Here is a 270348-nt window from a genome sequence, read left to right as displayed (position 1 = left end):
CTTGGTGGTTTTCTTTCTTGAACTTCATGTGGTTCCTGTCAGCCCATTTCTCAGGCTTGTCTAATTCCCCCTGAATGGCAGCCCGCCGATACATGTTATCAGCCACTTCTCCCCACTTTGTATCATTTGCAAACTTGCCGAGAGCGCACCCTTTCGTTAATGGAGATGTCAAACAGCGCTGGTCCCACTATTGACCCCTTGATGCACTGAATGGTGACTGGACTCCAGCTGGACTTCTTGCTGCTGATCACAAGGCTTGGAGCCAACTGTTCAGCCAACTTTCTATCTACCTCACCATACCTTTATCTAGTTCATTTCTTGTCAGTTTGTCTATGAGGACATTATGAGAGACAGGGTTGAAAGCCTTGGTAAAGTTCAGATTCACAACATTCGGGTATCATCAAACCAGTCACCTGGTCATAGAAGGCTATCAGGTAGGTTAAGTGTGATTTCCCCTGCACAAATCCATGCTGACTACTCCCAATCACCTCTTTGCTCTTCATATATTTAGAAATTGTTTCAGGATTAGTTGATCCATCACCTTCCCAGTGGTTGAGCTGAGGCTAATGAGCCTACAGTTTCCTGGCTCTGACTTCTTGCTCTTCTGGAAAACAGGAGGGACGTTTTCTTTCTCCTGGTCCTCAGGAACCTCCCCTGTTCTGCCTGATCTTTCAAAGACAAAAGCAGCCTCATGATGATGTTGGCCAGCTCCCTCAGCACTTACGTGCATCCTATCAGATCCAGTGGTCTCATGTGTATCCAGTTCAGTTCAATGTTCGCTAACCTGATCTTCCTCCACTGAAGGTAGGCACTGAGTACCTCAGTATTCTGCATCTCCTTTGCCAGCAGGTACCCTCCCCCACTTCAGCAGTGGCTCCACATTTTATATCTTCCTTTTGTTACAATTTTCATTATATTTTGAATATTCTATTTTTATTGTGAGATTTCCAGGACAAGGATAATTGCTCTAAAGTGCAAAGACATTATTTGCTGAAATAAAAAATGACACAACATTATTGTATCTGCACATCAGTGTTTTCTTTTGCTTTAAAAAAAGATGTAATGTCTTATAAGCAAATTGCAAGCTTCTTCTGAGGAATGTCATGCTATCCTCACCTTCTGGAAAACAAAACCATCTGGCCATAGTATTTCAGTTATTGCTAAGCCACAGGCTAAGGAGGATGTCCAGGACCCTTCTTGTGCAGTGATCAGAGAAAAAGGGATGGTGATAGTGGGTGAGAGCATCTGGTTGAAACAGCTGAATATATGTGATATTTTTCAGATCTGAAGTTTTTTGCATGGAATTTATGTGAATCCTTCGTGGGTAATATTTGAGAGACAAAATAATATACATATATATTTGTAGGCTTGAGGGAGGGGGGATTAAAGCTCTAAACCCTCTCAGAGGAACCTGTTGGGCTAGAGGACCAAAAAAAATGAATGCTTTTTTAAAATGAGAGCAAGAGCCAGATATTAGGAAGAAATTCTTTACTATAAGGTTGTACAGAGAAGTACAGGTTGCCCAGAGAAGTTGTGAATACCCCATCCCTGGTAGTGTTCAAGGCCAGGCTGGATGAGGCTTTGAGCAACCTGATCTGGTCCCTGCTCATGGCACAGGGGGGTTGGAACCAGGTGACTTTTAAGGTCCCTTCCAACCCAAACCATTCTGTGATTCTATGATAGGGGGAACACAGTATGTCCACGCAAGTGAGGTAAGTAGCAATGTTTCAGGACTGAATATTACGCTAGATTTAAAACTAATATTTGGTGCTTCCATCCACAAATATTTGATGCTTCAAGAATACAGATAACTATAAATATTGCTAGGTGTATCTATAGATACTGACACAGAAATTAGTCTTTAAGAAAACAACTGGGCACTCCTGGGCACAAAAATGGTGGCTAGGGTGGGAGGTGGTGCCTGAGTTCAGTGGCAGCAGATCCAGGAGCAGTTGGAAAGCACCCAGTCCTTTCTCACTACTACAGCCATGAGAGCCTGGAAGCAAAACTGCCTTGGCCAGGTAGGTGAGCAAAACCATAAAGATGTTTTGGTCCTTACTTATCAAAATGCCCCAGTATCTGGGGAGTGGAGGAAATACGTGCATTAGAAAGATATCTGGCCTAGAAATCAGGTTCAGCCGCGCCTTGAAGCAGAGTGGCAATTTCTGAAGTCCACAGTTAACACATTGATTACAAGATATCTCTTGTGATTGAATATAATCATTAAGACATCTCACAGGGTTTCCTACTCATTTCTCAGGGGCTAGAATTACAGCATACTCCACTAGCTTCGTCAGGGGCATCCCTAAGGAATGTATCTTTCCCAGGCACTTGCAAAGGTACAAGCTGTATTTGTGTCTTTCCCAATGGCTGCACAGTTGCCAAGCATTCAGGAATCAATCTGCACCCTCCTTCCTGATGTCTGTGAGTATTTGCATGCAATCTCCCAGAGTCTGTAGAGGTGCAGACTGAAGATGGAAAGAAAGGTTACATATGAGTAGCCAGAACTCTCTGAGACATCCGTTTTACCTGTATGCTTGATTCTTGTCACAGATTCATAGCAGTGATTGAAAGGGACAGCTTGACCTGTCCAGTCTCTTCCTGACTGCTGCTGAAAGAAGCTGAGAACAGTGTAACACGAGGATAAAAATACACTGCTAAAATTGTTAGAGGAAAACTCATCTGGCTTTTTCAGACTGATTTAAAAAAAAAAACAGTGGCTATTACTTAAGCATTTTAGAAACAGTTGTTTCTAAATAGTCATTAACACAATATTTCAATAAGTCAAATATGAATCATTCTAGAGTGGCTCACTTAGCTTTTATTGCTACTTCTCCATCTTACCACTTTGCTTTCTGACATCCCAGTTTCCTCATTTTGTGAAACTAAGCTGAAAAACAGAGCTCTGCTCACAGGAACGTGATAAAGAGTGCTGTGCAAATAATATTTCACCACCACCTTGAGCAAGTTTTACCTGCTCTTTCGCGGGAGCACCTCTTATCAACCATGTCAAATACAGGTACACATCCTGCAAAAGCAGTACCTGCATTTCTGTTCCTGCTGTTAAAGGACTTGCAAGTAACAGACCCATGTACCTAGGAAGCTCTGCTGTCCCCAAATGTGCTTACAGTGTAGTCCAGACCTGCTATTTCAAAAAGAAATGTTTTTTTTTCCAGGAGGATACAGCCTCTTTCATTATGGGCTTGAAGTTGCACAGCTGTTTTCACAATTACATGCTGAACTGGGCAACGATAATAGCTTGCGTCCTTGGTAGGCAGTCCTGCAGAGCTGCGAGGTGCGCAGTGTGGTGAACCAGGACTGGCTGAAACAGTGGGGAGACCTTCACACAGAGAGTCTCAGATCAGTGGTTCACATGTTCTCACCATGCTCACCTACATCACAGGGATTATCTGTTCTGAGCTATGCCCATTTTCCACAGTAGTTACAGGCTCTGGCTTTGCACAGGGACAAGCATCCAGTTAGGTGCAGTAACAACAGGTGACTAACATGGCGATCTGACATGTCTGAGCAGCCAAGTTTCCTGTGATGTCTTTGTGGTTCTTTCTATTTCTGCTGTGGTTATTTAATTGCCATTCTCACAGTGAAGCATCTGTTAAGTGGCTCAGAAGATTAATATACCTTGAGTCTAGACAAGCACAGTTTGAAACCAGAGTTTTCAGTTTCTCTCTAGATAACCGATGCTATCTGAGTTTCTGTTTCTAAAAATGCTCAACATTTCCATAGCATTTTGAGGTTCTTAAATGAAAGATCACCCTTAGTTGTGTTGTTATATCTTGCTTGACATGAGTTACTCCTTAAGAATGTGGGGACAGATGATGGGGAAATTAATAAGTTTCAGTTACCGTTTAAACCCATTAAAAAAGCCCCACAGTTTAATGCTCTTCTGAATTTCTTTGCAATGGAATATTCTTATAATTAAGCACACAGCAGGTGGGAGAGGAGGCTGAGCTCTGATGCGTTACAAAAGCAGAAGCAGCCCTGAGAAAAGACTGGAAACTTCTGCTTTTTAAATAGTGATTTTTATATCACTATTTATACATAGAATTTATAAAATTCTATGTACATTTTCCTTTCCTAAGCAGAACAAGTTTTTGTTTCTTTATCGTAAATATTAGGTTCTAAGGTGTGGTTTGAATTGGGTGCATACTGGGGACTACTAGCTAGAAAAGATGTGAAATTACTAGAGCTGTTAGCACGATGGTCTTTTCATGTAGTGACTTCAGGTTTTACTCAGGAGGTTTTTTCCCAGTTTGGTTCTTGACATTGACCAAGAGAGTGACTGTTACATAAAGATGTACAGACAGGAATGAATGTTATTTGGTATAGAAGAATGGTGTCCAAATTTATGCCCCTGAAATGGAATATATACTTGCCTGCTTCTGGAATCAACTGCCTTAGCAACCATCAGTGTCTGTCATCAAGCATGCTTACATTTGTAAGAGCAGAGTCTTGACAGGAGCAGAAGTAGAAGCAGCTGTTTGCTGTTGTGTCAATGTTTGTGATAGTTAACCTGGACATCAAGGAAGAAACAGTGGGAACAGTTTCAGGATCCACCAAGATCTTGCCATGACCAGGAGCATGGTCTGTTTTATTTACTGAAAAAAGTGAACAGTAGACTGAGCAATTTCCCCTACTTTCTTTTTTTTAAAGTTTGAGACCTCAGCAAAGAGTGTGGAAGTGAAAACCACAGCATTAGCACCTGATTTTATCCTTCTGCCTGTCTGTCTGTGCCAAAAAGCCTTGTGATAGACAAAACTGCTCTTGAATGTGCCTTCCCTTGAGTGAGCTTGGAGATGCTGTGGAAGCATTGGCACTGAGTCTTGGAGGCACAGTTGCCGTGCCCTTTGCCTAAGGACAAGAAGTTCAGTCCTTCACTAATAAATCATAACTGGGTGCATTACCTGAAATACAGGGGACAGGTTCATTCCACATATTCGTTCGTCATCATGAGTCATCATTGCATTGCATCATGTATTCCAACCCTGTGGTGTCAGTGTAAGGTGTGACAGTTAATTTTGATAAGTAGGAATAGAGTGTCTACAAATTACTGCATCCTCTGAAAGGGGCTATTACAAGATTGTATCTTCTCATCCATTTCTTAGTGACTTCCTCTGGTTTTTATTACAGTCAGGGGTTCTTTTCAGACATGTGATTGTCTAAGTTTGGATATGGAAATACTATATTCTGTTTCTGTGTATCACACCCTTAAGGACCTGGGCATCTGTAGAAACCAGTAGCCATTTTGTCTTCAGCTGACTCCATCACCGTTGAATCAAAAGCATTTTATTTACGCTCTCCTGGAAACCTTGCCTTTGCCCTTTCTTTTTCCCTCTTAAGCAAAAGGAAATATTACTCAGGCAACAAGTATTTCGGGTGTGTGTGAGTGCAAACATTAGATATGGCTACATGGACAATGTTGCTTGGCAGTCTAAAGACATTAGTTCTCTTGCATGTGTGTTTGTGTGCTTAATACAGCCTTACCTTGCTTTTCATTGGGGTGTGACATACTCTCTTTCTCAATGCCATGAAAGAGCAGGAGGCTCACCTAAGAGGCTTATATCATATGAACAGGTGTGGCTTCAAAAGAAACTCGAGATTATTTCCAACAGGAAGTTATTCATCACTGAGTCTTTTCACAGTTACCTACTCGTGAGAATGGAACTGGTAAACAAACTCTCATTGGGCAATAAAGCTGTGCATGGCATGAAGTAATCAGTTTTCCCAAAAGGCAGAAAGAAAAACTGAGGCTTTTCTAGCTGGTTTAGATATTCACGTGGCAACTTACTCTTTGGCAACTTACACTATGTGGCCAAAGAAGGTGGAATGAATTGACTGATGCGTATCTCTCCATCTCCAGGGAACAGGGAGCAGGACCACCCCACAGGATCTGAATGCAACCTCCTTGGGTATCTTTAGGGGAATCTATTAGTAAGGGGTAAGAGGACAGGCTGCTGGTGTCCTACAGGCAGGCTTTGGCACAGTGGTATGAAACTACCCTCTAAGACCCTGGCAGGTTGTAGCTGGGTTGGCATCAAGGCTCCAGCATAACAGCTCCTAACTATTCTTCTGGATCTGTTGCCTATAGGTATTCTATCTTGTATGGAAACAAAATATCAAGGCAGTGTGAAAAAATGTGTGATGATCAAAGTCATTTGGTTAAGAAATTTTAAATTACTATGTGAATGTTTTTGCAGCATTTATCTAATTCTGGGAAAAGCAAAATAAATGACTCTGCTATGCTTTACCATACCTGTTATTGTCATCTGATTTAAAGGACAGATGCCAGCACAGTTAACTACGTCCTGAGTTCATGGATGCTATTATATGTTCATACATCCTACTATGCACTGAATGTAGAGTAGTCCATGATCAAGTATCGCAAAAGCAAAAGAGTAAGCAACACTCAGCAACTGTTGTAATTAGTGTCCTGAAAGGTGATTCTAAACTGAAGCAGTGCACCGTTGACTGCATAACTCCATTGCAGCCAGGGGTCAGCTCTACCAGTCTAAAGCCTGGCTCAATATTCAAGCAAAAAAAACCCACCCAATACTAAAATAATGCATGTCCAAGGTGTTACTGACATTTTCATTTTTATCCTAGAATTTTGGGGAAGTTTTAAAGAAACCTCAGTATACTTTCTTGTGCAAAGACTGAAACAGAAAAAACCATCTTTTTCTTTCACAAGCCTCAGTGTGGTATCTGAAACATAAGAAGTTTCACATCTGATCATGCTGAACTAAATTATGTTTTTAATCTTTTCCCACTTTACCTATACTTAAGGAATTGAATCTTTGCTCAACAGATTGTTATTTTCTGAAACACAATGAACACCAACAGCCTTTCTTATATATACTGTTCCTAGTTTTTATGCATGTTTCTGAGGGCTAGGAAAATCATTCCCGAGGCTACCATTTCCAATTAACACAATTTACAAATGTGCAATGTAAACCATGTTATAATTCACATAGCTACTTACATGCAAAATCTTCTAGATTCTTTATTATAATTTCGTTTAACTTCTACTCTTACATATGTTGCATACTCTGTGGTACTACAAAGAGACCAGACTGTTCCTCGAGGAGCTTCTGGTCAGATTTTAGCCATGATACTACAAAGACAATAAACAAAGAGGGGGAGATAAATAAGGGAAATTAAGGTTACAACTAACATATAATTAGTTTTAGACAGTGGTGTATAGAGGCGCCATCAAAAATCCATTTCATAGTCTCTCTACAGCAGTGTAACAGGTAGACAGTACAAGAGCATATCTTAAAACACATATTTAAGCACAATAACTGAATCAGTTCTGTTATGATAGTTCTGGAGTAAGCCAAGTAAGAATGCAAGTAATAGCAGTGTATTCAAAAATACAAACCATACACAATTATAGAACTGGTTTTGTATTAGAGGTACAAAATCACTTTCGAACACACCATTAAATTAGGGCTTAATTGTAAATCATGCCCTTCTTAAGAAAGCAACCTGTGTGTCCATTCGCACTGGGCACACTATTGCTGCACTTTCCTTGCCTTTCTAATTCACACATTTTAACGGAATTGGAATCTGTCCAACAGCCAGCTTTCCCATCCTGCAAAGCACCAGATCTGTCTAATGTACAGAGATTCGGAGGCACTGTGTATCCTTTTGGAGCCGTAAAGGAAACAATGTTTAAAAAAATCCCTTCCACCCAAGAACTGTGCTGGTATTCCTGGTGCCAAAGGGACATCAGGAGAACATCCCCAAAGCAGTGATGTAATATGAGATACTATATAGTATAGTAGTATATCAGTATAATAAGAGATACTGATAGAGTGAGTGCCACATATCTTTTCTGTGCCATACATAGATTACTGTCTATGGATTCAACTTTTAGCTTCCCTATACTTAACATCTGGGATGTGCCTGAGCAAAGTATGTGCTCCTCAAATACTCTGCTTTTTTTCTGTGCTGTACTAGCTATGCACTCTTCCTAATTCTCTTTCTCACTAACCTCAATCCTTTCACATGTGGACATAAGAGGAAAAGCCCATCTGACCTGGAAGGGCCTTCCTACCCCTTGACCCGTGGTTGTACTGTCCCATATATGCCCTATAGCAGACACTGTCCTCTGAATCTGCTTCTCTGTCTCTCCTTTCAGAAGATTACTCCCATCTCACAGCTGAAGGAGATCTATTCTTGGGCAGAAGTGAGCTTGAAATAAGAGGGAAGGAGATGCCTGCTTTAACACGTGAGACTGAATACTCCAAAAGTCAGCAAGAAAGACTTGACATAGGTTGTTAGAAGTGTTTGATGTAGATGCCTCAAGCAGTGAGATCAGAACAAGTTTTCAAAGAGCTAACTTGACCTTCAGAGCCTGGAGGACCTCAAGATCTACCTCTCCTCAGTGACCCTGCTATCTAAGCACCTCTCTTCTTGCCAGCACTCGCTTTTAGAACTTTGCATGCGTGTTTACTGGCATGGCTGACATAGACTCTTGTGCTCTCACTGCTCACTGAAGTTTGATGCTGAAATTTACAGGAATCCAGTTTGATGGTCAAGAGCACACACTGGCTAAACATTGTTATATGACCCAGTAATTTTTCCATTTCAGTCCAACTTAATCTCTCTTACTTCCCATTTGAGATCCTTTTGCAGCCCCTTGACTTTTAAAAAGAGCTAGCCAAGGCACTCCAGCCTTAGTGATACAATTTACAGCAAAATGAAGTACATCCTAAATTATACTTCAAATACAGGGTTTAAGATTGTCTGCCGCAGGTGTGGTCCAGGCAAAAAGAAGGTCATGTTAGCTGTAAACTCTCCAAGTACTTAGCCCCAGAGAAGCTGAAGTCCAAAAAGCCTCCTGGCATGTTTCTACAGGAGGGCCTCACCACGGCCTTAGACCCTCCCCAGCATATGCAGCTTGTCTCAGCTTCCTCACCATCCCCAGCCTTGGCTGCTGCAGGGCACAGTTTCTGAGGAGGACTATGGCTCAGAGATCTGTCTTTGAAGTGCCTGCATGGAAGAAATCCTCTATTGGCTAGGAGAGGTGTTTTTCAAGCCCTTCTTTATCACTCGTGACTTAGATCTGCTGTAAAGCAGTGAAGATCTCACTCCACATAGCTGAGAACAGAAGAGGGATCCTGTACCAAAAGAAGAGGATGAAATGAAAGGGTGGTAAAGCACAAAAACAGAAAGCAGAGATTGTGATTTATATTAAAAAAAAAAAAAAAAAAAAAAAATTCCACAAAACCTACCAGACCAAAATCACAAAACAAACTAAAAAAACCCCACAGAAACAAACCCAAAAATGTTTGTTGCTACAGAACCAGCTTGGGTAGGCAACAGGAAAAGTGGATCAAGTTAGGGAGGTGCAGGCCTTCATAAACCTTGACAGTCACTAGAACATGTTGTAAGAATGTCATTCAGGAAAGTATGTGGCAAGATTGTTTGGAAATACAGCCACGTGCTGTTCGGGTTTGGAGCACGTTGTCGTTTTTACAAAGTCCATGTGTGTGTCTGGATTGCAGTAAGCACTGTGTGTGCAGCTTACCAAATAGAGAAATCCTGGCCACTGTTCTGCAAGCTGGATTTCTCACCTAAATGAATGAGTGGCCTGCTGGCACAGCGATGTGCAGGAATGTTTGGCCCACAGAATTACATATTTCTGCTGATATGTAATGAAGGGCAGCACTAGGAGTCATTACTGCCTAAGAACTTTACTGAGAATATCTGCCGCATGCACTCGTGTATCTCTAATGGCTGTGATTATGATGTATGCAGTGCCAACCATGTCATCAGCAATGTACAGAGCAGAAAACAAACCTCTTTCTCTTTCCCCAAGGTTCTACATGTTTTTCCTACTTTTTCTTCCAACTTATGTCCATTTATGTTTTTTTGTTTGGGGTTTTGTTTGTTTTGTTGGGGTTTTTTTCCCCATTCTATTTTTTTAAAGTGTACCAGATCTAGAAAAAACTCATTTTTGCACAATGGACAGGACTGAAATACTGTACTGATTTGCAGCCAGTGCAGAATGGAGTTGGGTTTTGTTTCCAATCCTCCTGTCCAGGCAGAGCTTTGGTTTTCTGCCACAAAGACCATAGTCGCTATCATCCCACAGAAGCTTTTCCCCATTACAAACATTAACCTGAGTCATAGAATTAGGTGGTTTGATTGTCTTTAAAGTCATGCATTTAAACATCTTTAAGAAAGTTTTCCAAGTTTATGCCCAGACCTTGCTTTTCCACTGCGTGCTAAGCCCCACCCCAGATGGTAGGTGGTATTTTAATGCTGACATACCATTGCCTTTCTCTTCCACATGCATAGTCGCTTTCTGAAAAACCTTCTTAAAAATAAGATGATCATATTTATGCAACATATTTTGCAATCTGAGCTCTTATAAAAAGCTAATTTGCATCACTGTCAGAGAACATGAATTCAAATAGTGTGAAATTTGGTAGTGCTTAAGCAAAACCTCACCGCATCAGTCTGAAGTTTGTGGCCAGTGAGACCATGAATTCTGATACCAAGCAGATTAAATTCCTTGGCTCTAGTAGAGGGGAGAAGGAGTAGGAGAAATGCTATTCACAAACAGTTTAACTAAGAGCTTGGGAAAAATGAAATGACAAGTGTTTGGCTGATTGTCATGAGCAAACCATTGACACGAGATGACTTGACCAAGACATTTACTTCTCTCTACTACTTAACATTTATCTGGCATTATTGGATTTTGATTGTAGGAAGAGGCCCAGCATGCCCAGAGCTCTCAGCTTGAGGAATTGACATACATTTTATAAAGAGAAAACCTTTCTGTATGGATGCAAAAAGCAATCTCAACTTGACAATAATATACATTCCTATACAGATAGAAATACCCTAAACTGATACCATCCATACCAGTAGCCAAGCATTGTTAGTGCTGTAATTATTTATATGGCAGTATGGGTATTAGAGAATTTGACTCTAAGAAAGTAGTGCATTTTATGCTCTTTTATCTTGCCCAGTGCCTTGTGATGCTTTACTGTCTCTATGGCATGCCCAGGGAACAACAGGATATTTCTATCCATTTCTTGCTTGTATCAGGATGTATGAACATGCAGAAACTTGTTTCGCTAATTGCACAGGTGAAGCAACCATGTCCCATTTCCTGTTACCAAGCGTATTACCATCTATAGAGCCCTGCAGTTTATAAATGCTCCTACAGCTTGCTAGTAGAACTACATCGACCACAGTATCTCATAGCTGCTCCATATGAAAGCGTTCCCAGGTACCAGGGGGTGTTCAAGAAGACCTGGGAAGAACAATGCCCAAACCTATATTAAGCAGCAGTAAACAGATAAGTTGCCTTCCCTTCCTTTGCTTGTATAACAACCCATGCTCTTATGTGCATTTCCTGTAATGACCCTGACAAGCCATGAGCAGACATTGCTGCAATGCTGGCCTGCATTGGAAGTTCTGCCAGGAGTGTCTTAGCATTGTTTTCATGTGCCTGGCTTATTTTGTCCTCAAGTGATTATTGTACTGGGTGAGGAAACAGCAGAAAGCACACTTGGGGAAGCAAGTTTTAACTGTGATTTTTCCTCCCTCTGCTCCTTTTTTCTGTGAATGTTAACATTAACTGTTCTCTTCTTGAATGTTTAAAGGGCATCCTTTTTCAGAAGGCAAGCTGATTATGAACAATAATTTATTCTGACAATCCCTCAGTGAGGCAAGTAGGTACAATTACCACCATTTCACCGAAAGGATAATTGAGATACAAAGTTCAATGGGCCGACTTAAGCCATGTGACAATTAGAATCTTATTTTTATTTACAGTTTTTTGAACAATTTGGAAAGTTGCATTCAGAGAAAGGAATCTCAAAAGCATTAATCTGCTTTTTAAAGCTGTAAATGAGATCACTGACCCCAGTCTAAATTACTTTTTTCCTGGTAGCCAATGAGATCAGGACTTCATTAAATTTCACTTAAAATTATGTCTGTTTCCCTCCAGACCCAAAACTGTCATCCTTCTCTGTGAGTGGGGCACTTAACAGCAATATTCAGCAGAAGCTTTAAGCTAGCTTGAAAGCAGGTTCATGGTATCAGTGCTAAGTCTTCTGTCAATAATCTTCACTCACTGTAACTCTGTTTTCTATCATTCAGTTTAGCCTGGTGATGGACTTCTTAAGCCACCTGACACTTACTGAACAGCAGGAGCACAAGTTAACTGGCTTGGAGTAATGATAGTAACTTCACCCTTCCCACAGATGTCTTATTCCCCTGTATCAACATGACCCAACCATCTGATGTAGGAAGAAATTCTAGAAGCTGTGAACCTCTGCACTCCTATTTTCATATTTGCATCTTATCAGCAATAGAGAACATAGAATTGTAATGTCATGTCTTATAGTCTGTTTTGTGGCAAAACAAAGCTAACATGCCAAGCTATGACTAAAGAACACCAGCATGCCATGGTCACTCCATGTGTTAGCAAAAGTATCAAACTACAAATACATACATATTAATTTTTGAAGTTCTTTGAGGTGCAGCTATGTAAGAGACAGTAGATGGAATATTTTTTAGGTGTGCCAACGTTGAGACCTGGGAAGGCAGAAATAAATCATTCCCCAAAACTTAGAACTGGTTTCTGCTATGAAACTAGTACGTTAGATACCCAATTAGCATTATTTCCTTTAATCCTGGTCGGATTTATCCAGGAACATTACAAGAACACTCACCAGTAAGAACATTGGTTTCTGATTTTCATATTATAATTAATGCTTCACAAAATTCCAGGGTACAACTGTGTGGTCTTAATAAATATGTTGTACAAAACTAGCAAGTTATCTTTGAGAACAAATATTTTCCCTTTTCTTATTTTAATAGAAGGATTCAATCCACAGAGCTGTTTGTTCATTTATATGTGCATTTTTATTAATGGAATACATTTCAAGTCACATTTGTCCTTGTCTATTGTCAAGTCATGATATATTGTTTTCTGTACTTCAGAGGCAACATTCCCTTATTGGGTAACAATTTTAGTAGGACCAAAAACTCTGCAAGCAAACAGAGCCTCAGGAAGCCTAGCCCCAGCCTCTGTTTCTTTTGGGCGAAAATGTGCTACTAGTGTGGAAGCCCAGCATAAGCGCTGGTGAAAAAGGAGCAGTGGGCCGTGTAATATACATGGGTGTCATCCCTGGCACTCAAAAGTCCAAGAAATATTGCAAGAGTATATTGCAAAGGAGAAACCAGGCAGTTTCTCCATGCTCTGTCCAAGCTAAGGGATGTATTGCTGCTTCTTAGTTTCACATGCAGTGTCTGTATTGCTTCCACTTTACCCAGTAAAGTAAATTTTGATGGCAGTTTTAGTAATGCATGGAGCCGTAAGTGTGCTATATACTTTCAACCGACTTTTGCCTTATGTGGACTGGTGGGACCAATATCCTAAAACATATATAACTTATTTCTGGTGGTATACAGATTTCATTTTAAAAGCCTACAGTTTCTTCCATCCTGTCTCCTACCAAAGTTTCCTTTGTTCTTTCCCCTCCAGGCTATATGAGCAGCTTGCAGGAGCTCTTTTAAACTGGCTTAGCTGGACTTCCCAAATCTTTCCTGTCTCAGTTACCCACAGCAGAGTAAGAAGTTCCTATAGAAACACTGTCGAAAACAATGCAAAGCTTATAGCAGAGCTGCCCAAGCCCCAGCCTTAAGTGGAGCTTCACGGTCATATCAAGATGGTGCAAAAGTTGATGCTTGAGGTGCCTGTGCTAAACTATTAGAGAAAAAGCAAATGAGAGCAGCCTGACTTTTGGGCTAAAAATTGTACAAAACCACTTAAGGAAAGGTGTTATAATGTATTTTTTTTTTTTTTGCCATTATACTTTTTGTTCTTGTAATTCTAAGAAAAAGCATATTTTCCTCATTTCCATAGTAACACCCAGTAGTGAGACGGAGCTGTTCGGCTCATTCTTTGTTGCTGCTGATTTTACCCCAAAAGCTGCTTTGCAACTAACAGCTATAAACTGTCTGTACTCCCTATTTCTCTGCTCCTCATGTGGTAAGTACTATGGCGACCGGGCAATATGACCTTTTCCTTCCAGCCATTACATTACTGTGTCAGAACATTCAAAAAAAGGAGAAATTTATGCTATTATGGTTTTCAATATGAATACTCTTAGCAACAGTAACTTCACTTTTTGCTCTTATAAGGACTTGGGCAGGACCTATATCAGCTCCAAGTCTTTGCTCGCAGACATGTCTACGTCCTATGAGTAAATTTAAGCTTAGGACTCTGCAGTTCTGTCTCCTTCCCTGAGTAACAGTTTACCTGTCTTCCTGTTCTGCAGCAGAGCTGGCTCGTAGACAGATGGGAGCTGGCTCAATGCCTGTCTTGTCAATGTGACTTCATGGATGCTGGGTTTCCAATTCATATGACATACAAGTAAACTTGGGGCATAACATCTCAGACAGGGAAGTACTTGGGGACTGTGGCCACAGGATTGGTGGTATCTTGGTCATGCATGGCTTATATCAGGCTTATGTCATGGACTGCTTCAGGGTTAGAGTGTCACCACTGTCACAGTGGCATTAGCTGACCATGCAGTGCACCGTGTCCTTAATCTTCACCCCCTTGAGTAAGCTCTGTAGTATTCAGAGTTATCTACAGATTAATCCAGGACAAGAATGGTTGCTATTGACTGTAACTAAAACTATGGAATGTTAAAAGGGGTAAAATTCTGGAAAGTATATGACTTGAGATTTATAGAGTGATATTTAAGAAGGGATGATTCCACAGTTCTTTTTGAACTACAGACATAAACGCTTCAAAAAATTCAGCTGCTGGCAGACAGGAAGAAAGCAGACAGACATAGAGCACTTACTGTTGTTCTTAGTTACTATTTACATTGTGGGTAATGCATAGAAACTCCAGGCATGCATAGAGATGCCACAATGATTGATGTTGCACTGACAAAGGGTGGAAAGACAGCCCTTGCTCTAAAGGACTTAATGTTTATAGTGCTGTGCTCCACACAGCAAGAAGTGACAAAGAACAATAAATGAAACTTGGGATGCAGCTCCTTGCCGTCTGGGCTGCTGGGCACTGTCAGAGGCATGTATCTGCTGCTGATGTTCATAGAAGAATTGTGCTTAGGTCACACTTTTCTATGTGTGGGCCCTGCTGCAAAAGCAGGTGTAAACATCTGTGCACGTGTTCTTCAGACAATAAACTGGGTAGGTAAGTGTTAAAGGAAGCAGACTTGGGATAAAAATATTTAATTTTCATGGAGTTTTTCTTTTCCCTGAGGGAGCTCCGTCAGTGCAGTTGGCTGGAAAGAATGTACTGCATTTGTGTGTCCTGCCACAGTGCCTACAACAGGGCTCCACTAGCTGCAGACTAGAGATGAGGTGGCTAGACAGTGGGATTCCTATAGCTGTTCTGCAGGCAAATGTGTTCCTACAACATGACCTGTGTTTATGTCAGAGCACATGCCATATATGTCATTTATATGGACAGCTTATTGCAATGACATGGTCTTTCCCCACAGCAATTGGTGGCACTAAGGCCCTGCTGATCTGAGCGTTGATAGCAGGCAGGGCAGGAGGATATTCTTCTTTCCTGTGACCTTTAAAACAGTAAGTACTTCAAGAAGAAATCCACCAACAGAAATTTGTTCCAAACACACCTCCTTAAAACCCTGGCTCTTAACAGGTGTCAGAGAGAGTGTTGCCAATATTGTTTATTTGACAGTAGTCCTTTAACCCCCTAGGAGTTCTGTTTTGCGAGTTACTGTATGCACCTTTTCAAGGGAGAGTCCTGTCTCTGGAGAGCTAAACATTTAGCTGTAGAAGACAAGCTGAAAAGAGCAATAACTGTAGTTTAACCACACATTTTTATAGTTAATAAACTTTGTTTAAACTAAAATGTAAAGAGAATACATTTAATTAAGAACTAGATTTATATTACCTGCATCTGATCACATACAAGCTAAATATCTATTCTAAGAGAGCCAGTGGATTTCTTCTATGGAGAGTGAGAGGGACGGGTCTGCAGGAGCTCATGCAACCCAATTGAAATACATGTGACTAATCCTTCTCTTTAGGAGTAATTTACACAAGTAGCTTAAATTAGACATTACTTCAGCGATAGGTGGCTGGGATGAATCACTGTGTGACTTGCCCGAGGTCACACAGGAAGTTAATGTTGGAGTATGATCCAGAGTCCCCAGCCCAATGCCTCACCCTAAAGCATCCGTCTTCTTTCATGTCCTGGTTGTAAATTAATGTGCTGTGTTTTACCTCCCTTCTGATCCAGCAGAAAGTTCAAGAAGTTGATGTGGCCTAAGAAGTAAAGGGGAATTAATACAAAATGTTGGTAATCTTGGGTGATTTCTGTCTCTTTCTACTGTAGTACAAGGTCATTCTTTTCGCAATAATTTAGTCTGGTAAAATTCTATGGGTTTTCCTTTTCATCTAAAATACAGTAGGTTTCACTAAAGCTTTATGTGCTGTGAGATACAGTTCAAAAAATATTGGTATTCAAGCACGAGATCAAAGCTGCAATTAGAAGCAGAGAACAGCTCTTTTAATTTAGAGGTCAAGAGAAATTGTCTTTCCTCTGTACTGCTTTCATCATTATGTGCTTACAAAAATGCTCTGTCTAATATTTCTGGGGTGATTGCTCTGCGTCCTCTGACAGTAAGAGATCATCCATGGTTGTTGAGACTGGGTCAATGTCAGGCTGGCATTTGATTTAGCAGATAGCCAGCATTGTATCATTCCCTTCCTATTATGAGGAATGCAGCTGTGATGGGCATCAGGGTCTCCGGGGAATGACACTCTGGCCACCCATGTTAACCTCTGTTAAACTCTGAAAGTCCAAACAGAAAAGATAAGGGCTTGTTGTTCACTGACTGAGGTCCTCTGACTCTGCATTACACAGAAATTGCTAATGAGGTGGCCGTAATGTCCTTGCTGGCCTTCAAAACTTTCAGCTGGTGGTCATCAGCAGTCTGTCAAAACACTTGTGTTTCTTGAGGCTGTAAGCAGAGCACAGAGAGCCTCTCATGTCCCTCTTACATGGGACAAACTGGTGGATTCTGATCCACATTGAGGTTTTCTACATTAGAGACTCCAAAAGCTGTTGGTCACAAATGCGCAAATAGCATAGCCAAATTCATATCATCAGCTTTCTGAGATGAGAGGTGATAATTAAAACTACCTTATACCGGTGTCTGCAACAAGCACAACCAATCATTTCCTAATACTGGGCATGCAGAGGTACTGGACAGAGGCCTGTGGTTCTGCAGACACAGCTGCATGAAATATCTGCAATTCTGACAACAGATTGTCCAGCTTGCCTAAGTTCCAGAGGTCGTCACAGAGTTTCCCATGATGTTTCCCATGTCAAGGCATGTTGCTATATATGCTTCATGTAGAGAAACTGTAGACATTGCATGGGCAGTGATAATGTTTCAAACTATTTTGTCATACAACCACCCCACCACAGCATGGGAAAGAATATGAGAGTGATGGTGGAGAGATGCCAAGAGGAAGAATGCCAAACGAAAAAGAAGGCAAACATTCCTGGCTGTTTTTTGGCCAAGAATAAGGCCATTTTTTGGCCCCCCAAAAGCTTTTTGCTTTACTGGAGCAACTTTCTGCCCAGTGCAAAATCAGGAAAGGATACTCTCACTGGAAGGAAATGTCAATTTTTATCAGTATGCCTCAGCAGGAGCCATTCACTGTGCTGTTCTGTGGTGCTTTCAGTAAATCTTAGGTGGATGCTCTAAGAATAGTTGTGGGCGTGATCAGCTTTTTCATATCTGTGGAAAACTGCACACTGTGATGAATCTTGCAGTGTTATTCTGCAGGTAATACAGAGCAGCTATGATCTTAGGCTGGGGATCAGTGACAGGATGCCTTGAATTTTTCGTTGTTCACAAATTCCCACCCTGGTGTCTGGGCTGAAAGACTGTATGTTTGTAAATACCCTCATTGCTTTGTTTTTAGTAAATACTCTTGTTACAGCAAGTATTTACACTTACATATATACTGGTCCCTTGGAGAGTTTCTATCTCATAAAAGGCCTAAGAAAACCTGAAACTTTCTGCAGAGTTTGCTGGGATGTCCAAATCACAGGCACCACACTTGTGCAGGACCTGTCATCTCTTTGCACCTCACTTCCTGCAGTTATAGTACTCCCATAATTATGGCTTAAAGAGAGAATATATCCAAGTTGTTAAAATGTTGGCTTTCTTTTTCCTTTGTGTGTTGCTAATTCCTGGCCAACCTCTCCTGCTCAGATTCTCAGCTGTTTCCAAAAGGAGCTTTTCTGCAGATACGCACATCTATGCTGGTAAGCTGGCCAGATGTACAACCATCTGCAGAAGTCACATAGCATAATCCAGGTAAACAATTAGTACAAAGGCTCAGTTATATGAAGAGTATCCTTGAATGTTGTTTGCTTTTTTCATAGCAACAGTTCAATACCATGCAGCTCTTTGTGCTGCCTGGTCACCTTTGTATTGGAAATCAGAGAAGACCACGCAAACGTAACTTCAGTGCAGGATCATGCCAAGAAGAAAAATTTCTTGGTTCAACTCCATGGACAAATATGACTCAATGCCTCTCTGATCCTGATTACATCAGAATTTATATTTATGACAAATAACTCTCCAGATCACTTTCCTGACAGTACAAGCTTTCCACATTCTCATGGCATACAAAGGTTCAGTATCTCATTAGTGAGGTTCTTTGTCACAAGGCATTAGCTATATTTATAAGAGAAAAAAAGAGCCCATGTCTCCCACCTGTGCTCCTGTATTAATTCTGTTCATATGAAGCCCACAATTTTTAAACTCATGTGAAAGCTGTTAGACATTCATATGTATGTCTGTATGAATTCGGATAGACCACGACATGAAAACTCAGAGAATTTCTCAGCTGTCCTGCAGTGCTCTCTCCAGTGAAATCTCTATATTTAAAGATTGCCAGATTATCTTATTTTGCAGTAGTTTTCTTGCATCTTTTTACCCACTTTGGCAATATAAAGGGAGTAAATAAGAGCCCTTTGAGCAGGGAACACATCAGCCAGGGAATAGTTAACTGCAAGGGGCATTCTTATACTTAATTGTAAGCAGCACTGCAAATAGATTTCTGTGCAATTGTAGCCTGGTGGGTCACAAACACATACAAGATTTTGATCAGCAATTTGCTAGTTCTGGGGAAAAAAACCAAAACAAAACCACCAAGACCAGAAGAAAACAGTGGAAAATAAGAGAAATTTGGATCCTGTATACTTATTCAGGGCTCAAGGAATGTGGTGAAACTCATTCCTTCTCTGCTTAGAAATCGGAGCTGCATCTCTGTGACAGGACTGTGAACTTACTGTGCTTGCCTGTATAATACTGGCTTCACCTATGATATTATATAAACAACAATAAATGCCATATCAATAGATAGCGTATTTCATGTTTCTCACCTCTCTTCTTTGGAAATCATGTTGAAGGAGACTTATCAGTTTGGCAGCCTTGGCTGTAGTGGTCACGAGATGGTTGAGTTTGAGATCCTCAGGACAGTGAGAAGAGCATGCAGCAAGCTCACTGCCCTGGACTTCAAGAAAGCAGGCTTTGGCCTCTTCAGGAACCTGCTTAGTAAGGTTCCATGGGATATAGTCCTAGAGGGCAGGGGGGCCCAAGACCGCTGGTTGGTATTCAAGTATCACCTGCTACATGCTCAGGAGTGTTGCATCCCGACTAGAAGGAAGTGCAGCAGGAGGGCCAGGAGACCTCCATGGATGGACAAAGAGCTGCTAAGGAAACTTAGAGGGAAAAAAGAAGCTTATAGAAGGTGGAAGCGAGGACAGGCGGCCTCGGAAGAATATAGGAGCATTGCCCGGGAAGCTAGGGACCAGGTTAGGAAAGCTAAGGCCCAGCTAGAATTAAGTTTGGCAAGGGATGTAAAAGATAACAGGAAAGGATTCTATAGGTACGTAGCAAATAAAAGACAGACTAGGGACAATGTGGGCCCTCTCCAGAAGCTATCGAGAGAACTGGCTACCATGGATTTGGAGAAGGCTGAGGTTCTTAATGACTTCTTTGCCTCAGTCTTCACCAGCAAATGCTCTGATCACACCACGAAAGTCTTGGAAAGCAAATGCAGGGACTGTGAAAATGAAGACCTTAGGCCCACTCTAGGAGAGAATCAGGTTCGAGACCATCTTAAGAACCTAAACGTGCACAAGTCCATGGGACCTGATGAAACCCATCCACGGGTCCTCATGAAATCCATCCACGGGTCCTGAAGGAGCTGGCGAATGAAGTTGCTAAACCACTGTCCATCATATCTGAAAAATCATGGCAGTCAGGTGAAGTTCCCGATGACTGGAAGAAGGGTAATATAACCCCCATTTTCAAGAAGGGGAAGGTGGAAGACCCGGGGAGCTACAGACCAGTCAGCCTCACCTCTGTGCCTGGCAAAATCTTGGAACAGTTTCTCCTGGAAAACATGCTAAGGCACATGAAAAACAATGAGGTGGTTGGTGACAGCCAACATGGCTTCACTAAGGGGAAATCCTGCCTGACCAATTTGGTGGCCTTCTATGATGGAGCCACGGAACTGATGGACAGGGGCAGAGCTGTTGACGTCATCTACCTGGACTTGTGCAAAGCGTTCGACGCTGTCCCGCACGACATCCTTGTCTCTAAATTGGAGAGACATCAATTTGATAGATGGACCACTCGGTGGATAAAGAACTGGCTCGATGGCCGCACGCAAAGAGTTGTGGTAAATGGCTCGATGTCCAGTTGGAAACCTGTAATGAGTGGTGTCCCTCAGGGATCGGTGTTGGGACTTGTCTTGTTCAACATCTTTGTCGGCGACATGGACAGTGGGATTGAGTGCGCCCTCAGCAAGTTTGCTGACGACACCAAGCTGTGTGGTTCGGTTGATACGCTGGAGGGAAGGGATGCCATCCAGAGGGACCTTGACACGCTTGTGAGGTGGGTCAATGCCAACCTTATGAAGTTTAACCAAGCCAAGTGTAAGGTCCTACACCTGGGTCGGGGCAATCCCAGGCACTGCTACAGGTTGGGCGGAGAAGAGATTCAGAGCAGCCCTGCAGAGAAGGACTTGGGGGTGTTGGTTGACGAGAAGCTTAACATGAGCCGGCTTCAGTGTGCGCTTGCAGCCCAGAAAGCCAACTGTATCCTGGGCTGCATCAAAAGAAGCGTGACCAGCAGGTCGAAGGAGGTGATCCTGCCCCTCTACTCTGCTCTTGTGAGACCTCACTTGGAGTACTGCGTACAGTTCTGGTGCCCTCAACATAAAAAGGACATGGAGCTGTTGGAGCGAGTCCAGAGGAGGGCCACGAGGATGATAAGGGGGCTGAAGCACCTCCCGTATGAAGACAGGCTGAGAGAGTTGGGGCTGTTCAGCCTGAAGAAGAGAAGGCTGCGTGGAGACCTCATAGCAGCCTTCCAGTATCTGAAGGGGTCCTATAAGGATGCTGGGGAGGGACTCTTCCTTAGGGACTGTAGTGGTAGGACAAGGGATAATGGCTTCAAACTTCAACAGGGGAAGTTTAGATTAGATATAAGGAAGAAGTTCTTTACAGTGAGGGTGGTGAAGCACTGGAATGGGTTGCCCAGGGAGGTTGTGGATGCTCCATCCCTGGCGGTGTTCAAGGCCAGGTTGGACAGAGCCTTGGACCACGTGGTTTAGTGCGAGGTGTCCCTGCCCATGGCAGGGGGGTTGGAACTAGATGATCTTAAGGTCCTTTCCAACCCTTACTATTCTATGATTCTATGATTCTATGATTCTTTCCTTTCAGATCCCAGTCTACATTTATGACTATGTGAGCTGAACTGCTATTAAAATCACTGATGTGGGATATAGGAGACAGCAGAAAACTCACAATGCAGAAAGCCCATATTTCAGACAGTTTCCAAGCTGGAATTTTCCCAAGTGCACTATGCTGCAGATTATCTGTATTTTGTTTTTAAAAGATGAAGATATGCAGTTAAATGCATCTGTATGTACATTGCTCCATCTTTCCAATAAAGTCATGAGTCAGGACACCAAAATGATGCTCTGTCTAAAAATTATGAAGTTTGCTTTTTTCTTAGAAATATAAATGGGTATCTAGTTGCCTTCAGAGCTTTTAATGTCCTGTAAGAGGAAGAATGTTGCATAGACATGCAAAACATGAGAAGAAATCACAGTTCACTGCTATCATTGTGCTTTGCAATGTGTTTGCTGCACAAAATCAGCTTGGTGATCTTAAAGTTAGGATCCAGCTTTAGCCTTGTGTGTCATTTTCATGATAATGCTGCAAGCCAGTTGCACCAGAATGTACTTTTGCTGGTGAAATCTAATTATACAGGCTTGAGTTCAAAGAAGCCTTTTAGTGTAAAGCCAGTTCTGTGGACAACAGTGAAACTGCCTTTATGCTTAGAGCTATCTATACATCTAAATTAAGTCAGTGCCTTTCCTATTCTTGCCTTTTCCACAAGAAAATAGTTAATTCAGGTAAAAGAGAAGTGCACAAAACCTCCTTATTCCCATTTTTCTAGAGACAATACTTATTTATGGCACATCTTCTCAATCACTATGTGCAAAGTAAAAGACCAAAAACATTTCAGGTAATACATAAATCAGGCAGAACTTGGTAGCCTTAGAAGGGCATTTGCTAAAATTTCTCACTAGACCAAATAACTATCTTATATGAAACCAAGGTAGGTTTGACAATTGTGCATGTGAGTATCTTTACACCTTATGATAATCCAATTACTTTTAGAAATCCACTCTGTACATAAGCTTAGCTGTTACTTGGTTTTGTACAGGATATTGTATGAAGAAGTAGTTGGTACAACGTTAATTTAAAATTAACAGGAAGGAATGAAATTACATTGAGATATAAAGTAACAGAAAACCACTCTGAGTTATTACAGCTAATCCAAAGCTGGAAGGAGCAGAAAACTTTCTTCACAAAGGTGTGTTTATACACATCACTTGTGGGAAACAGGATAAGCAGTACAGGCTGAGTAGAAGGAACTGTGCCTTCTGTTTCTCACATGGGATGGAAGGAAAGAGCATCAACAGAAAAAGCAGTGGCAGCAGGGTATTTGAGATTAACTATTTGTTAACAACAATAAAACCCAGGCCGTTTTATTCTATGCATCTTTCAAGTGTTGGTGCTGTGTGATACTAGCTGGGAATTCCTTTCAGTGGGCTGTTTTAAGTAGAGTGAGGTAGTTCATTGACTTAGCCCTTAATTGGAGCAATTACAGCTTTTAATCCTGAGTATTATTTTGTATTAGTCTATGAAGAGTGGCCTCCCACTCAATGCAAATTTACCATTCTAAAGGGGGGAGGAAAAGCTGGTACACAAAATCGTGCAAAAAGTCAATTTGCAGCAACTTTCACTCAACTCAAACCATTCTATGCTTCTATGATTCTATGAAGACAGTGATCAAGATAGGCTTTCACATTTAATGTGTTCCAGCATCCCATTGCACTAGGTCCTAAAGCAAAACAGATTTTTCAGCATTTGTAGGGAAAATGAACCTGTATCCAAGTTGCTGAAAGCTATTAATAGAGACTCCCAAGTAAACTGCTTGTTTTTCCTCATGATATCAGTGCAAATTCAATTATTTAGGTGCACATTAATTAACCTGGAATTAGATATTAAGGAAGAAGCTGAGCGAAAAGCTTATGTGTTCCTTTTCTAAACAATCTACCAAAATATCAGTTTGGACTTCTCTCATAAACTTTGGCCATACTCACTGTCAGAAGTGATGCAGCTTTGCAGACTAGCTACAGACTAACTCATATGACAAAAACTTTTGTAATTGATCTAGTCCTAGACTGATCTAGGATCCAAATCTAACCTGCTTTTTTACACACAAAAATGGATTGAGTAAATTTCCAGCTTGTGGGAAATACTGAGCTAAAAGTGAAAATCACTGACTTACTATCTTTTTTCTCTATATATACATAGTAAAGCAACTCAGGTCTGAATGCACCTTAGCCAAGACAGCATGGACCACAGAAGAAAACAGTATGCACTTACAGAAATGCAGAGGAAGGAGGCCAGAGGAAAAATGATAGCTGAGACACAGTAAAAATATAGATAATTTCTCAGAGCTTACAGTTTTCCTGGAGAACATTGAGGAAAAGACACTTTTGTGTTTCAGATCCAAAATCACAGACACATATGAATATTTTTTTCTTGATTTCCCAAATTACATTTCCTATGAAGCTTTGAGTAAAGCTCTTACAATAGTGTCTCTGTAGGGATTCTTTTCTGTTTCTCTAATACAGAAACAATGACAACTTCCTTTCCTCACAAGGTTACTTCAAGGTTAAATTAATTACTTTTTCAAAAGTCAGTTGAGAGTAGTTGCTTAACTTGTCATTTAAAATTAATTAAGAGAAGCTATTTTTCAAAGATAAGCTTGACCTCTAATGATACCTCTGTATCATGAGCTTTGCTATTGCTGGTTTGGGCTGGGGTAGAGTTAATTTTCTCCATAATAGCTAGTATGGGGCTATGATTTGGATTTGTGCTGGAAACTGCTGATAACACAGGGATGTTTTAGTTGCTGCTGAGCAGTGCTTACACAGAGCCAAGGCCTTTTCTGCTCCTCAATCACCCCACCAGTGAGCAGGCTGGGGGTGCATAAGGAGTTGGGAGGGGACACAGCCAGGACAGCTGACCCCAGCTGACCCAAGGGATGCCCCACGCCATATGGTGTCATGCTCAGCACATAGAGCTGGGGGAACAGGAAGGAAAGGGGGATGGTCAGAATGACAGCATTCTTTTGTCTTCCCAAGTCACTGTTGCTCGTGATGGAGCCTTGCTTTCCAGGAGATGGCTGAACACCTGCCTGACCATGGGCCGTGGTGAATGAATTCCTTGTTCTGCTTGCTGGTGTGTGTGGCTGTTGCTTTATCTGTTAAACTGTCTGCATCTCAACCCACAAGTTTTCTCACCTTTACTCTTCCAATTCTCTCCCTCATCCCACAGTGAGCGAGCAGCCTTGTGGTGCTTATTTGCCAGCTGGGGTTAAATCTCAACAATCCCAAAGGGGTGAAAGAGTCATAGAACCATAGAATGGTTTAGGTTAGAAGGGCCCTTAAAGATCATCTAGTTTCAACCCCCCTGCCATGGGCAGGGACACCTCCCACTAGACCAGGTTGCTCAAAGCCCTGTCCAACCTGGCCTTGAACACTGCCAGGGATGGGGCAGCCACAGCTTCTCTGGGCAACCTGTACCAGTGTCTCACCACACTCACAGAAAAGAATTCTTCCTGATATCTAATATAAAACTGCCCTCTTTCAGTTTAAAACCATTATGCCTTGTCCTATCACTACACTCCCTGATCAAGAGTCCTTTCCCATCTTTCCTGTAGGCCCTCTTTAGATACTGGAAGCTGCTCTAAAGTCTCCCCAGAGCCTTCTCTTCTCCAGGCTGAACAAGCCCAACTCTCTCAGACTGTCTTCACAGCAGAGGTGCTACCTCCCTCTCATCATTTCTGTGGCCTTCTCTGGACTTGCTTCAACAGGTCCATGTCTTTCCTAGGCTGAGGACTGCAGAGCTGAATGCAGAACTCAAGGTGGAGTCCCACGAGAGCAGAGCAGAGGGGCAGAATCACCTCTCTCGACCTGCTGGTCACAGTCCTTCGGATGAGCCCAGGGTACAGTTGACTTAATGGGGTGCGCGTGCACACTGTGAGGCCATGCTCAGTTTTTAATCGACCAACAACCTCAAGTCCTTCTCCATGGGGCTGCTCTCAATCCACTCATTGCCCAGCCTGTGTCCATGTTTGAGACTGCCTAGGCCTTACACTGGCCTTGTTGAACTTCATGGACCCACTTCTCTAGCCTGTTGTCTTCCCTCTGGATGGCATCCCTTCCTGCTGAATACTCCTGCTGGACCATCAACAAAGAAATACTGCTCTGTAAAAGACTCTGCTCAGTATTAATCAGGACTGTTGCAAATTGATTACATTTTCCATAGATCAGATATGTAACATTCAGCAGATGTCAAATGTGGTTTTACTGTCAGTTGCTTCACCTGAGAAAATACTTACATATTCTGAACTGTGAGGGGTGTTACCTGATACAGGTGTTCTATCACCTGCAGCAAATTTTCCTTTCACTCAGACATAAACTAAACTAGCAAAGTGAGAACGTGCTGGCTATCAGTTGTCTGCACTGAGCCCTTTTACTTTCATAGTTGCGCAGTTTGTAACCAGTCTCCTGTACATCTGTTTAACCACACAATCTCTTGGAGGCATTTGTGGGGAAGGAGTAAAGGAAGGACGTTTCCTGCTTTTTTCTAACGAAATTCTCTGTTTCCAGGAAAGCTGCCTCACATTAGTGCAGACCTATCTTCTGCCTTTGAAAGGCAGTTTTCTACATAAAATATTCCCGAAAGTTTTTTACAACCGTTCCTGAAATAAAAGATTTCCAACTCTTCCTCTCTGTGATCACCCCCAAGTCTGAAAGACGTCATTATGAAGAAATGGGTTTCCTGACAATCCACCTACACATTCTTTAAATCAGTTTATCTCACAGCTCTAGGCAAAAGGCCTGATAAGGCCTGCTAATATCTATGAGTATTATTATAGCTACAAGACTGGACTTGGATGGAGATATTCCAACAACGCTGTTAAAAATTAAATTTTCATAGCGTTCCACATTCTAGCAAGTCAGACTTTATATTTAGTAGCAAAACAAACTTCATATGTAGCACCTAATTAAGGAACCAGGAATCTTTTTTTCTTTACTTCTTGTGTTTATATTATTTTAGTTGATTAAGAAGTCCTAGTCTTTGAATCTCATTACTTGTTTACTTGGATCTCATTTCTTCTCTGAACTGGAGGGTTTTTTTTGTTTTGGGGTTTTGTTTCGGGTTTTTTGTTTGTTTTATTGGAGTTTTTTATTATTATTTGGGGTAAAGGGAAGACAATGAGCTGTAAATATTGGCTTATAGAAAAATTTACCCGAAAAATCACTTTTTTGAGGGGAAAAAAAAAAAGAAAAATACCTTTTTAGTCCCATGTCCTTTAGCTTCCAATATTTCGGGTGGGTTTTTTTGTGTGATTCGTTATCATACAATTAAAAATGGGTCTCTAGTGGGAAGTAGTGTCAGCTCCTACTTAGATTGAGAACAGTGGAGCTCACCTGAATGTGTCTCCACAATATTTTTCAGCTAACTAATTTACCTTTTGCAAACATGCTCTTCTTTAGGTAAGACATTAATTTTTATCAGGAACTACTGCACTCCATTGAAAACTCTAAAGATGACTGAAGGACATACGGTCAGGTAAAAAAAAAACCAATTTCAAGCTAGTTTAAACAATATGACAATATCTTTTGTTACGTTCTTTTACTGAGGATCTAATCTTCACCATTGCCTTTCAGCTGCTCTTTAACATGAAGAACAGAAATAAAATGATAGACCTACAATTGATTTAGGCTAAGAAAGTAGCTTTCATGCAGACTGAAATTATTTTACATGCTCATAGGCAGTCTATACCTGCTGTGATATAGAACGATGACAGACTACCTAAAAAACATTAGAATACGAATGAAAATATCAAATAGGGAAATCAAGGATGGACATTAAACATTACTTATCTTTATTTCTGCCTTTATCCTTGGTGAAACGTGCTTATGGATATATTACTGCCCCGCTAACTTACATGGGTGGTCATTTCACCAATATAGCCAAGCTTCAGACTCTCATGATTTGAGCCTAATTATAGAAAACATTGTTTGTCCATTAGAGATCAATCACAACCTATGGATAGTATAGGTGTCCAGGCCCTTTTTATATGTAATTGTAAACTCACTCTTTCTCCAGACCACCTAACCACTCTGCATAGTGCTCAGACTGGGTGCTTTAAAATCAGGTCATAGAATAATTTAGGTGGGAAAACACTCATAAAGATCTCTGGTCCAACTCCTCTCAAAGCAGAAGCAATGGGATCAAGTTCTTTGGAATCTTGCTGAGTCCTGAGCATCTCCAAGAATGGAGAACCCACAGCCACTCTTGGCACCTTGGCCAGTGTTGGACCACACTCATAGTGAAAAATCTTTCTTCTATTCAAGTGAAATTTCCCTTGCTGTAACTAGTGAATAGTGCCTCTCTCTTGTCTTTTCACTGTACACCTCTGGCTTTGTCTTCTCTGTGGCTCATCTTTAGGTATCTGAATTCAATTAGATCCCTGCTTAGCTTCCTACTCTGCAGGATAAACAAACCTGCCTTCATTAGCCTTTCCATGCATATATCATGTGCTCCAGCCCCTTCCACCATTGCAGTGGCTGTCCTCTGGACTCATTCCAGTCTGTTGGTATCTCTGTTGTTCTGCCCAAAACTGGACACCTGTATTCCAGCTACAGATTCATGAGTATGGTTTCAAGTGATTAAAGGGAAGTAATCACATCTCTAAACCTGGGACCACACTCTAATCAGTGTTTTCTGAATGGCAAAGATGAGCACAGCCTGAATTTACCAGTCCCCACTGGCATACTGATTGAAGTCCTGCAAGAAGTTTCTACCAAAGGGCTGGCTGGATTGTTCCTGGAGAAGCTGATGTTGGCAAAACTGTGTTAACAGAGATGCGAGAGTGATGTGTTTTTACAGTCCAGGAAACAGGCCAGATGGGCCACCATGGCTATAGAAGACGCAAGCATCCACTGAGGACTGGCAGTGCAGAGGATTGCTCCTTAGCAGGAACAGCCTTATACAAATAGCTCTGAAGCTCAGCTTCCACCCACTACCCTGAAAAACTGCTGTGTGTATATTATATCTTCATTGCAGTAAGACCAGAATTTAGCAGGATGTGAGAGCTTCCTTTGGCTTTTGTTAGTGAACAAAAAAGTGTTTTCTTGCTCTTTGGTCGAAGACACTAGTTTTCCAAAGTGCATCCTAATTCAGTCTGTCACTGGTTTTAGATAAAAAACCAAGTACCAAAAATGCAGCATAAGATGGGGAACCTTATAATATTATTAGAAGACTGGAACTGTATCTGACACATCTCATCTAGCCACCCTGGAAAGTAAAGACCTCTGCCAACCAAGTGGGGGCTTCATGAGAAGGCCCAAAGCAGGCTTTCTCAGGCAAATCTGTCATCTTACTTCACCAGCCTAAAGGCTGTTTTCCCCCAGGGGAGGAAAGGGCTTGGACTTTCTAACACTGTCAGTGTATTTGCAAAGAACAAGCAGAGCCTTCCTCTTCTACCACTGGTGTGCTGCACTGCTCCTCAGGCCCCAAGATACTTCACATAAGAGAAGCAGTCATCAAAGACCAAAGAAAGACCAGTAGAGAAGGGACCTTCTCCTCCACACACAAGCCAAAACAAGGAGGAGCAGGTTGTGGTGAGCTACTTCTTTGACATCATGGCATGGAGAGCAGCCAATGAACATCTGTGTAGAAACTGCCAAGCTACTGAGCAAAGCATTGTCTGGGATCTAATTTTAAAACTAGCCATAATAAAAAAATCCTGTCAAAAGATAAACAAATTCAAAAGACTGCACAGAATTTAAAACACCAATGTCTCCTTTGTCCTTCCTCATGGGGTTGTTTTCATCATACACATGTCACCATCTTTCTGACAGCACCCCACCTCGGTGGCTCCCCACTGAATACATGTTAATTCTATGTTTCCCCCAGGATGTCTATGAAAGCCTTCATTTGTTAAACTATTTTCAGGAACACTAAGTGCACTTACATTATTTATAGCATAGCTGAAGCTGTTTCCCAAATTGTAGCTGTTCTGTAATAATTTTCCTTCTCCTTTTGTTCAAGATGCATGGCAATTACTGTAGCATTGCTCTTGGAAAATTTGTCAGAGTCTCTCATCTAAGTTCAGGATTTATTTATTATTTTTAGGTTTTCCTTATTGAAAAAATTCAAGTGTAGTATAGAAATATTTTAAGCATATGCCACTATATTACATGGAAACAACTCACAGATATCCTTTCAGAATATTAATTTCTCCATTCTTTTAAGCATGCAAATGTTCATAAAACCTTGCTGAACCAATGTTCCTTTTACCAAAATAGACATATAACCACTTCCCTCCCTGATAAAAGTTGTTAATACTGTCCTATAATATAACTCAGTCTATTCTGATAACCAAAAATAAGAGGCCTTGCATAACTGGGCACAGACATCATCAAACAGGGAAAAACCCCACAAGCAGAGATTCTTTGCGTCTTTGCAAATTCTTCATATAGACAGGAGCGCTCTCCTGCAAAGCAGAAGGAAGACTCTTTGGTAGTGGATCTGAAAAATAGCACTGGAGTGCAGATGCACACTTAGTCCACTTAAGAGCTGTGGATGAAGTGGCTTAAACTGTCTTCAAGAAAGCAGGCACACACACACAAACATTCACATTCCTCTCCCTCTTTGCATTGGCAGTGCTTTGTTAACCTTCACTGACAAGACAGAAAACCAATCTTGGGTTTGTTTATGCGAGTCTATACCTGATGCTAGTCCAACTAGTGCAAGGAACTCAGATTAAGAGGAACAAGGAGAGAAAGACTTCCCTTTTTGGTGGCAGCTTCAGCCAAAACGAGAAACTGCATCAGTAAATTACAGTGCTGTGGCAGTGTAAGGAGAGCCAGCTGCTGGCTGCCGTTTGTGGGGCTGCAAGTTTCCTCCCTCAGTAAAGGGTCCAACAGATGCTAGAGCTGGCACAAAGGAAGGGCTGGGATATACTCTTAGGGTGGGGGTCCAAGCAGGACTGTGGCAACTGTGCATGTACTGGTCTGGGGGCTTTGATACACACTGTCTGAAGTACTGAACCACATATAACTTAAAAAAACCATAAAATCAAAGCTACTCTCTTAGGATGATGCTGTGCCACAGTGATCACTAGGATTAATACCTCACAGACTAATCCTATAGCTTCACAGGGAAGAATCTTGGAGCTGAGGTCTGCATTGACTGATAGTGTTACCAAAGTCAGTGTCTTCTAAAGCCACCTCTCAATTCCCTTTCTGACCAGAAAAGAAATCAGCCTCTATATGTGAAATAAGCCTACAAACCACTGCAACACTGATGTATAGCCCTATATGGTCATCGAAAATGTCCTGACTTGAAGATTCAATTTGTTAGTAGGTATGAAGAAAATGTATGTAACATGTTTAGCAGTTTACACCACAGACTTTCACATTTGCAGACATGTCTAAGAACAGACATTTCATTCAAACAGAGAAGTGGTTCCAACAGAAAATGATCAGAGCTGAAACATACTGAAAGCAGAAAGAGCTATGGGAAATAGACCAAAACTGAGAGATACCAAAAGGGAAGAGGCAGTCCCTTACTCTGAACCAAGAAATAACATAGCTGGGATACACACTTTCCTAAATACATAGGGGACTATATTTTTGTGTAGGAAAACAAGACAATAGAGCTGGTAGGATAACAGAAAGTTAGGAAGAATAGATGACATACCAATTGACAGTACTGCACACTGGGAAAGCACATTGCATCAAGCCTATCTTTCTATAGCTGCAGCATTTGAAGCATAGTATTCAGTTGTGATGCATTATTATAATCATAGTATTTTAAGAGGTGGTAATACTTGGATAGTATGTTCTACAATTAAGTATCTTCTGGCATTTCTCATCACAGAAAAAGGGGCATGTCTCAGTGACACATTTACTCCAGGATGAAGCTTGCCTGAGAAGCTCCTGCATCCTCGTTCCTCGTGTCCTGCTGCTCATCACTCATGTTGTCCCACACTCCCAGGCTCTGCTGTGCAGCTCTCTGGGGGTTAAGAAATTATCTGGGTTAGGGATCAACCATTTTTTCCTATCTGGGAGAGCTTATTTGAGACCCAGATAACTTCAGAAGCATATACGATCTCTGTAGCTGTTCTTGTGTTTACGCCTTGCACTGTCATTGTAGCGTCTGAATGCCATGTCATTTGACAAGCCTTAAACTATGTTCCACCTAGCCAGAATTAAAGGGTGGGATTTACCAGCATTGTATCTATCATAAGCACAACTCCAATAATATGTGTGGGGTAATCCCCAGGCGGGGCATGGGCACCCACACAGGATGGCCCGTGAGGCACCTACACAATACAAACAATAGATACTAAAAAAATGTCAGCTCTTACTCATCTCTACTGCAAGGGAAGAGGAAGCGCATTCAAGCGGCCACCTTGTCAGCTTAAAGAAAAACAGCTGCCAGTGTTAGCGTAAGGTACAGGTGAACTACTCTAAGTTTGGGCTGCTGCTGAAGACAGCAGCTAAATTATCCAGCTGCCCTGCTTCTCTTGCTGCTCTTCTGTGCTTCTGCTCCTCTTTCACGACTGTCAGTGTTTGTTTGACCAGCCTGATCACAGAGCTAAACTGACATAAAACCAGCCCTACCAAATGAATAAGGGTATAGTTTTATCCTTGTTTCCCTTTCTAAACTGACTCACCTCACCCACTTGACTCCTGCAGTAGGTCCCAATTGTGCAGTGTTTATTCCCCACAATCATCATAGGAGTGCCCTACCTCAGATACCAGAAAGTATCACCATTAGACTAGATGTGCATAAACCAGCAAGTATTGGTTTAATTTGTATAGGTTTGCTAGCATTTGATCCGAGGGTAATGTCTTTAAAAGCAGCTATGTGCTACTGAGGAAGTGTTTTACTGAATGACTTGGCACAGAGCTTCTGAGGACAGACAGGACAGAAACTGAATTCCTGTCAGTTTAGAGAAACTTACTCAGCAATTTCTGCATCAAGCCTCTAACTTCTGCTTGAAGCATTTCTGCATTTCTTTTCAGCAGATCTCCAGCCCTGGAGGAGATGAAGTACGTCTGGGTAAGTGCAATTTCCGGTGATTAATTTGCTTTATTGTTTAAAATTCATGTCTTACTTCCAGCCTGAATTTGATTAGTTTTGACTTTCAGCAAGTGGATCTTCTGGTACTGTTGGTCCCTTGACACTGGTGTCTGTTCTATGTAACTATGGAAACAGCACTTTTATAAAAAAGCAGTTTTATAAAACTGTTATTTCACTATCAGTCTCAAATATACCTGATAAGATGTACATCCCTGTGAGTCTTCATATTGCCTCCTTCACCTCTTCCCTAAGGCCTCTAGGGAGAGCGGTCAGGGAAGACATGTTAGTGTACCCACAGATTTGTTGCTCTGCAAAGTTCATGCAGTCTCACTGCCAAAAACATGGAACGAGTTTGTTTTTCTGAGAACAGCATACTCAGCTGCATGTATTATGGATTTTTCTGTTTAGCCACTATAATTTTAGCCATTATTAGCCATATTGATGTGCTAGACAATGGCCATAGCTGGAGAAGAGACATCAGATGATTGAGACCACTGGACAGGAGTGGTGCCAAAATGTCTATTCTTGGATGTTCAGATGATCTGCCAACCTCACCAGCAGACTTACTTACAATCTGGGATGATTTTTCCAAAGTTTGGCCGGAAGAACCAGCTGGTTTTATACTTCTTTTGCCTCTGGAAGGTAATCTGTTGGATTATCTGGCATGTGTTGTCTAAGCAATTCTGTTAGAAAATCAGTTTGGCTTCATTGCATGGTGAAAACAGAGGAAGAAAGAGTCTAGGTTTGGCATTCGTGCAAGCCATCCTGCTTGGTGGTAATCGCTTCTCCATTAGAATCTCATCTATTGGGAGGGCAAAAGGGATTACCTAGGGTGGCCTCCAAGCCTGTGAGAGGAGCTTTTTTCTCATGGGATTACACTTACATGCACAAAGCTCACCTTCTCAGCCTTGCAGCTGCAAAAGGCATTCACAACATTCAGTGAGAGAACTCCATAGGAAAAACAGAAAAAAATCCCGTAGAGTGCATAATTTTTTAGTTTACATATCCATGAGACTTACAAATAATTTTGCCTTTAATGTAATGCATATAAAACAGAGATCCGTATGTAGACATATGATATCTAATAATATAGCTAATAAAATTATATAACATATAATAACAACTAATACCGTGTGTTTAAAATTTCCTAGGAAGAAAAATCCTGGAATACCTAACAAGCTTTGATGTTATTTATGAATTAGTTCCAAAATAATCTTCACCATGTTAAATAAAGTGCTACAAGGCATAGTAAGGGTTGCCACAGTTTCTAAGATATTCCCAGGATTCAGTAACACGTAGAAAGCAGCTGCCCATGCAGCTGGATGCACGTGTGTTCTCACAGCCAGCCATGCTGAGCCTCCTTTTGTGTGCTGCTCACTAGCAGCAGCAGCTGGGATGCTATCCTTGCAGGTGCTAAGACAGTGAGCCAGCTTCACGCTCCGAATTTTCCAGGACATTAACCTCCAGCAGTCTTCGCTCAGTGGGACCATCCTACCACCTTAGACCCTCACCACACTAACCCACAGGACAAGCCCTACTGATGACTGACCAGCAACGTCGTCCCTAAAGAGGTCTGAGGCTGCACAGTGCATGTACTGCAACAGCAAGACAAATGCCCTTTGCAGCCCAGTATCAGCAGGGTAGTTGAGTCCTGCTGTCTTCCCTTCCAGCTTTGCTCTCCTACAGCAGTGGAGGAAATGATTCAGTGAAGAAAGGGCTAAGCCCAAATCCAGTCATCTGTGTTTCATGGTAACTTCTATAGTTCTTCCTCTCATAAGCACTGTTTATATCCTTTTAGAGCAGGGACCTGGGGAAGTACTCTGTACAGCCACAGTCACGGTACATATCTACAGTCTGTGACAGAACCTGACTACTTCAGGCATGCTGATAATACACATACCCCATACCGCTGACTTCCTCTCAAAGGTGAAACAGAGTTTGCCCACATGCTCTGTAAACTGCTCTTTGCAATTCTCTTCTTACACACTGTTCTGAAAAGCTGTGCTGTCAACATGCAGTGGACCATTTGTGAGTGGGTGTCAAATAATGTCTATACTTATGTATGAAAAAGACCTGGCACAAATTAAGATCTATCATATTGCTACATTGATCACCTGAGGAGATAATGCCACCTTAGAAACAGAACTATTCGCTTTATCTTCAAGAAAGATTAAAAGGACACTGGGGAATCACAGAGCAGTCAGCCTCACCAAGGCTGGGGAAAGTCCTCTTGAAAGCGCTCTTCTGAGCACATGAAGGAGAAGAAGGAATGACTGTGGACAGTCAGCATGGACTGCCTAGGGGTAAATCATGTGTGACCTGCTGGGTTTCTTGTGTAATAGAATGACTGGAACTGTGGATGAGGGAAGAGTAGAGGATGTAATTTGTCTTGACTTTAGCAATGCTTACAACTCTATTTCCACAATATTCTTGTATCCAAGCTGAGATATTACAGCCTGGGTGGGTAGACAACCACATGGGTGAATACCTGGTTGCATGACAGGCCTCAGAGGCTGGTGGATAATGAGTCATATGCTGCCTTGAGGCTGGTAACAAGGAGGGTCCCCAGGGGTCATTACTGGGACCTGTCCTGTTTAAGATCCGTACCACTGACAAGGTGGACAAGGTGGCAGGGTGCAGTTTCATCAAGTTAGCAGTTAACACCATGTTGCAAGGATCAGTTGGTAATGCATGAGGGCAGGACTGCCATCAAGAGGGATTTGGAGAGGCAGGAGAAAGGAGTTGATAGGGCACCCATACACATGGGGCAGGAGCAATGGTCAGCCCTGCCCTGGGCAGGTAGAGACCTGGCAGCACTGCCGACGGGGCTGAGGTCAGTGCTGGGGAGAAGGTCCTGGGCCCTGGTAGGAAGCCAGCTGCGCAAGGACCAGCCATGCATCTGATCAGCAACAGGGGCCAGCAGCACCTGCAGCAGTGTGAACAGTGCTCATCTTTGCAACAGAGATGGCTTTGAGGCACCTAACGACACCCCAGTACCTATGGGGAGACAATGGAGAGGGCAGAGACAGACTCCTCACAGTGGTGCCTGGCATGATGGTGAGAACTAACAGGCACAAGCTGAAATTAAATAGGTTCAGGCTAGAGATAAGGAACAACTTTTCCCCCACAGGGACAGCCAGGCAGTGCAACAGGTTTCCCAGAGAGAATGTGCCATTTCTGTTACTGGATGTTCTTGAACCCCAACTGGACAAAATCCTGAGCATCCTGGTCTGATCTTGGAGATGATCCTGCTTTGGGCAGGAGGTCGGGCTAGTGTCCTCCCACGGTTACTTTCAGCCTGAATGACTCTGTGAATGCTTTTATGTTGAACAGTGTGAGACCTTTGCGTGAAAAAAAAATAAAATCCTTGAGCCCAGAAATTCCCCTAAGACTTGTCATCCTCTGCGGTTGTCTCTCAGTCCAATGTACTGAGAGTGGATTCACAACCGGAATTATTCCTATGGATTTATTGTGATAGAAGTGTCTTTGGGAGGCTTTTGGCTGTATTTCCTCCTGACTATCAGTTTGATTATTTAACTCTTTTCTGAGGGTCAGAAAAGACCCTCAGCCTTAGAGGCCTTGATACTGATTCCTGTGGTATTCCATGTAGCATTGACTTGCTGGTCATTTCTTGTGGCGAATGTTCTTTCAAAGATTTATCACGCATGCTTTAATACCATAGGTCAGGATTTCAGAGATGGTGATTTCAAATTCACTGATTATTTTAGTTTCTCTGTTTTGACCATCACATCATTTAAAACCCTCTTCTTTTCCTGATTGCGATGATGCCTCCTGAAAATCAAAACAGGCCCCTGCTGGGCACATTCCCAGGACTAGCCAGAGTTCTGCTAACTCCTGATCAGTTTTAAGTGGGTCTGCACATGGGTTGCAGTGCCATTCTGCACGAATTAGAGAGACACAATCTGCTTCCACACCAACAGTATTCTATTAAAAATACTAATAGGTTGAATATATGCATATTTGTAAGCAAGATTCCTATTACCTTTCACTAGTAATCCCTTCTCCTATGTCCTTTTCATTGTATAGTGCGTCCTTTTTAGATCACACATGACCTAAACTGCAGGCTCTTCAGGATGGGTTCTTTCCTTTATCTGTTAATTTAAGTGACAATAATAAAATAATGCAGAACTAGTCACAAAATCAGAGGTGGAGCTTCTTGTCACCAAGTTTTACATAGCTAAACACTGAGTGGGAGTAGATTTTGGCAGGCCGAGGCAAAAACCAAGTTGGCTTGTCTTCGTCCTGCATTGTGATCAATCTCCCAGCCATGTAAAAGTGCCATCTCAAAACACAAGATCTCAAAACTGTTCTGCAGATGTGAAAATGAGGTGAAGGGTGAGGGTACAGCATAAATCACTGGGAGCTGAATCAGCAACACGAAGAGTTGTGCAATATTAAAAATGTTTCTCTCTTTTAAGTAGATCCTACTGTATAAATACTTCAGTATGTAATACTGAGCCTGACTGAGAAAAACCTGATTTGCTTATAAGCACACTTAAAGAGTCAAGGCTCACCCTCGTACTAAGTGTATACGCCCAGTGCAACACAATGGTGTCCTGGTTTGCACTGGCATCTCCTAACCACCATAACAAGTATCAGTCACAGTGAGGATGTCCATCTTAGGAAAAAAAGACAAATTCCTTGATTAACACAGGACTGGACAAAACACAATGAAATATCACATGAAGATGAGGAACTGGAGTAGCTGACTTATTTTTAAGGGTGATTTTTATCTTTGCCTTCTATGATTTTAGTGTCTCTAATATCAGCTGCACTCACGGACCTAACTACCCACAGAAAACAACTGTCATACCAAAGAAAGTCTGGTGGTTTGATTTTTACCCAACAAAAACAAAGACTCTGTGTTCCCCGGCCAAAACTCTTTTTTTTTTTTTTTTTAAATATATTTTTTCTCATAAATAGATTTTAGTTAAGAATAAATAATCAGAAAAAAAAAAAAACCAAAACAAAAAAACCTCCAAAATGAAAACACCAGAAATGCAGGTAAAAAATATATAGTAAGTTAATATATAAAGCATAGTTATATTAGTGAACATACGCGAATTAATATAAAAAGGAGAGTGTAATTGTGTCAGAAGGTATCTAAATCAATCTTGGGCACAACATAGCTGCCACAGATTTCAAGCAACCTCAGAGCTGTGAGCTGCTCCTTGCCTTCTGGCTGCTTGACAAAAGAATTTCCAGAGGGAATTACTTTGTTGCCTTAACCTTGCCCTTGTAGCTTTTAGGAAAGTGTTAAACATCCCCAAAGATATTTTGGATGATATATATTTCAAGGGTGTATCAATCTAGCCAACAGGACAGATAGAGCTTGTTGGCTCACTTTAATACCTGCCTTTTACAGGATAAGCTTTAAGAAAAGAAAAATATTATCATAGAATCATGGAATTGTCAGGGTTGGAAAGGACCTTAAGATCTTCTAGTTCCAACCCCCCTGCCATGGGCAGGGACACCTTGCACTAAACCACGTGGTCCAAGGCTCTGTCCAACCTGGCCTTGAACACCGCCAGGGATGGAGCATCCACAACCTCCCTGGGCAACCCATTCCAGTGCTTCACCACCCTCACTGTAAAGAACTTCTTCCTTATATCTAATCTAAACTTCCCCTGTTGAAGTTTGAAGCCATTACCTCTTGTCCTACCACTACAGTCCCTAAGGAAGAGTCCCTCCCCAGCATCCTTATAGGACCCCTTCAGATACTGGAAGGCTGCTATGAGGTCTCCACGCAGCCTTCTCTTCTTCAGGCTGAACAGCCCCAACTCTCTCAGCCTGTCTTCATACGGGAGGTGCTTCAGCCCCCTTATCATCCTCGTGGCCCTCCTCTGGACTTGCTCCAACAGCTCCATGTCCTTTTTATGTTGAGGACACCAGAACTGTACGCAATACTCCAAGTGAGGTCTCACGAGAGCAGAGTAGAGGGGCAGGATCACCTCCTTCGACCTGCTGGTCACGCTTCTTTTGATGCAGGCCAGGATACGGTTGGCTTTCTGGGCTGCAAGCGCACACTGAAGCCGGCTCATGTTAAGCTTCTCGTCAACCAACACCCCCAAGTCCTTCTCTGCAGGGCTGCTCTGAATCTCTTCTCCGCCCAACCTGTAGCAGTGCCTGGGATTACCCCGACCCAGGTGTAGGACCTTACACTTGGCTTGGTTGAACTTCATGAGGTTGGCATTGGCCCACCTCACAAGCGTGTCAAGGTCCCTCTGGATGGCATCCCTTCCCTCCAGCGTATCAACCGAACCACACAGCTTGGTGTCGTCAGCAAACTTGCTGAGGGCGCACTCAATCCCACTGTCCATGTCGCCGACAAAGATGTTGAACAGGACCGGTCCCAACACCGATCCCTGAAGGACACCACTCGTTACAGGTTTCCAACTGGACATCGAGCCATTTACCACAACTCTTTGCGTGTGGCCATCGAGCCAGTTTTTGATCCACTGAGTGGTCCATCTATCAAATTGATGTCTCTCCAATTTAGAGACAAGGATGTCGTGCGGGACAGCGTCGAACGCTTTGCACAAGTCCAGGTAGATGACGTCAACAGCTCTGCCCCTGTCCATCAGTTCCGTGGCTCCATCATAGAAGGCCACCAAATTGGTCAGGCAGGATTTCCCCTTAGTGAAGCCATGTTGGCTGTCACCAACCACCTCATTGTTTTTCATGTGCCTTAGCATGTTTTCCAGGAGAAACTGTTCCAAGATTTTGCCAGGCACAGAGGTGAGGCTGCCTGGTCTGTAGTTCCCCAGGTCTTCCACCTTCCCCTTCTTGAAAATGGGGGTTATATTACCCTTCTTCCAGTCATCGGCAACTTCACCTGACTGCCACAATTTTTCAGATATGATGGACAGTGGTTTAGCAACTTCATTCGCCAGCTCCTTCAGGACCCGTGGATGGATTTCATCAGGTCCCATGGACTTGTGCACGTTTAGGTTCTTAAGATGGTCTCGAACCTGATTCTCTCCTAGAGTGGGCCTAAGGTCTTCATTCTCACAGTCCCTGCATCTGCTTTCCAAGACTTTTGTGGTGTGATCAGAGCATTTGCTGGTGAAGACTGAGGCAAAGAAGTCATTAAGAACCTCAGCCTTCTCCAAATCCATGGTAGCCAGTTCTCTCGATAGCTTCCGGAGAGGGCCCACGTTGTCCCTAGTCTATCTTTTATTTGCTACGTATCTATAGAATCCTTTCCTGTTATCTTTTACATCCCTTGCCAAACTTAATTCTAGCTGGGCCTTAGCTTTCCTAACCTGGTCCCTAGCTTCCCGGGCAATGCTCCTATATTCTTCCGAGGCCGCCTGTCCTCGCTTCCACCTTCTATAAGTTTCTTTTTTCCCTCTAAGTTTCCTCAGCAGCTCTTTGTCCATCCATGGAGGTCTCCTGGCCCTCCTGCTGCACTTCCGTCTAGCCGGGATGCAACACTCTTGAGCACTCTTGATCAAGACTTTTTGCTCCAAGTGAAAGTTGTTTATTATTGTAGTGCAGATAAGCTAAACCAAAAGAAAAATAAACAAAATGCTCTCTTAAACTCTGTTTGAAACACTGGCGTTGCCCATTAAGTTTAGTTCATGGCAGATACTAATAAGTAAATTTCCTTGGCTGAGTCTGGTGTTAACGAATAACCAAGGGATGCTCCTCAGCTTTCACAGCTGAAGGTCTCATTCCTAAAAAGATCACCGCAGCCTTTAAATGCTGCATTACAAAACAGGACACAGCCATGGGATGCAGCTTACTGAACGTATCCTGAAGTTGTTTCATTTTCCTTTCAATCAAAGTACCAAAGACCTTTCTCTAATTTACATTAGAGTGTGAATATATCAGAAACATTTCTGCAAGGTGTTTCAACTTATTTATCTCTGTCTAATTTATGAAAATAAAAATTAAGCATTGTTAGGTCTCTGTCTCTGTATAGAAATTTTATTTCTATGCTTTTGCTATTCAAGAGTTCTCTCCAGTAGTAATTCTCTGCTCTTGTCACCCTGCTGAGCAGTGATAGGGAGAACTGACTGGACTGAAACTTCAGCTGGACTTCTGAACACAACACACATCGTGAAAACTTCCCCTTAATTTTCCAAAGTCATGCAAAAGCTATAACCAATGTCATATTGGTGTCACGGGAATTCTGACAGTCAAAACTTCCAACAGATCCTGTGAGTGAGACACCAAGAGCATGACATGACATACCAACATTGCAGAAGACAAACGTGGCAAAAAGAGTCTCGTAAGTATGCACCTGCCATCCCTGCAGTACTGATGGAACACCCAACATGTTCTGGAGGTGTAACGTAACCTGTGTTACGCAAAGCTCTGCTTGCATGACTGTCTCATTCTTACGCCAGTGCATTATAAATCATGCACTGTAAGAAGTTTTCTCATTCAAATAACTTACTAATTTTATAATTTACCATTGCTGTGTGGCATTGCAGGAAGACTAAACATGACACGTGAAAATGGATGGATGCCAGGAGATGGATGTGAGAATGGGATTACTTGGCACGCTGTAAGATTCCAGCCTTGGTAGCTTCCCAATCTTGAGGTTAGGGAAAGGGTGTTCAATTGTTAAACTTACTGCTTTATGATCTTGGCTTTTTAGGCCTTCTTGATGAAAAAAGTGTGGTGATACCAGTCATTGTGGCTAAGGAGGCCCAGGACAAGTGTTAGGAGTATTAGCAGGAGCTACAGATGGAGCGTGCTAACTGAAGCTGTTTTCTCCTGCTGACCTTCTGTCAACTGAAAAATGATCCCACTGCTCAACTGACCGCACAGGGGTCTCCAAGTGTGTACAGAAAATGGGCTTAGACAGTGCTACTCATGCAGACTCAAATGAGGGTAAACAAGAGGAAAGCATGAAGGCACTTGAAACACAACTGTGTAGAAATTAATCTCAGACTGATGGCACTCCCAGCACCAAAGTAAGCTTGGGTGACACACATAGCAGGGACTGAACCATGTTGCCAGAACGTTCCTGTAAAGCAAAGCAAATGCTGCTTGTCACTGCAACCACAATCAGTGGAACTGGGCACTTGACGGGCTACACAACCTTTTTCTGTCTGCGGATAGTGGTATACCAAGAATATTGTGATTTCACTGCAGAATTAGTCCTGGTGATCCTCAAACTCGTTCACCTCAGGATTCACACTCTCTCTTTAGTAATCTTCACAGAACTGTTGCCCCATGTGAACTTTTTGCTATTGCTACAGCCTTCAAAACTGTGTTTCTTCCACCTTTTCCATGAGTCACATGGAGCACAGGATGATTACGGGCTACTGGGACAGTCTGTGTATAAGCTGTTCCAGCTACATTGATGACCCTATGAATTTGCATCAGCTATCTTTTTCCTCTTTTCCATGCCTCCAGTAGTTAACATTACGTGTAATCTTTCAGTAGGAAGCCAGGGAACATCACTTTCATTAATTTCTACAGTATAAAAAATCTGCCCCTTTGCAGTGCAGCCAGGATAAGAAGGGAGAATTCCAGCGCAGAACAGTACATATCCTTGGAAGGTCTCAGTATACCAAATCATTGGTCAAATAGAGTCATAAGCAGAAACCAGACTTAATAACATTTTGCAACAATTATGACACTTTTGATCCTTGATCCTGAAAGTACTCAGTGACGAAATAGGTTACTCAAGGTCAGGCTTGGAGGCAGTGATAAGAATTGGCATCAGAAGTGAGAAGACAGCACTTAGCAGATAAAAAAAAGCATACTATGTTTTTAGTTTTATCTCTGGCTCTTGAGAAAATAACATCCTCAAAATTGCCTGTCCCCAGAGTACATTAGACACTGTGTGTAAATAAAAGCTTGTGGTTACCGACAGTAACACACATGTCAAAAGAACTGCACCTTTTCCTGAAGTCAGTCTACCCTTGCTATGAAGTACCTACAGAATCTGTTTTCTGTCTGTTAGTTTTGGGTTTTTCCCTTAAAAAAAATTAAACCCTTGTCATTACATTTTACAGCCCAACATAAAGAGAAGTTACTGGTGTTTACACAGATTTGCTGAAGATCAAAATTTGGAAAATATTTTACTTACCAACATTACAGTTTCAGTGATACTACAGTTCATTAAACAATGGAGGGTGGCTCTTCTGTAGTTAATCTTTAATTGCATTTTAATGTCTATCCTAAACAAAGTGTCCCTCTATGCTCCATCAGGTAAGTCATTCCTAACCAGAACAGAAACTTCTGAGATGATATCTGAACTACAGTCTTGTTGCAAAGCTGGCAATTATCTGGCTTCTATGTCTGCAGGGCTGCATGATGCTACTACCTGTCAAACCCAGCACCCTGCAGAATGTCAACCACTTGGCTTCATTTCAGCTCAGGCCAGAAGATGTTGAGTCTGACTGTGATAAGGAAGCATCCAGAGGAACTGTCAAAAGACTCTGACAACCTCATCTATCAAGGGAAACTGTTCAACCATAATTACGAAAGCTCATTAAGTCCAGACACTGTCTAAATACACCTGTGTTTCTTTTCATCCTAATACCAGAAATATCTTTTCTTCATGAAAAAATACTCTCTCTCTTCCATAATTTAGTATGCATCTCTGTCATTCAAGCCACTTAGAGCAGGCAATAACAATGTACCTCTGCGGAGAGGGTCATAGGGAGAGAACAAGTTGTTCATGAGCCAGCAGCAATGTGTTTTTGTGGCCAACAACGTCAATGGTATCCTGGGCTGCATTAGGAATAGCACTGCCAGCAGGCCGGGGAGGTAATCCTACCTCTCTTCTCAGCCTTGGTGAAGCCTCACCTGGAGTACCGTGTCCAGTTCTGAAATCCCCAGTACATGAGAGACATAGAGCTACTGGAACAAGTCCAGAGACGGACTACTAGAGTGATTAAGGCTCTGGAGCATCTCTCCTACAAGGAAAAGCTGAGGGAGCTGGGCCTATTCAGCCTGGAGAAGAGAAGGCTCAGGGGGGATCTGATCAATGTGTATAAGTATCTGAAGGAAGGGTCTCAAGAGGATGGAGTCAGACTCTTCCTGGTAGTGCCATAACAATGCAAAAATCTTTAGTGTTACATATAAACAACCACATACGTACAAACATGGTTTTTCAAGGAGGATGACATAGTAATTTGCAGTATTCAGGAACAACAACATGTAAGATCACAAAATGTCTGTGGTAGCATAATAATTTACTTGTCACTAACTTCCATTCCTTTTTCCTTTGGAAGCAAGTAAACCATACAGCAAAGAAAATACATCAAAATTCCATTAAAGCAATGCATTTTTATTTCAGGGCTATCACTAAACCCAATTCCCTTTTCGAGCTTCCTCTGCTCCGACAGAGGAGCTGTTTCTTTCAGCCTGTAGGAAGATCCCTTGCTTAGAGATACCCGGAGAGCTGAAGCCCTTCTCCTTCAGTCCCTGAGGAATGTTTCTGTCCAGGCTTTGCTCTTGCAAGTGGAAGCTGTTTACCTAGATGTGTGACAATGACAGCCCCTAGTGGAGCCCAATTACATCAGACTTTCACAAAGCCTCTTCCACAAGCACTGCAGAATTTGCTTTACTTGGATTCGCATTTTTCCACAAACGTTGGTTATGAATGAATATGAATACAAGTATCTTCATTTTTCATGCCCTCTAACTAGGTATTAGCTATGTACCCTGTCTCATCAAGTTGTTTTATTTTCCTTCATTTATCATTTCTAGATTTACCAATTATTTTTTCCAGTTACTTTTTTCAGAAATGAAAGAAAGTATACATTTTTATTGCTTTGTAAGTAAAAAAAAGTTTAAAAAATTATTTGGCATTTGTTCTCACTCAAGATGGGATAGCATTACTTATCACCAGATACATTTAATATCTTTGCTTTTCTCTTCAGTCTTCAGCTGTCTGGTTTAAAAGCAGAATTTTCATCTTTCTCTTCTTCATGAAGTTGTTTGCCAGCGTCATGTGACTTCCTACCAATAAGCAGGAATTTTACCTTGATTAAAAGTTATTATGATCACGTATATGATGATATTTAGCAATTCTGGTTGAGATGTTCTCACAAAAGGCAGTCTTTTAGTGACTAACATAATCTAACAAATTATAAGATCACCCCTGATACTACCTGGTGCAAAGTACCTATTAAAAAGTAGACACTGAAATATTACTGTGGGTGTGAGCAGTGTTGCAAAACAAAGGCCAATGTAACAAGCCATAACAAAAGATAAAATAGACAATACAATAAATTGTGGGATAAACAATCTCACCAACCCGTATTTCTTCATACTGAGGCATCAGTTTTAGAGGTACATTATATAGCTGGTGTAACTAGAACAACTGAGACTGTAAAAACCCAAACGCTCCACAGTACTTGTTTACAAGTTAAACTCTTCCATTTTCCTCAGTGATGCATAAATTTATAATAATGTCTCTCTAGGAATAAGGTAATTTGATTGTACACATCACTGTTCTTTTTGTTTGGACAGTAAGTTCCAAGATTGGTTTTCTGGAGCCAAACACTTCTCCCTTTGCCTCATACAAACCAGACCACCAACTTCAATGGGTTCTCCAGTCACGATGGATCATTCTTTAAGCCAAATGTGATGAGCCTCACTAACTCTTAACACACAAACGATCCACTACTTTCTTAGTAAGATCAACCCTCTTCATGCTTCTCTTCTCTATTCTTGAAAGGAGAATACCGTAAACATGTAAGCTAATATACAGACATATAACAGTACCTCTTAAGAATAAGAGAGGACAGCCTGGTTCACTTGGATTGCACAGTGTGCATTCTGTGAAGAAGGACAGATCATTACTTGATTTATATTCTTCTTTTAACTTAATTGCAAATAAACCTCGAGTAAAAAACAGCAAAGCATCTATTTGAAAACACAGCTACCATGCTATGTTGTGTTCTTTACCATTATTAAGTGTCTGTACTTTTGTAAATCAGAAAGTAAGTTACGGAACTGAACTAAGTATGATCAGGAGGAAAGAAGGAGAAAAGGAAATAAAAAGAGAGAGGAATAAAACCCAAGAAAGACAATGATGCACAATACAATTCCTCACCACCCACTGAGTGATGTCCAGCCTGTCCCTGAGCAGTGATTAGCCCCTCCTGGCCAACTCCCTCCAGTTTATATACTGGGCATGACATGCTGTGGTATGGAATACCCCTTTGGCCAGTTTGGGTCAGGTGTCCTGGCTCTGGTTCCTCCCAGCTTCTTCTGCCCCTCCTCACTGGCAGAGCATGAGACTGAAAAGTCCTTGATCTGGGTAGATCAAAATGAAGAATCCAAGCAAGACCATTTGAAGTTATTTATTAGTAAATATCCCTATAAATGTTTCTCACTGGGGAAAAAAAAAAAAAAAAAGAAATCAATCATCACGTACAGACATCATTTAGTTGAAAATAAACTGGTGAAAAAAAATACAGAGTAATGAAACCCAACTTTTCTTTACAAAAAACTTCAGTAAAATTTGAAAAAAAAATCGGAATACTTGTTAGGAGAGGAAGAGATGAAGGGACAGTACTTTTGTCCAGCCTTACCAATGTTTGGAAGAGAGCTCCAAATATTCCCTCACTCAATGCTTTGCCTTTACTACCCTTCCCTGTTAGTTTTGCCCCACTAGACTCCATTTTTTTTTCTCTTGGGTATTTTTAAGTACAGTGATTCTCATTTCTGACATTTTTTGTGTTGACATCTTGTTGCTGTGTCCACTGGTGAAGGCTGGCCAGCAACATGTATCGTATTCGCCTCTTCCTATCTGTAAGGATCTGTAATTTCTCATGTTCTCAGCTTGTTTATGTACCACAGGTCAGGGCTGGCCACTTGCATAACTCAACATGATTTATTTAAAACATGTTTACATACTAGCTGATTGAATTTACGATCAAAACAAATTAGATCAATCACTTCAATGCTTCACCCTGCATGTTTACTTTACAATCAGTAACTTCTACTGTTTTATTCCATTTTTCATAGAATCAACCCAAAAGATCTATAAATATCTTGTTTTCAGGTGCAGATTCATTACAGTATTTGAAAAAAAAGACAGTTTCACAGGTTGCCATTAACATACATGCTCCAAGTTGTTTCTGTTAATTCTGTGAAATTATGAACCATTAAAAGGCTTTGCACCCCTCTGCGTTTAAAATCCAGTAGAAACGTTGATTTCACTGGACTCACTGAAAGCAGAGCTGCAAAAGCAAACTTAATGCCACATCCATATACTAAAGCCGGAATGATTTTGCGTTAAGACACTCACCTGTGATGAACTCATGTTTCTTTAACTGGAACTGAATATACACTAGCAGAGCTTCTCTTTTAATAGTCCAGCAATGGAATTGCACCCAGATTAAGATTTATCACAGAAAGAAAGCCTCACTCACATAAAATTTTGTACAGTCAGCAGGTAGTGAGACTATACACAAGGTCTGCTCACACCATCAGAAGTCAGATGGTACAACCTTCTTATTCACCCTACTGCTAAGAAAGAAATCTTTCCACTTAATTCAGTGGGGTTTGAAACATGAGTGAGAGACAACCAGCAGGATGTACAGGATTAGCCTCTAAAAGTCACTTTCATTCTGAAACGCATGCTTCCCTGTGATTCTCACCACTACCAAGACACTGTGACACAGACCACTTGGTAATTACTGTAAGATGGATTCTCCCTGCTGTCCTTTCCTTCTTTATTCTTCCTCCTGAACAGAATAGTATTTTACTGTGCAATTAATTTAATTACTTAATTCACAAGGAAACAGACAGCTTATTAAAGACTGTGTACTTCACAGAGCCAGTCCTAAGCAGGATACAGCAGGCAATTAGACCTCCACATAGATATTTTAAGAAGCCGTATGTGTTCCTTCATACTAGTGATTTTTCTGCATTTTTTTTTCTTCTGCTAGATGACCACGTATATATAAGCAAGATTTTTCTCAGCTGCAGTTCAATCTTTAAACCTTGCACAACTGATTGTATTTATACAACGGTATTTACAAAAGATACAATGGATCTACCAACAAGACCCATGCCACTCAATTCATGGAGAATGAAGTACTGCCCACCATAGGCGAAGAGCAGTTCAAGACCATCTAGAACATGAAAATGCACAAGCCCATGGGATTTGATGAGATTCATCCAAGTGTTCTGAGGGAACTGGTAGATGAAGTTGCCAAGCCACTATCCATCATACTTTAAAAGTTGTGGCAGACTGGTGAGGTTCCCACTGACTGGACAATGGGAAATATAATCCTCTTTTTTATAAAGGGAAAAAAGAGCATCAGTTGCTCTTCCCTGGTGTAACCCTCTCATGGAAGGCCACCAAATTTTTCAGGCATGATTTGTCCTTAGTGAAGCCATGTTGGTTGTCACCAATCACCTTCTTCTCTCCCATGTGCTTTAGCATAGTTTCCAGGAGGATCTGCTCCATGATCTGGCCAGGTGCAGGAGTGAGACTGACCAACATGGGACACAAAGCGGTTATGCCACCTCTACCTTGGAAATTTCCAAAACTTAACTGGACAAAGCCCTGAAGAATCTCATCTGATCTGATGTCTGACCCTGTTTTGAGCAGGAGGTTGGTCTAGAAACCTCCTGAGGTCCCTTCCAACGCAAATTATCTTATGACCCTGTATCGCTTCCCTCAACATTAACAAACTCTGTATTAAATAAATATACATATATATAAATCAAAGCTGCCATTTCCACCTAACAGAGCTGAAGCACCTTATTCTAGCCTCCAAGCAACTACCTGGAAGGCTAAGAAGGCCACTTTATTGACAGCCTCTACAGCCAACCAAATGTATATAAAACACAAAGCAAATAAAAGCGCAATCTATTGCATTCAGGTTCTTACAACTCTTCTCGTTTCAGTAGCTGAGCATGTATTTTGAGAATATATTGGAGGATTGAGCACACGACTACTACGAATTCAGTTGTAATCTTGACTATAACTGATTGTTCTTTAGAAAATAGTCTGTTGTGAACACAAACACATGATCCAAGGACACACTTTGTAGGTGTGTTCCAATTGCCCCTACTTTTCTCTCAGTAACTACTGCACCTTTCACAGAATTTGCCAGCCTTCTACCAACACCTGAGACAGAAAAGTATGTCTCTTTCGTCATTCCTTTCCTACATAAAAATAGTTGTATGTTACAATGCAGGACTGAAACAAAGAAGCAACTTGCTTAAAAGACATCACAGAAAAGTATAATTTCAGATGAATGACTGTGGTACATTTAGGTATTTATACTGCATAGCTAAGCTTTTTCTCTGTGTCTGAATGCCTTAGTTCATTGTGCTGTCTTCAAATTCTACTGTTGTAGGATGAACACTTGTTTTGTTCATTTAAGCTGCCTTATGAAATTTCTTGACACATAACACAGAAAATATTTATACCAATTATGTTCCTGTGGAGGTTTTGAATAACTTGCACTTGAAGAATACACATACTGAGAGAATAAATCAGGCATAACTCCATTATGTGTTGCCTGAGGAGATAAATACTGTGAAACAAAATGAACTGATTCCTCTAGAAAATAAACAAAGAAAGAAAGAAAGAAACACCACAACTTCCCACACTCGCAATCTCTTCTCATTTCAAAGCAGTATGAAGCAAAATACTTCTTTTCTCCAAATAACAAATATTTCTTTATACTTTTATTGCTTTCTTGCCTTAGTGGTGTTTTATATTCAGTTCTGATTTCTATGACTAACACAAAATTAAATGAGGGAAAAAAATGAGAGGCATAAAAAGACACAGGACCAAATTCTCAGCTAATATGAGTTGGTGCCACTTACACACAGCTAAGCTGAATTGGACCAACTGTGATGCAGCTCACAATAGACTATTTTCTAGAGAACAATGAGATACAGTCCAGATTACAACTGCATTCGTAGTAATCTTGTGCAAAATCCTCCAATATATTCTCAAAAAAGTCTTTCTAGAGCAGTGATAAATTTTACAGAAGTTAAGGAAAGAGCACAGCAGCAAATTCCATGGTACTAGTCATGGCTATAACCAAGTATTTCATCATCATTTCTGGCAATTCTAAAGAGCAGCCCAACTGTAAAAGATGAGGATGAGAAACACATGCAGCTGCCAAATTTCATCTCATCATTCCCTACATTCCTTACCCCGAGAGCAGTGCTAAATGGCATTCATGCTATTCTCATCCATAACATTTTCAGCTTCACTGACAAGAAATCCAACTAAGATGCACCATATAGTCTTATGAGGAAAGCATGTGCTTGCCCTGTAAGTACCAAAGCTACCACTTCAATTTCACATAGTCTCTGCTGGCATCTTGCATGGAGGATGGCTTTGCCTAGGTTCAGGTAGTGAGCTGAAAAGGCTTCTTCCATTCATGACCTTAATCGTAACAGCAGTAACATACAACTCACTGCTCTTTATCAGCCATACAATTCCCATGCACCTGTTTAAAAGGTGCATGTACAGACATCCAGATCTACAGGTATATCTGAGGAAGAGTCATGGAGGTAACTATGAATTGCTGCCAGTTTTCTTCTGCAGGATGTGCACTCCATTAACTCTTCAATCTGATGAAGAAAAACTGGAGATAACACAATCTTCATTGGATGTTTCTCTCCCCTTTATCACATATGTGTTGCTACATTGTTCTTGGAGTAGCTGTGTAAGGTACTTTATCTGCTCTAGTGGCTTCATTACTTTTACCTCTTCCAGGTACTTCAAAGGCTTTGCTATTGGGGCACATTTCTCTGCTGTAACATCCTGCCCAATTACCCATAATACACTGTTATTTTGTTTCCTCATTTGAGGTAAAAACATGCATTTCTCTATATTCCAACTGGGAGAGGTGTGCTTCTGAAATACTTTAATTGAAAGTTCCTGTGTTTTGTGTATTATGCCTGCTTGGCCCAAAGTTTGTCTTGTACTTCTTAGAGAGCAGAATAGAAATACATTTTTAAAATATAAATACTGAGATAACAATAAAGTATTGGCATTTGCAATTTTCACAGTGGTCTGGAAAACATTTGCAATATGCCTGTGCTTGGAAAAACTCTATGCTAATGCTAGGCTAAATCTATCGTCTCACTTTAAAAAATAATAAAACAAAATAAAATAAAATTAAAATAAAATAAAGCAGTATTTTGTAGCAGTAAAGACAACATCTGTCCATGTCTATATGCTTTTTCTTAGCATTTTCACCCACTGGATGTACAAAAGCTAGTGGAGCTTTTAAACCCAGAGTGAAAAGGGTAACTTTTGTTTTCCCCACAGAAATCTATCATCATCTGGGACTCAACCTGCAAGAAGTTCTTGGAGAAGCCACATTTTTCAGACTCCCAAGACTACTGTAGCAACAGGCTGGACTCACCTCCTGCAGCATTACCAAAGGTTCCTGCACTGGGGGTGCCAGCCTTTGTAAAAACGCACTATTCCAGCAAGCAAAACTGCATCTGGACCCTAGTTGTCGCTGTGATGCATGTGAAATCTGGAGGGGAAGAGGGAGCATTCTCACAACTAGTCCTGGAATTCCTGCCAGGCAGGGATTAGTCAAGCCTGGACGGCAGCAGGAATGTGATGCTAAACTGCCTGCTGAGAAACACAAGTACTTGTTTCACAGACAGCAGCCCTTGGGCTGCAAGAGTAAGTCAAGCAGCCAATTAAAACGTAAAAACCAAAAACCCAACCAACCAAAAACCAACAACCCGAAAAACCCCCCTTTCCCAAAGTTGACAGCTATTTGTAGAGACTGACATTCCAGGTGTTTGCTGGAACTCCATTTCAGCTCCCAAGGTAACAGACAGCAGGTCAGCAGTGGTTTTAAATACAATCACTTTAAAATCTAACTTCATCTTTTTTTCATTAGCTTCTTCTCCCATACAAGCTGCTACCGGTGGCAGAAGATGAAATTTAGTTAACTGGATTTACTGCTTTATAAGTCTTTGCAGCTGTGCTTTGAAGATATTTCTCTTTTATATAGAGATAAGGAGCTGTCTGCTTCTGAGCCCTTTGGTAGTGCTCCTGGTAAAGCAGAGGCTGCAGCATTCCAACGCCGCCGGTCAGCCCCAAGAGACGCCTCCCGGTGACCCCTCACGTTCCCTGAGGTAACATGGCCGCCCGCGCCGCTCGAGCTCGGGGACGGGGCGAGGCCGTGGCGGCCTGAAAGGGCGCTAAGAGGCAGCAGCCAATCAGAGGCCCGAATTCCGCTCCCCGCGCAGGCGGAGGGCGGAGCCGGGCGGGTTGCGGCGGAGGTACGGTGCCCTGAGGTAGGGGCGGCGCTGACGGGGGCTGCGCCGTGGTGCGGAGCTCCAGGTGGGTTTATGTCTTTTCTGTTTTCCGTTTCCATCATACGCCGCCCTTAGTCACTGCCGGCTTTTCACCGGCGGTGAAAACTGCTGATCTATAGCATCCGATGCTGGCAGAAGTACCTTATACTGCACATTTCACTTACTTATAGTGGTTCTTGGAGTACTTAGAGAGTTCTTGGAAAATGCAGCTGCATCATGTTCTTCTGCAGTTTTATTGTTTCTCCATAAAAAATCTTAAGAGATTTTAAGTATGCTTGGATTGCCTTGTGTCCTTATGTACTGTATATCTTAATCCCACTCTTCCTATTTTAAATTGCTAACTTGAAACTTAACTGATTGAGATGGTTTTGATGTTTACAGATTAAGTGACATACAGTACCTTAAATGGCTACTAAGGAGTTCACTACTATTAGCTGTATTCACAATTATACCACAGTGAGTAACAGTTGCAGCTCTATTGCTTAGTATTTATATGAATGCATGATTATATTGTTATCAGGAAGTATTAATAAGTGATACACATCAATACTATTAAGTTGCAGTTATATTCCCTGTCCTCCTGCCTGTAGTATTAAGGTACAAATCTAGCCCTCCTTGAAAACGCACCCCTTTCTGCTTCACTCTCCCACACCAAGTCTGTTGAATGCAGACCTGACAGAGAGTCCTGCAGGTTGTCCAAAGGGCTTTCCATAGGTCCATTGGTTGGGTTCACCACTGTTTCAAACCATCCACACTCCTTCCATCAGAACATTCCCCTCTACTTCATTCTTCATCTGATTTCATATCTTATTCCCTGATGCTTTTCTTTTCCCCAACCTACCTTTTCACCTCAGCACTTCCTTTTCTCTGCCCAGGCTTCTCTCAAGTGAGCAACCAGCCCCTAATTACATTTTCCTCACTGGTCCCAATTCTGTTTACATCCATACCCAAATTTGGTATTTCCAACAGTGTTACATAGGCAATTTTATCCTAATATCATGTTACCGATAGCTACTGGTATGCACATGGAGACTGCCTTCTGTCACAAGTTCACATTGGTTACGTTCCAATTACATAGTACACCTTTTGGACAGAATTATCTTACTTTACCCTTGACTCTCTTACCTAATTTTAATTAAGAACAAGTATTCTCCTACCTCATGCATACATGCACAACAGTATGCACTCACACCATATCTGTCCTTTTATAGTTTTCATCTCACTTCTGGTTCCCATCAGAGGTATTGACTAATTTAGAGACCTGGTGTTCCAGCAGGACCTCTAGCTCACAATTAGCCTATGAAATCACCTTTCCACTTGTAAAACTGAAGGAGAGAAAAAAGTCCCCTCATAAATACATGAGGCAGTGAAAAATTAATAGTTTAGATAGTTGAACTAATATATTTAAAAGCTAATTTAGAATCCATAAAAAATAATTTACTCAGTTAATTTCTCAAAATTATTGCTTAGGGATGCAATTTGTGTTGCTTACATTCACTTAACAGTTTAGAAGGTTTTCTGTGAAACAAACAGCAAAAGGCATAGCTAAAAAAAAAACCCAAAGCCCAATTCCTTTGGATAAAAATCAAGTGACTTTGGACGTAGTTAGTCTGTTACATACTTGCAAAGGGATAATACTGGATGTTTTGGGTAGTCTTCTGTAGGAAATTCAGTCCAAGGTGCATGTTCTATCAGAAATTAGGAAGTTATTCTTGATGAACCTTAATTTCAACCTTCTTTTTCAACATTATAGGATGATAGCGAAAATTTTTAACTAATCCATATTTTGTATGTCTTCTTGGCAAGGTCAGAGTTGAAAACATCACAAACCAAGATGTTTGCAGCTTTAAAGTATCACTCAACAGACTATTTATATGAGGTATAGTTTTATTATTTCTCTTAATATTTTGAAAGAAATATGGCAGTAACTGAAGAAAAGATTAAGTGCACATTAAAAAATATAGAGATAACTGTTTTTCTTAGGAATTATGTTTTGGTGAGGTTGTTGTACTGCACTTGCTGAGGTAACATAGTGAAGTAATTAAGGTTTTTTTTAACAAAAAAATGAAGTACAATTTTGCCAAAACTGAAGAGCATCATAGTTTTAGTGTCTGATGCACATATTATTGTACTTTATAGCCAGTTTCCTGTTTAGACCTTTCTTTGGAGAGTGCACTGTGCCTTCTAATGCATAAAATTTAATTAATTACCTTTTTGGAGAACAAATCAAATTTTCCGACTACTTCAATATATATTAAGATAGTGATACACAACACTCTATTCCCTACTGATTGTAGGGAAGAGGTTTTATGAAATTTTAGATTAAACTAATGGAGAGCAGATGGTTATTATTTTGGTTTAATAGGTGTTGATGAGTTAAGATAGAGAAACCTTATGAAGTCTTGTTTTTCTTCCTGTTTACATCTGTGTGATGTTACCAACTGCTTATCACTGAAGCACAGTGTTACTTAATTGAGGTTTTACTTATTTACATTTTCAAATAAAAGGTATGGGACAAATAAAACACTTCTCTGGCAGAGTGGTGCTTTGCCAATAGGGGACATTTCTAGTCTGTGAGCAGAATGAGTAGCGAGACATGATGCCCTCAAGAGTTCAGGGAGCGTGCATATACGTACACAAGTGCTCCTGGCACACAGCTGAAGAAATGCAGCCTGGGAAGCAGTCCAGAAATGGTACTTGCGGGTAAAATGAGATCCACATTGTGAAAACCCTGCCCACATCTCTTTCCTCAGAGTACGGGAATTGTTCTATATTGTACCTGTGGTGTGCCTAGTGTTTTCTTAGATTGTAGCAACAGGAGCTTCTTTTTCTATTGTAACTCCAACAGTAGGCAATCTGTCATTCAATATTTGGGTGAAAACCTTACAGTAGTCACATCAGTTTGGTCTTCAGATGTTTCTGTGTTATCTGAGAATGAAAAGTAGGTGTGTCAGCAGAACACATTGTGGGCTATTGTGCAGAAGAGACGAATTAAGTTCATGGCTTTGCTTGCCTAAATTTTGAGGAGTAGGGTGGTGTTGATAGCAGGACAAATGAAAAGTGGTAGAAGAGAGATGTTTGGTGACCTGCTGGATGGCTGCTCTAGAACAGTGTGAATGTTGTTGTGTAATACTGACAGAAGAGGTTAATGGATGTGATCACACATTTAAAGGTATTACAGAACTGACTGTGCAAGTGATACGCTGTGCTAAAAGTACAGCTTCTTGTTCCACAGTTGTGCCTAACTTCTACCCTCCTGCTGGAAATCAGTGATGGTTAATTTGAGTTTTCAGGCATCTGATATATTAAGTGGACTTGCCTAATGCTTCCACTTCTTAGGAAATGCTGGGATTCAATGAGCATATTAGACTGATTCTTACACATATAAGGCTCAACTGGATGTGGAATCCTGCTCTTCATGTACTTGTTATGCACTTCTGTCAAGCCTAGTTACAATTTTTCCTGCTGCCCAGTATAAAAGTATCTTTGAAGAAAGGAGCCTTTGCAGTCGTTAGAGACGCAAGAGTTAGATTCCTCATGCTACTGAGCATTGCAGGTGTCGTTACAAAGTCATCTTAGAACTTCAACATTCTCACATTAGAAACTGACAGCGTATGCAAGCTGTATGGAACTGTAAAAAAGCATATTATATCTTTCAGTTAGAAGAGAAATTTGTAGAGACCTTTGCATTTCCTTGAGAAATAGGGGTAAATATGCATTGACCAAATGCCATAGTCATTAATAATGGCCTTGAAAAACACTTTTATGTATTTGAGAAAGGCTGTGTAGACTAACTAGGCTAGGCTGTAGAAAAGCTAGCAGACTAGCTGTACTTCGTTTTATGATAAATGCAGGGTTTTAGCAGTAATTTCAATACAGGTTATTTAAACTGATGTGTGGCCAGTAACATGTAGAAGACCTTGGTCCAGTTTCCTGGAGTTGTCTGTTTCTGCCTTCTTTGTTCAGAATTTGTAAAGCAGAAGATCACTAGGGAAATGTCATGCTTCCTTCGGGAAGAAGGAATGCAGTATGATATTTTTAAATTTTTTACAAGAGCCCTCTAAAGAAAAGCTACTATGATGGCAATGGTTTTGGCCTTTTCTGTAAAAATTAACTGGCATTTACAGAATTTTAAGTATCGCACACAGGATTAAACTGAAATGGAAAAACAATCCGTGATGGTGACCTTTCACAGAAGTGACAGTGTTCACGTTGCTTTCCATGTCTTTTTTTTCTTTTTTTTCCTTCCCCACCCCCTTCCCCATTTTCTCTCTGCTTATACTGGAAGGTATGAAAAGTGCGCCAACAGCATGGTTGCTCTGGTGGCAGTCCAAGTTGGTGGACTGTTTCTAGTTTGTCACCTGAGGTGTCTAACAGTACAAGCTGTAGTTGGCTAGACGGCATGAAGTGGGTGCACTTTCTAGGACATGAAGCAACAGAACTGAATTCAGGTGATGGATTTAGAACTAGAGAGAAGTTTTTAGTCTCATTCATGATGTTCTCCCACATTTCTATAGCTAATTGGCTTTTCCAAGACACCTTTTATACCCCAGAATTCTTGAGGAAAACTTCTTTTTAAGCTATGAGCTTGTTAATCCAAGCCCCTTTGTAGGAATGATTTTTCTCTGCTTCCTAAACTAACTTTATTCTGTCGTTTTGTGCTGTTCATGCAGTACTGCACATGGGCTTTTGTGGCAAAAGAACAGTTACATAGGTTATTGAAGGTGGTTTTCAGTAGAGCTTCAGTAGAGCTACTGAAGTTGCCAAGTTGACTATATAATTCTAGAACTCAGTTGATTACTACCATGCTCCCCTATTGCTTTTATTGAAGGTAAAAGCATTTAGAAAGGGCTTTTGTTAGCTTTTAATGGCACATGGAAACTGAGAGGCTTTAGAATATTATGAGCAATTAAAACAGCAATAGTAGGAATGATTTAAAATTGTTTCTGGTCAGCTTATACATGTATTAGTTCAGGAGACCAATGAAAGTGTTAAGATAAGGACTTGTAATTGCACATGCAAAGTTTAGGTAAGTGTAGCTAAGCATAAGTGGAGTTTTGCATATGCAGAACTGTAGATTAAAAGTTAAATATCAAGTCAGGTAACTTAATATCTTCTCTTGGTTTGGACTATGTCAGGTTTACAAAAAAATAAAGTCTAAATATAAAATGTGTTTCAGTAGAAAACACTTGAAAACAGTGTGACTGAGGTAGTGCACAAAAAGAAAAAGAATGGAACTGTTTAAATTTTATCACATGCCTTTTTTTGTGCAGAACATGGCAAGGCAGAAGTTGTCCATCTGGAGATTATCACTTTGCTTTCCTCCCTGTTTACAACAAGATGAAAAGTATCATCTCACTGGGCTCTTTGCTGATGATAAGTATAGGAAGCCATGGACTAGAAGTAGGTTATACAGTCCTTAAGTCTTAATTTAGATTTACCGTGGATTGAAGGAAAAGCTTGTGTTTGTGCATAATAGGTCTCCAAAACAAAACAAAAAAACCCACCGAAAAGCAAACCCTGTTATTTCTGGAAGTAGCAGTGTGTCAGTTTATACAGCTCTTGCAGGTAGAACGTGGTCATTACCTGAGTAGAAGCAAATGGGTAATGGATCTTTGCTTGTGTATGGTATCATAAATGAGGTGATATTTAATTAGTTTGTAGAGATCTCTGGAAAACTTCCTGTCTGGATAGAAAAGCAGTAAACAGAGATAAGTAAAATACTAAATCTGATTAGCTAAGAGAGGTTTGAAAGATGATGCTGAGGTTTTGAGCTGTGGGAAAAACTGGGGGCTTCCAAGCTTAGAGGTAAATGTATTTGCATTTTTCCAGTGTGTTTGCATTTACTTTTGCTAGAGGAAACTAAAAGCACAGTTTCTTCTATACATCCCATGGAAAGTTTGGTCAACCTCTGCAATGGTTTGATCAATAAATATTTATAAAAATAAATACTTTATGTGTGATTCTTTTTCTCTCTTTTTGTCTCAGTTACTTCAACACAGAACATGATTGCTATTTTGGTACTGGATCAATGGAAGCAAAGTTTACCTGTGGAGGATTTCCTGGAAAAGTCAGTGACCTTAAGTTAAAAACATACATGATTCCTTTATGATATCATTCCATATATGATATCATTCAGTTACTTTGTGAATCATAACCTAATGATGATAACAGAACATGGAAATGTTTTTTGACAGTAGCAAGCGTCCAGTGTGCTGGAGCTGTACGCTGTAGCGAACAGCTTAAAGATGGCTTTTTCACTTAAAGTAGTATCATGTTTTCAGTGAGTTTTCTGCTTCTTTATCTCATTTTTGTGATGGTTGTGTAATCTATTTATGACATTGCAGAAAGTCTCTGAAATCTTTGTATGAATAGTGAGGCTATTTTCCCCTCTCCCTCTCTCAGACAGTTATCTCTCCTAACTGTAGATGAAGCTATTTGAAGAAAAGTATTTATAAACCTTAACCTAAACCTATTGTTCAAGCTTGCTATAAGGCAGAATAATTTCAGATACAATTCATTTTGAAATTACCTTTGTGTCATAAAATCTCAAATTCTGTATAGTTTCCTTTAAAAATGCAGTGATGTACTGGTTACCTTGATAGGTGTTATATCCAAAAGTCCAAACCTGAGAATATTTTCCAGTTATCTGTGCTTTTCTTTTGCACAAAAGAGGAAGTGGTACTAAAAGTAACTTATCAACATAATGTTGAAAGTTACAAAGGAAGTCACTGAAATATTAAAAAACTTTTAACTGGACTTTGACCCTGTTTAAAAACTGACAGTATGCTATGCCCTACCGAGTGCTGTGTTTGATAAAGTTGTGATCATAAACAATTTTTTTTTTCCCTCCCAAATCTTATGTTTGACTGAGTAATGAAAATTGTTCAATGCTATTACCTTCACTATGGAGCATATGGCTGTAGGCCATTTAACAAAACCCAAGTTGAATACAAATACACTATCTTGGCTACTTCTAACAGCATGTATGAATCTTGTGAATATTCTAGACTTACAGTTTGGCGTAATAACTACTAAAGTATTTCCCAGATGTGCTGATATGTAATATGGCTGTAATTGAATTCAGCATCTTTGTATTGCTTATCACAAGATTCAATACATGCTATTCTAAGACTCTGCTCAGATGACTTTATTGTGTTCTAACAGTAGGTACTAGTTTATACTACTAAACAAGGGCTTTGTGTGGCCTTTTTGTGCTTGTCTGTGTGATTAAAAATTTAGGTAACTAGATAAGGAGAGGTGATATTTTTATGTAAGCTTGTCAACTTTGCCTTTTGGGTTTGGGATTTTTTATTTTTTTTTTTTTAAAGTTCTTTGGGTGAGCTGGTGAGGAATGTAAGTATGAATGACTGATCAAATAAGTCAGTGAAGTGGACTGTTACATTAGGGAAGACTGGTTCAAAGTGCCAAGGAGCCTAATATGTCCTTGGAGAGGCTGAGAAATAAAAAGAGAACAATAAACAAGTAGGAGAAAAATACCAAAGGCGAAAAACACTGAAGAGACACAGACTGCCTAGGCAGAGGTGAGAGGATGCCTGGCAGGAAATGTGATAAGGAAGTGAATCTGTAATTCCTAAGAACTGCCAAACTACCTTACTAGCTTTAGTACATGCACTTCGTTGCCATGCTTATTTTGATGATAGGACTCAATAGTCCATATTTCAAAGAGACTGCTGAAAGTTTTACTTCATATTGTAAAGATCTAATAGAAGCTAAATACATTAAATCTAATGTAGTGCCTTCTGTGTTCAAAACACTGTACAAGCATAGCTGTAGGACTAGCCTGCATTTAAAATATTTACCTTTTCCCAGAACAAAGGGTTGACTCTAGAAAAGGCTGTCTCATGTAGTCTCATGTTTGTTTTTCATTCATTGTGTTTTTTTCCTATTGCAGTTACTAGCAATTTCTGCACAATTATTGAAACATGACTATATGTTTAACCCAGCAGCAAATTTTTGTCATGAGTATTATGACATCAGTAGGTTTGATGCTTTTTTTCAGCCATTATCCTTTTGTTCGGTTTAGTGCTGGGTGTAAACTTAGAGTGCTTTTTCTTGGGGAAGAATTAAATGTGTCATTTAACCATGTACCTAGTGAATAGTGATAACAACTCAGTAATTTCCCATCTTCTTCAGTGAACACAGTGATTATCAAAGTTCTTGGATTATCTTTTTGAGTGCTGTTGATTCACTGGGGAGTCAGGGAAGTTATGACAGTGCTTTTATAACAACTTAGGTATATTTTTCTGCTTTTCAGGAAACCTATCTGCTCTGTAGAGTTCAATACTAATAACGAGTTAATAGAATTTATTCCAAGTTCAAATCCCTCCTCTCAGACTGACACAGAAGAACTTTTTTTACTTACGAAAGATGCTTCTAAGGAAGAATCAACCCAAGAGAAATGTTTGAAGACTGACTATGACACTGAATATAAAGAACAATGGCAAGGTAAAGTTTTTAATCCAGTGTTTTCTAACATTTAGTGGAGTCAGCTTGTTAACTTCCATAATTTTTTGTGCATGATCATTTGGATGATCACAGCCTTTGCAATTGCAGAAGTTATACCATTTAATAGCGATTTACTCCCTGTAGAAGCAGGGCCTGTTTTAACAGTTCAAAATAGTGCAAGCCAAAAGAAGTTTCAGACTTATCAAATATATGGCAGAAGGTGGCAGGAAGTATCACAATAAGTAGATCTTATTGGGCAGTGATCAAAATTCAATGATCTTTTGTACCTCAATAAAATTAGATCCTTATGGCATGTTCTTTTACCATGTCAAGGGCGGAAAGAAGTAAGCAGTTTCTGCTTTATTGCTGGGATGAAGATACTTCAAATTGAGTAGCATTCCTATGTGTTTTCAGAGATTTTATGGTTAATACCTCCGTAATAGAAGTAATGAATTACGATCACAGAAAGCAAAATGTTGAGGAAGTGTTTGATTCAACTGTATTATGATTTATTATTCCGAACTATCAGGTTTATTTTTTTAATACGTTTGGGGGAGTGGTTTGTTGTTTTGGTTTTGTTGGGGGTTTTTTTGTTTGATTGTTGGTTGACTGGTTTGGGGTTTTTAATATCTGATAATTACATTATTTTAGAAAAGAAAAGTAAAGTAATCATTTACTGAGACCTTTTTTCCACGGTCACACAGAGGAGGCAGGTGGTTCTTGATACAATATTGTACAAGATAACATTTACTAGGAACATGCTATCAACAACACAAGTATATTACAGTTAATAATTGAAAGACAGTAATCTTGATTCATCTGATTAAGTAATTACCAGATTTTTTTTCAGAGTTAGGTGGCATGTGGCAGAAGGCTTCAATAATTAATAAAGCTCTTTCTCTAGTGTGCTTACAAAAAAAATAAAAATAATTCAGATGCTTTCCTCATGTCTTAGCTGTTACTTACTTGGGAACAATCAAGAGAGCTAAATGTTTATGGATAGGAGTCTGAAAAGAAAAAGAAAAGTGTAATAAATTTCATAAAATATTATATATTTTTTAAAGTTACAGATTTTTATTGTACAGAAACATAAAGAGGCATGCTAAATTGTCTGGTTTGGGTTGTTTTCTTTTTATGGGAGAATATGAAATTATTCACTGTTCTGGTGACTGGTTTATTGAATTAGCAGAATTAGCAGATCAATAATTACTTGTTAGTGTAACCAATGTATTACTGCCAACCCTTTTTCTAACTTTCTTTAATTTAAGAAGGAAATTATAGCAAAAGTCTGTTGACTTTTGAGGGAAGTATTAACTCTAACAAAGCTGCCATTCAAAAAGATTTGCAAACTACTTTGTGTCATTGAGAACCTGATAATTAATGCCAGCTAGTCTGCTAACAGTACTAACTAGGTTTCACTATAGGCATGAAGATACATATGGAGAGTGTGAAAGCATGAAATTTACTGATAGATACAATGATTAGAAGTGGAATATTATGGGTGATAGGACATAATTACCTAACCTGTATTTTTTAAAAAATAAGAAAGAACATGATACAAGATTTGAAATTATAATTTAAAATCTGTTTTTCTGGTGGAGGAGGGTTATATTCAAATTCTAAATAGCTGATTTTATTACTGCAGGAGATTTTTTTCTACGAGCTTGTGCATATTAAAATGTTTCCTGGTTATTTCTGTTAATATCACCCTGTTATTCCTTTCAGAGAATAAAATCAATTTCTTCAGACATTTCACTTTTTGAGGTGTAATGTAAGAAATAATGCATATAATGCTTACTAAGAGTTGTATTATTTAAAGTTTTTTGTTTAAAGCAAAAGAAAGTTTCCATTTGGGTTGTGAAGTTTAGTGTAATAGGTTATGCACACATTTAAAACTTATCTAATAAAGTGTTACTGGACTATAGCAGTGGAAAACACTAAGAAAATGAAGAGCCGTGAAATGTGAATGGAATATTGAATGGAACAGTTAAAAACTTAATTTGGTTCAGTTTGCAAAAACTGTTTTACATAGTTTATTATGAGAGAGAGGTGACAGCAGAATGACACCATCTTTATAGCATTGAGCTGAAAAGTGCTATCTTTACAATAGCACATGATAGCAGTGGCAGTGAAACCCTCATTCAAACATAAACTGCATATTTGCTCCCTGATTGATAAAGCAATTGAGCATGTGCTTAAGCCTATCAAGGGTCTTTTCTTCAGTGCTCTGCCAATCAGAAATTACTGAATCAAAGAAAGTGGTGACACTGCATTCAAGTTACAAGTCTGAAAAATAAACTTATTACAACATGTGGAACTGCACTTCCTAAAGTCACAAAGTGGCAACTCAGTTCAGTTTGCTATGGATTTCAAACACTGGCATTTGTGAATTTCAGACTCTGTGACTTGCACCAGTTGTAAAATTCTGTATTAGGAAAGCAGTTTGGTACGTGATTGCATCTGTTCCGTTTCAGGAGGGCACTTCAGTATGTGTAAGTGCATTCTTGCATAGGCATGCTTTCCTGGGGAGTAACAGGTTAAAATGTGTTAAAAGTAACAAAGAAATGCACTTATTTAAATGTTTGAGTCACATTAGAGTGAGATTAATTGAAAAAAAAGCCTCATTTTTTTTTTACACACTTTCAGTACTAGAGCCACTTATAATAAAAAGATACAATATGAATGGATATTTTAAAAATCAACAATATAGCTAAATTAGAATACTAACTGCAAATCAAGGGGAAAGTTGTGCGTTATTTGACCTTCATTAGTGTTAGGATATTAGGAGTTATGATGCTGTATTAACAAAAATTAAATGAGATATTATTTGAGGGTAGCATGATGGAGTTTATGTCATGAAGCAATCTTTATTTTCTGGTTGATTTTAGCGCCTAATTTTCCAAGCACTATTTGCCTGAATGTTGAGGTGCTTCCTACTTTGCTTTCATGGTTGCGTGAAGAAAAGGAAGAACAATAGATGAGGGACTTTGTAAATTGTGTCATAAAATATGTCAGTTTTTTCATTGGAGGTACTTTAAGCTTTATAGAGTATTAGAAGCTTTAGTGGCCTCTCCTGAATCTCATTAAACAGAGGCATTTTATAATGAGGCATTTATTTTTTAATTGATAGATTCTTTATAGGGATCTGTTTGTGTCAGCAGCATAAAACAGTTCAGGGTAATTATAATTGGTATTTATCAGTTCCACCCACTAGGAAGGAAAGGAGGGTTATTACAGATAGGGAGTCATCCAGGGGGTGAAAGGGGGATGTGGGAATCACGAGGCTTCCATGTGAGTAAAAAATAAGTAAGAAGAATAAAAAACTCTCTTTTCCCTTCTATATGTAATAGATATTTGTAATATGTGTGTGTATATATAGTGTGTGTGTATTGTCAATATAAAGGATTACAACAGTTATGATTAATGCATCAGTTCTGTCTCATGGAGAGTAGTCATGTAAACTCAAAAGAAATTAAGGTCCATAATGTCATCTTTTTTGAAATCATAGTAATTTATAACCTACATTTATTGTCTGCTCATTCTGTAAATATTTTTTTGTTGCTTCAGAATTAGAAAGTCTGTGTTTAGTCTTAGATTTAGTTTAGTTTTAGTGTGTGGAGAGACTGCCTCATTTCTACTTCAAAAATTGCACTGAATTAAGTTTCTCAGCCAAAACCTGCCTCAGAAGTTCCTTTAATGTACTTTACAATACAAGCAAGGGAGCGAAAAGTACCTCTTCTTTTTAATAGGTGCTATGGAAGACAAAAGGAAAAGAAAACCAAAGCTTGTCGTGTGAATCACTGGAAGGCTAGACTTCATTGCATTTAAAGTTTAAAAATCAAAAAATATTTAAAGTGAAAAGTAGTTATTGTTTTGCTGACATTTATAGTGTCCCAACAGTTGCCTCTCTTTATTCTGAGAATTCTTATTATGTTGATTGTTAATGTATTTTTTCTTATTTTCCTTCAGATTTATATATGGAAGAGGAACTTTTTTTTATTGATAACCTTGAAAATTATCGTAAAAAACTGCCTTCTTCATCTGTACTTCTGAGCAGACTACATTTTTTTTTAGTGAAAGATCCCCTTTTAGATTCTGAAGGACAGAGTTTAACAGAAGAGAATGTTTTCAGGTATCTACAAATTGTTGTATAACATTGAACATAAATAATAGTCTGTGTGTAATGCCATTAACATTTTAACATCTTCTGTGCATGTTAACTTTTTAACTAGTTTATATTTGCAATGGATAATGACTTCAGTTTTTCTTCTTTCGAAAAATGAGGAGGATGAATTTTATATGCATTATTTAAGAAAACAATATTTTTCTTTAATGAAATTATGTCATTTTTACATTCTGCAAGTGTGAAATGTGCTCAGGATCTTTGTTTTGGACACTGAAAAAATCTGCAGAAAAATAGTAGTGTCAGGGACTGATGAGGAAGTTATCCCCCTAAAAAGTCAGTATAGATTTAGTGACTGTAATGGTCACGAGGGGCAAGCCTAATTAAATGTTTTCATTCTGCTTGAAAAATCCTTATCTCTGTTCTGCTTTCATCCGTGCTTTACAAGGCAAGTAGTAGCCTCACTCGTGAGTTTTCCTTCTTGGCCTTTTAAAAGTTTGTCAAACCAGAGTACATACTTCTGGTTTTCTTTTTAATCAATAGTGAGCACCTTCTGCCTTCTTTGGTGCTGAAGCATTCCACAGGAATTAAAGGTGACAAAAAGAATTAAAGGTGACATAGGAAAAAAGTGACATAGGAATTAAAGGTGACAAAACCCCTGACATAGTCAGGGCTTTGGCTATCATAGTCAGGGGTTTGGCTATCATAGTCAGGGGTTTGGCTATTATAGTCAGGGGTTTGGCTATTTAGAGCATGGAGCTTCATTTGGGAGGCCAGGTCTACTGGAGGCTGGTGGAGCTGGTCTGACAAAGAAGGGGAAGAGCTGTTTTGGTAGGAGGCTTGCCAGGCTGGTCAAGAAAGCTTTCAACTAGATGTGTTGGGGAAGGGGAGCATTGATCCATCCCAACACTCCCGGTCAGTTGCCAGCACCTGTAATAAGTGCTTGGAGTGATGTAGAGATGTTTCAGCTGCTCCAGCCATTGAGTCGGCTTCATTTGGAGCTCGGCTAAGGTCCCTCTATACAAACGCCCGTAGTATGGGGAACAAGCAAGAGGAATTAGAGATGTGTGCAAGGCTACAGGGATATGATGTCATTGGTATCACAGAAACATGGTGGAATGGCTCCTGTGACTGGAGTGTTGGAAGGGAAGGTTACAGGCTGTTTAGAAAAGACAGGCCAGGCAGACGGGGAGGGGGCATTGCTATCTATGTCAGTGATAGGCTAGAGAGTATGGAACTCTGTCTGGGGATGGCTGATGAGGTAACAGAGTGTTTGTGGGTCAGGACCAAAGGGAGAACAGCAATGGGGGACATTACGGTGGGGATCTGTTACAGGCCGCCTGATCAAGAGGACTCTGTGGATGAAGCGCTCTACAGACAGATAGGAGCAGCCTCACACTCGCAGGCAGTTGTCCTCATGGGGGACTTCAACCATCCTGACATCTGTTGGAGGGATGGTACGTCCTGGCAGAAGCAATCCAGGAGGTTCCTCGATTGTGTGGAAGACAACTTCCTCTTTCAAGCAATAGAGGAGCTGACAAGGAGAGGTGCCATGCTGGACCTCCTGCTCACCAACAGGGAGGGACTGGTTGGAAATGTGACGCTCCAGGGCAGCCTTGGCTGTAGTGATCACGAGATGGTTGAGTTTGAGATCCTCAGGACAGTGAGAAGAGCATGCAGCAAGCTCACTGCCCTGGACTTCAAGAAAGCAGACTTTGGCCTCTTCAGGAACCTGCTTAGTAAGGTTCCATGGGATATAGTACTAGAGGGCAAGGTGGCCCAAGACTGCTGGTTGGTATTCAAGGATCACCTGCTACGTGCTCAAGAGTATTGCATCCCGACTAGAAGGAAGTGCAGCAGGAGGGCCAGGAGACCTCCATGGATGGACAAGGAGCTGCTGAGGAAACTTAGAGGGAAAAAAGAAGCTTATAGAAGGTGGAAGTGAGGACAGGCGGCCTCGGAAGAATATAGGAGCATTGCCCAGGAAGCTAGGGACCAGGTTAGGAAAGCTAAGGCCCAGCTAGAATTAAGTTTGGCAAGGGATGTGAAAGAACAGGAAAGGATTCTATAGATACGTAGCAAATAAAAGACAGACTAGGGACAACGTGGGCCCTCTCCGGAAGCTATCGAGAGAACTGGCTACCATGGATTTGGAGAAGGCTGAGGTTCTTAATGACTTCTTTGCCTCAGTCTTCACTAGCAAATGCTCTGACTACACCATGAAAGTCTTGGAAAGCAAATGCAGGGACTGTGAGAATGAAGACCTTAGGCCACTGTAGGAGAGGATCAGGTTCGAGACCATCTTAAGAACCTAAACGTGCAGAAGTCCATGGGACCTGATGAAATCCATCCACGGGTCCTGAAGGAGCTGGCGAATGAAGTTGCTAAACCACTGTCCATCATATCTGAAAAATTGTGGCAGTCAGGTGAAGTTGCCGATGACTGGAAGAAGGGTAATATAACCCCCATTTTCAAGAAGGGGAAGGTGGAAGACCCGGGGAACTACAGACCAGTCAGCCTCACCTCTGTGCCTGGCAAAATCTTGGAACAGTTTCTCCTGGAAAACATGCTAAGGCACATGAAAAACAATGAGGTGGTTGGTGACAGCCAACATGGCTTCACTAAGGGGAAATCCCGCCTGACCAATTTGGTGGCTTTCTATGATGGAGCCACGGGACTGATGGACAGCGGCAGAGCTGTTGACGTCATCTACCTGGACTTGTGCAAAGCGTTCGACGCTGTCCCGCACGACATCCTTGTCTCTAAATTGGAGAGACATCAATTTGATAGATGGACCACTCAGTGGATAAAGAACTGGCTCGATGGCCGCACGCAAAGAGTTGTGGTAAATGGCTCGATGTCCAGTTGGAAACCTGTAACGAGTGGTGTCCTCCAGGGATCGGTGTTGGGACCGGTCCTGTTCAACATCTTTGTCGGCGACATGGACAGTGGGATTGAGTGCGCCCTCAGCAAGTTTGCCGACGACACCAAGCTGTGTGGTTCGGTTGATACGCTGGAGGGAAGGGATGCCATCCAGAGGGACCTTGACATGCTTGTGAGGTGGGCCAATGCCAACCTCATGAAGTTCAACCAAGCCAAGTGCAAGGTCCTACACCTGGGTCAGGGCAATCCCAGGCACTGCTACAGGTTGGGCGGAGAAGAGATTCAGAGCAGCCCTGCAGAGAAGGACTTGGGGGTGTTGGTTGACGAGAAGCTTAACATGAGCCGGCTTCAGTGTGCGCTTGCAGCCCAGAAAGCCAACCGTATCCTGGCCTGCATCAAAAGAAGCGTGACCAGCAGGTCAAAGGAGGTGATCCTGCCCCTCTACTCTGCTCTTGTGAGACCTCACTTGGAGTACTGCGTACAGTTCTGGTGTCCTCAACGTAAAAAGGACATGGAGCTGTTGGAGCGAGTCCAGAGGAGGGCCACGAGGATGATAAGGGGGCTGAAGCACCTCCCGTATGAAGACAGGCTGAGAGAGTTGGGGCTGTTCAGCCTGAAGAAGAGAAGCTGCGTGGAGACCTCATAGCAGCCTTCCAGTATCTGAAGGGGTCCTACAAGGATGCTGGGGAGGGACTCTTCCTTAGGGACTGTAGTGGTAGGACAAGGGATAATGGCTTCAAACTTCAACAGGGGAAGTTTAGATTAGATATAAGGAAGAAGTTCTTTACAGTGAGGGTGGTGAGGCACTGGAATGGGTTGCCCAAGGAAGCTGTGAATGGTCCATTCCCTGGCAGTGTTCAAGGCCAGGTTGGACAGAGCCTTGGGCGACATGGTTTAGTGTGAGGTGTCCCTGCCCATGGCAGGGGGGTTGGAACTAGATGATCTTAAGGTCCTTTCCAATCCTAACTATTCTATGATTCTATGATTCTAAGACAAATAATATCAATGTTATCACAGATATTTTGTATATAGCAGAAAAACCTGACATTAGAAGAAAATTCAGAAAGTGTTTTTAAATGACGAGACTTACGTCTTGAGATGATGAACAGTTTTAACTTCCTTTTTTTTTTTAATATGATGTTTTAAGGCAGGTCCCAATATTAAGTGATTCTACTCTGCATGTAATGTACTATTTCTTGGAAAGTAATTTCAGTTAATTACACAGATTGGTACAGCATTCCTTGGAATTGCTTTCTTAGAAAAGGACGGATGTAGAGAAAAATAACCCTTACCACAAATACACTTATCAAAGCTACTAAGGCTTTTAGTCTAGATATGAAGTGATACAAAGAAATCACTTGCTTTATTTTATGATCTTTTAAAGGGAATGTTTGACTTTCCAAAATGAAACGGAGATGGAAGAGAGTAAAAAAGAATTGCAGGGGATTAAAGAGAATTTCTGTACCGTATCTGTAAAAGATGAAGAGGTATCATCATGTTGTTTCTTACAATTGTGTTCTTGATTACTTTATGTTAAGCATAAGTGTTCGTTCATCTGCAGGTCATTTTTCTGAATTATTTTTTTACTTGCCAAATATTTTTAGCCTTCATATTTCCAAGATTAGAAAACACTGGTGGTGTTTGTTGGATTTTTTAATTCTTGGATGCTATTGTCAGGAATCTCCACTCTGATCAGCTGTTTCTCCTGGGACCTGATGTGTTAGCAGGTTTACTTGTTACACTAAGAATAAAAATGAACCAGAGCAGGAAGCCGTGATACATCCGTGGGAAAGGGAGAGTTCCAAGACAGGTTCTGGTATTTGGAGGGCCAGCTTGGGTTCTTTTAAAAACAGAAGTCAAATCTATTTTTTGCTTCATTTCTCAAAATTCTAAAAAAACAAACCTTCAATTAAATAAATGAGGATTTTAATTGATTGGGAGCTTTAAGTTTATATCCAGTCTTTACACTCCACTGACTCAATCTGAAATACTGTAACACTATTTTTTTTCCTCTGTATTGTGTATGCTCTGTAAATGTCATATGACTTCTTTCTTAAAAGCTCTTAGATTGGTTTAGAATTAAGCTGTTTCAGAATTTTAAAAAAGCTTTGACGTATAATAACATCAAAGAAAATTTACTTACCATTCTGTTGTGATTAATATTTTTCAGTATTTCATGTTGCCTATTGAGTTAGAATTCTGCACACCCAGCAATGGCAGATCAGATTCTGTTAATATTCCATCATACTTTGAACTGAAAGAGTTGTTAAATTTAGCTCCAGAAACTATGGCTGATGAAGACATGTGCAAAGAGGTGATCAAAGAAGGTGATGCTTGACCTAATTTTCGTTTCATTTGCACACATTTAATACAATCTAGCTCTTTTATATTCAGTTCACTTATGAATTACATTGCAGACCATGAAATGAGAATTTCTCTGTATGAGACTATGAATTGTGCTATACCCAAATTTATGAATATTAGAAATGTCTCCTCAAGTAGCCAAGGGGAAGTAAACTGTTTGCCATTTTATTCAATCCATGGTTGTGTTGTAATCTCAGAAACAAATGTAACACTAGCCATGATTCATGATATCCAGTCTACCATGAATATAATTAGTGTTATGTTTTCTTATCTGTAATTAAATTTACTCTCAGAAACATCCTTAAAAGGATTATATGCAGTATAGTCATACCATAAAAGTTGCCTGTAGTACATTGTAATTGCAAACACAAAAGAAGATTTCTGGAAGAAAAGGGTTAAATATTTCCATGGATAACAGGAATATTCTAAATGATAGTAGCAATTTCTTTAAAGGAATTTAAGAAGTGTTACTAAATGCTTGTATACTACTGATAACTACAACTTTAATGACAGTTACTGGCTATTGGATTGACATCTATGACAGTATTTTGTGTAGTTAAAAAAAAAAAAGGCCTGAGATTTTTTAATTTTGATTAAAACAAGCCGGTTTGCATTGGTTTTGGCAAACAAGTGAGGAAAACCGCTTGTTTGGTGGGCCTGAAGCAGATCAGAGAAGCACGATTTATGCTTATGAGTGTGGAGAGTGTGTGCTGAATTCTGTTTCTGATAGGGCAGCAGTTTGAAGTAATCCAGTCTCTTGCTAAAGACAGGAACAAAACTTTTAAAAGTGTATTATTTGACCACAGCAATTCCATGTGTATTCCTCTGATATGTTTAGTACATACATGCCATGTTCCAAGTTGAATGACCCAGCCACCACTGCAGAGGTTTGAGGATTTTGTACACAGACATCGAACTATTATTCTTTTCTATTCCATTTTAGTCCTTTTTAGTAGCAAGAGAATCTACATACACAGACTCCTGGTAAACTACATTTATGCTACCTGCTTGTTCCAGAAATCACATTACTATAGTCGTAGAACTTTTAATACTTCAAATAGTGACTGTACTATATCGTGGGGTCTTTTTCTGCACCTTTAAGAGACAAGACTGACCGCTGCTCTGATCAGCTGTGGTATTTAGGGTTACTAAGCATAACTGTAATTTTTCATAATAATATATTATGGAGACTCGGTTAAAAGATTGAAAGGAAAAAATTGCTTTGACAGGAAAAAGCAATAAATGGTTCATTTATGGCACCTTTTAATACCTGTTTTCAGATCTCAAAGCAGAAATTACATACAAAATAGAAATTTCTGAGTACTGTCCCATGCCGCAGGAGGTTTGCTCCAGTAATAGGAGAAGTATGTTGGAATTCTGTGAGTCAGGTAGGAAGACTTACTTAAATCAAGGAGTGATATTTAAAATAAATTTTCCAAGTGGTTGTCCCCATAGTCTGTTCTTGGAAGTACATGCAGCATATAAATGTGAGATAAGAATGTTTACATTGTATAATCCACTATTTTGTAACTGTACTATAAGCAGGTAGAAGTGCCATACTCCTTTCAAGAGCTTTAAAAGCTGAACACAACCAGACCAGCTCTACAGTTCCTTCATGTTGCGTTTGGCTGCAGTTGGTGTATATATCTTCTGCGCTTGATTAGCTTTTTAGATTATTTTATCTAAGAATTTATCTACCCAGAGGGTGCAGAGACAAGTTAAAGTGGATTGATTAAAATTGTGGAGTTGAAGAGCGCAGTTTAAAGTTCATTAAAGCCTTACGTAAATGCTTCAAAAGAGGGTGATGGAGGACAATCTAAGGAAAAGTACTGAGTTTGTAATTTCTAGAGGTTCAAAACTCCTGTGCACTCATTTTGCAAATGAGTAATGAGTAAATTCGGTAATGCTGTGGGGTCAAGAAATTCAGTCACATAGTCACAAGAGCTGTTTTCCGCAGAAATAACCTGGAAGTGTGGAATGTTTGCTAATGTGTGCATTGAATCCTGGCTTGTCCTACACTGACATTAGGAAATCCTTTATACGGACCCCCCTTTAAAAGCTTGAAAACTCAGGCAGGGATGCTGGTTACAGTGCATACCAATGCCAAACAGGTCTGGTATCTCAGCCTCAGTTAAAATTTCTTCAGGTTCCAGGAGTAACCTCTCAAAATAATTAATACTCTTGCCAGCCCTACTGTTTTCATAGTGTAATATTGGCTGGCTAAGAGAGGCAAAAAAATGGCTGTGCTGGTGGTATATTTCACCGCTGATTTCTGGCAGAAAAGCCTGTGCAAAGTGTGACATTTACAAATGGATGTGATCTGGATAGAGTGGCAATACTTGAATAAACATGTACCTCTCATCCTGATGTATGTCCTATCTTGGAAAAAGTCTATCCATAATTGCACTGGACAGTAGCAGTATTATTCTCCAGTGTATATTTGCTTGATAGTTTTCCATTCAGCAGTTACTAAAATCCTTGAGGAATTTTGAGTTTTCTCCAGACCAACATCCCTTTTCTTGTCTTAGTTTCAATATGATTTGAACTGAACTGATGGTTGCCCTCTTCAGGCTAATAGTATCACGCTCCTGATAAAGTATTGTAGTGGGCGTTTGGTAGAAGTAATCATAGCAGCTCAAAGGGTCTGGTATAAAAGCTGAAGGCAAACCCAGCATATGTTGTCCCACCAAGACAAAGTTAAGTTTAGTTTACATCTGGAAATTATTACCTAGCAGGATTTACTGTAATCTGAATCTAGTGAGCTGTCTGACAGCTCTTTAGTTCTAAGGTTTATGGTAAGCCGGAGGAGGTTAAGTAGATCTGAGCAGTTTGGTAAACTCCTCCTGTATACCCTAATAACAAACTGACTATGGTCTTAGCTAGGGTATTGTCCAGATGGTCTTCTGGATTAGATGAGTGGTCAAACCATCTTGAATTGTTTTTAATAGAAAGTGAGGGCATTAATCTTTATTGTCAGTTTGCTGACTTAGCCCTGCCTTTGGATCAGTCACCGTTTGCTAATCAACAATTGTAATTTGTAATTGGGTGTAAAATTTCAGCAGACATACCCTACAGTCTCCTCCTTCTAATTAATTTTGCTGTTTATAAGTTACCAGAAGTGAAATATATTTGCTTGCAATCAGAGAAGAAACAGGGATAAAATAATTGCATTTTCTGTAAATATTTCATTGTTTGCCTTCCTCTCCTGCTACCTATGGCATTATTGATAAAGAGCTTGAGGAACAAGAGAATTCATTCAGTCATTAATGCCCTGAGAAGGGGAATGGCACCCTCATTATAGGCACAGTTTAACTGATGTGGCTGGTCAGAATGTTCCAACCTCAAAGGCAAAAATAACCAGACAAGAACAAATATGAACAGTTTTGCACAAAGAGAAATAATTGTTCTTTTTAGAAATGTCAGGAATTTTTGCTGTCATGAGATCAGCTTCTGTCCTATTCAAAGCGCTAAATTTGTTTTTCACCACAAAAAAAAAAAAAAAAGGGCAGTTTGTGAGCTGAAGTTCACAGCAGAAATCTTTTTGTTCTGAGTAAATGGGAAAGAAATCATACTGATTGGAAGTCTGTTTATTTCTTTTGTAAACACTTTTATTTCTTATCACGCCTTTTTTTTTTTTTTTTTCCCCAGTGTTTACTGTATATTCTCTGGCTTTCTAACAGAGTCTTTTATCCTTCCTGCCCTTCCTTCTGTATAATCTGCTTGTTAGGTTGGACAAGGAGCAGCTGTAAGCAGCTGGGCAGGTGGCTGATTCATAGCCCACTGCATGCCAGTTGGCCAGACAATGTGTGTGTGATGATTGCAGCTGCTTACTGCCTGTTGTAATGAATAGGGAATTTATTACAAGTGTTTTTCCTTATGAAGGCACTTATTTACTTACAATTCTTCTGGCTGTTAATTTTCACAGAACATGGGGGAACTGTATTTTTTATTACCTCTATTTTCTGGTCAAGCTGAATAAGAAATATTATTAGAAGAATGACAGAGATATGAATGCCAGGGTAATTGTGTAAACCACCAATTTTTATGTAATGACACCAAAGTCAATGAAGTTGCAAATTCCTTGTTAGATTTAAATAAAAAGCAATAATCCATTACAATGTCTGCATTTAATATGATTGGCTAATAAAAGGGATGTGAAAAGTGACTTGCAGGGGACTTTTTAGCATGCCAGGTTTGTTTATATACTGCTTTAAAAAAACTGGTGGTGTAATTCATTTCAGTGGTCACCCTTGGAATTACAATGAGTACTAATTCTGATTGAAAGAATAATTTTGTCTTTAAAATCCTGACTCTATGTTTCTGAAGTCCCCAAGTCCATTCCTCTGAATGTTACAGCTACCATAACATTGTCTGAAGTCCCTCTCCCATCTAATTATCTTAATTTATGTGGGAACTATCTAAGAAGGCCAACAGGGATGGACACTTGATATCAAAACCTCAGCCATAGTACCTGATGATTTAATAATAAGAATTATTGTGTATGGGAAGAGTTTGTATCCAGAAATACATTGCAGAGTGAGTAAAGGAATATGATCTACACATTATTATTCCCAAACTGTCTGGAAATTAAATGTGAAGTATTTGGGGTTTATAGCTTAAATAGTGAATTGTCCCATGAAAATATTTTGTATTTTAATCCAAAACTTCACTAATGTAAAATTCCTATGTGTTTCATTCACAGGTAGCTTTGTGATTTTGATTTCCTTTTTTTTTTTTTTTTTGTGTGGTGCTTTATGCAATTTCTAGCTAAATACATTCCATATCTGAAAGATGAAATGGAAGTACCTTTAAGCCCTCCATGCAGGCAACAAAGATCATGGGTTAATTTTCTGGCCACAGGACTTCAAGAAGAACCTATTCCTCTTTCTGGTAACAGGTAATGAAAACTTCATAGTAATAAATCCTGTCATAAATCCTCTAAATAATAAACCCTCAAAATTAGTGCAAAAATAAATGTAGTCTATTTGTAAATTAATAGTTATGTTCTTTGAAACAGCTGCATGTATTTTGTGTTTTGCATGAAAGAGTGAGCAGAGTGTATGATCCATATCTGTGGCTTTTTAGGGGAGCTTGAAAAGGGAAATGGCAGTCACTACTGTAGACCTCTTTCTTGTGGGAGACTTGTGGGAGACAACCTGAAAATCCAATCTCTTTTTTTGGAGCAGGCAACAGTAGACACTTAGGTATATAGAAAGTATGTATGTATGTTTGTATGCATGTATGTATGTTTGTATGTATGTATATGCATATATTTATACATATGGTAAACACGTCTGTTGAGCATGTATCACCTACAAAATCTCCAGAAGACATACAGGAAGAAAGTATTGTCTGTAGTTTGAATATCTCCCAACAATGGAATTGAAGCTTTTTCATGCTGACATAGGATCAGGATTGCTTCATCTTTTCCTTTTCATCTTGTTTTCAAGACTAGCATTTTTTGCCTTGCTGTCTTCCTCACACATGCACAAAGAATTTGAATATCCTTTTGGGGTGGGAACCACAGTCTACACAGAGTTCTCATTCAGTGCTGCTTTACTTCATGAACCAGCCTTGATGGCTTCTCTCCTTCCTGTTCACTGTGGTGTTGCATGAAGTAAAATTTGAATGAATGAATGAATGAATGAATGAATGAATGAATGAATGAATGAATGAATGAACAAACTGAAAATTTTGAGAGAAAGTAGATCTTTAAAAGGTAGTTTTATATAAATCAAAGTTCAACAGATAATACTGTTAATCTTCATACCTCCAAGTCTTCTTTTATGTTCTTCATAGTATTTTGATTACAGAACCTTCTAGGGAATACCTACAATCTTTGGTGTGGCAGTCAGAGAAGTACAGGGATAATATGAACTCTCTTTTGCTTGTCGGTAAGGATTTCTAATTGATGATCAATTTCTAATAGATATTGAAGAGTTCCATGTACATAGAGAAAATATAACAAAAAAGATAATGTGTTACAGAGCACATCTTTTGAGCCATTGAAGTTTATCCAATTAATGTAACCCTCTGACATTTATTATATGATTCTTTTACTACGTATAAAAAATTAACAGTATGGCAACATAGAAGTTGGTATGTCATGTTTCCTTCTATGGAGGTAATCTGAATGAAGTGAGAGTTTTATTCATTATCAAAATGTTCAGCTTAGTACTAGTAATTATATTCAATAACTGTGGTAACTGAAATTTAGTAATCTGTTGAACTCCTTTCTTCTATTTTTCCTTAAAGAATGTTTCAAAATATATATCAATAGAAAAGTGCTATTAGTGAAAATAATGTTATAACCTGACAAGAGCAGAGTTCATGTTTGGAAGCAAAATATACAACACCAAAATAAGCTGCAGGTTATTTCTGACAGCACCAGAATATGCATTATCACTGTTTTTTCACTTCATTTTATTTGCCTTCATTTTACAAGTCTCAGGATTAAGTTATATATATTGAATTATTACATTGTCCAATTCGTTTGTACATTCATTTATAATTGAAAACATTGTATGGTAGGCTTATTACTGTTTAAGTTAATGTTTTGGGGGGTAAGAATTATGTTAAGTCTTTGTAAGCATGACAAGTAAACCCACAGATTAATCAAATTGTACCTTTAGTAATACAGCTACCAATTATTAGATCTGAAAAAAAAATAACCCCCCATTACTCGTAGACTCAGTAAGTAAAAAGCACACTTGCTCTGATAACACTAGCTGCTTTGCTCTCAAGTCTGTTAATGGACATTCAGTTACAAACGGAATATAAACAGTAGTAGGTCACCAGTACTTGGGAACTTTCATTTCCAAAATACCATTCTGTTTTCATGTTTCTATTAATATCATATTATTAATATCATTATTAATGTCATATGCCAATTTCTGGGTTTTTTTGTAGAGCATCGGGCTGATAAACTGGTGTATCAGCATTATTCGCTTATAGAACTGAAGGAAATGCTGCCAGTTGAGGTAGAAGGGCCAGTGCTTAGCTCACTGGAGGAGGGCTGGTGGCTTCATCTGGGTTTAAATCCAGTCTCTGCAGAAACTTTGGAACAATTAACTGTGGATGCCAGTAATGCAAATAGTTTGTTTCCTACAAAAGTAGAAACATTCACACAATTTACGTCATATCAGTTAGAAAGTAAGTACCTAATTTTAAAAAAAGTGTTAAAAAGGCAAAGATCAGTACTTTAACAGAATCACAGTGACTGTTACATACCTCCAAGAAGGAAGGAAATAGAAGATTGCTTATTCTCAAGAACAGAACTTGTTATAGCAATATTAAGTAGCAACAGTACTGCAGTTTCACAAATGTAGAACAAATTGTAGGAACAACAGGGTTTAACTACATAAAGTTATCTTTTTTGTTTGCATGGAGGTGAAAAGTAGCCTCCACCAGCCATGCTATCTTTTAATAAAATAGTTTCATACAGGAGAATGTCTTAACAAATAGTAATTTTGCATTGGAATATTTTAATAAAGCAGATGTTCATATAATCCTATCTGCAGAAGGTCAGTAGGGTGTCCATGTTACACTGAATATTATTTTGTGATGCTATTCAGAGTGGGGTTTTATGCTGGCTGTGGTTTCAAATGTGAACCACTCATAAACTTAAGTTCTCATGGACCATTATGCATACGTGTAATCAAACTTCAACTGAAAATGCAAAAAGCTATTTAGATTTTATTATATAACTATGGCCTTACTGCAAGGCACTGATTGTACTTGTAGAACTCCAAGGCTTGACAGTAGCATGATATATTTGAAACAAATAGGCGGCACTCATGAAGAACGTTTCCACTTGGCTGCTTTTGACATACTGGCAAGTGTTAAGCTACTGTGTTGCTATGAACATCCATGAAGCCAAGTGCTTAAATACATGGGCATGCAGCAGCAATGCAAACAAAACTGCAGTTCTAGTGAAGCACTCCTTTAGAAGGAACTAACTGCATTCCTTCTTGTTTTTCCTCTTACTAAAAAAAGAAAGGGGGGAAAAGAAAAAAATCCCCTAACAAAAACCAAAACCAAAACACAAAAAAAAAAAAAACCAACCCTGTGAAGTTTTCTTCCTAATGAAATGTATTCCATCCCAATTCCTAGGAAACTAACATTGGTAAGCACCATGCAGGTGGTGAAAACTTCTCCAAACAGTAGCATGGCCTTCTGTTTTTCAGCACTGTACATTTTTACTTTGGACTAATCAGTAAAAATTTTCTAAAAGTAGATTCTAATGATCTGGGGAGGCAGAAAGAATACATTTTAAAATGCTTTCTCTGTAATTATCCAAAGTATTTAAATTCAACCAGGAGAAAGAAAAGGGGGGGAGGGAATCTATGCTACATCAAAGAAATTTAATTATTTTATTTTCTTTTTAGGATGGCTTGAAGAGATAAATTCCATGACAAATCAGGAGCTCCTTTCTGCTGAAAAACATCAGTCAGATAAAGTAATTAATCTTTGCATGTCGCTGCAGACTCAAAGGCAGCACTTTGCCATGCATATGGGTGCAGCATCACCTACCAAAATTCCCATTACAAATACATCTGTGGAAGAGCTTACTGGAGGAAGCATAAAAAAGAATAAGGTAGAAGAGGAAATCTATTTCTTAAACCAAGAAAAGAAAACCCCCAAATTATCTGAGTCTGTCACCAGTAAAGATATGTCTTCTGAAGAAGACAACTTACCCAGTAGTGAAAAGCCTGCATCATTTGCACTTGTTACAAAATGGGACAATGATTCTGATCTGAGCAACTTTATCATGCTGAGATCTAAATGTGCACTCACCCAAAGAGAGGAAAAAAATTATGTAAATAGTCCTGAAAAAGGTATGTGAACCAGTTTATTCTGCCATTTTCCACATTTGATTACGCTGTGTTATACCAGTTACAATAGATGCTAATTTACGCTAGGAGATTTATGGAGGGGAAAAAGCCTTTGAAGTTAATGGTAACATTTTGATGATCTTTAATGTATCTGAATTTTCAGCTAAGGATCTTGCCTTTTGGTTTTTTCTTCAGGTAACTTAGGGGATTTTGTTTGTTTATTTTGGTTGAGGGCGGTGCTTTATTTTGAGGTTTGGGGTCTTTTTTGGTGGTGGAAGTGGTTTTTAATAAAATAGACATATGAGTTTATTCCTATTTTGACAAAGTGACTGAATGATACTTACTCCAGAAGATCTCTTCTGTCCCTGTATTTTGAACCAGATCTCCTGGGCTCTTTGGAGAACTACTACTTTATCAATTGTAGTTATCAAATAGTAATCATCAATACCTTTACTTCTGTGGAACAAACATAGCCTAGACAATGAAAAAGAGTTAAAGTTCTCTTCTGGTAGGAACCATTTGAGCCAGTTACCTTGGTGCAGAAACCGCTTGAAACAATGAGGCAGAACAGGTCTTAGGGAAAGCAAAAAATTGTTGGTAGCCCTGATCTTGTTGATGGCACTGCTCATGAAAGAATCTCAGGCTATGCATTGAGCACTGCAGAAATGCAGAAGAGCAGGGAAGGAAAAAAAGTAGAAGAAATCCCTTATTTGTTTTAAAAAATATTTGTGACACAAAATATCAGGAGACGGTGGCATATTTCCAAATTCACTTTTCAGTATAAAGTTGTATTAAAAAAAATACATATTTTTCAATTTTTGGACTTGCATGGCAGTATTTTGGCAATAAATTTTGTCTGTGTTTCAGCTACATGTCCCAGCATCAAAAAAAAAAACCCCAAAAAACCAAAAAACACCCCAAAAAACAATCCCCCCAAAAGATTACAATTGTTACATAAAAGCCTTGTATCATAGGATTGGGGTAATTTATTTATTTATGTAACCTTGTGGAGGAAATTATTTCTTGGTAAAAGTCATCTGTTACTGACACTTGTAGACAGACACGCATAAAACTGTTCCATGGCCCTTGAAAGCAGCAATCACGATTTTAAATGTAGGACTGCAAGGTATTTGAACTGATGTTTTATGCTGCCATCTAGTGAGCACATACTGGAACTACATCTCCTAGCAAGGTGTATTTTCTAGCAAGAAATCCAGGCGCATTGAAAAACAAGCCATGTTACATTTGCGGATAGGCTTGTGGAGATTTAAGTAGGTTAAATGCAGTTTAGAATATGTTTACACGTAGAACCTAGTGTTGCAGATGAGTTATGTCTGGTATATAGAGAACCTGTTAAAATGTATCGTTCTTACCACATTGATGTAGAAATTATGAAAATTATTGTATACTTTTGTAACAACTGAATTTTTTATTAAGGGTCATTCTGAGTTTAACTGAAAACAAGAAATGCCAGCACTGCTTTTAGGGCTCTTTTTTATTGTCTTTGTTGTTTGTCTCATTTTTTAAAGATGTCATTGTGTGTAGTATTTAGCTCAAAAAATACACTAGAAGGAAGTAGAAGTAACAGTTCATTGGTCCAATTTTGAACCCTGTATAGCTTTTCAAAATCAGGAAGGTTTTTTTAACAACTAGGAAAAAAATTGGGTTTTCTTTTTTTCCTTCTCTGTATGATCAGTTTGGGTCTTGCTGAAACTGACATTCTTAACTAGAAAAAATCATCAATATTTAGGAGACACCTATTTAGCCAGAACCCCTCTCAAATATAAAGAGCTAGAGCCGCCAAAGGAAGCTATGTGGTCATACATCACTATTTTTAAGGCAGAAGGGAAGGAAATACAAGTTGTGAAGGATAGCATCTTTCCTCTCATCTATGTTTTTTCTGTGTATAAGGGCAGATAAGCTTTCCTGTGGACCTATATTATAGAGCTACAGTACCAGCTCCTTATTTTTCCCAGCCCTTTATTCCTGCCCTAAGGAAGAAGAACCTAATAATGACTGACTTTTGGGGCTATACAGGCCTCATCTCTCTCTCTGTGTCTCAATGGTTTTTACATATTATATGAGCCCATGAACACAGTAAAGAAGTTTATTAAAAGAAAATGTATGTGTCACAGAAACTTACTTAACTTGAAAATATTTTTGCATGTAGAGTCATTTATAGAACAGTTTTCTTATTGAGCTGGTTTTGTGATATTTGTATCTAAATGTTCACTTGTGGTTTAACTATTTAGTGTCACAACCTGAAGAACAGCATAGACATGTTCATGAAGAGGACAGTTCTGTTTGTGAGACTGTAAGAATAGAGGAGAAACAACAAGAGAATGAGGACAATATCACAGTCAATATTCAAGCATCAGGTATGCTATTTTTGGATATGCTTTATTTTATACAGCTTTGCAATAGAATTTTGTATTAAATAGTACTGCTCAGACAAATATGGAAATTATTTGGCTTAGTCTCTGCTCCTTGTGACTGTAAACATTCCAAATAGACAAATAGATATTTGTTTTGACACAAGTGTGAGAACAGGCTATGGACTTCTGTCTTAAGACTAAAGCAAATTGCATGCTAACTAAATAGTACAGAGTTATATCTGATCTAAATCAGCAGACATGAAATCTCTTTGTGCCAATCAATAGCCTCAATTTACTATTCTGCATTTTTTTTTCCTGACAGAGTGAATGAGAGAATTGGAGACAGAAGGGGTTGGTGGTCATTTTGGTAGGAAATGTTTGTAACACAGTAGTGATCCACTATGGATTTATCTCATACACTACTGAACCTTACCCTATGAACTCTTGCTGTTGTACTTTTCAAGGCATTATATCAAAGAACATGCATAGACAACAATTTTGTCATGCAGTAGAAATGATGGAGAAGAGCTGGGAAGATATCTACCCAAGAGATTTTACAGCCCCAGTTGTAAGAACGCCCAGTGCTAGAAAGGCCTAGCACAGATTAGATTGCTTTTCTATGGAAATGCATTCACTCTAACTGTGATCTTAATGAGGGTCTCTTTCACAGGAACAGTGTAAGAGTAGAGCAGTGTTTTCATCTATTCTCATCTGAGATGTGTATCACATAACAGCTATTTTTTTTTTATTAGATTCTGAAGCAAGACTCCTCTAATGTGACTGGGGAAAAAATAAAATCTTTTCCGCAATCAAAACAAAATTAGCATTTTGCAAAAGTAATATTTATTGGGACTGAATGCCCTATTACAGTACTTGAGATAGTGTTTTTCCCCATGGTGGACTTCCACATGAAGGAAAGGAATCTTTATCAAAAAGCTATAGCCAAAACAGAGTTTAGAAAGATTCAGAAAAGCATTTTACTTAACAGCGGAGCATTGAAAATGCATGATTAGAAATACACTTCAAAAACAGAACGATACATTTATACAGGAATGCCCAAATGATACTGTACAATGGGCATCCAAAATACTATAGCATCTGACCTATTTCCATAAAGACTGAAAAACTGGACATAACAATATACTTTTTATTAAAAAATGCTTAAAAATATGAAGTTATCAATTGCTCTTATGAAATAGTGCATTGACCAAGTGAAGTTAACTCAGCTGCTAGTCAAATAAAATAATTTGTATAGATCAGTTGAAAATATTTTTGAAAAATGATAGTAAATTTTTTAAAATGAAGAGTCACAGAGTTCTGATCTTGTTGATGTGATCAACTCAACTATGATTTTAAAAAACAGGTATGGAAGAATTTCACCTTCCTAACTGAGGAAAAGGACATCCCTTTCAGCCCATTCAGCAGTTGACAGCTCTGTCATGGATGTCAATAGCAAGAAACTCAGTTTTTAAAAAGCCACCCAGAAGCTATTAAGGACTGTTAATGTGAAAGTAAAAAGAGACTTAACAGGTTGGCTTGTTTGGCCTTTCTAGGCAAAGACATTAGAATTTAAATGCCAGGGAAGGGGAAGGGCTGTTTAAGTTGAATTTATAGTAACGTGGATATAATGGGACTAAGTCTAAGTTTAGCCTACAAAGTAGATGAAGGCTGCAGAACAGTGGAATAATAGTACAATCTTAGTGGGAGTCACAGGAATAGAAAATCCTAACTTTTCATCATGAAGTTTGATCACTTTATGAAATGTATGGAATAACATGGCTGCCTGCTGTGATGATCAGCATAACTCCACCACCCAGGAGGCTCCCTGGCGAGCAACTGTTTTTCTATTAATGTTACAGCTTTCATGAAGAAGTCAGTGTTGTTTGTGTTTTGCTAGGTCTTTTAACCGTTCCTGTCTAGTAGTAGTATATTAAACCAAACTTTATTATTCTGTTCTGTTTATTGTGCTATACAGAAAGCCAATGCCAGGCATACTGCCTCTTGGAAGAAGCAGCCACTCCCGTTCTAGAAGATTTGACACATCTGAGTGTGCTTGCTTCTGTAAATTGGAGGTTTGACAGCATTAAATTTGATCATACAAGGTTTTTCTTAAAACAGCAAGAGAAAGTAATATGTGATCGTTTCAAAGAAGGTATGTCTTTATAGAAAGAATAATTGTTTTTTTCTTCTTTAATACTAATACAGGTTTAATTGGTGACACAAGGTTCAATGTGTTTGATAATGATAAAACTTTCAGCAGGTTATCCTGTAGAGTTACAGTAATTTATTTTGTGGTTTATGTCCTAGTTCTTCAGCATTACAGTGACTAACCTCAAAATTGTAACACAAAAAGTATTCTAAATGAATTTCATTTTTAAATATTTTAGATATGCATCAGAAATATTTCTTCTATATTAAACAATGTTTAAATATTTTTTTGTGCTAGATTTTAAAAGTAAACCTATGTGGTTTGTTGTTTCATTGCTTTTAGTAGCTGTTGTTTGTCACACCTGTGTGATGCAGAATGGTAAGACTACTTTAGAAATTAGGAGAAAAAAAATCCATATGAATTTGGTTTATTTCTGACTTTATTTTTCTTCTACATAGCATATGAAAACCCCTATAAAACCAGAAAAATGAAAACAAAAGCCAGCAAAATCAGTGACCCCTTAGGAAGACTTTTGGCTACATATAAAGAGAGGGTTAGAAAAATCTCACAGCAAAATACAGGTTGTGTTTAAGGAAGATTTAGAAAGCTGTTGGGTACTTTGGGTTATTTTTTAAGTTGTACTGCTCATAGTTGAGAACTTAGTTGTAAGGATAACATAGAAGTCTGTCTCTACCTGACAAGCTCTACATTATATCACAAGTTATGTGATTAAACATTAGCAATCTCAACTTTATAGCTTTCTGTTGAAATACGGCTGAATGTATTCTTCTCAAAATGAAACTAATGAAATTGAAATTACAAATGAGAGAGAAAGCAAACAGCGCCACAGAATGACAGCCTGTGGTTTATAGAATTGCCATATTAAAATTGTGAGCATCAGGGTTCTCTTAATTTGAGGGAGCTTACAAAAATAGCAAACACCATCTTCACAAACATGAGGGAGAAACTCAGTATCTCTGTCTGTGTCAGTGAATCACAGAAAGGAAAACGTTACTGAGAAAATTATACAGAGAACTACTACTGCTTCTCAGAATCAAGGAAAAAGTATCTAAGAGTCTGCATTTTTATTCAACATTAATTTAAGAAAACTTATATCCTTTCAAATGCAGTTTACATGCTGTAAATGTAGCCTAAAGTAGGAGCTGGGCTGAGTGCCATGCTTATTAAAACTTCAGGGCCTTCTTTGCTTGTAGATTAGCTGTGCTAAAATTAGGTTGCTAAAATTACAGCAATGAATCATAGAATCATAGAATCATAGAATAGTTGGGGTAGGAAAGGACCTTAAGGTCATCTAGTTCCAACCCCCCCTGCCATGGGCAGGGACACCTTGCCCTAAACCATGTGGCCCAAGGCTCTGTCCAGCCTGGCCTTGAACACTGCCAGGGATGGAGCATCCACAACCTCCCTGGGCAACCCATTCCAGTGCTTCACCACCCTCACTGTAAAGAACTTCTTCCTTATATCTAATCTAAACTTCCCCTGTTTAAGTTTGAAGCCATTACCCCTTGTCCTACCACTACAGTCCCTAAGGAAGAGTCCCTCCCCAGCATCCTTGTAGGACCCCTTCAGATACTGGAAGGCTGCTATGAGGTCTCCACGCAGCCTTCTCTTCTCCAGGCTGAACAGCCCCAACTCTCTCAGCCTGTCTTCGTAAGTGTGAAGTCAATGAAAATGTTTAGCAGCTGAAATATTGATGAGACAAATAGTTATTTATTGGACCTTCCTTTTAAGGGTGTTTTCTCAGGAACGGATAAAATCTACACATCCCTTCCTGTACAAAAATAACTATCGCTGAACACAAAATTGACCAATGAAATATGTGGGTCTTTGAACTACAGCTCAAGAAAGGCAGTAAGAAATCTTTGTTGTTGGTTTAGCTACTGTAGTCTTCTGAAGAGACAGAAAGGTACAAGGCAGGTCTTGCATTTTTTTTTTGCAACTAAAGCAGAAGGAGATAAGAATTTTCTTACTGGAAGGTCCATGGAAACATGGAAACATGGAAGACTCTAAAAGATCCAATCCATTCCTAATTAGTATTTCTCTAACTGTATAGGAGATTCCAAAACCTCCCTGGGAACTTGCTTCACTCTTCTATTGCCTTCCTGGTTTTAAATTATTTCACAATATCCAATCTCATTCCACTTGACTCCAGAGTATACTGATGCATTTTCTTATTAATCTCCCAGTGCACATACAAAACAATCACTTACTATTATGATATTGATCTGTTAGAAGATTATTATTATTCCCCTGCTGGTCTTTCTGCACCAAATATCACCAAATGCTCCAATATTTCATCATAAAATGCAATTTTCTACTCTCTTGCTTTGTTTCTAAATGACATGTATTCCTCACTGAGTTTTTATGGTGAGTGGTGTCAAGAACTGGACATAGTCCTTCAGTTTCAGCACCTTCACTGAACAGAGATGACCAGTCACTTTCTGCCTTGTGGTACAGAATAATGGCAGGATCTTTGTCGTACGTGCTGTTTTCAACTAATTCTTCTGTATGCTGTGTTCATAGTTTGATTTCTTTCCTTCCCAAGTGCTTCACTTGTCTTTCTGAATTAAAAGCTATGTTGATCCCGGTAATCAGAAGTAGCTAATAGTTTTCTTCTTTAATGCATCTTGTTCAGTAATTCCTTGATCAGATCCACCAGATCCAAACATTCAAAATTATGTCTATTTAAGTGTGTTAAATGAAAATTGTGAGATACCAGGATCTTTTAAATTTGTTACATATGTGCAGTGTGATTTCTGAAATTTTATACAGACCATGCCTGTGTCTTCTATTTGTAAAGGTGAAATAGATGAGAAGGAGATCATGCTGTTCAGACATGCTGCTCTGGTGCACCTGCTGGTGGCAGGTCGAGATCTTCTATTAACATGTGGCTTGGACACAGCACTAGGTTTGTTCTTAGGAATGAATAACAACACCCAGAAAGCTTTGTGTGTATTCTGCAGTCCATTGTTCATGTTTGTAGGCTGTGGTTCTCTGCCTACATAGCTCCCATGTGGATAGCTCCCATGTGGATTCAATATAATATTCAACTGCCTTTGCTTCATTATTTCTCTTCCATCACTAGAAATGAATTCACTGAAGATTGCACTTTGGTAGTGTATATACTCAGTTCATGACTAATATACCAGTCTTTATGTTATTACATGGGTTTGCCTAAGAAACATTCATGTGAACTTCCACATACAGAATGGTTTGTCGTGTATCTCAGAATGACAGATTTTCATTGAAATCTCTGTGGAAACTGAGAAAAATGCAAGAATGTCAGGTCCTTTGTTGTTTACAAACAAAAACTGCTGGTATCTGCAGCTATAGAATGCAGTGTCTATAATTCTGGCTAAGGTCATACAGCATATATTACAGAAGGAATAGTAGAGCAGTTTTATACTGGCCACTTATGTGCCTGATTAGTGGTACTAGTATCCTTCCATTAAGTTTGGGGGTTTTGTTTGGGTTTTTTTTTCTTTTTGGCAAGATACCTTCACAAAAATTTTAAATTTATGTGTGGATTAAACACAAACCTTGGCAATTATCTTTTGTCACTGCAATTACTTAATTTATTGCTTTATTAACAGGTTATTTGTCCAAGGCAAAGGATATCTATAAAAACATCTTAGAATCCTGTTTGAATAACATCTGGAGGCAGTTGAAGACTGTACAGTACAGCAGCCAGAAAAAGCATGAAACAAATCCCAAAATAACAGAGCTTCAGTGTCAAATGTTAAACTGGATGCAAAGTTGTGGAGAAAAACACAGTGTTAAGGTTAACAAACCTTGCTTTTTCTCTAAGCAAACAAAACTGCTCCAAAGTATGTGAATAACATGAAACTGTCCTTCCACAAGAACTGGTTTATGGAAGAAAGTCTTATAACTAGCTTTCCAACTCACAATACTTGTTAAATAAGGGTAACATGAACACCTCTAGGAGGAGCAGGGCAGGTCTCTCTTTGCCCTTGTTGCATGCCTGACGTAACATGCACGAGTTTTAACATTGTCAGGGCTTTCGTCTTGTTGCACATGGTTTTGTTTCCATGGTAATTATATTGTGTCACATTCTTTACTGAAAATTATATTATAACCTTTTATTTGAAGACCTTAGTCTTTTGATGCAAAGTCAGGATTGTACGTGTGTGGCTCAAGAGAACACACCATGGAGTATATGGTATTGTTATGCATAAACAACCTCTACTTAGCCCATATATCAGGCCAATCTCCTGTCATTATAATTATATAATAAGCAGATATCCATAAGTGATAGTTTATTATGGCATGGAGGATAGAGTTGTAGAGGAGTTTCAAGTTATCCAAAGATTTTTTTTCATGATATGTGAGTATTTTGGGTGATACCATGCAGTGCAAAACACCATTTTCACTTGCAGAATATTTATTTACAGAATACTTATCACATAATGAAACAGAGGGGATAAAATGTATAATTTAAGTTCCCTGACTGTTTGGAATAGAATTTCTGCTGCTGAACACACAGCCAAAACAGGCAAATCTTCAAGCTTACCTTCATTTATTTGAATTCTTTCTGTACTTCACTCCCTAGACCTTTCTTTTATTTCTGTTGAGAGTTGCACTAAGAGCTCTGAATGTCTTTTGATTAAATTTCCCTGAGAAGAAAAATATAATAGCTTATGGTACACCCTTTAGAATTTAAAATGAAAATGAAGCAACCAAAATGAAATGGTGGTGTTTGTCTTGGCGTCTGTCCTTTAGTAGACCCTCTAAGCTGATTTCAGCATAACACATTTTGCTTTGTGATGCTAGGATTATGCTATACTAAAAGACATATGATGTGTCATCTTAATGTCAACCCAGCAACAATTCTGTTCATCTTGGAGAAGAGAGGGCTGAGGGGTGACCCCATCACAGTCTATAACTTCCTCGTAGGGAGCTGCATCAGAGGAAGTTCAGATAGGACATTAGGAAAAGGGATCTTCACTGCGAGGGTGGTCAGTCACTGGAACAGGCTTCCCAGAGAAGTGGTCATGGTACAAAGCTTGTCAGAGTTTGAGGAGTGTCTGGACAACGCTTTTAGTCCAATGGTTTAGTTTTAGGTATGAGGAGCAGGGACTTGGACTCTAGGATCCTTATAGGTCCATTCCAACTTGAGCGATTCTATCTACTATGATTATGATTCTGGAAAATCATTCCATTTTTGCCACCTGCTTAGTCAACCTGGTGTTTTCTGTGCAAAGGAGAAAGAAAGATGTATAGAGGCTGAAAGAACAACTTTTTTACAGTACTAGAGTTTCTTTTACTTGTCTTCTTCCAGATACTTACCATAACAAGGATGGACTCTGAGAGAGGAAAAGATGCCCTCATTCATGCTTTATCTAAAATAGAAGGTAAATAATTCTTTTTATGTGTATTTTTGAAAGAAAAAGTAGCTGTTATTCTCTGCTTTGCAGCATTCCTGTTTGTATGCTTTTTGCAGGTGTTTCTCCCTTTGCCTCTCATCAGGAACGTTTCTATACACTTTGCTTACTGTTTTCTAATTCTTCCATCAGCCTTTTTTCTATCTCATAATTTTATTTTCCCCTGATTAAGTGTTCTGGTATTCCCCTGATTAAGTGATCTTTTCTGTTGCAAGAGAGTGATAGTTTCTCTCTCAAGTCAAAGATTTATTTAACAGAACACAAAGGAGATGTGGGTAGCCCATTGCCTAATTATAATTGCATCTGATGTCTTGGTCAGATTGTCTCACTGTTTTTAGCTAATTGGTGGTCACAACTTTCCTTCCTTGCAATCTTGTTAAGAGCTATTAGAATTTAGAAGTCTTAACTAAGCTCCCTAGCATAAAACCATAAATGAGTAGTTCGGTACGGATCATGATTTCCCTTAGCCTCTGTTGCTGACCTTGTTGGCTAATTTGCTAAATACATAAGCATAGCTGTAGCAATCTATTAAACTCAAGGGGAAAAAAATACTGTTTCCAGTATCCCTCAGTGAGGGATTATCACAGTCTCTCACTGATACAAGCAACCCTTTCATCAATTCATCATTTTACTCGTGATTAACATTTTACAAGCTTGTTCAATGTCACAGATTCAGCTGGTGAAACAAACGTGTTTTAGGCAGATTGTTATTTGAGTCTCTACTTATGTTTAGAGCAAGCTGCTGATTCCTTTCATATTGCTGTTTTAAATCCATTTTTGTAACTCCTTCTTACTTGAATCTTAGCAGCAGTGTCATTATTATATTGTTCTTTTGCCTTTAAAAATAAATTTCCTGTGCTTTTAAAAGAAGAAAGCCTCTCGTCGAGAATGTTTTGAAAGGGAGGAGGTATGTTCACAATGCTTTTATTAATAATATTTAGTGAAAAGTGTTTTATTTGCTTTATGATCTTAAGCCTTGGTTGCAAACACAGGTTAATCCAACTAACTAAACTTCTGAAGAGATGCATTTGTGTTATACAGATATCCCTTTTTGGCTACATCTTCCAAACTTAAAGTGTACATAAAGTGCAAAGAAATTTAAATTATAAAGAGGCAAAAATGCTTCCTTTTGCACTAGCATTTAATTTTTCATTTTAAGGTAATGAGGTAATTGGTTGTGAGTTTGTGAGAAATGAAACTTATTTATATTACTTCTTCCTTGGGTTCAGAAATGGAAGTTTCTGTATCATTATACCCACCAGTGCAATACAAACTGAAATTGTGTAGGACTTCATCAAGACAGAAAATGTACTACATAGAATTTTAGTATCCTGTGTTGTCCCACATTTGCTGCTAACTGCAGTGCATTGATTCATACCTGCAGAGGCTCATTTGTTTGATTAAGGCTTTAGTTCTTTTTATGCAGGTTTAAAAGCTATAGATTTGAATTCTGAGAAAAAAGGAACCTTTTTAAGTTGCAAAGATATCATAAGCAAGTAAGTTAAATTCTTGATTTTGGGGAACAAAGTCTTTAGTCAGGATTAACATCACTGAAATTTTTGTTACTTTTGTTCATTTCCATGGGACTTTCCAGTCTGGAGTAACAATTTCAGAATATGGATCTACAGCTTTATTCTGGGAGGAGCGAACTTAGTCGACACTCTAGTAAAATGCTTAGTTGTGAGGCTCAGAGGAACTTCAATAAAACATGCAATTGCATGGTTTAAACATTTTACTTTGTTTTTTATGTTTCAGAAAAACTTGTGTAAGAAAATGTGTAGAAAAGGTGGGGGAGGGCATTAGAGAAATAATGACAGATTATGACACTGCAAGAAAATATGAATACCTCAAGTAGATAATTGGAGGGAGGGGAAGTACAGCTTTTAATTTTAAAACTAATTTTTAAAGAAATGACAGGTTTTAGTTCAGGAAGGGTAAATTCTTTTTGTAAATATTCTTTCATCAGTGATACTTCTTAAAAGTAAAAGTGTCTTTATTTTGTTCTGAGGGTAATTCTACTTGAACTTAATTTTATTAATATTTTGATGGGGTTTTTAAGGCTTTGTAGATATTCCTGTGTTATCATACATAATCAGCAAATTGGAGCTGACTTTCCTTGGACACACTTCTCATTAGTAGTGGAATATGATTATTCTGAAAACTCTTGCTGGAAAAATCTGTGCAAAAGTCTGAATGTTACTTACATGACTTTTAAAACCACCCTTCCTGAAACAATACGGATGGGTAAGTGCTTTGCAGAATTGTAATAAAACAACTGGGCTGGCATATGAAAGGAAAGCATTTTCTGTTCCCTAAAATGCTATAACCATGTGCCTGTGGAATAGAATGAGTAATAAATTATGAAGGCTAAAGCTAAGCAAACAGAGCTGTTCTATCTATAAACCAGCAAGATAAGAAGGTGTTTTTCTTAGGGTGTGAGCTTTGACCAGGATGTAGTAGTAAATGTTGGTTGATAGAAGACTTGTGCCAAATTCACAGGTTGTTTACAGTTACTACAAACTGTATCCACCCTTCCTCATCCTAAGGGAATGTTGCTGTTGATCTAAAGGAATATAAATTGAAGCTTAATTTCAAAGCAATTCAGAAGTTTCATTTGAGGGCGGGGGGTACATATAAAGGAAACATTTTTATAGATATGAATAAAAGCTGCATTTTTAAAAGATGTGTCTACTGAAATACCTAAATGTATTTTTATTTTTTTGCTTACTAAACTATTATCTTATATACAGAAAATGTTTCACGGAATCACTGTAATTCCTTTCTTCTGGAGGTACAGATTCCATATGTATTTCTGACAACTGAAGGTCTTCTTAATATGCCAGATATTCTTCAGCTTTTGGAATCCAAGTGAGTAAAAATAACCTATTTAATCATACTGACTATATGTTTTCAGTTTTCCAGGACGTGTATCTTGTCCTATTCTGTTATGTAGTAGCCAGCTACGTGGCTATCAAGTACATTACTGCAATTACACTATTAGCATTTTAAGAGACAAGAATGTATTTTTTCTGCTGCAGCATCTCTTAAACATAGTGTCAGAGATACAGATGGTAGATTTCTCCCTGCTGCTGAAGAGACATGCCAGTTTTTGATCCTTGCTGTATCCTTGAGTCAGCTGTGAAGCCATTTTTGAGCTGTATCTAATTACAGCTCAGTAGGGGGAAGAAAAAATACGTTTGACATTTAAAATTTGAATATTTAATTTGACTCTGGCCTGTTCAAATTCTCTGTTCAGCCTAGCCGTGAGCTAAATAGTAAGGCGTGCTTTTTGCTACTTTCTCATTAGCTCCTTTTAGCACTGATGAAGAAATCAAACAGGTCAGCAAAGAACTATATGGTTTCAGAAAAGCTTATAGTTCAATTTTTTTGCTAATGTTGAGTGCACTGCCTTTACAAATTTCTAGAGGACTTAATGCTGGCAGATTCAGGTTTAGGTCTCTTGTGCTTCCTAGGGATGAGGCCAATTAGTGCGACCATTGTCTCTTGTCAACTTGGCCCCTTGGTCAACAAAGACTCCCTGAAGGCCCTAAGCATGTGATACTCATTCAGTGAGTCTTTGCTAACACAGCTGGTAACAGGAGGCGGTGTTGCTGGCAGTTCTCATTCACTCAGAAAAATTTAGGACCATATCAATGGCAGTCAGGGAGTTTTCACACTGTTTGCTTTCACTGTGCTGTACAACCATGAAAGGAGGAAAAGAAATGCAATATACATTTAATTACTCAAAAGAGTATCAAAGTGTATTTTCTTCATTTATCTAATTTAGTTTCTGTCTTACATCTGTTTTTTTGTAAACTTAAAGGCTGTATATCATGGTCATATCCTGTGTCGTTAGCAACATAATTGAATTAATCCAGTAATATTTCATTATGTCACTGCTACACTGATGTGTATCCTTCAGATGTGTCTTGAAGTGAGCTTGAGCATTTGAACAAGATCATGGTATGAAAGGACTGTGTAACTTTAAAAATTGTATTGAGGTGTATATTACTCATTTCCTTAAGAAAATCTTATTATTTTACTTAGCTGAGATTTAATAAAATAATTTAACTTCTTTAGGTACAGCATTACCTTTGTTGAAAGAAGCACTAGTTACTCCTTAAGGCTCTGTGGAAGTACAGATCAATATGTTGTGTTGACAATAGATGAATGTACTGCTATCTATTTGCAGGTAAAAAATTAAACTAATATGTCCAATTTCTGTTATGCGTTGGGTCACTTCTGCAACCTTCTAACATATCTTTTCTTCCTCATAATTGTATTGAATTCATGCATTGTTTCACATCACAATTTATTTCAAAATTCATTAACTCCAAAACTCTGCCTGTGCCAGTTTGATAAATTTAAAATGTTCTCATATCTGTAACCATATTTCTTCACAGGTGTGTAACATTTGACCTGAGATTGGATTGTGTTAAATATAGTTAAAGGATGTATATTTGAAAATAGGGTTATATAAAGGAATGTTGTAATAACATATTAAATGTATCTGTGACTGCATTTTCTTACCAGTATGAATGTTAATTCCTCCCATTTCAGATAGTTGTCTGAATTATTCTAGATAATAGTTTGTTCTACTTCTAATAAAAGGTAACAGTTTAGACAGTAGGATAATACTTAAATTCTGGTATGCAGCAAGACAGATGACTTTACAATTAGGAGAACTGCTACTGAAAGATAGATACAGAGTAAAATAATCAATTAATATTCCTACATTGTACTGCAAATGCTACTGCATTAGTGATGTTGTACTTTATATATTCCGTGTAAGTATAATATGATTTGTATGGGTTAAGTAAACATTTCAGAGATTTATAACAGTATTTTGCATTATTAAGTTCTCAAAAATCTTAAGAACATCCTAAAAAGTTAGTGTTTCCTAATTACAGGAGGGAACAAGAGGCATGAAGTAGTAAATGAGCTTTCTAAAGGTGAAGCAGAATAAAAGCTGGGAATACAACCTAGCTTTCCTGACTCCCAGATGTGTCTTTAATACCTATATTATCTAGCTATATCTATGTTTGATCTAACTTCTGCAAAATACAGAGGTGCACATTAAAATCTTGTGACAGCCATGGTAATGTATTTATTTAGTTTTTACTTTTTATATTAACTTTATGGTAGAGTATGGAAGAACTAAATTATGAGAAATCCTGTGAAAATGTAATATTGAAGCTCATGGTACTATCGCTCCAATATACGTGCTGTTGGATTGTTTTCTATTCCAGAGAAACACTGAGTTTACAGTAAGTTATTAAATTTTTTTGTTGTCTTGGTATTTTTAAAACAAACTTATCACTAAAGGAAGCTGCTTATTAGAACAAGCTAACAGTCTTTGTTCTTTGAATTTCTCTGTAGGAGCACATTTCTCTTAGAACAACAGGAATATTGTAAACTCATATTTCTAGTGTGCTTTGGACTTTTTATTTAGTTACCGTGTTCTCATGTTCCTACTGAAAAACTCAGTGGAATGGTAGAAGTAACAGTGATCACTGGAGACACACAAAAGAGTTAGCAAAGATGGTTTTATGTGTTAGGATCGTTTTAGCCTTACACAAGAGATAGATAAAGAAATGGTTGTTATAACAGGATTTGAGGTAGGCAGTGCTAATGTGAGGTGTATTTCAAATCAACATGTCCAGAAATTTCACAAGGTTAAGAATATTAACCACTGGAATTATTCTTTATAACTGTTTGAAATAAATTAACCTCTACAAATAAATGGTTATGAATTACTGTGTTAGCATCTCTGTATACCATTGTCAACACGGAGACATTCTTTGAGTGTTCTGCCATCAGTAACTCTGCGTTTGCTGTGGCAGCACAGCTTTTTTTATATAGAGTTCATAAGCTAAGTTCCTTTGCTACCTATTTTGAGATTTTTTTTTCTGTGAGCAAGTGGTAAATTTTCCATGTATCACCTTTCCTCTCTGTGTGATTTTTCTCCAGTGACCAACCCTGATCCCATCCTTTTGCTCCAAGCCAGGCTTGCTTTGCTGCAGGCTGACCCCATTTTGTTCCTCGCAATGCATCTTTCAGCACTCAGTCACTCAATGTGCCCTAGTTCTCCTTTCACAGATACTAATGCTCAGACTGTACTAGTATTCTGAATTCCAGAAACGAAACAGACATTTATTAACACATAGAACAAACATTTTTGTATTATTACATATGCCTATTGAATATTAACAATCCAATTAAACTGTTTTACAGGTACAGTCTCAGGGGAGATACTCTGCTTAACCTTGTCTTAATTTATGCTGCTCTAATTGAACTTACACAAAAGTCAGAAGACTTCGAAGTGAAGGTAATTTTGGTAACAACCTTTCTGTTTTAATCTTCACTGTCTGATATTGCTAAAGTGCTTAATCGAGTATAAATTCTACATCAAAAACGTAAAATAACTCAAAATTACTAAAATAATTCAGTGCTGATGAAGTCAGTGAAAAGACTGTGTTAACTCCAGTACAAGTTGAATCAGATTCAAATAGCAGCTGAAGTGGTTTTATGACTAAGAGCCAACAAATGAGATTGTACCTTTAGTTTTCTAAATTATTAAAACATTTATTAATCTTACTTATGTCTTAATTTGAAGTTTCAGATTAATATTCTGTTACCAATGTAGTAGAAGAAAATAAAGTGTAATTTTATCTACTGTCAGCTAGTTTGCTATTTTTCAATGTGGCAAAATAAATTAACTTTTTTCATTATAAATAAGAAAACGTAGTATCTAGAATAATGAAGATAAAAAAATGGGGCAAAAGTTTCATTTGGCTTACCAAGTTGATGACTGTAATTTATTTCTTTTGCGTGAAGTAAACATATTTTTAGGCATGTTTTTACTTATTTGCAAATTAAAAATTGTTTCAAATTTGTCTGGTTAAATGAAGGTTAAAGAGAGGACAAAGCTTTTTTCCTGCTATGTACTCAGCAGTGTAGTTCATCTGGGTATTACTTACACCTTCAAGTGTCACATGTCTTCTTAAACTATATTAGGCATCTCAGAATTACTGCTTCTATTAGGAACTCATATTACACTCATAAACTTGATCACATATAAAAGACCTATAGGGTAAACTAATTTCACCTACAGAGGATTTGTGTAAATAAGGAGTGTAATTTGCAGCCAGGCTAGTAGTCAGAGGTTGGAGTTCCTCTGTATGATAAGCAGGGATCAGGTTTAATTACTCCACATTACCAGCTATTGTGTTTAGGGTCACCTTTAAGGTTTCCCATTTAACTTAGCAAATTAAGACATTCGTTAGTATAAGTTTTGACCAAAAATATTATGTATCACTTTTAGGTAGTTCTTATGCCAGGGATTGAAGAGACAGCACTGTTAATTCGTCAGATTGCTGACAACATTTTGATAGCATCTAATATAAGTCCTCATGAGTGGTTGGACAAATCCTGGCTTTCTGTCTTGCCATCTGAGGTTTGCCTATCTTTCCATTAAATCGCACTGTTTTCTTCCTGTTCCTCAGACTTATAAATTTCTAGGCTTCTTTTGTTGTTCTCTTAAAATATATTTTTGAAATAAGCATTATTATTATTATCATTATCATTATTATAATATATAGAAACAAATATTTTATATGTATCTTTATACATACATAAGTAGGGCTGGAGCACCTCTCTATGAAGGCAGGCGTAGAGAGTTGGACTTGTTAAGCCTGGAAAACAGAAGGCTCCAGGGAGACCTTAGAGAAGCTTCCAGGACCTTAAGGGGGCCTACAGGAACTATAGAGAGGGACTTCTTACAAGGGCCTGCAGAGATGGGACAAGGACGTTAAACTGAAAGACGGTAGATTTACATTAGGAAGAAATTCTTCACTATGAGGGTGGTGAGGCACTGGCACAGGTTGCCCAGAGGAGCTGTGGCTGCTCTATCCCTGGCAGTGTCAAGGCCAGGTTGGATGGGGCTTTGAGCAACCTGGTCTAGTGGAAGGTGTCCCTGCCTTCCATTAGAATAGTGAATATGCTAACAGACTTGCTTTAATACAAGATAGCAGAAATTTCTTTAATTTCTCATGCAGTAGTTGATATTTTATCTTTACAGTAAATTCTGGAACAGGTCCATCAGTCACAGTCAAATATATTATGTTCTTTAACTTTTATATTAAAGTTTTCAAGTTAAACATACGGATTCGTTCATTTTATGTGGAAGCTTTGAACTCATGTAAAGCGAGATCTTTTTTGGCATTTGCACAATTCAGAAGCATTTTAAAGCAGATATTGACATGGCCTTTAAAGCATGGGATATTGGATTATAGGTGCTCCAATTTAGAGGTGAAGGTTACTGGTAAAAATCTGAGAGGAGTCACTGATTGTATTTTGTCTCTGTTAAAGTTATTAGATCCTGGCATCTGTTGAGTTCAGAGCTTTATGAAAGTCAGGAACCAGAAGCTGTGATTCCTAAAATGCTACAGCTCTGAACTTTCTGCCCTCTGTGTGGCATTCAACCTTCCCCTAGCAACTCCTGCTTTAGGCACATGTCTCATTGCTGTTTACAAATATTGTGTAAATGAAAATTAGCATTGTCAGTTTATTTTGACTTAGGTAATTCTCTTCAAAATGGAGAATAAACAGTGTTTACTCCATTGTGACAGTGATACTGTGTTTTCAAATCAAGTTTACATGATTCACTAGTTTCACCCTTTAGGATAGAAACAAACATATTTAGACTGTACTTGCTTTTTACCAAACTGTTATGCAGAACTTACTCTTGCAAAAAATAATACAGTTACATCTGTAGCAAAAAAAAGTTTTCATCATTCTATAGAAGTACACTATTTGAAAGCTCTATTTGTATGATTTACTGTATTATCTATTCATAGGAATGCTATTCTGCAGAAAAAGAAAAAAGGGAAAAAAAAAGTTTGTCAGATACCAATCTAACTAGGTAATTTCCATTTCCAGACAGAGAAATGCCTGCTTACTTTTCCATGTGTCAACCCTCTGGTTGCTCAGCTTATGTTAAAGAAGGGATCTTCACTGAATAAATTGTTTCTTGCAAGCTTTGATCAACTTCAGGAACTTCTGCCAGAGGTTCCAAAAAAGGTTTTAAAGGTTGGCCAAAATTAATTTATGTATTAGATCAATCTTTCTGCACTGACGTAATACTGAGTTGGGTTTTTTTATTCTGATGCTACATGCACATTTGCTGGTATCCCTTAAAAATATCTGAAGTGTTGAGCCTGCTAATTCTCAGCAGATTTTGTGAAGTCAGTTCTGGACTAATGAAAGAGAATGAAGTATATTAAGGTATTGATTTTCCTATGTTTCAAGAGACGGGCTATTACTTACTCTCATTATAAATTTAAGAAAGGTGGAACATTGTCTACTGTACATGCCTCTCCTTCTATATTGATCTTTTCTTCTTCTTTCCAGTAAACAAAATATTACACATCTTAAAATCCTAACAGTGGTTTAACTTTTCATATTTGTTAGTGTAGACACGTACTACAAGCACTCCTCAAGAATCTTTTTTTCTGTTTCAGCATTTTAGTGACATAAGGTATTCGTACAGCCGAAATGCTGCTGCTCCACTAGAAACAGCAGTGAAAGGTGCACTACCCCCAGAAAAGCAGAATAACTTCAACACATTCTATCCAGATTACAAACAAAACCATCAATCTTTAGAACTGCTTGGTAAGGCACAAAACACCGCAGGTAATATCTTTGATTACTGGGAAAATGTAACTAAGTGAAAATCTGAGTGTATTAGAATCTTTATCTTCTAATAATGGAAAGGTCTGAAGAGACAGACTGCAATCAAAATGCTCAATGGCATCTTGGTTTTCTGTAAATTGTAGAGAAATAAGCTATCTTTTCATTCTCCAAACAGAGTGATTCAAATTTTTCTCTACCAGGAACATCTCATGTGAGTTCTGAAGCCTTAATTCCTCCACTGAATCCTCATCAGGTTTTTTTTGACTGTGATGCTCCAAGCTATTTGCAAAAGAAATCGTGTTCTTCAGAAGTAGTTACAGGAAGGAAGCAGAATTTCTTTGCTGTGCCAAAGGACTGTGAAGATTTTGCTCATCTAGATGTTATGAATTCTCTTCATGTTCAAAGACAGCCTGTGAGGATGCGCTATAGCTCTGGTCATTCTTCCAAAAACTCTGAAAAAGAGAATTTCTTTGCAACTTTCAGTGACTGTGAACCTCAGGAGAACTCGCAATGTTTTCTAGAAGAATTCAGAGACACGACATTTAAGAGCCCAGAAATTCCAACTGACCAGACCCCATGGAATGACTCTTCACCCACAGGTCCATGTGATTCATTTGCACCTGATGGGTTCCTCTCTGATTTCTTTGTTGACCCAAAAGAGCTTCAAAGTCTGAGTTTTCTCCCCCAGATCGGTAGAGAACCTAAAGAAAAGAGAAAACAATGTCCACCATTCTTATGGACAAAAGAAAAAAATAGAACAGGTATGTCCAAAGCATATATTTGCTGAAATTCTGTTTGTAACTCAACTGAAACAGAAGTATCTGTAAGACTAGATTTTGTATGTTCTTCAAATAGTTGTTAAAACAAATGCAACCCAACTGTTGCATGTTTCCTTTACTAAAAAACTTACTTGCATACATTTTTCTTCTGTGTTAAAAGATTCCTAAACATTTGTTTTCTGGTTTGAGCATAAAGAATATTACAAACAAACAAACACACACACAAAACCAAACCAACCAAACTAACAAACTAAAACCAGAATTGTGTTACTGCCATTATTTTTCCATGGTAAAATATTGGAAAATGTAGTTTTCCAATATTGTAAGCTTCATCCTCCTCTGTCTTTGACAGTGCCTGAAATGTGTGTAATAAACATGCCAGAATTATTTTAAAAGTTATGAGAAAGATAATTTGTAAACATAGGTTTGGACAAAAGGGTTTTTTTCCCTAAAGGACAAAAAATAGATTCAGCAGATTCTGAGAGTGAAATATAGATACTTCTAGTGGCTGTGTTTTGGTGGTGGTGTTCATGGACTAAGAATTTCACCCTGGCAAGTTTAAAGTTTTAGTCATACAGTTCCCTTATTCTTGTGGGTTTTTTAGCTAATGTCTCCAGGGCTAAACTCTCTACTTGAAATAATTCCAAAGCATATTTATTCAAATAGATGGTATAGTGTGCACTTCAAAACTTTGTTTACCCTGAAGGTGTATACAGACCTTATATAAAATCTTCTGGATTCTCTCTTTTTCTTTTTTTTTTTTTTTTTTTTTGGTAGTTTTTTATCTCTGGTTTTCATTCTCAAATATAGTTAGCTTGAGGCCCTTTTTGATAAGCCATACTATGTATCCATGGAGTCCTAAAAGCAAGAAAGCATCAGTAGTCCCTGTTAGACAATGTATTACTGTATCATATATTGTAGGGGTTTTTTTTGTAATTGTGCTGCTTCTGTATAGGTGAAGTGCCACATTCTTTAAAGATCCAAGCGTCTTAAATAAAGTGCCTAACTCCTAGTACAGATGATTTAATTTATGTTTTCTTGTTGCTACCTGTTGTTAAACCTGTTGCTGGTACAGGAAGGTCAGCACAGCATTAAAATGCTTTTACTAAATAGGTCAGGCTCATTCCCGGAAACACAAGTAGCTAATTGATATCATTGTTTCCTGGGCTGCTTAAGGCAATTATGGAAGTAAAGAGAGGAAAATTTAATTGGATATGGTGAACTGCTTTTGATTTTCAGCCTCTGTAAATTAAAATGTTTGTACAGAAACTCTGAACAGACCTGTTGCTTCTCCATTGTGATTAAATTTGAGACCTGGGGTATTCCTGCGTAGTTAACAGTATTTCAGTAACCTAAAACTGGCACTGATAGTATGAAATTCTAAATACTGTAGTTTCAGTAGAGATCAGGGCAGATTCTTCTAGAACCACATTCGACACTATTCTGTAAACACTGTGATCATAGAATCATAGAATGATAGGATGGTTTGGGTTGGAAGGGACCTGAAAGATCATCCAGTTCCAACCCCCCTGCCATGGACAGGGACATCTTCCACTAGACCAGGTTGCTCAAAGCCCCATCCAACCTGGTCTTGAGCACTGCTAGGGATGAGGCAGCCACAGCTTCTCTGGGCAACCTGTGCCAGTGTCTCACCACCCTCACAGGGAAGAATTTCTTCTTAATGTCTAATATAAATCTGTCCTCTTTCAATTTAGACCCATTGCCCCTTGTCCTGTCCCTACAGGCCCTTGTAAAAAGTCCCTTTCCAGCTTTCCTGTAGGCCCCCTTTAGGTCCTGGAAGGTGTCCCTGGCGCCTTCTCTTCTCCAGGCTGAACAAGCCCAACTCTCTCAGCCTGTCTTCTTAGGAGAGGCACTCCAGCCCTCTGATCATCTTTGTGGCCTCCTCTGGTCTTGCTCCAACAGGTCCATGTACTTCTTCTGTTGGGGGCCCCAGAGCTGAACGCGGTGATCTCCGACTGATAACTTTCTGTAATACTCTTCCCAGTAGGGCAAAATTATACTTAAATCTGAATCAAATCAAAAAAGGAGAAGTGATTTTGGCTTTAGATTTGTGAAGAATAGGGTCATTTTACTTTATTATTCAATAGCCAGGGGAAAAGTAAGTATGCTAAATAGTTGTGCATGCTAATGCAAAACAAACAAACCAACCAACCCCCACAAAACATACAACCAAAACCAAAACCCACCTTAATACAGTGAAAGCCTTCTGAAGTCTCAGATTTAAGAAATGTGAAACCCCAAGTTTAAGAAATTTGTACAGAGTCAAGTTAAAAAGACGCACTAGGATCCCCCAGGGATTTCTTCAGATCAAGCTTTTATTAAACCACAAACAATTAATTCCAGTATTTCCACTGGAACAGATGAAAGCCTTAGGTCAATGTTAAAGATTTCTGACAATACTTTTTGTAAAGACTAAACAGGGTTTTCTTACAGTGACTTATTCTGAATAAGCAACTACTCAAATATTTTACTGTAAAAATAATCTTAAGAACGTAAGTAGCTTTTTTAAACAACTCAGAAACATGAACATGTCTCTGGTTAAAAAGAAACAACTTTCACAATTATTAAATAGTACTGAGTGTGATATTAATGAAATAGAAATAAGCATTAAATTTTTTACTGAAATACTGAAATATTGTGGGTAAGCATAACATAGGTTGATGTATTTATATTGCATAAGGTCCTGTATTATTACTACAGGATGATATGCATGAAAATGATCAGCAGTAAGTGGTAGTTAATCTGTACACATTTGAACTTATGGCAGTTGATACTTTTCACACAGCATACTGGTTAGAGCTAAAATCTGTTACTGCTTCTGAGAAACACATAGTTAATCTGCATACATGTTGTATTTGTAGTTTATCATATACGAAATTTCTTTGCACTTCTTTCCAGATTCAGGATTTGCAGAAGTACCAGAGTTCAAAAAACGAAGACTGACATATGAAAGAGTCCCTGGAAGAAGTGATGGACAAACACGTCTCAAATTCTTTTGAATGGAATGGAATGGGGATTTGAATACTACACACACTTTTTTAGATTCTTAAAGTCTTTCAAGGGAAATATAGATTAAATTAAAAATTTTATTCATTTTTAGAGAGAAATTAGGGTTTGGCAATCCTTACTAATTCAGAATTCTTTTGTATGTTTTAAAAATTTTACTAAACAAACTAGTTCCTTGAACTTGGAGAATTAACTGCTTCTCTGTTTGTTCTCATGGGTGATATAAAGTTACTTTATCACTCTTTATGCAACAAATAAAATATGGATGAAAAAAACCCAGACACTGAAGCTCATAGAATTTTCAAGGCACCTATGTTTGTTCCCTGAGCATGCAGCTTTACAGGCTTAAAGACAGACTAGATATGCTGGACTCTCAAAGCTGCTCATAAAAGTTTTAGAGCTTTCTTGCACTCACTGTGACTCTTTGTATTTTTCCCTTGGGCTCAATTCTACTTCTTCACCTCTGACAGCTCCTTTAAAAACTCGTGTGATAAGTTCCTGAACTGCCTTTTATCGTAATTAAGCTACAGAAACAACTTATTTGTTTTATGGACAGTTTTATTTGTTTTATGTAAGAGATACGTTGAAATTTATGACTCTAACAGATTTGATTTAGAGAGCTTGGCTGTGACCCCAGCTCTTTCATAATCTGGTGGAGGCCATTTGTTAGCATCCACTTTTTTCAGCCTGCTACTGTGCGTCAGCTAGTAGGGAGATGAGAGTCGTGTGGGAGGCAGTGACAGATAATGTAGGCTACAGCTGGAAGAGGTGAGACGTGAGATAGGGGGGTAAAAAAAGGCATCTCAATTGCAAGCTACAAAAGAGAGAGGGTAGAATAGTACCCCAACCCTCACTTCCCATCAGAAGATTTGGCAACGAAACAGGAAATACGTGTGGGAGCAATGGTAGACAGTAACTCCATTCTGCTGCAGGAATGCATGCACGGTTTGCACAGGCATGCCTGCCAGCTCCAGTGCCTGCTCAGCGGCCTTCAGCTGAGATGATTCAGTTTTAAAACTCACAAATCTTTCTGAGTTTGATGCAATAACAGAAAGAAAAACAACAAGTTTATGGTTTATGCTTTCACTAAAATACTTTCTTGCCTTTTTGAGTCTCAAAAGTTTAAGTGCATGTTCACTTCTTGGATAAATAAAACCAGCACTTACGGGAGAAAGCTCTGGTCTCTCAGAGCAAATGGAGTGCTGATGTTTAGCTGAGAATTCCTGAAAGCTATGATGACAGCACTAATAGCAGTTTTAGTTCACACCAAATATCCCCAAACTATTTGTGCCCAAATTGTTTGCAACACTTTAGAAAACACCTTTCAAGTGTAAACTTAAGAAGCCATTTAGCAGAATTGCGAACAAGGTTTCTGTACTTTACTCAGAATAAGAGAAAAAGTGAAATGGAAATTGCAGTTTGCTTACTATTTGTGGCCCATTTTTGTGGAACTTGACCTAACCCTTTTCCTTCTCTTTGATTTGTGGGTTTGGCTCTATTTTTCAGAACTGCCTCCCAAATTGCCAGGCTCAGGAATCTGTTCTTTCAAGAATGCAGCTCAACAAAGTCTCAGTCAGAGACAATCACAGTGCAGAAAATGATAGCTGCCCCTGCCAAACTATGTATTTATGTCCTCCTTTCATGCAAGCAAAGGCTGACGCCAGAACTTTTACATGAACAGTCGTGGAAGACTGGCTCAGATAATCTCTAGATCACTTCAAAAATAAATGCATGTTGGCCATGTTGAATAAGGAGAGAAAATTCAAGTGCTGTCTGCGTTGTTTCCATTAGGTAGAAAAGATGTCAGTGTACAGTTAGTTACTGGGAACGCAGTGGAAAATAAGAGAAAGGGCTTGCAATGACCAGTCGTTTTTACTTTGTTTATGACTCTTGATCTCTCACAGGTATGTACACACTGGCAAATTTATCACAGGTGACATTCTCCCCCTGCCTCGTATCTGTTTAATGTGGAGGATTTATTGCACAATAAAGATGCATTTCCCTTCCTCCTAGGTCATCTATAACTAAAAATAATTAGGAAGCAACTAATTCTGAACCACCAGTCCTCCATCAGTGGGGAAGGACACTCAGTTCTTGGATCAAGTTTGTGAACTGCTCAGTGGGAAGGCAGGTGGCAGCTGTACGTGGGGAAGAGCTGTGCTGCGGCGCTGTGGGAGGTGGCAGTGGCAAAGGGGGCCTTGTGTATCATGTGAGGCACTTGGTGCATGGTGTGTACTCACTTGATGGGCTTTATTGTGGGCATCCTGTGGGACCTGCTGCCATGAACCTGGCATGAAGGCCTCTGTGTGCTCTGTGGCGTGTTAAGACCTCAGCAGACAGCCCACTTGGATGGTCTTTGGAAAAGCAAGCTAAGACCTTGTTGTACATCCAGAGTTGTCCATCCCACTGCAGATGGCATGTGTTAGAGCAGGGGCAGCAAAAGGTGATGCTTGTCCCTCTCCAAACCACCCCACTGTTCAGTTTTGCAAAGAAGAGTGCAAAGGTGGGTACACCTGCAGCTGGAGATGAGACATTGTCCTGTTGACTGGGCAGGTAAGAGAGACCCTATTCTGCCTGCAGCAGCTGCCCAGGCTTGTTTGTCAGGTTCCTGCAGGGGAAAAAGGGACCTGCAAAAGCTGAACTGCTGAGATGCAAGCTGCTTCATTCAGCCAACACAAAATAACCAGCAATGGCATGCTTCATAAAACCGACTCCCAATAGGAACCCAAGAACCTCAACACCAACCTACCCTGCTCTGGAGCTTGTTCTGACACCTGACTTTTGTCATAGACCATGCCCTGCAAGGGCAGAGGTGGCATTGCTGTCATCCCTCTCCCTGCTTGTAACCCACAACTCAGCTGCATGCTGCCCTGAGAGCAAAGGAGCACACTCCTCTGAAAAGACAGGAATCTCTGTCTTCCTCCTGTGAGACTGCAGAATAACCACCTGCTTGCTGGTACACCAAGGTGGAGTGCTCCCAGTCCATCTCACAGCTGCTGCACAGTGTTTCTACCCATTGCTGGTGCAGGGTGTGGATGCAGTCAAGACCTCCAGAATGCTGACAGTGCTGCTCCTCCAACGCCTGTGGACCATGGTGCTCCAACTGGAAGATACCACACAGGGGTGGGCAGGGCAACCAAGAGACAACAGCAGTTGCGTGGCTGGGTGGCAGTGGCTGCTTTCTTCTGCACACTGCAATTTGGCAGCTTCTTATGCCAGCTCAGCAGCCGCTCCAGAACCCAAGCTCCAAGTGAGGACGCTAAGCAGGGAAGCGTACGCTGCAGGGGAGCCTGGGCAGAGAAACAGATGTGAGGACAGGGAGAAGGTTTCACTGTGGGAGGTGAAAGAGATACAAAGGGCTTGCCTGGGAGGGAGTGGGCAGGAGCCAGCTGATGGCTGTTTGAAGGCATTTAATGCATGATCTCATTCCTCTACCCCCTCCCCGACTTGGAACATTTTGACCTCAATCTGAGTGTCTGACCACCTCTGTGCAGGTAAGAATAACCAGGCTTCCTCCAGGCTTCTGCAGCGTATGCATCTGTCAAGTACTAAAAGAAAACCTGCTATATTCAAAGAGCCTACAATGAAAGGAAGCCAGAGTGAAGAAAAGCCCTTAAGGAAGGATGTTCTCCCTGTGTTTATTAGCAAAATACACACTGGCAGTATTACAGGACGCATTTCAGTGTCTTCCTGCAGGACAGCAAGCATGAAAACCTTTTGCCAAAGACTGAACTGGCCGGAGGACACTCATTGCCCCACTTTAGGTAATACTAATGAAAAATAAATTCTTAGATTGCAAAGTTCATCCTTACAGTTTTAAAATGCATAACGTTGATAACGTTGTTACCACCTACCACAGAAATGGTAAATAGCTATAAATAGGATTTTTCTATTAATAAGACAGCAACCTACTCTTCCCAAAAAGCCAAACAGCTTGAGGCCTCCCCTCCCACTGCAGAATCAAAGTATCCTCTTCCTTACAATATTTGCTCTTTGTTACAATTAAACAATGAGTTCAAAGCCAGTAGGGAAAGGAATTTTATTTCCAAACTTTGAAAAGAGTACTACAAACAATAGAAAGTAGACAACATTACAAACCTATTAAAAAAAGTTAGTTGTCCTTGTAAAAGTGCTCTATAAAAAACTGAAGGCAAATGACCAAGCACATTTTAGTATTTTTGTGTGTTGTAAACCTTGACAATTACACATGCAACTATCTTCGGGTGTTCACAGATTTTTAGTGTCTGTTTGGTCACAATTTATACATGTCAAGGAAATTCCACCACAACAGTAGCTTTACTAATACAAATTAGGAGAAGTATTACAGATTAGAGGTCTTGTCAGAAAGCCTTAGGAATCAAGCCTGTGCTACACACTGTGTCCAGCAGTTTCTAATATGTGTCATTTATGGACTTAGGTGCACATGAAAAAGAACTGTAGTTGGTTCCAGTTTACTAATGGAAGCAAAATTCTCCTGAGAACATTACTTCAGTACTAACAGCATTTAGTTTTATATTGTAACAATTCACTTTTTAAATGTTTTATTTTGGAAAAAAATCCCAACCAAATACTTTCTATTCTCATTCCAGTGTAACAGTTTACCAAGATAGGAATGAGTAATTTAGTAAAAATCCAGGTCTTTTTCTTTTCTAAAATGTAAACTTCTCAAGTAGTATTTGTACAGTTAGCACAGTGTAGTAACAATGGTGCCAATTCTGAAAAGAGTAACAGTTGCATTAGAAAACTTTTTGAACATTAGCAAAAGACAGTGAAGTTCGGATACACAAAAGAACAAACATAAATATTTAGGACATTGGTTTAGCCACACAAGTTAGGACACAGAGAGACTTTTCTTGTGAAGGAAAGGCAGTTGTTAGTCATGTCATGCTTGAAGGCAACTCTCTGACGACCTTCCCTGTAAGAGGAAAAATAACTCCATTAAAAATGCCGTCTTCCAAGCTGACACATTTCTCTCACAAATCATGGCACAAAAGCTCCTTTGCACTGAGAAAAACTGAATAAGCCCTTTCCTTTGTTGGGTATCGGCATCCTGAATACATCTAAATATTTTTAATTGGCTTTTTGACTTTGCTTTCATTTTTTTTGATCCTAAGATAACTAAATAAAAAACTAGATAACTCATCTATCAGCAAAAGACTACTAAACAACATCCTGGCCTGAGCTGTGCATTTCTAGAAGTATCATAAATTTACCATCTGACTTGTTTGAGAACGTATTTTGTATCCTGTTTAGATGAAGCAATCAAACTTGAATCCTAGAAATACATATATACATACAGATACACACACAAAATAAGCAGCAGAAAGGCTGCTCTGATAGCACAATAACACACGCAACAGTCACTACCAATTTTATCTTATTTGCAGGAAGAATTAAGAGTAGCACCTAACTTAAGAAAATCTTCTGCTGGTGCTTCACCCCCACCTCCCTCCTCCTGAGTTCTTCCAGAAGAGCATCTCATGCTCAGTTTTATTTCTCTTCAGGTTCAGTCCTGTGTTGTCAAACCTACGTAGCAACAATCAAAGCACACTATTGATGAGGCACAAGCACAGCTGCAATCTCAGGAACCCTGGCTGCAGGAAGGGGAAGATTCTGTAAGTACTTCACATTCCAGTTTAAATTCTGCCCTTAAAAAACCCCCATTCATTTTCACTTTGATAGCTCTCTCAAAGAAAGAACAGAATTCAGTGGTTCTTCCGCTCTCTGTAGTTTTTTCAGCTATTAGGAACTATTTTTATTTTTTCTTTTGAAAAAGAGTAACTCCCTTTGACCATCCTACTTCCACCTTTGTTTGTCATGCAAAAGCAATAACATTTTCCAGTAAAAGTTTGGTGTCATCCTGCCTACGACTACAAGCACACATGGCCTCTATTCCTCCTGCTGCAATCACTGATACACATGGGAGATGCAACAGTGGGAATCACAGAACTGGATCCCAAAGATTTGCAAACACTGGACAGTCACCCAGCCTGCCAGTGTTCCACAGGTACAAGCAATGCAGAGTGCTAAGGCAGGCAAAGTTTAGGGAGTATCTCATCTTTTAGACCCGTGCTGAAAAAGGTTATGTAGGGTGTGATTATAGATTGCTTCAGCTCCTCTCAGCTTCCATGGCTTTTGGTGCTGTACCAATGTACAGTTGTTCAGTAACAACAGAAAAAGCCCAAGGACACACACAGCCAAATGAACTGCTGTATGACATTGAAGACAACATGTATTTTAACAAGGTTCTTGCTTAAGCTGTGAGCTAGTCATCAGAACACATGCAACTGCTGCGGCTTTGTCTTACTTCTTCAAGCTGAGTATGTGACTGGTTTGTACATCTGGCTGTGTCAGTGTGTCAGGGGCAGTTCTATTATTCTGGTTGCTGCTAATGACCCTAGAGCTGCTGGAACACAGAAACCGACCAAACAAACAGAAAGAAAACCAACCCCCAACCTATAAACAGAACACCTCTAGAAAGAGCTGTAGGAAAGAGACATGCTTCCATTGTCACACCTCATAGAAACAGAAAACAATTTGTAGAGTAGCAGGGAAGTGATGAGCACTTTGCTACCAAGAACTTTACATTCAAACAACTAGCGCCACATGCCCTTGTCCCTCTGAGGGCTTGGGTTTCAAATCCGACTTCTTGTTGTGGTATCTGTGACTTTATTACCTGATTTTAGAGTAGAGTGCAGGATCGGGGTTCTCGAAAGGGATTGCTCCCCGCAGGAACCCCAACAAGCAAGGCATCTTTGCAGGCATTTTGCATACAGTACTGCTGGAGTTCTGCAGCTGCCTGAGAGACCTGTGTAAAGGAAAAAGAGAAACAAGTCCAGAGAGGAAACTAATTCATTCACAAGCATCTATTAGGCATTTCCTCTTGAACAGCCATTATCAAACAGAGCTGGAGAGCAGCCAAGTCAGCTCTTGGATTCTAAACCAGCAAATACATCAGCACAGACACACACTTACAAAGCTCCAATGAAACACACATGAAATACTATGCCATGTGATGAACCAGAGCAGTGTAGAGCACAGAGGTGCAAGTGCAATGGAATTTGTCCTCATTAAAATGCACAGGCCTGTGACCACATTTTCCAATCTACTGTACTGTTTACAGGTTTGTATTTGAACTCGTATATACTGAGATAATTTATTAAAAGGGTTTTCATTCCCAAACTGTTAACAACACAGAGCATAACCAGGAATGAAAGCGCAAAGATTAAGGATGAAAAGCTTTTAAAATCCAAATTGCCACCTTCTCCTGGCAGTGAAGTGAGAGCTTCAAGTCCACACTCTGGCCCCAGAGAGCACAGTCCAGAGCTGTGGAACAAGCCCAGCAACCCAGATGGGATTTTGGTTCTTACAATGTCTGAAACACATGAGAAATCTGCCCTAGCACATGCTTTCATTTGCTATTGCGCTGCTTTCCTGTTCACTGCCTCCCAAGTCTCCTCCAGGACACTCATCCTGGTAACTGCCTGTCAGCATTCCAGGGAGTTGTTAAGAGAAGCATTTTCCCACAGCCTCCCAGGTTCTTTTGTACTCCTTGTACTCTTGGAGCACAGGGAGAAGCACTCACAGCAAGGATCCCTGCTAGTCCGTGGGCTTTGTCCCTCCTCTATTCCTTGAGGAGAACCACTTTCTGGAGGATGCGAAGGTCTTCGCTCTGCCCAGCCCCCTGGACCCCCTGCAGCACTAGCACCCTTCCCTCAACCACAGCACTGACCCCTTGCTGGTACCCGCCTATGGACCACATGGCTATCAGGCAGAGATGCCGCTCGCCTTATCAGGCCAAGGCTGCATGGGGCTTTTTCCTCACTGTGTCGCCTTGCACTTTGCTGCCCAACTCTGCAGCACACACTGAGCTATGTATATCCCAGCACTCCTGCAAAGACACAAACCTGAGGTTTGGCATCTGTGTGAAGATTATCCATACAGCAGCAGACTGTTGTTCCAGGACAGATCTGCCTACTCTTAGTCCTACCTACGCCCCTATAGCATTCTTCATTCCCCCTGTTCACACAGAAAGTGTGAGGGTTTCTGATGTATTTCATCACAGGGTAAACATGCTCACTGCGGCAGCCTCCAAGATGTGTGTGGGTACTTCTTTCCCACTTGGTTTCCTCTTTCTGAAAACGCTGTTCCTGTCTGCTCTCTTAGCTGGCAGCATAAACAAAATCACCACTGCGACTCTGTGCTATGGGATGTATTTTTAAAAACCCTTTCATACCCAGCTTCTGTCTGAAAACACACTGTCTGTTCACAGGAGCCAAACAACATTTTCTTCTATCCCAACGTCTGCTAAACCTGATCCAAGTGGCTCTTCACCAGCTGAATATACCCCTCGCTGGTTCTACACGGTATGTCAAGAAATCACGATGACACTTTGTATAAGACATGGTTTTAATCGTGCATCATTTCACTTGTGAAAAAGACATGGACAGGATCCTGGAGCAGCAGACCTGGAAGGTGGCTGCTGTGCACATGGCTGCATGGTCTCATCAAGGCCAAGCCTCCCTGGAGTACAAGCAAAGCCACAGCAAGTATGAGATTCATATCTGAGAAGTCCAGCTCCAGAATATGTTACTGCCACAAAGTAATGCCCAATAAACTACACACTATATTTATTATACACCCTCCCTGTCCCCAGAGAAAGTGGGGAGGGGGTATGTGCCTCAAAATGAGCAGGAACGGAGATCCAGGCTACTGCCGTCAGTGTAAAGCTACAGAAATGTTTGGTCAATCACTCCTATGTTAGACAATATCCCTCTTGCCACAGAGCCTACATGTCTGCTCTGCATTGTGCTGTTCTCACAGATTCCCACAGATCACTGCAGTGGTGAACTACGGTCACTTTTAGCCAATCAAACATCTAACAACTCAGTAGCTGCTCACAGAATTTAGCAAAAATACTGAATTGATTGGGATGATGTCCAAAAGCCACAGTGGCTTCACCTTGCAATGGGGCACTTCAAGTTTTCAACAGCCCAGGACAGGAACAGTGGGAAAAGGTGTTCTAAGTTATTTTCTAAATCAATTAGCTAAGTTCCCGCAGGCCAAGAGACTGCCACTGCCGTCAGACTGAGGAAGCTGGTGTTTGTGACCGGCCAGAGGAAAATGGCAAGCGCATGGAGGTGATGACAGAAGAGGAAAGTGCAGGATACAAATTAATTTGAGCTTCATCCCTTCACAGCCTGTGCTGGATGTTGTGCCCGGCTGGAAAGAATCGGTTTTGCAAAGCGGTTGTGGACACCCCTCTCTCCCCGAACCTGCTGGGAGCCCCGAACCTGCTGGGAGCCCAGAGCTGCCTTGGATGGGTCTGCATGGGTGAATCTGGGCTGACGGGAAAAAACAAAAACAAACGAACAAAATAACCCCCAACGAAGTAACCAAACAAACAAAAAAACCCACAAGCAAACTAAACAACAAAAAACCCCAAACCAATCCCACGAAGCCAAGCCTCAGGAGCTGGCAGATGACAGGACCGCCCCGCTTTGTCTGGAAATCCTTAGGCAGAAGAAGGTCCATGCGTGCGGACGAACCCGCGTGCGCTCCCCGGTGTGCCGGGGGCACAAACCACGCCGCCTCCCCCCGCAAGCCCCTTAGGTGTGAGGAGCTGCTCCCGAAACCAGCTTCTCGTGCGGAATTAACGCGGTGCTGCCGCGTCCCTCCCCGCAGCTCCTTCCACCCGGACACACGCACGCCTCGGCCTCGACTCGCCCGCAGGGCGGCGGCGCGGGCAGTTAGCGGCAGGAGCGGCCGGTCCCCGGGCGAGGCGCCCCCCGCCTCACCTTGATCCTCTCCACGGCCGCCTCCAGCTTCAGCTGCTCCACCAGCCGCTGCATGGTGCTCAGGCTGCCGCCCGACGACATGGCCGGACCGCGGGCCACGCACGGACAGAAGCAGGCGGCGCCGCGCGGCTCAGCACAGCTCGGCGGGGCTCAGCGCGGCTCCCCGCGCCGCCCCCCGCGCCGCCCCGGAGCCGCCCCGGGGAGGGGAGGGGCGGGGCCGGGCCGAGCCGAGCTGGGCCCGGCCCGCTCCGCCCTCAGCCCGCCCCGCTCGGCCCCGGCGGGCGATCCCAGCCCGACCGCCTGCGGCGTCTGGCGGCGGCCCCGGCTGCGGGAGCGCGGTGCCGCGGCGGTAGGAAAGCGTGTTGGTTAAACAGGAGAGGATGGAGAAAATAAACAAACGAGGGGACGAAAACAGGGAGAAGAAAAAAGTGGGGAAAAGAGGGGGAAAAGGGGAAGCGGGGAGGAGAAAGTGGGGGGAAGAAAAGGGGGCAAAGAGGAAAAAAAGGGGAAAGGGGGTGAAGGGGAAAAAGGGAAAGAGGGGGGAGGGCAGAAAAAAAAGCAAAAAAGGGGGAAAAGGGGCAAAAAAGCGGGGGAAAGTGAAGAAAAAAACAAAAGGGGAAAAGGGAGAAAAAAGCAAAAGGGGAAGGGCAAAAAAGAGAAAAAGTGGGGAAAGAGGAAGGGGGGAAGAAGAAAAAGGGGGAAAGGGGGAAGAAAAAAAGGGAGAGAAAGAGGAGAAGGGGGAAAAAAAGCAAAAAAGGAGGAAAAGGGGCAAAAAAGCAGGGAAAAGGGAGAAAAAAGCAAAAAGGGAAGAAGGGGGGAAAAGGAGAAAAAAGCAAAAAAGGGGGGGAAGGGGCAAAAATAGAGGAGGGGGAGAAAAAGGGAGGGGAGGAAAGACAGGAAAGGGAGTTCTAAATATTCTGCAAAGATTTAACCCTGCAAAGAGAAGCCCACTCTGCACACAGGTAGCTGCTAGGCTCAAACTGCTGCCAGTGTTGCTGCATCTCCCACCTGCACTGTTCATCACCATTTCATTAGTGACCATCATTGATTCCCTTCACTTTTTGGAAGGGGTTTGCCAGCTGTCAGAACTTGCAGGCCTGTTGAAAAGTTGGTGGGATGAAGCTCATAGCCTCAAGTGATTGCTCTGAACATAGGGATGACCAGCCGTGGACACGCTTGAGCCTCATGCAAAGCCTCAGCGTGAAAGGCCTTGGCTCTGAATACCTTTGCATACTGAGTGATGTGTACGTTTCACCTTACATACAGTATGTATTTGGAAGTACATACATGGTGCACAACAGACACAGCTCCTTGAAAACAGTAGATAGGAGGTAAGGTGGTTCTTCTCCAAGATCCTATGACCTCGCCACTCTTTTCCATGCAAAGATGTCATGGCTACCCAGTACCAGCAATACTTGGCTCATGCAAAGACTTCTCTCTGAAGTCATCTCAATCTACACTGGCTCCACTAGGTATGGTACTCCTCAGCAGTCTCATTCCTGCTTTATTTGGGTTTTTTTTCCATGTGCACGTAATTGCTTTGTCAACTTTATCCCAGGATAGAATAGGGCCCGAAAACCTAGGCCCAGAAGACAGGCATCATTTCGAACTACAGTGATGTGTTCGGCTAGAAATGCTCAGTGGCCTCAGCTAATGAGTGTCACTCAATGCTGACAGCTTTGTAAAGATATGAGTTTTTCTCTATCATTCATCATGGAGATGTGATTGCAGTGTCACTGCCCAGCAAGTTTTTGCTGCAACCCATGAATTTATGCCTACATCTGGTTATTTTCAACAGGCTATACATCAAGAAAAGAGGGAACTCCATGTTGAGCCTGCAGAATGGCTCATTTCCAGCAGGTTGTTCAGCCCCTCCAATACACCCGTTTCCCGCTGTGGTGTCAAGTCAGGAAAATTGATTACAATGTCAGCAGGAAGGGAAAACAGATCTCTGCTTTAACCGCTTATCTGTATAACCCAAACGCTGGGCTTAGAAGGGAAGGGATGGCGCAAAATGAGGCAAAAAGGCAAAAGCAGCACAGCCTGTGAAACTGTGGTCACAGGTTTAGATCCTCCTGCATGACTTGCCTGTTTTTTTTCCAGATATAACTGTCTTACCTAATAATCAACACAATTTTACTTGTGCTTACCTTTATTCCCTTTGTTTCTATCACAGCAACTTAATCTTCCCCCTTCCACTCTTGCAGCAGGCTGACTCTGGTTTGGGGAATGAGGCTGTGAAGGTCTCTTACTCCACGAACATCTTTGCAGTGTCCCTATGGTTACTTCATGAAAGCAAGCACAGCTTATTCTAGATACCTTCTTTAACATAATTTGGATTTAAATTGACAATTAAATACAAAGCGAGTAACGTTTATAGCTACACTATTTGCAGCAAAGCTGAAGGACAAATTTATCAGTTCCTCTTCAATTTTACTAATGCACACACAAGCTAGCCATTTAGCATAATACTTCCAACCTGCTTTTGAATATTTTAAACAGAAAACTGAGATGACATTCCAAGAACTAATGAAAGCTCAACTAGCAAAAGAGGCACGGAAGACAGAAACTCTTCCTCAAAGAATGAGAAAAAGTCACCTTTGCAGAACCAGAAACAACTTGCTTCAAGAATTAATCAATAAGGATTTGAAAACTTTTAGCTATTACAGGCTTTGGCAGGAGTAGCAAGTTCAAGAGCTGCTCTCCCAGAACTGATCTCCACAAAAGCCAGCTAACTTAGCACCATCTTCAGTAGAAACACTTCTGAGGAACTTGCTTTTACAGGTGTGATAAACAACAGGAGAAGCCCGGTATGGTTATGGCACCCATCTGCCCCTTCCCTATAAAATTCCTGAACAGTAATACAGGAACAGAATCTGTTTTACAAGCAAATAATGGAAACTCAGATCTGGGCTGAGTTACAGAGGAAACAACAGCATGCTGCTGCGCATTATTTATTCTCAGGACTCTCAGTTCTGACCAGAATAAAGAATACTTTAGATTTTAAAACAAATGCAGTACGTATATAATATAAACTTTTATTTACATAAGGCATCAAAATTGCCCTTTTAAACAAAAGGGTCATTTTCCCTTTTACCAATACTTTGGTGAAAGAAACGTCACATTTAGTAGATTAATATTCACTGGTATACTTGTTCTGAACAAGCAGGTACAATCAAACAAGAAGATGAAAAACCAAGCGCAAAAGATCTAAGCATACTATTTCATGAATCACTCTGTAGAACAAAGAATTAAGGCTTGTCTGCATCACAATCATGATCAATTATGCATCATTTATTCCCACAAAAAATAAAATTCTTTTCCAACTGGAACAGGAATAGCAAAAGAAGTAGTCTGGTATAATCCCCGTATTGTCTACATCAAAAAACAATTTGGCACCTTAGAAATTAGCTTTAAAAGTAGGGAGAAAGAGAGAGGAAAACAGAAAATGGCCCTTGCTTCAGAATCCTTTATAAGCATTTCCAGTGTCCGTTTGCAGGAACCCTTCAGTTTAAAGAGTAAGAACAGGACTTGCAAGGACTGATCTAGAAACATTATCAGAAAGACTAAAGTTACGGTTCCACTGATCATGAATATGAAATATATACAGAAAACACATTGTTTGGAATAATCAATTCCACACTGAGATCCCCAAGTAAATGGCATATATACATTGAGCTGAGCCTGTTTAATAGGTCTGATTTATAAAAATCATAAACCTGTATTATTTTTCAGCCTGATTTAACAATTCCTGAGTTTTAGATCACTGCTGAGCCACAGCAGTCAAAACTCTGAATGATGTAGTGAAAAGTTTTGTACATCACTTTCAACATTAGCACACATTTTGTTCAGCAACTTTCAATCATCAATAAAAGTCAGTCTTCCGGGTCCTTCATTTTTCATCCACCGCCGATACCTCTTCCATCGGGGATCCATGGCCATCTTCTTCTTTAGCTCCTCCTCTTGTTCTTGTTTGTAGACCTGAAAGACAGACAAAAGGTTTTAGTAAGGCTGAAGAAACAGCTTAAGTGAACCTGAAGGGGTAAGTGTAAGTGTTTGTAGTTCAACCATTCGCCAGCTTATTGTTTTTACAGAAGATCAAACTGCAACACAGAAGCACACGTTGGCCAACACAGAGTGCAGGAGTACCTTCAGCCTACTAGAGTCTGGATAGAATACTGCTATGGAGCTTTATTCCTAGTTGAGTTTCCAAACAGCTAAGTTAATATTTCTGCATTAAGTATTTTGCAGCATCAAATGATAAGTAATTACATTCTGTCAAGAAATTATCTAATTTTAATGAACTCTACAATTACCAGCAAAGTCAATTATCTAAAAAAAACAACAGCATCTGTTGTTATTCTGGAAGGCAGTTTATGTAGATATAGCCAGTGTAAATCTCAACACCATACAGGTTTATGTCATCTCGGTGTCATCTGACTTCTTCCTGGAATGGAATTAAATTTCATGCTCTGCTATGCATGAAGAAGATTTAAAAAATATTATAGATGAATTTATAAATATACCAGCTCAATGTTCAGTGACCACAGAGGTTTTAAGAACTATTAGGAAAGTAACAGAGGGGAAGGAAAAGTATTGTGGAGCTCCATGACGTACCATGTATTGAATCCTTAAGTCTTTTCCATTCTAAAAGGAGACTGGAAAACTGAACAATTTGCAGATAGGCATCTCCAATGATCAAAGAACCGAGAAGCTTTTGGGGACAAACACCTATGCACATTTTTCAGCCTAGAAAACACGCAACCAAGTTTCAAGTAAGGATATAGTGGTACATAGGAGCACAGGTAGCATGAGAAAAAGAGAATAAAGCATGATTATTCTCCATTTCCAATCATACAAGAGCCAGCAGGCGGCTGGTTCACAAAAAACATCCTCACAAAACCAGCTGTTCTTAGTCTGGGAGCGCTGGACAACTAACACTGGCTTTTCCACCAGAGCTACCCACCTCATAGTTTTCTCGTATCCACAGTTGCCGTTCAAGGAAGGTCTCTTTTTGATGATCTTCGAGGCTGTCAAACTGAGACTGAGACATTTTCATGTACCTTCGTATGATATACAGCTTCTCTTCCACACCGTACTCTTGCCCTTTAATGGTGAAACAGTAAATCCACCAACAGTTCCAAACTATGTATTTGCCCAAGTAAAAAGGAGCGAGAAGGATCTGAAATAGAAGAATATCATATATCTTGGGCTTCTGATAACCACCTTTTATATCTATTTTATTTTTAATAATGTCTTTGATGATTTCTTCCTCTTCTTCACGAATTTCTTCTTTAGACCGCCTGTTCTTGCCTTTTTCTTTAGTCTTGTTGAGTAAACCTTGTTGCCTGGCAATCTCAGTAGCTTGTATACGGTATTTTGGCACTGTAGCTAGATAGTTGATAGCTTCATTGTAACTACTCCACCAGCTGAAGAACTGTAATTGAAGAACAGTGAAAGTAAGACCATGTTTTATACAGACACATTCCTATTTGGAGTTTTACCGGGGGTGGGAGGGGAAATAAAAAATGCTGTCATAGACCTTTGACCACAATTACATTGCAGCAAGAGTAAAAACTGAACGTAACAGTACTTCAGAAGCTGTAATTATTCCTCCAAACTTAGTAAGCCACCTGGAAAACAGATGTATAGATGTACACGTCACGACAATACACAGTGATGAGGAAGAACAGAAGAGACTGTTGAGATTCGCTTTGTTCACAAGGATATGGCAATCTCCTGAAGGGTAATGGTAGGCTGTGCCAGCCATTCTCAGAAGCCCCCCTGGATTTATAAATAAAGTCGGTGGTGTATGAACATTTCATTACGAAATTGCTACTCATTTAAAACAGTTAATTAAGCATGGATTAAGTATGTGACAATCTTATTAGTCTGACAGGATTCACTTTACAAGATTTAACATCCCTCTCTGATCTTCAGCTACCCTCTGATTTCAATGTGGGAAACCAACAAACCAAACAAACCAACCCAAACAACAAACCAGAAATACAGTGCCTGGGGTGAACATGTCTTACTGGGGCAACTTTTTTGAAAAGGAAGCATTTCACACCATTCACCAAGACAAGGGGCACACACATACAGACATTATACAACCTTAACAAAGGCCAAGTAGCAGAAACAATAAAAAGCAAGAGAGAGGCAAAACAGTTTACACAGCCATTTACACTGAATTTGCAATCATCTGCAGCTGGACTGTGGGAAAATGTCTCCACTTACAGCCAAAATAAGAAATAAAACGTGAAGTGGAACTGTGCCACTGGAAGTAAGTCTGGAGAAAAATTAAGTATTTGGCTGCATATGCTACTGGAATTTGTTATTCCAAGCTCTCAAATTCTGATTGATATATTTTTAACTTCCAATATCCCACTAAAAAGTGAGCTGTCTGCATCACAGAATAAGCTGTATCTCTTAAACTTTCTGGGTATTTTCAATGATTTTTGAACCAGTAATCTAATAGATGCTAAAGAAAAGAGTTATGCATCTTCTTCCATTTAGATATTTGTCAGGAACAGCACAAGTTTTCTCATCTAGGAATAGACGTCTTCCACTGGGTTTAAGACCAGCCAGCAGGCAAGTACCATGCAGCTGCAAGCCTCCCCTCAGTGGGATGGGGAGAATCGAAGGGGGAAAAAAGGTGGAACAGGTAAAACAGGTTAAAAAGGTAGGTTGAGATAAGAACAGCCAAAACCAGGACAAAAACAAAGGCTGTTTCATTGACCTTGGAGCTAGCACCTTCAGAGCAAACTTTGCCGAGCTGAATTCACTTCTCTCCTGACTTCATAGCGGTGTTTAAAACACATGGCAGTGTAAGATTCACACATTATTAAGCTCCTGATATTCAGACCTATGATCTGGGTTGAGTCTTGAATTTAGTTTCCAATTAGGCTGTTTAAAAAAATAAAAAATTACGTATGCAGCTTGACAGACTGACACACACTTACTTGGAGCACTATTCCTGACGCTGCTTAGGAACAGGCTGTTCTGAGCCTGCCATGAAGAACTATGTAACTTCTTCAGAAATGCCGCATTTGTCTCTGTGAAATACCCTATCATTAGATTAAACTAATCTCTAACTTTGTCCAAGGTACCAAGGAGAGTCAAAAATTTGCAGAGTACATCTGACTTCAGATTCAGAAGTTTACCACAGCAGATAGGAACAGGCACACTGTTTAATACCTCGCGCATTACAAGAGCTGCAGATACTTCTCTTCCCGTTCAGAAACTCACTGAGCAGTGTCACGTAAACACGAAATTTTACCTGAAACACAGAGATGGCACACACTGTAACTAGAATCACTATTCTGACATCCACTTTAGGTGCCAATCTCCTGCTGTAGTAGTGATAATAATGCCTGTAATACTCTTCAGGATGATCCAACATGTAGTCATAATCTTTACGTGTCTCTTCATCCTGCGGGAAGAAATGAAAAACATGTATAGGTTCACATTCCTGTTTTCACTTACTCTGTTATAGCTGTGCTTTACATCTCACTGATGACCATGCTGCGACAAAACTGGCAATAGTCCGACTAAGTATGAAGCACAGAGGAAAATCTTCTCTCATACTCTCAATTATTTGTTCTCACATTCATCTGCCCACACACATCTGACATATGGGGTCTTAAATGCATAAGCATGCACTGCATGAAGACATCTAATACTGAAATAAAGACAGGCAACTGAAATCCTCACAGGAAGCATTTTTAATTTCAGAATGGGAAATCCAGATTGACAACAGCTCATAAATATTGCTCAGGAACAGATTTTTCAGACAAAAAATCTATTAAGAGATTGTTTTACAAATCTTCTAGAGTTAGATTACAGGGCTGTGGAATCTGTCCAACGAAAGGCCGTTTCAAAACCTTATTGTTCTTGTTTTGTCAGAGTTTTTCTCATTTTGACCCATGTAATTAAGAGATGAGAAATTGAATTTTGTCAGCCTCAAGTGTATTCCTTTCCTACCCTAAAAAATAGTTCCCTTTTTTCCTCCCTTGCAGCCTTAAAACACGTTTCTTTCTTCCATTGCCATGTTATATCTTTGCAAAGCCACGCATACTTTGCCTGATAAGCGCCCGTTACAGATCCCACAGGCTACTCGGGTCATTGTTACTTTTTTGTTTAAAGGTATATCTCTAAGGTAAAGCCCAGACAGCTCATTCTAAATACAAAGGGATTTCCAAGAGAACAAATTCTAAATACAACGGAATTTGCAAGAGAACTGTATCCTCCCTCACGCACTCTAGGACTGGCTACTGAGGAAGGTTTTTCGGTTTTCCCCCTCTCCCCGAGTGCTGGTAAGAAGCAAGCCGGCAAAGTCCACACAAAGGAACGCAAGACCGAAGCTGCAGAGCCTGCTGCGATGCTCGCGAGTGTCAACCCGAGAGGCACTGATCTCTCGGGGAAGAGATACACCTGCACGGCCGAGGTCTGGCAGCATCCCTGTGTTTAAGCCAGATCTTTTCTGATGCACGCTTCAGATGCAGATGCAGCAGGGGAGTCGCAGCCGTCGAGCAAAATTTGGAGGGGATTACGCACCTTTCAGCGCTCTTTCAAGCCATGTTTTTTCTCCTCGCCACATGCCATTGCTTGCTTTTGCCTCCTGCCGCGAAGGCGGGAGCTCCCGTGTGCCACTACGGGCCACCGAAGCACCAGCGGGCGGGAAGCGAGAAGCCGGCCCGGGGCGGCGCTCGCCCGGCCCCGCTCCTACCCGCCTGGGCGCCGCCTGCTCTCCCGAAGCCGGCCCGCCGAGGGCAGCGGCGGCGCGGGCAGCCGCGGGGCCGGGCGCCCTGCCTGCCCGCCGCCCTCCCCGCTCCCCGGCCCGCCGCCGCGCCCCTCGCACGGCCCCCGGGGCGGCCCCTCCGCCGGTCCCCCGCGCTGTCTCTTACCGGAGCGGCTCCGGCCGCGGCGGCGGTCCCGCTCTCTCACCTTGAGGGTCTCGTAAGCGGTGGCGATGAGGAGGAACTTCTCGTGCGCCGCCTGAGGGCCGCTGCCCGGGTCCCCGCGGTACCGGTCGGGATGGTACTTGCGGGCGAGTTGCCGGTAGGCGCGGGCGATCTCCGCCTTGCTGGCCTGCCGGCTGACGCCCAGCACCTCGTAGCAGACGCGCCGCCCGCAGTACAGCCCCTCTGTCAGCGCCCGCGCCGCCCGCGGCAGCAGCGCGGCGCACAGCCACAGGCACAGCAGCCACCGCCGCCCCAGCCCGCTGCCGCCTGCCGCCGCCGCCATCTCGCTGCTGCCGTCGCCGAGCGCCACCGGGGACCGCGCCGTGCGCAGGCGCGTGCGCGTGGCCGGGGGGTGGGCGGGGCCGGAGCGGGGCACGCGCGGGGCGGGGGTGAGGCCGACGCGCACCGTGAGGAGGGTGGTCGGGTCGGGGAGCGGGTCGCGACAGGGCCTGGGATTGGCACGCCGGTCTCCTTGCTGATCCCCAACAGCAGTGTCCCGCTGGGCCTTCGGTCAGGGAAGGATCGCACGGAACCATAAAACCATAGAATAGTTTGGGTTGGAAGGGACCTTCAGAGGGCACCTAGTCCAACCCCGCTGCAGGGAGCAGCGACATCTTCAGCTAGATCAGGTTGCCGAGAGCCATATCCAGCCCAGCCGTGAATGTCCCCAGGGACCCACCACCTCTCTGGACAACTTGTGCCAGTGTTTTACCACCCTTAGTGTGAAGAGTTTTTTCCTCATGTCCAGCCTGAATCTCCCCTCTTTTAGTTTAAAACCGTCACCCCTTGTCCTGTTGCAACAGGCCCTGCTGAAAACTCTATTCCCATCTTATAGGCCCCTTTTATGTACTGAAAGGTCACAATAAGGTCTCCCCAGAGTCTTCTCCAGGCTGAACAAGCCCAACTCTCTCAGCCTTTCCTCATAGGAGAGGTGCTCCATCCCTCTGACCATTTCTGTGGCCCTTCTCTGGACCCCGTCCAACAGGTCCATGTACCGAGGATTCCAGAGCTGAATGCAGTATCCAGGTGGGGTCTCACCAGAGCAGAGGGGCAGGATCACCTCCCTCGACCTGCTGGCCAGCACACGGTTGGCTTAATGGGCTGCAAGTGCACACTGCTGGCTCATGTCCAATCTCTCATCCACCAGCACCCCCAAGTCCTCCTCCCCAGGGGTACTCTCAATGCCTCCATCCCCCAGCCTGTGCTGATACCGGGGGTTGCCCCAAGCCGAGTGCAAGAATATCTCATGGAATGCGCCCTGAGCACACATTTCATTTGAGCTCACTCCTGTGAGACCGGGTTTCACTACCTGTGCCGCGCTGGGTCAGCGCGATTCGGTGCCAGCCCCAGAGCCCTTTCCCGAAAGGACACGTGTCTGCCGGGGAACACGCCTCCTGCTGTCGCATCCGGAGTGTGCACACTGCCCTTGGTGGTGGCGGCAAGAGAAAGGGCAAAATGGGCAAGAGAAAGGGCATTAAATCCTTCAAAATGGGCATTTGGCCCCACAGCTGCTTCCAGAGGGTTTTCTCCTGCAAAGGCTTGCTTTGGAAACGAGGAGTCCCTCTGCCTCGGTGTCACTGTCAGGAATCATGGAATCAACTGGATTGGAAAAGACCTTGAAGACCATCAAGTCCAACCATCACACAAGGACTGCCAAGTCCACCACTAAATCATGTCACTGAGGGCCTCATCTACACAGATTTCAACACTTCCAGGGACAGTGATTCCACCACTTCCCTGGGCAGCCTGTTCCAATGCCTGATCACTCTCTCTGTGAAGAAATTGTTCCTAATATCCAATCTAAACCTCCCCTGTCACAGCTTGAGGCCATTTCCTCTTGTCCTGTCACTTGTTACTTGGGAGAAGAGACCGACTCCACCTCACTACAACCTCCTTTCAGGTAGTTGTAGAGAGCGATAAGGTCCTCCCTGAGCCTTCTCTTCTCCAGACTAAACAACCCCAGTCCCCTCAACCGCTCTTCATAAGACATCACCCCGACAACAAACCTCTCCCAGGAAGATCACTCAAGCTTGACTCAGGGAAAATTCACCACAGACGTAACCAGAGAACAGAGAGAACACAGGCCATTCTGCTAGGAATGAGTATGCATCTTACGCATCTGGCCTCCTCTGCCACTTATTCCTAAGTGTTTATCATTTCCTTCAGAGACAGATGAGCCTCACATCAGCTTCCTCAAAAAAATCCTACCTCTTTCTTTGCAGCTTCTTAGAGCCCAGCCTCTCAGCGCTGGAAGCCAACATTTAACTCCCCAGATTCTGAGCTTAACAAATAAAGCAAAACTTGTCCACGGCCCATTTTGACGTCGGTTTTTTTATTACTTTTCTGAGCTGAGGAAGAAGCCAGTTGTGTGTCACTGTGCCACCTGGGCTCTCCTCTGCTGGAAAGAGATGGCTCGGGAGCTGTTGGAGGGGACACCAGCTGTGCCAGGCGGTGGGAGGAGCTGTGCCAGGCACTGGGAGGAGCTGTGCCGGGCGGTGGGCGGGTCTCGCCGCCCGCGGGGTGCAGGTGACACCGGGCGCCTATAGGGGGCGCAGCTGCGCCGCCCGCGGCTCCCGCTCCCTTTCCCTGCTCCGCCTCTGCGGAGAGCACCGCGGCCGTCATGGAGGTCAGCGCGGACTCGGGTCAGTCTGCTGGCGCCGCTGCCGCCTCTCCTTGGGACGCACCGGGAGCCGCGGGCGGGGCGGGAGGGCGTGAGGGGTCAGCGGGCCGGTGCGTGTGCGCGGCGGGGGCGGGCGGCCGGGACGGTGGCTCCTTCTAAATATAAAGCGGCGGTGACGGGAGGGCGGGCGCTATCGGGTTCCGCCGTCCCTCGCGGCGGTTGGCGTCGGGGTGAGCTGCAGAGAGGAGAAGAAGGAGGAGGAGTAGGAGGAGGGAGCCGGCCCGGTGACTGTGCTGAGCGGAGCCGGCGGCGGAGCAGAGGGGCGGGAGCGGCCGGGGCCGGACGGCTGCGGCGCGTCTCTCGCTGTCTCCCCTCCCTCCCTCTTCCCTCCCCAGCTGGCAACATGGCTGCAGCCGCCGCGGCTGCCCAGGACGAGCTCAGTAAGTGGCTGAGATGCCGGGGGCTCCCGGTCGGGCGCCGTTCCCACGGGGGGCGGGCGGGCGCGGAGCCGGGCCCGGGTCTGCTCGGCGGAGCCCCCGCTGCGGCGGGGCCCGGCTCCCGGCCCGGTGCGGCCGTACCGGCGGCGGGGCCGGGCCCAGGCCCGGGCCCGGCCCTGCGCAGACATGTCGGGAGGCGGAAGCCGAAGGCTGCGGCGGTAGGGGCGGCTTGCCCCGGCCGCGGTCCCTCCGCGGGCACGGGGGGCTCGCTGCGGCCTGCGCCCTCTCCCGCCGCTGCGTGACCTTGCGGGGCCGCCCCGCCGCCCGCTCGGTGCGGAGGGGGCTGCTCGCCGGGAGGACCCGCGGAGCCGGCAGAGCTCCCGTGCAGGGGCAGCATCCGCACCCTGCTGCAGCCCGAGAGGGCGGGCTGCAGCCCGTGGCTGGCGGCGCCCGCTCCGCTTTGTTCGGCCGCTGTCCGCTCGCTGCAGCACCAGTGTAAAAACACGGCGTGCCGAGGCAGCGGCGTGCTCCCTGAGGCGGGGAGCGCTCACGCTGCCGGCGCAGTGCCGTGTCTCACGGTAGGTGTGCGAGCACATCCTCAGCCTCTGCAGTTCTCGGCACATGATTACAGAATCGAAGGTGCTTGCGTCTGCGCCCAGCGTGCAGCGCAGGGGAAACCCATCTCCTGCCTTCTTGTCGCCTCTAAATCCCTTTCTCTGTCCGGTGCAGTAAACGATCAACTTCTCTTTGGAGAAGCCTAAGAAATTTTAAAGACCGTTTTTTCTTTTCCTGTATTGGAGTAGAGCTAGGTCTTAGACGACTGTGAAGAGTTAATAGCAAGATAACGTATGACTCAGCCAAATGAGAGGGCCTCTGCTTGCCCTGAAATAGTACTTGGCAACCGGTGGAGAGGAAGGGCAGAAGAAATCCTTTGAACATATTCGTGCTATTGGCTTTCAGTTCTAAAACATTTCTGCCTGATGTGTCACTTGGGTTTTTTCGTTGTTCTCTGTGTGCTGCTGTGTAGATAGATCCTTGTTCTGCTCTTTGTTAGATGTAAATGGAACTAGGCTGAGTGGAATGAGGCATAAAATGATGATGAGGATGTTCTTTATGTAGCCAAAGAGCCGGGATCTCGTGATGGAGTAGGAAGGATCTTACAGTTACACTGATCCTTGAATTGGAGGACACAAATGCCAGGCTATTTATTCTGTCGACAACTGGGATAAATTGTAATCATGACCATGAAAGACCTCACTCCTGCTCTCATCCAAGAGTTTCTATGGTCAGTTTTACAATGTTAATATGATTCCCCTTTGTGAAACCGGTCAGTGTGAGATCCCTTGCTTGCAACTCCTCAGTTTTTATCTGCATGTAATCTAGCTCCCCATCCTCCAGATCTGATCCTGCAAAAACTTAGTTCTCAGCCATGTGCTGGTTGCTACGCAGCCCTTTGTGTTAAGCTGCGCTGAGAGGACAAATGTCCGTAAATTGAGATTCACGTTAATAATCCTATGGTGTAATTCAGATTATTTGTCCACTGTATGCTTCAGAATTGAGGGGGTTCCATTGGTTTGGTTAGAAATCTTTTATTTTTGTAGGGGGGAGGAAAGAGAGTGGATTTTTCTTTGCTAGTTTTGGTTTATTCCCTAGTACTTCATCTGTCACTGAATAGAAAGTACTGTAATCTTAAATAAAAATTAAAGCTAATGAAAAAGGATTAATTTCATGTAGAGAAAGACGGAAACTATGCAGCCTCCGTTAGGGGCCTGCTGTCTTTTGATACATTTAAATAATTAAATTTCAGTATATTTGGAAAGAAATTTGTTCTTTTTTAGGATAATGATTAGTCCCAAAATAGCAAAAATAATTACTACTAGTTTTAGATTGGAAAGCCGGTTTTCCTTGCTTCTTATATACATGGCTATAGGAATCTTTGATCTCCATCTCCACTCAAACACAAACTCTTTTTGTTTGGTTAAAATCTTTATAAGTTTACCAGTTTAAGGACAAATTGTTTGAAGGCAGCATCAGAATGGAGATAAGGCAGTTAAAAAAAAAAAATGGAAAATTGGTAAACTTGCCTTGAAACTGCGAGAGTTCAGTTACAGGAAAAAGGAAAGTTAACATTGAGTAAGAATAGATAGCCACTAAAGGGAGAGCCTAAGCGTGACATACTGAAAATATTTGGATTTCAGTATGCTATTCAAATTTTTATGTAATCTTTTATATAAAATGGAAGAATAGGATGGGAAAAGGTAATATATCCCCCCTTCCCAGTCTTTTCCAGTGAGATCTTGTAAAATAACCCGGTGGTTGGCCTACTTTTACAAATGCCCCTTGAAGCGATTTGGCTGTAGGCACGCAACGGGTTACTTGTAGGGCCAGGAATAGCACCAGCAAATCCTGACTCACTGTTCGCTACTGTAATCATACCAGATATATTTTCTCACAGAGTCTAATGCCATTCGAACAAGAATTTGACTCCTATTTTAGTAGGGGCACAGCAGAGAATTTCATGCTGCTTTCTGCATGTGGAATAGGGCAGAAACCATTGCTTAGCTGTGGAGGGTGTGCGTGAGCTTTTGCTTTATCAGACACAGGCCCCTAGAACTACCTCTGCAATCCAGGTAGTGAAGTTGAAATGCTCCTGTGTCCACTACTGTTCATTCAGCGTAGAGCATTTGGGAAGAGATGTGGAGGATGCTAGTGCAATGTAATGGTTCTATAGAGGAGCATTTTGGAGGGGGTTTCTTGTTTGATTTACTGAAACAGTTCTAGAAATGCTTTAATGTAGCGGTCCCACTAATCTGTCCGATACTTCCAGCAAAGTGAAGATAAATTCTGGCTTTATGAACAGAATATTGCTCTCCCACTGTCTGCTTTGTTTTGCAGAGACCCAGATTCTCTTTCTGGTTCCTGGTATGCTTCTGTGGTGATCAGTTAAATTATGAAGTACGGTTAGGTTAACATGTCCTAGCCCTGCTGGTTTCTCGAGTCAGTTTTCATAAAAAGAATGGTGTGTGTTTTACTTGATACTCAACTACACAAATATACATTGCTGAGGGGTGCGTGCAGAATAGCTGATGTGCTGTGCATAGTATGTATAGATGTCAGTGGGAGCTAATTCTTTATCATGTGTAAGGACAAGGAGGAGAACCTGGACACATGAATTGGAATTGTGCTTAGCTGAACCGAGAGGAGATTTCTTTGATTAAAAGATGGATGAACAGTGAACTAGCTACCTGAGTAAGACCAAGCATTCAAAGAGTTAACTTCCATGATTTTATAAATAAAAATTTAAAAAAAGGGAGGGGGGCAGGGTGTGCCCTTGTTAACGGGAGAAAAACATTAAACTATTTATTTGTTTACTTTATCCTTTCCATTCTTTCCATGCCTTTCTCTCTGTTCTTCGCTTTGGCAAGCTACCATATAGCAGAGCGGGAAGAAGGTGCACGTTTCAGTGAGCAGGCTGGGGTTTTGCTGTTGGCTTGGGAGACTGCAAGATCAGTTCTGAAGTGACAAGACTTAGCAATAACTGACCCTTTTATGGCCAGTGTTCAGGATTTTGAAGTTTATAAAGCACAAGTTAGAGCCTTGTTGTTAATGTGACTTTCTTGTAAAAATCTGTCTGTGTTATCTGTGTTTTGAAATCTATTCCTTTCCTTTTTGCATGAGGTGTGGTCGTGAGTGCTGAAACCTAAATTCCTCCTTGTAGTCTTAAATGGAGACTAGCAAGAAACAGAAGTGAAACATGCATTGTCTCACATATAGGTAACTGCATTGCCATGGTAACTTGGAGATTTCACATTCCAAATAAATCGTGTCTGTTGACACAAATTCCACTGCTGGAAACGGATACAAAGATACAGCTTGTTTTCCTGCCACTTTGGTTCTTCTACATACAGTGAAAGGGAACATCTCTTCATATGCAGCGTCCATTGTTAAATCCTCCATATTTTGTTCATGCTCTTATGGACACTTTTTCCCCCAAGAAAACACCTTGACATACAAGGTGTTTGACAAACATACAAAAAATGAAATATTATGTGAAGATGCTACACAGCAGCATTGAGAGAAGTTGTGTTTGTGCCAGAATGCAAGAGTATCTGTTACAAATTTTGCATGGACTTAATGATATGTATTTGAAAAGTAAAGCTACCTGCTGTTTCTTTTTCTACTCATACAGTTCGTTCTTGGTTGTGGGTTTTTGGGTTTGGTTTTTTTTTTCCCCCATAGTAAAATATTGACTGTCATAGCTGTAGCACACATTTTGTGTTTCTAAGACACAAAACTATTTTTTAAACCAGACATGATTTCTCAGGTGCTTTCTAATGTAGTAGGCAGGTCTGACAGGGACTATGGTTATCACATTACACATAAACAGATTCTGGGTGCCATAGCAGTCATCTTTCTTTCAAGAAATTGCTTCCAGCTTTGATAAGGCAAACTTGCAAGACTATCGAAAAAGTAATGAATCCAGTGATGTGCTGAAAGATAGTAGTGGTTTAACCTCATTTGTGTTATTCCTTCCAACAGTCCTTGGCAGAGCAAGGGCCTCTCCACAGTAGAGCGAATCTGAAGAGTTCATGGTGGTGTCAATGCACCCTGATGCTTTTGCACTGCTTCTGATGTGCAAGTTTGTTCTTGAAGCAGCTTTTGTAGAGCCCTGCAGGACTTGGTGCAGGGTTTTCCAGTTGTGTTTCTGGTGAAGTCTCCCTCCTTTCCTACTTTCTCCCTTTCACTTTGACTTTCTCACCAGTGTGAATAAAATAATGTCAATCTTTTGGTGTTTTTGTTTGGTTTTGGTTTGGTTTTTTGTTGTGGTGGTTTGTTGGTTTGTTTTGGGTTGGTGTTTTTTTTTTTTTTAATTCTTTGGACTGCATTAAAAGTTGGACCTTTGTCTCTGACAGTATGTTCTTCCCCCAGCCTTATATTCACGAGAGTTGAACTATGGAAGTAACTTTATAAACATAAATAATTAGCTAATACTGAGGGTGCTACAGTTGGGAACCAATACTAAGGAAATATTGCAGACCTAAATGGAGGTAAGGGTTTGATGTGAAATTGGGGAAGGAGAAGCCTTTGTATAAAGTCTTAGATCTCGTAAGTATTGGCTTTTTAGATAGAGGTAAACCCATACATTACTAAATGTCTCGTCTTCATTACTTCTTTCTTTCAGTGCTTCCAGAAAACTTCAAAAATTAGTCAACTTTCAAAAGGAAAATTTTGGGAAGTGTGTCATTGCATGGATGCATTTTAAGTTTAGTGTTGGCTAGCAAAGGTAAAGACTGAAGTGTGTAAAGCTTTATAATTAAAATTCAGTGCTCTTACTGTCAGGTTGTGTAAGATTGCTGTAGGTTAACTTCAGTTGCTGAGGCTTATTCAGAACAGTTTGTGTCATTTTTCTTTCTTTCCTATGGTAGGTAAGCAAGTTAAACCTCTTGCTTTACTTATTTTTATTATCATATAACCTGGTGGTTCCCCCATGAAATTACAACTGTGCAGTTTTACAGTTGGCAGTAGAGACCGTAAAACTAGAGGGAGAAGGTTTTGGCTTCATTCCTAAAAACTTGTGAAGTGCATGATATGGGAATGTGAAATGGGCTGGGAGTAAACGCTTTGTCTTGTTTGATGTCTGATGCACAGTGGTCTGCTCGCTGTTGCAGGCTGGACAGGAAGGCGAGGTGAAGGTTATGAGAAGACAGAAGGCAGAGAGGGAAAGCAGCTTGCCCAGCCAGCAGGTGTGCAAGGCACATCTGCACAAACGTGTCTTGCATCTGTACAGTACATCTCATGTACTCAGATACATCAAGTATCTGAGTCACAGATACTGTGTCCCTGGCTCCTCTCCTGGACCATTGTGTGTGGTGCTTTAAATGTCCAGGGTTTATGCTTTCCCATGATGAATGCTGTCAGCTTGAGAGATGGTCGCAATTGTTAGTAGAATAAAAGCTGGGGAGAAAATGGTTGATGTGCAATACTTGGGTGCATTTATAGCTCTTTGTTTTCCTGTCCTGATGCTGCTATGGATACAACACACTGCATTGGCAGCACAGGAGACTGCTCTGACAAACTCCTGACCAGTTTCTTAACTGCAGCCAGGCGACTAGTCTCCTTGAATTTGCTGAGAAGTCCTGTCATCCTTATACTTCAAGGAAGAAGACCTGATGGCAGTATTAGGGCTTAACTGACTAGGCAGCAGAGATACAGGAAAAGTAATAAATATATCTCAGAGGCAGTTTGAACAAGGGCATAGGTTTTTGGGTTTTTTCTTCTGGTCTGTATTATTATTACAATTCTGGTTGCAGCTTGTAACAACACAATAATGGTGGAAGCTGGAAATAGGGTAGATGCATTGCTGCACGTGCAGAGTGGTTTCTGTGTCTTCCATGAGGTGTGTGTAGTTCAGTGGCTACAACAAAGAGCTTTAGAAATACCTTCACTTGTGTTACCTTACACTTGAGTCTGCCATGAGAAGGAACATATCATTGGGAGGTTCCTCAGCCAGCTTGCTTGAGGATGGTGTGTCTGCAGTGATCTCCTGGAGCTCCAGGGCAGAGGAGAAAGATGTGATAATTTCATGTGTTGCTTGAGTTATTTCAGCTGCTTGCTGTGGCCTAAGCAGTCCCCTGGTGCTGGCGCGGTTGCAGCACACCATGGAGGCCCTGGAGGGAGAGATCGTTTGCAGGGGAAGGAGTAGAAGAGAGAATGAAATTGTTAGGATTAAAAAAGGAGAGAAATGTAATGAAGTCGTTTTCTAGCTGACAGCCTGATTGTTCTGTGAAATCTGTCTGAAGCAAGAGATTGGCTTACAAGTCAGTTTGTATTGTAGGTGCTGCAGAGTTTTGGCTTGTAATTTCTCTGACAGTAAAGTTTCATAGTCCTGTCTTTTCAGCTGCCTGTCATATTTTCTCAGCAGAAAATAAAATGTTGGAAGTGATATGTTTATGTTTTATCTGCAGCTGGCAGAGGAGGAGTGGTGCTGTGAGGCCTTCAAGTGCAGGGATAGCACAGATTTTAAAAATAGGACAGTAAAGGCTTCTGCAGCTACATCATGATAGGTTTGCTGACTAAAGCAGCATTTGTATTTGAACATCCTTTTTGTTAGCTTTAGTTCCAACCATATCCATTCACCTCAGTCTTTGCCTCTGCTCTGTACAGTGCTTTTTTCTTTTTTGCCTCTATAGTCCTTTACAGCCAGCTCAGTGATCCTCCTCTGCTGCAGGAAGGTTCTCCTTTCTCCTTAGTCTTCCTCTAATCTGAGCTTGCAACAGGTCACTTTAGATTAGTTTTTGGGGGAATGATTTCCTCCTTATAGGATGTCATAAGACCTGTAGTCCCTTCAAAAGACCTGGGTCTCCTTGCTGCCTATGGATCTGTCCTGCAGTACTGCAGAATGGAGAAGAGACACTCCTCATCCCATGTACAAGGATGGTCCGGCAGTCGGGGATGCTGCTGTGCCAGGGAGGTTTTGCTTTGCTTCTGGTTTAGCTGTCGGAGCAGATGCATGCTGGGACTTAAAATAGGGACTCTTCCGTTCTTTTTGTAAAGACAGATGGTCCTCAGTGCTTGTGCTTGTCAGAGGATTTTGGTCTCATATGTTTCCTTGAAATGATCTTCTACTAGCTCACTTAGAGAACAGATGTTATTGCTTCTCCCCTGCCCCCCATTCTCTTGATCTTGTAGGAGTTGCAACTTCTACTTCTTTGCAGTTTGGTTTTGGTTTTTTTTAGTTATTATTTTTGTGTTGCCTCCTGGGTTTGGGGAGGACACCTACTGGCTAGGGGAAGGTGAATACGTTAAAACACTCCCAGCACCTTGGTAGCACTATAATAGGATCTTTGTGTTACTGCAATATGTCCTGTGTTTCATACTTGGGATCTTATTCCTATTGTAATAACTGACATTTGGAAAAAAGATCAGCACATTGTGAAAAAATCAGTTACTGGTTCAGTAAGCATTTGTACAGCTTTGTAAAGGTTTCCTGGAAGATGCAAGTGGCTTAATGGAAAGTCGTGAGCAGAATAGGTTAGCCTGTGTCAAGATGTCCTATGTAACAACGTCCTGTAAGGTTCTGTAATTATCAAATTTACCCTGGAACAATAGTCTTAAGGTTTCAAAGACCTTGGTTTTCACTTTGTAGCTTGTTTCTTGTGCTTTCAGGTGTGCAGCCTGTTTATTTGTATGCAACTGCCATGGTGTAGCTTGCCCCAACCTTGCGTCTTGTGCTTTGTCTAGATTCTGCCATACAAACTGTAATTGGTCTTGGGTTCTGTTGTATGTGCTTCATGTTTTTGTTCTGTTGACGCAATGTCTGCCATATGACCAGAACTCTAGGTTGAAGAAGAATAACAACAAGAATTTGCCCTCTGATTAACTAGTGGAGGTATGGAACTTCATGGTCTGAATGCAGATCACAGCAAGCATGTTTTCAAGAGTTAGCACCCCCACAGCTGCACACTTCTATGGTCAGAGCAGAAGGGGCAGGGAATGACTTAGAGATCCTAACCTTCTCTTGCACCTTTGGAGATGTCCTAGCCTCTATTTGAAAAACAGAATGAAGCAAAGGCAATTTTAACTGTTTCTGTCTTTGATAGAAGTCATCTCCATGTAATTGTGGAGGCTAGTACTGGAAGCTAGCAGGCTGGTTTCTGCCATCAGTTGTTTGCTCAGGTAGTGTTAAAAATACAAGATGCATCTGTGCTGAGTGCTGTTGAGATGAAAGTGCTTTAAGAACTGTGGAGTTGTGTACAGCATTTCTTAGAAGCCCGTTAGGGGATATTCAGAAAAAGTTGTTTTCTTGCTACAGCAATTTTGAGTTTCAACCAGTTTCTCTCTTTTATGATCTTCTTTTTCCTTCTCCCCCCCTGCCTTTTTTTAACTGCAGATCAACTTGAACGTGTGTTCTTGCGTCTTGGCCATGCAGAAACAGATGAGCAGTTACAGAACATTATTTCCAAATTCCTACCCCCTGTACTCCTCAAGCTGTCCAGCACACAGGAAGGAGTTCGTAAAAAGGTAAGAGTGCAGTTTATCCTAATGGTATGTTGTCCTCTTCAGGGAAAAGGAAATGCCCCTGAAGTATCATGGTTTACTGTACTACAACTATGCCTACAACTGTGAGGGCTTAAAGAAAACAGCCATTGCTTGTATCAGCAAGGTCATTTGCAGATGCATGGCTTTTGCTGCTGTGTGGAGGCTGCACTTGTTTCCAGTTGAAGCCAGCTAACTGTGAGTTAGCCTGAGACCAAGAATTACTGTCATAAAGGCAGATGCTGTTGCTTTCATGTTAGGGCTGTTCTGCATTCTCCTGAGTTACAGCACATGTGGAGCAAGCTTGGTTCTATGTATGAAAGACCTTGAAGACATACTCCTTGATGTCATTCACTTGTCTGACAATAGGAATAGGAGCAAAGACCAAATAATTTTGAAGATGGAATTTGATACATATCTGAAGGAATTCAATTCTCTGGTACAGAAGGCAGCTTCATCACAGAATTCATTCAGGTGTATCTTAAATTCTACCTTCAAAACTGTTTGGTCCTTGCCTGGTTACAGGCATAGGATCAAGGACTAAGCTGTTTTGGAGGTTGAATTTAATATGTACCTGGGGAATTCAGTTCCCTGTATTAGGTTATGGGATAAAAGATCATCTGCATGCCCATGACTTCACATCACTGAAGATTTGCTGTGGTGTGTATAACCTGGAGGTAAATTCAATGTGCGCATTGCTGTTTTCTGTTACTTACATCAGAACTCAGCTTTTCAATCTTCTTCTTGCTCTTACATTGCCATTAATGTGGCAGGAAAATGTCTTAAGTCTGATGCATTTTCAAGTGCTCATGACTTTTAAACACAAACACCTAGCTTTCTAATGCTAATTTTGCCTGATGGACAGCAAAGAATGAGGCTGTTCAACTCCAGCCTCAAAATCCTGTTAAGGCAATGTAAGTAAAACAAAAGGGTATGTTTTTTTACATGAACTCTCAGGCGATTGGAAAGCTAATCTAATAAAGTAGATGAAATAGAATGGAAAGAGGACAAACTCTTTATTCACCCAGTGACTGACTACAGGCAGTGACAAAACTCTGCCATCCGTTTTCATGTATCTCTTACGCAATTAATGTAGTGGTTAAAAAAAACCAGAACCCAGTAACAGCAACAAAAAGGTGCAACACAGTCAATTGTCGTTTGAAAACTTGCACCGTTTTAATTGAATTGACAGTGAAAGTTTTGACAGTATAGGTATATGAGCAAAAAAGAACATCTCTGTAGTGCCAGTATACTGCTGAAGTGTAGATCAATACAGTTGTTCAAGGGCTTGTTTTCACCCAACTTCAGAAGCACAGTGCAGTTCATTCAGTATACCAGATGGATTGACTGCACACTAATTTAATGCCACAGATTGACTTTCTCCTCAAAATGGTACTGGCTATGGAAAGGGGAAATTAAAATTTCATTTTAATTCCTGTTGCCTTAACATATTGCTTTGTTGGTCATATCCCTGCCCTTAATTTTGTGACAGTCAGGTCAATATTAGTGCAACATTCAGTAATTTGAACTCATTCTCTTAATCCATTTACCCTGAAAAGGTAATCCTTCAGGCCATGATTTGACAAATGAGTTAAATTAAATTCTAGGATGCCTTCTGCCAAACCAGTTACCCTAGCAATGGCACAGAGAACTAATCCAGGGTAGATTTACTCTGCTGGTTCAGATGTGCTCTAAGAAGTACTGATGTGCTGGCAGCATTTGTGCCAGACTGAATATTGTGTCAGTTTGTGCAGCCCATGTGAAGCCAGCAAAAACCTGAGAAGCAGTTGTCCTCGGAAGTGCAGACTGATTCAGGTCAGATGAGTACTGCTGGATGAGATCCTTAGTGCACTGACTTGATATTAATGTTTAGAGAAGCAGGACATGAGCTAAACCTTCACATGTGACCTAACCCAGCCATAGCTTTTTTTCACCAGTCACCATGGGTAAATTGCCCAGGTTCCTCAAATTCTGTTGTAGTCTTGTGTTTCTATTCCTTCACAAAAAAAGTGTGTGCAGACAGGTTTTTTTCCTTTCTGAAATAGAAGGAATTTGTGACTGCTGGTATAATATTTTTGCATCAGCAAAATTTGACACCTGTCAGCATTACTTTAGTCAGATTGGTCTCAATCACATGCTTGTGGTCAGCTATGCAGTTTCTCTAAATTATATCTGGACATTATTTTGTTTGATGCCTAGTCATCCATGTAGTGGATGCAAAGATGTCCTAGCTCATATGCAGATCAGCAAGCATATTGTTCTGCAGTTTCCATGACAAACCACAGTGACAGTGCTTTTTCACCAGAAATTTAGCTGCTCTTTCACCAGAATATGACCAAGGTAATGAGCTATGAAAAGCACAGGACAGTGTGCCCACCCTGGCTTTTTGACTTTAATTGCCCAAAGTCATCATGCATCTAGGAGTGGCTCTGGTTTTACTGGAGCTGAACTGACTCCGTTTAATGTCACTTATATTGCACCACCTTGCTTGAGAATCTGATAGGGTTTGTGAGCGACATACAAATATTCAGTGTGATTTCTCAAGATCTGTTGTTCCAGAGTGGAGCTTGTCTGTAGTTTCCTGAGTTCCTCCATTCAGTTTTGACATCTCATTTAGTGGATTTACAAATGACACTTTGCTGATGCTATGGTAAGAAACTACTTCATGGAACTGTAGAATCATGGGATACGTCAGCTTGGTGGTGACCTCAGATTGTCTCCAGACCAACCTCCTGCTTAAAATGGTCCATTACAAGTTCAGACCAGGACGTTGAATGTTTTATTGAGGTAGGTCTTGAAAAGACTTCACAAACAGAGACTGCTCAAACTCACTGGGCCCCTGCTCCAGTACTTCAGAGTCTTCATCATGAGAAATACCACTCTGCACTTCTCTTGTTTCAGTGCACCTTGGCCCCGGCTCAGCTCACTGTCCGCCAGATACCAGGGCCATTCCCCCAGTGCTGCTGCCTGACTCCATTGGCGTTTCTGCTGGGACTCTGCCTGCCCAGGGCAGGGCTGCACATTCCTCCTGCCTGACATTCATGGGGCGTCTGTTGGCTTCTCCTCTTCCCTGAAGGATTTCAGTTCTGTATTGTTCCACTCCAAACATAGTTTTTATATGCACACTTAGTAACTGTCTTATGGGTGTGGTTTTTTCATTGTTTTTTGTTCTGTGTGGTGAATTGAAGTTACAGCCACAGCAGTGCAGATTTCCAAGCCAGGCTTAGTTTTGTAGAATCACAGAATGGTTTGGGTTGGAAGAGACCTCAAAGATCATCTAGTTCCAACCCCCCTGCCTTGGGCTGGTACACCTTCCACTGGACCAGGTTGCTCAAAGCCCTGTCCAACCTGGTTTGGAGTGTTATGGGGTAGTAATCAGCTGTGTAGAAAGACCTGGTCATCCTCAATAATCATTTCTTCCTGGCATTTCTGTTGATTGAGGATATTGGTTGTGGCATGATTTGGGACTTCTTATGTGTTTGTCTTAACAGTGACTTGAGACATGTCAGAGTGGTTTCAAGATAATACAATAAATGATGGATGCCATCTTCTTAGAGATTAAATAATCAGGAAGCTCAGCCTGATTTGTTTATAATAGGCCTGCATAGTGGACTGGCGGTGATTTGTGGAGTCCAAAGTGGTTAAATTGGTGGTGGTTCTTTAATGTTTTTTGTTTTTTTCATGTCAGGTCATGGAGCTGCTGGTTCATCTGAATAAGCGCATCAAAAGTCGTCCAAAAATTCAACTTCCAGTAGAGACATTGCTAGTTCAGTATCAGGATCCTTCTGCAGTGTCTTTTGTCACTGTAAGTGTCTCTTCTTCCAAGAATAGTTGCTGATTTACTTGTAACAAGCAGAATATTCTTTAAAACTCCTGTATTTAGATCTGACAGTTTTCCTAGCAAGTATGTTACTGTCATGAGGTGGATGTTTTAAGAGATTTTTTTTTTTTAACTAAACTTTATAGTCTGCTGTGGGTGAAACTTAGTTTTGTAAAGCACCTACACTATTGATTCTGTTCAAATTACTGATAATTACGCTTGGTATTTCATGAATGCATGAACTGTCATTTGCCCTGCTTTCAACTGGGATAGAGTTAACTTTCTTCCTAGTAGCTGGTACAATGCTGCATTAAGATGCAGATGTTTTGGTTGTTGCTCAGTAGCACTTACCCTAAGTCAAGGACTTTTGTGGCTCTCATGCTCTTCAGTGAGGAGGGACAGAAGAAGCCAGGAGGGAGCCGAGACAGGACACCTGACCCAAACTAGCCAAAGGGGTATTCCATACCACAGCACATCATGCTTGGTATAGAAACCATGGGGAGTTGGGCAAGAGGGACCGACCACTGCTCAGGCACGGGCTGGGCATCAGTCAGCGGGTGCTAACTTGTGTCACTTCTTCAGGCTTTTTTTGGTTTTTTTTGCCAGGGGCATGGGGTTTATTCCTTCCTCCCTCTCTCTCTTTATTTCCTGTTGTTGTTGTTGTATTACATTTTACTTTTATTTAAATTATTAAACTATTCTCGCAACACATGGTTTTTAACTTTTTTCCAGTTCTCCTTGCCACCCTGCTGGGGAGGTGAGGAGTGAGGAAGCAGCTGCATGGTATTAGCTGCTGGCTGGGCTTAAATCGTGACACATTGCTTGTATTGTAGAGGGTCTATTCACTGTTAGAAGTTCTGTTTTGCAAGCAGCTACCAAACCTCACCCGTATATGTGCAGGATCAGGGTGTTAAAACATTGTGCGGGCTCAAAGTCTTACTTAAAGCATCTGTATTTCTCTGAACACATGAGAACCTGTATATTTATGTGGTTTTAGGGCTAAGATCTTAGTTGAGCAAGAAAAGATGATGAAACCCTTATTTTATAGATGAGGAAACTTTACTAGATGGTTTCATTCAATGTAGGTTAAAAAGTGAAAATAGTTCAAAAATGTTTTTGAGAAACTATGAAGACAGTTTTCACTTCAACTATGATGGATCTATTGCAAATCACCATCATGGGAATAAAAAAAAAAGTTATAAAATCAGAGGGAAACTGTCTGTCCTTATTTGACTATTCAGTCATTCGCAGCATAAATGGAAAACCTAGCATCTTAGAAACTGATGGAGAAGTGATTAGACTCTCAACAGCAGTAGCATACCAAGTAATCAGATTAACTTTTAAGTAAGTGGGATTATCTGGAGTTCACGCTTTAGAAATGGCCAAGAGCTTCTAGAGTGCATGTGTAGGGTAGAGCAGTAAAACCGTCTTCTTTGAAGGCAAACTTGACATGAACTCTGCTATTGGCTGGACATGTCAAAAACCTGTTTTCATTCATGTATCTGAGTGATGCATGTTGTGTTGTGCCATGAGGCTTCATAAAATTTTAAAAAGTGCCACTTAAAAAGAAGTGTAAGGCTTCCCACTTCAACGCTTCTTCCAACCACGTCATCGGACACACAACTCTCATCTCTGCAGTTCTTGGCTGGATTTGTATCAACATGATAGCAGTTAGATAGTCCAGTATTTGGTATTGCTCTGCTATGTCACTGGACTCTGTTTGGATTGCACTTGCAGCTTTTAATTGCACTTGCGGCTTTTAATGATGATGATTTAGAAACAGGTTTTCAAAAGAAACCTTTCCTATGCTGCTGACTTTGTATTTATTCAATATTGTGTTCTATTTTATTTCAGAAATAAGTAAAAGAGAACATTATATTTGCTTTCCTTGAAGCTGTCGCTTGGGTAAACTGCTGTTAGTGAAATTGGCAATAAGTAAGAAAAGCTAGAGAGGGCTTTTTGCATTGTTGTTTTCCTACTTTGAAAGGGGAGGCTCCCCTTTAATAGCTGTCAGTCTGGTGAGCCTCAGAATTAAGAAATTCGTTTTCCAAAACGTATTTTTTCCAACACCCAATTATGTAACACAGCATAAAAGAAGAGTTTAAAGAACAGATATTTCTTTTGCACTGTTGCAATAATGTGTGCTTTTTCTATTCCTTTAGAATTTTACCATAATTTATGTGAAGATGGGATACCCTCGTCTGCCTGTGGAAAAACAATGTGAATTGGCTCCAACTCTTCTCACTGCAATGGAAGGGAAACCTCAACCACAGCAAGACAGGTATAACTACTTATTCTTGGAGCAAATTCTGTTGATACTGGTTTAGTAAAATAATTTGTATCACTTGTTAAAAGGTTGGGTTTGGGGTGGGGTGGTTTTTTTTTCCTTTCATTGGTGATATCTTCATTGCCTAGGATGTTCTTGGCTTGGACAATTTGAATCAGCAATCCAGTAGTTTGGGTGATACTAAGAATTCATATAATCTAATGTTAAAATAATACACAGGCTCTGCAGAAGCAGACTCTCTGTATGATAAGAGGGCCTGTGTTGTGATGGATGTGCCTGTCCATGTTCTCCATCCATCTTCATCAAATTCCGGCTTAAGGCTAGACCGTCAGTACATATTCTCTGTCCAGCAACTGGAACACCTGTAAAAGTCTCAGATTGGCCCCTCTAAATTGTAAGAACGAAAATTCCTACTAAGTTGTAGTAAATAAAAAAAGACTGAAATTGGAACTGCTGTGTACTAAGATGTTCTAGAAAACGGTTAATCATGGACCTGCTCCTTATTTACTTTGAGATGGGTTTCCACCATGCTGGCAGTGGAAAATGGTGTTCAAATCATATCTTCATTCACTCTGTGTTGCTGTGATAGTGTAAAGGTGTTTTTAAAATGACCTTGCTGAAAGTTCTTACAGTAAAATCTTGGTTCTGTTCATGAGATCAGTCTGAAAATACTTCGTTATATTCTCTGGGACCATGGTTTTGACCTGTCTGAAAAGCAAGTACATGAGTGAAGAGAGCTTTTGGAAATCTGGCTATATAATCAATATATTAGTGTGTACTCTTTGGTGAAGTTGAATAATATTAATCAACTTCTGCCCTAGGCAGACTCAGATTTAGAACTTTAAATTTCTTATGGAAGAGGCAGCCTAGACTGTATTTTGTGGCATAATTCTGAAGCATTAGAAGTCTGGACAAAGGCAGTTGGCTTTAGCTCTTCAGATGTGTTCGTGTGCATGCACGCATATATATATATACATGTTCCATTTTAAGTGCAAATCCTAATTTATCTTCTGTTATCTTCTGCTTTCCATTTGTAAGTATATCAGGTGGCAAATAGAGGCCACTGGATTGTGAATCGGTTTAACTTTTGTTAAGATTTTTCTTGCTATTAAGGACCAGGTTTGTTGTTAAAGGTTTCTCTCTTGAATGTTAATAAACAGGTGTGTTTTTTTAAAAATGGTTGCAGTAAATGTAATTGTTTTTTCAGCCTAATGCATCTTCTAATACCAACCCTTTTTCACATGAAATACCCTGCCGAACCACTGAAAGCAGCAGCTTCTCCATTTAATCTTGCTGAAAAACCAAAGACTGTACAGCTGCTTTTGGACTTTATGTTGGATGTTCTTCTTATGCCTTATGGGTAAGTAAGAGTTAATACCAGTCTTCTTTAGTACTGATGTGTTCTTTGTGTTAACATTACAAACTAAACACTTGGAAACTCATTTAAAGTATTCTGTCATTTCCTAGCTTGAATGAAGCCAGTTACATATTTCAGTAAGACACAAGGCAGGGTCCTAATTTGAAGAATGGGATCACCATCTTTCTTATTTATCAAAATGTCTTTCTGGTTAATTAGGTGTTACACTATTCTGTCCTTGACCTCTTTTGGGATCAAAGTGAAGCTATGAGACGTGAGCTATCTGTTAAATAACTAAACCTTTAAAATAGAAGCCAGATCAAAATGTGTGCTCGTCTTCCTGCAGTGAAGTTTTAAGGGTTATTCCTCATAAGCCTTAAAAGGTTATAAGCAAGTGTACTCTCTGAAAGCTTGTGCTTTCTAGAATTGATCCTTTAATAACAAGAATTGTCTTTTATCTCTCTTCCCATGGAAAAATATTGTAACTGTAATAGCATGTCTCAGTGTGAGCACTGTTCCTGAGGGCAAGAAGGATTTACAGAGCAACTTGAATTTACTGACCACTGCTCATTGGGAATCTTCTCTAGTGTCTAAAATCAATACTTTCTCAAAATTTATTTTCCACTAACTTTTTTAGTGTCTTTGTATTGCTAGGGGAGCTTTTGCTTTGAAAGAAAATAGAGATAGTTTTAACAGTAGAACACTTCCCCCCCTCCCTCCCCATAGTTCATAGATTCCTGTGGGATTTTTCTGAGCACTTAACTCTTGCTCAAGTGGATTGACCCAAAGGAATAACTTTTAAAATAACGAGCAAGTGATGTTTCTCCATGTAGCTTTTCTGAAGGCCATACTTCCATCAGATTTTTTGGGGGCCACTTCCTTACCATTTGAGTGTGTAGAGCCTTGCAGCTTATACTTTAAAACACCTAGCCTGCTCCTCTGTTCATAGCTCACACTCTTCTGTTTGCCCAGGTTTATGCTTTTAGCTTCACCAACACACTGCTGTGGCTGTAGCTTCAGCAGATGAAGTCCTTGGGCTTTGCAATAAGACTTCACTTCCTTCCATGTTTTTGCATTCTGGACAAGCATGACAAATTTTAAACACTCAGAGGCCACAAGAGCAGGGGTGAAGTTTTCATTTGCTTCCCAGAAGGTGCTCAGGGAGTGTCTTCAGCTATCCTGTGGCTCTGGGTGTCTGTCTCTTAGTCTTGCTCCCTGGGATGAGACCGTTTGCAGCTGTTTACAACTAATTTATACCCAGTAGAACTTGCTCTGTCATTGACCACTTGCGAATTAGCCTTGCCAGGCTGCATGCAGTAAAACCACCAGAAAGCCTAACTCTAGGGCTTAAACCTCATAATCGAGTCCAAGTGTTTAAAGTTTTAACTAATGAGACTTGGGAGGAATGTTTATCCTTATTGTGTCTGTTTACTTCCTTTTGTTGCCTGTGTGCTGAACAGATTATGGCTGTTTGGAGCAAAATAATTATTGTTGGTCTCTGCATTACAATTCTGATGCCCTTCATGTGTTGACCGGCTTTCAAGGATACAGAGAGTTGGAGTGGCTTTTGTGGGAATATGGAGATATTCACAGGGCAGCTAGACTAGCCAGCCTCCAAGAAGACTGAAGATCTGTAAACTCAACCTTTATGGTTTTTGCTTTCCTTTGCTTCCCAGCACTAACCCTCCCACTTTCCAAGATATTTCTTATTTATATTTTATATCAAGGGTTGTTTCCTGCCACTTTGTGTTGCATATGCTTCATTATTTCCCTTGTTAGGTTTGCATTTTTCATAGAAAAAGTACAAATGTTGTTAAAGCTTTTAGCACAAGTTTCTCAAATGCGGTACTGTTGGGAGTATTCATTTCTAATACAAAAGAGGTCATTCTGTCTGTTTTTTTAACCTGAGAACTCTTTTCAGAAATGCCAGTGGAACCTTCCCTGTCCTAACTGAGGTTTGTTTTCAAACATCTATAATGAGATTGTTTCAGCTTTTGCAGAATATGCTGGGATAACTGGTGTCTGAGTCTCAACAGAGTAAAATTCTGTCATGTCAGTCATGACACTAATTAAAGAAGAACACTTGAAGTTGGACAGGTTATGTGTATTACTCCATTCCAGCATCTAATTCAGCTGGCAATGTGGATTAGTAAAGCCTCTAATGAACCTACTTTCCCACCTGCTCAGGTTCGTATTGAATGAATCTCAGAGTCGACAAAACATGCCCTCGGGCCAGGCCTCTTCATCAAGTAGCGTGGGAGGTCCTGGAATCCCTCAGCCACCTCCAGGGATGAGCTTTTATGCGGCCAAAAGGGTAATTGGAGATAGCCCATGGACGCCAGAGCTACTAGAACAGGTACTTGCATCTGCAAGGCTGGTCCTTGGTGAACTTGGGGTGTTAGCAGGGGTGGCTACAGACAGAGGAATGGGAGGCCAGAGGGAAAATACATAACTAGTTCTGACCAGGTATTCAGTTGCCCTAAGTTCCCCCTGAGGGAGTTTGCATGATACCTTAAGGAACTTTGCAGTGGTGAGATAGGGTGGAGGTGCCAGCAATTGTCAGGGCTAGTTAGGAAGCAACCACGGCAGCAGCCTACTCTTGCATTTTCCTCCTAAACATTGTAAAGTTGCAATACTCTTCTGTTGATGAAGTGTTCCTTTTTAGCAGAGAAGCAGTAAAGTATCCCTAATTGATATGTGATGCTGATATACGATAATTGATATGTGATGCTGGTACTTTGACACAGTTTACTGCTTTGAGAGGAGGCAAGAGGAAGGTGCTGCGGAAGAGATGGAGAGCATGTGGACTTATCCTTAGCAAGCAGAAGCCATCATTTCAGACAGCTAAACTGCTACGGTTATTGTGACATACACTTTCTTGTCAGTAACACTGCCTTTAATTTCCTCGCTGTTGAACAGTGTAAGCTGGGCATAGTGAAGTTCATTGAAGCTGAGCAAGTGCCCGAACTTGAAGCTGTTATACACCTGGTTGTAGCCTCCAGTGATACAAGACACAGTGTTGCCACAGCTGCAGACCTGGAATTAAAGAGCAAACAAAGGTACAAGTTTGGATCTTTGGAAAAAAATGGTGCTGGTGTTCCTAACAAAGCCAGCTGCAATTAATGTAGTGCTCCAGAGGCACTGCTCTGAAAGGAGGAAGGCTGCAGTCCCCTGCATAGCTGTGAAGCTGCTATGTATTCACACAGAGCTGGGAACAGTGTGTCTCAGTCTTGCAGCTGGGAACATTACTTGGCTCTGGAGCTGACAGCTTTAGCTGTCTGTTTTCAATCATCTTTAGAATTGCTTTTGAGCCATTTTCTTACTCCTTTGTTTCCAAATTGCCCTCTGTGGACTATCGATGGTCAATAACACCTTAGTAAGTGACTCACAGCTGGTCAACTTATCTATATTGTCTTTGCCAGAAAAAAATACTTTCATTTAATTTATTACAGAAGTAAAGAGACTCTAATTGCGAAGTGGACCATAGTCTAGGAAGTTTGGCAGCCACCATTTTCTACATTATTAAAGCTTTTGCTCATCTGCAGTCCATCTTTCATCATCTAAAGATAATGCTTCTCTCTTTAACCTGTCCAGAGGCTGCAGTAATAGCTGATGGTACTATTTGCTGAATCACTGATCATACAAGGTTTGCTGGCTCATGTAGGAGATTTGGAGTGATGGAGACCTGCCTTTGGCAAGTGTAGGTGGCTTCTGTATTACTAGAAATATAGGACTATTTAACTTTAAGTCAAATAAATCTGAAATCTTCTCCATTTGAATCTATTCATGTGCCTCAATTGTGCCAGGGGAGATGATTCTAGTAGATGATGATGATGTACAGCGAGAATCGAATTTGCCATGGTGATAATATTGTCTAGCTTGAGGAACAACATCACTTAAAAAAACAAGATGTAATTTCTTTGTTCTCTGAAAGATACATAATCTGATGTACAAAAGAATGTGTGCTACCTTTGTGGAGCTTCCACCTAGCACCTTATTTCACAAAATAGCTGACAATAAAATACTTCATCTTTCTGTGTATATTAGTGTTCTGCACAGCGGGTAGTAATCCCACTTCTGGGACAAAAATGGCAGCCTGGTTAAGGAAGGCAGTCTCTCCTTTGCTGCTTGTCTCATCTTTCCCTTTGTGTTGGTACTCTTTGCCTAGAGAGCAAAATACATGTGTGGAGAAAATGCATGTTAAATGCAGTCTCATAAATGTCTTTTATGAGAAATAAATGCTACTTCATAGCTCGTTTGCTTGGAAATTAATTGCTTAGGAAGAGGTGGTTCTGTGTCTCCAGTTTTGTTAAAGCATATATGCTTAAGATTTTGTTTTCTGTGGGATGTGTTTTGGGTGGGAGTGTGTGTTCCAAACAGTCTCATCAGTAACTAGCATTAGCTGGTTACTGTGGGCAGACAGGTTTGTCTGAGAGACAAAGATGAAATAGTCCTAGAATTAAAAATACCCTCTTCTCTATTTAAATGTCAAAGCACTGAGATGGGCAAGACACTGGAACAGGCTGCCCAGAGAAACTGTGGCTGCCCCATCCCTGGAAGTGCTCAAGACCAGGTTGGATGGGACTGGTCTAGTGGAAGGTATCCCTGCTCATGGCAGGGGGTTGGACCTGGATGATCTTTAATGTCCCTTTCAACCCAAACCATTCTGTGGTGGTTTCTAGAACATGGAGAGATTTATTAATAGATGACCATTCTGTATTCAATCAGTAGACTACCGTGGTTTATATGTCTTGTTTCAGTGGAAGAGAAGGAAGCATGTAGGTTTCTCACAAATTATTTAGAATTATATTGTCGAAATTTGTAATAACTTCACATTCCTTATGATTATGTATTATATGGATGTGGGAGGAGTGATTAGATGTCAAACTAGATGTATTAAAACTCTGCGAAGAATATGAATATAATGCAAAATGCTGTAAAGCATATACTTTAAAAAATAGAGGTCGGAATCATAACATGTTGGTGTTCAATGTGTTTTTTTCTTTAGTTTAATTGACTGGAACAATCCTGCTATCATCAACAGAATGTATAAAGTGTATCTTGGGGATATACCACTGAAAACCAAGGAGGTGAGATTTGGCTTTAGAATTGCATACCTGCTTAATTTCAGAACGTGTGATTTTAGTTGCCTTACTTTAGTTGGACAAGACACATACATTTCTTAAATCTGTCCCTTCCTGTGATCTCTGCTTTCACTGAAGATTTTTGCTGTTGAATAATTTTTTTTTGTGTGTCCCAGTGTGTTCTGATTTGCGAAAGGTAATTCAGTTAACTCAGAAAGTACTGCTATCCAAAGAAGCACTATATTATTTTAACTCTTTCTGGCAGGGATCTGTTCTGAAACCAGAAATGAAACGAGAGTCAGTCAGCACTCGTGTTAAATTAAAGATAGTTCCTCATCTTCTGCGATCCAGGCAAGCTGCAGAAATGTTCCCAGCTAATATTCAGGTAATGCTTACGTTCCAAAGCTGTTCTACCTAATGAGCTTGACAGTATAGTTAGTTCATCCAGCACTTAAGGGAGGCACTGTTACTTACAACAGTGTTTAAAGAAGAAGGGGAATTAGAAAACCTTTAAAAGTGAAGCCAGTCACTCTGTGATCTGCTCTTTATTCCTTTTGGCCAGGTGGTTTATGATGGACTCTTTGGTGCAAACACAAATGCAAAACTGAGAAGTCTGTCCTTGCAGTTTGTGCATCATATTTGTATCATGTAAGTAATTCGGAGAGCACAATGTGTTTTAGCTGTTTTCCTAGAAATCACTCTGTTCACTAAGTATATAGCTGGACTAAGAGCGTAGAAAGAGTACTAAACCTCGTAGAAAATAGGGGTTTTTCTTCATTCCTGAAATATCTGTGTGTGTGGTTGCATGCATTAAGCTGTAATTTCTCATCTTAACAAAGTTGGGATACTGAGAGAAGATACTTCTAAGGGATGCAAAAGATAATATTTTGTTTGTTGGTGTCTGTAATTGCAGTTGTCCAGAAAGTAAAATAAAGCCATTAGGCCCGATGCTTTTAAATGGACTTACAAAGCTGATCAATGAATACAAAGAGGTAAGCTGAAAGGCTCGTTAGGGCTATAATTCTTCATATGAATACAAGCAATGGACAAATATCTTTATGATGGAAACTGATAAATCTTTTTTGTAGTTGCCTAAGATGACTATCAAAGGTTAGTTTTTAAGGAATTTTGTTGGAAGAGAAGCAAAAAGGCTATATACAGAAACTTTTATTTGTTTAACAGCTATGGATAGGTTCTCAGACACTGTTTGCAAAGTCTCAGCAAATAATAGAGTAGCATCTAGCTGCTGTTGCTCATTACTCTAGAGCACACAGGAGCCTCAGCTCCAGGTGTATACCCTGTTGAGATAAGCAGTTGCATAGGCCTGCTTGTAATACCTTCCATTCTATCTGTACAGAGACAGTATTACTGTGGGAAGGGTGTCACAAACAGAACTGCAAGTGCAAGTCTGGTCTAAAGAGGTCCTTCCAGTGCCATTTCAGAAGGCAGATTCCCTATGATACTCTTTCATGTATCTTATGAAAGGCTGATGTTGCAGATCAAGTCTTCTGCAGGTTTGATCCTCAGATGTGACCTCCTGGCCTGAGTTGCTGTTTGAACATGCAGGCCTCCCTTGCTATTGGGAAGGGCATGAAAAAGGAGTGTTAAGGAGGAGGGAAGCCCATATATAAGTGTGCTGCATTGGTCGTCTGCAGGATTCATTGTGCAAGCAGCTTTCTTTGTGTAAAGCTGCTGTTTAGCGCCAGTGGAAGGTGTCTGTTTCTTTGCTACTGTTTCATATAGTTGCTGCATCTGGTTACTGTCTCTTGAAATAAAATACGATTAGCTGAGAGGAGAAGGAAAATTTAAACTTTGTCTCCATTTGCATTTTTCTGTTTCTTGTGAAAGAGCACGCTCCCTCTGTTACTATCTAATGCTTTTATTCTTGGATACAGTTAATTTAATGTTCCAGGATTCTTTGCCCATGAAAACCTGTTTGAGCACTTTGAAGACAGGATTTAAAGTAAATGTTTAATTATAAGAGATGTACCTTTATGTATTCCTGGTTTTGCTGAATTTTATTTATTGTTTTATCATTCAAGGATTCAAAACTGCTCTCAATGGCCTATTCGGCGGTTGGAAAGCTCTCCAGGTAACTGAAGCACCATTTAAGGAATGGGACATTGACTCATTTTTCCAGAGCAGGCTGTTAATTTATCAGCAGCAAGCTTCATGCCGTCTGTCAATTTTGCTATTGAGTGTACAGTGCAAAGAAAAGCATTCTTCTTGTGACATCTCCAGAGTTGTAGAAAGAAAGATGTTTTTAGCTGATAGCTTCTCTAGCAGTGATTAATGGCAGCTCATGAATTGTGCACAGAATTAATCCACTTTTCTGGATTGCCATAATTTTAAGGAATGTACAGCAAAGACCAGAGGGCGTGAAACTAGACAAGTGGTTTGTTCAATGTTATGTTGGTAATCTAAGTGATTGTTCATATCATATCTCACTTTCCAAACTCCATTTAGGAAGGGTGTGCTGCTCAATGGTGGAAACAGATAAGATAGAGAAAACTTTCTATGCTTGCAGTTTTGTTTGACAAATAAAATGTGGGATGAGGGGAAGATCAATGAAATGTGAAGCATTTTGATTTAAAAAACAGATAAACTTCATTAATGAAAATATCTTGTTTTAGCCGAATGCCTCAGCTCTTCACCAAGGACATAGCACTGGTACAACAGTTTTTTGAAGCTTTATGTAAGGTGGGTGCTTGCAGGGCTTTGGGAAATTGCTAGTATTTTGTTCTGGTTTTGCGTAATTCTTGTCACTGGACACTGTAAAGTGAAAACTTGTTTTTGTACTGCAGGAAGATGCTGATACTAGGCTTGCCATTCAGGAGGCCTTGTCTATGATGGTTGGAGCATACACTAACTTGGAAGGAGCCCAGCGTACCCTGATGGAAGTTCTTGTAGCTTCTTATTTAATAAAGGTATTTTCAATGGAGTCAAAATTAGCTACTTTAAAAAAAAAAACAAACTATAAATTGTTTTCCTTTTTATTGACACTTTTCCTGTACTATTGGAACAGGTCTTTTTCTTACTGAATGTATTGGCCTATCTGGGAAAAGGGGGAGTGTGTGTATACTCAGATGAAGTATTTTTAATATTGTACAGTGGCTGTAAGAAGGGTGACAATGCAGTTTTCCATTTGTGTTGTGTTTTGCAAAGAAACAAAGTTGTTGTGATTGTGCTGTATGTTTTTCAGTCTCCTAAGAAAACTGAGAAGTAGATGCTTCAAGGACAGTGTCTTGTGAAATGTTTTGTGAAAGCAAGAATTAGGTAGAAAGGATCATTCACTGTTTAGTGGGGATTTCAGTGTGCTATGATTTCTAACATTATAAAGGAACCTACCTAGGAACTCAGCTATGAGATGCTAATCCAGAGGAAACCACACTTCACTGATTGTCTTACTTTACTGAGTATCTTGTTTATGTTCAGAATTCCCAGAGGTCTGGATTTTGAGAAAGAGTGCTTTTTGTATTCTCTGTGTTTGCATGGGTACTAAGGGAGACTGTGGAGGTATGTGTTTCTAGTGGTGGCACTAGTAACTGTGTAAGAATCTATTTTCATGATCTATTTTGCCTGGGTGCTTGGGTGATCTAGGCATCCAGGCAACACCCTTTTGAGACTATCTGAACCCAGTAGAGAGAGCAGTGAACTAGCTAATGTTTCTTTTCCACCTCTGGCTGTGCTGCTTCTAAATGCAGCTCTGTTTCGTGTAGATAAATGACATCAAAACTGCCTGGGTGGGGCATTACAGATATCTAAGAAATAGCAATAACCCTGATTCATGGTTTCCCCAAATATGCATGCATTTAATAGAACATTTCATTCTTCATTTGTGTATGTATGAGAAGCTAGCTTTTCTGTTCTGTCTCCTGCCATATGAAGAGTTAGCAAGAACAGTGTTTAAAAATGTTCAAACTCTGAGTCATGTTGGTACCAGAGGGCAAAACAGATGACTGATGATTTACAAGTGGTAATTGGTCATTAGTACGTGCATTTAAAACTCAACCTTATGTCTGTGTCTCTTTTCTTTAAGCCTGAAGTTCAAGTACGTCAAGTGGCTGTGAAATTTGCTAGCACAGTGTTCCCTCCGAATCATATCCCATCCAGATACTTACTCCTGTTAGCTGCAGGAGACCCGTAAGTTGTTTTCCTTTGAAGTTATTTTCACATGTATACACACACATATCTATATTTGCATCCAGTATATATTTGAATGCAATATGAATGCATATATGAATCCTTGAGAGGTGGGCCTATGCAAACGTCACTAAGTTCAACAGGGTCCTGCACAGGTCCTGCACCTGCACAGGGGCAATCCCAAGCAGCACAAATACAGGCTGGGCGGAGAATAGATTGAGAGCAGCCCTGAGGAGAAGGGCTTGAGGGTGTTGGTTGTCTTCAACACGAGGTTGGGGAAAGTCAACCGTATTCTGGGCTGCATCAGAAGCATGCCCAGCAAGTCGAGGGAGGTGATTCTCCCCCTCTACTCCGCTCTTGTGAGACCCCACCTGCAGTACTGTGTTCAGCTCTGGGGCCCCCAACACAAGAGGGACATGGAGGTGTTAGAGTGAGTCCAGAGGAGGCCATGAAGATGATCAGAGGGCTGGAGCACCTCTCCTGTGAAGACAGGCTGAGAGAACTGGGCTTGTTTAGCCTGGAGAAGAAAAGGCGGCTCCAGGGAGACTTTATAAGTCTTCCAATCCCTAAAGGAAGCCTACAGGAAAGCTGGAGGGAGACTTTTTACTAGTGCATGGAGTGACAGGGCAAGTGGTAATAGCTTTAAACTGACAAAGGATAGATTTAGATTAGACATTAGGAAGAAGCTCTTTTCTGTGAGGGTGGTGAGACACTGAGACAAGTTGCCCAGAGAGACTGTGGCCCTGGCAGTGTTTAGGGCCAGGTTGGACAGGGTTTTGAGAAACCTGGTGTAGTGGAAGGCGTCCCTGCCGATGGCAGGAGGGTTGGAACTAGATGATGCTTAATGTCTCTTCCAAAGCAAACTGTTCTATGATTCTGTATGTAGGTATGTATATAAAAACTCACTGAAAATAAAGCATGGTAATTTGGAAATTAACCTTTGCATAGGGGCATTCTCGGACAGTTCTATGGAGATTAGTTATTGTGCCTTATGGTAACCTTTGGCTCAGATTCTGAGTCTGCTGACTGATCAGAGACTGCTGTCAGTAAAGCATTTTGTGTTAATGATCAGTTGCAACTGCAAGGTAAAAATGAATTAACTGAAATCACATGTACAGTAGCTAGAAGTTATTTTTCCTGGCAAATTCTATCAGTCTACTTTTAGCCTGTATTTGCAAAGAGTCAGGAGCATGCACTTGCGAGAGTTGCCATTCTGCTGAGGAGTAGCTGACTCATTAAATTAGAGCAATCATTTCATTTGCAGTTTTCTATTACTGCAATTTAAATGGTGGGGCTTTTTCCAACTTGCATTAATTGTTCAGTTTTTTATGTGAGTTCCTTGTAACTAAGAAAGGCTAAGCATATCAATTGCAACAAATTCCTCTGTCATTGCAGTATTGGTGCTGTTTCAGGAGTTGATCTGCTCCTAGGTAGATATTGATAAAGCTAGTATGTGCCAGCTGAAGCTTGAATATAAGGAAGTAATGGGGAGGAGCAGATAGAAAAACAAGTATGTGGTAGTCAGGAACTGTTGGTGAACGCTAGCAGGATATAAGAAGAACAGAAGTGGGCTGATCCAGGCAGTTTTGCAAAGGCTGCTCATCACTAACCTTTTTCTTCCCCCTCCCCCTCTATTTAACGAATTGTTAAATATTTTAAGGCAAGTTTTTTTATCCCTTCCTTTAAAAAAAAAAAAATCATCTCATTTAAAAACTGTTCTGTCTCCCCCAGCTTCCCAAAATATTCTATTGCTCATTAAAGGCCATTTGTTCTGTGGAAATAACATCTGTTCCCTATCTTTTCTTCTGAAAGGCGGGAGGAGGTGCATGGAGAAGCCCAGCAGGTGCTGAGAACATTTCCTGCTAAAAATGAAAAGGAGAGTTCTGGGAAGCAGATGCCTTCCTTCCCTGAAATGGTCCATTACATTCAAGATAAGGTATGGTGCTTCTGTCCCTGTAAATGACAAATACGTGCCTGATGCTCCAGTGTGTAAAAAGTGTGGTCTTCCCTGTGTCCATCTCCCTCACCTCCCCCAAGGAGTAAAGTTAGGTAAAATCACATTGAAGACCACATGTTACTACTTTGCCAAGATTAGCAATCATCATTACTTTCTGCTAGCAATAACTGCAAGAGATCCAAGTGTTAAGTAGTAAGGAGGCAGATCCTTTAACAAAGGGCTTATTTTGCTTTGATGCTGTTTGTGCGGAAGATGTGTGGAGGAAGGAATCCAGTGTTCAAGGGTAATAATCCAGCATGGTCACTCACGAGCATGTTTCTGAAAGGACAGGAAGATCATTCTCTGGTTGGGCTAGCGAAAAACAATATTGTACATAAAACAGAAAAAAGATTCCTGTATCTCCAGATGAAGATGTCTGGTTTGTTTACTTTAAAGACTTAATTATTTATTTTAATTTCAATTTCTGGAAATAATGGCCATTTAAACAGCCTTTCAGAAGTCTAGGGGAATGATTTGCCAAAACCTGTACCACTTGAACTCTTACCTGAGAGATTCCTTATGGAATGTTGTGTACTTAGCTGATGTTGTACTCTGCTGGTATACTTTGCTAGCGTATGAAGTATTTGAAGACTTATGAAAAAACTTGCATTTGTCCAAAGTACTGGTTATTCAAATATGTGAGAAAAAAAATTAAGAAACCAAGATTGAGTTTTAGATAACACTATTAAATGGCTGTCCCCTTGTAGTTAATTTTTAGGTTTTCCTTGACTTACGTAATGTCACTAAATAACTATGGATCAGACTAGTTTAATCCCTAATGAGAAAAACAAGATTCTCACACTCCTCAAGGCACATTTCTTTGGTTAGTTATCTCAAAGTGTGAATTTTCACATATCGTGAATAATCTGCGACTGTTGGAGATGTTTGAGAAGTTTGTATGCATTGCTTGGCACAGCAGGCTGAGATGCAGAATGACTTTCTGCACAAGTTAGCATCATCCTTCTCTCTCTCTGCAAGAGAGTATATAGGAAAGAGTAGGACCTGATATGCTGGGTGTGTATGGGAATCCATTCTTCAAGGGAGTAATCATCTGGTCCCCTAATACAGGTTTTCACTGATGGTTCTGGATGTCATTGAAGTTACTGTGAAGCAAAAGATCTGAGTGTGTTCAGAAAGATGATAATCTATTGACTTCTGTACAACTGCCTTGTGTGTTTATTCAGATGCAAGGCTGCCTTGCTGAAGCCAGCCTGATGTGTGTAGAACTGATGTGTGTATTGCCCAGAGAACAGACCTGCCTTTCTGCAGCGTTCACAGTGGGTGTTACTGGAAACCGTCTGTTCGGATGGTTTCCTGCTGGAATATTCCTGCTTGTCAAAGCTAACGTTTCCATGGAAAGGAGTTGGTAGCTTGCAGCAGCAGCCTTCTACCTGGCAGGTGGCAGGGTCTGGCTGACATCCTGGGCTTGACTGGTGTGGCACAGGGCTCCCACCTCGCATACTAGGGAAGCCTGCCTGCTCTGCGGCCTTTGCAGGCAAAGCTGCAGTCTCCAGGCTTCCTGGCTGCCTGTCAGCTGGGGCGCCTCAGAGTTTGGAAGTTCATGAGGTATTTTGTTTCTAAATTCTAAAGCACTTCATTTTTTTTTCTCCTGAGGGGAAGAAAGAATGTTGTCCTCCTCCAGCCTCCCCTGCTGTTCTCTCTTATGAATTCAGTTTCCACTTTGAGTTGATAGGGACGTGAAGTTGATGGACCTAAACTACTATTACCAAGTGCACTGTGCCCTTCTTGTTATAGAACTGTTGTACTTTTTCAGTTGCTAAGTGGAGGATAAACATAGTTACGTCAGCAAAATTGCACTGACCTTTCCGACATCTCTGCTGTTTGTGGGTCTGAATGTTCCACTCTTAATATATTCTGTTGTTTAGGCCTCTCACCGAATGAAAACTCCAGCTAAATATACAACTGGAACTGCAGCATTGCCTTTCAATCCTGCCACTTTTGGAGAGGTAGGTGTCTGGATTTACTTCCTTATATATGTATGCCATAATTTATTTAGAGGACAGTGTAATAAGCTAACAGTTACTGTAAGTCATCTTACATTCTAAACTTCCTCTTTGAACAGATGTTGGGATTAACTCTTCATCCTTTATCTGTTTGAACAGGATATTCATGGAGGGTTGGGAGGAATGTTCCTGAAGGCGCTGCTCCACTGCTTTCTGCAGCATACCTAATGTAATAGCTTGTCAGATGGAGAAATGGGCAGTCCTGTTCAAAAGACCTATTATGCTCCTTGGGCTGTTCTTCTCATAGCAGATTCCCTGTCTTCAGTAATCTGTACACACAATCTCAGATGCAATGCATGGTCTGTATTAACCATGCTTTGGGTTGCATATGCATGCCAAATTGTATAGGACATGGGCTGAACTGCCTGCAAGGGGGTTGCATCAGCTGATGCTAAGCCAAAAGTCTGTGTATGATTTAATCTTCTGAGAGTGATGCAGGCACAGTAGGGTTGTCTGCTTACACAGCCATATTGCAGAAACTCATCCTAAGATTTGTTACACTTTATATTTGTTCCTGTCTCCGTGCTGACTTTTCTGTCTAGATTTGATTAAAGAAGAAACTGTCTCATTTTGTTTACATTAAATGCAGCATGTTCCCTGCTCTTTTATTTTGTCTCTCCATGTTTTTTCCCAGTGCTCATGCACTCAGTATCCTGTGTTTTTCTCCTCTCTACTTAGATAGTTCTGTATCTGCGGATGTGTCTTGCTCACAGTGCAGGTGTGGTGCCAACCTCACAGAGCTTGGCAGATATGCAAGATCATGCTCCAGCCATTGGACGTTACATAAGAAACCTCATGTCTGGCAACCACATATCTTTATCTTCCTCCTCCTCTTCAAAAAGTGCAGAAACCAACCCTGTACATGTGTATATTGGCCTTCTTCAGCAACTGGTAACTAGTGTTGGAGGTAAGAACCTGTGTGCAGCATTAGCTTGAGGGAAAATCTTCTCTTGCTAGAAGTGAGTTGCCGTATTCAGTGCTTTGAATTTGGCTGCAGCAATCACAGAGCTGCAACACTGACTATATACTCTTCAGTTTAAACTTGTTCTCTTCTATGCTGCTGTGTAGGTAGGACAAAGCAGGACGGCAGAATTGCAGCAACGGTTGACATAATGCTTTAAAATTGTGAGGCTGCTGTCTATAACAGCTATAACCAGTGAATGCTGTCTTCCTCACTCTGATAATAGTGTATCTGCAACAAGTGTAGTCTTAAAGCAGTTGATGCCTTTAGAACAAATTGCTACCAGAATGTTTGCTTCTATTTGTTTCCCTAGTATTTCTAAGGAAAAACTATACCCTATTATTCTGTATTGTTTGTTATCCCTAGTGAATTGCAAATGAATGCTTTAAAATGCCTGATACTTCTTAACCTCTTTTTATCACTGTTAGATTGTTGTAAATACTGCAATTGTTTAATAACCTGATTCTTTAATTACTCTTTAGGTTTGCCAGTCATGTATTGTCTTCTAGAAGTTGTTTCAGTGTATCCAGAAAAACTAGCCACCAGATTTGTAGACAAAATGGATTGGATAAAGGTATGTTGAAAATTTACATATTTTGGTTTATTTTTGGGAGTGGAATGGGTTTGGCATTAGCAAAACCTGACATTTTCCCATGGTGGAATGGAGTATTATTTCCAACTATGCACTTAATTTGAAATCTGATATTTCTACTTACAGTCAACACTTCATGAAATGTTATACGTAGCAGGATGGGGAAGCTACATTTTGGTTCTTTGGTTTTACCAATTTTGTTCATTGACCTATATCTTCAGGGTAATCTATCATTGATCCTATTGGTATAGTCAGCCAGTTTTCCCCCTTGATCAGAAGATCCATTAAATGGCACAAGAAAAATGAAAACGAAATTCTTCCAGTGGGAAGATGTGAGTGGCTTCTCAGAAAATGAGATTAATTAGATCCCTAATTGTTTTAGAGCCCTTTCTGTAGAAGTGTTTTTCTGGTTTTATTAGCCTCAAACAAACAAAAAAAGGATAAACTGGAACCTGCTTGAGAATAAGCCAAAGAGAATTCTACTTTTCCTATATTCTTAGGCAACTTCCTGTTTTTTCATGGTTTGCTTCAAGCATCCAGGGTTTGCTAAGCTCTTACAGGTTGCCTTCACTTTCATTGTGGGAATCTGACAAAAAATAATGCTTGGTCAAATTAAAGAAAAATTAGAATGTGATATAATAATTTCTCCTGCTGATATCTGTGCTGCATTGCACTGTATGCAGTTTACCACATCTCATTTAAGTGCAGGTATGAACCTCAGAGGACTTGAACATTTTCCATTTCAGTATTGTTTATTGTTTGGAGAAAAACCTGCTTTTTCTTTGGCCAGGTGTCCATTTGCAAAATTAAGCTTCCTGAGGTGGTAACTGATAGTACCTCATTCCAGAAATACTGTTGTAAGACATCCTTTATGTCATTTCTCTTTGCCAAGTGGAAGGAGCAGGTCCAGGAGGTTGTTGGAAGTCAGCTATGTTATCTGATGCAAGTTTTAAGTTGAAGTTAGAGTTATGCTTCCTGAGCCTGATAGATCTGGTTTCTTGTTTGCTTGGCTCATTTTTGCTGCCTTTGTGGTGGCCGAAGCCATGCAAATATTTGGGCATGAATTTTTCACATGAGTTTGTTGCATTATACATCAAATTAATGCAGGGATAAGATTATATCTTAACAAATCACCTGATGCTTCCCAAGTTCAACTTCTTAACAACTTAGGTAATACAAGATCTCTAATACAAAGTGGAAGGGTTTGCACTGAGAGCTGTGGTTTCCTGGACAACTTTGGGTTTTGTCACCATTTGATTTAACTGGTTTAACCTCTTGAGGCTTGTTTTTTGGTTTGTTTCTCCCCCGCCACCTCCTCTTGATTAATAAAAAGGAAATAGAAGCCTCCAGTAGCTCATGAAAAATAGTGTCTTTAGGAGGCTTTTTAGCTCAATGTGAATGCAAAATGTGGAAGCTTTTCTGAATGCAAAATTCAGAGGAACACTCCAGCAGCGTATTTAATGCAGAGCTGATGGGTAATCCTCTTGTGGCTAGTGGTAATCTTCCTCCTGAACACTGAGTATTCAATGAATGCTTTGCTAAATTGAGTGCTTGATTTCTTACTAAATGATAATGCTGCTGGTTTAAAGAGTGATTTCTGAGGTAAGTACTATTTATGTAGCTGCATGAGAGTTGTGCTTGTATATTGAAGCTCTGTATGCGCAGACTGTATGAGAGGCTGCTTCCATATTTTATGTTTCTTTTTAAAAACTCACGCAGAGTCTGATGAACACAAACAAAGAAGAAATGCGCGAGCTTGCAGCCCTGTTCTATTCTGTGGTGCTGTCTACCATGTCTGGAGATGAGCTTAGGGCCTCCTTGGAGCAGCTGATCAAGATGACAAAAGACAACCATGTAACTACCTTTCTTTGTCTGCTTCTTGTTTTTTCTTGTCTCATGTAACTGATAGGAAATCTCACAGTATGTCTGGGATGTATTAGCCTTAATCTGAGTGTAAAATTAACTAGCTGACATCCAGTTGGACTGTGAGAAGGGATTTTTATTGTAGATGAGTGCAACAGATCTTTAAATAAACTAATCCCTGAAGCTGTTGTTAACGTCAGTAGAAGGGTTTCCTAGAGGCAGTTCCTAAGCAAAGCCAACACCATCAGATATTTAACCAGTCTTAGCCATCTTAAATATTCCTTGTCCCATTGAATAGTAATGGATCAAACTATCTACCAATTTACAAGTTCTTTATTTGTGAGCAGCTACAGGTACGCACAGAACTAAAAAGTATGGTTAATACTCCTTCCCCTCCTGAGCCATAGTCGCTCCCTGGCTCCTCATCGGCTCAGGGTCTTGTCCCACCAGCAGCCTTTACTTGGTGAGGTCTGACTTCCCTCCCACTCCACATGGACTGCGCAGGGGCCCTCCACCACTGTCTCAATACATGGTGGGTTTGCCTGCCTTCTCTCCTCCAGCAGCTCCTTCCCGCTTCCATTATCCTTATCTCTACATTTTGCTACTGTGAGCTTGGAGGAGTCCTAAAATCACATTGAACAGGTTTCTGTGCTGATATGTCTTCAATCCTGAAAGAGAGGGAAAGTACTACATTTTTAGGTTAGATTTCCCAAGATGTTTTTATATCAGTCTCTCCTAATGACTTTTTGGGCCACCATTTTACATCACAGGTAACAGACTCAAATACTGACAAAACGTGCTGATCACTGTATGTTGTAATTGAACAGGATTTGTTTTGTATCTGTATGAGCCAAAGTGGTCTCATTGCTCAGTTTCACATAGGGTGCAGCTTCTGTGGTCATGAAGCTAGCACAGATGTGTCCCGGCCTCCCTGCTGCTGCTTTCTGCCCGTGAAGCCATGGTTGACCTTTCACAGGACATGGCTGAGAATAGGGAGGGATGCGAACCATGAAACAAAAAAAAAGCAGAGTGTTCCTCTGCGTTTCTGAGTTTCAGTCGGTGAGAGCTCTGGTTTGCTGCAAATGTACCAACCCAGTTGAATCAGGACAGACCAGGGGGCTGGTGGTGGTCTTTAGTGGCTCAGTAAGGACTGCAGTGTAAATAGGTAGCTGAAGTGGAGAGGGGGAAGGGCCCATCTTCAGCTGGCTTTGCTGCTGCAGGACCACAACAAGGAGCAGTCCCTGGTGGACAAGCTGGATTGAGGATCCTGTCTGGCAGTACAGTTGCACTGATCCAACTTTTTGCAGGGTTGTCATAAAAACCATACATTAACTAAGCTAAATTTAAGCCCCTGCCTCCTTTTTTTTCTTTTTCTTTTTTTTTTTTCTTTTTTTTTTTAAATTAAGGTAGCATTTAACTCAGCCTTATTTCTGCACAGAATCTTTTCGTTACAAGTCACCTATGGAAATGAGCACCATCATTAGATAGTCTCAGTACAAAGTCAGCATTGGAGAAATTACTATTCTTGACACTTAATTGTAATAATTAGGTTTCACAGCCTGTGGCCAATTGAGCTGTGTAAAGGCATTACCTTCAGTATTTATAGGTCAAGTGCGTTCTTGTTCTTAGCAATGCCAATCTAGAGTAATTCCGCTTTACTATTGTTTACCAAAGAATACATTTAATCCCCTTCATCTGAGTATGTCCAGTTTTTAAGTAGAGACAGCGTTCTATTATCTTAGTTCACCTTCATAAGTCTGTACTTACAAATCACATGAGTAGGATTTTTACTATTCATTTTTGCCTAGCTACAAAAGGGTTGGCTTTAGGAATGTCAGTGCTGGTGATAAATTTTCAATCTGTCCTCCTAAGCCTCTTCTAAGTTTTGTTATTTTACCTTAAAGGTCTCAATCCATCAAAGAGCACTAGAAATATCAAGCTCTCTGTTGTTGCACTATGTGTTAGAACTATGTGTTAGAACTGTATGTTAGAACTCAAGAGTTGGAACTCTTCCGGGTGCCTCCTCATCTGGCTTGTCCGTATGTTTTTTTAAATCAGTGCTTTGTGCGAAGTGTTATTTACTTTGAAAATGAGATTTTCTGCACTATTGGTGTTGTCTCTAGAGCCCGGAGGTCCAACATGGATCCTTGTTGGCTTTGGGATTTACAGTTGGAAGGTACTTGGCCAAAGGGAAATGCAGAACAAGGGAGCTACATGACATAGAACAACCAAATACTGCCATCATGCCGGATCAAGAACAGCTTATAAAGTTGACGACAGAGACAATAGGTAACTTCCTGCCTAAGACTTTGCTGTGTGTAACAGTTGTTTTTTGAAGCACCCCAGGCTGAGGACTTTTATAAGATATTCAGCCCGTTGATTCTGTAATCTTGAGTTTACTTTCTGTGATAGAATTTATAGTCTGTAAATATGTCATCTTACTAGATGTATGGACGTAACCCTTTTCAATAAGAATTAAGTAGACTCAGCTCATAGACTAACATAGTAGAATTAGGGGTGGTGCCACTGCCTAGACTCCTCTCAGTGTCTCCTTTTACTTGGATTTTGTTTCAGCATAATGCTTCCTACCAGCTGTAGAGGAGATAAATGCTTTGCTTCTTACATGCGTAAAATGTAAGTGCCTGCTTGCCCACTGCTAAATAATGAAACAAAATCCAACTCATCCTGTTTTGCTTTTTCCTGTAGGTTCTTTTCTGGACAGCACCTCTCCCTTTCTCGTGGTGGCCGCTTGTACAGCTCTTGGGGAGATTGGAAGGAATGGCCCCTTGCCAATCCCCAGTGAAGGACCAGGATTTACAAAGCTTCAACTTGTGGAAAGCTTATTGGCCCGCATCCCTTCCAGCAAGGAAACAAATAAGGCAAGATTTTATAGTGTTGTTATGATTCCTGTTCATTTCTGGAATGCCCTGTCCCCAGGTTTATGTATTACCTGCCAAACTCAGCCTCTCTTTTAAAAAAGAATTAGGCTTATTGTTGGTATTAGTGAGTCAGAATTGGACTAAGGGTTTTCCAGTTTTGTGTCACCATTGGTCAGATGTGCTTTCTGTAGTCATAAGTTGGAGCTTACTGGATGAAAACTACAAATGGTCTTAATTTTAATTAAAAAAAAAATATAAAAAATCTTCTTTTACCTGGAAATAATCCTCAAGGGTTAACAGGACATTTGTTTTGATCTGTGTTCTAGAAAAACGGTGTACTGATTGATCTAATAAGTCACTTGCACGTCTAACTTCTGGTACCTTGAGTGAAACTTCAGCAAGGTTGAGAAAGTAGGTTGAAAGTATCTTCTGGACTTACAGGAAGGTTATGTGATCATGTTTGGTTTTTGTTTGTGTTTTAAGATGAAGGAACGAGCAATACAAACATTAGGTTACTTCCCAGTGGGAGATGCAGATTTTCCCCACCAGAAGCTACTGGTGCAAGGTTTAATGGATTCTGTGGAGGTAAGGCACTACCAATGTGTTATTCTTTATACTGCAGTGAGTATTTCTGTTTGAATGCTTTTTCCATACTCTAGAGACAGGTTTTACAAGGGAAGCTATCTTTTTGTAATAGTCCCTCTGGGTTCTTTGAAACTGCCTTGAAATAGAGAGTGGGGTAGGTTTGGGGCTTATAAAATGGTTTGTATCACAGTTTAAAAACTTGCTAGTCGAGATCTCTGGGGTGAATATGTGTTCCCCTTCAGGAAGACTAACTAACTATATGTGTAAAATCTTAAGAGATTATACTAATGAAGCCGTAGGTTTGTACTTTAGCCTTCAAAAGTACCCTAAAAGTAGATAATATAAATATATCTTATTTTTTATCTGAACTGCATCAGCTGATACAACTGACTTGAATTAAGAACTTTGTAGGAAAACGTGTATCTGTTGTCAGTCTAAATACATCAGTATAGTGTACCGATTTCATGGTACTTCAGAGCTGCTGTATGTGTTGCAATATACCAAACAGCAAAATTAAACAGGCAAGAAGATTTTTAGGGTTCTTCATTTACAGCTTTTTTGACCTTTCTTCCCTGTTCATACTGACACAGGATTCAGCTTTGTCTAAGCAGCTATTGAGCATCAGACAGGCTGGCTTTGCTGAGTACTCCAATTCTATGTGTTCAAACAAGCAAGAATAGTAAGAACATTGTTTACACAAACATAAAATGATGTTTCTAAGTGCTATGTTTATCTCCTGTAACTGCTTAGGGACATTACATTCTACTTTATATAATATGTAATTGGAAAAAAACCCAACAAAACAACAAACGAAAAACAAACCAAGCCAAACCCAAACAATGTATCTTAGATTGCAGGAAGCTAAAGGCTTACTTCTCAAAATGCCTGAGCATTTTGTGCTTCCAGAGAGTAAGGAAAGCAATCTAGAAGGTACCAAGCCGGTAATGTAATTGGTTCTTATGGCTCAAGACTCGTAAATAATGACAAAAAAAGTGGCAGAGTTCTGCACATTCTGTTTCTGAGAGCTTAGAGAATAGAGGAAGAGGACAGAGAAGTTAGGCAAAGTGTTGTCTAAATTCTTTTAATGTAAATAGCAAATTTGTGCATCTCTTATTAGTGATCAATTTCTGGATGGAACTTCAGGAGAATCTTTTACTACTGCACACTACAGCAAAGCCGCAGTAGTTTTTGTTAGTATCTGGCAGTATTGTTCTAATTTTGTTTTATTTTCATCCTGTCTCTCCAATTCCTTCTGTGCTGTGCTCTGCTAAGTTGAACTTCTGCGGAGACTAGCGAATGCTTTGTAGGAGATACACTTTAAAAATAAGTGTGGATATCCTAGCTCTTAACATTCCTTTTGTAGAGTCTGGCACTGGATAAGTTTCCATCAATCTCAATGGGTGTGAGTTGCCACATAGTCTCAGAAGTTCACCAAAAGTGTAGTGGGATTGGGAGTGTGGTTCTGTGGAGTAGATGTCAAAAGTTTTGGTGTGTGTTTAATTAGCAATGTCAGTGAGGCTCTTGTGTTTTTCAGGCCAAACAAATAGAACTGCAGTTCACCGTTGGCGAAGCTATTACCAGTGCTGCTGTAGGAACAAGCTCGGTGGCTGCACGTGATGTGTGGACAGTCACAGAGGAAGAATATATCCCTCCTTCAGGTAGGCCTTCCTGAACCCAGCATCTGTATTAGGAACAAAAAATTTCACAGTTCTGGTCTAACACTGGCCTTCATAACTTTTTCTGTGGTGTTTGATTTATAATGGTACAAGTAAGAGACATTTTGTGTTTGCTCATGCTAATTATATACAGGTCGTTTCAGCTCTTCAAGTCCATTTGCTCAGAGGGTAGAAGACTTTTTTCATGTGCTGTTTACATGTGCTGTTAAATAGCTTCTTGAAATCTAACTTCTTGCCACTTGACACTGAATTTCTTTTATCTTTTCATTTTGGTTTGCCACTTGAGTTAGTTTCAGGTTTAACATATATAAACCTTTTAGAAGAGCATTTTGAAGCCTGCACTGGGAAATAGGATTGTGACATTAAATTGCAAACCTTTCCAACAACTTGAAATTATATGAGTAAGTGACATTTACGTGCAGTAAATGCAGAAATTTTATTTGACTAAGATTCTGTACCCACTGAAATAAACACATGAGAAAATGCTAGCTTCAAAACTGGCAGCTGTAAATAGCTGCAAGCAGGTTTTGTAATGTTGTGAGGGTGGTTTTAGATCTCTAAGTGTACACAAAGCTCAGCATGTACAGAACAGGGTAGAAACTGAATCTTGCCACTGCTCCAGAAATTTTGAGTCCTAACAAAAAGCACACAGAGTCTTACACAGCATGAACAGTACCTCTTTTTGGCCACAGGCTCTGAAACGCTTTTATGAAGGGCTAGGAGGACTCTATGCAGTGTTTCTATTAGTAGAAATGCTTTCTCAGTGACTCCAGTGAAAGCTTTTCCTAAATAAGCAGAGATTAAGGTGTCATCTGGGTACTTGTGGGATAATTAGATTTTTTCATTGTTGCTGCACATTATGTCGAAAGTAAAGATGAGTGTGTCTGATTCTCAAAGCTCCCTTTCTCCTCTCCACCTTTCTTCTTTTCATATAGATTTGAAAGGGAATGACGTGGTTCCCTGGGTCCTAGACCTTATTTTGAACAAGCACATAATCAGCCCCAACCCACACATTAGGCAGGCAGCTTGCATCTGGCTTCTGTCAATGGTGAAGAAGCTGAGCACACACAAAGCAATTAAGGTAAGAAATATGCCCTTTCCTAACACTGGCTCCTTGTCCTTATTTTTGCCTCTTGCTTGCTTTCTCTCCCTTCCTTCCACTTCACTTCTGTTGCCCTTTTTCTCCTAGTGCTGCTGCGGTCCTTATAGAGATTTTTTTTTTTTTTTGAGACGTGGCTTATCTTTTGTTACTAGGAGAACATACTAACTGGCAGATGAATGAGACTCTTTGGCACCTTTGTAAACTTCTGATCTGTCACTCAGGTCTTGTCTTGTGAAGGAGAGGTTGGGGTCTGTACAGTTTTTAGGAATTATTTTTGGAAAATGTTAAAAAGAGGTCTAGGAGGGGAAGAAGGAGGAGAATTTCTGAACTCATTTGTTTTGGAGTTTATCATAACTTTTGGTACCAAGGTGCAGCTGTTGTGTGATTCACATATTTTTGGTGTGCTTTGAGAACCTAATATTTACGGTGCTTGTCTATAATGAGAGAATGTAAAAGATCCTATCCAGGGACTTAATAAAGCCTTCCCAAACAAAATGTCCCCTCCCTGCATAGAGGTACTACAGATTGTGGTGGGACCATGTAGTCATCTTGTGCTGTCCAGGTAAAGAGCTTTGGGACAATAGGTGCTTTGCAATTGTAAGCTGTTATATGTAAAACCTTGCTGCATATTATACTCATCTAAACAATCGACCTTGTAGGAGTTAGCCACGTCCACTAGTTTGGGGGTGAAGAAAAGTGTCCTCACCCAGGATAGCCCCATCTTGCTGCAAGCCACATTTATGATGCATTATTGACATGTATTCGGCAAGGAAAATAAAATATGTTTACTAATGGCATGGCAGCTGTAAAAAGGTGCTGGAAAAATAATTTACCTTCTTTGAATGTCAGTCAGGCTGCTGCTTTCCTGTCTGGAAAGGAGAGCAGTTCTTGTTGTAGGTGTAGCTCAAATAGGCAGCTCCACTGATACAGTATCTTCTGCTTATCTGTTAGGAACTTGAGACCAGACAAAGGATCCAAAACCTGAGATAATAATAATGTCCTTTTTTCTCATCTTGCAGTCTCATCTCAAGGATATTCAAAGTGCATTTGTTTCAATTCTGTCAGATAGTGATGGTAAGTGCTATCACATGTTAAGGGTTATGTCTTTTGGTGGGTGTTTAACAGAATGGAGGGAATCTTTGAACTGGCAGAAAGTCACCTACACACTCTGTCAGTAAGCATTAAAAGATGACTGTAGAAACGTCCCATTTCTGATGTAATAGGAATGATTTCTAGACATTGCATATAGAAATAAGAAGCATAGCTTTGTCTGTGCTTTGCTAACCAAACAAATCTTTCTGCATTTACCCCTTCAAACTGTAATAACAGAAAATGTTCATTGGTTCTTCTGCTCTGCTTTGGACTGTAGGATGTGTATTGCAGAGTTCTGCATGGACAGGAACTCTAAGCCCTCTTTAAGTTGGCAGATTTTGGCTTGTAGGTCTGCCCATGGCAGCTAGTGGAAAGGGTGGTAGCTGGCAGCCTATCCAAAGCTCACTGAAGTTGAAGAGAGTATTACCATTAACTTTGCTGGACTTCAGGGGCCAGCAGCATGTTAGAATACTTAACTGCTCTTGGAATTCTCTCTGCTCTTTCAAAGCCTGCAGTGACAATATTAACATGAAGATGTCACCTAATTGAGAACAAATTGTTGCTTCAGAATGCAAAGCTTGTGTCTTGCCAGACTAGATCTGCTCTAAAATGGAGATGTGTGAACTGCAGCGGAGAGCTCTTTTTGCTAGATCATGATTTTGGTTGAATCTTGGTTTTGAAATTTGTGTGTTACTTAATTACATGCTTATCTTTAATTTTACCTTGTAAAATCTCTTGCAGAGCTTAGTCAAGATGTTGCTTCAAAAGGTCTTGGGCTGATATATGAACTAGGAAGTGAAGAGGATCAGCAGGAGCTAGTCACCACACTTGTTGATACCCTTATGACAGGGAAAAGGTACAGTGAGCTCAGAATACAGTGAGAGTATTCTGAGCTGTGTGTTTGATGGGAACAAAAATGTGCCTCTTGTGTATGGAAAGAGATGTTTTGAGGTGAAGGGCATGTCAATATCCATGTATTCCCAGTGGGTCAAACTGAGACATTTCATAATTCATCTTAGAGTTGTTGTTACTGAAGTTGTTCTGGTTTTGTTCCGTTTAACAAAGCTTCAAAATTATTCAGTCTTGACTCAGATCAGTTGGGGTTTCATTGGATTTCCAGAAGGAAATTGTGTAATTGCAGAGGACAATGCACGATGTGAATGTTGCAGAATTGGGAACTTGCTTGTGCCTGAAATGTACCTGTTGCTGGGGAAGTGTTGTGAGTGGTCATTTGTTAGTTATGGTGTGAAAAATGCTGATCTTGAGGGAGTCCTGGCTGGTAATTCTGTTGGTCAGTGCTGAAAATGCTCTTTAACAGCCTGCTCCCTCTAACCTGGTGTGGATGTGGCCACTGTAAGTGACATAACCTAGGTTGGGAGTGTTGGGATCCAGTGGTGGTAAACAGGAAGAGTTAACATGGATGGAAATTGGATTTCTTTATTTTTTTTATTTTTATTTTTTTTTCATTTTAAAGTAGAAATTTGCTGGGCAGAAAAAAAAGCCCCATCATTCAGTGTTTTGACTTTTTACCTCCTAACTACTCAGCAAAACCTTCACTTTCTGCAGCATCTGTTTAACACTACACATGATACAGGTTAATGAGGTTCCTTACAATTTGTGTAGCTTTGCACACCTGTATGTTTTTTGTGGGATTGGAACTGGAAGAATGGGAAGTTACCAAAGTAATAAAGAAAAACAAACTTGATCTGTAGCATGCAGTCCATTCAAGGGTACATTTTTGGTAAAGCTAATGTTGGACCTCTTTTCTACCAGAGCCAAACATGAGATGACTGGAGAAACTGTGGTGTTTCAGGGTGGCCTGAGCAAAACCCCAGATGGGTAAGTTTACTGACAGTCTCAATTGCAGACACACAGTCAGTGCTGAAACAATATTCCCTTACTTATAAATGTACTTCCTGAGCTTTTTGTTCCTCCTTGTTCTCTGAGTTACCATAACTATTTTCTGGTAGTGCAGATAGGGTATTCACTTCTCTCTGCTGTAGGCTGTGATTTGACTATAGCTTTACCTATTATGGCATTTATGAAGCTAAAATAGTGACACTAATTTCCTTTCTGCTTTCCAAAGTCAAGGCCTTTCTACCTACAAGGAACTTTGTTCACTGGCTAGTGATCTCAATCAACCAGACCTGGTGTACAAATTCATGAATCTGGCCAACCATCATGCCATGTGGAATTCTCGAAAGGTAATTTGCTGCTTTCATACCATTTACATTCCCACTATGAACTCCAGAAACAATAACTGCCTTTCTCTAACTCTGGTTATATGATATATGGATAATTGCACGAGGAGGACATTTGTTGATGCTTTGGTGTCAGGTCCAATGCAAATTTACCTGCCTGAGGAACAAATTTAGGATTACTTGAAATTCTTACAACAAAACATTGGTATCACAGGGTTCACATCATCCTACATTCCCCTCTAAATCAACTGTGATCCTTCCCTTTTACTTTTGAGTGCGCTTAGGGGCCAGGTCTTCATGTGTTCAAACAGTGACATAATATTTTCAAAGCTGGATGAGTTTTCAGATGCCAGAGTGACCTTTTTATATAAAAAGGAAGAGCAAAAAATATTTGGCAACAAGTTGTGAAAAAACCGATTGACAATACACAAGTTTAATCATTGTTGTGAGAAGCATCCTTTTTTAACTCAAGTCTTGATATTTTAGAGCTACTGGGACCTTTAGCAAAGCCAAAATACTCTTGGATCCATATCCTGCTGAAAAAAGTAGCATCATAAACCTGAAGATTTAAGTACACTTTTCAGAGCTTTAACTTGATGTTTTTTTCGCTGGCTTTACACAAGCATGGAAAAACTCTTGTCCAGGAAGCAGGCAGAGCACCTTTCATGTGCTTTCATGCAGAAGACCCTGGTAGCTGCATGTACTGTATTGCACCTTTCGTGCTTGCTGCCTGACGTTTTGAGTCTCTGGAAACACCACTTGGTGCAAAAAGAAAAACACCCGAGCATTAACTTTCATCCAGAGCTTGACAAGTCAACATGCCTCTCAAGGCTTGCCTCTCTTTGCACTGGGACTTGAGAAGCACAGGAGCAGTTAGGCTCCTGACCCTTATGGAGTTTCACCAGCCAGGATGAGTCAAGAAATTTGACTCAGTGACTGCAGGCTGGGCTTTGGAATTTGAGGTTTGCAGAATCATTTAAGTTGAAGGGGCATCTGGAAGTCTGTGCTCCAGACCTCCACACAAAAGCGAGGCAGAGCAAGCTGCTCAGGGCCTTGCAGATGATGCCTCCCTTTTCTTTATACTTTCTGCAGCCTCTTGCTCTTCACAGCAGTGACCCTAACTGAGGGTGTGTCTTTATTACTCTTCCTTTTTTAGATTAACCCAGACAGCACATCCTGTCCTGTGAAATCCTTAGAGTGGGGTTTTGAGTGGCAGCTTTTGACACTGCAAGTCAGGAAACATGAAGTCATTAGACGCACTTACTGCATTGCCTGTGTTGAGCAATTTGGGCTTGGGCTATCCTGCATCAGTTCCACTGTGTTAGATTTGAGAGTGAAATTGAGAGTAGTGGAGAAAGAAGAGAGTATGGAAGAATATTTGAGTTTCATTATAGACAGAGGCAAAATTACAATCCCCAGAAATTTCAGGTTGTAGAGATAAAGTGGAGTTGTTTTATTTTTAGTTTCTCAGTTCCTAAGTTATTCCAGTCCTAAGTGCAGCAGAGTTGTAGGGAAGCAGTGGCCCACACTTGCTAGTTTTTTCCAGAAAGAATCTTTTTTGGAAAAACATATTCAAATCTTCATAATTTTAACTCTCCACCACCACTTTTTGCAAACAGGGTCAGTCAGTATCTCAAAATGAAGGTTGGAGAGAAGGAACAAATGTAATATGTTGACTGCTGAGTGTGATTGTATGCTCAAGATCAGTATGGTACTGTAGCACTGATGTGGGACTGATTCTGGTAACATTCTAGTCCTTTTGATTTGGTCTAAATCTAAACTGTGTCTGTCAATTTGTCACTGACTATGGTGTGCTCAGGAGCAATAACTGAATGAGAGAGCATTGTTTCAACAAATACTCTGTTGTCATTTCAGGGAGCAGCTTTTGGTTTTAATGTGATAGCTGCCAAGGCTGGAGAGCAGCTGGCTCCATTTTTGCCCCAGCTTCTTCCCCGGCTCTACCGTTACCAGTTTGACCCTAACCTGGGGATTCGACAGGCAATGACCAGCATTTGGAATGCCTTGGTCACTGACAAGACTATGGTGAGTGAGCAGCAAGGTGCAGAATGGTGCGTTTGCTGTTAGCCAGCAGCATCTCAGAGACCCTCATGGGACAGTTGCATCTTGTGAAAGGAGGGGCTATGCAGAAAGGGGTGAGGTATTGTCCTGCAGAGAAAGAGGTGCTTGAATCCATTCATGAGCTGGAGGGTGCACAGGGGAGGATGCTCCTATGTGTGAAAGGATAATCACAGACCTTGTTTGTGCAGCCTGCAGTAAAATTTATGATTTACTTGGAGTGGAGTCTTTCCACACTTGGATATTGTTTTCATATTGCTTATGAGGAGGTCTTCGGGAATTCTTATGGCCTAAGATGCCCTTCCTAGAGCAAGAGTGTCTAAATATGGTTCCTCAGTTTTTAAGTGGGAGGAAGCCCCTGGGAAGCAGCTCCTCCCAGACAAGTTTCAGGAATAAGTGATTTTTGTGAGATGCCATTGCTGTAAATCTGTTTTTGTGATTGCAGATTGTGTTTTTTTGTGATCACTTGCAGCAGCAAGTGATCAGCTTGCTGCTGCATCTAAACAGTTCAGTTGAAAAAGGACTGAGAGACTTCTTCTTTTCTTGTCATTTCTGTTACATTACGCTCTCAAGCAGTGCAGGAAAAGGCATGTCTAAAGCAAAGTCAGAGTAAGTTTGCCTGGGGTCAGATCTAGGAATCAGTAATTCATCTGCTGTGGCTGCAAGCACTGGTGAAAAGAAACTTTTTTCTTCAGAGTACAGGACAAGGATGCATGGTCCATGCTTGTTTCATTATTTTGCCTTTTTTTTTAATAATAGGTTGATAAGTACATGAAGGAAATTCTTGAGGATTTAATCTGTAACCTAACCAGCAGTCTGTGGAGGATCAGGGAATCCAGGTATTGCTAGAAAAAGTAACATATTTTTCTTTGAACTCTGTTCTTTTCTTCACCATAAATTTGTTAACCTGAAGAAGTTGAGGTGGGGAAGAGGACATGTCTTTTCATCAAGATAGAGCCTGGTCTTGTAGTCTGCACTTGAAGAGTAATACAGTCTTGAAGCTATTTGCTTCATTGAGCTTGAAATTTTTTATTGCGTGTGGCTTGAGCATGATACTAAACAGCATTTGCTAAAGGAGAAGTTCTCTGGTCACAAAGTTCTTGCCTATATCTTTGGACCTGAAATATTGCTTAATATTAGAAGACCTTGGCGGTCTGGCTATATACATGCTTGGCAGGATGCCAGTCTGTATCCAGTTTTTATTAATTTGGTTTTTTGTTTATAATGGTTTGTAGTTACGCTGTATTGAAAACTTACATTTTAATTTCAATCCTAGATTTTAGACCATTTTGGTCTGGTTTTATCCTATACTCACAGAAAAACAATCTGGAACAGTTTTGTAGTTGGAATGTTTGCGATAGCAGTTTTCACCACAGCAGCCTTTCTCTCTCGCTGTCACTCATTTCAGATTTCACCTGACTGGCTGAACTTTTTTTTTCTCTACTAAAGAAGACATTCTTATGATGGCGTGCCTTTAGTTTTTGGGAAAATAAGGAATGTGAAACGGTTCTTAATTTTTTTAACCATTTGCTTATACGTATAAACATATCTGTGTATATACCTGTAGCAAATAAGTACACCATAGGAAGGACATAAAATTTCTTGTTTGCAGCTGTCTGGCACTGAATGACTTACTAAGAGGAAGACCTTTGGATGACATTATAGACAAGCTTCCAGAGATCTGGGAAATACTATTCAGAGTGCAAGATGACATTAAGGTAGTGGAACTGATAATTGAAAAGGAATCTTTAACAGAAAGTACAGTGATCAGGCTCTGAGATATTTAAAGAGAGATTCTCTGAGAAGTCAAGTTGAAGCCAATGGGAGTTTTGGGTATTAAGCAGACAAGAAATTAGTGCCCTTGCAGTTAAAATTCCATGCCACCTTGGAAATTCTCTGTGTATTTTAAGTGTTGGTTTTCATTCCTGCTGTGCTTATTCTTGATGGCTCAGCATTTTTCCTGGATATGAAAGAATTTCTAAACATTTATTTAACTCCAGAGTATAGAAACATTTATTTTGTGCTGCGTGTGTGCTTAAATCACTTGCATATATGAAGTCAGAGTCCTCGGCTCCTTCCAAGTTTGAGCTGTGTTAATGTATTTGTCACTGAGTCTACCAGATACTCAGATGGACCAGAGCCAAGATTTCTGTGAAAAATATTATGTTAAGTATTAGCCATGGATATAGCCTTGTTGGTATGAGTGATATCAATTAATATGAGTTGTTGTGGAGAAGTTTTCAAAATAGCAACAATGGTTTGTTGACTTGTTTTTTAGGAGACTGTGCGAAAGGCAGCAGATCTTGCCCTGAAAACTTTAAGCAAGGTAAAACTCTTAACTTCATCGTTTGCACATGGAGACATGTATGGTTTTGATGTTAGGTAATGATTCACTATTGTATTTGCAGGAGTGACCTGTTTACTGTAGACTGTTGTTTTGAAAAGACCTCCAGTGCAAAATGTAGTTGTGATAAACAGAACAGCGCCCTAGAAAGCAGTCATAATACGCTTGACCACATACTCTTCTGTACTTTTTTTGATGGTGCTTGAGGATAATGCAGTGTTAAGTTCTAAACAATCAAAGGAGGGATATAATGAGCTGTGGGTTTGTTTTTTTTTCCTCAGTCCTTTTTGTCCCACTGGGGGTGGTATTCAAGGAAATTTCATGTAACTTCAAGTCCAACTGATACAGTTGACCAGGCCCAGTGCAACCTTACTGGTCTGAAACAAAGTAATCCAGTCTGGACTTGGCTCTCTGGTGCTGTTAGCAACAGGTTTTTTTGGGTATAGTACGTGTATCACTTAATATTTTGTTTGGTATTCCTTTCAGAAAGTCAGATCAGTGGAAATGGAAACGGGTCTTAAAAGCTGTGTGTGAAATCACAACCTTCATGGTGCATGCAGTGTGACATTTCAATGGCACAAGTTGTGATCTTGCACCAACATGTTGCAATTGCAGAATCTGTTCTGATCTGGGACTTGCTGTTCTGCCTCGTGGAATATTTGAATCCATGTGGCTGAGAGGCTGTCCTTTAAATGGGAGGTCATTTGGTCCATCTCATCACCCAGATACAGATCAAGGCCAGTTAGGTTCTGAATTTGCCTTTTCTGGAAGCTGACTGTAGCTGAAACTCCTTTTATGGATATGACTTGGCTTAAGTACCTCCTGGAGAGGAGAATGAAGGTGTAACAGAGCCTTGGTTTGGCTTTGGGTAGTTGCTCTAGTGCCATTGACTTCCTCTGTCTGAGGGAAAAGGTGCTTTAATGTAATCTGAGCAGAAGATTTGTACATGCTTCCAGCACGGATTCTCACCTGTCCCCAGGTCTGTGTGAAAATGTGTGATCCCTCTAAAGGAGCAGCGGGTCAGAAGACGATAGCTGTATTGCTCCCTTGCCTCCTAGACAAAGGAATAGTAAGCACAGTTGCTGAAGTCCGATCTCTCAGGTTAGTTTTGCATTATGTAAGTTCCCTGAGGGTTGTATCGTGATTTCATGGAATCATGGAATCATAAAATAGTTTGGGTTTGAAGGGACTTTAGATATCACCCAGTTCCAACCCCCTGCCATAGGCAGGAACACCTTCCACTAGACTACGTTGCCCCAAGCCCCATCCAACCTGGCCTTGAACAGCCACAACTGTTGGGGATGGGGCAGCCACAACTTCTCTGGACAACTTGTGCCAGTGTCTCACCACCCTCATAGTTGCCCTAGAAAGACCCAGCTTATTTGCCTGAGTTATAGAATGTTCTGTGTGTTCGAAGTGAAAAGTTTCTCCCCAAAACGGCTTTCCTGCTGCATCCTTTTCTTACTGAGTTCAAACAGCAGTCCCAGGAGCTCTGCCCATCTTTTGAGAGTATCTGGCCTCTCTGCAAATGCCCAGATTCAGTTCCCAGCAGAAAGTTCTTTTCTCCCTGTACAACTGGCAAACTGATCTGCAAGCAGTTTGCTGTGCTTGAGGCTGTCCTTCAGGACTAGCATATGTCTTCTGCTTGTAGACAGAAAGTCCCATGATAGCTCTTGAAACAGCCAGGTCTTATTTCACAACTGTTTGTGAGTAGTGACAGCTCACATCCCAGAGGTGACTGCACTTGCTCACACTATTCAAATACATTTTATGTCTTGTAAGGGTTCAGTGTCCCTTGATGTGTAGAGATTTCACATGCTTGTCACTTTGTAACCTTGTTTAGTCCTTCATTTGTGTGAAGGACAGAAAGGCTGGAAAATTCAGACCTGATGTGTAGCTGGTCTTTGCAAAAGTAATTTTCTTTTATTGAACATGATTATCCAGGAAGGTTAGAAAGCTCCTAACACATTATAGTGAATACTTCTTGAACTTTTTAATCCCTTTTGAAGATACAAAAACCCTTTGTCAAATTGCAGTCTGAGAGATGTGGTCAGTCTGAAACTGATGCATGGTATTTGAACAGATCATTGTCATTTGCTTTTTCTTGGGCAGAGACAGTGGATGTCTCTGGGGTGACTTTGCCCAGAGATTCTTTAAAACATGGACATGTGTTAATTCTTCCTACATCTGTCTGTGGTGCTGCCTCTTTGCCCATTCCTTTAATGATACCCTGACCAAAGTAAGCAATCTCTCTGCGAAGCGTAGCATGAGTTGGAAGCTCAGGGCTAGGATATTATTTTGCTTAAGCAGAAAAATACACAGATTTTTGTTTTCAGGTGTAGATTTGCATTGGTGTATCTGAGATTTGTATTGGCCTTTTTGTTGGTACTGGATTAGAGCAGATCAGGGAGGTTTCTCATGTAAGTATGTGTGTTTCTATGTTGACCTTCCCTTTGATCTTTTTCCAGCATTAACACTCTTGTGAAAATCAGTAAAAGTGCTGGGTCTATGCTGAAACCTCATGCACCAAAACTTATCCCAGCTCTGCTGGAATCCTTGAGTGTGCTGGAGCCTCAAGTCCTCAATTATTTGAGTCTTTGTGCAACAGAGCAGGAGAAAGTAAGTACAATTGCTATGGGAAAGTATCAATAGAACAGAGATAACAAAGATTTAAGCTTCATTCAGTAAACAAAAATAGCAGATTTGGTTGAGATGTGTTCAAAGGTGCAAAGAGAAACAGCTAGTAAGTTAGTAATAAAGTTTGGTCATTGGAATATGGCTTGACAAATGTGGGGTTTAGTTTTTTGTTTGCTTTTTTTTAAGGGTTGGGATTTATTTTTTTTTTTATTCACTCAACCACCACATATATCAGAAACCAAAGAACAATCTTAGTAAGAACTGTTGTTAGATGTCACTTCAGCTCCATGTACAACTGTGAAACAGGCAAAGAGACAGTCTGTAACAATTATGTGGAATGCACCTGTGAACTTTGCTGTTTTTTCCCAAGAGATTAACTGTAGGAGTTCTTGTAAATTAGAAGGTATGCCATAGCACTATGGGCTGGGGGTGGATGTTGTCAGCAACGTGTCCTTTAGTCTCTCTCAAAGAACCATATTAATCAGTAGCAGTCTAATGGGAAAGTGACTGAAACCACTGTTCAGAAGCAGATTTAGGTAATTTCATTCTCATTTACTCCAGCTAGAACATCCTTCTGCCTCTGAAAGGGAGGCATTCATAGTCTGTAAACATAATGTCTTTCTGTCTGTATGCATCTGAAATGGATTTTGGTTTGAGTTTGTGAGGTAGAAAGTTATAGCTGATGTTGCCCTTTCCACTGCTTTCATGTTGAGTTTACACTTGGTTTTGGGGTTTTTCCCTTTTTTTCCTCTTTTTCCAGACTGCAATGGATAGTGCCAGACTTAATGCTGTCAAGTCATCTCCCATGATGGAAACCATTAACATGGTAAGTACTTGGTTCAGAAGGGTTCCAGTGTAAGGTATGTTGTAGGAGAAGAATATGAATCGAAGTAGAGCTTTGGAGAATACCTCTTCAGGGTTCATTTTGTTGTCACGTCTGCATATGGATGGCTGTCCACCTTCTTTTTCATGTGCTGACTTATTTCATCCCAACACCACAACTTGTTCCTCAGATCAGCTGTGAATAATCTTGGCTCCATTTGAAGTCAGATAGATTGTTTCTACACCTGTAGACCTGCGTGCCTTGATGAAAGGGGCATCTTTCAAGTGTTTTTCTTCAAATGGTGGCTCAGTTGGTTCTGGATTATGGTGGCTGATATTTCTCTTCTACTCTGGCCCTCAGTTCCACAATTGCCTTCTCACCTGGGCCTCCAACTGATGGTAGTCGTTGTTTCGAAGGCACATATTGCTGTCCAGCTGTTGCCTCATGGTGACTTACGATAATCCCTACCCAGGCCTTGCTAGTGCTTTGATGGTGGAGATACTTAGAAGAAATGCTGATATCACTGAAAGTACTTTTGGTAGCTGGTGTTTGGCACCATGGTTTCCTGCTGTTGGAGGAGGAGTTGCTGATACCCAGACGTCGTGCTATGGGTCTTGTCTTGGCAGAGCTCCCTGGCCTCTGTATGAGCCTGTCCCTTCCCAAAGAAAAGACCCCTCTTTTCTGCCAAGGCACTGCTCACAGTCAGGGGCATTGAGCAGGCAGGGGGTGCGAGCGCTAAGCAACCATTAGGAGAAGCATACTCACCAGAGCTGTTCTTTGTTTCCTGGGCTTACGGAAAAGTAACAGCAGCAGGTCCTCCTGTATATAACAGCATGTGGAGCTGTGTTTTGGTGTCAGGTGGGGTGCTCTATAAATAGTGTGTAAAGCGGCTGGGGATGAAAGGCTCTGTCTAAAAGTGTACTCACTGCCATCCCGCAGGCTGCAGCAGCTGCTGCTGTCCCTCCACCAGGCCATGGCTCTCGCCTGCCAGCCCTGGGGCAGTTGGTGCTGCCCTGATCAATGCTCGGGATCTGTTAGAGTGGAATGATAGTATGGCTTCCCTGGAGTAGCGTGAAGATATCCTGGTTTGTGACTAACCTTCTCTGGGGCTGGCTGGGACATTATAAAAGATTATTCCTTTCACTATACCGGTGCAGGAGGGGAAAGTGACAGCTGATCGGATATCTGAAGCTCTGAGAGGGTTACTTTCAGTTATTATGTGATCCTTGCACTTGCTGGAGAATGGATCTCCCCTCTGCAGACAGTTTGCTACACAGTGCTGGCAACATGAAGCTTTCTGTTTTGCCCAGTGGCATTTTAGGCAGAGGAGTTAGAAATGATACCAGTATGATCCCAGTAACACCCCTCTTGTACGTTTGTCATTTATACCACTTGTTTGTCTTGAAATGAATCTAGTTAGTATAGTTTTGTTAAACAGGTCATCATCTAGTTTAGATATGTTTTTGCTTCAGGGTTCCAGACAGTTGTGGGAATGTTGGGTTTGTCCCGAGATGTGCACACCTTTGCATCTCTTTCCTTCCCTAAAAAGAGTTCTTGCTGGTGTGTTACTTTCAGTTTTCTAAACAGTTGGAGTGCAGGGGAACATCAGTTTTAGCAAATAGTAATTTTGGCAGGGTCATCTCAGCATAGAAGTGGGACAAGAGAATTTCTATGTGGTGGAAGCCACTTTGTAGTGCCTTTTTCCTGCTATACAGCCAACTCTCGTGATTCACCTAAAGACCTTCAGCTAAAGGCAGGCCTCAGCTGGAAGCAGACCAGGTTCAGTCTGCCACTGTTACCTTTCTTTTTTTCTCCCTGCTTCTACCATCCTTTCCCCCACTGCCCGGTCCCTTGCCTTTCTCTAGAGCTTGCAGTATTTGGATGTGTCTGTCCTGGGTGAGCTGGTTCCTCGGCTGTATGAACTGATCAAAAGCGGAGTAGGCCTTGGCACAAAGGTACGTCTGTGATTTTAATAGCCCATTTGGAAATCGAGATGGGAACACAAGCAGTGTCAACATAAATATGGTTCTTTTGACTGCCTCTCTTAAAGCAACAGCTTGGGCTTGTGCTGGAGTCATTTCACATCTGAGTGTCAATCCACCTACATTTCTACCAGACTTGTAATTTCCTGAATGTGTGCTGCCTTAACCTCTCCTGGGCTAAATGGCTATTGTGCTCTGTAACACTTGAGCTCAGAAGGTTGTCCTTGATCCCTGTATATATGCCAGGACCATTTATCCTGAGTATGGGTCCTGGTAACCTTTTTACTTCTTAATTCAATTCTTGTAATTTATTTGTTACAAACTGTTTTTCTGCTTCTACTGTTGGCTCCCAGTTTATCAGGTCAGAGGCTTTGTGGGCCTCAATCATGTCATAAGAATGCATATAACACTGCAGAAAGTATTAACAGAAATACCCAGGGCCTAATATTGTTTCATCTCACCTTTGTTTTCCCTTGCAATCTTTCAGGGAGGCTGTGCCAGTGTAATTGTGTCTTTAACCACACAGTGTCCTCAGGACTTAGCACCTTATTCAGGTGAGGTTTGTTTCTAGTGTCGTTTTAAAGGTACTTTTTTGTTGCTGTTCTGTAGGTATTATTTCCTCCCTACTGGCCCTTGATTTTGTCATGTGAATGACCTTTACCTGTGTACTTTCCTCAGAGAGCTGTTTGCAGTTGCCTTGTGTGTATGAGACTGGCATGCTGGGGGCAGGTCCTGGGGATGTTAAGTACCTCACCAAGTTGGAAGAGGCAGGGGAGGACTTGAGGGAATTCTCTAGGGCTCAGCAGGAACAAGCAGAAATACCTCTAGACTTTCTTGGAGCAGACAAACAATGCAATGCTATCAATAAGCACTTGTTTCTTCAACTTGAGCTATGGGCGACCATAAACAGGGACTTTGCTTCCTTGGGTCTCAATCTTCTCTTTACAGTTTATTGTGATTTGATAGTAGAAATGAGGTCACCTTTCTGTTGCAAAACAGAAAGCAAGCTGACAGCATGATCAGCTGAGGTGCTTGCATACAGGAATGTTACCAGTCAAAGTGTGCAGGCTGCGGCTGGCAAAACCCTAGCTTCTTCTGAGTCTTGCTTTGTTACACTGTGCGCTTGTTTAAACATAAGGACTAACAGACCTATAACCCCACAAACATGTTATGAGGGAAAATGCCTAAACTCATTCAATCTTATGAAATGCAGGCTATTGTAATTCTTGCCACAGCAATAAAAATAGGATACTTGTGATAAAATGAAATCTCTTCCAACAGGCAAACTTATGAGTGCTTTACTTAGTGGCCTAATGGATCGTAACAGTGTGATACAGAAGTCTTTTGCCTTTGCTATGGGGCACCTAGTCCGGGTGAGTTGGGGTTTAAGACAGTTTTAGGTTTAATTTTACTTTTTTGTTGTTGGCTGGGATTTTTGTAAGTGTTGGAGTGATTTAAGTCTCTTCCCTGTTACAGACTTCCCGGGACACTAGCACTGAGAAGCTGCTGCACAAACTCAGCAGTTGGTACATGGAGAAGGAAGGTATGTTGCTTTGGGGGTGTTCAGTTACAGAATACAGTGCAGAAAAGGTTCCTGGTGATAGCAAAAGCTGGTAAAGAAACATTTCTATATGGTGATGCTCTATTTCGCTGGCTGAATAATTCCCATTATACAATACTGTGCATCTCTCTGCTTCCTAAGAAGCAGACCAACCTGTTAAAGGAAATCCTGCTTCCCAGTCATAACGTGTGACTGTTTTGCTCCTTCAGAGCCAGTTTACAGGACAGGCTGTGCTTTAACTGTGCATTCTATGGGACGCTACAGTCCAGATGTAGTGAAGAGCCATGCCAAACATGTGCTGCCGTTGGCTTTTCTTGGCATGCATGAGGTTCCTGATGAAGAGAAAGGAGAAAAAGAGAATTCCACTCTGTGGACTGAAGTATGGCAGGAAAATGTACCTGGTAAGTTGTTTTAAGAGTAGTAAAAGCTTTCTGGGAAGCATGGGGCAAGAAATATGCTTTCTGGGAATCCATTTTGGAAATATAGAATTCTCGTGGCAAAAGATTTGCGTAGTCTGATTCCATTTTCTTTCTTGCTAAAGATGTTGTATGTGAGTTTCAGCAGGTAAGCTTCTCTGTGGCTATTTAAAATAATTACAGAGGTGTGATTGCTGAGGATACACAGACACAGTCAGGAGAAGTGTTCTAAGATTGTGAAGCACTGAATGTCACTGTAACACGTCCCTGATTGTGGTGCAGAGAGCTGGACAGCTTTGGAAATTCTGATGCCAGCCTTTACGGGCTGCTGCACACCCTGAAGTTACAGGGGGCTTTGGCGTGTGTCTCAGCCTGGAGATCTGTCTGGAGGTGCCTGTGGCTTTAACTTCAGTGAATGAATTTGAGCTACAAAAGGGCTATTTTGCCATACTTCATGCCTGTAGAAGGAGATCTGGATGCATGGTGAGGTGGTTTTTCTGGCTTCTTCTCTGACCTGATTCTTGGATCTGGTTCCTCAGTCACCAGATTACTTTTCAGGTGTCTGGGAAAGGAGCTGGGAGGAATTCCTCACCCCATTGTCTGAAGCAGGCCTTGCTGATACATTTCATTCCTCTCTCTCCCCTTCCCCCCCCAAAAAAAAAAATCTCTCTAACTGCCTTTTTCCCCACTGCCTTTTTTAGAAAGACTGGGTTTTTGTTTCTTTCATGGCACAATTACAGTTTTCCTCTCTTTGACGCGCAGGTACGCAGGGTGGCATCAGGCTGTACATGCAGGAGTTGATAACCATTACCCAAAAAGCTCTGCAGTCCCAGTCCTGGAAGATGAAAGCCCAGGGAGCAGCTGCAATGGCATCAATTGCCAAACAGACAGGCTCCCTTGTACCACCACATCTCGGAATCGTGCTCTCAGCACTGCTGCAAGGCCTGCCAGGGAGAACCTGGGCTGGGAAGGTGAGAAAGGAACTGGTATGGATGACTGAGCACCAGCATGCAGCCCTTGAGCCAGGACACACAACATTCTGTGCTGCAGAGCAGCATGTGTAGGAACTCTGGCTTAGGGGGTCTGCCTTTTGCCCTGCATTCAGCAGATACAAAAATGACAGGGAAAACAAGTAGATGGAGTTCAGATTGCTTTAGGAGGTGAGTTCCACTTAGACTACTTCCTCTGCGCCATATTGTAGCCTTGAGGGGTACTAGCTTCTGCTCAGAGGTGCTGCAAGGCAACTTTCCGCTGCCAGTTCAGTGCAGATGGAATGCCAAGTCCTCTGCAGCCTCTACAGCAGGAGTGGCAGGAACGAGATGTTTTTTCTCTAGGCTGGTATCCCCCACCACCTCTCAAAGCAGAGAACAAAGGTTTCCCCTGCGTGGCAGAACTGTGCCATTTGGTTGTGTGGTATTTCTCAATGGTATCTGTTTTATTCACTGCAGGAGGAGCTGTTAAAGGCCATTGCCAGTGTTGTCTCTGCATGCAAGTAAGTGGTACTCTCAAGATCTGGGATCTCAAAATGGAGGTTGTTGCAGAGTGTTGCCTGTGTGGTGCTAAGGAGACTCTAGAAAGTAGTGAACACCATCCTTATCTCCTATCAGCAAGCGAGGAGTCTGTCTGCTCCACTTGCCAATCTGTGGGTCACTGATGAATGCTGGGAGGGGCTTCAGAGAGACCTGTAGGGATAAATGGTCAATTTAGGGCACAGAACAGGATGTCGAGAGGTGAGAATTGCTAAGAAGAAAGAAGAGGCTAAGAGGAAGGATGCGTGCATTCAAGGGTAAAAGAGAGGAAGAAGTAGAAGGAGAGGCAGGGAAGTGTGTTGGAAGCATGTGAGGAAAGACAGAGAAATGAGGGAGGACAGGGTAAGAGCGAAGAAGATCAGACTGTAACCAGTTACAACTTTTGGTAGACAATTCTGTGCCTAAAGACAAGAATTGCCTCCTAGGTATGGGAACAGCATTGTTTGGGAAGGGATTCACAAGCATCTGATAGTTCGTGTGTGCCTTGTGTTTCAGTGCAGAGCTGCAGAAGTCAGTGCCTGGCCAGCCCACCATCAGTGATATCGTACAGGCTGTCCTGAAAGAATGTCGGAAAGAGAACCTGAAGTATAAGATGGTGGCACTGCGCTGTGCAGCTGGGGTGCTGCAGGCAACAAAGGAAGACCGGTTCCAGGAGCTGGCAGATATCGTCTTCCCCATGATAAAGAAGGTGACAGTTCAGCTTGCTGAATTTTCCCTCTTTCAAAGCAAAACACCCAAGTGGTGACAGTCCGGCTGATGCTTGGATGCACGCCAGGCTTCTGCCCAGAAGGCTGGTGATATGAGGAATACCCCACACTCAGCCAGATTCTTGGTGGGGCTGAGTAAATACCAGACTGCTGCTGAGCCCCTGGGGGGTTGTACCTGTGTGGCCCATATTCTGAATTGGCCCAACTGCTTTGTAGGCAGAATCCTTCCCAGCACTGCCCCAATATAGCGTTAAAAGTTAATTCCTGGCTGCTCTACATGCAGCAAGAGACTCTTAGGAAGCTGTGTAGAGTGCTCCTGTTTAGTATCTGCAGTGCTTTGCGGCTCTGCAAGTGGGACTTGTATGGCACAGGCAGATGTTTGGGTGCAAGGCCACAGAGCCTGCTGTGCACTTCTGCAGCTGCCAGTAGCACCATTGCTACCAGTGGCCGAGAGGGGCTGTGCTCCATCTATATGGAGGCACTGTCTGGGTGCAAGGACTGGTGTGCACAGACTGCAAGGGAAGACTGAATGGCACTGAAGTGTGTGGCTGACCTTCCCTCATCCTTCTGTCGATCATACCTTCCCCCCGTGGCTTCTGCAGAACTCTCTTGAGAGCATGGGCACAGGTTTACCAAAGCATGATGAAGAGGACGGGGACACAAGGGAGAAAGAGGTACAGGTGGAGTCGCTGATCTGTGCCTTCGAGACCCTGGGCAAAGCCTGGCCGAGGATCCCAGAGACGCAGCGTAAGTCAGCTAATGGCGTGCAGAGCAGACTTTCTTGGCTCAAACTGCTTCCTCTTGAAGTGGAAAGGGGGAGGAGGGAGAGACGTGGGGATCGTGCAGGGGGAGTGGGGAGACTTTTGAGAAGGTGCAGCATCTCACTGCCTGCAGCTTTCAAGTTCAGTGAGAAAGCTGCCCCAACAGCTTTCCCAACAGAGCAGCCCATCCTTGAGGAAATCCTTCACTGTTGTCTTAAATCCACTCACCGAACTGTTCTAAGTTTGTGGAGGCACACAGGATGCCTGAGGTGGCTTGGCTAATCAAAAGCTGCCTAGTTCTGCTGCTCACATTTATGTTTGCATCAAAGCTGGTACAAGGTGAAGGAACTGGCTATATGTGAAAAAAACACCAGGTTGCTTTCATTAGCATGCCAGAATGTGTAATGCAACTGTTTTATCTTCCAGTGCTCGTAATGAGTGTTGAAGTGGTGAAGATTTTCAGGATCACTTGTTACAGGACATTGACTTAGTTATATGCAGTGACTAGCTCAATGTCACTTGGAGAGGAGCACAAGGAACAGCTGGGAATCAGAGCAGGAAGTGTTTCCTTCTGCCTTTCCCTGTGGTTAAAATAATGACATCCTTGTTTCTCTGTAGGCTGCTATCGCCAAGACTTTTGCAAGTTAATGTGTGACCATCTGAAACTCAGCACATGGAAAGTGCAGCTCGGAGTGCTACAAGCCATGAATGCCTACTTTAAAGGGTAATTCTCCATTCTGCATTCCACTTCGATGATGTTTCTTTTCTGTGTTGCTTCAAACTGTTTAATGAAATTGAGGATGACACTGGATTCTCAGAGGAAGTTGAGCAGACTTCTGACAGTGATTTTTGCATTTGACAGGCTATTGCTGTTTGATAAGGAGCACTTAGACCCTGTGGCTTTGACAGAAATACTGTTGGAAACCTGTTCATCTGTCACCTATTCTTTAGGTAAATGGACTTTTCCTGGTTTGTGGTTGATGATGAATTGCTTGTCAATTGGGAGTTGACTGGTAGAGGAGGTGCAGAGTAAGCATAAGCTGTCAGAGATAACATTTTGCTCTTCCTTGCACTTTTTGGCAATTCTGATGTTGCAGTAGCTGTTCAAGACAGTACTATGCAGGATGCTGTGCACAGAGAAGTAGACTCCTCTGGTGCAAGAGAGCTTTGAAAGGGGAGGGAGAGGCAGGCAGCAGACTGCAACCTCTTAGGAGTGCAAGTTGGAAACGTAGTGATTTCCTCCATGCAGAAGACAAGTAGAGTGCCCAGTGGTGATGTGAGTGCTACCTGTAATGTAATGCTGACAGCCATGGGGCCCTTTAGTACTTTGGTAGTGTTCCCACTGGTCCTGTGACTGTAACAGTGCCCCAGATCTTCTCATACTTGCATTGCGGCTCTTGTTTCTGATACGTCTAAAGGCAGCACCTACTTCAGAGCTAGCTACCAATCCACTGACCCCTTTGCAGAAAGTTTCTTTCAACTATCAATCCTTCTGAAATGAGACTTTAATGAGATTTTAGCTCAGGAGATCCAATAACTTTTTGTAACAAGCTTATGCTTGATGGCATAGGGTTTATGTACGCTCACTTAATGCTACTTGTTAAAATTTTGATGGTTTATAGCCATTACAACTCACCAAAGGGACAGTCTGTTATGCACAGAAGTTGACTGTGATCACATTGCAGCTGTGCCAGTATTGTTCCATTTCAACATGGGTAAGGAGTAGTAGTGCTGTGCTAATGGCAGAGGCAGTGCACAAGGCCTAGTTGACTTGTCAACCTCTAGTTGGTCATTTTCTGCCATTCAAATGCGTCTAATTGAGGAGCAGTGCAGATGGCCAGCACAAATGAGTTCAGTGAGCTGTGCTAATAAAAGTTGTCTGGAGACTGCATTGGTGAGTGCTCTTTGTGCTCTTTGTACAGTTAGTGTGCTTTTGGTTCTCAATGTGGTTGCGGGGTTTTTGTTATTGATTGTTTTTTCAATCCCTTAGAAAACAAAAGCTACACCTCCATAAGAACAGAAGCTTTGTCTGTGATAGAACTGCTGCTCACCAAACTGCAAGGTGAGAAGTTTTGCTTGCCAGCTGGGGGTGCTGCTGTTTGGTAAAGAAGGCACCTGGCCATGTGGCCTGGAACCCTGGAGTAATGCCACTACCTTCTGCTTTCAGCACTGGGTGATTCTGGGGCAGCTGGGACTTGGGAGTCCTGTGCCTGGTGACTTGGGAAACTTTGAGAGAGCTTGAAGTAACTGTGGATAAAGCCAAAGTCTAAAGTGCTCCAAGGATACTTGGGTGAGGAAAATGTCCAGCAAGGAGCACCCTGGGGAGAGCACACAGGACAGTGTGTAGTCAGATTCTGTGCAAGCTCCATAGAGGGGAGAGCTCCTGTTTGTGCAGAAGCAGAATTTTTACCCTTTCAGCACCAAGTTTAGTTCCTCAATGTTAGTTAGGGTTTAAGTCTTGCAGAATTTACTTCAGAGAATGAGTCTACTTAGGTCTCAAGGTCCTAAGTTGTTCTGTTCAATGTTTTCTTTGGATTTCTGTTACACACTCTGTGTTTCCTTTATTCTAGCAGAAATCTTACATTACATGAAGGAATTGTTAATTGGGAAACATTTGGTTCTTCAGGCCCTTGTTTTCACATTTTACAGGATTAGGCAATTCAGCCTAGTCTAACCGGTCATGACTCCCTGTGCAGGAGGCAGCATGTGCATCGGAGTTGAATTTGGAAGTGCTGAAGCGGTCACTGTTTCAGCCTGTCTGGGGATGGAGGTGGCCTTTTGGTTTTTTGGCATTCTGGTGTTCATGTCCAGTGTCTCTTTATCTACACAGAAACTCAACAGTGGGAAAGCCTGACACCAGAAAGCACAGAGCATCTCATTCGTTCATTGTCTACGATGGCATCAGATAGCAGACCCGAGCTGCAAGAGAAGGCGTTTATATTGAAGAAAACACTTGCAAATCTTGACTAAGTTGTAAAACACAAACTACAAAGTGCCATGTAAAACAAAAACAAAAAAGTGCAGTGGTCTGAAAACCAAGTGGGGAAAATGAAGTTTATTCTGTAGCATGCATCATTCCTGGCCAAAATAAAAAACGCCTTAAATTCTTTTCCCCGTTAGTGTTATTTTTACTCTCTAAGCTGGTGGTTAGTTGTTTATCAGTAAATACCTCTAATGATCTGCCCTAGAATGTTTTTAAGTGTGCAGCATGAAAATTGTTGAGGGCAAGATGTTGGTTTTTTTTTTTTTTTTTTTTTCTTTTAAATCGGCAAAAGAATGTTACTCAGATCCCCTTTGTTCTTCAGAGGAATTGTTGAAAAACCACCAGCACAGGCAGTGAAAAGCGTATTTGATTTTCACTTATGTCGTGTGTGGTGATCTGTTACCTGGTGTCTAAACAGTAAATCTTTGGGACTCTGCAGTAGAGCTAGTGTTTGTTATTTATAAAGAGCTAAATTCTTCCCCTGATGAAGCCTGTGTTAAGCTCTGGTGGCTTCCCAGGGGCAGGGTTTCATCTGACACCCACCTCTGCTTCTCCTGCTCGCTCCTCCCTTGCAGCCCATTGTCTGAGTTATGAAAGGCAGAGTACTGTTAACTTCTCTCCTTCCTCCTTCTCTGACCTCAATGTGGATTGACCAAGACTATGCCTTCCCCAGCTGGCAACCTCGGCCTCCCAAACTTTAAATGAGAACTTGTTTCCTCAAAGGATGCACAAGAGAGCACTTTACTGAGCTGTGTGGGATGAAGTTTGGCCTAGTTGGTACCCAGGTGGAACACTGCTCTTCTCAAAATTGTTTTGCATGGACACTCCAGCTGCAGGATAAAAAAAAGAAAAAGACAAACAATCTTTTCTAGATGCGTTTTTGAAGAGTGTATGAAGTTTGCAATGACACATTTTTTTAATAGTGGTAATGTTTTATTCCCTTCCTGTTCGTAACCCTGTTCTTGCTTTGGAAACCTGTAATGATTTAGACTTGTCAATATTTGTAAGAAATTGAATCATCTGTCATTTCTCAGCAGCCCAAGTCATGCTGGTTGCTAGCAAATACCTTTTAATTTGCACTTAAGAAGAAAGATTATATCTGCATTAACATGGAGTAAAATTGCTGTATGATGGTGTGGCCATGCTGCCTGTCTCCTTTTATTTTAAATATTTTATTTTGCCCTTCTCAGAGAAAAGACAAACCTGACCACTATAGCAACAAACCTTTAATAGTGTAAAGTTAGCACTGCACCGTAATCTGACCAGTATGTGTACAGCTTCTTGGGGATAAATGCTTTGCTGATGGTGAAATAAAATCATTAGTGTGGGCAATATCATGTCCATGGCTTTCAGCAAAGGAAGGCTTGTTTCTTTTCTTACAGTCTGCAGCTCCTTTCAGATCTGATCTGCCAGGGAGAGGACTGCTCAGGCGACGTCATGTTTCCTCCATGCCCACGTACTCAGAATCAGGTATGCAGTACCTACTTTTCCCTCAGGTGCCACTTCCCATTCAGAGTTTTCTGGTACTGTAACAGTCTCGTTGTCTGACTTGCTCTCCACGGGAAGGGAGGAGTGCAGCTCATGCACGCCTGGTAAGAAAACATCAGCAGGAAATGGGCAGAGCTGTCCCACTGTGGCTCTCGTGTAGCAGAAACCTCAGCGAGCACTATTGCATTGTACACTAAAACTGGTCAGTGGGCAACTCCATGGTGCTGGGAGCTGGTGCTATAACATTTTGATTTACACCTTGTTGCAGGGAGCTGCTCTTTGTTTACCTGTAGTTTGAACTATTGAGCACAGTGTACATTTTAAAATTTTATTGGGCAAATCACTTTGCAGTATCTTTGAAAACTTGCTTACCATGACATGTAATGTCATGAGTGCTCATTCTTTTTGTATTAGATAAATATTACCAGTGATGCTTTGCTGTAGCAGTTCATTGTCTGACTTGGTTTTTTTTTGTATTGGTGAATGACAGTAACAGAAAAGGAAGCGCCTCCACATCTCTGGTATTTTGAGTGGTCACTGTGGACTGGAGTATTCAGAGGCAATGTCTAGTATGGTCAAATGACCATAAGTAGAATAACTGTAATTGTTGTCAATAGCAACCTGAATTTCTCTATTGGGGATTTACACTAGAGGGAAGAGCGTATTCTAGGAACTCTACAAACAGCTGGATTGACAGCTCCGGCCAAGAGCGTTAGGAAGGTTAGAGATGGTATCACACTTTCTGGATCACAAAGCAATATGTCTTTCTCGTGATTACAGAACAGATTCAGAGCTCCTCTCTAAAGCATGTGCCTATACACAAAACCTACCTGTACAAAAGTTAATTCAGTCAGAGGTTTGATATCTACCCCCCTCGCATTTGTAAACTTGACAGGATTAAAATAAAAATAAATAGATGTGGCCTTCCTAGAGTTTTTCCTCTAAAAGTGATTGCACTATGTAAAACACACTGTACATTGCCCAGTGCGGGCATTTCTTGTGCTGCTGCAATGCTTTGTATACCTGGAGTGCAGTGTGCAGACTCGACTCCAGCACTCGCTGTTGCTTAAATGGATGTATATTGAGAAAAGTTTTCTAATGTTGCAAGATCTCCATCAAATTCACTGTAATCTGTACTGTCAAAGTATGTGAATGATTGATTGACTGAAAGAAAACCCTCCTGCTTACCAAAAAGGTAAAATTAAATAAAAGCTGCATGACTTGTTCCTGGCAGTGAGTGGTAGTGGTTTTTCTCCCACTGCAAGTATTTTACAGTGTCCTCGTGTTCCCCATCGTATTCTGCTCTGCCCTACCCCACTCAGGCCCCTTGCCTAAAGATGCAGTGATGGGTTTAAGCTGGCAAAGGGGAAATTTAGATTAGATATTAAGAAGGTCTTTTCTTTGAGGGTGGTAAGCCCTGGCACAAGTTGCCCAGAGAAGCTGTGGCTGCCCCATCCCTGGCAGTGTTCAAGCCCAGGTTGGATGGGGCTTTGAGCAACCTGGTCCAGTGGGAGGTGTCCCTGCCCGTGGCAGGAGGTTGAAAGCAGATGATCCTTAAGGTCCCATCCAAACCAAGCCACTCTATGATATGTAACTATGTTCCACATATAAATGTGAAAGATGAGGCCATGAGTAAAAACTTTATTTAAAAAATATCCACATTATTCAGATATAAACATATCCCCCCAGCTTCAAATCTACTTTTCTAAATGGTATTCAGAAAGCAAGAAGAAACAAGTGAGCTAAGCTACGGGGAGCACAAATGTAAACTTTATGGGTGTTGGCTACGAGCTGACTGAAGCATCATCAGGCAAGACAAACATTGTCAGACCCATGTAAGTCAAATCAGGTTTTCCTTACTCCATTCAAAAGCTTCAGTTCCTCCTGTTGAGCTTACAGAGCTGCTTACTGTTCATGGCATGCCTGCAACACCAGCAACTGTTCAATGCATGTTACTAGCATGACTGCAATTATGGGACACTGACAGGAATAAATGTGGCCAGTCTAGCTAACACTACAAGCAGCAGAATCCTGTGGATTTAATTCTTAATGAGGTTTCTTAAGATTAAAATATTCCTATTAAAAGCAAAACTGGAACAATTTGTTCCTGGTCTAGTTACAAATCAGGCACAGAGAACACTCGGGAAGCTGTGACTGATCTTGAAAGGCAAGTGGAGTTCTCTTGTTCTGCGTGTCCTCACTTGCGTTCTTTACTTCTCCGGATCTTCTTGAACTCAATGCAGCGTTTATTCTGAAACTGTCTGTATCTTGCAACGGTGGATACACCATCCACAAACTTGGTCTTGAAGAGGACATTTGCATTGCTAAACATTCCATCCTTCAAGGACACCACAATAAACTGAAAGAAATGAGAAAGCTTAAAGTAAATGCTGCCACCCAAATAAAGACTTTACACAACATTGGAAAAGGCTTCAAAAAGAGGATTCCTTTTGCTACCAAGATATTAGCCAAATGAAGTAATTCTTAAAAAAAAAAAAATATATTCTGTCAACAGCATGTGCTTCACTGGTTAACATATACCCGCAGGACAGGCATTTTCTGCTGCTAATGCTATACGACTCTGTCCCTATTCCCTGGCATACAGGCCAAGACACAGAACATCTGCTCACAGTGATGGTGCATCCATCACTGAAAAAAAAAAACCACGTTGCCATGAATTTTGTAAGAATGCAGGATCTTTCTTTCACAGCCTAAAGATACTGATAACAAACGTTCCCTCCCAACCCTTAATTTGGAAAGCTCCATACCACCACATAGAGATGTCACTTGGAGTAGTACATTTCTTCAGTTCTACAGATTTTTTCCATGCACAGACTGCATCATACAGAGATTCCACTAGTGCCTGGCTTATTTCAACAAGGTCAAAAATGAAGTGTTTTTATAAAGCTCAGGTTAAAGAACACTAGGTTTAAAAAAAACCTGAGGATATGGGTAATGCCTGAAATTGATCATATCAGAGATACTCTTCCCTGTTAGTACCTGGTATTTAGCCATTGCAGCAATGGCTTACATAAAGACATAATGCTTAGAAGTTTCAGAGGTGCCATATCATCAGTTCAATTTCCAGTTGAAACAACTCACTTACAAATAGAATACACATCTCTGGAGTAAAATACTGCGAGTATTTTATTCTCATGCCACTGAAGAGACTCTTCAGTGGCAGCTTGCCTCTAAAAATAATATATAAGTAGATGATCACGATAGTTTCAAGATCATACCTGTGAGTGTCTGAAATGAGTATAGAGCATCTGCCCAATATTCTGGGTATGAGAGAGATCAAGGGCTGCATCTACTTCATCCAAGATGTAAATTGGGGCAGGTTTGAAGAGAAGCATAGATAAGATCAAGGACAAGGCCACCAATGATCTAATGTAGAGAAGAAAGTTACGTTTTACCCTCTTGCTTGAGAGGATTTGGCTTAGGAGAACAATTGTTTGGTAGCAACAAAATGCTCTCGCAAAAGCAGATTCATGCAATGAGTTCTGAAGAAACAGAAGTACAGCTTCTTCCACAACTTCTGACATAAACATGTAAAGCCGCCTGCCAGAAATGGCAAATATTACTTACTCCGTTACAGGAAGATCAGGTTAGTTGGGTGATGATACTGGAAGTCCTGCTGTTGCTTTACCTATTTTCAACTCTTGAGTTTTGCAGTGCTATTTTTCAATGTACAGTTCTTAAAGCATTCTGTCCTTGAGAAAGTTCTGTATCTGTCTCACCTCTTCCTAAATTCTGTTTCTGTAATTCTGTTAGACTTTTCTTAGGAAGAAGGACATACAGCTACTGTGTAGGGCATCAATGGAAAAGGAAACTCTCACTGTGACACTACTTTTGACACTGGCACAGAGCTTATTTATATAGATATTTTAGACTACAACTCAAGTGCTGCAGCATTTAATTCAGAACTACTTCAAGTAGTACCTGGAATCAACTGCTGTTTTCTCACCACTCAATTCATTTTCCTGTTACTTCTCCATGGAGTAAAATCTTGTTACTATATGCCAAGCAATGCATTGTCCTAAGAGTCCAATTTAAGCTGAACTGAATTAATAATGTTTTCAATATTAAGTTAGGTTGGAAGAAGACGAGTCCCTGACTTGAGTAGGGAAAAGATTCACTTTTTGGATTTCTGAACTATAATTAGCTAGATATGAATTTTATACGTAACTGCAATGGAAAATAAACAATCAAAAACCGCACAAAGTTCACCAACCTTTGTCCTCCGCTAAGTTCTGTTAAGTTTTCCTTCCAGGTATTTCCTAAGGCAACTCTGAATTCCAGTCCATCCAAGACATTCTGGGTTTTGGTGGGCGTTAGCATAGCTTTGGCTCCCGGTAGAAGCAGCGAGAAAATTGAACTAAAGTCTTTATTCACCTAGAAGTTGGACCAAAAAAGGTGCATCTACATGCTTTGAATCAAAGAGCACAAACAGCAAAGAAACTTAGTGGTAAACTGCACTATGTTCTAGTCTTCTTGCCCAGTTTAACCCAATGACTTCTCATGTCTTGAAGATTAGTACCTACAGGATAGTGAGAAAATATTAGCATATGGAATCTTTAATTTTCTCTGTACTAAAAAGAGAAGCAACACCAAGGGATCAATATATAACACCTTACACTAAGCATTTTAGAAGGATCAAATGAAAGAAATACTGGAAGGCTTTGTGTTATCAGCCAGGGAAATGGTTATGCCCTACCTCAGCTTATTAACTGGTAAATTACGATTTCTCCAAACTAAAGGACTATTAAAAGTATAAGCACCTTGTAAGAGGCCTACACTGGCATCCTTCCCATTCCTTTTCTTCCCAGAATTACTTAAGCACTGCCCAGGTACTGGATGGGATGGAACTTTGTCAACATAGATTAAGATTTCCTAGGCCAAGAAATGTATCTGAGCACCATCCATGATGCTCTTAAATACAATTCACTGGTTTTTGCCAAACATGATTTTGCAATGAAAAGGTACCATTTTTTCAGTGATACCTTGTTGTATGGGCAGTAATAATTAAAACTGATAATTCAATTGTGAGCAATTTAATCTCAGATATAGTTGATCTTCTCAAAGGCCAAAAGTAGAAGATTCCCTGGTACAGCAGAAAAGAATGTGTCAAGAACTTTCCATGTAGAAAGCAAAAGAGAAAATTTTACACTTTCGTTATAGTTCATAATATGAGAAAACTAGTAAGAAGGCAGAGTGCCTAGATAACAGAAACATAATTCAGCTGTTGCTCTACCAATATTACCTATCCTATCACTGACAGGAACAGTGGCTACACAGAACCAGAAGATTTTAACTCTGGTCAAACATCGGTTTATGCAAACAAAAATAAAAATGGACTCTATCACTGTTTTGTCCAAATTCCATGTGAGAGGCAATGATTTCAGCATGGCAGTAGCTTAACCTTTCTTAAAATTTTGTGGGCCCTAAAAGGGAACAGTAAACTAGTTTTGTAGGATAAACTGTATCTTCACAATTCTCAGAGAATTCATGTGTTATTCTTAAAAATGAGATGGACCAGGAGAAATGAAATGGTTGTTTTGTAGTTTAAATAATAGGAAAGGGAGATTACTTCTGGAAAGAGACTTTTTTTTTTTTTTTCCTTTCCCCCTTTTGAGATATGCAAAACAGTAATCTTGAGATAAATCTAATCCTCTGCTGAACTGAGAAGATTTCAAGTGTCATACCTTTTCCCAAGCCATATGTAAAGCTTTAATTTTCTTCTGGTCAAGTTCTTCAATAGCTGAAAGAATTTTTATCTTGTCATTCTCTACAATTCTTCTTTTCCTCATTAGTTCATTGTACTGGTGCAAAGAGAAGAAAAGATTGAGTTCAATGAACTTTGTGCTCAAGTATGTTTTGTGCTAATCCCACAGTTTCATTGTTTATCAATCAGTTTTGCAACTATGAAATAGCCATTAACCACAAGATTTGAATCCAAAGCATTAATTTAGCTGTATGCAGGATTTAAGTTTTAGGGTATTATTTGCGAATAAAAACATTAGAATTTTCAACAATTGGCAAAGGGAAACCCAACATTATTCTGAAAGTTGCACTTCCTCTTCAAGTTAATCACGTTTCATTTGCTTTTCCATAGAAGAATGGATACTTTTGGAGGCTGATGGGAAGAACAGGCCAATTCTAATCATGAAACAGTACCTGGAAAGTTGAACTGTCAGTCAGTGGATTATTTTTGAGACAGTACTGGAATAGCCTCAAGATAGATGAAGTCAGGACAACCTTGGATCACCTTCAAGCTACCATGCTTGAAGATAACATTTATTTTGATCTGCAATGTTTAATAAAGTATGTAATTCTCAGATACTATAATGGATGCCATGAAGCTTGCCTAATGCTCCTGCTGCCAACTTAGGGTGGACTGGGGTAGAGAGAAATGAAATTACTCTCTTTACCATCCAAAGTCAAGATTATGCATAACCTAGAAAACTAGTGCACAGGTGAGTAGTTAAAAAATTTAAGATTAGTGTAAAAGATGTAACAAAAGGTTTCCTGCTATCTCATAGTTTTGTTTTTTTGTGTATTCAGAAATAGAGCATATTAAAATACAAAGCTTATACATAAAATACAAAGGTTATACATAATACCATATACCCAACCTGGCCAGTCTTATAGGTTAATGCACAGAATGCTTACTTTCTCTTCTGTATCAGAAAGCATAGTCATAGCTCTTATGTTCACGTTCCTTCCCAACTTCTCTTTTGCCTCCTGCAATTTCTGCAGCTTCTGACGTGCTTCTTTAGGATTGTTAGCTTTGAAATCATAGGCTGTGTTTGGCTGACCAAAAAGCTGTTTCTCTGAAGCTATCCACTTATGCTCCTTCAGCATTCTGGTCACCTGTAATCAAGAAGATATGTTGATGTTTTTTGTTTTCTGGGGTTTTTTTTTCTGCTTTGCAAATGTGAGTTACTTTAAAAAAGAAAAAACCCAACATCCTGAAATCACAACATTACTTATTCTATGCCAATAAAGCACAGGTGTTTAGCTTTACAATGCTTCATCTGATTTCCAAGACTGTAGATGACGCAAGGTTTTAAGGGAGCTGTCACATCATGTTTACTTGGAACATGTTTTTCTCCATACGTACTAAGCCACTGTCACTAAATCTCAGGATTAGCTTCTTTCATTAGTTACCTAATTTGTCATAGAGTCAGAATGCTTTTCTCATTGACTACCATCACACTGTAATCTACTCCCTATTAGTCCATATCGATAAGCTTTGTTACAATTCCCAATTTCCAGCCCTCCTCCTGGGATAAAACTTTTCACAAAGAGCTGCAAACATGACAGTGGTTATTAAGAACAAAAAGGCTATTTCCTTTGCACAACATCCCAAGATGCAAGAAAAAGTACAGTTCTGAAATACCGTGGCAGCAGCATCAGCAGCCCCGTGTTGATGTTTCCTGATGTTGTGTTCTAATTCTTTAATATTAAGCTGTAATTCGTTATTTTGTTCTCTGCATTTTACTATCTCTGCAGATTTGGCTTTAATTTCTTCATCCTGTGACATAATTAGTTCCTTTTTCTTGGCCAGCTCCTCCTTTGATTTCTCTACAGACTCCTGAAAAGTAAATCAAACAGCCATTTATTAGCTTCTTTAAAAGGCTGCTGTTACACAGTAGTTAGAAAAGAAGGACACAGCAAGGAAGGAGAGGGGGGAAGGAAAAAAAAAATAAAAAAAAAGGAAAAGAAAGAAAAATCACATATGGTAAAGAAGCCAAAAAGTAACTACCCAGGCTAAACATAATTGAGTGCCAGCAAGAAAATCCAAACAACAAAGTACACATTATAATTTCAGCTTTAGGGGATCATATCTTCAGTAACATCAAAACAGATAATGAAATATAGTATTCACTTTCACCTTTGTCTTAGACACCTCAGCTTCCATAGCATTAACTTGCTTCTGGTAGTGTTTGATTGCATTATCTGCAGCCTCTATCTGATGTTTATAGGAGGTATGTTCTTTTTCTAGCTCTTTAAGTTCCAGAAGTAAAGCTTCAAGCTCCTAGAGAGATGTTTTCAAATTAAATGGTAATAACTAAGATTCAGTGTGATGTTGTAAATGCTGTAGAAGATGAACAGTGCCCCATTCTTCTGCCACAGAGCAATCACACAAAAACAAACACACACAAACAAAAGCCCAACTAACCCAAATTAAAAAAAAAAAAAAAAAAATTAAAAAAAAATGCAAAGCATCAGCAATCTCTACGTCAGTGACTACAGAGTAATATATTAAGTTCCAAAACTGAGAGCATGAAAAATTTAGGAGAATCAAATTTTCCGATTACTGCTACCACTCTGACATTGAGAAAATTGCCAACAAAAGTTAAGTTTTACCTGCTGCTTTTCTCTCATTTTTTGGCTTGAATCCTCTGCCTTTTTCTTGGCATCATCTAGTTTCATCTTGGCATTTTTCAGTGCTTTTTTACATTCTGAGTCTGCATTTCTCATTTTCTTCTCCAATAGATTGTATTTATTTTCTGCTTTCTGTTGGCTCTCTTCAATTTTCTTTAATGTTTCTTCACACTCCGCTGAATCAAGAAGTATAGTACTAAGATTAGGCATCATTCTTACCTTTAAATTTAAATCCTAAACTCCAACTGAAATAAATCTGCCTTGCCTCTAACAGAAAAGAGTTCTTGCATGTTTGCTAGTTACTGAAGTGAGCTATTTGAGTGATTACTTTAAGACAGTGTGCTGTTAACACTTATTGGTAAGGCACCAAATAGACCAGTCATTAAAGCAGAGGCTAGTATATGCCAAATCACACGATCAAGCAGTAATTAATCAGATGGCTACCTAATAAGATACCACCTCATGCCTAGAATACTATGTCTACATATGAATCACTTCTGTCCATCTTTTTTCTTTGTAAGTTTACTTATTGCTGCATTTGCTTCCATTTACATTTTTCCTTAGCTATACAAACAATACTTCTTTCTAATGTTTACTTGTTATGCGAACTATTTATATTGCTAACCTTAAATAACTACAGAAACAGATGGCTTGGAAAAAACACAGATTACTCAAATATCGGACTAAATCCATTTTAAAACATCCCTGTAAAGCCATTTTCCCTTCTATTATAACATACGTAAAACACTTTAAGAACATAACCTTTACTACAAAAGAATGGCTGACCTTATGTGAATCACCTCTGTGCAAGTCTATTCTGAATATGTATTTGTTAAATATTCCAAAATATGAAACTGGTATTTTCAAAGTGAAAAATATCTTTTTCTTAGGCAAAGATTCTGCTACTCAAACAGCCAGATATCCATCTCAGTATCAGCAATAAGTTTTCAGTTAAAAGTTTAAGAACATATTTGTCACCAATGGTTTTCTTCAGGGCAAGCAGCTCTTCCTCATGTTTATGATAAGCACTTTGCTGAAGCTTCATTTGCAACAGCTCTGCTTGCTCACAGTTCATCTCCCAGTGCTGCTTCAGTTGTCGGTACCTTTGAAGACAGTAATGATACACACTGCTATAATGAAGGGTACTGAGCATTTCCATTTCAAAGTTGAAATAAGGATATACAGAAGTAAGTAGATAAATACCTATATTCCCATCTTAATGTGAGATACAGTGATGACTGTAGGACCAATAAGCTTAAATGCATGAAAATGGTATAACTGCTTTAATTATAATGGTGAAATTTGTAGGTAAGTTATTATACATATAGCTCCTATGTAGCCCTGATAAAATACACTAAAAGCAAACAAACATAACACATGGAATTTGGCAACAATTCAGAGGTCATGTGTTTCCAAGCAGCAGCACGACAGATGCCACGTTAAAGCATTAAGGTAAAGAAAAAAAATCTAAAAGGAAAAATACCTAAAAGGTCAAAATATGACCTCTTGGTCATATTGCTGGAAGTCTATTTGCTGGAACTCAAACCAGTTTGAAAAACAAATCCATCTGGTAGATAGCATATTACACAACACTACCTCCTTAAGGGATTTTTACAGAATTGACTAAACATATCTTTATATTCCATCTTTTAAAAAAATCTTTAGTATCTGAATAGCTGAAAATCAAACATACTTAGAATTACTTAAATCATTATAGTAGTATCATTCGGATATTCCCCTTTATTATCTGTATATTTTCTTGGGAGAAAAATAAGAGCTATCAAAAACTGAAATTCTGTATGGGTGTTACAAAATATGGCTAGAACAGACCCATTATTCAGTGGACTTCCTGAAACATTGGAAAATTTCGATGTGATTTCAAGTAGACATCATTGTATGCCTTTTTCCCCCCCTCCCTGTATTATCCAAAATAAAATTTTCTTGCATGTGCTATTTAAAAACTAGATTTGTTTGCTTACAAATTAAACAAGGGGAAGAGGGGGAGGAGAGGTAGGAGATAGGAAAGGAATAATTTTCTGCATATTATACTCTCAACAGGCCCTATGACCTCCAAAAATAATTCTTTATATTATACTTATTCAGCCACATAAGAGAAAAGAGAAGACATTTCACAGGGCAAACCATACTTCTCAGCAACGTTCTTCAAACGTTCCAGCTCATCCTCTACAGCCTGAAGTTCAGATATCTTTGTTTTGAGTTCTGCGTCAACAGCTTTCATTTCTTGAAGCTTAGCCAATATTGGTGCAGCCTGTGAGCTTGCACCTGTGCAATGGAAAGAAAAAAAAAAAAAAAAAAAAAGCAAAGTCAAGCTAATAGGAATTAAGACTAATGGATTCCACACTAGAAATAGCAAATTCTAACTGTTAATAATTATGCAGGTTGATGATTTGTTTTAATTGCAAAACAGAAAGGTAGCTAGGCTAAAGTTAAAGTAGCTCTCAGTGGAGAAGACTACCTCTGTTAGAGAATTGAGTTCTGCATACTCAGTGCTACACATGCATTTCTTGTGAAATCAACTAGCTTTTCAAAATTACCTCTAATTAATTATTAATTACTTTTAAAGTAATTACTTTTAAAAGTGCTTGAATTCAAAGCAATTCTCCTTCCAAGAGAATTATAGCCAAATAAGAGTTAAGTTTTTAAAATCTAAAGTATTTTATGCAAATAGTTCACCACTATTTTTTTCTTAGTCTAACCTTATTTGAGCTCAAGACTTGACAAATCTTTGCTCAAACACATCATATTATCCCCAGTATAAGTCTAAACAAAAAGATTACTGTTCATTTTTATAAAAAGCATGCAGAGCAGTAAACAAATCAACAGATACACAGCATTATTATAGGAATAAAACCAGTAATTGCCTCCATGCAGAGTGCCCTGGGGGTCAAATGTATCTCCATCAAGTGTAACACTTCTTGTCATTATCCTTTTGTCGAAGGTAACCTTCTTAGCACTATCCATGTTATTACAGATCAGTGTTGTTCCAAAGACATATTCCATTGCTTTCTGCAGTTCAGATTCATACTGAATTAGAAAAAGGGCTAAATCCAAGTTACCATAACCAGCCTAGAAAATCAGATGAAATGCAATTAGTATCCCTTAAGTTAGGAGAATTCTCAGATTTGTCTTTTCTTGATAAAAAACACTTTCTAAAAACATCATTACATTTTAAAACACTCTTTTAAAAGTGGAATAATTAATATCCATTTAAACATCACATAGCTGAAAGGATACAAAGGAAAAAAAATAAAGATACCCACAAGCCCTATAGAAATCCTTATCAGTATAACCATTGAGAAGCCTATGTTTTTAGCAAAGAAACAAAATGAAAACTCTACACAAGCAGAATAATGTAAACAGTGTATTTATTTACATACCAAGGTTTGGGCCAACTTGATCTTCTCTCGACCTACACACCTGGCCAAAATTTTGTTTAGGGGAATGATGGTGTACCGATGCTTTAGTTCACCCCTTTCCAAAAGCTTTTTGCCAGTAACCTCAAACGAGAAGAGTTACAAATACCTGGATACATAACTGATTTTGTAAAGTAAGACAATAGGGCACTGCAAGACAAATATATAGTTGTCATTAACTATGCATGACACTCTTAACCCAATTTAAACATGTACATGGGTCCAAACCACCTCTTAAGCATTCAGTAACAACCCTGAATCACATAACCTCATCTCAACATTGAAGTTCTGTACTAAAGTAGTAAACGTACCTCTGTGTCCACAACAACGTTATAAAGTTTCCCTCCAGCCACTGCTTCTAGGGCTTTTGCTTTTGATAGATCCTTCACAGTGATACAAGACACAACTAGGCCTTTCACTTGGTTGGGATTCCAAGTTTTTTCTGGATCTCTTAAAATAAATTTAAATTATTATAATTACATGTTTGTTTCTCTTCCACACATCTTATAAAAATTTAAATTTAAAAACTCATACTGCTAATTATACTGGTATAAGAAATTCTAAGTTCTATCAGGAAAAAACACACAGAAAATGGTTAAATACTTCAGGGCAGAGACTTCCCAATAAAGAGTCAGTTACAAAGTCATTAAAAGGAAAGCAACAGCTAATCAATTGATGGAATTATCCTGCAGGTCTCATAAGCCACACTTAAATGCCCCCAAAAGCACTTTCAAATGTCTTTGAGGTTTACACTGAGATCTTACTTGTATTCAAACCGTAGATGAGGAAACTTTCCCATTAAGCCTTCATGCAACTCTTTCAGATGGTTGATGTCATTAGCCAATGCCTTCTTTTTTGCTAAAAAGGCTGCTTCTTTCTCTTCTAAAAGTTGAACACAAGCAGTAAACAAACATCCAGAGCACAGAAATCTATTAGCTTAAAAAATGGTATGCTACACTGTTTATCTACATATGTTGAGAATACTTAATTGAAAGACTTTCTAAAATTCTTTGTAAATTTCCAGTTTAGACAAATTAACACCACAATACTGAAAATGCAAAGAAAGAGTTTAAAAGTCTAATGTGCTTCTCTGAATGTCATTCTGGAATATCCATTTACAGTTTCAAGTAGCTTCTGCCACACATTTTAGCTGGAATGAGAAATGAACTATAGGAAGTGTTTTAGGTAGGAAAAACAAGGAAAGAATGGGAAGGTTGGTCATTCTTTCCATCTAAATTTTAGATGGAATTTAAATTCTCCATCAAATTTTAAAACATTCAGCCTAAAGTTTATAAAGCTGAATTATTTTAAACTGTTTTCTCTGGAAGGCAAGAGCTTGCACAGCTTTTACCAGAGAAATTTCTTTGTGCATCAAAACAGCATACTTGGTTTTTCAGTTCCTTTTTCTATTGGGTCTGTCTGGGTTGGAGTTAACTTTCCCCATAACAGCACTCATGGTGCTGTGTATTTCTAGTAGAAAGGTGTTGATAACACACCAGTGTTTCAGCAACTGCTGAGCAGTGAATCCCACAGCATCAAGGTTGTCCCTCCAACCGTCCTTCCAAAGGCCAGTAGGCTGGGGTGTGGGCAAAAGTCTGGGAGGTGACAGAGCTAGGACAGATGACCCAAGTGATACTCCATACCATATGGCATTATCCTCAGCAATAAAAGCCAAGAGAAAGGAGAAGGGGAGGAAGCGTTCCTTGTTAAGGCATTTGTCTCTCAGAGCAGCCACTACGCTGGGAGAGAGAAGTAAGAATATGTTGAGAGCAGCAATTCTGCAGACAAAGTAAGTGAGGAAGGAGGGTAAGAGGTGCTCCAGGTGCCAGAGCAGAGCTTCCCCTGCAGCCCGTGGTGCAGACCATGGTGAGGCAGGCTGTCCCCCTGCAGCCCATGGAGGTCCATGTGGAGCATATATCCACCTGCAGCCTGTGAAGGACCCCATGCTGGAGCAGGGGATGCCTGAAGGAGGCTGTGACCCATGGGCAGCCCGTGGGTGCGGGCTCCTTACAGGACCTGTGGGGAACCCACGCTGGAGCAGTCTGTTCCTTGAAAGACTGCACCCCATGGGAGGGACTCACGCTGAAACAGTTCATGGAAGACTGTCTCTCATGGGACAGACCCCACTCTGGAGCAGAGGAAGAACACGAGGAGAAAGAAGCAGCAAAGATGTGTGCTGAACTTACTACAACCCCATTCCCCAAGCCCCTTGGGGGTGAGGAAGTAGAGAATTCAGGAGTAAAGTTGAGCCCAGGAAGAAGGACGGGGTGGGGGGGAAGTTGTTCTAGGGTTTGTTCCTATTTGCAATTGTCCTACTCTGACTTTTGAATGGCAATAAATTAAAATTAGTTTCCCCAAGCTGAGGTAGTCTTGGCTGTGACAGTAACCGGTGAGTAATCTCTCCCTGTCCTTATCTTGACCCAAGAGCCTTTTGTTATATTTTATTTTCCCTGTTCAGATAAGGACAGAACTGATAGAGCGGCTTTGGTGGGCACCTGGTGGCCAGCCAGGGTCAACCCATCACACTTTTCTAGTTCTTTTCAGATTTCCCAAAAATTATACACCAGAAGTCTGTACAGACCATCATAGTTCAGGTTCTTCATTTGGTTCTCTAGTTTTTCTTTTGTTTTTCTGACAGCTTCAAATGCTTCTTTGTCTTTCTTGTACTCTCCATCCATGTTTTTAACTTCAGCTTCTTTCGTCTTTAATTCTTGTTGTGCATACCTCAACTTCATTTGAACCTGTAAGGAGTAAGAAAATATGGAAATAGAAGATCTTCCAAGAGACTCTTGCAGGTGCAGATTTAGAACACTTGCACTAACAAGGTGCTTACATAATTTGTTGGAAGTTTTCACTGGTTGCAGAAATGCCAAAAAGCAGCCTTGGCTTTTGAAAGGGCACAGGCGATTTGGACATAAAAACATCAATCTTCTATTTAGATACATAACTCATACTAGCACATGAATAAAGTTTGAGAAGAAACAAGGTAATGTGGGACACAGCTTTCCCCACAAGAGTTTTTCCTTAAGTGAGATAAGCAAGGTACACTTCCAACTTTGCAAATTTGAAATCCACAGTGAGAACTACCCCAGCAGAGGTTTTCTATCTTAAGATAAAAGAAGTAGTGTCTGTTTCAGCCATGTGACTAGCACACAATTTAACCAAGGAGAAAACAGTTTCTTCTGAACATTCTCTTTGCAGTCTCTAGCATTTTTATTTCAATTCCATTAAGTTTTACTGTAGAAATGTCTATAGTATGAATGTGTGTCATGGACAGAAGTCTTAGTTTCTTTCTATCCAATACTGTCAGTCATTTGAGTACCAACAGTCCTACTTTATGTCTCAAATGCCAGTTTCTATACTCCTTCACAGCAATGTTACATCTTTTCCCTATTTTTGTGTATCTGTGCAAGGGTATTTTTCCCTTTTTATCTTTAAAAAAAAAAAAAAAAAGTCACCTTAATGCGTATGCCAACTTGCAAAATATCTGGCATAGATATTCTGTAAATCTATTCACTGATCTTTCAAGAGTGTATCATTTGGTTTTCAGACAATTTTCAGAAGAAGCAGGAAGGTTGGTCTGAAATAGGCAGAGCTTTTATTCTTACCTGTTTAGCTTCTGTTGCTGCTTGGCTGATTTCAGTTTTGCAGGTCATCATCTGCTTAGAAAGAGTACCTTCTTCCCCATCACCACTGATGGATGAGCCAGCAGACACAGCATTAAGTTGTGCTGCAGCTAAAGCACTTGCGTCTTTTTCACTTGCTTCCTGTAAAGCATTTAGTTCTTTCTTTATCTTCTTTACTTCTTCCTCCTTTGACACAAATGCTTTAAAATCCTTTGGCAAAATAAAAAACAAAAACAATAAAGGAAGAGAGAACCTGAGTCCCACTAACTCTAAATTAATGTTGTTTAGATGAGGAGCTATGAGTAGTTTCATCGAGTACATTTCTATGACCCTTTGTCAGATTTTGTGATCTTAGAATTTGTTGTTGTATGTTTCCAAGTATATTCATGCCCCATGAGTGCACTAAAGATCTACACAAAGAGACGACAACTGCCCAAGAACTAGGATAAATAGCTCTTTCTTCCCTGCATTCAGTGCTGCTCTTGCACAAAAAACCCCCCATCAGTTGTCAGAAATATGCAATGTAGAAATTTATCCTTCAATTTTAAGAATACCACATTCCCAGAAAGCATAATCCTTTTGAAGGTATAGGGATCTCTCCTGAGATTAACAGAAGTCCGCAATAATAAAAAATTGCTTTTTCTTTGTATATGCATCACAATTGTCTCTAAGAGGAACCAATACCTAGGCTGCACAAATCAAACAATGCCCTTACCATTTTTTTCTGGTTTCCTGATGTAATTCTTGCCAATTATAGGATTTCTTATCATAATAGGCAAGAAAAAGCAGCTGTCCCCCTCAGTGAGTTAATACAGTGCTTAAAGAAAATGATATACAAAGGTCTTACCTCCTCCATATTTTTTACCAGTTCTTTACGTTTAACCTCTTCACTTTTTAAGTTTTGCTTCTTGAGATTAAGGGCACTTTCTGCCTTAGTATTAACTCTTTGGATTTCTGCAACAGCCTCTTCCAATGAATGGAGCACACCACCAACTTCCTACAATAAGAAACAAATGAAATTTAATCTTGCCTAAGAAGCAAGTACAGTATTTGCAATATTTCATTTTCTGTTCACAGGTATATATAGAACAGGTATCTAATCAAGCAGGCAGTTAGACTCCAATGCAAACAGCTCAGAACACCTCTTCCCTCCAAAATCCAAATTAACTTGAAGACACTACTGAAGACTCACATCATGGGGCACTGTCCCTGCACAAAAGCTGCATTTATAGGCATACAAAGACCCTGCGGACAACCTGCATTTAATGGTATCTACTGCCCCCAAAAGTGAGGTCAGTACTGATTTGTGTTGAACTAGAGTTTTCAACTTGAAGTGTATTACTTTTGAGACATCAACAAAAAGGGAGGGGAAAAAAGAATCTGTCAAAATTTACCATTGACTGCAGAGTGGAAACATTAGGGCAGTTTCTATTCTTCAGTCATTATTCATATACAGCAATTGGAAGTAAAGCATTTTGGACAAATTAAAATTTTAAACGGATGTCTTCTAGGTGATGACTAAAAATGACAATAAGTAGTGTATAATCTAGACAACCCACCAGAAGATAAGAATTCAAGGGTATATTATCTGCAAAAATAATTCCCTTCTCACAAAACTCCTTATGTTCAGACAAGCATGACTGTTCTCACTTACATTATCCCTTTCTTTTTTCATCTTCGCTACTTCTTCATCAAGTTCTCTCTGCTTCTTTTCATTTTCAGCCATTGATTCTTGAAGCTTCTCTACATCAGTCTGCATTTTCTTTAATACTTCAGCAGAGGATATATGTGCCTCTTCAGCCACAGCAAACTGATAAGCTACGCAGAGGCGGCTTAGATTTTCTATTGCTCGTGCTACTTTTTGGTATTCTAGATAGGTTAATCGTTCCTGAAAAGACACCAATTAGAAAAACCTCTAAAATTTGATGGAAATATTAAGTAGGACTGCTACAGAAATTTCTAAGCACTTCTACTAAAATTCTTTGTAAATAAGAGGAAAGATTCTCAGTGTTAAATAACATGCGATCGTAACAGTCCGCATCTCTCCACCGCTTCATTCCATGAGATAGGTATTTCCTTGGTAAATATCATACAGGTGTCCAGAACTCCATTGGGCAACTGGGCTTTCATAATACTGATGCACAAGGACCTAGCATTAGGAGGGCACAGATAAGGATCTACCACTGAAACATGATTAAGTAGGTATTCCATGCCCTCTTCGTAAAGTAGGTGATAAAAGAGTGAGTCTGGAGGCAAAATCTGGGTGGGTTGCTATGTAAGGATTGAAAAAGGAAGGATAACACAGAATAAGGGGTTTAAATGAAGTGATCAAGGACAGATTGGACAGGGCTTTAAGCAACCTGGTCTAGTGGAAGATGTCTCTGCCCATGGCAGGGGGGTTGGAACTAGATGATCTTTAAGGTCCCTTCCAACCCGAACCATTCTATGATTCTATATTCAGTACTATACATTGTAGGCCTTAGATAAATCTTAGCTAACCCAATACTCAATTCAATTGATTGTACAGCAGAAATAGCACTTGACAACTTTTTTGTTGTTGGGTTGGTGGTTTGGGGGGGAGTTTTTTGGGTGGGGGTGAGGTGGGTGTTTGTAGTATGTGTGGATTTTTTTGTTTGGGTTTGTTTTTTTTTTAAGAACTAAGATATGCTTTTATCTTCTATTTTTATCTAGTTCTCTTGTTTTCTTCTATCTCCCTACATTCCCCTCTAAGACTTCCTGGAAGTCCCAAAGATCACATTTTCTGTGTTTGAACAGAAGATTCATTTCTCTTAAAAGAAAACATGCTGTTGTTTTAGCCACCACATACCATATGGTGTCACTATGTCACCACGTTTTAGCTACCGTGGGTCAGGGTAGCTGAAAGGGGTTTTTTTTCAGTAGTTAAGGGCCCTACCATTCTTGTAGTTTTTCCATACCTCTCTCAGTTTATGTAAGGTTGGAGTGATATCCTCATCTAAGACCTGAAACACAAAGCAGAACATTTATATTCTAATTTTTAAAACTCTTATGTCTAAACATGACTACCTAGTTGCAGGTGCAGAAATTCAATATCTTACAAATTAAAAATGACACTACAATAATTATTCAGTTATCTTTAGCAAATATGAAAGAAAGTATACTTTCCAACATGTAGTACCCTATTAATTTCTTTCAGTTTGGCTTCCTTCTTCTCTATGGTTTTCTGGACAGTTAATTTCTTGCTTTCATACATCCTAGTACCAGCTGCTTCCTCAATCATAGCTAAAATCTAAAATAAAGCAAAGCAACAAAAATTTGATGTTTCTTTTAACGTTAGATAGGTCCAACTCAGAACTGAATTGAACATGTCCTATCCCTCTGCCATCTTCTTTTTGTCCCTCCCTCCCACTTCCCCACCTCCTGATTCTTGTCATTCAAAACAAATCAGTAAAATTTCAGACAAAAAAAAAAAAGAAAATCTCCCAACTTTCTTACCTCTGGTGGCTTCATATTTAGAACTTTGGTAATTCGTCCCTGGTGACAGAAAGATAAAACAAGAATGGTGGTTTTGTACTACGCAACTTGCAACTTTACAAAACAAAACTCCCATACCTCCACTCATTTTTATATGTTATAAATTCAAACATGATTTTTCTTATTTTATTTTTTCATCTAGAAGGATAATCTTGTTTACTGAATTACTTTGCTCTTGAAATTTTAAACAAGTCACTTCTTCAAGCAGAAAGCTTGAAATGGCCCTTATATCTTAGGTTCATCTTCCACATTCCTGATTACATCTTAAAGGAGTAACGTGCACATTTTGTTCTAGTCTGAGTTGCTGATGTTGAATAAGCTCTTAATCATAAACTGGATTTTTGGAGATTTAGCTCATATGTAACTAGGGAGAAGCAGAATAGCTGTAAAACCTCCTCTCCCCGCCAAGCCAGAACTATTCCACTTAAAACTGTAGATCCTGGTCTGTTTTATTATTCCTTGCAAATACTTCAGGGATTTGTCTAGTCCCTGTGTTGATGTTTATAAGGGCCTTTTCAATTGGCCAGCACTTCCTTTATTAATTGTGACTTAACGTATATCAGCTTCATTCAAAATACTGTCTAATACTGTCTAATAAGAGCAAAGAAAACCAGTCTTTTTAGCATAATAAAAAAACCAACACTTATCTGTTAAAGAGATAAAAAGGAAAATAAAATCAGAATGTTTTAGAAATAAGCTTGCTACATGAGGTCTTGTGCTACAAGACACATATTTTAGAGTCAAACCATGCTGTAATAGAAATCTTAACTACTTAAAAGACATTTCATTTTTACTTGACAAGAAGCTGCTTTTCTGTGATCAGGATATTAAGTATTCTACCACTATCTCTCCTGCCTCAAATTTGGTGCAACTTCTGTTCTTTTTGGATTTTGTAAAGATGCACGTAATACCTGCATAATGAGGAAGTGAGGGTTATTGACATTGAGTCCAACGGAACAAAAAAGATCCTGCACACGAGTGCTGGTAGCATTCACACCATTGATAAGATACTTATTTCTACCTCCAACGATAACCTGGAACGGAAAAGAAATGGAAAAAACTTTAAGGATTTAAAAATTACTTGATATTATGGGAACATAAATTGTAATAAACAGTAAAAAAATCTGAGAATATCCCATATATCTTTGCATACACATATACATGCATACTATGCAGAACACCAAACCAGATCTTCTTGGACTGAGGAGATGTTTAAAATACTGTCCTGGGTTCAGCTTGTAACAGTTATTTTTCTCCTTCTTAGTAGCTAGGCTAGTGCAGTGCTGTGTTTTCGACTTTAGTCTGAGAACAACGCTGGAGTTGCATGTATCTTCCCTCCTTTTGGGCAGAAATAATAATGGTGCTATGTCTGGCAGAGGACTGAAGGCCTCATTTGTCCCAGTGAGTACCTTGATGCAATCTTCCCACCATATCCAGCAGCGATGGGATTTCTGCTAAAACGACTAACAATGAAATAATTAATGAGGGAGACCTTTTTAGGTGTTGTCACTCAGTACCACACATAAAACCATCTTAAAATGCCGCCACTGTGGTTCATCTTCTGTTTATTCGGGCTGATACTGCTGCACTGGTTTATATTTGGATCAGTATTCAAAGTTATTCTTTGAAGAGGTAAAGACTAAGGGTGGCATTTGTAAAGTCATCACTGTTAAAGGCTAACATAGAATGTTTTGTTAAATCCCCCTCTTACTTTGTTAATGAGTGGTCAAATCCTGAAATGCATTATAAAATAGTTCTTGAAAAACAATTATTGGTCCCTTTACCTCTGCGCTGCCAGTTGCTCTGCTTCCTCCCGGCTTCCCATGCCCCTCTTCAATGGTAGAACATGAGATTGAAAACTCTTTGATCAGGGTAAGCATGACTTAGCAAAAACTAAAAACAGTCAGCATTGTTCTCAGACTAATGTTGAAAACACAGCACTGCATTAGCTACTAAGAATGAGAAAAATAACTGTTACAGCTGAACCCAGGACAAATACCTAACTAAAACAGAAGAAAGATGTTTTATTGAGGGCAATACTGACAAGAAAATTCCCAAAATCCACAGGTTTTAATTTTTTTGTTTGGTTAGTTGGTTTTTTCTGTTGTTGTTGTTGTTTAAATTTGGGAGACATCTTAACCAGAAAGATAAAGGCCAGGTTGGATGGGACTTTGAACCTGGTCTAGTGGATAGTGTCCCTGCCCACGGCAGGGGGGCTGGGACGAGGTGGTCTTTAAGGTCCCTTCCAACCCAAACCATTATATGTTTCTATGATAAAGTTCCTTTGCTCCTGGAGACCAGGAGCAAAGTTTAACATGCAGTTTAAATATTAAGAGGAAAATATTAAAGCAGAAGGAGAAGCCATAAAAGGGAAAATGATAACATGCTTTAGGAACATGATTTTATTATTATTATGTTTCTGTGCAAGTCCATAGAAAACATTACTGATATAATACATTTAACAACATTAAACTAATTCCCAAGAAATTCCAATTTTTTATTTTTTTTTTTTTTTTAATCTAGTACACTGGATTTACTTCTACAGTTTGTGTTACTAACTACCATGCAGAAGCACTTCCTCAATTGCAAAAACTCACGGACTTTAAAATTTTTTTTTTGACCTAAAAGGGTCACTCTGTTGAGCATGTTAAAAACGTATAAAGGCTACTAAGCAATGCAGATATGAAAGACTCACCTGCCTAGTAACGGAGATCTCATCACTATCTTCAAATCCTAGTGGACTTGCCTTCTTGTCAGAATTATCAAAGGTAATAGACACAGTTGCTTTGGTAACTCCAGCTTGCCCATTTTTATAAACTAGATCTTGCAAGTTTGAAGCTCGAACCTAAATCCATAGAACAGATAAATAGATTTTTGAAAGAAACTTATTACACAGCTTCAGTATGCTACTGTAGGTTTAGGAGAAATGAATGAAAAAAACGCAGATCTAGCTGTAATTTAAGAGCTTATGAGAGAGACTGACATATGGGAGGTTGCTAGCACTGTAAAACCACAGGCAAAGTGTGCCAGTCTAGTTTTAGTCACCTTGCTGACAAAAACTGAATAGATGTTTAAAAAACCCAAACAAACCAGATTACTAGTTCAGTCACCAATACACACATAAAGCATGGAATCATAGGATGGTTTGGGTTGGAAAGGACCTTAAGATCATCTAGTTCCAACCCCCCTGCCACGGGCAGGGACGCCTTACACTAGACCAAGGCTCTGTCCAGCCTCGCCTTGAACACTGCCAGGGATGGAGCATTTACCACTTCTTTAGGCAACCCATTCCAGTGCCTCACCACCCTCACAGCAAAGAACTTCTTCCTTATATCTAACCTAAACTTCCCCTGTTTAAGTTTGAAGCCATCACCCCTTGTCCTGCCACTACAGTCCCTAAGGAAGAGTCCCTCCCCAGCATCCTTGTAGGCCCCCTTCAGATACTGGAAGGCTGCTATGAGGTCTCCACGCAGCCTTCTCTTCTCCAGGCTGAACAGCCCCAACTCTCTCAGCCTGTCTTCATACGGGAGGTGCTCCAGCCCCCTTATTATAGTGCAGTTCACAGAGAAATGAATTGGAAAATGTTCCTTGAAGGTCTGCTGAATTTGTCAGCAACAGAGGGGAGGTGAGGGGTGGACAGACAACACCAGGAGGAAATAAAAACCATGTGGAAACACAGATTCGAACTGATGTCAGAGCACGCAATTTTTCTTATGAGTAAAGCAAATACATCATCTTTTAAATAGCAGGTATTGCACAAAACCCTTTCCGATAATCAGCTGGCCAACTCTTAAGACCCAATTCAGAAGTGAAAAAGTTTATTACAGATAAATAAGTTAGTGCATTTAGCTGCAAAAGATCTTCAGCTTAAGGCTACTACTGGTGAAGAAGGTCTTTTTACTCTAACATTCTAAGCTGCATTGTACTTTGAGCTACTGTAGTATACCGATGAAACTGTAGTTTAATCTTAATGTAAGAACAAGCAAAAACGACTGAGACCCAGTTTTACGTCATGAGAAATCCAAACAAACAAATCTATTATTTTTTTGTAGAAGCACCACTTCAGGTCTTCCATCTGAGATTATACAAGACAGTAATATGAAATGTTGCCAACAGAAGAAAGACCTTCCTTAAATGCCCCCTCACTCTTTACCTGTGACATGCTGCTGATTCCCAACAGGAAACAGATTGAGTCCAAGATATTGGACTTGCCACTACCATTCAAGCCAGTAATGGCATTGAATAACGGGTCAAAGTCACAAATTTCTGTCCTCTGAGCATAGGATTTAAAACCGTCAAGGACAATTGACTTGATGTACATCTTCTCACCGTTTCTCACGGAGCAGGCAAAGAGTATTTAAAAAGTTATCTGGATTATAAACCTATATATTTCAAAGAAAGACAAGAAAGAAAACAAACAAAAAAAAAGATAAAAAATAAGCAAACGAATCACCTGAATGTATGAGAAAATTGAAAGAACGCATACCTTTTAGAACAAAAATATTATGCATTTATGCGGAAAATTCCAAGTACACCCCAGATCCAAAAAGCATAAAACCCCAACAAGAACCTATACTTCAAAAACTTTTAAGCGATGTGACTTCACGCAACGTTCATCACGGCATTTGTATGGAGACTGTGGCACAACCCCGGTTTCTCACAACATCAGCCACCGAAGGAAAGGAAAACGCCCGGGTTTTTACAGCCCGGCAGAGGGGAAGCCTCCCTTCCCAGTCTGCGGCACTGCTGCCCGCTCAGCCCCACCGCACCGGAGCGCTGACGCCCAGGAAAACGACAGCCCCGGCTAAGGCGCCGTGAGCACCGACAGCCCCATCCCTGCCCCGTCATGGCGCCTGCCCCACGTTCTCGCTGGCGGCACCGCGGCTCCCCACAGCCCCGCGGGTGCCCCGGCCAAGCAAGCCCTCGCTGGCGGCAAAGACGCCGGAGCCAGCCGAGCCCCTCGCACCGGCCGCGGGCAGGCGGCACCCCGCGGGCGGGCGGCACCCCCTAGCCCCAGTAGCTCACCGCCGACACGGCGCTCCCAGCCGCCCGTAACAGTCGAATTTTGGCGCCGAGCGTAGCAACCGTTAGGGGGAGGGGCCTCACCGCGGACTGCCCCGGCGCTGCCTGCCGCAGGCGGCCGGGCTCCTCCCTGCCCGGCGAGAGAGGTGAGCGCCTAGCTCCCCTCCTTGTTCCTTCTCAGAGGAGGAGCGACCGCGCTCACGGCGCACCCCCAGGGCCTAGGGGCCCGGCGCGCAGCCGCAGGTCAGGCGGCGGCGGGCGGGTGCTGATGGGAAAGGCCTCGTCCTGATAGGCAGAGATGGGCGGTGGCCGAGGCGGGAATGGGTGGAAAATGGCGGGTCTTGGTCCCGTGATGGGGGGAGCTGTGACTGCGACTGCGACAGCGGCCCCGGGAGGGAACATAAAATGGCGGGGTTTGCTACCGTGAGGGAAAAGGGTTGAGGCCGAGGGAGGAGGGAGGAGTTACGCTTGGGCTTTAGTGCGGGGTTACGCGGCGGGGCTGAGGAGCCGGCGTGTTAACTCCAGGCTACCGCGGGCAGTGTCTTTGTGTTACCGCAAAAGACGGCAGAAGATACTCTGTAAGGCTCGATTCGGAGTTTTAGAAAGCAGCATTCTTTATTGCAGCGCTGGGCGCACACGCGAATAGTTTCGCGAAGGTGAGCGTGCCTGATACTTGCCGGCAGCGGCCATATGTTTAGCATACTCGTGCATGTTTACAGCTTTTCCAGGAAATTATTTACATATTCATTGTATTTCCAGAAACTAATTATAATATTTGCATTGTAATTCATTGTAATGCGTTCATTCTAATGCTTTCTTGCTGAGTGAGGGTCTCTGATGGTCACCGACAGTCTTCTGCGCTGTGTTCACTGATTGACCTCAGTGCTGGTGCACGCTCGCAAAGTCCTAGTGCTGAGTTAGCAGTCCTATGTCCTTGCTCCTGTTCTGTTCCAGTCTCCATTACCTTGAAGGTTAGCATCTTTGATCGTATTTACTGCCTCCTGAGTTGTTTTAAGTACCGTGATGTTCTGTCAGCTGGACATTCCTTATTCTCTATGTGTCAGCAAGTTAAAACAACTTGCTGTATTTTACTATGTTAGTTTAAAGTCATACACGATATTGTTAGTTTAAACCTATAATTTAAACCTACATGTGTACCGCCCTTGAGTTACATTAAAACTAAGAATGTGTAGTTCTGTACTTCAGCCTCACCATCCCACACCTCCAAATCTGTCGATGCCTATCCAACCATCTTGCTGTGATCAGAGGGTTCTCTACCATTTTTGTAGCCTTCTCTGGACTCACTTCAACAGGTCCATGTTTTTCCTGCGCTGAGGACTGCAGAGCTGAACACAGTAGTCCAGGTGAGGTCTCACCATAGCAGAGTAGAGAGGGAGAACCACCTCCCTCAAGCTGCTGGGCACCCTTCTTTTGATGCAGCCCAGGGTACAATTTGTTTTCTGGACTGTAAGCACACACTCGTGACACTCTTCATCCACCACCACCCCTGAGTCGTCTGCAGGGCTGCTTCCAGTCCCCTCATCTCTCAGCCTGTATTGACACCAGGGGTTGCCCCAACCCAAGTGCAGGACCTTGCACTTGGCCTTGTTGGCCCTCATAAGGTTCACACAGTGCCACCTATGAAGCCTGTCCAGATCCCTGTGGATGGCAACCCTTCCCGCAGTCGTGTCAACCGCACCACACAGCTTGGTGTCATTTGCAAATTTTCTGAGGGTGCACCACTTGTCACCGATCTCCATGTGGACATTGAGCCACTGACCACTACTCTCTGGATGAAACCAATCAATTTCTCATCCAGTGGACAGTCCACTCATCAAATCCGTATCTCTCCAATTTAGAGAAGGACGCTGGGGAGGACCGTGTCAAAGGCCTTGCAGGAGTACAGATAGATGACATCCATAGATTTTTCCTTGTCCAGAGAGGCAGTCACTTCATTATTAAAGGCCACTAGGTTGGTCAGGCAGGACTTGCCTTTGGTGAAGCCATGCTGGTTGTCTCAAATCACCTCCGTGTGCCGTAGCATAGCTTCTAGGAGGATCTGTTCCATCGTCTTCACGGGCAGAGAGGTGAGGCCAACAGGTCAGTAGTTCGTAGGGTCCTCCTTTCTACCCTTTTTAAAAATGGGCTCAGTGTCTCCTTTTTTCCAGTCACCAGGGACTTCACTTGGCTCATCCGTGCTGGTCTCTTGCATTCCTTTCCTGATTTCTTACACCGGGAGACGGAGGTTTCTTGCACGCGATGGAAAGCGCCCTTAAAGATCTGCCAACTCTGTTCTCTCCCTTGTCCCTGAGGGAATTTTCCTGGAGGTCCTATTCCCTAGCTCCTTGAACAGCTGGAAGCTTGCTTTTCCAAAGCTCAGGGTCCTGACCGTGCTCTTCCCATGACCTATATCCCTCAGGACTGTGAATTCCACTGTGCATGGTTGAAGCCGAGGCTGCCTCCAATCTTGATGGCACTGAGAGCCCCAGGGAGGCATTTTGCATGGATGCACCCATTTTCACTCACTATGGATTAGAATGGTAAACTATTATGTGGGTTGATGTGCCCTGTGGGAATGGGTTGGTCCTCAGGCTCATTTTGGCAGATGCTGTCTGCTGTCTAAAGCAGTGATACAACAGCTGCTGATTGCTGCTTTATGCTTCTGCAGTTCCTTAGACCACTGATTTCCCTCTTTTTTTTTTTTCTTCTCCCCCCCACCCCCCTTGTCCCTTAATCTTTTAGTTGACCTGTCTCAATCGTCATACTACAGATGTATTGGAGTCGTAACAGATGACAGATATGTCTTGGACATGTTAAGTGGGCTGGGGCAGCAAGTTTCCCTCTTGGGGAGAAGCTGGTTGCTTGTGCTATGAGCAGGTGCTGCTCATTCAAGGACGAATCTGCCCTTGTAATATTGCAGAAATTCAGGAGGGGGCCTCAGAGGGATTGCTGGTGTTTGAAAGTTTGTTTGTAATTTCCCTTCTGAGCACGCGGGGCTGTCCTATTACACTATGCTGCTAAAGACAGGAGTGCTTAACCTTTGTAGAGGTAAGTATGACAAATGAGGGAAGGAGCAGTCAATGATCAGGCTTAGTAAGTCCTGGAGCTCTTGCAGTAACTTTACAACATCAGATAACCAGCCTGAGATATCTTTTTCTCCTAAAATAAAATTGCTTGGTTGGTGTAGTCAAAAGTTTAGGGTTTAATTTAAATGGAGTTTTCAAGAAATTTAAGGTTAAAGGCACTTAAAAAAAAAAAAGTTTTCTTTGGCAGCTGTAAAATCAAGCAAGCATAACATTTCTCTCTGTGGTCTAGTAACAGGTATGGCCCTGCAAATGTAAGAAGCAAACTTGTACTGCAGTGTGTCTGAACAGCTTTGATGAAATTTTGTGTTTACTGATGCTGCAAGCATGTGCTTGGGCTGTATTAACATTTAAGCAAGGGGGAGGTAGACAGGAGTGCTTGAAAGAAGTGTAAGAGTGCCTTGCAGTGACCAGGGTAGCACAGGTGGCCCTCAAGAAGCTTTGGCTTGATTTGTCAGCCCAGGTTACCTGTAGTGTCTTGTCTTCCTTCCTGTCTGTGGGCTTCTTTCTTATTCTTTTTTGTCAGACTTGGTTCTTAAGATTCTCCTTTTATGTGCAATTTCTGAGAGCTGAGAGCCAGCTGACCTATTTCTGTGCAGGTCTTCACTTTACTTTTCACCTCCTCATGTGAGCTTGCTCTACAGGACTGTTGAACCTCTGTTGGAATTACAGTCTTGTAACATAGTGCAGGAGAGTAGCGATGACTTCTAACCTCCAATCTTTGACCTCCTTCCAGGGCTTGATAGCATTGCGTAAAGAAGAGACGTTGCAGCTTTATTGTTTCATTGTGCAGAGTCATGCTTGCTCAGATCTTTGCAGTGTAGTGTCTGCCAAAAGTAGCGTGGGAGTGGTTTGCCTTTGCCTTGTATTTTTATCACAGGAGAAACCATAATTTCTGGGAAAGTATTGTAATAGCTAAGCCAGAGCGGAGGAGCAGGTAATTTTTGCTAACGCTTGTAGGCAGTTACTGTTGTCCCAAAATCAGGGTTCTTCGTGCAATGTGCAGAGAGCCAATTAACACACAGAGTAATGTTTATGTCATGTCTGCGCAGAGGTGTGTGCTAGGTGGTAACTCCGTGAAGCCATCACACCCTCAGCCTGCCAGCTATCCACTTTCATACATTTCAAACACTGTAAAACAGTGTTTTCCATATAGGTAACAGTCTGTATCTACAGTCATTTGCTCTTACATGCTCATGTCTCTTCTTAAAGACACAGTATATATTTATCTTACTATGCATTTTCCACGAGTAAGGGTGTCAGCGGGCAAGGGTCTCAGGGAGTGTGATTTTTAGTATTATAATGAACCAAGTTCCTTTAGGAAGAGAGTTATCTTCCATTTTGCTAGACTTTTCAAAATTCCTTCTGCCTTCCTAATCTTTCTGAAATCAGTTTTTACTTTTCTTCTGATCCAGATGGTTCATTAGTCTTCTACCTCTGCTCAGAGTCTGTGAGCTTGTAAGGAAACCTTGTTATTCCTTGCTACATGCAAATCTAAACTCAAGAATTTCAACCTTTCACACACATAGTCCTTTACAAAATCTTAACTTCTTCATTGCCAGATAACATTATGATTTGAGGCCATATTCACTCCCAGGTAATTGGTAATCCGGTAATGTATAGAGAAACCCAAGGTAGTCCCTGGATAATGACTCCCTTGGCACTCTCTACTGCCAAGAAGTCCTTTTCAGTTTGTTTGGGTTTTTTTAAGTATTTAGAAAGTCCTTTATGCTGGTGCCTGGCAGATTGCTTTGAAATGCTGCAGGAGGCTGTAAAAATTGGATCTGGAGGAAGGGAGTAGATGAGATGATTTCCCAAACAATTTTGCTGTTGTGGTGATAGGTGGTTTTTTTCCTAGCACTGATCTACAAATTAATGATGTCTGAGAAGCACACTTTAGTCATCTTTTTAATCATACCCTTTTCTTCAAATGTAGCTGGAAGCATAGCTGTTCCTGCTTCAGGATGGAGATAAAAGGAAACAAGTGCCACAGCCGTATCTGCAAATTAATTGTGACTGTCAGCAAGATGAACTGTTAAGATAACCCCAAATTTGAATTGAACTTATTTTTAACTGACAGACTTCTAAGACTGTTTTGTCCTCAAGGTTAGATTTGGGCAAGACCAGGCTAGGACACCATACCACACAAGTTACAAATGTTAGTTGGGGTTAGTTACGGAAAGTAAACTTTGCTATTTTGACTCATGCTTCCTTGAGAGCTTTGCTACTCTTCTACTTCAATGTGAAGATTCCCAGATTTCAGGTATCACCACCAGCTCATCAGCTTGCAGTCAGATTCCCTCAATTTTTCAGACTTGTCTGTCCTCTCTTTTATTCCTGACCTTCCTTTCCAGTTGCTAGTATCTACTATGGGATCCCAGTTTTCACCTATTTGTTCTTCTCTCCCATTTTCTCCTGAATAGTGAACCTCCTTCCCCCTGCTGATTTTGGGGATTGAGCTGTGATAACCTGTATGAAGGTGCTTTGCTTGCAGCTCTGCTACAATTTGCACCATCTGCAGTGTATGAACACAGACTGGACCTTTTCTTTCATATGTATATTTTTAGATCACAAAACAGATTCCCCAATACACTACTTCTTTCCTAGGTGTATGATTTAATGGGAAAAAGTTCATGGAGATTAATGCAAAACTTTATTCTTGGATAACTTGATAGGCTAGACCAAAGGACAAGGAGGGTTTGCAGAACATCAGAATAAATGCTGCCTTGGAGTTCAATTTCGGTAAAAGCTTTAATGGTTCTTTTGTGAGAATACCAGGCAGAAGTGCATCACCTTATTTTTTTTTCCTGGGAATTGCTAGAAATGAATTATTTTTGAAATAATCTTTTTATCATCTTCGTGGACTGTCCTTTCTCAAGGTTTTATTGCCTTTTTGCAGTAATGATTATAATGATCTATGATTTATACTGAAAATATGTCACTCAAAGCCACTGACAACGAAGTAGCTTTACAGAGCAGTGGTTTCTGCTCTTGGAGCTGAGATTTTTGCATTACTGCTGTTTATGCTTTAGAGTTCTTTAATATGCTTAAGCAACATAGTTCTTACCGGTTCTTAGGATTTGATGTCTAAACATACAAAATAATCTTGATTTGTTAACCTGGAAATTAGTTTGTGAATCCGTTCATCAAGCATGTGGCTGTGTTCTGTTTCCTGTCTGGTTTGGGGCTTTTTGTTTTACAGCCTGAATAAAACATCCCTAGTCTTCAAGTGGTGTGAGAAGGGGTCAGGAGAATATTTGTCCTGTTCCCAAAGTTAGGCCTAGATGTAATAAAAAATGTTGAGTGAATATTTCCATAGTGTTTGCGGGAGGGATCACGGCTCTGCTGAAAATCAGTGTATCACAAAAAGGATACATTTTTCTTAGGGATGTGAAGATTGGTGTCACTGGGAGGTCTGGGGGTGGAAGCACCAGAAGAAACATCGGGAGACATAGAAATGGCCAATATTGATGGCACCTAGATTTGCAGATCATCAGGATTACAGCACATCATTGTGCAGCTTCTTAGAGGACCATATAGGGGAAACAAAGGACAGCCAAAGCTTTTCTCAATCATTGCTGGCTCCCCGCTGATACAAATGGCACATCAGCCCGCGGCTGCCAACCTAGCCAGCATCCCTTGTTCCATCTCCCCATCCCTTGTTGTTCCTGACTGGAGCACTTTGGGCATCTGTGTCTGAACGCAGGACACACTGCTGGGACAAATCCCTCTTAGTGCTTCTGGGCAGGAGAATGGGATGGGTTTTGTGTTACTCCGAACTCACCTTTTGCTCCTATAAGCCCCTTTGCTGAGTTTGCTTTGTTGTTGCTGCAGTGTTGCAGCATCTTTTGTTACTGAAAAGTACAGATAAGCACCGTTGATACCAAAGCAAATGAACCGTGGAGGGAAGTGGGAAGTGCCCGGGGAGTGCCACCTGCATGGGGTTTTTTTAATGTTTGCAGGTCAGATGGCAGTTGCTGCAGATAAGTTTTCTATGACACTGGTTCTTGTAATTGTATGTGGGACATGAGGAATGCTGTTTTTGCCTGCTCACATAATGAATGACAGATGCTTTGGCAGTGAGCCTGATGACACTTCTTTCACTTTATGAAAGAAATACATCTCCCGATATGGGTGGTTTCCCCAGTGCAGGAAACCCTTCACCTGTGCTGTATTTGTTTCTTGTTGGGAAACTGTTGTAGACATATAGTTAAAAAATTGGGCCTGAGTAACACTGATTCATCACAGAAAACAGAGACCTTGCCCTGTTCTCCGTGCCTGTGCGTCTTTAAAATGTTTTTCTTATATTTATTAGGTCTCTGTTCCTAATTAGTACTTTTGTCTTCAGTTTTTTTGTAGTTAAACATGATGCTAAGTATCGATCTCTTTACACTTCTCACCCTTCATGTTCTACTTGAATACTTTCACAAGAAAAATGGGAGCTGAAGACAGATAGTCCTTGGACAAAGTTTTCTCCTTTGCCACATGCCCCATTGCAACACAGTTGAGGCAAAATGCCAAAGCTTGCTACTGTTGCTTAAGGTGGCTCTGCAGTGCGCAGAGATCCCTGCACGCAAAAGGTATAGCTGCACCAGCTCTGATCTTTTGGTGCGTGCCCTGGGAACAGTGAAAATGTCAGAGCATTCACGAGTGGCATACGTATGGATCCTTTTGCTGTGCTAAATGATGGATTGAATGATTAATTTTATATTAATTTTTAGTAAGATACTTTTCCCTCAGTGGCAGAACTCTAAGAATTTTAGGGCTTGACTCGTAAAATGTGTTTTGAAGAAGCTTCTGCTCCAGGGAATAGCCTTGGTCTACAGACTGCAGTGTTTTGTGGTTTCTAGGACTGTGGGTTTTGTGTATTTAGCTTGGCATATTGCAGAACATTCCAGCAACTGGCTGGATGCTGAATTTGAGCAGTCTGTGAGGATGATCTCAAATCTTAGTAGGAGAAAGGTGAATCATGTTGGGTGTGTCCTGTGCCAGGTTTACAAGGGTTTACACTTTCTCCTGGAGAAGTGGACTGGGGGTGGTGCCTGCTCTGCCCATACAGCAGATATTCTCTCTTTTTGGAGGTGTGCGTGACTGAGAGAGTCCAGCTGCCAACTGAGTCTGGTGCAGAAGGTTACTGGCTGGTCTTGTCAGCAGAAGACAGAGTTTTCCACCTGCCTGCTCTAAGTATAAACTTCTCTTTCTTCGCACTTGTTGATGTGCTCGCTTATAGGAAGGAAAAAGGGGCTGTGAGGGTAAAACAAATGCAAGTTGTTAGTTTGTTTCCATCTTGTGTGGAAAATGCTGGTGACTGACTCTCCGGGTTCCAAGCCCTAAGCCTGGCAACTGGAGAAGCATTTCAATGCATGGGGTGTCATGGAAAGAAGTCTTACCTTTGCAATTCTCACTTGCACTTTGCTTCAAGCTTGTAAAAGTTTAGGTTCAGTGCTCACCTATTGTGAGTGAGGGAAAAGAGTAAGTTTAAGTGTTTTATTTTTCTTCCTTACAGGATTTTTTTTTTTTTTTCTCCGTAAACTAGTAGATTTTCCGTCTTCAATTTCTTTAGAGTCGGAGCTGTACATCTTGCTGGGGCTGACTTCCCACACCAGGGCTTGCTGCCAGCAGGCAGGGAGGTTGGGCAGGTCGCAGGAAACTCTGGGTTGCTTAGGCAATGAGGGGGCTTTTCTGATGTTTTCTTGATCCAGTAAAACTGCCACAGGATGCAAGCAGAGGCTGTCTTTTGTGATGGCGTGTTATCAAGATACTGTTCAGATTCATAAAGTCTAAACCACCCTTGTGAGCAGCCCAGCACCATTGGGCATCTCTGACAAGCGCTCTTTGGCTGTGTTGTTTGTTGCACAGGATGGTTACTGCCAAGGTTTGGGTTCTGAAGAAGCATTTTGAAGGTTTCCCCAAAAGCAGCGACTTCGACCTGAAACACATAGAGCTGCCAAACCTAAAGGATGGAGGTAAGTGGATGCTGCCTGGTTTTACTTATTCTGGAGGTTGTCTGATTGCTGAGGAATGGCTGTGCATCTGCACAACTGTTTGTTTCTCTGGCTTAGATTTTCGAAAATGGGTTGTCATGGTTTTTGGCAAGCCATGTACCTCAACAGACAAGGGTGATTGCTCAAGAACATGTATGCTGCTGTGTTTGGTGAGTTTTAAAACACACTGCCTTCTGATAATACCCTTAAAAGTCAGTGCCTGAGCTCTTCCAACTCCATCATGCTGCAGCTGCGGTGTGCCTTTCACAGTCTCACACTGCCTAATCACGTGTGGTGCCCGATGGCAAAAGCATTCTAATGTGTTTGCAAATAAGGCTTACTGGAGAAAATTGCTGAAGCGATAATTGCTGAAGCAATATGCCCTCAAAACCAACAGCCACAAGGAAACAGTATTTGTTTAATTTAGAAAGAGGGAAGTGAACTGTGATGCAGAGCAAATGAGGAGCTAACTGTAGTAAAACCTAAACATGCTTTTACTGGTGAAAGATTTTAATCTATTTTGCAAAATCCTTCGGAGAAGGCTGAAGAAGATAGTAGCCTCCGGATGTAGGCTTTCATTAGAGTTTTTCATGCTGATAGGGAAGGTATTGAAGATAGTGCTGGAGCACAGCAGGGTGACTGGGGTGGGAATGAACCTGTGGCTGGGAGGCCTTGGGCTGGAGTCCGTTCAGGTTGATCTTTCATTTTAAGAAGCAATAAGGCAAGACTTCTGTCTGAATTCAACATCTATTTTATTGCCTGTGCTTATCTGTTACATTTGACCTGTTGTGACAGCAAGAGAGAGTGAATAAAAAGAGGAAAAAATGCGCAGGTTTTATCCTATGTTTCTCTCTTTTGAAAAGAGTAAGGAAAATCGTAATATTTTATGCAAGAGCTTTTGATTAAAGAATGGACCTAGATTTTGGCTTCACATGGACATCCATACCATGCTGTCTTGAACTTTACCCCACCATTTGTCCTTTACAGAATTTGCTCCAGTTCATAAGGTGCACCAAAGAATTAGTTATGTTTACAACTTAAAGGTTTGAAAGGTGATTTCTTCTTACATATGCTTTCAAGTGTTTTCATAGCATGTGTACTTCTGTAGCATTAAGACACACTTGAAAATTTGATGCCTGTGGGTATTTGAGAACATGGAACAGTTTCTTCCTTCCCATTTTAATCCTTACGGCAAGAAGAGGCATAACTTCATACTAGAGTAACACTTAAGGGAAATGGCCTTTCTTGTTATGCTGCATGGTCTTGACTGTTCTTCCAGCTCACTCTGAGTAACGGGGAAATATTTATATCTGAATGTATTTCTAGCTTATACTAGCTAGGCCACTTTAGCACAGGCAATGGAAAGTATTATTGGGCAGAGAGGAATAGCTAAAACTGCTGTGTGAACGAACACGTAAAATTTAACAGTATAATTTACAAAAACTAGTGGCATTAGGGACAGTAATGTGGATTAGGCAACCTAGAAAAGGCTTTCCGTTAAGGCTGCAAAGCAGTGTTTACATTTAACATGTGCCAAAGTTTCTTACCACCCTCTGCTGATTCAATCATGGGAAGGCATTTTGTATATGAGTCGAAAGTAAGCTAGGGCCTTGCTTAGCGGGTCTAGCTTCTTGAGCCATCTATAGAGTAAGGAGGCAGATAAAGAAAAACAGGGTTGAAAAGAAAGTAGCCTCCTGAAGTGACATTACATAAAGTGTCATTTGTAACAGCACAGGGATAATCCAGAGAAAGCTAATGAATGTAATGGTTGTTTCTGGTAATTTTTTCCCTAAGGATGGCAGGATATGTGTATTTTGGGCTGTCAGGAGTTCCTATCACTTTGTTGGAAGACTGACTTGTGGAAACCATGCTTTCTTGCACTGCTAATGCCCAGGAATTTGCTTTGTCTTTTGTTACAGAGTTGCTGCTTGAATCAGTGTTTCTCAGTGTTGATCCTTACATGAGGTATATCTTTTTCTTATTTTTAAATTGCTGGCTAAGGTACCTCATTTGATCTCCCACTTAAACGTCAAAAGAACATGTACTGGGAGTAGCCCCTGTTGCCAGAGCCCCAGATGTCATCTGGTTTTTGTTTTATTTTAAAACGTGTGTGAATCACAAGACTTGCAATATGGAGCTGTGCCAGATTTAGCCAGACATTAGGATAACAATGCTGCAGCCCTAGACTTTTCTTGGACTCTGCTGTTGTTCCTTGTCATGTCTCTTCCACTGGAATGCAAAAGGGTCAGAGGAGACTGCAGCCATTTTACAGTAGGTGCTTCACTTACCTTAGCAACCTTGTACTTCAGGATACATGTTCTAAGCATGAAACTGCTGATATGCCCACGTTAATAGGTGCTAGTTCAAGCACAGGGAGATTGGGTAGTTAGAAGAAGCCTGGTAGACCCTAATGTCAGAGATAGTTCTTTGGAGTCTCAACCTTCTTGTAGTGATGGACCATGCTATTGTGTCACCAACACTCTAGCCCGCTATTTGGTCGAGATGGAGTGCTCAAGTAGCTGGCTATGGAGAACATCCAGTTATGTCATTACAATGACGAGCTCTTTGCGATCATCAACTCACTGTTTATGATCTCTTTCTGGGTCAGACAGTAGCTACTACTATATCTGGAACATCATTTAAAATTGCTTACAGTAAGCCATCTCTGCCTATGTTACAGACCTTACAGTCAAAGGAACATGAAGGAAGGGGACATAATGATAGGCACACAGGTTGCCAGGTAAGATCTTCAGTTCTTGTTATCCATACATGTGACAGATCTCAAAGGAGTATACTGACATCTGAGACATCTGTAGTCTGCATTACCTATTCTTGACTTGAGTCTACATACTTCTACATCTGTATTCTTGTATGTAATTGGTTGGAATGTGTTTTTCCTCTGAGAACCTCTTCTGCCTTCCTGGAGATCATTTAGATCTCTGATACAATCTGTATGTTATTTCTGGTGATAAAGTTTTCAAAGGAATTTTTTTCAAGCAGAGGTATGAAGGACTGGCCACTGTACTTGCTGTAAGTGTCAACTTCACATTTAAAATCTGATGTGCTAGTAAAATTGCATGTCCAAAACCATGCATGTTATCTACTCCAGATGAGAAAGTGCAGTGTCACCTAAGACACAGCTGTAGCCAGATGGTTATCTAATTGTATTTTTATCTTTTTTTTATTTAAAGGTTAAATCCATCCTTTGCCAAGCTTGTGGTAATTCAGCTACACAGGTGTTTGTCAGCCTTTTGTCAGCCTTTTCCTGCTGTGCTGCCTCTAAGTTGCTGCTCAGTAACATCTGTGGCCTTTGACTCTTGTGTTTCTCTGGAGGAACACTGAAGGCCGGGATAAATTAACAACCAAGTCTGCTCAACAGGCGGCCAACTGTTCCCACTATTTCAAAGTTGCTTACTTACTCGTTCCCAATGTAGTCTTCTTGTTGGGCTAAGAAAGTTGAATTTTCTTTTGGTATAGAGACACCACAAGTATGAACTTCTCCCTGTTATTAGATACTGCTTTCTGTCTGGTTTTGTTACCCCAAGAGGTTCCATCTTCAGGATCTTCAGCCTTTAAATGAGGTGCAGGTTGTCTGAGAAGGGGACTGCTTGTTACAGCCTATCTGTAACGTCTTGCTTTTCCATTCTTTAATCCTAGCATCCTCTTTCCTGTCTTCTAACTCACAGTAGCCTAGCCTGAACTCATATTAGACTGATGCTAGTAAAAAAAAAAAAAGGTCACATCTATGTGGAACATTCTATTTGTTATGGGCAGGGCCAAGGCTAAAATCATCTTGCCTGGTATCTCTCTGGTGGTGAGGGGTACTAGCTAAATGCCCTGATGTGAAATATTCCTTTTCTCCTGCATGACAGGTCAACAGGAATAAAGGAGGGAAGAGCCAGTAATGATTTGTCTCTGACAGAGTATTTGTTTTGTCTTTTTTTTTGTTTGGTTTTTTTTTCCCTTCCTTTAAACAGGATTGTAGAAAGCAAGAATCCTGATTTCACAGTGGGGGTCTTTGTTGTGGCTAGAAGTGGCTGGAGAACCCATTTCATCTCCGATGGGAAAGACCTAAGAGCCCTTCCTCCCAATTGGCCAGAATCGCTCCCCAGATCTCTAGCTCTTGGGACGATTGGCATGCCAGGGTAAGTTTTGACATGAAAAGGCAACTATCCCCTGGATTTTGCAGTGCAGAATGTTTCTGCCTACCTGTATGTCCATTGTCTTGTTTTACCAGCATGTTGTCTGCTTACTCTGGTAAAAAACCTGTGTGCTTCAGGATGCCCTTAGCCTGAGAGGGCCTGAAATTTGGCCCATCCCCTAGATTGGAGGAAATTTGCCTTGCAGATTATGGTGCCTTTCCTTGAGGAGTTGCAATAAGGTAGGAAGAGGATCCAGGAGAGGCTGGAAAGAAACCAGTTCAATCCATAGTCTGCATCTTAGTAAAGCTTGATCTAAACTTTAGCAGTTCCTACAGATTACTATTTACCCAGTAATGATAGCTGTCCACAGCAGTCATCAGGAGCAATGTGCCCATCAGTTCAGCAAGGTTTTGCCACCATTTTTTTGTGTGATATGTGATGAGTATCATTTAATCTTCACCTCCATCTGGTAGTTACCAGCTGGCTACTGCCCTGTGTCTAGCTTGGATTTTCTTCCAGTGGGTAACTGAGCTGTCGCCTTACAGCACTTTCTCCATGTTTCTCCTTTCGGGTAGTAAGGAAAGCTGTTTTCATCTAAAACATCCTGTTTCCCAATAGTGTATCTGGGGTTTTTTTTTCTAGGATGGCCATAAAAAAGACAAATTAAGAAGCTTGGGTTAATTTTTGCATTTCATAAAGGATGAGGAAAACAAAATCTTGTTCTGTTTGTGACAGTATTTTGGTTCACTGTGGTCAAGTCACATCTCTTGTGTCTGGCATCTTTTATTTCTTACTGAACATTCTTTCTTTTCCTTCACAGCCTCACTGCATATTTTGGTCTGCTGGAGGTCTGCAAGATGAAGTCAGGGGAGACGGTGCTGGTTAATGCTGCAGCTGGTGCTGTGGGCTCTGTGGTGGGACAGCTTGCTAAAATTTGGGTGAGTGGCTTGGAAAGCTCACCTGGTAGAAGGGGAAGAAGGCCATGAATGATCAGGAGGGCAAGCATCCCTGAAGGCATGCCTGCAGTATGGTCTTGAGATGGGACAAGCTCCTGAATATGTATCAAAGCTAGTTGAATGTTTTCTAGAGCTTAGGAACTCATATGGTGTTGACAGCCTTACTTTTAGGGTGACCCCTCCACCCAGTACTTTGTGTCAGCCGGTTTTGTGAGCAGATGTTTAGAAATGCTTTTCTCCTTTTCTTGCAGGGTTGCAAAGTTGTTGGCTGTGCTGGCTCAGATGACAAGGTTGCCTATCTGAAAAAAATAGGCTTTGATGAAGCCTTTAATTACAAGACTGTTGCATCTCTGGATGAAGCACTGCGCAAAGCCTCTCCTGATGGCTATGACTGTTTCTTTGACAATGTGAGTTCAGAGAGAGGGCCTTGCCCTGAGCAGACTGTCATTTTACTTAAACTATAGCAGGAATTCAATAGTGTATACATCTAATTGAAGACTGTAACAGGAACCTGATACTGAATTCCATCTAATTGAGAAATGGTTGCCATAAGAGCTTACTGTTCTTACGGGGTGACCAGTAGAGGGTTTCTGACCTCTCCCAAGTACAGCTGGAGTTAACGGGGGCTGTGGACTGTTCTCAGTTAGCTGTTTGAATGTGACCATCTTGTTTTGGAAGCTAAGAGAGTTTCACAGTAAAGATGCAGTCAAACCATGTCAGTTTGCCTTCAAGCGGAAGAACAAGCCCTTGCTTTTCTGATTTCCTAGTATAGCTAATGTATGCATTATAACTGGTAATATAATACCTGGCACAGGGGTATTAGCTGAGATACTGGCCTAAAACTGCCCGGCTAGCTACCTGACTTAAAAGGGCAGGCATCACTGCTCCTTGTCTCTCTCTCAGCAATCTGTCTGCTGATCCAGGGATGAGGCCCCTGTCATTCTGTGTGGATTGCAAAGCACCTGCTGGCAGTTGTTGTGAATGCATGGTGTCAGGGCAAAGCGCTTGCCCCTGTGGCAGGAGCTCCTGGTTGCTTTGCCTTACCCTTCCAAATTTCATGTCCTGTGCTGCTAAGGTCTTAAATCAGTTTTATGGTCATGTCTGCTCTGTTCCCTCTCACTTCCAACTTTTGTGCAGAGCTATACGCAGCAGTAAATTTTCTCACAGCTTTTCTCCATTAAAAGCTTCTGAGCACAGAACAAGAGAATCGTGAAGTAAAAACTTGACATCATCATGTTGTAAAGAAATGAAAGTGCAGGCTGGTGTGGAGGAAAAGCAGAGGTGGTGCTTCCTAGTAACCCTAAACGTGCCCCTTAGGAGGAGGGATCCTACCCAACACTGCCAATTTTGTGAAGCAAATTCAGAATTAAAACAAATTCCCTGTGTTCATAACTAATTTTTAGAAGAGTGGGATTGACTCCATAGGTGGTGACTAACTGTAAGATTTTGTGCAGCTACTGTGTTTTTGGAGTAGTGGAACTTACATCTCCACCACTTGACTGAACCTGTTGGTGCAACAATGCAAGAGTGGCAGGTTTTGGCAGTCAGTGCCAAACATTGGATTGTCTCAATGCTGTACATGCTTTGGTTCTTGTAGGTGGGTGGAGAATTTACCACTGTTGCTATTAACCAGATGAAGACATATGGAAGGATTGCACTCTGTGGAGCCATCTCTCAGTACAATGACTCTGTGCCTCAGAAAGGTGTGGGCCTGCTTTCTTGTGTTTAAATTTATTTCCTGTTTGGTGATGGAAGACAGAAAGTTGTAATGGGAGTCTCTTGAGGTTTTATTGGTTGTTTCTGTATACTATTTGAGTGTATGTGTGTGTGTTTGTGTACATTCAGGTAGCTAACTAACCACTGCTCTGGGATGGTGGGAATGTGAACACACTGTGTGTACATGCACTCATCCTACTTTGTGCACACTTGTATCGGATGGAGAACATCAGCTGATTAGAAATGAAGGAGAGACTAAATTACTTAATACAGAATTCCCCAGGGCTCTAAGCAGATACAGATCAGTAGAAGGCACGTGTGGTGGCATGATGCTATTTACACAGTATATAATTTTAGACAAAAGAATGGATATCCCTCAGGTTTTTAGATGAGGCAGCTTAGGGTTGTGGTTTGTTGTTGTTTGAGTTGGGTTTTTTTTTGGTTGTGGTTTTTTGGGGTTTTTTTTGTGTGGGTTTTTTTTTTTTTTTTTTTTTTGTTTTTTGAGGGGGGTTTTGTTTGTTTTATATTTTTTGGGGGGATTTTTGTGTTTTTGTAAGATTTCATTTACTGGTAAAACTCCTGGGAAATGATGCTGAAGTTAATATTCACTTTCAATAGCATTAAGTTTTCCAAATTTGCCTTCCAGAGGAAATGTGTGGTCTGAATTCTCTTTGACAACTGACTTTTTAAAAATGGGACAGGCTTTTGAGAGTGGAGACACAGCCACACACTTTATGACTGAGGGAACTGGTTTTTTAATGTGTTTAACTTTTCTGATATTTAGCAAAAGCATGAGAGCATGGCAGGCTATCAAACAAGCTGCCAAAACAGTATTTCCAGGATTTACCTGAAGCCTCTCAGTTGAAGCTGAGGCCACTTCGAAATGAAACTTTTCAGAACTATTGGATGTTTGCCCCACAGCTTTACAGATTAGGCCTGTTTTCTGGGAGGCTGTCTGTCCATGAATTCTTGATCTTTTGTCCTGGAAATTCTGTTTAGAAAAACTAGCAGTTGGTTCTGCCTGGAACGAAGTGATTCAGTGGTCTGCACTGGCTAAAAGCTGGCTTTATGCATTGGTTCTTATTTTAAGTGAAACCTACTGCAGGTGGTTTGCTGATTCCTTTCTCGTGCAGGGCCTTATGTGCAGATGCCAATGATCTTCAAAGAACTTCAAATGGAAGGGTTTATTGTGAGCAGGTGGAATAACCGCTGGGAGGAAGGTCTGAACACAATGCTAAAGTGGGTCATGGAGGTAAGGAAGGAAGGTGTAGGTTTCTGTAAGGTTCCTTTTTGCTTCTGTCTTTGCAAGGGGTCTCTTGTCATAGCTGTTGAGGTGAAGCCCCAGCATGATACTTTTCTTCCACCTGACTTGATCTTTGAATCTTTTGGGGACAGTCAAACCATAGTGAACATACCTGATCCCTTCTGCTTTGTTGAGACCTGCAATATTAGGTTGTGAACTTAGATACATTCCAGAACACATGTAGGCTTTGAAAAAGGATGCTGCCAGAGTAATTCAAAACACTTCTCTGGCAGTGAAGAGTTTCATTTTTAGAGTAATTCCTCTATTCCATTCCAAGCACAAATATGGGCTGGGTGGAGAATGGATTAATAGCAGCCCTGGGGAGAAGGGCTTGGGGTTGTTGATTGCCAAGAAGCTCAATGAGAGCCGGCAGTGTGCGCTCACAGCCCGTTAAGCCAACCGTGTCCCAGGCTGCATCAAAAGGAGCGTGACCAGCATGTTGAGGGAGGTGATCCTGCCCCTCTACTCTGGTGAGACCCCACCTGCAGTACTGTGTTCAGCTCTGGGGCACTCAACACAAGAAGGACATGGACCTGTTGGAGTGAGTCCAGAGGAGGCCACAAAGATGCTCTGAGGGCTGGAGCACCTCTGCTCTGGAGACAAGCTGAGAGAGCTGGGCTTGTTCAGCCTGGGGAAGAAAAGGCTGCAGAGACCTTAGAGCAGCCATCCAGTACCTAAAGGGGGCCTAGAGGAAAGCTCGAGAGGGACTTCTTTTACAAGGGCATGTAGTGATGAGACAAGGGGAATGGCTTTAAACTGAAAGAGGGTATATTTAGATTAGGTATTAGGAAGAAATGCTTTACTGTGAGGGTGGTGAGGCACTGGAACAGGTTGCCCAGAGAAACTGTGGCTGCCTCATCCCTGGCAGTGCTCAAGGCCAGGCTGGACAGGGCTTTCACCAATCTAGTCTACTGGAAGGTGTCCCTGCCTTGCCATGGGCATGGGGATTGGAACTAGATGATCTTTAAGGTTCCTTCCAACCCAAACCATTTTGTGATTCTGTTTCTTATTCAGAAGTCCTCTTTCATTTGTAGTATGAGCATGGATTTCCATTGTAGTGGTGCACTGAAATTACTGGAAAGAATGGATGTTTTTTATGGAACTGGGAGCTTGGCTTTAAAGGGACTTCATAGGGAATTTGCCAAATTTTACTTTTCTAGATGGAGGCTGAGTTTAACACTCAGTTCATGGCTGTGAAAAGCTTGCAAGTTTGAACGCAAAAGCCTAAAAAGCTCTAGCTGAGGATTTGGGATGGCTTGGCTTTTGATCACTTGGATTTGCAATTCCATGCTTCCCTATGTGTAGAGACAGGCCTCACTTTGGGAAAGTAATCCCCTAGCTGTACGTTGTTTGGGGACTAAAGTAGCACTGTATCTGTCCTGGTGTGTTTTTTATAGTAGTGACTTCTGCTCCCTGTTACAACTCCAAGTAGGAGATCTTGCAACAGAAGCAAATCCTCACAACAGCCTAAACAGCCTAACAGCAGCCTACCTGGTTTTGAGAAGTTACCCTGGTGTATGCCAGCTTGCATGTTTCAGATGAAACATACAAGCTGGAGAAAATTTGGTTGCACTTTAGTCTCCTGGGGGTGCTAAAAACTAGGCAGCTGGTGAATGAAAACTCAGCAATTTGCTTTCTTACTTTTGACAGGGAAAAGTGAAGTGCCATGAACAAGTCACTGAAGGATTTGAGAACATGCCAGCAGCTTTCATTGGAATGTTAAAGGGAGAAAATCTTGGAAAAGCTGTTATAAAAGTCTGAAGGTCACATTCCTGGGGCCTGGCGCAGGAAAATGATTCTGTTAAGTGCTTTTAACTCATTGATCGAAATGCATGTTTCAGTCTTTTTGCTGGACATTTGGCGATGATAACTTCTGTTAATAATTGGGCTAATAAGTGTAAGTATATGCCAGTTGATTTGCTCTTGAAGTAGTCCCAAAGCTACACAAAAATATTGCCTTAAAACAGCTGAACTTCATCATAGCTCTAACAGATTTACTAGAAACTTGAACCTTTCTATGAGTTGGATTTGCTTTTCCTTTCTGCAAGCCAAAAGTTTTGCCAGCTGGTGGCACATATCATGACTACGTTTAACCATTGATTTAGCCCAGAACTCAGCAAGAGGGATTTTTTTTAACCAATATCATGGAGCAAAGAACAAGTTAATAACACCTGGAGGTTCCCAGCTTCCTCTCTGGATCGCTTTTTTAACTTTCATCAGGAAATGCAGGTATCTCGGTTCTTTTAAGATTATGGAAAGAAAAGAAGAATAAATCTGTTAATGGATACTTTTGCTTGTGTTACAGTTCTGTTTGTGGAATGGCCTCCTGTTCTCTTCCTTGCACTTAACACAGAGTGGCTAAGATATTGCAAGCACTTATTTATGCCAGCAGATCTCACAGTACAGGTGATATGGATAGGTTACTTACTTCCAAGAGTAATTTGGCCGTTGGTGACCAGGCTTAGAGTTGACCTTGCCCTGATGTTCAACCTGGCAATCCTGGAAGATGAGATCAATATGCTCGCCCTAGCTGTGTTAAATTGGTGTCCAGGACCCAGATGATGCTGAATGAAGGAGACATGGGCATTAGCAACAATAAACATCTTAGATGTATTGAAAAAGCCAGAATGAGAACCTGTTGTTATGGAATACAGCCAAGTGTTGAGGATCATGGTGACCCATCTTCAAACACTGTGGAGGACTTCTTGGTTAATTTTTAGGTCTCGTTATTGATCTGTGAAGAGGGATCCTAAGTGGCCTTAATGTCTCTGTAGTGCTAGGGTTAGATGCTTTTGTCTGTCAACAAGAAGAGGTCACTTACTTAAGATGTAAGTCAACCAATACTTGCTTAGAGGACTGAACAAAATACTGTCCTGAAATACAGGTTGACTGGCCACTGGTGAAATAATGCATCTTGGCACAAGTAGGGGAGAGCTTCTGATTGTTTATAGGGTTTTCTGAGGAGAATGAATTGCCAGCTCGGGTTAGCTCCAGCGCTGTGCTTTTCAAGCAGGCTCTGAGAAAGATCTGCAGATTAATACTGCTGCACAGCATGGAAAATGGTCAACCATAAAAGGGAGTTTGTTGTCAGTAGGATTTGGAACCACTGTGTCGAGGTGTGCTGTTGTTTAGTGGCTTTTTACTGAGACATTTTCAGAGGGCTTGCAAGTCCTAAAATAGTGAATCGCTTTTAGGCAGAGCATTGGTAGCACTGCGGTGGTCCAGCCTGTCCTCCAGCCAGTTGCACAAAGCCTGTGAGCAGCAAATGCTGGCTGCCATCACCCTTCCAATGACATCATCACTCTGCAGCTGAGCTTAAGGGCTTGCTGGGAAGGGGTGAGCACTTGGTGGTCCCACAGGCTGTCAGAAGGTGTGCAAGGGATTACCTGGTCTAGGTCCCCTTTGGCACTGCAGCAGTCCTCCATTGCATGCATCTTCAAAGGTGTCAGCTCTGCCCAGGGTGCAATGCCCATTCCTCAATGGCCCTGGGGCTGTGGGTAGTCATCTCTGGTCTTCTTGTGCTACTTGTCTCTGGTCCGCCATGTCTGTGCCATTGCACAAGCAAGTAGGCTGACAGTGGGATTTCTGAAGCCATTTAGGCTCCCAGTTCATTGAGGATGTAATATATGAAAGCAAGCGGAGTTTATTTAATAGTCTTAAATGCAAACAGCTGCGGGCTTCATCCTCTGTTGGCTAAATAGTTCATTTGTACATCTTATTCCTAGAGTAGTGGTTTAACCACTTGATGCCTTATGCCCGACTATGCAAAATGAAACAGGCGCTAGATCACTGGTGTTCCAGTCTAATAAATATTGCAACTTTTGTGTCCTGTTCCTAAGAGAATTCAAGCTGAGGCTGGGGGCAATAATAACCTGCCTGAGCTCAGGACCCAGCAGGGACCAGCCTTTAGAAATTCACCATTGTCTGCCACACCAAGGGTGGCCTCAGGAAGCCCCAGGAGTTGCTGCAAATAGCTGTGCTGGCTGAAACTGAGGGGCTGTTCCAGGAGTGCACTGCTTCCTGCTGAGCTCCTCTCATGGTCCTCCAGGGCAGGTGCCCACAGGAGGGGACAGGACAACACAATCCAGCCAGTGTCCATTCTTATGGGAGCCCTGTTCCCAGATGAATCAAATCCCCAGCACCTCTGGTGCAGCCTGCATTGAAGAGAGCAAGACAAACCTCAGATCCTTTGCTCTTACCTTGCTCCCACACCCCCTGACTGGCTGTTCGTCTCTCACACCGCAACCCGGCTAGACAGCAACAGCTCCAAGCAGGTCCCCCACAGCTTAGCTTGCTGCTGGCCTTTACCTGCAGTGTGGGGAGATGCCTTCTGTTCCTGTCCTCAGCCCCTCATAACTAGCTGAACACGAACTCCACTTCCTACTAAGCTTGAAAGTGCTTGGGGCTGTTCTGCTAGGTGGTGCTAAAACTGACTCTATTGCATTTCTGTTGCCAGAAGGCTTCAGAGTCCTGAGGCCTGTTCATGGTTCCAGGCCTTGCTCTTCTTCCAGGCTCGCCTCTCAGAGGGACTAGAAACAGAGCAAAGGAAAATGAAAACCAAACTTTAATTGCTTCCTTGAGGAAATGCCATGCACTGACTACAGTGGAGGGGAGATGGCACAAGCCTGGTCTAAAACTTTTCCTCTGTGGATACAGTTGGACCCAGGGCCTGGCTTCTCCCCATCCCTAGAGCCTGTTCACACCTCTGCCACTCCCGTTTCTGGGGGCCATTCAGATGGTGGCACCTGGATAGTAGGAATCCACCCCCCAGGCATTCTCTTCCAGCCCATTACCTAGAGAGACGCCACCATCAGCTGATGCTGTCAGAGAGGGAAAAGCGTTCCCAGGGCCAGGGTGTGTATAAAGGCATGTATAGCCAGTCACTGCCACCTTGTGGAGACTGGCAGATTAGTGCGCCAGCTGCTCGTAGAGAGCAAGCTTCACGCAGATCCCATGCATTCTTCACCTACTCTGTCTACCAACCTGGGCCATCCCAGCTTTCCCTCTCCAGAGGAGGAAAAAATGCATTTCATATGGATGTGCTTCTCTGACATCTCCACAAGACCGTTTACAAGTTCTTCAAACTCATCTAGTTGATCCTCACCAAAGCTGGAAGCATCTGACCGGTTATGCTTCTCACCTGCATGAAATCTCCACTGAAAAGAAGGATCCACAGTATAGTTTAACCTCTGCTCAGCTAAACTGAGTACAGCACCCACTGCCTCCCAGACCTCCTTATCAGATTGTTCTTCCTGCCACAGTTTTGTGTTTGGTTTTCTGAGGAAGACCTACAGATAAAGGTTGCAGCAGTTGGTGTAGAGTTGGTACACTTACTTACTGCTTCAGGTGAAGAGCAGAGACTCTCTGCCATGGCCAGGCCCCTGCCTAGCCTGGTGCCCCCTCAGTGCCACATTGCCTGTTGTCAGCATATCAGTGTCTTAGGTTTACATGGGAAGGTTTAGGGGTGAAATGGGTGGGGAGGGAGGCTGCCAGGGTGGCTACCGTGAGAGGACACCAGAAGCTGCCGCTACATGAAAGCCAGTGACAGCCAGCTCCAAAAGGGACCTGCTGCTGGCCAGAGCTGAGACACCCAAGAACATACTTGATGAAGGGTAAGAAAGCACTATGCCCCAGCAGCAGCGAGAGGCGAACAAGAGTACATGAGGAAAAGCCACCATGCAGGCAGCAAGGTCAGTGCAACAGGGGAGGAGGTGTTCCAGGCACCAGAGCAGAGATTTAACCCTGCAGCCTGTGGTGCAGACCATGGTGAGGGAGGCTGTGCTTCTGCAGCCCATGGTGCAGATATCCACCTGCAGTGCAGGGAGGACCCCACACTAGAGCAAGGGGAACATGCAGCCCATGGACAACCCACAGAAGAACTGCCTCCTGGCAGGGCTTCTGGACTGTGGAGAGGAGCCTACAGTGGAGCAGGTTTGCTGGCAGGATCTGTGGCCAATGGGCACCCGTACCGGAACAATCCATTCCGAAAGGACTGTACCCTACAGACCCCACACTGGAACATGGGAAGAGTATGAGGAGGAAGGAGCAGCAGAGGTGACATGTTAAGAACTGAGCACACCCCCCATTCCTCTGCACTGCTCAGGGGTGGGACAGCAGAAGAGCCAGAAGGGAAACTAAGCCTGGGAGAGACAGGGGAAGGTGGTTGTAGATTTGTTCTTATTTCTTACTGCAACTAAACAGACTAGGATAGTAAGTTAATTTCCCTAAGTCAAGCCTGTTTTGCCTGTGACTCTCCCATCCCTCTCCACGGGCCAGAGACCAGCACTACAGAGTTCATCCAGCAAGGATTTCACCAGCATATTCCTCAAGCCAATGCCTTGAGTGGCTGAAAGCTGCACATCATAGAGCACAGGGGAACTGCTATGTCACAGTATGTGGGCACAGGTAAAGCAATGGTGGTTTTTTTTTGTCCCTGCTAGATCCAGCTAGGTTTGACAAATGAAGAGTAAGAATTTAAATATTAAAATAATTAAATACTCTTACTGGAATCATTCAAGGGAGGAAACCAAGTCTAACTTCATTTAGGTCAAGGAGAGAATAAAAAAGCAGATGGTTAACTGGGGTTAGACTGACTGCTCCAAGAGATGTGGAAGAGATGTGCAGGTGGTTAAGAGACTCCTTCCCCAGGCACATGATGGCAGTTTCAGAACACATGGATGAGTTAGTGCCACTGTTTCACTGCAATCTCTATCACACACAGTTCCCTTGTTCACTCTGTAACCCCTTGCCGCTCCCTTTCGTGAGTTAGTCCCCTCTCGTTAAGCCTAGTTATTTGAGCCATGTGTTCCAATTGCAGTGCTCAAGGAAGTACTTCTCTTCCTGTTGGCCAGCCCACTGTAAGAAAGCAAGCTAGGCAACAGGCCTTCAGACAAAAACATCTTGCTCTACCGGTTTGACAGCAAGGCACAGATCCCAGCCATTTCATAACCAAATGAGACTGCAGTCATTGCCTCAGGGCAGAACTTCTTTCTGGAGCCCTTACTCCCAGGAGAAACCTTTATATGTTTTCTTCTCTGCCACATACCTCAAGCTTCTTCCAAACATTCGAGTCAGTTTGCCACCTACCACTTCCCTCTCAAAGGCATCTTTTCAGGCACTGATCAAAGCAGTTGGTTCTGTTCATGCAAGCAGCAGACCACAGAGTTCAATGAAACTGTGATTGCTGTGCCACTGTCTGGCACATGGTAATACTGGTCTTACCTCTTGACATGAAAAACAAGCAGAACACCACACCCGTTGAGCTCTCCAGGGTGTTACTTAATATCCATGTGGCAGGGCAGATGGCCCAAGTTTTTAGCAAGGCGACTTGTACCCATCCCACTTACGGCAAAACTTTCATTTGCTGTATCTTTGCTTTAACAGTGCTTGAAGCACCAGGTTCTTGCCCGCTGGGATTCAGTCCAGCTCCCATCCTGAACTGAGGTTCTCCTCCCAGCAGGAGCACTGGTGCTGTAGGGACTGAGGCCCGTCATAGCTCAGCTAGGTGCAATCATTAGGCTTTGTTTTCCATCACCCATCATGCAAGAACTAACTCCAAACACTCCAGTTCTGACGTATCTATGCATATGCTTGCTGGTTCCTGCAGAGGGAAAGTTCTCCCAGCACACAGATCCTCACTGCACACGTCTCCAAGAGCCAAGCCTTAAAGAACACCTCCTTTCACATAAAGCTATCCAAGTTATTTTCATCACACTATCCCTACGTGCCAGCACTCAGAGCAGGAAGATACTGCAGCACAGGAACCTGAAGACTTGCTGCACTTCCAAGAACTGCTTTGCACGCCTGGTTTCAGCACAAGTTATTCCAGCCTTTCCCATCTTTCCTAATCCTGTCTTGAATTTCCAGTAACTTGTCACCTGGATCTTTCAAGGCTGCTGCAGTGGCATCTTGTTAAGGGAGTAACAAAGTCAAACAACACATGAGCAGCATTTCCCACCCATTAACTGCCCATCCCCCTGAGGCAGTAGGCAGCAACCTCGTCTGGCCTCACCTCAGCAAACACCATGTGCTGCAGCATATCTCAGTGGCTTCCTCATTTCTTAAGGAGCAAGCTGGATGTTAGGGGCTCCTACTAAACTTCATCTGGACTTCCTACCACTGATTGTTTAACTCTTTCTTGCTCCCAGCTACTGCTCAGGAGTAAGCAAGCCACATAGAAACTGCTTTCAAGAGCAATATGCTTGTTTGCAGATGGTATGGTGTTAATGATACATTCTTGCCCCAGCTTTATTTTATTCTCTCCCCACCATCCCACCCACAGCACCACTTGGGGCAGTGGTTTCCCACTTACCTGTGCAAACAGTCTTTCAGCTGTCAGTCTACACACTTCTGCTGCACTTCTTAGTCAAATAGCTGGAGCTGCACAGAAAACATTTTGCATGTCCTTCTCATTGCATAATCACAACCTAGCGCTTCCATCCAAGCAGATCTTTGATGGCTCATCCTCAGCTAAAGGGTGCAGTGACTCCTTGGGCTGGAAAGATCTTGTTTCAAATAGGGAACATGTGCAGCAAGCTGCTAAAAGGCCTCAGTCCTCAAGAGCAAGGAAATTCATGCATGCTTGTGAAATGAGTGTAAGGCTGAGTCACACACAAGCTCCCTACCACAAAGAGGCTCACTCATTCCTACTTGTCTGTATATGTAGCAGAAGTCTTGCTTTTTCATCAATGATACTCCATGAGCAGAAAAGCTCACCTAGCTGTGTGGTTAGCAGCATTAGGCATAGCTGCTAGCTACAGCCCTGCCTCCTCATTGACTGAATTCTTATCCAGGACAACACCCAAGCCAGCAAGAAAGACATCCTCATCTGGTGGAAAAGCACAGCAGATCCCCTTGGTAACACTGGGAAGAATAGCTGAATGAATACAGAGGCTGGCAGTAATAATTCAGTGATAGCAATAATTCACATAGACAACCTGGTGCAGGTCTGGTGAGTCCAGTTTACTGTCCAGCACAAAGAAGCATTCACTGTGTTCTAAGAATGCAATAGTGCAGTCAAATGAAAGTGATAATATATAAATCCAAGTTATCTTGGAGTTAAGACACTGCAGGTTCTACCTCTTCACAGTCATTTGTTCCAGACTACTACCTAGGAACAAAACCGACCAATTCAAATTAAACACACTTTGCTACTAACAGAACCAGAAGGTACAACAGCAAGGCAAAAAGGCAGCAGCTCCAAGTCCTACCTTACACTTCCATGGTAGGATTGGCATTATGGCCTGAAAAGCCAAGTCTTAGCTTTGAGTCTAAAATGAAGCTTGACAAATTTTAAAAGAATCTTTAGCTAAAAAGAGGCAATGAAAGAAAGAAGCCATTCCACCCTGTGACCACCCTCTTTTCTGCAACTCCTGAACTCCCCTTTCTTCATCTGCAAGCCAGACTGTTGCTCTTTGGATTACAGCCTGGTGACTACCACCTGAGAAAGGTGTCAGCGGACCTCTCCCAGAGCTATGTCATTGCTGGCCCACAGAACACAGTTTTCCACCCCCAGCAATAAAAGAATCAATCAGGTTGCATTTGACAAGTGTTTGTACCCAGACAGTACTCCTTTTACACAGCAAAACCCAAGACCTTGATGACATCATGAAACTCCTTACATTTTCTTTTAAACACAGGGCAGTATCCAAAAGTGAAGAATTTACACTTTATTGTACTCATTTACATAGATCAAGAGGACAGTTTCCACCACTTAATCTAGCTAGCTTGCTTAGTTTTTTTTTTTTAAGTAGAAAAGTTACAGGCTATAATTTAGCCGAAGCAGTCATGCTTCAAAGTCTGCATGGCTGGAATTTAGACTAGGCTTTTAATGGTCTCTTCCAGCTTCTCTTTATTGGCCCCAGAGAACTCCTGCACCTGTAAAAAGAGATTGAATTTTAGAACTTTTGCATTCAATGCGTTATAATATTAGATATATAGCATCCAGACACAAACACGTCTATTGAACTCTGCTACAAGTACGTTTTCTCATCCCCAAAAGCCCTAAAAAGAACCACTTCCAGACTGCTATTGCTGGAGCTTTCTACATGTAAAACCATGTAGAGAAGACAACTGATCCTGAACCAATGCTGGAAGTCCGAAGTACAGGCTTGAAGAGACTGGAGGTCACTATACAGCAGAGGTAGCTCAAAGTTACCTTGGACTGCTCACGACTCTTACCCATCAAATTCTGGAATGATTGCTTCAGATGACCTGGCCCTGAGCCTGGCTTCTCCTGTGAAACTTGTGCTTGTTGCAACTTGCACAGAAAGACAAAGGCAACATTCACATCTCAAGAACAGTAGTGCTGTCTTCCAGTTCCTACTGGGGTGCAAAGTACAGAGCAGACTGCACTAAAGGTCATGAAATTGCTTGCTTGGTACTTATGTATTCAGAGAACTGCCAAGGTTGCCCAGAACAAAAAGCCAGACAGCAGGGTTACATATACCACCTACACCCTGTCACATCATAAACACAATTCTTCCAATTGCATTAAGAAGCTGTGGGAGTTTACCTTGAGAAAATTGTCAAAGGTTCATTATTAGTCATGACTTGGCCTCATACTGAATTGAGCTGAAGGTCACTCTGCACCCGACACTCACTTTACGAGGTGCAATTCCATTGCCTTCAGCCATGAAACCTCAATCCAGGCAGTGCTTCACTTTAGCAAAGCCTACCTTCAGCTTGTTTGGCAAACTAAAAGTCTGAGACAACACATTTTGCCTGAACTAGAGAATTGCTGAGCTGAGAGGCATTCACATCTATCGTGCACAGGCAGCCCACTATGCTGTCAAAGCATGGTCTGAATCCCATCTCATCCACCTCTTGACGGAGCAGGTCCTCTGCCACAGACAGGGCCTCCACTTAACAGGTTACACTGCCGCTATGTAAAAGCATATGAGCAGTTGTTTCAGCTGTGTCTACATTCAGATATGTTTAAGGCTCCTGTTTGGGTGGGATTCCACCACATACATTCACATCTCAGCCCAACTATGAGCTGCACCCAGAGAACAAATACTAACCAAGATGGTAAAAACCAGGGTGCTAGGCAGACAGACTAGCAGTCTTAACCTAGACATCCAACCCCACTAATCTCTCATGGCGCTCTGCCTGTAAGACTGGCCGGTAACACTAACTCAGTTCACTACCCATTAACAATAGGGTTTGCTTCATCAGTTAACTGCTGGTCCTGCTACATTTGCAAGATGAACTTGCTCACTCTCAGAGGCCATGCCAGTGGTGCCCCGTAACCATTATCAAGAGAAAGCAGGGTAAGTGGTCTAATATTCCCAATCTTCTTTCAAACATTTAGAATGTTGCAAAAAAGCAGTGCCTACCTTTTTCCCATTCTTGTAGAACTGGAACGTTGGCATGCACTTTACATCACAGTGTGCAGCAACGTCCTGGAAGAGACAGAAGACAATCTGCAGCTGTACACATCTGAAGGATGTTAAATTTAGAACCCACTAGCTGCCTTTTGTTTAGGTGATAGGGCAAAGCCATTACTGCTTAAAATGAAGTAAAAGCACTTCTGGTAGGCCATCACTAGCGAAAAGAGTGCAGTGTTAACATCTCCCTGAAGTAAGCCTGAAGGACCCCCCCTTCAGCATTTAATTCGTGCTATAGCAGAACCACATTCACTATACCCGTACTCTGTGTTCGGAAAAGAAGACCTCTCAATCAAAACAGATATGACTATTTGTAAGGCTCAAGAGCACTACAGAAACTCTTGTGTTTCAACCCAACATTGTTTAAGTACCAGTTTGACACTGCTGGATCTGCTATACAGCAGACATTTTACTGCACTTAATTCAAGACATGAAAGAGGCAACAGTGCCAAGAGCAGTGGAGAGACCAGACAGCTCCCCAGACAGTTGCGACCCATTAGTATTAGGGAAGATTGCATCAAAGCAGCTTAACGCCTTAGACTAACACTCCCTCCCAAAGTAGAGGGTCACTGTTCTCAACCTACTCAACACATGCCATAGGTCTTCAAGCGTGAAGATAACCAAGACAGTTTGCTCTGTTCAGGTGTCCTCTAACAAAAAATTTGCTATTTCCAGTGTAAGTGCTAAATCCCTAATCTCTGCTTCTCAAAATTGAGGTAATCTCATTTTGTTTCAGTATCTGCAATGTGATTTTTAAACAAGACATCTTCATCGTTGCTCATGTGGAACTCATTAGCTGCCCCCTTTCAGCATCACCCCAGACCATACCTGGGCATCATCCACATCAATTTCGATGAACACCACATCGCCATACTTCTCACACAAACTCTAGAACAAAGTAAGAAACTATTCAGTTACAATGTTCCAGGAAAGCTTTTTCTAAGAGACATCCATATAAACGATAAGGTTGGTGCTGCCATCATTGACACCTAAGCACAGGAGGAGGGATTGCAATAACTGTGTACGGAAGGATAAACATTGTTTCACTCTACAGCCCACCTCTTGAGGCAATGTAACTGTTAGGCCCCTACAGACCCAAGATGCATGTAAGCATTAGGACAGCAGAATTTAAACCACGTTTGACCTCCCAGCTGCATAAAAGGTTAGTATATTTAACTTGACAGTCTCAAAGGAGATACTTCTGTAACTTCTCCCTTTTCCAGAAAAGGCTGGAAATCACATGTAGCAAAAGGAAGTTTCTCCCATGTTATTGTTAAGCAGCACAAAAACATTCTGTATACTTTAATACAGTTGCCAATAAAAACAAAAAGGCTACTTACGTGGAAAAAGGGCTTGATCATTTTGCATGGTCCACACCATGTGGCAGAGAAGTCAACGACTATAAGCTTCTCACCAGCAGACTGCAATTCTGCCTCAAATTCAGACTGTAAAAGAACAAAAGAATTGAACACATTAATGATTTCCCCCCCTCCTTTCTGAAATGATTTAGACTAATCCCCAAAGCTAGCTTGCTATCAGCCTTAACACACCAACCATTTTGGTATCTCTTTAAACACATCATGTAAGTACTTCAGTATGAATTGCTTTCACCACTGCTAGCATCAGCCAGTGTCTTATGACTCTTCAACTGGAAAGAGACCAAAATGCTCAGTCACCCCAACGCACTGAACTGTGGAAACATAAGCTAGAAATTCATCTAGCCTACAATCCTCAACTCTGTAAGCTGTTAGTTTACCCCTGAATGCGATCCTTATGGTTTTTAAGTTTCTCATTTCAGTCTTGGCAGGAAGACTTTCATTTTCATCTGGGACAGACTTTCCACTGCAGAATTTTAAAAGAACAACCCTTTTTCCGCACTCCTCCAGTTTGATGCCTTTTCCAGTCAATGGCTAACATCAAAATGATGTTGTGTGATTTACTTTACAGCTAGTTTTCTAAAGCAACCTCAGATTTGTTTTGTGGGTTTTTTTTTTTCCACTTATTTTGCCAAGTGAACCCATGTGTAACATCACTAGCCAAAGCAATGCTACACATACAGACCACACACATAACACCCAAGAATTATTTAGAGCTTCGAGTCTGTTTGTTGCACTTAGTGACACCAACCATTTTTGGACCATGTTCTTTGGAATTTATAGGTCATGTTTTCTGGTCAAAATTTGAATGTTTTAGCAGAACTGAAAGCCATTAAAAGCAATAAATACTTGCATGCTAGCAGGAGAGAAACAAGTATCTCGGGCAGAAGCAGAAAACGCTAATCAGCTACTTTCTGACAGTGTCTTTTCCAAAGCAAGTGCAAGCCACTTCAACATTCCTCAACTTTGTTCTCATGGCAATGTAAGCTTCGGGAGAGCTGTTAACATAAACTTCATTTCAGATTATGCATATAAAAGATAGCTGCTTCACTCTCCGCAACTTGACAAACCAGAGCATTAGAGCTCTGCCAGCAACAGCTACCTGACAGCAGCACAGTTACTGCCACATGTACTCAGTGATTGGTTTTGCAGTGCAGGAGTTAAATAATTAATGCCAGCTTCTGTAATCAGCCACAGTAAGTTGATACTTTATTCTAGTAAGCTCTTCCCCAGCCCCCATTAAAGAATGTCATGCAGGTGAGTAGCCAAGAATGTACACAGTCAAACTAGTCACAAGTATATTTAACAACCAAGCACAGGGTCCTGTACCAGCATTCTTATGCATGAATAACCTATGTAACAGTCTTCATAACTTCCTGTAATTCCAAATACACCTGGCATTACATACCTATTAATAAGGCATTTTCCCTCCCAATGTAGCTATCTTCAGAAGCTCAGCCTCTACATTTGAGTTCTTTCATCCTTGCATCTTGGATATTCAGTCTACTCTGCTATAACACCAGTAGCTAAGACTCCACATCACCTGCTCTCAGTCTGAAAGAGATGGGAACAGTAAGTTTTCCTGTCCCTCCACACTGCCCCACTCCTGTACTGACATAGTATGCATTCCCATACCCCAGTCCCAGAAGTGCCCCACTCCCACCAACAAAGGTCTCTGTACACAGCAATCCATGCTAGCTCCCTGAAACTGCTTATACCAGAAGTTTCTCAGTCAAGCCTTACTCTTCTCCACCTTCAAATCCTACAGCTTGATTTTGGCATAGCTTCTCATACCTCTGCACTGCAACATCACCAGCTCTTTACTGTTTCCACTTCCTGCACCAGCCAGTTAGACCATCCTCTTCCTACCCTGAAGTCCTCCATCTGGCTACCTAATTACTGTATTCTGCAAAAGGAAGTCCAGCCCTGGGATTTGTTTTGTCAGATGGCCACACACCTCAGGTTTGCTGTTGCATGGAGCAAGGGGAATGTGGGAGGTCATCATACCTACAGTTGGTAACACACCAGACACCACTGGAGACCTGGTGCTGACTACAATCAGGTGTTAGTTACCATGTGAGCCACCTTTCGTACTGGCTAAAATGGCTGTGGGAGAGTGAAGAGATACAGGTCCAAAGGTGCTTACTCTTGCAAGTTAAAAATTACTGAACTACAGGAGAAGTTCAGAAAGTTTTCCCAGAAAGGGTAATCTCCCTAAAGGAAGGAAAACAGCAGTGGGGGCAAAACAAGCTACTTCACCCATGCGACTGGCTTCCATAGTTGTCTTCCATGTTAACTGTGAAGTGACAAGCTGTCATAAAAAACCAAGTCAGCTTTGTCAACACAAGGGGAACCTCCCACCACACGGCCATTTGGTCACACCATCAGATGACCTTACGGCTTCAACCACCAGTACTTTCTCCAGGTAGCACCCTACTGGGGAAGCCTCTGACCAGTTGTTTGGTTTTGTTTTAGTTTTTTCTTTTAAACACTACCACCCCCTGAGCACATGTAAGACCTCATTTTACTTGTATTGTCCCCCAGCATAAAAGCACGTGCTGCATTCAACAAATACATTAGCATCAGGCCTCTATTTCCAAGGGCCAAGTAAGAGAAAAGGCTCTAGTAATGACAGTCTCCAGTGCAGCAGGGATTCCCAGCACCAGGTAATACCTCAAAATGAAGGCTACTGACCACAGACGGTGCTGAAAGTAGTGTCTAGTTCTCAGCAGCAGACATGATAGCTTTAATCAACCTGCTAGGTGGTGCGGACCTTGCCTGCAAATGTGATTTCCAACTCATATCAAGTCACCCTTGAACTTGGATTAACCCAGCCATCAGCTGACTGGCAATGGTTACTACATAATTTAGTGGTGATTTGGGTTGGTTTGTTTTGGGTTTTTTTTTTAAATACAGAAGCTTGCAAAAACAGACTGAAGGTTCAACTGCCCAAACTCCCTAGCAGACACCATTTCTGCATCTGAAGCTGCAAGTTTTCAGTATTTGCTTTGACTCAATTAATAAGGAGGCAGCTTGCGTAAAGAGGAAACCTTTGACAACACCAGCTTTTTAACAGTTTAAATACCCCACTAGCTTCTGCTATAAAAGTCATTGTGACCACAGTCAGGCCCTATTACATGAGTCACCCACCTCGAGACCACATAATTGAACCAACTGAAGCACTGCTCCTTCCGTCCTCTAGCAGGGACTTGAAAGGGACCAGTGAAAGCACCCTTAAAGGAGCCATTCTTCAGAAGCTAGTCAGTTTCTGAGGAGGTGATAGGAAAGGGGCCATATCTAGCTAGCTGTCACATCCACATTACTTTACAGATGTCACACACAGAAGGTACTTTTGCAGGTAGTGGAAGAAGGGGTTTTCTTTTTTGTTATGAGAAAAACAGAAGTAACCCAGAAACCCCAGCTGCACTGTACTTGAATACTCGGGGTGTTCTTACACCTTGTTGTCAGCATGTCTGTTGAGTCCACGCTCTCCAAGGATATGCAACAAAACCATGCTTTAATTACAGCAGACTATCAATCAATGCTCATAGCTAGGAGGACAGCAGAAGCCTAGTCCACTTAAAGTTAGAGCAGGCTCTTTTGCCAAAGCCAGGTTTAATGACTCTCCATTTTTAAGCTGTTCCACCCTATAGCAAAATCCTCAAGCTTCACCCAAAAACTTCACCCGTTCCGTCCCCCCATAAACGGAGAAGGGGGAGAAATGCAAACCAGAATAAGAATTTCAGGTTGGACTCACACACTGTTCTGTCTCCGGTTCCTGAGTAATGCGGTATTTTGTTTGCCTCAACTCCGAGGAGGTTTCTGCATGCACAGGTATTTAAGCTGCGGTCACAAGTATTAGTATGCTCATGGGCCAGAGAGCCGCCTGGTCCCCACACACTGGCAGTACATAAAGCAAGCAGGAATCTCTGAATTCGGGTACCGCAGTATCCTGTTACCAGCTCGAGACACTTCCTTTAGATTTTAAAGGAAGATGAACAACAATTTGTCATAATACGAAACTACAGCATCTCCCGCCTCATTCTGACTCTGGGAAGCCTTAAGTCTAAGGGAGTCCTCCTTGTCCTCTCCTCACCGGCCCCCTCCCCCCGCTGCAGCGGCGAAGGAGGCTCCTCCTGCCCGGGCAGCCGCCGAACACAGACTATGTCCGCGGCGGACACGGGCGCCCGCCAGCCTCCGCAGGACACGGCCTCACCGGAGCCCACCGGGACCACCTGCTCGGCTCAGCTTCTCTCGGCAGCCGGGAGCGCCGGCAGGCCCGCCCGCTGCCCCCCTTCCCGCCGGGGAGGCGATGCTCAAGGCGCCGCTCTCCCCGTCCCTCTCACGGCGAAGGGCCGGCGGCCGCCGCGCTCAGCGCGGGGAGGCAGCAGGGCCGCGGGCGGAGGAGGAGGCCGCGGGCTGCCCCCTGCGCGGCGTGGTGGGAGGAGCGGCCGCCGCCGGACTCACCAGGCTGCCCACGCTCTTCACCATGGCGGCGGCTCGGCGTCGAGGAGGAGGGTCGGCGGGTGACTGGCAAGAAGGCAGCCGAGAGCCTCGTCCCTGTGCTGGTGCTGCTCCGCTCGCGTCGGCCGGGTCCCGTACCGCCACCTCCAGCTGCCCTCAGCGATATCCCGCCGACCGCCCCTGCCACGCTGCCTTATATGCCCGCCGCTGCGCCGTGCTGCGCATGCGCGGGGCCGCCCTTCCTCTCCCCCTCCCCCTGCCGCACTCCGCCCCGTGGAGCGGGGCTCGGGTTCCCGGGGGCGCGGGTGACGTCACGGCGCGGGGGGCGCGCTCCCGCGGAGCGCCCAGCGCCGCGGTGTCGCGTCGGGTCCTTTCGGGCCGGGCAGGGCCGGGCCGGGCCGGGCCGGGCGGCAGCGGGGTCTCGGGCGGCAGCGGCAATGGTCCGAGCCCCGCCCGCCCGGCGGAGCCCCGGGGCGGTGCCGTGGCAGGGGAGGGCGGGCCGTGCATCCCTACGGGCCGCCAGGGGGAGCGCCGGCAGGGGAGGGGAGAAGAAAAAGCGCGGGGACCGCGGAAAAAGTGCTGTGTAACGATGAGCAGGAAGTATTCGGCAGGCACGGGCCCTCGCCGGGCTCGCGCACGTCCTTCCTCCCCCCGCCCCGCTCTCTGCCGGCTCTGGGGCACGGCGCCGTGTTCCTATTACGGGAAGGAGGAGGGCTGGGGCGAGCCGCGGGGTGGGGGGGACACGGCTGCTGCGGCGCTGGAAGGCAGGAAAGGGGCAGGTTGGGGGAAGATCTTCCCTTACCGTTTCTTAACTTACTTTCTTCTGTTTCTTACCCCAGCACCAAAAGCACAGAACTGCGCTTGCCCGCTGGGTTGCAGGCTTTTTGCAGCACTGGCAGGAGCGGTGCTTGGCTGTTGGTAAACCCTAAAATCAATACGCATGACTAGAGACAGTGCAAGCTTGTTTAGTAGTTCCTAGAATCATAGAATGGATCAGGTTGGAAGAGAGCTTAAAGATCATCGAGTTCCAACCCCCCTGACATGGGCAGGGACACCTTCTGCGAGACCAGGTTGCTCAAAGCCCCATCCAACCTGGCCTTGAACACTGCCAGGGATGGGGCCCCTCTTGGATAGTTCCCCTCTTGGAGAGAGTCAGGCAGGACCAGAAATCATCCTCACAAACATTAGTCCTTTCAGCTTTCCAAGCCAGGAGGGCTCTCTCATGGAAACTTCAATTTCCATTTGTTTCTGTGTGTTTTGGAGAGGTCCTTTGTTCTAGTGCATGACTGCCCATCCCAGCGCGCAAGACTGCAAAATGGGGCTGTTGCGGCCTTCCTTTCCTTCTGTTGGGTTGGCCGAATTTCCTTTTGGAGCATTGGGGTACTAACTTCAGCTCCTGCTATAGAAATCACAGGAAAGGTGACGTTAGGTTTTGGGATGCTTGGTGCTAGCTGTGTGATGAATGGGATATTTCTGCAGCCTTAAGCAGCCAGGTTACCAGCCTGTGGAATGTTTGCTCTGCATGCAGCTGGGCAGAAGATGGGAAGCCTTAGTGGAGGCCGTGGATAAAAAGATGCTTCATTAGCATTCGGGTACCAACGTATCCCAACAGGATGTGCCCTGATATGTTGCTTTGCTTTGTGGTAGACACTGAAAAGCTGGTAACACCTTCACAGCCTCAGAATTGTCCCCTGAGATTTGTCTTGGAGATCTCTTAGCTTGGGAATTTGTACTGAGAATAAGCCAGGTTTATTTTGGAAGTTTATTAAGTATGTGGCTTACTCCAGCAGCAGAACCACCACAACCACTAGGGTCCCTTTTCTGACCTAACAGTGTCATCAGCTTCACTCTTCTCCCTGCTTGTTGCTTCCTGCCTAGCCCTTTCTGGACCTAGTTCTGCCTACTCTAAGCCCTTTGGGTGCTGCTCTCCATGCTCCTTCCCCTGCCTGTCCCTTGCCATGAACATCCCCTTTTTCCTTTGATGGCAACACCAGAAGAGTTAGGATGGCTGTGGGTGAGAAGCAGTGCCACAAGGGCTTGGTAGCTTCTGCTGGGTTTTGCTTTTTATTCCAGCTGGCCCCTGCTTCCCATGTGTCTATGTGCCCCTTGGCAGACAGAGGCAGCTGGTGCATATGCCCTGTGCTGCTTTGGGGAGATGCAGCTGCTGTAGATGGCTCAGGAGAGAGAAAGCAGGAAAGCCTTATCAGCCAGGGTGCCTTGCTTTGAAACCTGCTGCCAGGTAAGATAAAACGATAGAGAAACCCAGACTACCTTCAAAACCCAGCTACTGAATGCCCCAGCTCAGCTCAGCATCACACGGCTCTTGTGGAAGTTAATGCAAGCAAATGGAAACAGTCCACCCAGATAATAATACATTCCATAGTGCTGCTTTCTGTAGGCAAGTATGGATGGATAACCCCTTTGTGAACCACGAGGGGAGGTGCCTACATGCCTCTGTCCTCAGATCCCATCTGCTGCCATTTGCCTGTTGGTGTGCTTACAGTCAAGTACAGGCTTAGGCATACAGCTTAGACATACAAGTCCAAAATGTTGCTGTGGGATTGTTGTATGAATGCCTAAAATAACTGGACAGTAATATAATTTATGTGATCTGCACTCAGTTACAGAAGAATGTGGGTCCTCTGGCTGAGGGAAAAAAAAAACAACACACACCCAGAAAACACACCCTGTTTTCTTATTATTTTGGCATTTGTTTTTCTTTTTTTCTTCTTTTCAAATTATGGAGTGTGTCATTGTTTATCTCAACAGTGCCGTGGCTGTCCCACGCACACAGTCACCCGACTATGGGGGCCTTTGCTTCTCATGTGCTCTCACTCCCACCCACCTTCCTCACAGGCATAAATGCAACACACTTTCGTCCCCCGAGCTGCCGGAGAGGGAACGTGGCTGTTAAAAATATGGAAGTCAGTTGTGGGGAATGTGGAAATTAAATGAATTTCGTGCTTCAGCAGATTGCTGTATGCCATGTCATACCCAGGAGACACTTGATAGGACAGTGAGCCAATAGATGGCTCTTGGCAAATGCAGGAGAGAACCAGGAAGCACTTTTAAAGACACGTCTTTGCCCTTCAGGAACATGGTTTTGCTTGCTCCTTACAGTCAGAGAACGTGGCTCAAGAAAGGACAGAGCAGAAATGCAGTGAAGGCTTAAAAACTCAAGCCTTAGGCAGTTTCTCATACAGAAACTCTGGAGATATTGATGAATGCTCATGCCACCCATGCACTATAAGAATGAATTGCTACAGTCCTTTGATGTGTGGAAAGACTGTGGGAGAGAAAGTTGGCAGGTCTAAATTTAGGTGACCTCAAGTGAATTAATCAGCACCACTTAGACGTAGACCTGTAAAAAGGGCTGTATTTTTGAGACTCCATGCATGCTGTGAACCTCACAAACATCGAGGTGGGGATTCAATGCAAATTTGACCTCTTTTAATCATCTTTAAAGCTCCAGTGGCAGAAGGCATCTGTTTTTTTAAACTCTGCTTGTGCTAATTTGTGTCATCTGTTAGGTGAGAGCAACATGGACCAGCAACGGGAAAGGGCTTCGCCTGGGGCCGGTGGTGAACCTCAGTGTGCTCGGGGTCAGGCCTGCGGGGGGCTTGGGAGTCTGAACAAACTGCATTTTTCAGCTCGCTCTTAGCTGCCAGGAGAGGTGGGAAGCAGGGTGGGAAAGGTGCGCAGCAGTGACACCTGGCAGGACAGCCAGTTAGGTAGGGCTTAAATTGTGGCATCCATCTGGATGAATGAGACAGAGCTGTGGCCTGTGGTCCCAGTGTGATTGTCCTGCACACCCACGTTTGCCTCTGCCAGCAGCTTTCTAGCTGTGTTTCCCTGTCAGCAATTGAGGGCAAGCAAATCTGCTGGGCTCTGGAAACATGGATCTGCTTCCTTGGGCTTGCTTTTGTCTTTTCTGCTTTGTGAGCCAGTGTGTGTTGGTGGCTGGAGGAAACACCATTGAGTGGTGAGACGCAAAGTGGGCTGGGGGTCAGCAGCCGGACATCCCAAAGGCTGTATTGCAAAGTGTTCACTAATGGGTAGCCAGATCTTGCAGGCTTTGGGCTCTGGTGTACCGTAGTCATCCATGTTATCCATTTCCCCATCAGCATGCGTTAGACAGTGAGGAAACCTGAAAATGAGGGGAGGAAGAAGAAGAAGACAAAAGGAAAAGAGAGTGGGGACCCAGACCCAGCAGCTTGTGATAACTTCTCACAAGTTAAGCCCTTCAGGGTCTCAGGAGCATACCTGAGACAAACTTCTGTCTCCCAAAAACATTATTAAGTAACCCGACCACTCAAATGTGTGATGCAGTAAAAGGGACAGCTACAGGGAAAGTATTACTACGGCTGTGGTACAGATGGTCAGTCATGTCCAGCATTAAGCAATGGTGCAGAGAGTTGCAGAAATAAAGAAGCTGCTAGAGGCAACAGCTGCATCAGTTTTTATCATAAGAAGGCCAGGTTATTTGCCAGTGCCTTACAAGGGAAATAAGGAGTGTTGCACTTGACCGTGACACTGCAACCAAGCAGCAGCCTTTAATTAACTTTCCTTTTCCTTCCAGCCTGCTCTTCTGGAAGATTTTGCTTTTGTAACTGACCTATTAAAGGTGCAATAAGCATTTAATAATTAGATAGGTGTGCTTGGTGTCATGCAGCATAAGTCATGGAACAAACAGACTTCTCTCTCCCAAGATGGTGTACTACTAATGTAATTACCCAATGTCTTTTGAACGCTTGGTGTAGAATGTCTTGTTAAAGGATGAGAGGAGGAGCTGAATAAAAAAAGGAGAAGAAGGATCTTGGCCACAGTTCATCTCCCTTTACCAAGGGGAGTTATTGGTTAACCAAGAACTTCCTCCTGAGAGCCAAGAAAAAATGCATGTTAATACTGTCCAACTCATTATCATTCCATTTTTATTAAGTTCTTTGGAGAAAGGAATCTCAAAACACTCCAGAGCTGATGAAGCTGGTACTTCTGGCCCTTGTATTAGAAGGAACCTGATCATTTGTTTTTAAAGAAACCTTCTGTGAGCTTACCTGGGTTTATGGCATGTTCTGTGTCTTCAGAAAGGAAGATGCTGCTGGCATGATGTTTACAAACATGGGAATGCTCATCCATCCTCTCAGGTATCAAGGCACTTCAGGTCTTGACCAGAGAGACTTACACTTGTCATGTAATTGCCTTAAATATCTCAAACCCAGCCTGAGATTTTCAGTAACCTCCATGCTCACAGCCTCCATCCTTCCTCAGGGAGTGGGGTGGGCTGGGGAAAGCAGACCTGCACTTTTCCTAGGAGGCTCTGTTTCATTTTCTTGAGGACCCTGTGTTTTTCCTCTGGGACCCTACATTTTTTCTAGGGGATGCTGCTGGATCTGTCTGTGCCCCTGGTCCCCTGCTGTGACATGGGAACAAGACCCTTTGGGGTGCAAGTGCTGAACACTACTGCAAGGTGCTCATGCTGAAGGGCAGCAGCAGCCAAAGAGGAAAAGAGAATTTCAAGGCCTGGCTGAAGCATGAAGCTGAAATTCTGCACTTTGTGGTTGCTGTGTTTGTGCTGGGTGTCTGCAGAGTGGCATGTCAGCCTGCACCAAGAGACCCTTGGAGAGAAGACAAGAGATTTTTGCCATCTTGGAGTCATAAGCATTGTCACAGCTTTTTGTCCGTGGGAGAGTATGTGCTGGGTTTGCCTGATCGGAGGCAAAATATAAGTATGTGAAGCACCAACTGGCTCTTGGTGCACATGTGGAGATGTCTTTGAGGAAGCAAGTCTTGTGTCTCCACACAGAAGCTACCCCTGCTTCCTCCCTGCTTCCAAAACCTTGTCACACAAACCTAATGCACCAGGGAATCAGCCCAGTACTTTTTAGAGTTTGTCTGAAATGAGTACCTGGAAATGCCTAGCGAATGCTTTTCACTGGAGATAAGGCTGCCTTTTCTTGTGTGAGTAGGACCCTGTTCATCAGAGAGTTCCCAGGAAATCAAGAGAGCCCATGAGGGACTGGCAAATCCTGCTTGGCATCTGCTAGCACAGTCTGTCAAATCCTCTTGATTCGTTTTGTCTTTAGTGCAAGTTCTGTGAATGAAATAGTCTGTGTTGGTGCCTTATCAATGAGGTAACATGTCTGTGTTAAAAGCAGTGCGCAGGACCAGTGTCGTGCCCGGTTGGTTTGTAAAGCAACACAGGGAAGTTGCAAGCTGTAATTATGCTTAGCTGCCTTCTAAAAGCTCAGTAACAGACAGAAAACCCCATATGCGCTGGAGGCAGGCTTTTGTGGTTTCACAAAGTGTTTGCTCCGACTGCAACTGTTCAGATGTCCTCAGATCAAGGCTGCTTCTGATGTCCTAGATGAACACTTACAAGTCTAATGCCTTTTGGCAGCCTGCTGCCGCAGTGTATCATGCTGCTTGTGGGAAGCAGTGTGTGAGAAGTGCTGTGGGGAAAACAGAGGCTCAGTTCTTCTTTTCATGACATTCAAATTACAAACTGGTACCAATGACAAACTTTGCTTTTGAGTACCTAATACCCAAAGCTGTTCTGCTTTGTTTCTCTTTCTCTCTATTCAAGCTTCCTTGCTTTTTTGTTCATTCCTGACCTCTCCTGAGATTTTTTTCTCCCCTTTCCTCACTACGCAGTTTCTCTTTGCCTGGAAGTAAAATACTGCATTTCTGTGTAGTTCTGAATCTGCTTCACGCACCTCCACCTACCTGCACAACCTGCAGGCTGGGGGACCCAGATGTTGGATCTCCAGGCATTTCTCCAGGCATTTCTTCTGCATAAGCCACAGAGATAACTGGAGACTTCGACCTTCAGCAGTGACGCATTTGCCAGGCCTGATTTAAAAATATGTGATGTGGTTTGTACACTGAGGCTCGAGAGTTGTCCAGGGCCTTATCAAGAGGGTGTGGGGCTCATGTACCCCCCATCCTGCCAGTGCTGCACCCTCCCTGGGCCATTTTAGAGACGAATTCAGGCCAAGGGTCCTGAAGCTCTGAGGGCCGCTATGGTGCTCTCTGTGGGAAATGGCAGCCACAGAAACCAGAATGGTTGCTGGGCATTGAGTCATCTTCACTAGCTTCAGAAGGGCAAGTGTGGTACCTCTCTTAGGATTACCATTACAGCTGTTATTTTTGTGTTCCAGCTGGGACCCTGCAGTGGCTGACCTGGTGTCTGAGGAGATTTTAGCAAGCACAATAAGAAGCTGGGCAGCAGCATGGACAAAAAATGTTGACAAGAGAGGGCAAGCTGGCTTTGGGCCTCCATCTCAGTATGTCTCAGGGCCTTCACATCATCACAGAAGCCACCTCTGCTATCAAAACCTTACCATGCAAATCCAATACATCCATAAAACATCAGTGTCTCATTTGCTTACCTGAAAATGAGAGTACTCCATCTCTTGATGCTGGCTCAGATCAGGGAATGGAGCTAAGTTTAAAAGATGTATAGTCTTTGATTTCTTAGAGGCTCATTAACATTACTGAAGGGGGATGTGCACAAGCTCGTGTTTCCAAAAGTACACATGCAGTTGCATTTTTGAATGGGTGATGCTGAAGTGCCTGTGTTTACACTTCAGAAGTGCTCCAGCTAACAGCTTTCAAAGTAATTGTATTTTTGGATGAGCAAATTATGCAATGTCCGACTGTGACCAGTTTTAGGGTGCGGGGATGGGTGGGAAGATTGTCCACCACATCCTGGAAAAACTTATGTTCCTGAAAGGTACCTCTAATAAAGCATTTGAAAACCAGGGCAACCAAAATCACTAGCCAGATCAAAACAAATTGAGGACTTGTCTTGTGCTGGGATGCCCTAAAGCAAACAGGAAGAAACAACACTAGCTGTCTGCCTCATAAGACATGCATTTGCTCACTTGCCTCTTCCATGTGCTTGGAGATGGCTGTGACTCATGCAGTGACGGGAAGGCTTGAGGAACCACACAGCCAAAGCCCCACGAGAGAGGAGCCTCCCCTCTAGACTGACTTATCCGTCAGCCATCTCGAGCCATTCTAAGTCTGGGTAGAGGAGATGCTGTAAATGGTGTCACATCCATTCTGGTGGCAGGCGTCATCTATTTTGTAAGGCTTTCACAGCTGGTTGGCCAATGTGTACATGGGGCTCATGGGTCCATCCATCTGACCAAGGTGACCACTGGCAGGCAGATGGTACCCAAGTGTATGCTTGGACCCAGGTCATACAAGTGCCAGTGATAGGTTTCAGGCATTTGTTGGCACAGGGCGTCTTGTCTATTGATGCAGTGGAGGACAGGGAGCCTGCAGGGCATGAGAAGACAGAGCCTTTGCTTTCCCCACCAGGTGTGGAGCTGTTGTAGACTAGGCCATCATTCTCTGCTCTGACCCTCAAAAGCTGTGGCAGTGCCCAATGGAGAGAGGAGCACTTGGTCACTGTCCATTCTCTCTATAACCGGGCTGAACCTCAGCCTCTGACCGCTGGAGGCTTTCAAGTTACTTGGCCGTGCCGCCTGTGGACCACACACCTCCCAGTCAAGCTGTGGTTGCGTGTCTAACAAAGGTGCAAGGGAATGTGTGGGCCTTCCCTTTGTTTTCTGCTCTCTTGGAAATGTGAACACTGCTGCATCCAGTTCTGTTGTACCAACTCCCTGACCCACTGGAGGGCAAAGGATGTGACAGTGATTAATGGTGCAGGGAGGCTTAGCTGCTGCTTTTGCTTCCTGTGCTGCATGTTTAACCCCCTCCTCATGCATATTGTCATATCCTAGAGAATTCATGAGACAGCCCACCTCCAGAAACTTCTAGATGAACCAAAAAAGCATTCAGCTGAGAGGGGGACCTGCACTCCTGTATGTATCACATGCTTCTCACGGGTAGTTAGTTTACCACCTTTCTGGCTAATTAACAGGAACCAAACAATTCTGGTTTATTGCCATGTAATTTCTTTTCCAGGCAACACCAGAATGACTTAGAAGTTTCTGAGAAGTGTGACACTGATTAACAGCCTTTGGGCACTCGTGGCCTGATGAGAGATGCTTCTGGATGAGGGCAATGCTACTGCCACCATGGAAAAATGGGCTGGACACTCCTACTTGGGCTTGGGTGCCTTGCTGCAGGGGTAGATACTGATTTCTTCCATGACCACCCCATGTTTGGTGTCAGTGGAGGGTGTTGGTGCAGCAGGGGTGTCTGCAGGGAAAATGTCTGGGGAGTTCAGTGGGCTGGTGGGTTTCAGCATGGTCATCTGCTTTCTCATAAACCGTGGCTTTTCCCATCAATGTCACAGCACTGAACCTGGCAAGCGGCGGTTCACGGAAATAGATGAGGCATCCTCTGCTCCAAGAAGACTCTCCCTTAAAGCAACAGCTTTAAGATTTGGAGGTTTTCTTCAGATTTGACCCAAATTAAAGTTTTAAACTTGAAGCTTCCTGTGGAGCTCAGCAGGGGCCCTTCGCTCATGTTTGTGTTGCACAGCACCAGCGCGGCAGCCATGCTAGCCAAGCACCCTCTGTCCCAGGCTTATCCTTTAGCATCATGTTTACGTATTTTCCTCCTAATGCTATCCCAGCAGCTACAAAGCGTGGAAATTCAGCAATACAAACCCCAATAGAAATGCAGAAGTTTGTTCTTTTATTTTGTTAAGAACTGAAGGAAAAAAAGGCTGCAGGCACAAAATACGGTGACACAACATAAAGAAAGGAAATTCAAAGTTTTTAGTGCAGTCCTATGCTCTAATTTCAACATTCGCAAAAGAGGCTGCAACAACAGCGTCCAGACACAGAGTTGGTCTAGACAGGCCAATTAATGTTTCAGAGTCCTCCGAGCTCTTAACAAGATTAAGGGCTCTCTCAACTCATTTCTCCTTTCAGTATTGGAATAAAGGCCCAGTTTTTGTCAACAGCCTCTCACAGAGAGGATGCCGTCATTGCAGCAAACTTTTGGGGGAAGATTGTGTGCAAAAAGGAACTGGTTCAGTGGGGACTCCCTGCTCACACCAGTGGGAAGCCTGGCTCTGTTCCCAAGTGCTGTTACTTGGCAACTTTGCTCCTGATCTCCTGCTGAAAATCAAGTCATTGGGAGGGAGGAACCAGGCTCCTTCAGCCTTACACCACCTCTCAGGATGCCAGGGCTGCACCACAAGGTTTGGGGTGCTGGTTTTGTGCTGCAGCTCAACAGAATGCTAAAACTTGTGGGTCATTACAAAGACACTTCATTTGATGGCTGGGGGTGGCAGGCAGAAAGCAAGGCTGAAGTTTGTTCTTGGGTTGTGGGATCTGGCAGTGTTCAAGGCCGGGCTGGACAGAGCCTTGGGCGACATGGTTTAGTGTGAGGTTGGAACTAGATGATTTTAAGGTCCTTTCCAACCCCAACCATTCTATGATTCTATGATCCTATGATCTCTGGACCCAGGCTAGGCTTGCTTTTCTTCAGAGCGAGGCTGGTGGGCAGCTGGCTGAGGGGGGCCAAAGGAAGTTTGCTAAAGCAGCTGAAATGGAGGGAACAAGACTGTGAGGGACCCAGCTCTGCGCTGGTACATGTGCAGCATAAAACCCAACACCAGTGACTGCAATACCTGGGGATATTTCCAGCCTTGGGCGATCTCCGGAGCAGCCCTACCCACTCAAGGGCAGTCAGTGTGGATCGCTCGGTGCCTGTTAACTCAAAACAGAGCTGGTGTTTCCAAGAGGACCTCTGACCTTCATTTACATGGAGTGGTCACTGGCCTGCTGTTTTACTGAACAGGGCAGGAAGCGAAGGCTACTGAACTGCACCCTGCGGTGGCTGGCTCAGGTTGCTTTTGGCTGTTGTATAGGTTGGAAGCCAACTAATGCACATTACCTTGGGCCGAGAAGTGCCAAGCAGTCTCTAACACCTGCTCAGGGCTCTCCTTTCTATAGCCCTCACACAATATAAAGCCACTCAGGACCCTGTAAAAATAACTCAGTTCTCATTCTCTCTCTTTTTTTTAAATATATATAGATTAAACCCAAAACACCAAAGCTCAAGCCTTCAGCAGTAGAAATATGATATTTGTTGGGATGCAGTCTTACCAAAAGGTGGGTAGAAAATTTCCAATCTGATGCAAAAATATAACAAGTGCACTTTCAAATCCCCCTTTGCTATGCACATCTGTACCAGCAATGATCTCTACAGAGTAAGACCTGACTTTGATGTAACTTCCAGGGACGTGAAAGAAGAACTGCGTTTAGGTGCACAGTATATATATTTCCAACAGACCTGTGTCAATGGGTATTTCAGGGTGCTTAGTGCTGGACTTGCATCCCAGTGTTCCTGAGGTTTTGTTTTTTCAAGAATCAGAATCCAGAGCAGCTTGATTCCTGTTTCATTTTATTACAAGGCTCAGTTGAGTTCTTGAGAACTCAGTTGAGTTTCTCAGGAAAACTCTCAGCTCATGAGAACAGCCAGTGACTTTAGGAAGGGGAAATACCCCACAAGAATTCCTCTTTCTTTGCCCGCTTACATCTCCTTTATGCCCAAGTTGCTAAATGTTACATGCAGGAATTGATTTGCTTGTTTGTCTGACCCTTGAGAAGGCAGCCTCTTGCAGTCAATGGGACTGCTTTACTTGGATGATTTGGTGATGGTTTAAATTGTTGCAGTCTGGGGAGGGGGGCTCAGTAGTTTGGTTTTCATGCTCAAGATCTAATGTTGTTGGACTTTATAAATAAAGATGACTCAGTCTCTTACATCACTTAACCACCACCAAATTGACTTCAAAACTGCAGAACATCATGTCGCTCATTCCTTTTGGAGTAACTATGACTTGCCACAATGACAAGTAATAAGCCCAGCACTTGTCAGCGCTCTGTCTGCAGCACGGAAGCTGTGCTATTTTATCTGAGCATGCTGCCTTCAGTCCATAGGCTTGTAGGCAGTGAAGAGGTGCGTGATCTCTTTGAATGTGGTGCATTTGGACAGGCTGCTCTGCTGCAATTAAACACGCAGCACTTACTTACAAACCAGCCGCTCCTTGAAAACAAATCTCTTGATTTGCTCTGAGCTGAGAGCTGAACTTTATTTGCTCCTCAGGAGATGTATGGTTGTGGCAGGTTATAGTTAAAACTAGCCAGTGAGACAGAGTCAGGAAGTTTCTTCAGACTTCTTGCATGGTGCTTGGTAAAGACAGAGAATCCCTGCAGGTCTCTGGGGCTGCCAGTACTGGTTTTCTCTGTGAGCAGTACACCTGCATCCACACAAATGCTCATCCTGCTTTTGCCTGGGGAGGCATTACTGGTGAAGAAGAGAGGAAACCTCTTGGACCAAATCCCCCCAAGCTTTGGGGAACTTCAGAGTTTGCTCCTGAATCCAGGTGCTGAATTTCACCCTGCATTTCCCTTTATCTGACCCTGCAGACCCAGAGATGGCCTTGCCTGGCCTAAGTGCTTGGGGTTGCTTTGGGAGACCCACGCAGGGCAGAGGGCTGACCCAGACTGGGTTGGCTTGCAGAGCCTGTGTGATGAGCAATCACCTCATTTGCCTCTGCCTGGGCCAGAGGCACCACGTCAGTGTTCCTGCTGCTGCTGGGATGAGCACTGCAGCACAGTGCCCTCCCTCTTTGCCACCAGAGCAGTGTGGGCAGCCAGGGCTGCTCTCTGGGGCTGGACTCCCCTCTCCTGTGCTCTTGCTTGCTCACAGAGGTGTGACACAGCACAGCAACATCCAGGGACAGAGAAACAAGGATGCAGCAGCTTTATCTGTTCCCTCTGGAGACCAATCTTAGGTAGCTTCACCTCTCCAGCATGCCATAGCTCTGTCTGACCCGAGTTGTCCTTCTTAAGAACAGCAAAAGGGTATTATTTTGCTTTCCCCTCATACCTTTGCTTTTAAACTCTTTTTACATCCTTTGAACCTTAAGCATGAGCACAGTTTGCAGCCAAACCCCCCAGGAGACTTTGATTCATCTGAGATAATTCTACTGTGGGCATTGCTTTAATTGCTCTGCTGAAAGCCCATCATTGTGCTCTGAAGCAGGGCTGGGAAAATATCCATTAGTGATGTTCTCAGCCTAACTGATGATTGTATTACTATTTTGTAGCATTAGTTGTCTTTATTACAGCCAGTTATTAACCCCAGAGAGCTGGGACTCTGCTTGGCTTTCATCCTAAGCAGCAAGAGTGGTGTCTATCTAGTGCCCTGAGACTGAGGTGTTGGGGGTCTCAGCTCCTGCTATGCTGGGTGCCTCCCTGCTATGGTTCAGCTCTCTGTTCCTGGGGCACAACCCAGCAGGTCATTCTGAGTCAGCTATCTACATGTTTACTGGGAAATGGGCACCTGCCCCGTGAGGGGGAAAAAGGATGCTGAAAGCCAATGTGGCTGCGTAGCTGAAGGTGACTGGGAAACACACACTAGATATAAACACAAATATACGTACAATAAAATACTGGTTTGGGAAGAACTGAATAGTACGGAGTTAGGGATGCAGACATCCTCCCACATCCATCTCCGTTTCTACACTCGAGCACACAAATCCACAGGTTCCACCAGTGCGGATACAGTCCTGGCAGGCACCACAGCCATTGCTTCGCTTCCTACAAGACTTGGTGAAACATTATCCCCTGCGGTGCAGTGCCACCTCAAAACCATCTGGTAGCCTGGATAAAAAGACTCCACCCCTGGCAGCGATGTGCCTGTTGCTGAAAGGAAGAGCACATGGGATCACCCCATGCCTTGCTGCTGTGCAAATGGCAAGGCAGGGAGAATGCAAATGAGATGCATTATGAGGAAAGATCGTATAACAATATGTGGTGGGAGAAGGCTCATAAAAATCTTCTTAGGAGAAGATGCTGCAATTCACAGATGGTCAGGGCATGCACAAGTGCTATTGATGTAATGATGTTGCCCATCTGCTTTCAAGGAGTGAAGGAACTCCTGAATGCTGGGTGAGGGCATGCAGGGTGGCTCCCTAGCCTCTACCTGCTTTCCACACCGTTAGCCCAAGGGTTTTGCTAATCCACACCAGTGACTGATGTGAAAAAGGTGCCCTGGTACAAAATCTTCTGTGCTAGCTGGGCTTTGCGAAATCCCAAGTGACTGGCTTTTATACCAGCTCAGCTTAATCGTCAGTGCAGTGGCACTGCTCCTTTGTGGCTGAGTGATATCAGAAGGAGGGCTTCCTGCACACACAGGAATGGTGTGCAGCACACACCCATCTACCAGGCAGTAGGTGTATTCCCACCAGTCTTCTCGAGTCCAGCAATCCGCAAAACTACGGAGTTTTTTCCGCTTAAGTCATTCAGTGTCAGCAGAGTTAAGAGATAGTCAAAGTGTGTGATTTTTATCAGGTGGCTCACAAGCAGGAGTGTTTATTCCTTTCAAGCACCTTTACATCATCCTGACTCAGCAAAACAAGTCCAGGTCGTCGTTTTCTCGTCTAGCAGGTTTCCTGGGGATGTTTGTTTTAATGAGGACCCCAAATCCTGGTGCTCATGCTCAGGGAAGCTCCTGCTGCAGGTGAGGCACTTTGTCCAGGCATCAGCACCAAAAAACGAGTCCCAGTTTGACAACGAGACTGGGCACAGGGTTTTTGGGTGTGGAACCTCCCCGCTGCAGTGGTGCATGCCCTGTGCATAGGTGTGCCTCCATGCGTGTCTGGCCACGCACATGGGTTATCCAGTGCTGGTGGTATGTGCCACAAACACCATTGTATCAGCACCGCAGGAAAACCCTGGAGCTGGGATGTAGGACTGAGCTAGGGTTTTTAGTGCAGTCACAGCTGGCAGTCATTTACCAGCAGAAAGAATTTCTCATCTGTGGTGAGACATTTATTTCTCCTTTACTTTAAAGGCTCCTCCATAACAACGTGCTGCTCATTATTTGCTTCTTCCCCTGCTGGGTCAATAACAAATTATTCAGACCTTTTTTACATTGTATCCACACAACATGTAGGTCAGAATTAGTGAAATAAGATGTGATGAGATACCAGTGGAACCTGCATCAACCACAGGAAACTACGCACCTGCAGGGAAATAAGGTTGATCTTTCTTTCCTTTGTTCTGGTTTTGGTTGCTTTAACACCACTGAAATCTGTTGTGACTGACAGCCTGAGAAGTCAGCTCAGGTATTAAAGCAGCCCTTTTCTGAGGGCTTTATGGTAAAACGTCTGCAGTGCTGACATACGCATCTGTAGTACATCATGTAGCTGCTCTGATTCTGGGGACAGTGCACACCCCACCTTGGCTTTCAGACCAGGGGCAGCCTGCCCTGTCTGCTAGGAGCTGGTTGCACCCTGGGTTTGGCCGGCAAAACTCCCAGTTTCCTGGATAGACATTTTTCCTGGAGTTTCTGTGACTGCACGAGGGATGTCCCAAAGCCTCTGGGGTTTGGCAGCAGCCTTTCTGGGTCGCACACCCTCCTTTGCACCACAGCAAGATGTACTCCCGATAACCCCCGTCAGGCCTGGGATGCAGGGCTGACAGGTATCCAGGTCTGGCCTGCCATTTTCTGCTGAATTCCAGGCTCAGCAGGGCTGGAGCGCTTCAGCTGGTATCTTTCCGTGTCCTCATTTGACTGTGCATATGCATGTGTGTGTGTATATATATATGTAGGTATGTATGGGTGTGTATATGTAATCACGAGATAAATTTACATAAAAGAAAATGTGCAACTGGCTGGAAAGAGGCCAGGAAGGGCTTTTCAGACTCTAGCTTCTCCTCTAGTTCTGCATTAGTGTGAGCAATAAGGGCTTCCTCACCTGGAAATCCAATTTGTTTGTGAAAGTGAAAGAAAACGGCATTTATGAAGTACGAGTCAAATGAAAAGCTAGGATCATTAGCAATGAGTGCAGAGCTGGATTTAGGAGAAAGCCTACTTGAGGCTGCTGAATACATGAACAAAATCTCTGGGAAACAGGATATGAACAATGAGAAAGACTCCTTAAATGCAGAGTCACACGGTGATGTGGGACTTGTAAGTGGAAAATAGCTAAAGGATGGAAAATTGCTAACTCTGATTCAGAATGCACTCTGTCAATAGTTTTTTTATACTTGGTCTTTTACGTGCTCTTCAGCAAGAAACAGGTATTTCCCATGCCACTGCGCACTAGAGGTATTGCATACAGGAATACTAAAGGTGAACAGGGAACAAGCACAAGATTATCTTCAGTAGGTAGTTTCCATCTTTATGAGCTCCTAGAAAGATGCTGAAAAATGAGAAGGTTTCAAAGGGAGCTGTAAGAGTGATTTCACATCCACAGCAATCCTTTATCCAAGGCAGGAGCACAGCAGTGGCCATCCTGAGCCAGACCAGCGGTCTCGGTACCTTGAGGCCTTTTGGCCAGTGTTGGCTGGGGATGGTTGCAGACAGGGATGTGCAATGGTGCCTCAGCAGGTCAGGATGGGGCCATGCTGGTGCTGGGACCATGGGTGGAGGTCAGGACCAGCCTTGCAGTTGCAGGTATTTCTGTGTTTTTCTGCAGATCCTTGGGGCTCCTGTTGCAATCCAGTGGCAGCTGTGGAAGCAATCGTTTCATCACTCTGCTGGATTAGCTATTGCCACTTCAGCTGCCATCCCAAAAAAGATGGATTGCTGGCACAGCCTAGCCAGCTTTGCAGTGGATCACACAACAGAGACCTTTCCCTGTTGCTGGGGTGCAGAGGGAGACGAAAAATCAGCATGAGAGGAGTTTACCTGCTGCAGACATGTCTAGTGGCTACAGCCTGCCCTGGTCTCCCTTCACCATGAGGCTGCAGTATCAAAGGTTTTAGGTGAAAGCTAATTTATAGCCCCAAGCCTTCAAGATCCAACAGACGTGGGGCCTTATACAGGATGGCCCTCCTGGGTCTGCAGACAGCAACCACCCAGCTGAAACTCACTCCACAGTGGAGACTTGAAAGCCCTGTAGCACAGGTATAAAAACGTAAGAAAAAAGAGCAACAACTACAACAAAAAGCAAGAAAACAAGAGAGATTAGCAAAGACTAAGAAGGAGTCCACCTGACTGTCGAGACGCTGAGCTCCTGTGACTTTGGCTGGGAAAATGGAGGCCCTAAGCCTTGTGCTGCTGGAGGTGGCTGCATGATGCTCTGCTCCCATCCATGCTCCCACTGCCTGCAATGGGGCAGGTGAAGTCAGCCTGAAGGTGCAGCTTGAGCCATGGCCTAACTTTGGGGAAGAAATAGCTGCCGTGCCCCGTGAAGAGGAGATCTCTCTTCTACAAGAGTTTTTCTGTATGAGGGTTTGGTGGATGAGTACCCCCTTGCTTGGGAGCAGCATCTCAGCAGCTGACAACACCTCAAATCCACTGCTTTCTTCTTTTTAAACTCCACTGGCCATTTCTGCATCTGCCAAAGGCAGATGATCCCAGCAAAGGGCAGCGCTTTTCACTGCCTTCAGGACAGCTGCTGAGCCATATGCATCAGGAGAGCGATGACAGGATTTGTCTTTGCAGTTGATCCCGTCTACTTTCATGAGGGGAATAGCAATCCAGCAGGGATGGGTGGCAATGCCAGAGCTTCCTGTAGCACTGGGCCTATTGGTGGTGAGTGAGTGGAAGTGCCCAGATCCTTTGGATGCTTTTGGTAGAAATTAAATATCCTCCTTGGCATTTTATCTTTAAGATATCTTGCTGAGATACCTGTGGGAAGACCTGTGGGAAGGCAGGGCCACCCGCCCATGTGAGGTGGAGGGGAAGTACCACACAGTATGAAAATCAGCATCAAAATAATCTCTTTTCATGACACAGCCACAAAACCAGAGCATTGTATAGGTGAGCAAACTGGGCATTGGGCAATCAGGGCATGCAACTGAACAAAAAGGTGAAACTCAATGTTTGGGACACTTTTCAACATCCTCCCATTTTAATTAGTAGAAACTCCCCAAGTTAAACCCAAGATGGTGGATGTATCTCATCTCTCTTCTGTTGTCCATATTCACCTGTAGTTCTTGCTGTTTTGTTACCAAAAAAATTAAAAAAGGCAAGCCTTTTCATGTTCTGTTCAGATCTCACCTCGTGCTAACTCTAAAGATACTTGATGTTGCAGGAGAAAGGTCACCATCACCTACAGTTACACCATCACTTTGTTTTCCTGACCAATGTAACAACACGTCTTTCTCCTTCAACGACTAATTCCTTGTAAACCTGGGTCACCTTACCCTCCTTGCACAGGGACAAAATAACAAGGCAATGACTCTGTATGAAAAAACCAGGTTCTGTGAATCTCTGCAGATTTTACAACTATGCTTCTCTCCGCTACCAAAACCTTGCAACGCAATCCAGTACAGCAGGCCAAAAGAGTGAAATGTGTATTAACCTTTCCTTCCACTCTACCTAAGGAGGAGTTTTCTTAATGCGGCCATGATTCCGACCTGCTCAAAAGGCCATTCTGCAAACATCTTACCCATTCCTCTCATGTACTTTGGTACTATGTCATGTTCGAAGTGCCATCCACTGAGCCTGGCATTCACATCCTGTCCTGCTTCATTTGAAGCTCAAAATGCAAAACAAATTTATGCTTTCTGTGCTATTTTGGGGTTCATGTGCATGCCAAGGAAAAGCCAGTTTGTTGCTACTCATTAAAAGTGTGCTTTCCTTAGAGAAAGCCATTTATAAGAAAAGTAGGAGCTCTTCCTGTTTCTTTTCTGTCTTTTTTCATCTTTAGTACATGCATAGTTTCAATACCACAGTCCAAGCAGATCCACTGGCAGTGCCAGTCAGTACAGTGGTGCCTCGTGTGAGACTCAAAATGGAAAAAAAGGCAGCAACTGTTGGCACTGGAAGGGCCAAACTGGTTAATGCTGTATTTGCATCAGTCTTCATTTGGAAGTGCAGACTGCATTTCTGATTTAGGTGTTAATCATCAAGAAGACTCAGAAAGTGCATTGTGGCACTGGAACAGCAGTCACAACAGACTGCACCACACCAGCCTCATTTTCTCCTGTAACAAGGACAGCTCTTGCTGACACACAGGACATTTGGCACGTTGCTTGGCACTGCCAAGGCCTTTTTCACCTTCTCCTGTGAGGTTTCCTGCAGCATGGTTTAAATGAGATCATTAGAAGGTGGGTGCAGACTTCATTGGATGATTGTGTCTAGTGCCAATGGTTTGTGGCAACATCGCAGAGATACTTCAAGCAAGTCTGAGGATTGTTTGGGGTGTTTTTTGTCAGTCTGGTCCCACTTGGTGTTTGTATTATTGACTTGGATGGTGGATGTGGCATATGCTTCTGACCTGTGCAGAGGACGTTGAGCTGGGAGGCACTGCCCTGGAGCACAGGAGCAGGACTGCAAATGATCCCAGCAAACTGGAACAGTGGTTTGGTTAATAGAAAGAGTTACTCTGAAAAGGAACAGGCGCCAAATGCTTATTTGCACAAACAATTCCTTTGCATTCCTGCAGCATGTCTGGAAAACTTCTTTTCCTTCCAATGCTGACAAGCTGCTCCTGGGCACACAGAGTAGAAAAGCAAAGAGATAAAAACCACCCTTATCATCACAGGACATGAGAAAACGGTATCTCATACCACTCTTACATGCTGGCTGGAGGTAGCCCAGAGGTGGTCTGGGTTGGGGTGCTGGAGAGATGAGGGTGAGTGTTGGGGGTGCTCAGACATGAAAAGCAAAACCACAGGAATGCTGATGGATGTTGAGTTCTTGGGTACAGGCTGGCCTTGAAACCATCTGACCTGAAGAAGTGGCTTTGGAGACTGGACTTGTATGTAAGCACTGGGAGTTCTTGGGTACAGGGTGGCCCTAAAACCATCTGACCCTGAAGAATTGGCTTTGGAGATTGGACTTGTATGTAAGCACTGGGAGCAGAAGAGCAGAGATGTTTCTCTTCTCCCTGCCTCCTTTCTCTCCTCCTTCCTTTCCCCTCACTTTGTTTCTGTGCAATTAAAATGGAGACAAACAGGAACAAAAACATCCTGGGGGACCATAAGCAGACGTGATAAGAGGAGGAATGTAGCAAACATACATTATTTTGGAAAGCATGGGAACCCTGCCATCCTCTTTCCTGCAGACATCAGTGCTCTGGCGGAGACCGTGGGATCAGGGGGCTCTTCCCTCTGTGCCATGCAGGGACACCGAGGCTTTTAGGTATAAAAGCATTTAGTGGGGATGCACAGCACTGATACCACACATGAAAAAGCTCTGGCTGGACATAGCTGCTAGGTCCTGCAGGAAAAGAAGAGCAGAAGCATGAAAAAAAGACAAAAAAGCTGTATGAGATGTTACAAAGATGAGGAGAAATGTACATCTGTGGCTAAACACAGCACAGAGAAAGCCAAACCATGACCTGGGCATCCCCTCCTCGGCTGCAAGGGCAGTCCAGCTCTGGCATGGGCAGACCGAAGGAAAGGGATGCTGCAGAGAGTGCAGGGCACACACAGCACTTCTGGGCTCCCAGGAGTGTCACTGCCTGACTGTGCGACAAAGGCAGAGTCCTTTGTCGCACAGGAATGTGGCCAGCTCACAGGAGCATTTCATTTGGACATATCAGTCAGACCACATCAAATCCTGTCTGAAACATCACAGGGTTGGCAGGGAAACGAAGTCATCTTCATCTGACTCTTTAGGCCAAGCTGGAGCAGAGTGCGCTCGCTTTGCTCATATGGTAAAAGCACTCCTTCCTCCCAGAGGACGCTTTGAAGGAAGAGCATTGAGGATAGCCTGATCCAGGAAAATAACAGCAGCTAAATATGAGACCACTTTCAACAAGGCCAGAACAAAGATCCCTCAGAAAAGGACCCTCAAAGCACTGTTTTCTTCACAGCAGCAAAGCTTCTCAGGGTCCCTTTTTGGCCCAGGAGCACCCAACCCAGCCCTGTTGTCCCTCTTTTGGCCTCTCTGGGGTCAGTTGCTGGGTCTGTAGGCACAGGATGTTTTGGCATCTGCCCTTGGGATGCTGCTTTTCTGGTACCCACCCCAAACGTGCAAGCAGTGGGCTCACAGCTCAAGACTGATGCAACCTGGTGTAACCGCAGCTGAGCAGCTCCCTGGGGAGCGCGTGCACATGGTGCCTCAGTGCATGCACCGCTTTCGGGGAGGCAGAGGACGCCTCTCTTCTCTGCGCTGCTGTGGGAGACAGGCAGTGCTCCGTGGGGATGCAGGGTCCAATCTCCCACCAAAAACCTCCTTGAGCAGGGTGGGGGGATCTTCTGTCATGGCTGCCAGGCTGGTCTGAGCCAGGAATCATAGAATCCCATGATGGAAGGGACCTCAGGAATCATCTGGTCCAACCTTTGGAGGCAAACCACGACCTAGACTAGATGGCCCAGCATGTCGAATCTTTAAAGTATCCAGTGTTGGGGAATCCACCACTTCCCTGGGGAGATCGTTCCAATGACTGATTGTTCTCATTGTCAAAACTTCCTTTTGTGTCCAGTCAGAATATCCCCAGGAGTAACTTGTGTTCATTACCCCTCGTCTTTTCCGTGTGGCTCCTTGTAAAAAGGGAGACACCTTTTTTGTAGACATCCTGTAATAGTGGAACATGGTGATAAGGCGCTTTAGATGGAACATTGTGTTGAGGTACCTTAAAGGTCCTTTAAACACTAGTGATAAATGGTGATAAGAGGCTGCCCCAGCAGGCAAAACACAGGCTACTGGGCCCCCAGTAGACAGACGTGTGGCTATGGGAAATGACAGCAGGGCCAAAAGCCTTGTCTAGCAGCTGCCACTGCTGCTGTCCCAGGGCAGGCAGGTGGGGCAAGGGTGGCTGCTGCCCTGGCGCATCCTCCCAGCAGGCAGGAATACACCAGATCTGACCTGGATCTCCCCAGACAAGCCTGAACATCATGAACAAACTCCTGACGCAGCTGCTTCCCTTTGATTTTGTTTGTTGTTGTTGCTCTATTCTAATGGGTGTCTTCTTCAGCAGCAGAGATGCAGTTGCAGTGGTTCCCACCTGGTTGCATCAGCCTTGTGAACTGATGGGGAGGGCAGCGCTGTTCATACAGTGACTAATGAGCAGGAGGGAACCTCAGATCCTGCCACTTCCTAGAAGCTCTGTCAAGACCAAGCAGGCAAAAGCCTGTCCCAGCTGCCGGTGTGCAAAGCTGCGTCAGTGGAGGCTCTGCATGCACTTCCAAGAAGGGAGCAGTAAGACTGGCAGCCCAAACCCACGGCAGCCCAAGGCTCAGGCTTTTTACCCATTGTGGATCTTTCTTACTTTTTCCTGCTTTCAGCTGTTTGCTGCTTATATGGTCCTGGTGATCCCCTATGTGATCAGCCATGTGGCTCTCCCAGGGTTTCTTGAATACTCCCCTGTCTGCCTTAAAGGCACAGGGTACTCTGGTAGTGGTGACATGTTGGTCTTTTCTCCTGCATCCTTGGGCACCCCATGACACCTCTGAGAGCCCCAGCAGCCATTGAGAGCAAGCTCTGCTTGCTGTCATGGGCTGGCAGCAGGACAGCGTGGGAGAGGAGCTGGCAAGTCCCAGCTCCAGTCCAGACTGTATGTCTCCATCCCCAGCGCACTGGCAGATTACTGGGTGCCTGTGCTTTAGTTTCCCCGTCTTTTAGATGACATCAGTACCTACAAGCCTTGCTATGCAAATTAACCTCATGCGGCCATTGTCTGCAAACAGGCCAAGCTGAAGCTGCAGAGGATCTGATGCGTAACGCTTGGGGCAGCAGCCTGGCACTGCAGTGAGCGACATCCACGTGCGCTGTTGACAGCAGAAGAATGTCAGACCAACCCAGCTGCAGCAACACATCAGTGTGGGCAGGAACAGAGAGTGGTAGCGCATCCATCCCATCTACCCACCACATCTAGGCAGAGATGGCAGAGGAGCCACAGCTCCTGGCACTCCTACGTAAAAGCCCGGCCTGCTGCCCCAGCAGCCAGCTCTGCCTGTGAGCGTTGGCAGGTGAGGAGTTCTGTAGTCCCAGTATGGGACAACAGGATACCATGCAGGACATAGCACTGCTTATACAGGCGCTATAAGGCAGCCGAGACAGCGCTCTGTGCATTGCTTCTCCACATGGCTGCCGTGCGGAGCAGCGCTGCCCCTGGAAGGGGTTTGACTGTGGGGTGGAGCAGGGCAAGGCTGCAGGGCACTGGCTGCTGTAGGTCTGACTCAGTGCTTTGTGGCCCTGAAGATGCCTGCCTGCCCTGCTGTGCCTGCATGGGCAGGGCTCGACTGAACCTCCCACCAGCAGGATTGTGCCTGGGAGATCTGCAGCTGCTTTTGGGTCCCAAGGCACCCACCAGTGATGAGCACAGGGCTGAGGAAGATGATGCACCCGACCATGTCTCCAAAGTGACAGGGTCCTGAGTCTTCATGTACTGGATTGGGAGCCTGAGTCTGGCACCAGTGAAGGAGAGCTCTTGTGCAAACCTGCACCTTCATCTGCACTTGAGCAGAGCTTTGGCTGGAACTCAGGAAAAAAATTGAGAGTTTATTAACTTTGGAAGAAAGGGCAGGAAACTCAGGAGGACTACAAGGATGTTGTGAGGTTATACAGGGAGAAAATTAGAAGAGCCAAAGCCCAACTAGAACTTAATCTGGCTACTGCTGTAAAAGACAATAAAAATGTTTCTATAAATACATTAGCAACAAAAGGAGGGCTAAGGGAATCTCCATCCTTTATTGGATATGGGGAGAGACACAGTGACAAGGGGTGATGTAAAGGCTGAGGTACTTTGTGCCTTCTTTGCCCCAGTTTTTAGTAGTTAGACCAGTTTTTCTCAGGGTACCCATCCCCCTGAGCTGGAAGACAGGGACAGGAAGTCTGTCTCACAGTGTGAAGCCCCCATAGTCGCAGGGGAAATGATCAGTGACCTGCTACACCACAGAGACACACACCAGTCCATGGGGCTGGATGGGATCTACACAAGGGTGTTGAGGGAGCTGGTGGAAGTGCGAACCAAGCCACTCTCCATCATTTATCAGCAGTCCTGGGTAACCGGGACAGGTTCCAGTTGACTGGAGGTTATCAAATGTGACGCCCATCTACATGAAGGACAGGAAGGAAGATCCAGGGAACTACAGGCCTGTCAGCCTAACCTCAGTGCCAGGGAAGGTCACAGAGCAGATCATCTTGAATGCCATCATGTGGCATGTACAGGACAACCAGATGATCAGGCCCAGCCAATGGGTCTCTGAAAGGCAGGTCCTACTTGACTAACCTGATCTCCATCCATGGCAGGATGACCTGCTTAGTGGATGAGGGATAGGTTGTGGATGCTGCCAACCTAGATTTTAGTAAATAATAGACACCATTCCCCACAGCATTCACCAGGAGAAACTGGCTGCTCATGGCTTGGATGGGTGTACTGTTCACTGGGTTAAAAACTGGCTGGATGGCAGAGCCCAAAGAGTGGTGGTAAATGGAGTTCAATCCAGCTGGTGGCCAATCATAAGTGATGTTCCCCAGGGCTCAGAACTGGGGCCAGTTCTGTTTAATAGCTTCATCAGTGATGTGTATGAGGGGGCTGAATGCACCCTCAGTAAATAAGCAGATGACACCAAGTTGGCTGGGAGTGCTGACCTGCTGGAGGATAGGGAGGCTCTGCAGAGGAATCTGGACAGGCTGGATCGATGGTCTGCGGCCAACAGCATGAGGTTCAACAAGGCAAAGTGCCAGGTCCTGTACTTGGCCCACAGCAACCCCATGAAATGCTATAGGCTTGGGGAAGAGCAGCTGAAAGCTGCTCATGGAAAAAGACTTGGCGGTGCTGATTGATGGAGCTGAACATGAACCACCTTGTGCCCAGGCAGCCAAGAAGGCCAACAGCACCCTGGCCTGTATCAGCAATAATGTGGCCAGCAGGGCCAGGGCAGTGATCATCCCCCTGCGCTTGGCACTGGTGAGGCTGCACCTTGAATCCTGTGTTCGGTCCTGGGCCCCTCACTACAAGAAAGACATTGAGGTGCTGGGGTTGGTCCAGAGAAGAGCAACAGAGCTGGTGAAGGGTCTGGAGCACAAGTCTGATGAGGAGCGGCTGAGGGAACTGTGGGTGTTTAGTCTGGAGAAGGGAAGGCTCAGGAGGGACCTTATCGCTCTCTACAACTACCTGAAAGGAGGTTGTAATGAGGTGGGGTTGGTCTTTTCTCCCAAGTAACAAGTGACAGGACAAGAGGAAACAGCCTCAAGCTGCACCAGGGGAGGTTTAAATTGGATATTAGGAAAAATTTCTTCACAGAGAGGGTGATCAGGCATTGGAAGAGGCTGCCCAGGGAAGTGGTGGAGTTACCATCCCTGGAGGTATTAAAAGACGTGGAGATGTGGCACTTATGGACATGGTTTAATGGTTAACGGTTGGGCACAATCCCAAAGGTCTTTTCCAACCTAAACTTTTCTATGATTCACTTTTGCCACTCAGCTTTTATCTCTATTGACCTAAGGCCAACTAATGGATTTTCTTGGAAGTGTAGGTGGAGGGACATGGCTCCTTCCTCTAAGTATTGGTGCTTAAGAGTCTGATGGTTTCCAAAGTGCCAGTGTTGGTGTAGCCTCTCATGCACTCTCTGCACTCTTCACTTCTTTTGTATCTTTTCATGACTACCTTGAAAGAACCAGATAAAACCAGTAGCTTCTTGAAAGCAGAAATATAAGAAACCTGTTGGTTCACACTGTCTGAACTGTACTGTGTGTTTATCATGTTGCATCACATCTAGTTTTACACTAACTGAACAGGTCAAGTCTGGGGATTTCTCAGCACGGACCCAGCCCACAGGTATCCTGGAAAGCCCATGTGCTTTTTGGTTCAATGGGGTATCTACTCTGCTTATCTTGAGTCCTGCTTTTTGTCTATATCCCCAGAGCCACACCGAGCAACTCTTCTTTGAAGCGCTCTCAGACATGATGTTTATATGCGGCAGCCACTTGTGTCTGGCTTATGTGGTCCAGCCAGGGATGAAATCAGGAGCACCCCATACTTCGAGAGCATTTAGCTTGCAAAATGACACTCTGAGCAGGAGGGAGATCCTAGAGCCAAGATCCCAGCAGGAGTTGGCTTTC

At 41.9% G+C, this 270348-nt stretch overlaps 7 protein-coding genes across 30 annotated transcripts; 3 read left to right on the top strand and 4 right to left on the bottom strand.

Moving 5' to 3' along the window:
• Window positions 1-51119: 51119 nt before the first annotated feature.
• On the top strand, window positions 51120-104219 carry SHOC1 (shortage in chiasmata 1). Of its 5 annotated transcripts, none has more exons than XM_032919692.1 (25): window positions 51120-51611; window positions 51799-51922; window positions 52487-52561; window positions 53912-53984; window positions 58094-58175; window positions 60384-60574; window positions 64544-64706; window positions 68965-69067; window positions 69751-69907; window positions 74712-74841; window positions 75744-75838; window positions 78332-78781; window positions 81031-81156; window positions 83129-83305; window positions 86124-86231; window positions 86917-87104; window positions 88623-88695; window positions 91476-91593; window positions 92806-92917; window positions 93871-93992; window positions 94960-95053; window positions 97666-97815; window positions 98247-98397; window positions 98619-99179; window positions 102117-104219. In XM_032919692.1, exons 5-25 carry the CDS (start codon window positions 58111-58113, stop codon window positions 102215-102217), a joined length of 3435 nt encoding a protein of 1144 aa, XP_032775583.1. In that variant the 5' UTR covers window positions 51120-51611; window positions 51799-51922; window positions 52487-52561; window positions 53912-53984; window positions 58094-58110; the 3' UTR covers window positions 102218-104219. The 5 variants fall into 5 exon arrangements, with proteins under 5 accessions (XP_032775583.1, XP_032775582.1, XP_032775584.1 ...); XM_032919691.1 differs by having other exon boundaries at window positions 51120-51625; XM_032919693.1 differs by lacking the exon at window positions 97666-97815 and having other exon boundaries at window positions 51120-51625; window positions 102117-102505.
• A 2025-nt stretch (window positions 104220-106244) lies between these two features.
• Window positions 106245-112214, bottom strand: LOC115601331 (guanine nucleotide-binding protein G(I)/G(S)/G(O) subunit gamma-10). Of its 3 annotated transcripts, none has more exons than XM_030471216.1 (3): window positions 112022-112214; window positions 108901-109032; window positions 106245-107818 (listed from the first exon to the last, which is right to left on the bottom strand). In XM_030471216.1, the coding sequence occupies exons 1-2, from the start codon at window positions 112100-112102 to the stop codon at window positions 108907-108909; spliced, it is 207 nt and encodes a 68-aa protein (XP_030327076.1). In that variant the 5' UTR covers window positions 112103-112214; the 3' UTR covers window positions 106245-107818; window positions 108901-108906. The 3 variants fall into 3 exon arrangements, with proteins under 3 accessions (XP_030327076.1, XP_030327075.1, XP_030327077.1); XM_030471215.1 differs by having other exon boundaries at window positions 106245-107139; XM_030471217.2 differs by having other exon boundaries at window positions 107146-107750.
• Window positions 112215-115036: 2822 nt separating this feature from the next.
• On the bottom strand, window positions 115037-121321 carry DNAJC25 (DnaJ heat shock protein family (Hsp40) member C25). Its single transcript, XM_030471214.1, has 4 exons — window positions 120968-121321; window positions 119301-119453; window positions 116988-117458; window positions 115037-116002 (listed from the first exon to the last, which is right to left on the bottom strand). The coding sequence occupies exons 1-4, from the start codon at window positions 121265-121267 to the stop codon at window positions 115880-115882; spliced, it is 1047 nt and encodes a 348-aa protein (XP_030327074.1). The 5' UTR covers window positions 121268-121321; the 3' UTR covers window positions 115037-115879.
• A 2210-nt stretch (window positions 121322-123531) lies between these two features.
• On the top strand, window positions 123532-187277 carry ECPAS (Ecm29 proteasome adaptor and scaffold). 8 transcript variants are annotated; one of them, XM_030471195.1, is made up of 50 exons: window positions 123590-123695; window positions 124000-124044; window positions 132932-133062; window positions 136766-136882; window positions 139060-139178; window positions 140392-140544; window positions 142729-142897; window positions 143461-143600; window positions 145550-145631; window positions 145891-146010; window positions 146188-146273; window positions 146539-146617; window positions 147668-147717; window positions 148259-148325; window positions 148430-148552; window positions 149665-149768; window positions 151581-151704; window positions 153651-153731; window positions 154467-154695; window positions 155232-155323; window positions 157061-157195; window positions 159328-159493; window positions 159911-160083; window positions 160567-160668; window positions 162203-162326; window positions 163280-163425; window positions 164466-164520; window positions 165280-165394; window positions 166312-166377; window positions 166625-166742; window positions 168615-168782; window positions 169575-169654; window positions 170428-170533; window positions 171094-171141; window positions 172139-172260; window positions 173628-173778; window positions 174557-174622; window positions 176485-176574; window positions 177089-177155; window positions 177883-177974; window positions 178078-178144; window positions 178372-178563; window positions 179341-179549; window positions 180027-180070; window positions 180603-180795; window positions 181417-181561; window positions 182194-182299; window positions 182438-182526; window positions 183566-183637; window positions 184406-187277. In XM_030471195.1, exons 1-50 carry the CDS (start codon window positions 123605-123607, stop codon window positions 184543-184545), a joined length of 5649 nt encoding a protein of 1882 aa, XP_030327055.1. In that variant the 5' UTR covers window positions 123590-123604; the 3' UTR covers window positions 184546-187277. The 8 variants fall into 8 exon arrangements, with proteins under 8 accessions (XP_030327059.1, XP_030327055.1, XP_030327057.1 ...); XM_030471197.1 differs by having other exon boundaries at window positions 123590-123626; window positions 184406-187272; XM_030471199.1 differs by lacking the exon at window positions 124000-124044 and having other exon boundaries at window positions 123532-123626; window positions 184406-187272.
• Window positions 187278-187667: 390 nt separating this feature from the next.
• On the bottom strand, window positions 187668-210302 carry SMC2 (structural maintenance of chromosomes 2). 2 transcript variants are annotated; one of them, XM_030471206.2, is made up of 25 exons: window positions 210036-210263; window positions 209164-209392; window positions 207706-207855; window positions 205922-206044; window positions 204972-205010; window positions 204655-204765; window positions 204434-204478; window positions 203152-203385; window positions 202345-202494; window positions 201480-201707; window positions 200453-200612; window positions 198636-198753; window positions 198183-198321; window positions 197836-197955; window positions 197320-197524; window positions 196585-196720; window positions 195416-195540; window positions 194420-194613; window positions 193944-194087; window positions 193449-193643; window positions 192719-192919; window positions 191752-191868; window positions 190281-190441; window positions 189286-189433; window positions 187668-188405 (listed from the first exon to the last, which is right to left on the bottom strand). In XM_030471206.2, exons 2-25 carry the CDS (start codon window positions 209329-209331, stop codon window positions 188244-188246), a joined length of 3573 nt encoding a protein of 1190 aa, XP_030327066.1. In that variant the 5' UTR covers window positions 209332-209392; window positions 210036-210263; the 3' UTR covers window positions 187668-188243. The 2 variants fall into 2 exon arrangements, with proteins under 2 accessions (XP_030327066.1, XP_030327067.1); XM_030471207.2 differs by lacking the exon at window positions 209164-209392 and having other exon boundaries at window positions 210036-210302.
• PTGR1 (prostaglandin reductase 1) lies at window positions 210114-229504 on the top strand. Of its 6 annotated transcripts, none has more exons than XM_030471209.2 (11): window positions 210125-210178; window positions 218197-218299; window positions 218975-219081; window positions 221019-221064; window positions 221780-221839; window positions 223077-223244; window positions 224062-224179; window positions 224449-224604; window positions 225795-225900; window positions 227047-227165; window positions 228867-229504. In XM_030471209.2, exons 3-11 carry the CDS (start codon window positions 218976-218978, stop codon window positions 228975-228977), a joined length of 990 nt encoding a protein of 329 aa, XP_030327069.1. In that variant the 5' UTR covers window positions 210125-210178; window positions 218197-218299; window position 218975; the 3' UTR covers window positions 228978-229504. The 6 variants fall into 6 exon arrangements, with proteins under 6 accessions (XP_030327073.1, XP_030327069.1, XP_030327070.1 ...); XM_030471210.1 differs by having other exon boundaries at window positions 210149-210275; XM_030471213.1 differs by lacking the exon at window positions 218197-218299 and having other exon boundaries at window positions 210114-210178.
• Window positions 229505-231028: 1524 nt separating this feature from the next.
• Window positions 231029-244986, bottom strand: TXN (thioredoxin). 5 transcript variants are annotated; one of them, XM_030471189.1, is made up of 6 exons: window positions 244447-244946; window positions 239944-240048; window positions 239432-239491; window positions 238553-238618; window positions 232357-232504; window positions 231029-231745 (listed from the first exon to the last, which is right to left on the bottom strand). In XM_030471189.1, the coding sequence occupies exons 1-6, from the start codon at window positions 244468-244470 to the stop codon at window positions 231630-231632; spliced, it is 519 nt and encodes a 172-aa protein (XP_030327049.1). In that variant the 5' UTR covers window positions 244471-244946; the 3' UTR covers window positions 231029-231629. The 5 variants fall into 5 exon arrangements, with proteins under 5 accessions (XP_030327049.1, XP_030327050.1, XP_030327048.1 ...); XM_030471191.1 differs by lacking the exons at window positions 231029-231745; window positions 232357-232504 and adding exons at window positions 236869-237092; window positions 237396-237474; XM_030471190.1 differs by lacking the exons at window positions 231029-231745; window positions 244447-244946 and adding an exon at window positions 243321-243668 and having other exon boundaries at window positions 232050-232504.
• Window positions 244987-270348: the final 25362 nt, after the last annotated feature.

The sequence above is a fragment of the Strigops habroptila genome, chromosome Z (assembly GCF_004027225.2).
Source record: "Strigops habroptila isolate Jane chromosome Z, bStrHab1.2.pri, whole genome shotgun sequence".
In the NCBI taxonomy this organism is placed as follows: Eukaryota; Metazoa; Chordata; class Aves; order Psittaciformes; family Psittacidae; genus Strigops; species Strigops habroptila.
Note: the sequence above shows the minus strand (reverse complement) of the source record. Positions and strands in the feature narration are given on the sequence as shown.

Coding starts and splice junctions, on each gene's coding strand:
- ECPAS (XM_030471195.1), top strand. CDS start 123,605: ATGGAGGTCAGCGCGGACTCGGGTCAGTCTGCTGGCGCCGCTGCCGCC. Junction 147,718..148,258: donor GCGGTTGGAAAGCTCTCCAG/GTAACTGAAGCA, acceptor ATCTTGTTTTAG/CCGAATGCCTCAGCTCTTCA. Junction 169,655..170,427: donor TGGAGGATCAGGGAATCCAG/GTATTGCTAGAA, acceptor TCTTGTTTGCAG/CTGTCTGGCACTGAATGACT.
- SHOC1 (XM_032919692.1), top strand. CDS start 58,111: ATGATTGCTATTTTGGTACTGGATCAATGGAAGCAAAGTTTACCTGTG. Junction 69,068..69,750: donor TATCTGTAAAAGATGAAGAG/GTATCATCATGT, acceptor AATATTTTTCAG/TATTTCATGTTGCCTATTGA. Junction 97,816..98,246: donor TTCCAAAAAAGGTTTTAAAG/GTTGGCCAAAAT, acceptor TTTCTGTTTCAG/CATTTTAGTGACATAAGGTA.
- DNAJC25 (XM_030471214.1), bottom strand. CDS start 121,267: ATGGCGGCGGCGGCAGGCGGCAGCGGGCTGGGGCGGCGGTGGCTGCTG. Junction 119,454..120,967: donor CCGCTTACGAGACCCTCAAG/GTGAGAGAGCGG, acceptor TTCTTCCCGCAG/GATGAAGAGACACGTAAAGA. Junction 117,459..119,300: donor GTGCCATCTCTGTGTTTCAG/GTAAAATTTCGT, acceptor CTTCAATTACAG/TTCTTCAGCTGGTGGAGTAG.
- SMC2 (XM_030471206.2), bottom strand. CDS start 209,331: ATGTACATCAAGTCAATTGTCCTTGACGGTTTTAAATCCTATGCTCAG. Junction 203,386..204,433: donor CCTTACATAAACTGAGAGAG/GTATGGAAAAAC, acceptor GTGTCTTTTCAG/GAACGATTAACCTATCTAGA. Junction 194,614..195,415: donor TGCCCTGAAGAAAACCATTG/GTGACAAATATG, acceptor TTCTTGATTCAG/CGGAGTGTGAAGAAACATTA.
- LOC115601331 (XM_030471216.1), bottom strand. CDS start 112,102: ATGTCGTCGGGCGGCAGCCTGAGCACCATGCAGCGGCTGGTGGAGCAG. Junction 109,033..112,021: donor CGGCCGTGGAGAGGATCAAG/GTGAGGCGGGGG, acceptor TCCTTTACACAG/GTCTCTCAGGCAGCTGCAGA.
- PTGR1 (XM_030471208.1), top strand. CDS start 217,601: ATGCCCCATTGCAACACAGTTGAGGCAAAATGCCAAAGCTTGCTACTG. Junction 221,065..221,779: donor AGTGTTGATCCTTACATGAG/GTATATCTTTTT, acceptor CCTATGTTACAG/ACCTTACAGTCAAAGGAACA. Junction 221,840..223,076: donor ATAGGCACACAGGTTGCCAG/GTAAGATCTTCA, acceptor TCCTTTAAACAG/GATTGTAGAAAGCAAGAATC.
- TXN (XM_030471188.1), bottom strand. CDS start 244,470: ATGGTGAAGAGCGTGGGCAGCCTG. Junction 239,492..239,943: donor TGATCAAGCCCTTTTTCCAC/GTAAGTAGCCTT, acceptor ACTTTGTTCTAG/AGTTTGTGTGAGAAGTATGG. Junction 238,619..239,431: donor TTGATGTGGATGATGCCCAG/GTATGGTCTGGG, acceptor TGTCTCTTCCAG/GACGTTGCTGCACACTGTGA.